Source organism: Gymnogyps californianus, chromosome 4 (assembly GCF_018139145.2).
Source record: "Gymnogyps californianus isolate 813 chromosome 4, ASM1813914v2, whole genome shotgun sequence".
NCBI classification, from domain to species: Eukaryota; Metazoa; Chordata; class Aves; order Accipitriformes; family Cathartidae; genus Gymnogyps; species Gymnogyps californianus.
In genome coordinates, this window is record NC_059474.1 from 33035128 (window position 1) to 33323485 (window position 288358).

The 288358-nt window shown below is 36.7% G+C and overlaps 1 protein-coding gene across 1 annotated transcript; it reads left to right on the top strand.

Annotated features, from left to right (window-relative positions):
• Positions 1-22100: 22100 nt before the first annotated feature.
• Positions 22101-170385, top strand: TUSC3 (tumor suppressor candidate 3). Its single transcript, XM_050895753.1, has 10 exons — positions 22101-22226; positions 80753-80922; positions 90442-90559; positions 92977-93117; positions 93699-93839; positions 105041-105130; positions 145107-145170; positions 158991-159065; positions 161448-161538; positions 170106-170385. Exons 1-10 carry the CDS (start codon positions 22101-22103, stop codon positions 170119-170121), a joined length of 1032 nt encoding a protein of 343 aa, XP_050751710.1. The 3' UTR covers positions 170122-170385.
• Positions 170386-288358: the final 117973 nt, after the last annotated feature.

Below are 288358 nucleotides of genomic sequence, written 5' to 3' on the forward strand. Positions count from 1 at the left end.
TAGGCGGCACTGTGTGTCACTCTATTTGCACTTCCAAGTGTCACAGAAAGCCAGAACAGCAATTCATCCTCACTGTAAGTTTTACTAACCAACCTCCTTTAAGAAAGGAGTGGGTAAAGTGTCCCTGCAGTTGGCTGACCTTACTGGGGAGTGATGGTAGTCATCAGCTGATAGACAACACCTATCACAGAAAAAAGAAAAAGTAACTGGGAAAAATCAAAATAGATGATCATCATTCTGCTGGAATGAAAAAGTCTGTTCAAGCAGTTGTGGCCACCACATATTACCCATTATTAGCAACCTAACTAAAAGGTCAGGAACATATTTGCAGAGGCCATAAAAGTTTGCCATTTTCCTGATCCCTTATAATTTCCTAAGCCAGCTAAGTGGACTTTGCTTTCTGAAAACAAGTAATCAACAACCAGAGAGCAAATCTAGACATATCAATCAGGAGTTGAAAACTAAACAAAAGTAAGTGAGGGAAAAAACCTTCCAGAGCAGAAGTTTTACAGTAACTGCGAGCCCAATCTCAGAGGTCTATGGATTAGGAAATTGTGCTACATTTGTTGCAAGTAACTTAGCCACTATCATGTACAGATTACAATCTAACACAAATTACTTAAAACACATTGTCATTTGTGGTAAAAAAAAAAAAACAAACCAACCAACATATAATTGCTCAACTTTAATCACCTGTAAGAACAAAAAATAATCATAGTAAAAGTAATTCCTAAGTACATTATGCGTAGCTAGTCAACTGAGATCATGTGGGGGTTTTTTTGTATCCAGCATTTTTAACATCTAAAAAAGTTGCCTTTGTGCAGACTCAAGTGTTGTCTGAGTTGCTGCTAGAGAGGAAAACACACACACATATTCTTCTGTTCTTGCATATAACTTTGACTTGTTAATGGTCAGAATTTTTACTTCAAACTAACTTGAAAGTAATTTAAGACTAAAAGAATATTACTCTCCGTGTAAAGAAAAAAAATACAGCATTCAAATCTGGTAAAGCCTTTAAGGTCAGTATTTTACCTTGTTCCACAAACCAGCAAGCATGAGATCAACACTCTTAAAGGCTGTTTCCGAATCTGGCCATCCAGCTGTGTTTATTGCAGTAAGTCACTGAGACTTAGTAAGCAATATGTCAAAGTAACTTGTCAAAAGTAGTAAGATCTTAGGTGCCCTCCTTCTTGTCTGAGAATCAGTCCAAAGTACCCAGATGAACCTCAAGGTTCAAGCAGAAGCTATATATAGAGTCTTTCCAAGGCAATCCACCACAAGCAAGGGCTTATTGTCTTTTTAACAATGAAAGAAGAAACGTGAGTACAGTACAAATATTGGGTAGGTGGAAAGATTTTCCAGAACATACAATGGGTGGCATCATTGACTCTACCTTTCAAGAGGGGCATGGGGGGAGGAAAAAAGGTGGGAGGAAGATTAATTTGAACTATCAACAGAACATAGCATGTAAAGTACCCACAGCTTTATTTAAGCCAAGACTATCCAGTAGCATATAGGAGACTTCAAACTCTGAAAATAGACACTGAATTCTTCATTTACCATATGTTAAGGGAATTAAAAAGCCAAGTCTTCAGATTTCTCTTAAGTAACTCTGCTATTTTCTGTTATTGCCTGATAGCATATTCTGTGACTGTTGTGGTAGAGGGTTATAACTGTAGCAATTACATCGCAGTTAAATAGAAACAGGTGATCTCAGTATTGGAGGCTTAACTGCCGTCAGCCTGAAATTGTTTTCTCAGACTCTTAGGAGACTGCCAGTAAAGCTTACAAGATTAAGATTCTTACATCCCACAGAACTGCCATAAGGACAGGACATCTACTTCTATGGGTTCTACAGGAAATTCCACGTTATTTCTTTCGACTTAAAGATTAGATTTTTAAATTTTAAAGGTAGTGCTGCAGTTCAAAATTTGCAGATATTTTTCTGTGTTTCAGTAGTCATAAGCACAGAAATCTGAGTGAAATATGCAGGCACACTTGAAGGTCAGTTATCTATAGCAACGGAGGGAAGACAGATTGGCAAGCAGTACCATGTCCTCCTTAACCTGCACCATTCAGGTGTGACACCATCACAAATACACTCTTCAGTTTAATGCAGGCATAATAACGATGGGGCTTCAAGAATGAATGGTTTGAGACTGATTGACCCAAAAGTGGAATAATGTGCAATATGCCTGTCACACATACTATCTCAGCATATTTAAATTGGAAAATGTAATTAATCTAGCATCCCAAGTAAATTTGTGTGGATAATTTTAATTTACACCTGTCCAAAGGCAATGCAACAGCCTACTAAATAGGGATGGTAAAAGACTTGCTCTTTGCATTAGTTTAAAGATCTTTGCAAGGCGTTGTCAGTGGAGAATTAGGTACACAGATTTACTTAAGTATCCTTTCGGGATGCTGCTAATTCATCTGTGACAGGTATGATTCATTGAAATATTTGTGAAGAGCAAATGCTTCTGAGTGAGTTTAATCCAGATCATCAGAAATGTGTACCTGAAGTTTAGTGAATATGATACAGCATGGTACTCAACTTGCATTGTCTGCAATCTAAAGACAAGACTGGGATGAAGACATTGAAATTTAAAAATTTATAATGTTTAAAAATTTAAGTGCCTTTCATTAGGAGTAAAATGAACATCAAGTAAGTGTGTTAACTTCTTATACAGTTAAGGACAAAATGTTAGATGGACAGAAATGAATACATATGATGTTTCACATGTATCCACTATGGTAGTGGCAGGCCGTAACAAATTCTGACTTTCATAATTTTTTTATTATGCTTTACCTATACTCCCAGCTTCACCAAGGGAAGGCTTCCTAATTCATTTGCCAGTGCATGGAGGTTATTTCTTCCAATGTTTAACTTTCTAAGGGACTGCAGTTTTGTTGCCTGTTGGGAAAGGACCTGAAGTTCACTGCAACTATCTTTCAGGTCAGTGTTGCAACTTTCCTATTACTTCTGGAATAGAAACTAGTATGTAATTACTGACAGCTAAAACTTTAAAAAGCAGGTAAAACCAATATTTTGAAAGAAAACCAGTGCAGGTAAGGGTATGAGAGTTAGGCTGGGTATGTCTGATAATCACAAGAACAATCTGTTCCACGCTTCTTATCAGGAAGGTATCTGCTGCCCACTCTACAGAGCAGAAGTGAAGAAAAGCAAATGCTCCTTCCCATCGAAGCAGAACTTGGAGCTGGAGCATTCAGCTTACAAGAAAAACCTTGTTAATGATTTAGGCGAGGCCCTCTCTGAACTGAATTCAGCTTTCTCAGTCTTTTCAAACTTCTCATGCAGACAGATGATACAGTTCAGCATATTGAGATTGGTTTTGTTTTTTTTTTAAGAAGTGAGATATAATTATACTATGAACGTATAAAAATAAAACTTAAAAGGCATATGTGAAATAACAACCAATGCAGTTCTACTGTTCTGCAGACAAAATAAACTTTGGATGCCAGTTTCCACATTTCAGGACAAATTTTAATTGCACTCGTATCATTTCCAGTGTTCCCTAGGACATCATTGTTCTAACATTTTATTTATATGATCTGTTATTTGTACAAACCTTCTAACTTCTTGTCCTTAGTGCCTCTCAACTGTATGGTAAAAAGATTACACCCTTCTTTTGACTGATGGGTTATTCAGGTCTGTGCTCGTGTGTGTGTGTGTTGGGAACATAAGTAGTATCAGCCAAGTAGCCAAGGTCTGTGCCCAACTGTCGTTATGATTTCTAAGGCAAACCTATTTTACCTATTTATGGTGGGACTCCATCTAACTCTGGGTGGAAGCATGCTTGAAGCTCAACTGCTGAATAATGTGGGTGAGGCTTTGAAATTAATTTAAAGCATGTTGCTTTACCTTGGGCTTCCACTCAGTTGGATGTAAGGCAGGTTTGGTGTGAAGTGTATGTTCAGGCCTGTGCTTAGAAATACAGTGCAATATATTTACTGCAGTTACAGTTTAGTAGTTTTACCCTTTATATTTCCCTTCGTGGTTATTTTTGTTCTCATCTCTCTTTTTATGTTATATTTTTTGTTCATAATGATAAACTGGTAAGCTCTTCTGAAAGTTAATCCCCTGTTAGCTTTGCAGTTTCTATGCTAATCTCTTGTTAGCTTTGCTGCTTGTATTCCTGGAGCTGATTTGCATTCCCTAATCCAGAGCTGAATCTCTTTGCTCTGAGTACTTATGTTTGTATGGATATGTATTTTTTAAATAATTAACTGAAGGATCCTCCCCATAGAACTTAACACAGATTGAAGACATTTTATATAAGCTGATGTTTAAATGGCTTTCAAGCCAACTATGATTTTTTTCTGATTTATCTTTTCATCTGGGAACAGACAAACCATATGTTTATGATTTTTAAAATTAACCCTCAGCTAGCATAATACTTTTGAGAAGCTTGCTTTAGTGCTTGTGAAAGGATAGCAGCAAAATTATGGGCCTTCCTCTATCTCACTTTTGCAATTCCAGACACAAAACTGTAAGGTAAGTAGGGCTGGACTTGTGAGAATCTTCCTTTCCCTGGGATCCTCGGGAGGCACAGATCTGCTGCCTTCATTGTACTGTAGCCATTCATGCACCCAGAAAAAGGGATGTGACCACTGCAGTTGCCCACTCAGATTATTTGGTTTGCAAACAGACACTTACAAACTAAAGCAGCTCTACCTTGTGTAGCTAAACCAGGAGTGCCCAAAGACGCCCAGGATTTCCATCTCCCATCCTTCCCTCCCCAGTGACTGAGAAAACAGGAGCTCTGTTGTATTAGGAACACTGCTAAGACTATATCAATCTTAAAAGCCAGATAAAATCCATTTTTCCAACTGTCTATTTTGTTTCTGAGAATTCTGGCAACATAACTCCCAGTCATCTACTCCACAACATAAATTACACACATTTTTGTCATGATATATTTAGCATGGGTCCACAGAAGATGAGAATGGCTGTACTCAGAGTATGTAGCCTGATATCTGATCTTGAACAGTGAGCAGTAGCAGATGACTAGGGAAGAGTATAAAAGTGGACTACAAATGGTATTTCTGGTTTCTTTGAGATTGCCATCATACTCTAATTTCAGTTAAGTATTAGGAGAGATGGTCACTGTCTGCTTGCCATTTCCATGACTCTCCCCTGCAGGTGAAGAAGCCCAGCTCCCTGTACTGAAGTTGTTTCGTATCTTTGATCATTCTGGTTGCTGCTCTGTTGAAACTTTTTAAGCTCCATTCTGTCCTTTTTCAGCACCTCTTCAGTACTGTACTTTTCATTTCTAGTTTAGCACACTCTCCAAAATGGTCAGAGAACCAAACTGTTTTAAAGCTTTTGTAACCAAATATAAGAAATCTCCCTTATTCCATAGTTCTCAGTTTTACTTATAGTGTGGATTTACCAATTTTTAACACAGCATTGTTGCTTAGTCACATTTAATTTCTAACAAAAGCTATTAAACAGTCACTATTCTCATTTGTAAATTTATGTAATGAATGATTCTAAGCTACATATTACATAAACATAAATTTAAATAAATGCAGTCAGAGAAGATACTATGTTCACCAACTGGCTGCCAAAAAAAGGCATATTTACATTCATTTGACACATCTGACTGTAAACAAATGTATTAAGACTAAGTGAATGGAACTTACATTCAAAGATATCTCCATGGGATAAGTCCATGTCAGGCAGAACACCATGGCACAGGACACAAGGTTGAAGAGGTTGGATTGGTCACCAGGACTAGAAGTTACCATAAGCCTTTAAATGATTTTGTATGCAATAGAAATCTTACTGAGTACAGTAACAACCCAATCATCAATATCTTTGTGAAGGCAAACTTGGGTGCATGCCCTGCCTATGGGATTGTAACCCAGCTCTGACAGGCTAGAGGAATTTTCTTGGTAGTTAGTGTGGCATCAGAGTCTGCTAACTGAAGAGAGGAAACCAGAAATCAAACCAATCATGTATGTCTGGTTTTACTTTCCTGTATCTCTTTCCAAATATAATATTTGATTTCAAGAGCTTGGCTTTTTTCTGTAATAAACTTACTTAGTTTCTACATCTGAGTATTCCAGATATTGTCAGTGATTTCAGGGGAGCTGCCAAGTCACAGGAATTTCACTCCCTAGGAAGCGGCAGGTCTAAACGGTGAGACTGGTCTATCCTCACGTGCCCAGCACAAGGTCAGAATTCCCTACTGGCTTCTCAAGGCTCCAAAGGCCAACTGGAAGCTGGTATCACAGAGAACTGTTTAGGGAGAAGTACCTTTCAAGAGAAACTATTAGCTAAAGTCTCCTTGCACTGCAGCAGAATAGTGAGGCTGTCGGTGGAACATTTGGCAGACTACTTGAAGAAAATAACAACTTAGGTCATGACCTAACATGAAGTTTATTGTGTTCAAGTGCTAAGTGGACTACTACACAGAAAAGCTGGCCAGCATTCCCTCTGGAATTACCCATTACATAATGAAATGATAACAGAATGGGTAGTGTTGTCAGATTGCCACGAGGTTTTTTCTTTTTATTATGTTTCCTTCTTTTGTTTCCTCCAGGATGCTTCAGTTTGCCTGGTTATTTATCTCATTAATATATACTTTTATGGCCAATCATCATTCCTGAATGTTCATTTTTATCTGTGGTTGCATCCACAGCCGTATGTGCTGGCCTGTCAGATATAAACTGGCAGCTGCAATTAGTTAGGCTAGGGCAGTAACAATGGTGGAGGCAGAGGTCATGCCTTATAACACTCCCAAATTGTGACTCTTCATAAATTAAACTGTAAGTGGTACTAGCAGAAACATGGTTGTTCTCTAAGGAACATAACAGTCTGAACAAACCTTTCTTCCATTAAATTTATCTAGAAAGAAGAAATGCCTCCTTCCATGCAGCTACAACAAAGACATACAACCATTCACTTTTGCTCTCACTATCACAAGTCTTGAATGTAATTTATCAATTCAGTATGCTCATGTTATGTGCTTTTCTTACTTTGTTGCATTGACTGCAGAGCGGACATACACCTAAATGTTTTTTCAAAGTCCTCCGACACGACAGACTGTTGTGGGGGCTCCTCCAGGCCAGCACTGCTCTGAGACTCTGTGGCACACACAGCTCACAGCTGTAAAGCCAAATTAGCTCAGGTGTCCTCACACCACTTGTGTCACTGTGCTTAGATCCAATGCACACAAAAGTAGCATTGTATTGGGTTTGCGTGGCAAGGTTTTGGTAGTGGGGGGGGCTACAAGGGTGGCTTCTGTGAGAAACTGCTAGAAGCTTCCCCTATGTCCGATAGAGCCAATGCCAGTCGGCTCCAAGACAGACCCGCTGCTGGCCAAGGCCGAGCCCATCAGTGACGGTGGTAGTGCCTCTGGGATAACATATTTAGGAAAGGGGGAAAAAAACTGCGCAACACCAGCAGCAGTCAGAACAGAGGAGTGAGAATATGTGAGAGAAACAACTCTGCAGACACCAAGGTCAGTGAGGAGGTGGTCCAGGCGCCAGAGCAGAGATTCCCCTGCAGCCCATGGTGAAGACCATGGTGAGGCAGGCTGTCCCCCTGCAGCCCATGGAGGTCCACGGTGGAGCAGACATCCACCTGCAGTCTGTGGAGGACCCCATGCTGGAGCAGGTGGATGCCCGAAGGAGGCTGTGACCCTGTGGGAAACCCACGCTGGAGCAGGCTCCTGGCAGGACCTGTGGAACCTATGGAGAGAGAGGAGCCCACGCTGGAGCAGGTTTGCTGGCAGGACTTGTGACCCCGCGGGGGACCCACACTGGAGCAGTCTGTTCCTGAAGGACTGCACCCCATGGAAAGGATCCACATTGGAGCAGTTCCTGAAGAACTGTAGCCCGTGGGAAGGACTCACATTGGAGAAGTTCATGGAGGACTGTCTCCCGTGGGAGGGACCCCACGCTGGAGCAGGGGAAGAGTGTGAGGAGTCCTCCCCCTGAGGAGGAAGGAGCAGCAGAAACAAGGTGTGATGAACTGACCCAAACCCCCATTTCCCGTCCCCCTGTGCTGCTGGGGGGAGGAGGTAGAGAAATTGGGAGTAAAGTTAAGCCTGGGAAGAAGGGAGGGGTGGGGGGAAGGTGTTTTTAAGATTTGGTTTTATTTCTCATTATCCTGCTCTGATTTGACTAGTAATAAATTAAATTAATTTTTTTCCCCAAGCCGAGTCTGTTTTGCCCGTGACGGTAATTGGTGAGCAATCTCTCCCTGTCCTTATCTCGACCCACGAGCCTTTCATTATATTTTCTCTCCCCGTCCAGCTGAGGAGGGGGAATGATAGAGCAGCTTTAGTGGGCACCTGGCATCCAGCCAGGGTCAACCCACCACAAATGTTCAGATGTTTTACATTTGCAGTGTGGATATGTTCTTACAATACAATGCTGACTTGGCTGTCACAAGTGCTTTTTTCAAAGAAAAATGACCAAAAAGGTCAACAAATATTAACACACTTCATGATACTGGAGGTAGTAACAGTACAGTCACACAGAGAGTGGATTAGTTTATTGCACTATCTATAAATTACACTTTTTATATTTCTATGTGTACTAGAAAATATATTACTGAGGGAGAGTATAATTTGTGGTGATTAGATTAATTAGACTGCTGGGATTCATTTTTTAAGAGGTTCTATCCTTTTCATACTTATATAACCCTAAATTGTGACTATTAATACAGAGCTGAACAGCACTCGCATTTCATATTTTTTGAATACCCCTAATTGGGAGAGATGATTCAATCTAAGGTTCCCATTAAAGTACTCAGTAAAGAGGGTAATTTTTTTTCATTTGCCATGATAATGGTAACACAAGCATGACATGACAGTTACCTTAAGTTCAGTCAAGAAATGAACAGTTAGTTGTTTGTTTAAAAATTACATCTAAGTCCTTGCTTATATAGCAAAAGGTTATTGCAACACTATTCTGCAGTGCTATATTTTTGCTGATTAATTTGTTTCACAGTGTATGGTGATACACTCATCTGCTGACATAAGATTCATTGCCCGTCTTTTAATTAAATTGTTAAAGAATGATGGAGGATACTAGATTGTGAGAATACTGATTGTATTTTACTAATTTCAGTCCACTTCTAAAACTTTAGATGTAAAAGCTGATTTGAAGCCTATGAACATTTAAAGCATAATGTCTTTTTTGGGTTTTAATCCCAACACACCTTTTCTGTACAGTTAGCATTTTCTTTTTATACTCTGTTCAGATGTTAAATATCTATGCAAATCATATACTAATTTATATATAGGCAGAAATAAAGAATATAGTTATTTTGGTACCAGACATATGTTCTCAGGCATAATTGTTTCATTCAAGTAATTTTATCTATTGATATCAATTAAACAATCATCACAGTGTAAATGGTAAATATGGAACACATTACTTTTGTCTGCACTAACTTTTACCATGAATGGAGATCTCAAGAACTTAAGGATATTGATTCTGTAGGACTGGTGATCACACCCAAATCACGGCAAGTCTTTCTATCTTATCACTCTCTACAACTACCTGAAAGAAGGTTGTAGAGAGGTGGGTGTCGGTCTCTTCTCTCAAGTAGCAAATGATAGGACGAGAGGAAATGGCCTCAAGTTGCACCAGAGGAGGTTTAGATTGGATTTTAGGAAAAATTTCTTCACTGAAAGGGTTGTCAAGCACTGGAACAGGCTGCCCAGGGAAGTGGTTGAGTCACCATCCCTGGAGGCATTTAAAAGACATGTAGACGTGGTGCTTAGGGACATGGTTTAGTGGTGGACTTGGCAGTGTTAGGTTTATGGTTGTACTTGATGATTTTAAGGGTCTTTTCCAACCTAAATGATTCTATGATTCTTTGATTGACTGAGTTTTGGAAGGAACATGTTCATGAAGGAACAGAAGTTGTTCCTTCCTGCAGTTCTATTTGTTCTTGCTCATCTGAATAAAATCTATCACAGATTCTGTCCTCCAGATTCCACCTATACCACAGTACATATAAACTTCAATTGCTTGGCAAGAAACTTGTAAGCAGTACTTAGTGAACAAACATATCTAAGAAGTTTTGTAGACTGAGGCAAATTTTAGGAAATTATGACTACAATCTGAGTGAAACAAAACAAGTCTGACAACTCTTGCTTAATCAACCATTTTTACATATTTCTGATTATGTTTGTGTCAAGAATAGTTTTTTTGACATAATATTTCAGACAGTTTTTACAAATAAAATCAAGCAAGTAATTTTACTTTCCACAAATGTCCTTGAGCTGAAAGACATAATTTCAGCTTCTTTACTGTTGACTTTTTCTTAAAAAGCTGCAGATTTTTCCAGTGTTTGAAGGTTAAGAGCTTTGAAAAGAAAACTTAAAATATCCATTAATGAAACAAAACAAAACTCAAGGTAACCCATTGTATTAAAATATCACACAGATTATAAACGCAAACAGTACTTTTATAAACATGCTTTCAATTATCTGAAAGAGGCCACTGAATTTAATTTGGTCACTCCTGAAACAAGCTGTAACTTTGGACTACAATATATCTGTAAGAATGGCATTCAGTCTTGATTTCAAGTGATAGAGAATATCTAGAGAAGCCTTTCAAACAGCACACTGCTAATATTGTTGACATTTTGCACCTTACTTTGTCTGAATGAATCTAACTTCAGTTTCTAATCACTGATTCTTGTTACTGTCTTTTTCATATATGCTAAAGAGCTATTGTCAGATGTCTTTCCTCTACACATATACCTGTTGACTGTAATCGTGTTATGCTGTACTCTTCTTTAGAATTAAATAGTTTGAACTTCCTCAGTCTTTACTGTAAGATAACCTAGAGCTCACACTAATCTCATGAATAATTAGCTTTTATACATTATTCTGGTTTTAACTACATTTCATGAAGTGTAGGTACTATATGTAGATTTAATGTTCCTGTTTTGGTCTCACTAGTTGCTATAGAAAAGCAGTAATACTTTCCTAATTCAATTGTATATCTCTTTGCTTATTCATGGAAGAATTGCGTTAGAGAACCACCACATGGCTACTGCATGGCAATGAGAGGTCGCATTATATGAGTTACTAACATATCACTTAGGTCACATGTAATTGCTGTTTTTCTATCCTGTAACTGTTCTCTAAATTTGTTCTTACGTTTTGGCTTTCATTTACTGTTATTAGAATGTGGTACTCAAGTTTAATAAATTAATGTAAATGATATTTTTTTAACAATGCAAGAAGATGCAGAATGAAGCTTCAAAAGGACAAGGATTTCCTCCCATGTTGTGAAGCTGATTCTATTAGTGGCAGCAGCTGTAATGAAGCTCACAAAACTAAGAACCTAGTAAATATCACATCTGGCAGACTTTGCTTAATCATGCAAGCATTTGAACTCTGCTTTGGCAATGGTCTTACCATAACAGCATCAGGTATTGGGTCACAGCACCACAGATTAACAGCTGAATCATTATGTAGGATTACCATTTTCTATAGAGGTCAGAGAGTATATTAAAGTTGAATGGGGAGAGGGTGAGGTGAGAGGTTGTCTTTACCAGCTAACTGTGAGAGAGATGATGTATGACTGGCAATAGCGGTTCTTGAAGCTCTCAGTATACTCAGCTTATGGAGGCATGTTAGTCCTTATGTTAGGGAGGGTAGTACTGATTAATCTTATGAGGTTTGCAAGATGCAGGCTGGCAGTTCTTACTGTACTATCATTTTTATTCTTTAAGATATCATCCCAACCCATACTAGGGAAACAGAAGGACGTAGTGAAAAAGTTGTCCATCAGTCCCATGTCTTCACAGACTAGCAGGGGAAGCAGTGTGAAGGGAAATTCTTCTCACTGCCCACTAGGTTTCTGATACTGTATTCCCTCTCTTCCCTCTGATACAGCCATATAGGTAAGCTTTAAAATACATGTAAATGAAATGTTAAAAATTGATTTATGTGTCGGGGAGAAGACTGCCTTGTAATAGCTTGAAACACTTGTTCAGTGGAGAAAACCTCTTTTTCTTAGTGTGAGTATTACATAGCTTGCAGCATTCAAAGAATGCTGAAATGATTTCAGAATGATAAAAATGACATGCTGCTGGGAGACATTCATAACCTGTAAGCTGAGCTGCCATCCCAAGAGTATCCCAACTTCCCTACTAATCTTCCCATTTGGAGAATCTCTTCTGAAGACTTTCAAGATGGTGACTAAGGCCTGTCTCCAGTAGAATTAATGAGTTTTTTAGGAAATAAATAGGTATCAGCAAAAATCTCTCCCATATTAAATACAAAGTAGGAGACATACCAGTAGTTTGAAATATGTGATCTTTCAGGAACATTAGTATTAAAGTAATAATAGTTAGAAGCCTAGGAAATTCAGTGTCATTTTCCATCCATAGTAAGTTAGAATTGCTTTCTGTGAGGAATAAATATCCATAGGGACGCAAAAGAAGTCATTAAGAAAATTATAATATTTTACTCTGATTATTATAGGTCATTAAAATGTTTCCATTACCTTCGCTTAATATCAGATGTTTAAAATTATCCTCATATGCTTGATGAATATTATAATTTACATATTTATGTTGTTGCTTACTTTATTAAGTAAAATATTTAAGATAGTTAAACTTACAAAATCCTTTTGCCCTGAAAATGTCATATGCAAAAATCTTCAATGCACGTGTCTATTTTTGTTATGCTGGAGAGATACACTTTCTCTAAGTTACTGTGTTTTGGTTTTGTCTTGCTAGAACCAGTTGATTTTTCTAGATCATAGGGAGAGCTATTGAAAGCTGGAACTTACTGTTTTAACTAAACTTACTGTTTTGGTTAAAACAATAAACAGCACAGAGGAGTTTCTTACAGAGCAGAATCCTGCTTCCTCTTTGAAGAACTTTGGGGTTTTTTTCTAAGATCTTAAAGAGGTTCATACATTGCTTATCCATCCATGCTTTAGCCATCTCTCACAAACTGAGTCTAGGGCCCTTTATCATATTTTCATTCATTGCACACTCTCTAGAGGAAATTGGACCTTTTATACTCACACAAAAAAGTCTGAAAGTGATAAGTACTAAGAAGGGGCAATTAAAATTTTGTGCGCTATCAGCGTTCACCTAAGAGTATGCTTAGGTGAATGCACGTTAATTCTCTCTTAATATCATTCCTTAAGAGATTATTTATTACTGAAATGTTGCTATTGCAGCTGACTAACTCTGTAACAGCTTATTTAAAGAGACTAAACACTTACTTTTAGTTTCATCTGATATTCTTGTCACCTTTACCGTTTAAAAATTGTTTTGACTATCCACAATAAACTAAACAATACTCAGTAGTCCTTAAATTATATTCTTTTGACTAATCAAGCATTAATTTGTTCTTCCATGAAAAGTACACAGTCTGAACTGGTGTTTAACAGAAATATTTAGTATCTTCAAGTAAAACAGCATTTTAATACTCTATTACAATTATTATTGGAACAGATAAAACATTATTCTGAGCAATAAAAAGATTCATTATTGATGCGGAATTGATGTACGTTTGTCTTAACTTTCCTAGAGACGAAATAACTAGCATTCTCAAAGGCGTCATTTTTATTTAAACCTTTCCACAGGGAGACATGTAAAAGAGATTGTATTTGGAATAACCACCTGTGCTGCTTGACTTGGGATTTTTTCATACTCCTCTCTTTTCATTTGTTAATGAAATATTCATACCTAAGACTAGTAAGTATTTTACATGCCCTTAATTTTTATGATCTAAATTAGCATCCACCATGACAGTTATCAAGACAATGATTGAAATGGAAACTATAATTTTTCAATACTACAAATTTTTAGAAGTTCTGTGCACTTTGTCCCTCAGTTTATTCCTGTCTTCCTCATAGGTCCTATATCAACTATATATTTACCATTGTATCTCCAGAAATCAAAAGCCAGACTTTCTGTGGCAATAGGTGCCTCCTATTCTAGGCAACCATTAGGAAATGCAAGCTTCAGTGGTCTCAGGGAAGTAACTGTAGTGACTGTACTTCAAAATGCAGACCACTTTCCATTCATTCACTCAAAGTATTAAATGTATCAGTTATATTTCCATGAATGGTGTTCAATTGTCCCAACTTCTACCAACCAACAGTTTGATGTCTACTCTGAAATAAGCTGCCCATACTGCCAACGAAAATAAGTGCTCTCAAAGAGTGATTCATCTGATCCCCCCAAAAAGTTATCTAAATAGCTGGTATCTTCGATTAGTTTAGAAAAATTTAACTCAAAGAGAATTAGGTGACACGAATCCACCCCACATCCCTGGCAGGGATCACTTTGACATTCATGTCATGCCTGTTGGTGTTCAAGAAGCATTTGGACAATGCTTTTAGATACATGGTTTAACTTTTAGGTTGCCCCATGTGGAGTCAGGAGTTGGACTTGATGATCCTCATGGGTCGCTTCCAACTCAGGATATTCTATGATTCATATCAAACATTCACTTCAGTCTTCATTCTGGAGTGACGTATTAAATTGCATGAGCAATTTCACATCCTTTTTTATAATCAAATGCCAAACTTTGAGCTTTCATACAAAATACCACAGCTGTTGACAGGGAAATGGGTTATGGTGACACTCTTTTAAGAATTACAGGTGACCATCGGCATAGTTTTTAAGTTTTATTTTGTTACTATTTGCCAACAATGGAAAATTTCAAAAAGCTTTTTAGCCCAGATGTTCATGAGCAAGAACTCGACAATTAATCCACAAATCAAGTATATAGCTTCACCGTCCTTCTAACCTATTTAAGCTATTGAATATGCAAACTTCTTAAAGACAAAATAAAATGTAAATTTTAAATTAATTGGAAAATTGTATGAATTTGCAGTTATTACAGAGTAGTTAAAACTGTATTCATTATTTGCAAATGATTTTGCTGTTCATTGGGGAACTGAAACATTTTTTCTAAATTTTTTGGTTTTCACTTTCCTAACTCAAGTTTTTCACAATCCAATATTGGTGATGTATGTTTGTAATTTTTCTTCAAGGTTAAAAAAATTTCTATGATATTACAGATGATACACCACTGCTTAGAGATAAAGTAACTTTTAGAATAAGATTAGCCAAAATCATGTTAAACAACCAAACCAAAACAAGGTTTGTAACAAACTAAGAAACCAATCTAAATCCGAACCCACTCAAAGTACAACTATGAAAACAAAGATCCAATTATACATTTATTCATAATAATAAATTCCTTTCCTAATTTAGTTTTTAAGTACACATATGCACAGAGAAAGAGAGACGCACACTGCATTGATACTTTCTCAATAGATAAAAGCTCTGTCTGCTCACAAATTTTTACTGCATGTACTAACTTACCAGCACTACCTGTTATTTACCTGCCTGTCACATTTTTTCCAGCCTTCTCCATTTCTTTATAAAATGTTTCTTTTGGAGTCTCAAGAGATACTTGCACAGTGTTTCTTAGTGCCTGATAGTTTGAACTATCCCAGGAAGTCCAAACGTCATCCCTGTTGCTTATACCCCCATCTCCCTATCCTACAGCTGTACTGTAACAGCCTGAGAGTTGTTAACAAGGGTCAGGATCCCTAACCATAGCTACTTGTGTTTTATCAATATAGGTACAAAATTGGAAAAATCAGTGATGCAATCTGAGCTTTGGTCCTGCTTTCAAATATAAGAACACTCATTGCTGATATAGACTTATATACATCTACATATATATTTATATCTTTAAATATAATATGTACTAAGAAAATTCTTGGTTATGCTTAGATTGCTGTTTTAGTTTTCCTGAATATATGGATTATTCTATTTTGTATGTGAGTCTGTTTATCCAAGATAACATGCAATGCATTCATCGTAATAATATGAAATTAATTTATGAACAAAGGAAAAGGAAAGTTTGCAAACCAAAAGAAATTTAAATGTATGGTGTGTTGGTGTAGATGTAAATTATTTTGTTGTTCAATTCCATACAGTAATGTTTTGTATAATATTTCTTGGAATCTTAGTTGAAGTCAGTGAAATAGGATAATGATAGAAAAATTTACATCATTTGAATTGCATACATAAATAAGAAGTTTACTAAAATTAGATGTAATGAAAAATACCGAAGTGAAGACTGTATGAGGTTTTGTAGTCAATCTGGTTTCATAGCACTTATCTTTTATATAAGGGGTATAAAGCATGCTAATAAAATTTATGTGCAACAGCGAACACAGTGTGCTTTGTTGCAAGTACTATAGCTGTATTCCCGAGGAAAGGATCGGTGCCTTGTTCAGGAAGAAAAGATTATGAAAGAATTGTTAGTGTGGTTTCAATTCAAGAAGGCATTTTCAGTATTACCAGCCTGGCCCGCTGTTGCCTTTCTTTTGTTTAGGAAAACAAACAAAAAGACCCAAAGCAACCCCCCTCCCCCAGGAAAAAAAAAAAAAAAAGGAGGAATGTAATAGTTCACTCCGTAAACTGGTAAGCTTGGATGGCTGACAGGTAGCTAGGTAGTTTTATCTTCTTTACTCAGAGTAAACAAAGTCCAGAACAGGAATCGGCAACTGCTACACTACTGCCAACCATACACCATGAGCAGATTTCTTCTAACGGCATGCATGAGGATCTGTGCAATGCCAAAACCCAAGAGCCTCAGTATCTTGAAAAGCACGTCGTGAGAGGTAATAGTCCTATTAATGACAGCAATTGATTAATGGCAACTTGCCTCTGCGAGGCAGCATCTCCCAGCAACTCTTAAGTTTTGTTTTGCATGCTTCATCTTTAATAGGAGAAAGAAAAAATATAACTCAGTACACCACCCTTCAGACCTGACTTGGATGTGATGTGGCTCATTGGTTAGAGAGAGATCAATGGGGCATGAATGAAAAAGAGCTCTCTGAAGGCTGACGGCTGAAAGCCAGAAGAGATTATATCATTCCATTTGACTGTAGGAGTAAATCCATCTTTCAACATCAACGTTTGCAACTTCTGACCTGTGACTGTTAAATGACCATATAAAAGTAGTAAAAGATTGTCCTTAAGAAAGTGTGTTTGTCCAGAAGTTTGTAATCTTTTGTCTTGGAAGTAGCCCTTGCTACTGTCTTTGACACTTTGTCTGTATCGTAACCTACACACCACACTCATCTCCTAAAGAACAAGATTGTACTAACATGGATCACTTTCCAAGCCTATTACCTCTACAAATTTCAGATATAGGAATTAGAACAGAAGTCTGAATGTCTTGCAGAAAGTTCTGACACATTATTGATTTTGATCCCAAATCACAATGAAACTCACCTTTTTTTCATATCCTTGAAATTTTAATTAAGAAACATCAAAATATTTTAGCATCATTAGTTTTAAGGAAACACATAAGCATTCCCAGAGCTAAGATGTTTCATCGTAGCTTAATAAAATGACCAAACTGCTTCGTTTCAGGTCAGCTCAATATTAAATTGTACTTAACAAATGCAATTCCTTTTTCCATGAAGCTGTAGCATGTAAGCCTCATGTGACATTTCTCTCATTGGGCCAGACTGCTATCGTAACTAAACGTTCCAGTGACGGGCTTGACAAAAACAAAAACCACACTGCTGAATGGGTGTGTAGTTTTAGAAGATATAATGCTGTACTCCTGCAGAAAATGTTGGGGGTTTGTGGACATTTTTTCCAATTAAAAAAAAAAGGTCCAACAAAAATATCCTAAATAAAACTAATGGTGACTCAAAGAAGTAGCAGATGATACCTGACAACCAGAGCAGCAACTTTTTTTTTAATACAGCTGGATATGGCTGCCTAACTCGTATAACTCTTCTGTCAGGACTTGATTGGCTGTAACAAAGGTCAGGTTTAAATTTAAGGGGATTACTTAAAATGAAAAAAATGGTGGCTTGAGTTCCACTTATAAACATTTGGATAATTATATTAAACTTTCTGGTTCTGTGAGAGTTGATTTTCCTCACTCATGAATACAAATTAAATAGCATGCAAAGAATATTCTTATTACAAGGGAAAAAAAAGCTAACGAAGTATGTACGCAAGATAAGAATAACTAATTCTTAAAGTGTTACTAAAACACTTTTAAACAGTTCACATTTTTTTTTCTTTTGGGGAACTGTTAGGCTACTGTTTTCCCCTCATGCAATAATCTTCACTCACGCTTTAAAGGTTTTTAAGTGTTTCTGAATTGCAAGGTCTGATTTGAGCTATCTGATCTGTTGGTTTGTCATGTTCCTGTTAGCTGCTCCTCATTTCATTCTCCCTAGCCAAGCTTCACTGCACTCCTTGTCTCCAGAGCCACACATTGGGCAGCTGCTTGCTCCCCTACCTGTTTTCGTTTGCTATTGTTTTAGGCCTCACTCCATTGCCTGCTCCTGCACTCATCCCGTCTCTGCTATCTGAGCCTCACACTGCTTTTTTTGCTCTGATAACCACTCTAGCCAACTCCCACAGCTTTGCTCACTGGTTATTGTATCACCTCTTAGGAGGACTCATGTAATATGGAGCTGGAGTCTTCCAGCTCACAGGAGGCTTTTAAACACTCTTGTTTAACACATCTTGCAGGAAAGTTTAAGTTCACAAGAAATGCATAGGTCACTTTTTTCCTCTCTTAAACCTTAAGAAGACTTTTACCCAAAATGTACCGCCCTTGTTGTCTCAGGGTCTTGCATTTGCATCCCAGTACCAAAAAATGTTGTGTTTTCTAAGGTCAGGACACTCATCCCAGGCACATTTACACAGTTATTTGGGCCAGATATGTGCACACTATTACAAATACAAACTCTCTTTATAATTTTATGACAGAACTAACTCAACAGAGCTAACTCTCAAGAACAGTAACACAACAAATGTAAACCAATCAGATTTCATGTAATCTTTCCCATTAATCTCCCCTTCTCCAGCACCACACTTCTTTTCCAGGCTTATACTCCTTCCTCTGTCATTCCTTGAGGAAAGAAGGAAGGGATGTTTTCCTTTCACTTTAGGCCTTTCTTACCAGGTTCATATTCATACATGTCATGATACAGCAGCTATGCCTGTATATAGTGTCTATGGGGCTAGTTCCATTAGCATAGACTCCAAATAGCCTCAGAGTACAAAATACGTAGGAAAACACTTTACAGCTGCATGTTCACTGGGTCACTTGTTGTACAGTACATCCCAGTTATTGCATCAGCTGTGTCAAGTCTTCTTTATCCAGTGAGCTAGAAAAAACCAGTCAGGCTATGAAAGTTCTGATTTATATGAAACTTTGGTTAGAAATCTGAGCAGAAAAGAAGTAAAGCTGTCCATGTTGCTGTTTCCCGCTTGGGGTCAGGACTTTAGGTGCCTGAAAATGGAGATTTTTGATTCAAAATAAATGTAAGGATTTTGACAGAGTTGCATTTTTTCAAAGAAATTTCTTAGTCTTTTCAGGGAACAAAGAGCTCCCAGTGGTTTTCACATTCTCAGTATTTTAATGTTCTTTTCATACAGTGAAAACGTGAAAGGTCCATGGTTTATTAGGCTCAGGAGGAGACCAACAGGTTTCCAAACAAGGTTCCAGTGAAATCACCTTCTGGATTTAGCAAGAGTGGCTTGAGATTTTTTAATGAAATGTTATTTTTTTAACACACTAATTAAGATATGCCTCTCTCATTCCAGTGCAAAGTTTCTATTGAATTCTTAGCTCCTAAATGAAGAGAATGAAAAAAGGTCTTTTTTAAAACACACAGTTCTCATCAATAGGTATATCCTGTCTCTATAGAGCAGAGGTCTGTGTTAGAAATCTCTGTAATCCACTATAACAATGGCTATTTTAATGTTATTCTTTTTCTAATCACTTACTATCTTTGTCCTCATTTTTGGGGGGGAGCAGGGAGGCAGATACCATGGGTGGCCTGCCAATACTATGTTCATACTATGTTCGCTAGGTCACTTAGCTTATTATATGGTTAATTACAGAAATTACTTAGAAGTGGGTAGCATAGTACAGGGTATCGATAGTGGGAACACTGAGACACTTTTTGTCACAGTCATGTTGAAGCATTTGTACTAATAGAAATAATATAAGAGAGACTATCTTGGAAGTGTAGGCTTCTCAAGCATATGGCTCTGTCTTGCTTCCCAGTAAGTTGCTCCTGCTGTTCCTTTTTAGCCGCACCCTAGAAGGCGGGTGTTAGAATATTTCTAAGTGAATGTTTTAGAACAGATAAGGGTTTTCAAGGTGATAAAAAGGCAAGTTCAATTAAAAACCATATTCTTAGCTGAAAAAACACTCCACCTTTATGAGGTTAATGGAGACTCAGAGATTAATGGCAGCACAAGGGTTTCCATAACTGAAATAGGAGCTCTCTCTCCTTAGTTCACAAAAAAAAGACAGAAAAGATGAGGTGTAGTGACTACTCCATCTCTTTCTTACCCAGCTCATATTGGGGGATAGGTCTACATGCTCCAGAAGACACTGGATCTCCAAAACCCTGGAACACATACGGCAAAACCAAAGCTTCTCATCTCTAATCTTGACTTCACTCATCCATGTGACCCTCTTCCTGTGTCCTGTCTTCTCTTCCATTTCCTTCTGTTTTCAGTCTTTTTTTTGAACTCGTTCCTTCCCCATTTGCAAATGGCGAGCAGCTAGTCACTGAACAGCGTAAATTTGGGGTAACAGATCTGGAGTGACAGGATCTGTGATTTCTCTTTAAAAAAAAAAAAGTTCGCATATGGACATCACCTTTTTTGAAGACTTATGGCAGCCCTGGTGTCTGAACTCAAAGTCTATAGTCAAGGGCTGTTGGGCCAACCTTCCTAAATACTTGAGAAGCAGGGTCCAGATTGCATACCATTTTATGATTATTATTGTCTGATGACAGTCAGAATCTGATGGATGTGGGTAACATGGTCTGAACCCTCTTGAACTTAGACACTTAGATCAATCTTAAGTGTCTCGTAGCTTGTTTGAATATGATCTACTATTCCTGTGGCTATACGTAACTTGTGAAAGGCACGTTGCAAATATAACCGAAGGGAACACAATGGCCTATTTAATGTTTTAAAAGCTCAGTGCTAAGATGTCAGCAGTATCATCAAATTAGCATCTGATATTATCATCAAAATACCATCTAAAAATTCTGTGCCCAAAATAAACAGATACTTTTGAATACTCTCTCAGTACCTCAGCTTTCTATTTTATTATGGTGTTTTGATTATAAAATTCATACAATTTTTAAGTGATATAGCAGAATCTCTGAAGAAATGAATAGTTCTGTCTTCTGAGTCTTCAGCACAGATGTGTGTAAATAACTAATGCAGCATAAGGTGAGTACTTGGAATTCTAGGACAAAAAGAAAAAAATTAAGTACACGCTCATTAATTTAACATTGCCTAGCCTGTGCACTGCAGTACTTTCATGGAAAAAAATATGCAATCACTGGTTTGAAGACTCTACCATGAACGAGAGTATCAAATTAAAGCTGCATGGCTAACACTCTGGGAATTAAATTCAAATTAATTGTATCAGTGTATTACATTATTTCTGCAAAGGTGGCTTTCTGTGTGTATAGTGAAATCTGAAAAGTGTATGCATGCAAATGCGTAGAAAAGAAGGGTCTTTAGTTTTCTTTTTTTTTGCAGTCTTGATTCACAATTGCACTTTGTGCTTCAGGTAGCTGTGGCAGGGAATTTGGAGCAGCAGGTAAAGCTGCTGACCCCAACCCCAGGTGGGCAGAAATAACCCCCCAGCCCACTGGGGACCACCACCACCACTACTTCTGGGGCCACAGCCTTGGTACGATGTACTGCCCCTGATAAAGCTGACAGCAGGTCGCCATCAAGGATCATCTGCGTGAAGGGCTGAGCATGCGCCAGCCGCCCAGCACCAAAGCCCAGCTCCGCCACGGCCCCGGCACAAGGCCCGCCGCCGCGCTTCCGGCACCGCCGCCGAAATGGCGTCGAAGCGCCTCAGCCGGCACGCGGCGAGGCGAGCGGCAGAAGAACTACATTTCCCAAGAGCCGCCGCGCCCCGGGGCGATGCGATTGGCCGGAGCCCGAGCCCAATCAGCGGGGAGGAGGTGGGCAGCGGTGCCGCAGGTGCTCGCCGGCGGAGGCTAAGCGGCCGGGCGGCGGGGGGAACATGGCGCTGGGTACCGGGGCACCGCGGCGGCTGCTGCACCTGCCGGCCGGGAGCTGCCTCCTCCTCCTGCTGCTGCTGCTCCTCCTCCTCTGCGGCCAGCTCGGGGGAGGACAGAAAAAGAAGGAGGTAGAAACGTTCGCTTCTTTCGCCATCGTGCCCGGCTGAGGGGCTGGCGCTGCCCTGCCGCGTTGCCTCCCCCTCGTCAGCGCCCGCGGGCGCCGGCGGCGTCCCCCTCCGCCCGGCGCTCTTCGCCCTGCCTGCCCCGCGCTCCTCCCGCCGCCGGCGAGGGCCGCCCGCCTCCTGCCCCGCCGGCTCCTCTCCTTCCCCAGCCCTGAGGGGGGCGCCTGCGGGGCGGAGGGCGCCGGGCAGCCGCTGGCCCCGCCCCGCGGAAGATGGCCGGCTGCTGGCGGTGTCTCCAGGGCAGCCGGGAGCCGGGGCCGCGGTGCCCGCGGCGGCAGGGCGCAGCGCCGGGTTCGCGGTCCGCAGCGTGATGTCCCAGCCCAGGCAGGTGCCATCCGTTGTCGTGGGCCTTTAACTCCCTGGTTTTGAGCAAATAAAGGCAAGGGCCGCGGTCCTGTGCTCGGCTGCGCTCCGCGGTGGGCCTCGGGTGCCTCAGCATCCAGCCGAGGGCGAGGAGTGCTGACCTACGGCGAGCCATCAGGAGAATGAATTAAACCCCGTGTTCGTGATGCCAACTAACAGAAATGCCCAGAGTTAATACATAACACTGCAGCCATGGCAGCTGGTGTGTGCGTGTGCTGGTGTAGGTGCTGATAGTCTCTTCAAGGTGTCTTCTGGGTAAGAGAGGCATGGAGGAAGGCGCAGTTTTAGTTCTGTTTCAGTAGCAACAGTCTATCTTCAGCAACTTTTGTATTTAAATAGGGAAATGTGCAAAAATGTGTAGTGTTAATATTTGTTTTTTTCAGTTTTCAGTGCTACTAGAGCTTACTACACTTCTCTCCTTAGCTTGCCCTTGATTTCAGGCCCAGTGCTAGGCCAACTGGTAGAGTCTCTTTACAGTTTCTCTATAACTTCATTTAGGGGATGAGATAACAAAAATAAAATTCTACAGTTTGGTAAAAAGTTATTTTTTTAACATCTGTTTTCTGTTGTGAAGTGTTGCCAGAGGACTTGTGCTTTGTGGTGGAGTAGGAGAGGGAAAGAACAATTTTGCTAACAGAGCCTCTCTTTGAACTATCTGCTCAGACAAAGAGAAGGATGGTTGAAAATTTGTTTGTTTTCTTTTTCTTCAAAGAACTATGTAGGTTACTAGGGCTTATAGGCCAAAGAAGTAAAATGAGGGGGAGGTGCTGATGTCTCCCCTATGGTGTCCAGTGACAGGACTCGAGGGAATGGCTTAAAGCTGCCTCAGGGGAAGTTCGGATTGGATATTAGGAAAAAGTTCTTCACTGAGAGGGTGGTCAACCACGGGAACAAGCTCCCCAGGGAAGTGGTCATGGCCCCAAGCCCGTCGGTGTTCAAGAAGCGTTTTGGCAACGCTCTTAGGTATATGATTTAACTTTTAGATTGTCCTGTTTGGAGTCAGGACTTGGACTTGATGATCGTCGTGGGTCCCTTCCAACTCAGGATATTCTATGATTCTAAAAGGCCAAAGTTAGTATATAAAATCCTTATTTAAGTATCTAAATAGTGGTCTGACTTTGTGGTTTTACCAAGTTAAGTAATAATCTGATCATTGAGATAAATCCCTTGGGTATCAATGTAAAAAATAAACATCTTCACTCTAGGTATTCTCTTTTTTCCCCTCTTTCTGGAAGTAATGTGGTGCTTTTCTGCTGCTATAATTAGCTTCTTTTCAAAACTTTACCTTACTAGGTTTTTTTAATAAAATGTGTTTAATGTTTGACACTCTTGATTCTCTCTTGCTGTGATGTGCTGGCATCGCAACTTTTGTTGACACTTTCATGCGGAGTGCCAGCTGTGCCACCAAGATAGCTGAAATAATCTTTATTTCTTTTTAAATTGAATACTTTCCTAGCAAGTAAATAATGGCAAATTAAAATGGACATCTACAATTACTTTCTATAAAGTTTCCCAGCCATACTGCAGAGGTGGTACATAACAGGATTTTTTGCCTAGCCATTTGGTACTACAGTTCAAGCTAGTATTTCTCCTCTGTAAAGCTTGTTATTCAATTTTTTCCTTTTTAACTGATTTAATTGATTAACTAACACTTCTCAGTCTTCTGCACCTTTTTACCTCCATTTTTCATTCCTGTTTAATATTTTTCTGTTAATGCAATGAACTAAATACTGTTCATACAGATGAAACACTGGCTTTACGTAGACATACTGTATCTACAACTGCATCTTTGCAGAAACTAGTGCAACATTGTAAGTGCTTGCTTCACTTTAAATGCAAGCTTAAAGGAAAGTGTAACTTAGTGGTTTTCAGGGTTTTATAGGTTGTACGTGTATTATGAATATTGCTTGGTATGTGTTTGTGTTGTATATGTTACAGCTAAAGTCTGGCTCCTTTTCTTGCCGTACTAACCTCATGTTGAAAGCTGTAGTAGTTTGCCTAATATATATAGGGGGGAAAACATCTGTATGTGAAAGATGAAGCTTGAAATTTCTTACAGTAAGCAGTTTGGAAATAACATTTTAAAACTGTTCTGAGGAAAATTATATGAATTGGAAGAGCACAGGATCTTGTGCTATGGGAGGTTCCTGTTCACAATACTGTCCAGAAGCATGGTGGTAAAAGGCAAAGATGATGGAGGTTAAATGTGTAAAGTGAACCTAAGTTGTTCTGTACAAAGACTGATAAGATTGCCATAGCTTTTATGGAAGTTGGAAAAATGGTTGAACATACAGTGTTGTGATTCAACAGTGAATTGATTCAAAGTGAACTCTGCAAGAGGGAAGTTAATGTAGTAGGGTTGAAATATATATCTCATGAGATAAAAAGAAGTCATATCTCAGTTTCGTCTTTCCTGCTTGCTTTGTGTGTGTCTTTCTTGGAGTGGTTGTCTAGAAAGAGAGCTTCAGGACTAGAGAAAGGAAACTTCTTTCCCAGTCAACTTTTTTGAAAACCTTCAGTACTTGAGAAGTACTTGAAAATAAGAAGAACTTGAGATATTGGAATTGGAACTTAAGCAAGGAAATCCTTGGTGAAGACAATGATTTTTTTTAATTTTTTTAAAATTTTTTTTATTTTAAAGCGTTGACTATATAGAAAAGTATGCATGAAGTCTGAATGATTAAAGGTGTCTGGATCAGTTGTATGAGCCTGGAAGATGGAAATAATGACTTGCAGAAAGGAGAGGACCAAGTTAAGGTATTAGATGTTTTTGAAGGACTTATTACTAGCAGAGAAAGATGAATAGGGAAACTAGAGAACATTGGTGTAACTTTCTGTGTTGATTGTGAAATACTATGTTATAGCTGTATTTAGAGTGGAAAATATGTAAGTTCTTAAATTACTAAAATACATTGTCCTATACAGTAAAATATTCTTAATGATAACTAAAGAAACTTTCTCCTGTGGCAAATTACTGAAAAGTGCTGAGGTCCATCTTAAATTTGATTAAATTTCTAAAAATTCAAAGAACTGTTAGAGAATGGGTTTGAATTAGCTGATAATTAGTCATCTGGTGTCATGGAAGCTATTTCTAGAATGGCCGCATGAATATATAAACATACAAACATTCCTATTGCTTCTCTTTAATTCTGCTGTTCACTTTTCTGTATTGTGGACACTCATGACAGTCTTCACCACTGAGGAGGTAACTAGAAAACATTGGACTGTCTTAAAATGACCACAGATAAAATGTAATAATTTGGAAATTAGTTGAAGAGCAACACCATAACTTTCTCCCATGCCTCACACTTAAGAGCTAACTAGATTTGAAAAGACTGCTTTTATGATTTTAATTCTGGTGCTGAGCAGTACCTTTAAATAAAGTGAAGTAAAAAAAAAGTTCCTGGTTATGGAAATAGCAGCAAGTAACTGGAGAAGGACAGTTCTCTTGGAAACTATATTCATAATGGGAGAAAATAATAATTGGCCATTTCCAAAGCGTCTGAGATAATATATTTATTATTAACATACATGCATTTTCTGTAAGGCATATTCCCAATCCTTTTGATGCTTTCTATATATCTTATACAAATTCTAAGTAGGTAAAGCTATTAAAAATTGAAAGGAATCAGAATGGGAATATTACACTTTGCAATATACCACTTGGGTTTTTATTATAAATCGCTTCGCATGGGCAATTTATATTTATATAGATAAAAAAGATTTTTTTTGACTGAAACATGTAGAAGGAGAACGTTGGTTTTGCAATATAAAAAGCATTTCTCATAAACCACGACAAGGGTAAAGTTTATTTTTGAGCTTTTTGGGTTTAACCCCAACCGGCAACTAAGCACCAAGCAGCCGCTCGCTCCCTCCCTCCCCACCCAGTGGGATGGGGGAGAGAATCAGGAAAAAAAACCTCGTGGGTTGAGATAAAGACAGTTTAATAGGACAGAAAGGAATGAAAAACAATGATAATAATAATATGACAATAGTAATACTAAAAGAATTAAACTATACAAAGCAAGTGGTGCACAATGCAATTGCTCACCACTCGTTGACCGATGCCCAGTTAGTTCCCGAGCCGCCATCCGCCCCTCCCAGCCAACTCCCCCAGTTTATATACTGGGCATGATGTCATATGGTATGGAATATCCCTTTGGCCAGTTTGGGTCAGCTGTCCTGGCTGTGTCCCCTCCCAGCTTCTTGTGCCCCTCCAGCCTTCTTGCTGGCTGGGCATGAGAAGCTGAAAAATCCTTGACTTAGCTAAACACTACTTAGCAACAACTAAAAACATCAGTGTGTTATCAACATTCTTTTCCTACTAAATCCAAAACACAGCACTATACCAGCTACTAGGAAGAAAATTAACTCTGTCCTAGCTGAAACCAGGACAAGGTGGATGATTCAGAAGCTTAGTTAAACCACTGATGTGCAATTGAAGTAGCTATTTTTCTCTGCCTAAGTTTGTCATCACTGCTAAATCTGACACAGGGAAGCCATCTGTGTAGACCAACGTATCAGCTTCGTTCAGTTGGAAGTATCTTGTTGAGCTTAAATCTACTCGAAAAGATGCTGATGACGTATAACAAAGTTGTAGTAATCTTACTCTTCCGTAAGGTAAGCTTCTGTTATGTCTTAGCTTGCCCTGAATATTTTTGAAGTATTTCAAGACTGGTATCTCTATCACTATTCCTTACCTTTTCCTCCCTGTGTCTCTCACCCTTTCCCCAACTGGGTGTAGAAATTATGGCAATTGTGAGAAACTGTAGAAGGTAGGGATGGAAGGACAGTCTAATTGATCCTTTAACCCAAAGCTCAGCCATGCTTTTATTCATCCTGACAAACGGCTATCTGATGTGCCCTTAGAATCCTTTAGTGGTGGTGACTCTACAACTTCCTTAGGTAACCTATTACTGTGTCTTATTGTTAAAAGGATTTTTTCCCCAAAGATCTAACCTAGATTTCTGTGTGTTCAATCCCCACATTTTTAAGCCTGTTCTTTCTTGCCCTCATCATGACCATAAAGAACAAATTATTCTTTGATGCATAGTCTTCTCCATTTAGACAGGGACTAAAGGTAGCATTTGACAGTTTTTCCAGGGTTGTTTTTTTTTTTTCTTCTAAATAGAAGAAACTGTATTTTCTTTAAGGTTTTGAGTATTAAATGTGATAATTTTCCTGAGAGAATCTTCAGTCCTGAACATACTTTCCTCTGTTTTACGTGAAATTAACTGGGATAGATTGGCAGGATCCTCTTGTTTCTGCACCATGTGTTCTTGTTTTCCTTTGGGTTTACATATTAAGCCCATCTTGTTTATTCAAGGTTATTAATGATTATTACCATGTTCCTTCCCTTGCAGCCAGAATGATACCTTCTGCTTTAAAATTCCTTTCCTAGTCTAATTTGTGGTGGTGTTTCACCATAAATGTAGCAATTCTCACCCTTTCAGAGCTAGGGCCCACAAAATGTGCTGCAAAGCATGCTGCCATTGGTCTCTGTTGCTCCAAAATGGAAAGGGCACTACTTAGTTTCTTCCTCTGTCTCCTGATGCTGTTTTTGATGATCTGTAGCATTCTTTCCTTCTGATCAATGTTCTGCCCACGTATTTAATTTAAAGAAAATTAAGAGAAACGTGGTAGAGTGAGTGGAGAAAAAGAAAAGAAGAAAAAAGATGTATGATGAATGAGGAGTGTTCAGCATAGATTCAATGGCACGTGTAGAGTAAGAGCCATTCTTCATCTCTTAGGATCTCTGATACTATTTCAACAAAATAGTGATAATTAAAACTTAATTTTCTTCTCTTTATCTCTTGAAATTCTGCTTAACATTAAACTTGAATATAAAGCCTTTTTGGTCTTCTAATCATTAAAATTTTGGTTTTGGTCTCCAGACTGTGGAGCTCTGCATGCTTTTGCTTTTTTAAATAGCGTGCAGGAAAATGTTTGGCAGTTATATCAAGTATAGCCTCCTCTTTAAAAACTTTATTAAAAATTGAGATGTGGCAAAGGTTGAATCTGTGAAGGGAAACTCAGTCCTGACTATATATTCGGCTTCAAGCCATTTTAAAGATGTATTTTAAGTGGAGGGTTTATATCCCTTTGTGTAATTTGCCATTTAATCTATTGTTGCAGTAGAGAGAGAAGAGTTTTTTTCAATCAAAGCTTAAAGCTTTAAAATAACTGTCCTGGGTTTGAAGTGAAATGACAGCGATAAGTCATGCCTGAAAATGTAGAATTCTTTAAATGCAATTCTAAATGTTTTTCTCTACTCTGTCCTAAAAAGAATGGGGAAGAAGTGTTTGCAAGAATTCTTTATTTTCTGCTGATTTTTACAAGCCGCAAAAACCTCTATATCCCTTCCTCTTCTATTCCTAATTAACTAAAGTTTTGGAGAAGCTTGACAAAATTAACTAGAAGTTCTTATTTTAACAAGTCTATATAGAAAACCTTGATGTCTTCAGTGATTGCATACAGTAAGTGAAATAAAGGATGCTTACAGCAGCCTGATAGCATTCTGTAATTGGATTACTGAAACTTTTCTGTCCCAGATGTCTCCATTTGGCATCCTTGCTGTCATAAGACAGATCAGTGGCATAATTGATCTTTTCCCCTGTTCTGTTCTATAACCGTTTATACAGCACATCCTGTGCAACCACATGGAAAATACAGATTGTATCTGCTTGAGTTCTAAGTGCTCTGGAAAAATCAGTCAGTACAATTAGAGTGGGAAAGCATTGGGTTTTTTTGTTATTGTTTTGGATCTTCAGATTTATTCTCTTCATTTTTAAAAGTGTTTTGAAGGTCACATTTTATTGGCTAAGATAACGATCAGAACTAAAAAAGGAACTTTACCTGCTATTTCTTTTAGGCATCTTCCTCTTGCTCTAATAAATCTGAAAGCAGGCATAATAAAAAAGTATTGTTATCTTTTCATCTAATGCTATGAGATATTATATATATATATATAACCATATCTTCTTTAATGTTTGGTGCGTATAGCAAATGTAATAACCATTCTTTTTTTTGTTAGAACTTTCAATAATGAGGGATTGCCATGAAATAAATTGACAGATATTTTATAGTGATCCTCAAAGCTGCATATCAGATAGAGAAACTCATATTTTTATATGCTATTATCACAAGTCCTTCACATTCTAAGAAAGATAAGCAAATTGGTACTTGCATTGAATGGATTGCTTCTCTTACGATGGAATTAAAAAAAATTGGCAATATTTTGGTGGCAGAAAATAATTCCAGAAATTTGAGATGGAAAAGATTTGCACCCTTGCCAGTACAGGCTTCTTTATGACAATACTCTTGTTCATGATTGCTAAAGTGGTGGCAGGACTTTTATCATTTCTCTGGGGAGACCGTTCTCCCACCTAATAGGATTTACTGTTAGGATTTTATTTTCTTCTGATGATTGTATCTGGTAATACCATTTTGGAATACCCCAAGTTCTTCATCTTCCTCTTAAGCACTCGCAGTCCTTAGCTTAATTATCCCATTACATTACTTTTTCTTGTTCTTTTCTTCTGAATCTAAAGCAACTTATTTTTGAATTTCAGATGTACTAGTTGTTAAGCTTAGCAGAGTTTGGCTGTGTGGCATAAAACATTTGTATATCAAGTTCATAACATAAGTGGTAATTACAGTTGTGCAGTCCCTTTGTGGAATGACATTTTGAGCTCACAGAGTTGCTCAAGATTATAGGCTATAGCATCTGCTGCTTGAAGGATAAAAACTATTTTCTGTTCTGCTTTTAGTTTGGCTTTTTAATAATTTCATATTAATATTACTGTCTGCTCTACTATTACAAAATTAGTATGTTCAGTTACTTTCCTTATCCAGTTGCCTTAGATAGGCCAACTATGACAGGGTCTAGTACTGAATCTTGCATATTTACATTTCTGTTTAACTTTTCTAGATTTTGATGTGTATGTGTTCATGTCTGAGCCATGTAAATGTCTCTTTAAGGGAGATTTTTGAGCTTGTAGAGCAAAAGTGTAGGTAATATAGTAAGAAATCCTACTTAAAGTATAAGGTTCATTCCTGGGTTTTATTTTATAACTTCTACTAAACATTTTTGTAAACTTGATTGTTTTATGAAGTCCTTTGATACTTAACCTGTTTTTCATGACTCATGAAAATAACTGACAGTTGTTCAGCTAATTAATTAGCTAATTCCCTTAATACTGCATATTATCAGGTCCTGCTGACTACACATTCAAGCTTTTTCACGTATTTTGTTTCTTAGATCTTGTCAGTGGCAGAGGTGCATTCTGAATATAAAGTTAAGCCTTTAACTCAAAACTGCGCTGTCCTCCAAGAGTCTCTTTGGTTAGGGTGATGAATCGTTATATTTATATTGCAGTGTTTTTTCTGCACTATGCTGAAGAATATGGTTATTTTAACAGTAAAGTATGGGAGGTATTGTTTTGGTTGGTGCTGCTTAAACTTTTCTTGGTAATTGTAGCTGCTTTATCTTTGTTTACTTCAGTGGTTCAAATTATTACTTAAAACATTTTGTTCTTTTTCCTTCTGTTAGTTATCATCAACTCCATGTGACACTCCTCTACTTTTGGAGTAAACTAAAATGAAATCTAAATTGCATTTAATCCGTAATTGCTAAATTCAGTGGGGTACTGATACTAAAAATACGAAACTTAAAATTATTTTTATTTTTAATCCTATTATTTTAATGTGAATCTTCATGTTTCTGTAAAAGACATAACTAGAGACTCAGATTCTGCAAGGGAGATTAATGTGGAGGATGATAAAACTGAGCAGACAGGATGCTTTGAAATACAGTTCATTTCTCTACTCTGTTTTTTCAAGGTTATCTAACAGTATAAAGAAGGTATTTGAATACAAGTAGAAATCTGTTTTGACTGACAGACGTAATACTTTTCTGGATACCCTAGAAGTTGCCGGGCTAGAGCTACAGACGGTGAAGGAATAAATTAGCTATACCAGCATATGTTTAGGTGTTTGTCCAAAGAGGAATTCAAGCTACAATTAGGTGAGGCAATCATAGAGCAACTTAGTAACGGAAGGAGTAGGGCACCTCATCATAGGTTGCAGTACCAGCACTCTGCATAGTTGGTGATCCTGAACTAGGGAATAAGAAATGCAAAAGGATGTTTCTGAAATCTTGTCCTTCTCTAGAGTTTGGATGCTAAAGTCAGAACTGTAAGGTTGTGCTGTCCGCTCTGTGCTGTCCAGAATTTGGTATAATTTCCTAAAGTAGAAGATGTCCTGGTAAAGTATTGCGCAGACTTCAGCTACAGGAGGAGGAGATAGTGGTGATGACTGTATACTAATTCTTCAACAAGGACTATGTACCTGGTCCTTAAAAATGATAACAATAAAAAAGCAAAATAAGAATGTAATCACTCGATTAGAATATTGCTTTCTTTTTTTTCTTTCTCTACATGGTAATGTATTTATGACTGAGGTGGTATATACTCTGGTTTCTGTTCAGATCATGTAAGGTGGTGCAAGCATGCCTATTGATTGTGGTTTACAGGATATGGTTTGAGGGATTTCTCCTGAGACGTGGGACCTGAATACTTCCATGTTGATGAAGATCATATTGAATTCACTTCTCCTTACTTGGTCAAACACTCTAAAATTTAGAAGAGTGCACAAATGCACACAGCAATAAATGGGTTTTGTTTTCAAGCATGCTTTTAAAGTAAATCCTCAGTGATGCCTTTTACTGAGATGTTTTTGGGTATCAATTAGGTATTTTCAGATTGTACTTAAGATCAGATGCCTAGGGGAATTGATATGCTTGCTACCTACTTTATCAATCTGTTTAGTGGGGCCACAACTTGATCTCACTGCAAAGTCTGGCATGTTTAAGTATAGGGCATGTTCAGAGGCCTGGAGAGCATTGAGAATTCTTCCTCCTCCTTTACTGCTGTGTCTGAGTATTTTTTTACGTGTAGGCTATGCAACTTGGTAGTTGGATATGAAATAGAATTACTACAAGTTGCAGATGCCTGTGGTTAATGAACTTCATTACCTTCTATCCACGGATCTAGCCAGTGAAAAACAAGTTAGCTAAACATGCAAACCTCATGTCTCATGTAACATTACACATCCTGGTGATTTAAATGGAAATCCCATCACATGTTTCCCTAACAGTGTGTTTTGTAAAACAAAGGCAACTTACCGAAGTTAACTTCTTTGATAAAGTTTTTTTAATTGTTATTATTGGGCTGGAGGATAGAAAAAGTACATAAGGGAAAATAAAAACTATTAAAAGCTGTCTTGAAATGAACAGGGCGTAAATTGCCAGGGACTTATGTTTATTCTAGCTTTATTGTGTACAACAATCTCTTTGAGATGCTACCTTGCCTTACTTTTTTGAAATAGTCCTAGAAGATTTTTTTTAAACTACAATAAGTAGACTAGCAGAATTAATGGGGTATATAAATAGGTTAATATGACACTAAATGCAATGCTTGACTGTAAAAGTATGAAGTGAAACCTTTTATTTGCTCTTATGCTTGTACCCTTCTGACCTCATTTCCAAAAAATGCTTTAGATTTTCATTAACCACTTATCTTGCCATTACACTGTAAGAAGGCTTTCAGGCTATCTATGAATCTAGTAGTTGAGTATTGCAAAAATCAGTTTGAAGTGAATCAGTCTTTATGGTGATGGATGACTGAAGTTGATAAGATTTCTTCTTGTTAGCTACCAGCCATATGCCTTAAATGGAATTGCTGTTAATGGCACATAAAAATTCATTAGTAGCCAGATTCCTCCGGCCTGTTCCCTCAGCAAATCCTAGATTCTTCTAACTTATCTCATGCTGAAATGTGACTTGCTCAATGAGTGGCCTGATCAGGTAGGAGTGTTGAATCTGATCAATTTTTTCTTTTCTGTGAGCGGTTGATCTGAATTGGAGGCAAAATGCCTGTGAAATATGATGCCACACAAATTGCATGTAAATATATTAAAAAGCACATGATAAGATACACACATTTCTAAAAATACAAGTTTTGATCATCCAAACAAATACTGTTTTGATCCAGCAGGAGTATTTTGGCCATGCTGTTTAGATGTGTCCTTTTATTACAGTTAAGCAGTAATTTTTATCACAAAATCCAGATGGCAATACTTGGTAATTTCATTCAGGAAATCATTCTAACGGTATTCTTTTTCTTTAAGGAAACACGACATGACCTTGCCTTAAAAAAAATAGTAAAAATGTTTAACAGGTTTAACTGTTAAGATTTGAGAGACGCCAAGTTCAGTGATCAAATGTATTCAGAAGTGAGGGTCCTTAAATCTTTTAGAGGATAAAAACTGGTAATGCTAAGTTGTCCGAATTCTATATTATTTTTGCATCACACTTCTAAATATTTTAGTCATGGTTTGTACTCTTGGTAACCATATGATGGCTCAGCTTTAATGCATTTCGTTGGAAGCTTTTTCATCTTTCAGTTCTATGCCTGATTTCTACCAAAGCTTCCAACAGAAGTGGAAAGTGAGTGGCAGGAGTTTCATTGGAATTTCAAGGAGGACGTCAGTCCTAGGAAGCTTAATCCAAATTCAAAAGGTAGGACTGTTATGCCTCTTACTTGTCCACAGCAGATGGATTCAGTTATTGACAATGTTACGGTGCTTTGAGTGAGTGAGGCAGAAATTGTTCAGAAATTGACAGGAATGGTGCATTGATACTGAAGTTACTGTGTAAATATTTTCCTTCTGTTGTGACACACTGTCTCTTCTAAGCTAGGTGTGGATAGAAGCTCTTGTCTATAAGTTTTCTTCAAATCTCTGTTTACTGATAGCAGTGCACTAACTTCTTTAGTGGGCAATTTGTTTAGAAACTAAGATAAAACATTATTAATATCTGCTGGACAGGCTCCAGATATTATCATTGTTTTTCATTTCCTTTATGCTTTTTTTGATTTGGGGCATTCCTAATCATTTTCCACTTAAAATGCATGGTAGGCTTTCTCATTTTTCTATTTGTTTCCTCTAAGCTGGATAAATCAGTCAATACAGATAGATTTTTATATATATATATGCACACACACACACTGGTTTGCCCTATATGAAATAGCATTTACCTTGGTGTTGACAGCTGTGAGTTTTTTGTCTTACTGTAACTCTAAACCTAGATCGTGTAAATGATCGAAGTGCCTGAACCAGACCTCATGGAGAATGTAGCTTTCAGAGTAAAATTTTCATCTAAAATGCTCTCATGTAACCGCGTATTGGTTCTGGAGGCTGCTAACATTATTCAATTTCTTTAAAAGTAACAGGCACCTGAAGTTCTGCTTTTGTACATACGGAAGGACAATCCTCATCTGATTTGGCATCTTGTGTTTTAGCCCATTCTGTGGACAGAAACTGGGCTTTCTTAAGTCATTGTGTGCTATGAACTTGTAACACTCACAGTAGGATTTAATTTGTCAATGAAATGTGACATCTCAACCTTTTATACAGCAGCGTTGTGGTTAGAGTGTGTCTGGGAAACTGAAATAGTGGGAGCAGTTGATATTCATTTGATTTCTGGGAAATGATCCTGCTTCACATAAAGGATGCTAAACACTTATCTGTCTGCTCCTCTGGGTGCTTGGATCCTCTTAAGGTGGTCTGCATTATTGTTTTAATTCAAAAAGCACACTTCTGCTCTGAAGTATATCAGTAGTTTTCCCCCTGCAATGCATTGTTTGCACTCTGAAATGGTCTCCGAGTGTGTGAACTGGATTCTATTACTGATATTAAACTGAAGCGTGCACTCCAGAAATGCAGGTAATGCACTCCAATTGCTAATCCACACTCAGTCCTTGGAACCAGTTTAGAATTAGTTTGAAGCAAAATCCTGCAGAGTGTGGGTGTTAAGGTTTCAGCACCAGCTATTTTGTTCTGCAGACCCGTTCATTTGCATTGCACTACTCGCTGATACCGATGTAGGCGAACTGTCCTCTTGCACAGGCACCGAGCTTCAGAGAAGGTTGCAGGATTCACTGGGCCACAGAGGAGCAACAAGAGGGAAGATAATTTTCTAGCTGAATGATGATCATTCGAAAGAGGGAAGTCCCGAGTTCCCACAGCTATTTATACATTTAATCCAATAACTGTTTAGTGTAAAACATTGTTATACAGTCTGTTCAAGTAGGTTGACTTGTTCACCATCTGGACATGACTGCTGCCTGCCAAACCTCTAAGTTGGGGAACACATGGAGGGCAGTGAAAGAAATTAAGGTTACTTTTAAGTAGTGAGAGTTCTTCAGGATAACATCTGTACTCTTACTTTCTCCATTTAAGCTGCTATCACCTTCTCAGTTCTAACTGCCTTTGTCATTGGAGGTGGCTAAAGGAAGTAATTGTAGAGTGCACTACGCCCATTGCTCAGAGTGCCAGCCCTTGAATATTTTGAAATAATGGGGACCTTGCTGGGAACATAAGGGTGCACAAATCAGCATTTTTCCTTTGCTGTTCTAGGCTGTTTGTATATTATAAGAATGTGGAGGAGGGGGAGATTACACAAAATCTGAGTTGTAACTACCTGGTGGCAGATGGGAGAAGCTTGTTCAAATCTGGAATTGCTAGCTGTGGTCTCAGTTCCTGTTTGCTGTAGATCCAAATTCCTCAATTAACTGCTTCTGTGTGGCTTAGTTAAACTAAGTAAGTACCCTGTTATATCTACAGATACCAAGCAAAAGATAATGTAGCACAAGATTATAGTGGTGTTTGATTTAGTTTATAGGTGGCCAAATATCACCATATTTGACTTGGGTTTAATGGAATGCTAGGTGGGGGGAGAGGCACTAAAGCTGATAAGTTTATTTTAGTGCAAAATATTTTATACTGTAGAAAACACATTAGTGGGCTACACCAGAAAACACTGAGGCCTGAAGTCATCCCACTCTAAGCTTTTAGCTGAGATATTGTTATTGGAGGTTTAGTAACCTGTAGTGCCATCAGGAGCAGTACTGATGGAGACAGTTCCACCTATGTAAGAACTGAATGATATTTCCATCCTCAGCCTCTTCATAAATTTAGGACAAATATGCTGATGCCTTAGGTATTTTCATTTTACAAGAGCCTCAAATGAGCTATGTTGGAGAGATTGTAAGTCCAAGTATATATTGCATATTCAGATGACGTCGTTTCATAGAAAGTAGAACTTTCATCTTTAATTGCATTTTTCTTGTCCCACCGTGTTCAAGTGATAGAATTACTGTTGTGTTAGTGTTATTAGTCTATTGGCATGTATCTTAAGTGATTCAAAAATCTAGCTGAAGCTGTTCAGTTATAGCAACATCAGTTTTTTGAGCAATGAATGCATTGTGCTGTCATGCAGAACTCATGCTTGCTTGGCTGTGAGGGAGAAAATTACAAGTTCATTAGCTGATACAGCAGCTTTGTTTTCCAAAGTAATTTGAAGTCTGTACTTCTCCCAAGAAGGGAAAATGGAACTTTTCCTGAATTTAATGAACTGTTTTGATAGTAAAAATGTTCTGGAAGAAACACATTGTCACTCAAGTCTTTACAGTGAATCTTGAGTCTACAAAGAGTTAAAAGAGTATGCTTTAAAAATGAGCTTAGTGAGACACTTGCAGCTGGTTTTCGTCAGTAGATCTATAGTCACTTTTTCTAAGAATGAAAAATGCATAGACCTTTAGAAATTTGATTTCTGGTTAATTCTGGAAGTTAATTTCAGAAGGTAAAAATTTAGACTTCACGATATATCCATGTTTTTATGAGAACGCACTGTTATTTTGGTAAACACTCACATCAAATTTTTACTTTTCTAATGTAGACATTGATTCCACATCCAGTTTCCTCTAAGTGAGTTATTGAGTTATCCACGATAAAGTACTTGAATTTTTAATATTCAACGCAGAAATTAATGCTGAGTATGGGTGTTTAAACGGCTGTTTCTTAACATATTTAAACCATTAGGTTTTGCATTAAAGCTTCCTGACCACTTGTACAGTCTTGATGTAGCATTCAACAATGGACTTTGCTTTAGTCCTATTAATTGCATTTTTTTAATTTAGATCAAAGTTATCTGCTGTTATCTATGAATAGTCTTTCCTTAAACTACTCAGAAATAGATCTGAAACTACAAAGTAATTATTTTATGTTAAAAGGATTAAGGGCTTTATCTGTCACTAGAGATTGTCTGCCTCCTGTTGAACCACAGAATCCATTCATTAATTTAGCACTATGCTATGTCCTTTGTCTTCTAATGAATGACTTACCAGGGAAAGTAGTATTCTGATGAAAGGAACTCCTGCTCAGGGAACTGTGTAATACTTCTGTCCCTTAATGTATGGGTAATTGCAAGTATGCAAGAACTTCATCTGGATGGCTGACAGAGGAAAAAGGAAAGCTTTGTAAAAGGTTTTGTTGTTTGAAAATGTTGAGGTACTAGTCACAGAGAGGAAGAATACTAAATTTAGTAGTTCTATCATATTTTTGAGTGTGTTTTTCTCCTCCCAAGAAACAGATATTGCTAGGAAACTCTAACAATAAAGTGACCAATAAAAGGATGGCATAATAGAATAAAACTATGGAGAATAAATGTCAGAGATGGCGAAGAATGTATGAGTAACTATTAGTAATAAAATGACCGTGAAATAATGTAAGTGAGGATAGATGAAGATTTTTCTCACAATGAAGAACATGAGTCATGATCAAAAGTTCAAAAAAAGTGTTAGGAGGCATACTACTCTGAAACATACATTAACACAGGGATAATGGGTACGATATAAAAATTGCCTGATTTTTAAAAGTGGAGCTTACACTCAATTAATTTTGATGCCTTCAAAACTTTCTTTATTGCCTAGTATTTCTAACTTTGTTTTAATTGCTTGTGGACTCTTTTTACTGAGATGTTTTACAAAAAAAAAAAAAAAGGAAGAGGATTGCTTTGCGTGTGATGAAAGGAGAGAAGGAAAAATCAACAGTGTGAACTTGCATCCAAACTTTGGCGATTAGGTAGTTGTGTTGTCTGAACCCTGCTGTATTACAATTTGTCATTTCTAACAAAGAAGAAAATTGTGAATTTTCCTTTATATGAAGTAGGATTTTTATTAATTTGCCTTTTTTGTGGTGGCAAATCATGCAGAGCAATGCTCTGCTTTGGAACCTTTCCTTTCTTGTCTTATAGTAAGTTTTCCATTAAATTGACTAAATCATGTTGCTACTGTTATCCATGTAAAGTGCTGTAGATATTTGTGATTGTCTTTGATAGGTATTGTTAATGGCGTTAAAATGCACATCTGTTGAGAGAGGCAGGTTGACTGGTATTTGAAAAAAAAAAAAAAGCTAGATCACAATTAATTTCTTCATTGTGAGAATAGTTTGACCTTGGAACCGAAGTGACCTTTCACTAATTTCAAGTGAAGTAATGAAACAAGGTACTACTTTCTAATATCCTTGTAGAAAAAGGAAATTTGCTCTCTTACCTTCTCCACTTGAGAGTCATTGCTAAGACTGCCCCTAGTGTTAAAGCGTCATCTGGAAACTTGAGGTATTTGAATTCAATTGTTAGATGTGTAACTGGTTTCCTGTGTAACTCTGCCCAATCTTCTTTTGTTACTTGTCCATTTTATAAAATGGAAAGGTTGGTACTTCCCTTTGTTCCTGCTTTTTCCTTTTCATAGCCAAGAAAAGGATGTGTTAAACAGATAAATTGCTTTTTTTGTTTTTGAGGTATGGCAGCACAAATTCTTTTAAATTCTTTTTGGAAAAAGTAACAGGTTTTTTGGTATGTGCTCTGTGCAATGTAATTCTTTTGTAAATTCAGAAGCTTTAGAAGCCTTCAGTTAAAAAAAAAAAAAAAGAAAGAAAAGGCTACTTGAAAAGCCCACCTTTCGGCCAGTCCAGCTCTCTAATGTTAATGATTTTGATATTTTAATGCCTTTCTTAGTAGCATGCAATAAGTGTCAAATTTAGTTAATTTAATTTTGAAAAAAAAAGTGCTGTAAGTGCTCATGATAGGTTTTTTCAATCTGCGAAAGCACTGTTAAATCTATAATTGAAAGGATTTATGAAATTTTATTCTGTATGTTATGAGATTTCATGAAAGCAGAGCAAATTGAATGTACAATAAAAGTCCATCAAGTATACAGGGGTGCACATGGTCAAACAAAACCAACTTCCCCTTATGTCTTTTGAAGCACTATCTGTGATGCTTTAACAGTAACATAGTTGAAAAGAAAAGCCTGAAGGTCTGGGTTGTTTGGGTTTTTTTTCCCTTATAATTTTTGATGCTTTTATCAATGACATTCCTGTTGTGCCATGTTAAAAATTACCTTTTAAGGAAATGTAGGAACATGAATACATCCAGATGGTTGGCTGCTTTATGAATGAATGTGTAATATTACATACATAATGTAATAACAATTGCTTCAAAATACTTAAAATGGCAGTCCAAGAAATAAGTAATTTTTGTCATCACTTCTGTATACCACTTGGGTTGTGAAGAAAAGTGTATGTGAACTAATAAATTGAAGGAAATTCTGAACTTCTCTAAAACTAGTTTCCAGGATGCCAAGGACCTGCTGGTAGTAATATTCTGCAGTTCTTTTAGTAGAGGAGGATGGATGACAAGTGTTCTGTCCTCTTTCCTTCCCTCTTTATGAAGATTGTAGGCTTCACATTACTGAAACAAGGAGCTGGGTTAAATTAATGTAGAAAACATTAATGAAAAAAGGTAAGAGAAAATAAGAGCTCAGTAAAAGGGTTACAGCCCTTTTCGGAAAGGCTTCTTTTTGGCAACAGTTTTTTAAAGCGAATTTCTCTCATTTACCCTTGCTGCTCTTGGTTGGATATGGAATTACTGTAAGCAAATACTAGAGCATGCCATCTGGTCCTGAGCTTTTTTCCTACATCCCACTTCAAACTCTTCGCTGCGTACATTCAGCAAGCCAACACAATGTTATAAGTACACACTTTTCCCCACCTGCCTTCTGAGATCATCTTTTGTATGGATTTAATGTAAGTTTAATGCATTTAAAACTGAAGTTACAGAATGATTAAATCAAATTTTTAAGTCAGATCTTGCTTACATCTCAGTTATGGCTTTGTTGGAGTTCAGTTTTAACAAATGTTAATTTTTTTTCCTGCTTATCTGTTTGAAGTGGAAAAAATAATGTACAGAATGTAAACTTTGACAATATCAGAATCTTTCATACAGTCTTGAAAAAGTATTGATGCAAGGATGCTTGTTTTTCTGTTTCTGCCCAACTCTAACCATAGTGCTTATTTTCTTTTATAACATGGTTTACATGTAGTGTAAGCCCCTTATTGGAATCTCTTTGAGCTACATAGTATATCGTCTCTTGATTAGCCAATTCAATTAAATGAAGTAGGTTACAGGGGGGTTTTGCCATAATGGAGAATTCATGTACCAAGATAAGCCCAGTGGATTTTGACTACATATCTGCCATGGGTCAAATATGGTTATCTTCCTGATAAGCATGTGGACGAAAGAGGAGGTAAATACTTGTATTTCTACCAACTATCCATCTTGTCTAGAGGACCGATGCCAGAGATGTGAACAAGAAAATTAAAATGATGCTTGGAAAGTAGGAAGCAGTATATTTTCCAAATTAAGAAAAGATAAAAATGCTGATGTAGGACTGAAAACTGATTGTCTGTCCAAATCTTATCCACTATCTCATTGTGCCTTTCAAAGTGACCAAACTAATTTGCCACCTCCTTTCTAACCATTATTATTTCTCAGAGCTAGGAATAGAATCTAGGCTTCCTGACTATCAATATTCTCTTGTTGATAGCAAAAAAAGAAAAAAAAAAAGTAACTTAAGAGAAATGTTTCATTTCCTCTGGAGGCTGAGCTGTGTAAAGTGGCTAGTTACAACTTGTGTTGCTCAATAGCATCTAAAATACTGAGGAGTTTTTTTGATCCAGGGCAGTCATACTGACAAGACATTCAAGACTTCTCAGTTATGGAGTTAGAATTATGATTTGATGTTGTGGAATTCACTCAATGCAAGATAAAAGAACATGGGTTTTTTGTTTTCATCACATGATTTTTGGGACGGTTCATTGGTTGATGCTCTTAACACATGTGGTTTAACCCCAGCCGGCAACTAAGCACCACGCAGCTGCTCGCTCACTCCTCCCCTGCCCCCTGTGGGATGAGGAGGAGAACTGAAAAAAAAGTAAAACTCATGGGTTGAGATAAGAACAGCTTAATAATTGAAATAAAATATAATAATAATAATAATAGTAATGAAAAGGAAGATAACAAAAAGAGAGAGAAATAAAACTCAAGAAAAACACATGATGCACAATGCAATTCCTCACCACCTGCTGACTGATGTGCAGCCAGACCCTGAGCAGCAATTGGCACCTCCTGGCCAACTCCCCCCAGTTTATATACTGAGCATGATGTCCTATGGTGTGGAATACCCCTTTGGCTAGTTCAGGTCAGCTGCCCCGGCTCTGCTCCCTCCCAGCTTCTTGCACACCTGCTTGCTGGCAGAGCATGGGAAACTGAAAAGTCCTTGGCTTAAGATAAGCGCTACTTAGCAACAACTAAAACATCAGCGTGTTATCAACAGTATTCTCACACTAAATCCAAAACCCAGCACTGTACCAGCTACTAAGAAGAAAATTAACTCTGTCCCAGCTGAAACCAGGACAAGACAATTTATAGGTATAGAGTATACAACAGATTTCAAGATTAGAACTCTCTGATTAGCAAAAAGCCATAAGGGTTGAGCTTTTAATTGTGAATTTGAGTGATATCTAAAATGGCAGCTGTCCCATATGCATAAATGTCCATTGTCAACATATTTTCTCCTTCTTTACATACTGGTATTGATGAAAGTATACCATACTTGTCCTAGTATAAGGCAGACTTCTACATCAGCAGCTGCAGTTGCTGCAGGGTGTACCTGATTTCCAGATATCCATGAGTGGTGTTTTAGAAAGTGAAGATATAGTAACAGTCAAACTCATCTCCACTTGGTCAGTGGCATCATATTTTCTAATTACATGAGTTTATTTTTCTGTAATTAATTTCTCAATCAAAAGTTAATACTGGTGTTATTATAATTCATATTGTAGAATACAAATATTATAATAAGTGTGTCTCAGCATTCTTCAAACGTTCAATGTAATGCCAGGAATAACTTTTCTCTTTAATTCCCTTGCAGGTGTAGATTTTTATGAATTTCTTCTTCAGTTAGAAATATTGCTATGCTCCAGTACTGAATTTTTATTTAAATGAATAACAGTAGGTTTTTGTGTCTTTATGTTGACAAGAGGATGTTATGTTTGCACAGATTCTTATGAGTATAAAGAAGATGAGCACAAAGGTGTGGGGGCTCTCTTCCAATTTCATATTGCCTGTATTTTTCCTTATTTCCATTATTTTCAGGTTTGGGATAGATGTCAAGTCTTGTATCAGTACAAATAACTACTGTATATAGGGTGCCTCCAGAAGTCATAAGGTAGTCATATCAACAGTCATAAGCAATAGCAAAAAGTCATTCTGACCTGTAAGCTATGTTACAGACAGCTTAAAGTTTCTGTGCTTCACTGATGCATATTTTTGGGAATGCATCTATTACAGTCCTGTCCCCAAAACTATGGTTGGAGGGTGGAGAACCATGAGTTAATATTATACAAAAAAATTCTCAGATGGATGCTCAATGCATCCCCTCTTAAACAAAAGTGCACCTTTGAGTTTATGTTGTTAGAAGGTATATGCTAGGCTGTTTCAAATTTCCCTTTGTCAATGTTTTATTATTCATAGCTGTATTGAGTTGGCTGAGAATTTCAGCAAACTGATTCTGAAATAAGGTGAAAAATTCTCCAAACCTCTCAATGTTCAGTTTATGCTATGATCTATTTTACTGTTGTCTCAGGTCAAGGGCTGCTGTTGATTCCTTTTCCTCTGCTTTTCTAATATCTTCCTGGTTGGATTTTTTGATACATTCCAAATGTGTATTATTTAACTTACCACTGTGCATTCCTGGTTGTTGATTTGCTTCTTTCCCAGGTAACTCCACATGCTGAGCAACTGTGTCTGTGTCTTGCAGCTGCCCTTGCTAATGGGCAGCCAGCCAGCTTACACTTGACCGCAATGGAAATAATTCCTCCTCTGAATTTCTTTGTCCACAAAAATATGGCCATCATTTAAAAGACCCTTTAGGTAGCATGTGCACCAAGATTAGAGAGTTATTTATTTCAGGTTCAGCTGTTTGAGTGCATGGACTATATATATTTAACCCTGAAAAATGGATTAAAGTCTTCAGTCTTGCACACTTACAGACTGATGGGAAGATGTGCAAATTGTTGCTGCAGCAGTATGAGGACTATAAAATTACAATGCAAAACTTAAAATACACGATTTGTAAAGATTGTACAATTTGATAATTTAAGTGAAGGCTTCTAATTCTTTAAAATTTATGGGGCCACAAATTACATCAGCAGTTCGCTTCTGAACTCTTGTAGGAAACTTTTGAAGTCCAATTCTTCATAAAGTTATAATCAAACCATTTTTCCTGGAAGGTATTGTGTATTGTAAAACTAATGACAATGCATATAGCTTTAGATGTTTATTATTAACAGGATACTATGTATTATATCTGCCAATGAGCTACTTATTTAATTCTCTAAAGTCATACATCAAAATGTAAACAGGTTGGTCCAGATGATTTCCTCCAATACTCTGTTCATTTTGGTGATGGTAAATATCTAGAAATCAGTAAAGTTATCAAAATAGTGCAGTGTGAACAGATCTAAGGTATCACACAGTTATGTAGGCCACCTTTTTAGTCTTAGGAGTTTCTCAGGGAAAAGCAGCATCACTTTTACATTAAGGTTACTGGCTGATGAAATGGTCTCTTGGTGATATGGACAGAATTAGACATCCTGTGTTTTGCAGGCTGAATCTGACCTGTTAGAACAAGTCCACATGGTTCCACTGGCGCTATCTCTGTTAGCCTTTCTTGCAGTTCCTATGACCGTACTATACTGTGGTCAGATGTCTTTGTACTGCTGAAATGCACGTATTGCAACTTGAAAGGTATACTGGATCACATAACAAATACTTGAAATAATTTAACCTAAACTTGCTGTTTACAAAAACTTACCAAATTGTGTAGCACAAAGTGGTATTAATTTTTGAGTATATGACAATATATTTTTTTAGGTATATGCAGCAGATATATACCTAGCTGAAACAATGTATTATAATGTTCCTTCAATAATGGATGACAAAATTAGTGTGCTATTGCTGGTTTATGTAAAGAATCCTCTTTTCAAGGAAAATTAATCCTGTGCTTCAATTTCGGACTTCTGAGAACAACTATCTAAATTAAAAGGAATATTCTTTATGGCCTCCCCAACTTGGTGTCTCCCAGAATGTCTGTCATCTTACGTGTAGTCAGCTACATTATACTTGGCATTTTTCACAAAAAAAAAATCTTTTATAAGGTAGACATGAGATGGAAATAAACCAATTACCATCTCTCCCTCATATTTCAGGTTGGCTTCTTTTGCATTCAGGGTATATCCTTGTCCTTTCCTTGCTTTAGTCTCTCTAGTCATCCCTTTCTCCTGTTAAAACTGTATAAATGTTACTTTCTTAACCGTTTTATCTTGGGTTAATTTTTCAAAAAGGGTGAGTATTTTACTAAGAGTTCTCCTATTTTTTTTTAATTATTGTGTAGAAAGGGGAAATTTAGACCACTGAGAATATTGCTCAGTAATACGTCTGTGTATCTTCCAGAGAGAAATGACGTAACAGTTACCCACATAACACTATGTGTTTGATAGGGAAGGAAGGTGTGCCTTTTTTTTTAACGGCACCATACAGACAGACAGCGAAAAGCAACACTTTCTAGTCGGGGTTCCCAAGGAAGCCTGAATAAAATGAGTGTGGAGTGTTGTTTTGGTTTTTTTTTTTCTGTCTGATTTTCTTTTACCTGCTACGTGTCCTTGCATGTTCTCAGTTATTGGATGCTCATTCTTAATAAAAAAATTAAGGAATAATCTGATCAGTAGGTTACTCCTGTGGTAACTAAAGTAATTTAAGTGGAACTGGAGGTAGGTAATGAGTGCATCTTAGATATGTTTCTGTGATACAGAATAGCATTTCCAAGTTCAGGTTACTTCCTCCTCTAGATAATATTTAGATCTTTTAATAAATTGCCACCTCAACAGATACGCTTCTTCATGTATCTGGTAGTCATCCTGACCTATCATTTCTCCTTGAAATTCCCCTATGTACTCAGAATAAGTTATTTCCTGAATTTATGGTAGGGAATGCAGTTATTCTATAATAGCTGTTGCTTGTTGCATTGGCTTTAAATGACTTCAGAAAGTATTTATCTTTTCATTATTTGGACTGTTTTTATTGGCTATCTTCCTTTTGTTCTTGTTATCCCTTTCTGTGTAATTCTCTTGGGGAGCAGTTTAGTATCCGTGTTGTCCTTCGATATTTGTATATAAGCCCTGTAAATAAAGAAAAACCATAGTAGGTCAGTCTCTTATAATCTCTTTTTTTTCCTCTGATAGGGATTTTGCAGATTTCTGACATTTCTAGAAATAACTTTCAACTCTTTAGTACAGTTTTCCATTGTCTTTTTTCCTTGTTTTTTCTTTTGTTTTTGAAGGTATAACTTGTCTTCCAAACCCTCTCAGTTTTTATAAAATGCAGAGTCGCCAGCTGCAGTCTCAAGTCATCACAGAAAAAGTTACCTTTTTCTTCCTGTGACTATATTCATATTCTGGTTAACCAAAAAGTCTACTTATTTCCTTCCTGTATCCCAACTGGTGGTTTTTTTTGTGTCTGGATTGCTTCCTACCATTTAGTTCCTCTTTCTTTTAGTTTTTGTTATTATCGTGGCTTTTTTGTTTTCTCTAGAAGTGGAATAGTCACATATTTTGATAGACACTTGATGCCTGCTCAACTCAGAGAGCGAACTGCATCCTGGAATGTTTGTGGCTGCCCTGGGGAAAATTACTCGTGTATTTTCTGCCAAAAATTGTTCTCTGGGTCTGTTCAAAGTCAAATTTCAGACTGCCTCCATTCACTTCCTGTATTACGTTGTATTTCGCTTCCCTTTAGTGTTAAAGTGCATTATTTTTCTTCCATTCTGTTTCTTCATGTAGTAACTCCCAATGGTTCTACTTTTTTCTTCATATGATGTTTTTCCTTAGTATCTTTTTCATCATCATACTTCTCGCTTAGTGTCACATTTTTGTGATTATCTAGATATTTTTCTTCATAACCTTTGGTTTCATCTTTCCCATATTTTTCTGGAATATTTTCAACATTTTCTCAAGAGTTCTGATCTTTTTTCTTTTTTCCTTTTCTTCTTTTTGATATTCTGCTTTTCTTGGTATGTGCAGGTGGATTTTAAAAGTCATTCCCACGATCTGTTTTATATCTGTTGTTCTAAGATAGATTGTCACATTTTGCTCCCCTTTAAGGAGAGAACTGAATGAAATAACAAGGTAGGATGAGTCAAATTTTGGTGTATCTGAAGAGATCTGTATTGTTTGGAATTTTTTCTTTTTTTCTTTTCCCCTAAAATCTCAGTATCATCCCTCTGGATTTGTTTGGGGTGGGGGAGGAGGACACATCTGTAATCATTATGGTATCTGGAGACAAATGTGGAAAGGAATCAAGGGTTTGATTTCATTATTTGGTACTCATGTCTTCTTTTCTCTAACCCTCTGATTTGTATGGTCTGTTCTAAAATCAGAGACCATGTGCACATTAGTGCTGGTATGTATGCAAATATATCCTGTCAATCAGGACCCAAACAGGCTCAGTTTACAGCATTCAAGAAAGAGTAGCTCATGTTATGTTGTTCTTCCTCCTGGTTTCCGTCAACAGATGTCTGCTACTGTTTGAGTTCCTCCCCATTGCTGAGTTGACACTGAATGTTGCATTGGTTCTTACTTCAGCTATTTGTTTCTGCTTCACATCAGCTTTCCTTCAAAGTCCATACCCCTTGCAAGTGAAGACAGAAATTTAAGGGTTATTTTTCTTATTTATTTCTGGGCTTTTAAGGCATCAACTTTCCCTAAAATCAAAACATCCATTTGCTTCTAGGTAGATCAAATCATCGTCTTGGAAAGCTAGCTTGCGGCTTACACTGCAGAAAGAAATACTCAAAATCTGCTTTCCAGTTGCTATCTGGTATGATACAGGTTTTCTCTGTGAAAATTCCTAGTAATATTAATCTGATTGTTAGCATATACTTAAGTGTCATGTGCTCTCCTGGTGTTTCCAAACACTGCAAAGTAAGAACAAGGATAAATCCTTCAAGTACCACTATTACTATTTCTAACTGTAAGGTACTAAAGGACTTCTAGTTTTACAGATACTCGACACAGATTGTTAATCTGAAAGATAAAATGTTTTATTAATTTGTTGGACCTGGCTTTTCTAATCATGACATAAAGTGAAGAAGTTCTCAGAGATTCAGCACAATTCTGTTTCTCTGTAACCTCCTTTTGTCTTTGAGATTTATTTGGTTCCTTGGTTTTGGCTTGAAGGTCTTCATTGTGACTCATAGGTCCTGAGTTTGTATTTCTTCCCTGAAAATTCAAAATAGGCTGCATGAATTAGCTCTATAAACTCTTTTCTTTGCTACCCTTGGAGAAGAAAAATAGCTGGGATGACATGGTATGAAATACTATCAAAATGAACGTGGTCTCTGTTAGATGCTTTTATTTTTCCCTCTCCAGTCCTTATTGCAATTCCCTAATATGCACAAGGCTAGTAATGGATTCTGATCTCATCATGATCACTCTCTGCACTAATCTATAAAAGGGATGATTCTCATTCATTAAGCTCTAATCGTTGCCTCTCGTGTTATCCATCTATTGACAGGAGCCCTCACAGAAGTGATTTTTGTCCTGTTGCTGTGTTCTGTGGAGTGAAAATGGTTTAGATGATATCTCTTTCCAGAACAGCAAACTGTGCGCCATATTGTGATAATCAGAAGAAATCTTTTTTTTTCCTTCCTTCCTGAGCAGTGATGAAAAACTGCCTTGTGCTTTGAATATTTTATAACATCGAATCAGCTAGGATCTCAATATAAGATGGATAAGAATGGCTTAACTCATTCAGGCTGAGTTCACCTATTCCCGATATTTTTTTCTCAAACAGCATCTGCAAATGGATGCCTGATGGGGGGAAGTGTTACACCCTCACCAACCCATAATCTCCCACCCTTCAGCTGTTTTCAGCTCTGGTTTTCTTTAAGTCTAATGTTTTCCACTAATGGATCTCTCTATGAGGAATTCTTGGTCATGATTAATTCAGCAGTCCTAGATCTTTACCTCTCTTTCTATGCTTTACAGAATGAGGCTGTTAAGGAATCTACATCTGTAGTTACAACTGTATCTGGAGAGGATTGATCTGGCCCCAAACTGAGATTATTTTATCAGATATAAATTCTGCTGTTGTGTGGCTTCTGTTGCAGGAGTGTGTTCTTCTTAATCCAGAGATTGGTAAAACCATGCATGAAATAGTTTGTTTAGTTTTTATGTTCATTCAGCATCCTCTCAGATGCTAACACAAAGAAACTGAATTTCAAATCTTACAAGCTTGGCTGAGGAGCTCAGGCAAGTCTTATGGCTCACGTCTTGGCATTTTACTACTCTTTGTCTTTGCCAAGTATTTTGGTGTCAAAGAAAGTGAGTGCTTTTCTTTTCTCCTATCATCTAGGGTAGGATTGTCCACTAGACATACCTCTGAATTTACTGAATAGAGTTACTGTTCAAAACACCTTACAGCTACCTTGCTCCTTAGCTAATTTGTTCTTTTACAAGAACCTGTTCTGGCAGGAAGTAGATTTTTTTTCTCTCTCTTAGCCTTGAGTACTGAACGAAATGAAACTGCCAAATCAGTCTGGACTCAAACTTATGTTTTATCATGCACAAATTTGATTGCAATGATGACTTTACCACCTCTGTTGAAGGGGTTTGTTCACATCTTTAGAATACTTGTGTCGTGGTTTAACCCCAGCCAGCAACTAAGCACCATGCAGCTGCTCCCCCCTCCCAGTGGGGTGGGGAGGTGGAAAAAAAAAGTAAAACTTGTGGGTTAAGATAAGAACAGTTTAATAACTGAAGTAAAATAAAATACACTACTAACTAATAATAATAATAATAATTGTAATGAAAAGGAATAAAACAAACAAAAAAACACCCAAGAAAAGACAAGTGATGCACAGTGCAGTTGCTCACCACCCACTGACCGATGCCAGAGCAGAGATCTATGCCTCCTGGCCAACTCACCCCTGTTTATATACTGAGCATGACGTTCCATGGTATGGAATACCCCTTTGGCTAGTTCGGGTCAGCTGCCCCGGCTCTGCTCCCTCCCAGCTTCTTGCACACCTGCTTGCTGGCAGAGCATGGGAAACTGAAAAGTCCTTGGCTTAAGATAAACGTTACTCAGCAACAACTAAAACATCAGTGTGTTATCAACAGTATTCTCACACTAAATCCAAAACCCAGCACTGTACCAGCTACGAAGAAGAGAGTTAACTCTGTCCCAGACGAAACCAGGACAACTTGCTTTCACATCTTAATCAGTGTTGCATGGAAATGTGTTCTTCACAGAAAATATATTCTTCACAAAGGGTCAGCATTCTTAAGAGTAAGGTTCTCCTTTTTCCACTAAGCACCAAGACTCTAGCAAAATATTGGCCTTTCTACTTAAGATGTGAAAGAGCCCATTCTCTTGCTGAAGAGCGTATTTCTTTCAGGATAATTGGGTTGATATTTGGACCTTGTATTGATGATGTTCTTAGACTGTGAACACAGTCTTTCAGCTTTCTGGGACTGAGAGTAAATAAGTAAGATTGAGCTGGGAGTGAATTTGTGGTCATTTGGCCTTTGAATTGGACACTACCCTTTTGTCTTGAAACAAATTGAAAATTGCAAAACTGGACCGCATTTTACTGTTATGATAAAGGTATGTTTGGGTCTTTCTGTGCAATATACTGACATACAGATAGCTGATATGTCGTGTCAGACTTAGACAGTTTTTCAGATGGTATAAGTTTTATACCGTACATGCTCTGAGCAGGGATTCTTCCCTTGTATGGATAACTGTCCTTCTGCAAGTCATGCAGTTTCTGAATTGGTGAATGTCGTGGTTTAACCCCAGCCGGCAGCTAAGCACCACGCAGCCGCTCGCTCACTGCCCCCCCACCCCTGGGATGGGGGAGAGAATCAGGAAAAAAAACCCCGTGAGTTGAGATAAAGACAGTTTAATAGGACAGAAAGGAATGAAAAACAATGACAATGATAATAATAATAATATGACAATAGCAATACTAAAAGAATTAAACTATACAAAGTAAGTGGTGCACAATGCAATTGCTCACCACTCGTTGACCGATGCCCAGTTAGTTCCCGAGCCGCGATCCCCCCTCCCAGTTAACTCCCCCCAGTTTATATACTGGGCATGATGTCATATGGTATGGAATAGCTCTTTGGCCAGTTTGGGTCAGCTGTCCTGGCTGTGTCCCCTCCCAGCTTCTTGTGCCCCTCCAGCCTTCTTGCTGGCTGGGCACGAGAAGCTGAAAAATCCTTGACTTAGGCTAAACACTACTTAGCAACAACTAAAAACATCAGTGTGTTATCAACATTCTTTTCCTACTAAATCCAAAACACAGCACTATACCAGCTACTAGGAAGAAAATTAACTCTGTCCTAGCCGAAACCAGGACAGTATCCACCCCTTATTCTATACCATCTACATCATGTCCAGGTCCCACACTTCCCAATGCATTTTCAATTAATCACCACCACTTTTGCTGCCTTTTAATACATATACACACAGATATCATTCCCTTAATGTATAAGCCTTTACAATGTCCATTTAAAATGTTCGTTGAGTTAATTCAGTCCATGACTTTGGACTCCATCTATCATAACAGTCTGTCTAGGCAGGAGGGATGGTGTGAAGTCCGCTCAGTCGGCAGAGCAGGATCCGGCTTTGGTGCAGTGCAGCGGGCAGATGACATTGGGCGCAGCAGGAGGATGGTGTGTAGTGTTGGATTGTTGCATGCTGCAGTCAGTCCTGGTTCCATCACTACTGCACTTCGCTTGGTTTTATCAAAGTTCATTCTTTATTAATCTAGATAATTCATACTGTAATACTGTTGATATAGCATATAACAACTATAGTAATAATGACATACAATGGCAGGGTTATATAGCAATTAACATAATACAATTTAATTCACTTGCTATTCTCACCTAAAATCAAATCCCCTTGAGGCACACATCGGACTTCCCCGTCCTTCCGCATCACCCACCAAGTGCACCCAGGTCCTTGAGCAAAAGCAATCCCACGAATGGGTTTTCCTTTGCCTGAGGCAGGAGTAACCCAGACTGTCTTCCCTAGCATATTTTTTATGTGCACTACAGGGACCTTATCCCCTTCTACAGTACGTAAAAGTTCTGATTGGGCAGGGCCAGCCCGATTGGCAGATCCTCTAGTGTTGACTAACCAGGTGGCCTTTGCTAAATGTGTATCCCAATGTTTAAAGGTCCCACCACCCATTGCTTTCAATGTAGTCTTTAACAATCCATTGTATCGCTCGATTTTCCCGGAGGCTGGTGCATGATAGGGGATGTGATACACCCACTCAATGCCGTGCTCTTTGGCCCAGGTGTCTATGAGATTGTTTCTGAAATGTGTCCCGTTGTCTGACTCAATTCTTTCTGGGGTACCATGTCGCCATAAGATTTGCTTCTCAAGGCCCAGGATAGTGTTCCGGGCGGTGGCGTGGGGCACGGGATATGTTTCCAGCCAGCCGGTGGTTGCTTCCACCATTGTAAGCACATAGCGCTTGCCTTGACGGGTTTGTGGGAGTGTGATGTAGTCAATCTGCCAGGCCTCTCCATATTTGTATTTCAGCCATCGTCCCCCATACCAAAGAGGCTTTAACCGCTTGGCTTGCTTAATTGCAGCGCATGTTTCACATTCATGGATGACCTGTGCGATAGTGTCCATGGTCAAATCCACTCCTCGATCACGAGCCCATCTATATGTTGCATCTCTTCCCTGATGACCTGAAGTGTCATGGGCCCACTGAGCTAAAAATAATTCACCCTTATGTTGCCAATCCAAATCCACCTGAGCTACTTCAATCCTAGCAGCCTTGTCTACCTGTTGATTGTTTTGATGTTCTTCAGTGGCCCGGCTCTTGGGTACGTGGGCATCTACATGACGTACTTTCACAACCAAGTTCTCTAGCCGGGCAGCAATATCTTGCCACAGTGGAGCAGCCCAGATGGGTTTACCTCTGCGTTGCCAGTTACTCTGCTTCCATTGCTGCAACCACCCCCACAGAGCATTTGCCACCATCCATGAGTCAGTATAGAGATAAAGTGTTGGCCATTTTTCTCGTTCAGCCATGTCTAAAGCCAGCTGGATGGCTTTCACCTCTGCAAACTGACTCGATTCACCTTCTCCTTCTGCAGTTTCTGCAACTTGTCGTATAGGACTCCATACAGCCGCCTTCCACGTCCGATGCTTTCCTACAATGCGACAGGACCCATCAGTAAACAGGGCATATTGCCTCTCATTTTCTGGCAGTTTATTATACAGTGGGGCCTCTTCAGCACGCGTTACCTCCTCCTCTGGTGATATTCCAAAATCTTTGCCTTCTGGCCAGTCTGTGATCACTTCCAGAATTCCTGGGCGACTAAGGTTTCCTATTCGACTTCGTTGTGTGATCAGTGCAACCCACTTACTCCACGTAGCATCAGTTGCATGCTGTGTAGAAGGGACCTTCCCTTTGAACATCCAGCCTAGCACTGGCAGTCGGGGTGCCAACAGGAGCTGTGTTTCAGTACCAACCACTTCTGAAGCAGCTCGAACTCCTTCATATGCTGCTAATATCTCCTTTTCAGTTGGAGTATAGTGGGCCTCAGATCCTCGATATCCCCGACTCCAGAACCCTAGAGGTCGACCTCGGGTCTCCCCAGGTGCTTTCTGCCAGAGGCTCCACGTAGGGCCATTCTCCCGGCTGCGGTGTAGAGCACATTTTTAATATCTGGTCCTGCCCGGACTGGCCTAAGGGCTACTGCATGAACTGTCTCCCGTTTAATCTGTTCAAAGGCTTGTTGTTGTTCAGGGCCCCATTTAAAATCGTTCTTCTTCCGGGTCACTTGATAGAGAGGGCTTACAATCAGACTATAATTTGGAATGTGCATTCTCCAAAAACCTACAACACCTAAGAAAGCTTGTGTTTCTTGTTTACTAGTCGGTGGGGACATAGCTGCTATTTTGTTGATCACATCCATTGGGATATGACACGTCCGTCTTGCCATTTTATTCCTAAAAACTGAATCTCCTGTGCGGGTCCCTTCACCTTACTTTGTTTTATGGCAAAACCGGCTTTCAGAAGGATTTGGATTATTTTCTCCCCTTTCCCAAAAACTTCTTCTGCTGTGTTGCCCCATACGATGATGTCACCAATGTACTGCAGGTGTTCTGGAGCTCCACCTTTTTCTAGTGCATTTTGGATCAGTCCATGGCAAATGGTGGGGCTGTGTTTCCACCCCTGGGGCAGTCGATTCCAGGTGTACTGGACGCCCCTCCAAGTGAAAGCAAACTGTGGCCGGCACTCTGCTGCCAAAGGGATTGAGAAAAATGCATTGGCAATATCAATTGTGGCGTACCACTTGGCTGCCTTTGACTCCAGTTCATATTGAAGTTCTAGCATGTCTGGTACAGCAGCACTCAGCGGTGGCGTGACTTCATTCAGGCCACGATAGTCTACTGTTAGTCTCCATTCTCCATTAGACTTTCGCACTGGCCATATGGGGCTGTTAAAGGGTGAGCGAGTCCTGCTGATCACTCCTTGGCTCTCCAGTCGATGAATCAGGTTATGGATGGGAATCAGGGAGTCTCGGTTGGTGCGATATTGCCGCCGGTGCACCGTTGTGGTAGCGATCGGCACCTGTTGTTCTTCAACCCTCAGCAACCCCACAACCGAAGGGTCCTCAGAGAGACCAGGTAAGGTGGACAACTGTTCAATTCCCTCTGTCTCCAAGGCAGCTATACCAAAAGCCCACCGATACCCCTTTGGATCTTTAAAATACCCTCTCCTGAGATAGTCTATGCCAAGGATGCATGGGGCCTCTGGGCCAGTCACAATGGGGTGTTTCTGCCACTCATTCCCAGTTAGGCTTATTTCAGCCTCCAGTACAGTTAGCTGTTGAGATCCCCCTGTCACACCAGAGATACAGATGGGTTCTACCCCTTCATAACTTGATGGCATTAGAGTACACTGTGCACCAGTATCCACTAGAGCCTTATACTCCTGTGGGTGTGATGTGCCAGGCCATCGAATCCACACAGTCCAATAAACCCGGTTGTCCCTTTCCTCCACCTGGCTGGAGGCAGGGCCCTCTAATCCTGGTCAGAGTATTTGTTACTCACTTCTTGTAAAAATGACTTAGAGGTCCCTTCAAGAGGGTCAGAAGCCCTTCTACTTTGTCTGGCAACCGGAGCGGCATCTTTCCTGGAAGAATCCCCTTTTCTGGTTGTTTTTCCTTTCAATTCACGTACCCGTGCATCTAGGACTGAGGTAGGTTTTCTATCCCACTTCCTCATGTCCTCTCCGTGGTCACGCAGGTAAAACCACAGGGTACCCCGTGGTGTATACCTCCTATATTCTCTCTCTTGATCAGAGGAATGCTCACTCCTAATAGCTGAGATATTGGTCTGTACAGGTGGGGAGTAGGACTTTTCGATCAGTTCAATCAGTTTTTCGGACTTCTCGGACAGTTTTTCCACAGCCGAGACACAGGCTCGTAGGGATGAAGAGAGATTTTCTTCATATTGCCGGAGTTGGCGAGCCATTTCATCCACTGTCGGTGCCTCTTCGTCTTTCCAAGTTAGTACTGCCAGTGGGTTGGCATATGATGATGGTGCGCTCCGTACAAACTTCCGCCACATGGGTCGTGTGCATTGAACTTCATCTGGATCTTTGGGTAATTGTAAACTGTCCGGGTCATAATAAATCATCTCTAGCACGGCTAATTCCCTCAGGTACTGAATACCTCTTTCCATGGTACTCCACTTGCCTGGTTGACATATAACATCTTCCTTGAAGGGATACCTTTCCTTCACACTTGACAGGAGTCGCCTCCAGAGGCTGAGGGCTTGTGTCCCTTTTCCAATCGCCTTATCAATGCCACCTTCCCTAGCAAGTGATCCTAGCTGCTTGGCTTCCTTACCCTCTAATTCCAGGCTACTAGCCCCATTGTCCCAGCATCGGAGCAGCCAGGTGATAATGTGCTCACCTGGACGACGGCTGAAATCTTTTCGCATATCCCGCAGCTCACTCAGGGATAGAGATCGGGTGATTACTTCTGGTTCTGCCTCTTCCTCCTGTTCTCGTGATGGCCCTGGTTCATCTTCATCCTTCGCTAAACGAGCTGATTTTTTTGTATATTTCTTCTTCTGTATAGGGGCGTCTGATACTGGCACAGATTGGTTCTCTGGTTCAGCCGCAGCGCCTGTCGCAGGGGTCGGAGTAGCCGCAGCGCCTGTCGCAGGGTCGGAGTAGCCGCAGCGCCTGTCGCAGGGGTCGGAGTAGCCGCAGCGCCTGTCGCAGGGTCGGAGTAGCTGCAGTGCCTGTCGCAGGGATTGGAGTAGCCGCAGCGCCTGTCGCAGGGGTTGGAGTAGCTGCAGTGCCTGTCGCAGGGATTGGAGTAGCCGCAGTGTCTGTTGTCGGGGCTGGAGTAGCCGCCTTGCCTGTCGCTAGGGTTGCAGTAGCTGCAGTGTCTGTTGTGGGGGCTGGAGTAGCCGCCTTGCCTGTTGCCAGGGTTGCAGTAGCTGCTGTGTCTGTTGCAGGGGTTGGAGTAGCCACAGTATCTGTTGGTCTGTTTTCCCTCCCTTCCCCCTGAGGGTGCTGCATAGTATTGAGCAGTGTTTGGTAGATACTAGCCAGGGCCCAGCACAGTGCGATAAGTTGTGCCTCTTTGGAATCGCCACAGCATTTTCCTTTCAGATAATCTATCATTTTATCAGGGTCCCGTAGTTGTTCAGGAGTGAAGTTCCAAACCATTGGAGGTGAGAAGTTCTCTAGATACCTGCCCATTTTCTCCCACATGCCATGCCACCCATGGTTATTAAGCCTCGGGGCAGATTTCCAAAAGGTATTCTTAAACAGTTGTTTAACCTTAAACAAGGCCTGGAACACATTCAGGAGACATAACAATAGGAACATGCTGGTTTGAACATCCCAAGGATATTCAAAATTCTCAAGAGCCACTGTAATTTGCCTGGAGGAGAAGGGGAAGGTGAAGAAATGTGTCTCCCCTGTGGCTTGGCTCTCCGATGAGAAAAGGTACAAGGTGTAATTATTAATAGTTTCTGATAGACGGCTCCCGAAGTACGGAGGTGACGGCAATGCTGAGTACAAATACCAGATTAGTTCCACAACCAGCAATTCTATCATATCATAAGCCAGTGTTACAAAGTACAACAACATGATAACTCTGGCCCAGTTCCCACGGGTGATAAACAGCACAACAGGGAGCATATACTGCAAGTAAGGTATTACATAACGCACCTTTAAGAACAAGTGCACCAACTTTGAGAGCAAATACATCAACATTGTGACCAGCAACTATTGAACTAATATAATGTATGTTTATAACAAATTTGTTCTAACACATTCCAGTCAGATTTGTCGTTATCTCAACCCGTCGAGCCCCACGTTGGGCGCCAAAAAGGACTGTCGTGGTTTAACCCCAGCCGGCAGCTAAGCACCACGCAGCCGCCCGCTCACTGCCCCCCACCCCTGGGATGGGGGAGAGAATCAGGAAAAAAAAAACTCGTGAGTTGAGATAAAGACAGTTTAATAGGACAGAAAGGAATGAAAAACAATGATAATGGTAATAATAATAATATGACAATAGCAATACTAAAAGAATTAAACTATACAAAGTAAGTGGTGCACAATGCAATTGCTCACCACTCGTTGACCGATGCCCAGTTAGTTCCCGAGCCGCGATCCCCCCTCCCAGTTAACTCCCCCCAGTTTATATACTGGGCATGATGTCATATGGTATGGAATAGCTCTTTGGCCAGTTTGGGTCAGCTGTCCTGATGGTGTCCCCTCCCAGCTTCTTGTGCCCCTCCAGCCTTCTTGCTGGCTGGGCACGAGAAGCTGAAAAATCCTTGACTTAGTATAAACACTACTTAGCAACAACTAAAAACATCAGTGTGTTATCAACATTCTTTTCCTACTAAATCCAAAACACAGCACTATACCAGCTACTAGGAAGAAAATTAACTCTGTCCTAGCCGAAACCAGGACAGTGAAAGATCAGAGCTGTTCATTCTTTTTTTTTTTTTTCCTTTTTCCCAAGAAACATGAGGTATGAACATGTTATCCATAGTCTAGTAGTTTGCATAGTGAAAGGACAAGCAGTGAGGGCCACAAGATGCAGCAAGAAGGAAATTTTCACTGGATATTGAAGGAAAAAAAAATTCATACTGAAGAGGATGTCCAGAGAGGTTGCAGAACCTCCATCCTTGGAGACTTTCAAAACTCTACTGCACAAGGCCCTCAGCAACCCAGTGTAACTCCTGAAGTTAGCCATGATTTCAGGAGGAGGTTGAATGGGATAACCTCTGGAGATCCCTTCCTACCACATTTTTTACCATGATTATATAATAAATAGGATAATCTCGGTTCTTAAGGAAAGATTGAGCTAGTTAGACTCATTTTCAATAATGGGTACTTCATGCAAAGAGGAAGACTTTGTTTTAGAAGTATTAAAGATAAGATAGGTCTTATTTTTCAACATTGTAGCTGTATGACTCAAATTAATTCTTCTCACAACTTAAGTGAAAGTCATTACTTACCACAAAAAGTTTTAATGAGAGTAACTGAATAGAAATCTTATGCATTTGAAAAGCATGATATATTCTGATATATTAAATACTGAAATATTGACTTTTTTTGAAGAAGGAGTAATGCCCTCCCTCAGGCTGCTCGTGATGCTGTTCCTACTGCAGGACAGGGTGCTGCTTTGCCGCAAGGGCTCATTGCTGGCTCAGTGTTCAATTTGTTGTCCACCAGGACCCCCAGATCCTTCCAGCTGGTGGTCCCCTAGGGTGTGCTGGTGCATGGGGCTTTTCCTCCCCAGATTTAGAAGTGTGCATTTCCCATTGTTGAACTTGAGATTTCTGTCGGCCCATTTCTCCAGCCTGTCAAAGTTCTTCTGGTGCGCAGCACAATCATCTGGTGTATCAGCTACTCCTCTGAGTTTTGTAGCATCTGCAGTTTTAGTTCTCCAAGTTCAAGATTTCCTGTAGTAAGTACAAGATTTTTAAAAAAATGTATTTTGACTAGTTGGATAATACAGATTCTTGGACTATGTATGAAACATAACACTTTAAAGACCATAATAAGAAACTTACACTTATTTTTCTTGATTCTGATTTGACTATTTCTGCTTGCATGGCTCTAATGCATCTTTTTAAAGACTTTTATAAGACGGTCCTGGATTACTGTGGCTATGGGGGAAAAATAATCGGATAGTAAGAATACAAGGAGACAGGATATAATATTTGATAATATGTAGTCCTGTGAAATGTATGTCTGTGTAGAACACTGCAGTTTGTATCCATCAGAACATCAGTACTCCAACAGTTGATTTAAACCTAATTAGCAGATGTGCTCTAATGATGAAAATCTTAATGACTGCATTCCCTGAACAGATTATCTGCAATACACTTCTTAATTTTATGTGGACTTTTCATTTGCTTGTAAACTCAGAAGAGGCCATTTTCATTTCACATTTTTATAACTGTGTAAAAGTGTACTTTCTAGATGCAGTGTCACAGTACAGTTATTCATTAGAAATTCCATACTGAACATATTATGTGATGGATATATGAACAGTGCATTGGATCTGTGTATGCTCAGTGAGTGTACCTGGGATTCCTGGTAGTATGTGGTAGTTCTGAAAGGTCCAAAATGTAAACAATTGTGAAAATTCCTCAATCCACCTGCACCAAATTTCCAGGAAAAAAACATTTTTTGGAGAAATGTCACTGTTTTGTGGTTTTTGTCCAAAAGCTGTTAAGTGCACAACTGTGTACTTTAATAGATAATCATGAATGAACTGTAACAGAAAGTGCCTGATAGGGGTGATTTAAATATATGGGGGAAAAAAAAAACCCCTAAGTTTAATATGGTCAATTGGTAAAGAGATGACAGTTGTCACTTGCAAGATAATCACCTGCCATCTGTTCTGAAGTTTTATAAAAAAACAAAACCAAAACACTTCCTTGAACAAGCAGCAAGATGATCTTTGTTTTGCCTGTATTTATTGCATGCCAAAATTTATGGGTTTTAAAGACACAGTGACAGTTCATTTTAGTGTTTAGGATGGACTGTGTGGGGGCACGACATAGTACTTTCAATGGTAGTCCTTCGAATGTGGAATGAACTTGTGATAGAGATCAACCCAGTATAAAACCTGACTGCTTTTGAAGTACATTAGTAGTTTTTCTTGAAAAATTGAACTAAAACCATGATCATATAACAGTAGTTTACATTAACAACAACACAAAATACGGTTTTATGTTTTAAATGGGAGAACCTTGTCCTGTCTCCCAAATCATAATTTAACTCTGAACCTGCCTTAGTAACAAAAATGAACTTTCATTATTTTGAAGAAGTAGCTCTCTATTGTATTTTTATTAAAGATGAAAGCTTGGAGTAGAAAAAACCATATGGAATAGGTCTTACGCCTCCAGAGGAAAGATGCTGACTATCTTAGGCATAGAACACGAAATATCATTCCACGTGTAAAATCTCCACCATGACAACAGATCAAATGAAACACCGAGAACAGTACAAACGAGAAGGTCCAACTCAAAGTTCATGGCACTTGTGGTTAAAATTGTAGAAGCAGTAAGTATCAAGAACATAAGATTTTTGAAAAGCATTGTAATTGAATCTACATTACATCTTGATAGAAGGGATGGTGCTGTGGTGAGTGGTAGGCTCCCCAAGTCATTAGATCTTTAAGTAGCTAAGGATGAGAAATGCTAATTTCACATGACTGTTTTGAATGAGATGATTCTAGAAGTCTTTTTTCAGTCTAATATATTGGTCATCTTCCATCAGTCATTTGGAGAGAGACAAGTAGGTTTATACATGACATGGGTTATTTCCTGTGATTAAAAACTAATGGGGCAGTAGTTCTGTATGTTGAACTCACCTGCCTGATTGCTCTGTGTGACTAGGAACAAAGTATGAAGGTCACTTTATGAAGGTTACTTTTACAAGATGGTCCTGGAATACTGTGGTGATTGGGGGGGAGCGGAATAATGGCAGCCATTTGAAAGTGAATACCAATTCTAAGCTGTTGTGGAGAGAGGGAGTGTGATTTCTGAATAAACAATTGAGGAAATAATTAGCTGGTTACATTATTGCATATGCACATAGTACTGGCATGGATGAGACCATGGATAGACCATGGATGAGACCAGGTATTATAGCCAGTTCTGATGTCAGTGCCAAAGAATATGTTTGACAAATAATGAAGTATTTAGGAAAGAATTACAACAAATACTTGTAATCTGCCTGGAAGGGAAAGGCTTGAATTCAGTCCTTGGCTAAAACCAAACATTAAAGATGACCTTGACCACAATCTGAAACTACTTACATGAAGAAAGATCTGTTCAGAAAGGTGTGTCTCGTCTATCAGAAAATTTTATATTTGGTTTGACAGCTGAAAGCTGAAGCTTAGGCAAAGTGAGGTAAGAGATTAGGTGCAAATTTTGTATTGTAAGATACTTCATTAATTTCTGGTTAATTTACTTGGGGATTTAATTTATTTTGTATTTTTTTGTCATTTAGATTTAGTGATTGTAACACTTCTTTTTGGCTTAAGCTATGAAAACTACCTATAACCAACCCAATTTCTGTAACTGATTTTTGTTTTGCAGTTCATTTTGTATGCTGTGTCATTTTTCTGTATGCCACATACTTGTATCAACAAAGCATAACTGCATTGCAGAGTGACAAACTAGATATACTGCTGTATTGTTAATCGTTGGGGTTTGGGTATTTGAAAGTTGGTTGGATACAGTTTGTTAGAGTATTAGCTGAATGTTTTTATCAGAGTACTCAGCACTGAAATTAAGTGTTGACATTCTAAATGCCATCTGCAGATCTCAAAGTTAGACCAGATGAATAATGCAAGTCATACTTTCGTAGCTGTTGAATTTTCCACAACCTGAGGAAATCAACAGCACACTGATTTCTAATCAATCAATTCGTTTATAGGGTTTTCATCACAAGCCTCAGAGTTGGAATTAAGGTGGTTTGTTTTGGGTTTTTTTTGTTTGTTTGTTTTTGTTTTTTTAAAGTTAATGTAGTTTCTCCAAAACCAGTGGAGTTTTTCACTTCTTTAGAACATTTCAACATTGTTCGGTCCTCTCTGCTCCTCCCTCCTCCTCTGTCCCCTGGATGACTTGAATATGCTGGTATTATGTGAAAGTAACATTTGCTGTTAGGACAAGATTACTTGCATATATGCAACCATCAGTGTTCAGTTCAGTGATCTGTCATATCTAGCTTACCGTCTTTGCTTGTCAAAAGAGATCTAATGAATTACCTGAAGTAAATGGATTGGATTAAGTAGTTTTAGAAATTGCACTTACACTGTCACCAGGTTCAACATGAGATCTCATATCCGTGTGGTGGTAATGCCACTTGAATGTCATTGCTAACTTCCTCAATGATCTTAGGCTACTTTATATGCTAGTATTTGAGCAAGAATATGAAAACAAGGCTGTCCACTTGCTGAGGGTGAGTAGATTTCACGCTTAATTTCACACAATGATTAGAACAGCATTATTTTAATCAATTACCTGAGGAAGTGATCAGCTGTGGTTTAGGCTGTAGGGATGATACCAGGTTCTGGAGACTATATCCAGACAGTATTTAGTAGTAAGGTCCTTGTCATGAGAACTAACAGATGGAATTATTACAAGAAAAGAAATTGGCAGGTAAACTGAAATCAATTTTTTCCATACCATTAATTTGGGGAGAAATGCTTTAGGGTTTGCAGAAATTTAATAAATATGCATAAGGTGATATTTTGTGTTCCACATCCTTTACATTTATACTGGCTTATTAAAGATTTAATTAAGTTTTCTAAAAAGGGAGAGGATGCAGTCTTGCAAAAAAATGTAGATGACAGTGTGGGTTCACAATAATTAGGGCTTCAGGGATAAAATAAAGGGTCTCTGCAGTTGATGAATATTAAAGTAATGGCTGCTTTGAAAACTTACAAAAATGACAGCATTTTACTTACCACATCTGTCTTCTGTTTGTATTCTAGCCCTGGTCCTTCAATATTTGTGACATATGACATACCATTTACTTCTGCAACTATGGATAGTGAACAAAAGTTACAGAAGATATTTTACTTTACTCTCTTTGTGCGTAAGCAGATTTTTTTTACCAGCTTCCTACTCTTCGTTATCCTGCAGTGTCTGTCTTTGTTGTCCATTCATTTAAATCTTAAAAACAAGTATCTCTGCATGAAATTTATTAATGTTTTCCTATTGAAACAGCACCTCACAAAGCATTGCCAAGACTCCTGTTCTTTTAAATCCCTCTTTAAGTCTGTTTTGCTGTCAAAGTTCTAAAACCTTGACAGTGGTTAGACAATAAATGTGGCAAAGCAACTGTGGACCATGTTAACCCATGGTCTTCATTGTTCTCTTGTATTCTGTGTGCAGACATACATAAATAAGCAAATGAGATTTGCTTTGTCTTCCTTGATTCGTAGCTTCCAAACTCCTGGGGACAAGAACTGTCTCTGTTATGTGCTTCTCCAGTACCTTGCACAATTAATTTCTGCTCCTTGACTAGGATTTCTTAGCGCTCTGATTATATAAATAACAAAAATACTGAAATAATAATTCCTTGCACAAAATTAATTAAGAGCATAAATGAAACCAACGATATTATGCTTGTACCCTGGAGAACATAATTTGGTCTATAAATTCTTTATCAGTGTAATATTGGAGAAGAAGAAATACATTGTTCTGCAGTTTAAAAGGTGGGTGCAATTGTGAGTTCAATACAGCTGCCACCACTTCTTTTACAGGCTTTTGTTTAAGGCCTTGAATTTAACTTCTTGCTTCTTTAAGCTTTATAGCACATATTAAAGTATACTATTCAACCATATGCTGTGGGTATGGCAGAAGCTTGCATCATTTATGCTTATACCCTCTCGACCATTTTCCAGGTCTGCTTTCCTTCCTCTACTGTTGTTGATCCTGTGTTACTTTTACAATATCTTCTGGAGATCTTCTGGATCTCCTCTTCCTAGAAGAAGAAATTCCATGGCTTTCTGAACCTTTCTTTTCCGTTCTCTGTGCTCCACTTACAATTCTGGTGGACCAATCTGCTGGCAGTAAGTCAGTAGTCCTTTCCTCTCTTTCTTCTCATTCATTCAAGGAGCTGTTAAAGGTAGTGTGGACTGTCAGGAAAGATCAGCAGGTAGTGGAGCTTGCTCTAAGTGGTTTCTACAGTTGATTCAGGAACTGAATTGTCTCCAGCACAACTTTCCTTTAAAACCTGCAGCCTCTGTGAAAGCATTGGCTTGCCTCTGGTATATAGCTTTTTGCGTTAATGTTTTTAAAATATACCCTTTCCTGAAATTTCTTGTGTTCATTGAAACTTGCAGTTTTAATTGTCTGAACACGGCTTTATTTGCATCTTGCTACTTCTCCCTGCTGGTCTGTTTAAATTCCATTTAGAAGTAGCAGGAGAGTAAATTTTCCTCTTGTGTTAACTGTATTTTTTTAAGTAGAAACTGTTATGTGGCTCAAACAGGGTATTTGTTTTTATATAAATATGAAGTTTTATTTTAGTATTACAGATTCTGGTAACTTATCCTGAAGACAGAACTGTGTATATGCACAGTGACTTAGTCACACTACAGATTACTTCTCTCCACCCCCTTTTACAAAGAGCTGGTAAAAAGCCATCTGGCCCACAAGCCCTGTCTGTTCTGTTTTATGGGATCTTTAAATACTTGCATTTCTGTACTCTTATTTGTCTTTTGAACCATAAGTTTGCATAGTTTTTGGCAAGGTAGTATTTTTTCAGAAAAATATTAAGTGTCTCTTCTCACCTTGTACCACAAAACATTAAATTATTGGATGTTTGGCCAAACCCAATGAGCCAGACTAACAATGTGTCAGTTAGGCAATCAGATTATTTCAGTCAAGTCAGAATGCTATTTGGATTGTGTGTATAAAGCAACCCATTTGTACTGTTGATTAATATTAATCCAGTTTCAGTCCTGCATATGTAACTCCTTGTTTATATATAGTGCAGAATATTTAACTACATTATTTTTAATTTTCATATTTATTGTGTCCTATATACATTTCATAATTTTATACATTTCATAAATGTTTTCCTTATTATAATTATGTTGTTTTGCAGAGTAAATTCAATTCAGTTGAACTACTTTCTTGGAGTGGGAGATAAGTACTTACATAGCAGGAAAGTAAATTGGAAAGTAATGCCTCATGTACTTATTTTTAAATGTGATTCAGACCAAAAAGTTTATAGCAAATCATGTGGTGTTCTTGTAAAAGAATAGGTTTCTGTCAAATGGAGATAAAGTGTATTCTCTGTCTTTGTATCTGTAGGGATTAGAACAGTAATTGCATCTAATTTCTGATGATGCTTTCTCCTCCCTGTGGTCACTGATGTATTATTTCACTGAAAATGTGTGGGGAGGAGTTGAAGTGTCTGCAGTGGATTTCTTAAATCTGAATGTAATTCCTATTACTTTATGTTTTGTCTCCAGGCTTGTCAGAATGAGAGTTTTTTCCATAATTTTTTTCTTCTAAATATAGAGGGGGGAAAAATTAATTGTGTAAGTTGAGAATTTTATTTAGGGATGTGCACATACATAATGCTAATATTGATCTTTCTCCCCCCCGCCCCCCCTAAGGGGGAAGGAAATTTTGTCACGATGAATAGTACAGTTCTGTAGGAAATGTATTTTTTTTTTTTTAGTGTCCAGTTCATGAAATATGAAACCCTGACTCCCTTGAACAGCATGGAGTGTAAACTGTGCCAGACTAAAATTGGAATGAGCTGATAAGTGGTATCTACTTTTCCTCTGACATCTTTTTAAGACTGTAAGAAGTTTCAACGATGAAAATCTCCCTAACTGACTATATTTAAAATGGTGCAACCAATGTGAATGTTCCTGATTGGCATTTTTCCTTGTAATGAGGTGATTTATTGTTTGTTACTGTATGTTTAATGAATATTCACCAATTTTGTTGCTAAACATATTGATGAGCTTTGCATTTATTTATTTATTATAATTGTTTTTAGGCCTCTGTAATCTACCTGTCAATAGCAGTTATTGTTAATCTATCAAAAGTATCACCCTCTTATTCCCCTCCTGCTCCCTAAAGTAGAGTAAGCTTATCAAAGATTTTTTTCTCACTTGGTCTTTCACGAGTTAGTTAACTCGCCTCTTAGGTCTTTCTAAATGAGTTTGTAATGTTAAATTGACAAATGAATAAATCAGAACGGTTCTGTGCTTTTTGGTCAGTTACTGCTTCAGTTTTCATGGGTTTTCCTTCCAATAGGAAGGTATGGTTCTAGCTTAGACCATTGTGCTATTGTAAAAAATAATAATGTCAATGTATCCTATCTTTTAACTAAAATGATTTGTTTTCACTTTCTGTCTGGATCTATTGGGTAGCTAACTTTGCTAGTTCATTATTATGGCAAATGGTGTAGCATTTGTGGGGGAACTAGGGAAGTGACTGTCTTAGGGTCACATGGGAGAAAGTGCAGTACTGAAGACCTTCTTACTCATAAAGGCAAACTTTTTTGTAGGGAAACTGTTTCTGCACATTCCTCAGGCTGTAAAATAAGGTTTCTGAGGTGCATTTTTTTTTCTCCATGCTGATTTTAAAAACTAGGTTGAATGGGAGTTGAAAGTGGGGTGCTGGAAGGTGGCGTGGTTAACTAGTGTGCTAATAGTGACCTTAAAGAATGCAGATTTCAAAATTAGAGTATTTAAATGTGAGGTTATAAATTGAATTAGCAGGAGTGTATCTCTTCAGCTAGCTGCGAACCAAGACAAAACACGAAGCTGCATAAATTTTATTCACATACAAATGGATGTGTTCTTTAAAGATAAAGCAGCCTTTGACTTCAGTAATTTTTCAGTGTTTATCCTTTGTGGAGTTATTTTAAATACAAAGATAGCATTTTCTACATCAGGATGTCCCTGAGACGCAAATGGTGAGGGCTGGGAGAATACATACTAGGATATACAATATGTTTGCTCAGTTCCTGTGATGTTTTGTAGGAGTCCACTGTTGGATGTGGACTAGGCTGACTTTTGACCTGAGCTGGTACAGCCTGTGTTATGTCCTTACGGCGATGGACTTGGGATCTGCAGAGGAATTGGGAATATATCTGAGTGCATTTAGGTAATCGGGAACAGTGATGTCTCTTCTTCAGCTGAAAAAAAATTAGGGAAAGTGCTTCGCAGAATTATCCTTCTAATTGCTTTCAAGGCAAATGTCTAGGATAGGTCTGTGGAACGTCAAATTTATAGTCATGCTTCCGTTCTCCTTTTATATTTTATATATGTCAACAAACTCCTTAAAATCAACCACAAAAAACAAACTGCCAAATAAATTTTTTCTTTCCCTTTCTTCTCCATCTTTAAATACCCTACACTTCAAAAGCACACGTATTCTTTCTGTTTTCCTTAACTTTAGATGCAGAATAATCAGCGGTCTGTACTGGGTCTGTTACAGAATTGAAGCTTAATATTTCTTGACTTGTTTAGGTCTTGAAATTGGCATTTTCCTCTTTGGCAAAAGAATAATCTAGTATTTTTTGTGGAAAATCTGCTGGTATTTTTAACCCTTATAACTCCAGACTTAGCAGATATAAGAACTATCATTTTTGTGTAGTGAGAGTAGTAATGATATTTTACGTAATATTTATTTCTTTTCTACCATGTTTGTACATTAGAGGCTTAATCCTATGGGTACTTGGATTTATGGGTAAAACATGAAGAACACCTGGAATCTTAAGGAATAAATGCAACTCCTATCTGGTAGGTAGTTAGAAGATGTTTCAATGTCTTTGGTAATAGTAATGACAACAACTTTTTCTACTCTAAAGATTGATAACTATTTTGCCTGCAACTTTTTGATTATAATCTTTGAAATTCTTAATTTGTACATAGACTCGTTTGTGCATAGTTAGATATGTTATTTCAGAAAGAGCCTAATTGGCTTGTCACAAGATAGAAAGTGTTACAATTCAGTTGCTGTGAAGAAGCAGATGAGAAATTTAATTCTATTTTTTAGTTTCCCAGTGTGCTAATCAACAGGATAACCTTTCTTATTAATAGTTAAGATGCCAGTAAGGAATAGGTACTTGAGAATTCTCTTGGTAATACCAAAAAGGCAAATCCATGACATCTGCCTATGTGTTTTCTGGGGATTTTTGTTTTGTTTTGTTTTTTAAGTTTTGGGAGATGAAGTAGCCAGAGTGCTCATACCGAGAATGTTTTTCAACTTGATGCTTTATGTGGCCTCTAGATCAACTTAACTGGTCTTTCTGTGCTTGTCTGGAGCAACTTATAAGAACTCATAAGAACTCTGCTGATTTGTTGATTTAGTTAAAGGTCACTTAGCTTCCTCTAAAATTCTTTTATGTTATATACCCTCATTTTTATGTTATATAATAACAAAGTAAGGCAAAGTACTGTTATATTCCTTGATGGAGCAATTAAAAAAAAAAATTCATTCATTATTCTTAAGGGGATTCTGTCAAAATTATTTCAGTATGTTTGATTGCGATCTCATTGTTTTCCTGTTCAAGCAGTTATATTTCTGATTACCAGACAGTGCTTAAGTGCCCTTATAACAATTTAATTTCTGCCCTTTTATTCCTCTTCATTCCAGTGTGTTTTCACTCTGTCCTGGTTTCGTCTGGGACAGAGTTAACTCTCTTCTTCGTAGCTGGTACAGTGCTGGGTTTTGGATTTAGTGTGAGAATACTGTTGATAACACACTGATGTTTTAGTTGTTGCTGAGTAACGTTTATCTTAAGCCAAGGACTTTTCAGTTTCCCATGCTCTGCCAGCAAGCAGGTGTGCAAGAAGCTGGGAGGGAGCAGAGCCGGGACAGCTGACCCGAACTAGCCAAAGGGGTATTCCATACCATGGAATGTCATGCCCAGTATATAAACAGGGGGGAGTTGGCTGGGAGGGGTGGATTGCTGCTCTGGCATCGGTCAGTGGGTGGTGAGCAATTGCATTGTGCATCACTGGTTTTTTTTCCCTTGAGTTTTATTTTCTTTTTTAGACCATTGTGCTATTGTAAAAAATAATAATGTCAATGTATCCTATCTTTTAACTAAAATGATTTGTTTTCACTTTCTGTCTGGATCGATTGGGTAGCTAACTTTGCTAGTTCATTATTATGGCAAATGGTGTAGCATTTGTGGGGGAACTAGGGAAGTGACTGTCTTAGGGTCACATGGGAGAAAGTGTTTTACTTTTTTTCCCGATTGTCCTCCCCGTCCCACTGGGAGGGGGGAGGAGTGAGTGAGCAGCTGCGTGGTGCTTAGTTGCTGGCTGGGGTTAAACCACGACACACTCATTTATGGAACCAAAGCATCTCTGATATGTAGTGTGTTTACTATGCATTTTAATTTTTAAATGGTTGTTGAATTAATTTGTTCTTAGCATTCTTTCTTTTAACAGGACATGCTCCTGCCCCTTCCCAGTCTTCCTTTATAATCTAATTCACTGTAAAGTCTTGATGCTTTTTCCATTGCTAACAGTTCATAAGCTTCTTTTTTAAATAAAACTTGTTTTTATTGCAGCAGTTTAGTCATCTATTCTGTACTTTCACTGATTGAAAATACAGCATCTGTATTTTAACCTGGTGTTTGAAATAACTTAGAAAATTGAAGAAGAGGAAGAAAGTTCTTTTTTAACATTACCCATAGTTAGGTTGTCTGGCTTGATTGCTGGGTAATTCTTTAGTGGTAGCACAGTACTTCAGGGCTTTGAGGGATTAGTCTCTATGTGGTGATTCCACAGTGAAGAGAGCTCAGCTATCAATGGCTTTGTAAAATGTCTCTCTAGAAACCCCATTTACAGAGAGTGAAAAAATCCAGATGCCATTTAAGTTCTTTAAATTTTAGGAGAGAAAATCCAGTAATACCCTGAACTTTTGTTGCTCTTTTGGCTTTTTGCTCCCTTTCAAATTGTGATTTGTTGCCAGCATTCCACCAAAGGCAAAGCAACCTCAAATTTCTGAAGTGATTTACCTCTGTGTGGCATTACCATCATCATTGCTATATCAACTTTCAACATAAAATCTTGTCATTCCACAAATATGCAGAGGAATGTGCAGGTAAGGGGTGGGAGGGAAGGAGGAGCAGTAGTTCACTAATTCAACAGCGCTGTGTACATATCACTAGGAAAGGGTCTTTCCAGTAACGTAGATTTCTGAATTACTTTATCATGAAACAGGGAACAGATACACTTTGAACAAAAGGGCAGTTTTGTTGGTGTCTATGCTTGTTCAAGTCCCCTTTCCTCTAGATGCTACTTGCTCTATAAAGTAGAACTTGCTTTACACTCATGAAGAACAAAAAATAGGGTGGAACTACTGTTCAGTAAAGTCATGTCTTGTCACGCACATCCTTTAAATATTCTTTCTATCTATTGTTCTGAAATTGAAAATGTTCTGAGGAAGGGCTGAGAGAGCTGGGACTGTTTATCCTAGAGAAGAGAAGGCTCAGGAGAGATCTTACTAAAGCATATAAATACCGCAAGGGTAAAGTGTAAAGAAAACAGAGCCAGACTCTTTTCATTGGTGCCCAGTGACAGGACCAGAGGCAATGGGCACAAACTGAAACACAGGAGGTTCCCTCTGAACATCAGGAAACACTTTTTCACTGTGAAGGTGACCAAGCACTGGCAAGGGTTGTCCAGAGAGGTTGTGGAGTCTCCCTCCTTGGAAATACCCAGAAGCTGCCTGGACATGGTCCTGGGCCACCGGCTTTAGGTGTCCCTGCTTGAGCAGGGGGGTTGAACTAGATGACCTCCAGAACTGCCTTCCAACCTCAACCATTCTGTGATTCTGTGAAATTGCTCTAGAGTTGTAAATGGAAGCTACAACCAGACTAGATAAGAAATGCAGACTGTTTTCTTCATTTTCAGACTTGAAGTCAGTATTTTGATTTCCTGTATTGTGTCCCAAAGAAACAGCAAATTCAAGTTAGTGTTGACTTTTTTATTTTCTTCCAGTCTTTCTCTTATGGATACAGAAAGTATTACAGGACAAATTATTCTGAAGAGGTTGTTTTGTTTTTTTTTTTTTTAAAGGATCATGGTATATAAGTTACTTGTATTTCTCCCTGGGCAGCATCTCCTCATTCTATATAAAGTACATGAGCTACATGCTCTGGTATATACAAAACTATTTAGCGTATGAATAACCTGATCCTGGATTACCAGGTTCTTATAGCTTGCTCTGTAACGCTATTTTTTTTTTTTTTAATAGTTCTCTTACTTTAAAGAGATTCAGCTGAACAAAATAATTTGCAATAAAGTTGACAGGGAACAGTGGGTTATGTAGCACTGTTTGGAGAAATATTCAACCTGTCTTCACAAATAGTGCTTGAGAGTAGTCAAACAGGAATATAATTCAAGAAAGAGAGACCTCGCTTTCATGTTTTCAAAGACACTTTGGACTGTAGCCTTAGAAGACAACAGAAAAATGACATTGGGGGAAAAAAAAGAGAAATGGCTTGTGTCTTTCTGTATTATTGAGCCTTTGCTTTTAGTTGAGAAATGCCATTTCTTTAAATGATCTAGATAGTATAAATAAGGCTGCCTGCTGATTTCAGCAAACACTAAAGAAGTGAAGGGAAAAGAATGGGATCAAAAGTTACTTTATTTTTAAATATAAGCACAATGTTAATAATGTGTCGGAGAAATCAATATTCTTTGTAACAAGGGAGAGGTACACAAAGTGTATAATAGTTCTTGAATGGCTTTCAGTAGTTAAATCCTAATTCTCCACTGTAAATTCAGCCAGGCTGCTGAATGCTGTGAGATGAATATTGCAGCAAGCTGAACTTAATAAAAAAATCTTGAGGGACGTGTGGAAGAATTTCTGAAACTCAGAATGGCAATATAAATAGCAATTAGTATAAAAGGCTGTCTTAGCTAAGTTTAGTCTTACCTAAAACTCAGAAATATTTGTAAATGGCAAGCTGAATGAGTATATTGATGTCACAAATGCCTTGATAATCTGTAGCTGTGAGATGTGTTCCTGGATTTAGAAAGAGTTTTTATTTGTGAAATAATAATTGTGCATAGAATTAACTTGAAGTATCTGCTTACAAATCATAAACTTAGCACTCCGAAAGGTATGGTCATATCCAGTTCCCAGGAATCTGAAGATTCTGAATACTGAAAAAATATACAGTCATTTAGAATTAGGAGGTTGATCATCATCTTATTGAATCGAAATATCTGTGCAGAATGATGTTAGTTTTTAACTTTTTTTGCATCATTTTAATATTTTGATAAGGATTTTTTCCCATCTTTTAATCAAGAACTTTTGCAATATTTTTGCTAGGTCACCCTGAAGTGTTTTCCACTGAGAATAAATGGAACTTTTTTAGCCTTTCTGTATAACAAGTACTCTTGGAATCATCCTGGTTGTCCTATATTATGCTCTCCTGAGACTAATATCCTTTCAGTGTAAAGGTGACCTAAGCAAAATGTACTTTGAGGTTTAGCTGATGCTTTTGTTGCAGTATCTTTTCCTTAATTCGTAATTCATCCTTTTGATATTTCTCATTACGTTTTTAATTACTTCCATGCTTGTAAAAAAAATAGTAAAATAAAAACAGTAGGGAAAAAGCCTATAGTTGTATAGGGCATCTTACCTAGGCTTATGTCTATAAACTCTTAAATGGTTTAACTTGTGTTTATTTAATGCAGTACAGTAGGGATTCTCTTTCCTGAAGTAAACTGTGTCCTTGTTTACAGTACTGGAGTCCTACCCTGTAATTCATATTGTTGACTTTACAGACTTTATTTAAGTTAGGTGAACTTTGTGAATACTTACATTCATTAAAAAATAAAATTTGTGACATTGTGAAAATTTTGAAAAGTATTAACTACAAAAAAGGATGAATTTCTTATATTTTGAAAGAAATTGGCAATTTTGGATTGTACTCCATGGAAATTAAGGATCTTTTTTAAATCAACTGGACAAAATACATCCATGTAAACCATTATGCAGGTTACTTTCTGTCTTGTGTTTTCTACAGTGGAAAAAAATACTAATGTTATTACTTTCTTGTATAATGATCAGAAAATTACAGCTCCGTGTAATAGGAAATCAACCAGATTTTTCTTAAATTGCTAATAGAGCAACTTACAGGTTAAAATAAAAAACCTCAGTACTTTTACTTCTCCATTGATTTATCTGCTCAGCCTTAAAAGGACATTTTTAGGCTTAATACCACAAAATGTGGGCTATTTTGCATAAAGATGAAAATCAGTTTCTGATTCCAAGAAGCAAATCCTCAGTCACAGCTAAATGACTTCAAGTCAATGGAGCATAATATCAAGTCAGCCGTACAGCACCAGCTTACATGGCTTCTCAATTATGTTCAGGCAATGGCTTTTTGTAAATAAATAAATAGTCTGAAAGGGAAAAAAGTATCCTAACAGATTTCTGTATATATTAGTGATTAGTAATATTTGCATTAACTCATGCTTGAAAGATCATGGAAAGCTGCAGAGGAGAGGAGGACAGGCAAGGAAACGTTTGCAGTACTGATACAGCCATTCTCAATAGGAGAATTAATAGGAGAATTAGTTTATGACCTTCTGACTTACAGAACAGATTGTACTGTGCTTCCGATGCCTCCAGAATTTGATGTAAACGTTGCCAGTTTCTGCTGCAGAAAAGTATGTCGCTCACTGCAATATCCAGGTACTTAATCCTGCAGTTCTCCATTAGACCTAGGGTTTCTTGTGTTGATTATAGACAAGTTCAAAATAGGGAATAAATATTTTGGATAAAGCTACTGATGCTGCATGTCTTACTTTGAAGAGGAATAAACTTTGATAAAAGTGAAATATGTTATAATTTTTTGCCAGGTTCCAGACTAACCTAGGAAGTGTTGGAGAGAAGAGTGAAGATCTAGACAGATCAAAGAAATTACTCTTCTTTAGCACCTTCAAGTCTGTGAGCCATGTGAGGTCTTGTTTAGAAGGCTTGTGCAGGAAAGTAGTCATCTATATTCTCCCTTTTTAGTGTGCAGGGAATGATATAAATACATAAAATTACCTGAGTATATGCAAGTATTGTTTGTCAAGGTTTACGAATGATAAAACTATTTTTGATATGTTCAAGGATACTGATATATTGGTAGTGTAAGTTACGTTTATATGCAGGCATCAGGTGAACAAGGGACAACAGAGGAATGAGTGACTGTAAATTTAAATAGGCTGTAACAACACTTGAATGTTAATTCCACTGTCTTTCTGCCATTAATGTAATTGAGTCAGTAATTACATATCTGTGAATGTTTATCAGACACATTTTTAGAGGAGTTAACTATTCTTACAACATACTGCTGAAATGCATTTATTAGTACAGTTAGTTTCTCTATATTATTATTCTTAGTGTAACTAAAGACTAAAAGAGAATACTTAAACCAAATTGGATTTTAAGCTACATACATCAGATTGAGAGATTTATGAGATATTTTACATGCCTTATCAGTGCAACCTTGGTTTTTTTACAATTAGTGTTGTCCTGAAATAATTATCTACAAAGCTAACATTTCTTGGGGATTTGATGCACCTGAGTGAACAAAGCAGAGTCTTCATCAAGAGTGGCCATTCAGTTTACATTAGCGAGTTTTCGTAAGATACACGTAAAGGAAACACGGAAGTCAAGCCACCTCAATTGTTTTTTTTTTATTTGCAACATCATAGTTTAAGAAATACTCAACAAAATCTGTAGTTCATTCATCTCCAGTAGCAAATTAGTATCAAATCATTAATTAGAAACTTCTTGCTTTATTTCTTTCACTACAGAAACTGTGAAATTTGAGCTATTGGACTGAATGTGAATTTTTCATCAGGAAAGGAGATTAGCTTGGTAATAACCGATGCCTCAGCTTTACTAGTAGTTGACAGTAGATTGAATCCCTGCCTAATTTTTCTGAGGACTTTTCCTAGTACCGGTATCTCGTCTTATAGATCTTGACCCTACCTTTCTAGAGCTGAGGTCTTCTATGTTCACATGTCTAGTAGTATTCAGGAGGCACCCTCTTACATCAGAAAGAGCTGAAACCTCTTCTGAAACGTGAAAGAAGCAAATTGGTGGAGCCAGTGTGTTTCAAATGAAAGGATGCTAGTTTGGACACTGAAGCATTGAGTAGTATCGTTGGGACTTTTTTCTTTGCTTTTTTAAGTAGTCCTTTGTGCCTTAAGTTACCTGTGTGATGTTGTTCTGGCTGAAGGCAAAGTAAATGAAAGGAGGTCTAAAGAAGAAACTTAATTCAAAATACATTTTCAATAATGTAAACCCATCGGAAATATGTTTATATGATAAAGACAATCTGATCAAACTTTTGTGAGAACCAAGGAGAAACTTCCCTTTGCCATACTCCAGCTATTTTGCTATGATGTATATTTCCCAGATCAACAAATCTGAATCAACAAGTATTTAAATCTTAAATATTTTTTTTTGTTTTATAAATAAGAGGTTTGTCTTGAAAATGTCAGTGGCATCCATTGGACAGACACAGCAAGCAGCATTTAGGAAAATCTGGGTGGGTTTCTGTTTTGTTTTGTTTTTTGGTTCCCCCCCTCACCCTGAGAGATGTGGTCTCATTTGGGCCAAAAGAAATTTAGAAAATCTGGCCAAGGAAAATTAACAGTCAAGCGAAGCAAAATGTGTGTATACAGGGTGGTGGTGGTTGTTTATGCTTTGTCTTGTAGGCGCTGTGTCTTGGGAGAGTCAATAAATAAAGCTGTGTTTTGAGTAGCTAATCTGCTAGTCACAGAGTACAAAAGGGAAGGCTTGTAGATGCCAAGCTCTATTGGGTTAAGAAGCAGAGAGGAGATGCGGGGGATCACTGGGAAGCAATCCCTAATAGGGAATTGCTTCAGGTGCAGATGCCAGAAGCTGGGCCTGCCAGCATCTTCTGTTTCATAACTTGTCACAGTTTGCCCATGTTTTTGACAGGTGACATAGTTCTATCATCACATCACTGGAAACCGAGATCTATAATAGATGAACTTTAACTTTATTCTTTCGCTTTGTTCTTGATTCAGCGATGTGGACAACTGCAAATGGAAAAATCTTTTGCTAGCCACAGGGACAAAAGCAGAATTATTTAGAATTGCTGTCCCAAGCAGCTTATTTCAGTAGAGACTGCTCATCTGCTTAATGGGATTGAGGCCAAAATACCAATGACTCTGACCCTACTCCAGCAACAAAAATAGTTTTCATAGGTGATCTCTTTATGGAGAAATACATGTCCTAAATAAAGAACTGCTTTCCTTGTTGCATCAGAAAATTCCTGGATTCTGAGTTTTCTCAGTTACTTTTTTAAGGGTTATTTAGTTTTTAGTTTTGAAAAAAATGCTCTTGTGCCATATATTTTTGTTTGTTACAAAGTAGTGTAGGAAAAGCAAGTAATATTATAGTTCTGTTTGTTTTACAGATATTAGCATTCATGTTGTTTCCACACATAGATCATACATGTTCTTTTATTCTGCTTGGGGCATCAGCTAATGAAAATAAATAAATGATACATGGCTGCCTCTTCACCCATGCATTTAAATGTTCTCTATGCTTTTATCAGTAGACTGTTATCTGTTGACCCTTCTGTAGTTATTTGCACCAACAAAACTGCAATTTTCTTCATAAAGGAAGATTTTCCCTTCTCAGATTTATGCTTGTGGGTTTTTTGTTTCAGTGTTTCAACTGAAACAGTCCTCTTGAGTTATGAGCATAAAGCTAATAAATGCTCAGAGGAATTCTGTAAATAAACAAGTTTAAACAAATGTAGGGTCTTTACCTGTATAGAATGTGGAAAGGAGCAGAAAATTAGCAGTCTAGAGCAAAAGTGAGATAGTCTCTCTCATTTTCTGGACATGAGTAACAATTGTTCATGTGTCTCAGTCATCACAAGATGTGTTTTGTCTAGTGGGTCTGATTTAGCCATCCTCTCCTATTACCAGATTTTCTCTGGCAGAAAAGTTTCCCCAGGGGGTGGAAAGAAGGGAGTTAATAAAATTTTTGTAAATGTCTAGAATCCTAATGGGGATTCATTTTAGTGACAGTTTTATGTATGGTTTGTATAGTTGGATGGTAAATGGTAAAAGAAAAATACTGGAGGACATGTTCAGTTTCAGTACCTTCATGGCAAGAATAATTTGGGATAGATCATTGTCTTTTCTAACAATGCTTTCCAGGGTATTAATAGATTATTATTTTGATTATTATTCCATTAGGATAATAGGGAAAATTCTGCCTTTTGTTTCTAAATATTTTCTGTCAATTTTTCTTCACTTTTCAACACTGTTCTTTTACACAGGAGAAAAATTTTGACTGGAGGTGGAGCTCATACTCGCACCTTTATTCAACGGTGTGTTTTTCTTTTTTATCGTACAGACTTTTAATTTTCTTATAAAAATATCGAAGTTACATTCTGAATTCTGAAATCTGTAAGGCCAGTCTGCTGAGCATTTGTTTAAAATATACAATTTTTTTCCCCTTTTAACAGACTGGTCAATTTTCTGAGTGTAGTGTCTGAAAAGTGAGTGCCTTTTTGATCCAAAGCTAAAGTAGGCAGTTGGAATGTTGAAATGTGCCATATTTCCTGAACACAGGTACTCAACTTTAAAGTAAAATGCACAGCTAAAATGGAAACTCATTTAACACTAGATTTATTTCTTGGATTTCATTATTAAATGAGATGAGGAAAAGGTTGATAAGTTACTCAGCAGCATATATTGTGCAAATGTTTTATAAATGAAAAAACCATATCAGACCTTCATCTATCTGTAAAGTGTTACAAATCAGAAAGCCGTAAAATATGGGATATTCCACAGACTTCATTGTGAATTCTAGAGCTGTCAGTCCCAAGGTGTCTTCTATCAATTACTCTGCAAAAGGAGACTTTCTGGAATAAAGTGGACTAAAAAGTGGTAGGATATCTAAGTGCAGTCAATTACCTAAGAGAAATCTGGCCTATAGCAGAATGTTTCATGATGTATGCGATTATCTGCAATCTATTCAATGATAAGTTTCTATTTGAAAAAAGTAGATTTCTTCAGAATCTGGTGAAGCAAGAAATAAAATTGTACCTAGTGACTTTATACTCCTGAAGTACTAGCTTGATTACCTAGTGTAGTAAACAGGTTAGGTTAGTTACTAGCTTTTTACCTAGTGCATTTAGAAAAAGCAAAAGATAGAAGTGGTTGAGAACATTATAGTGAACTTCACAGTATTGCACAAGAGCTATGTGAAGGTGACGTTATACATGGCTGAATCTGAAGGAATCAAGGCAATTGTTTATTGGCAACAAGCTTCCAAGTAAAACTTTGTATGGGACTTCTCTGAGTAAGACTCTTCCGATATCACTGATTATTTTGTAGAAACAAATAATATAGTAGTAATAGAGCTAGTTTTTTTCTCCCCTGTTTTTTCTGTCAGGATCATGCTTTTGCTTTAATACCCTTAATGATACGTCATGGGTTTCTATTTCTTTTCTCTGAATAAGGCCTATTCTGAAAAGACTTTGGTTTTCTGTACCAAGTAGGATATTATGTATCCTTCCTCTGTTAATTTAAAAGTTGTGTCTTTTTATTAGTTCTCTTTGGTTTATCTTTTTGCTTCAGTTATTAAAGCTTTTGGAAATACGAGTACACATCCTTTTTAGCTCTTTATGTTTTATTGCGCATTACCAACTGGAGTGCCTCATGCAAAACTAGTGCATCTTTTGAAAGGAACAGAAAGATTTAATCCAGGCACTGTTAATCCAAGGAAATCTTACAAATGAATAGGCTTCATTTTTATGTAAACTGCTTTATGATTCTTCTTAAAGAAAAGAACTTACGTAGTATCTTTTTGAAGCAAAACTACCAAAAACATAATATGTCTTTTAGCAGAAGAAAAATTGTAGTATTAATTGATTCATTGGTATTTTCATGATAAACAGAGTTGTAATCTCTCCTTCACATTTGTGATTACAAATCTCAGCTAAATTCTGAGAATAGGAATGAAAACCTAAAAGATTTTTTTTTTAAAGGCTTCATAGTGTCAAATAAATGTGGCTGTCTCAGAACTGTTCATGATTTACACTGATCAAAGCTTCTTTTAGACTCAAAAATTCTGATGACTGGCTGTGCCTTATAAGGAGCTCCAAGGGGCATCTTCTGCTAATTTTTAAGATGGAAGATCTGACAGGCAAAATGTAATTTTCCTTTATCCATGTAGTTCACTCCTTCCTTCCCCTCATATATCTATCTTTGCTCTTATTTATAGCCTTACTGATTTGTCAGAATGTTACTAGATGAGCTGATTTTTCTATTTCATTGTTTTTTTAAAAAGTCCTAGAAAAGCCACCTTGTCTCCTTGCACAGGATTTGAGTTTTATCCTTTCCTTTGCCTGTCATCATGTTCTCTTTTCTCAGAGCGTCCTCATTTCAATGTTTTTTTTAAGCTAGTTTATTCTTCCCTTCCACTGCAGACCCTCATCAGTTTGTGTACCCTTTCACTAACTCACGCGTATTTTATAAGAGGTCTCACACCTTCCAGTTTTCTGAACTTTTCTCTTTTGTTTGGTGCCCCTTCTTCACTTTCTGTCTCTGTTTCTGTCTGTCCCCCTCTCTGTCCTTCCCACCTTCTCTCAGCACTCAGGTTCTGTGCAAGTCATAATATTCCAGTTTTTTCCACTCTTTTTTTAGCTCTTATTTGATATAGGCAGCTTCCACAGCGTCCTTGAGCAGGGAACTGACGACTTAAAACAAGATGGATTGTTGCATTGATCCTGATACACTGTAGGTGTAGCAATCCACCTAGAGCACGGTCAGTGCAACCTCACTGAACCTAGATAACTTAGGAGACTAAAGAGTCTCTGCTGAACACGTGTGACATTAGGGTTACTAGATAAAATAAATATCTATCTAAGTTGATTTTCATAGGAATAGTTAGATGAATGTATTTAACTTGAGGGCCATCTTCTAATATGTCTCATAGCCTGCTTTTAAATCGTTCATGTGATAGAATACTTTCATGCAAAAGAAAAGCCACACACAAGCAATTTTTTTTTTTTCTTATACACTTATAGTTCAGCCAAAATATTTTGGGGATCTCAGTCTTGAAAGCAACTAAAAACGTTGATTTCGTAATGGAATGTGCCTAGATGGGTTTATAAGACAGTGCACTCCTGTCTAGCAAAATATAAAACTTATATTAATTTAAATTCAACGTGATACATATTCATAAGGAAATTCTGAACGTAATAACTACTTCTCTCTCTTTGTAGCTACATTTTTGTTTCATCTTAATATTTGAGTGACTGACAATATCCTGCTGTGATTTTTACTAAATAGAATAAATATAACATAATGCTGCATTTTCTAAAGCTTCCAATTTTTAATGAAAGTTAAATTATTGCTCTACTGGTATCTTGTATTTGGACAGTTAGCCTTACTCTACTCCTTTGCCTTCAATAGCAACCTGTTTGATTTCATTTTATGTATCCTTTCTGTTTAAGACCACATTGAGTTATTTTTTGAAATACTTAAAATCTGCTTGTCTACATAGACTAAATTGTGCTATAAGCTATATAGAGGTGCCCCCAACCTCCTGCTTAAGTCCATAGGAGCTCTGAGGATGCAAAGGCAGAATATAGGTATGAAGTGCTTGAAATTTAAGCTTAAACATTCCTCATCCTTGTCCTCAATTACAGAATCTTTTGGCTGAGAAGGTAGAACAGTTGATGGAGTGGAGCTCAAGGCGCTCAGTCGTCCGCATGAACGGAGACAAATTCCGAAGATTTGTGAAGGCTCCACCTCGTAACTACTCTGTGATAGTGATGTTCACTGCTCTCCAGCCGCAGCGGCAGTGCTCTGTTTGCAGGTAATTTATACTTTAGTGATCTTTTTCATCTTCCTTACCGCAGTTTTCAAGTGAACATTTTAATCAATGTGCAATACACTGAGTAGGATTGTTCTTTGGATGGGATAGATGCTCACTATTTAACCGGCTCGTGTGTTTGTTACAGGATCTTTTCAACAGCCTTTTAATCTATATGTCAAATTTTAGAAATCTTTCTAGTTTTGGGTTTTATTAAATTACGGTTCAATAAAATGTACACAACTGAGGAAGACTTTCTCTTTAAGAAATCTGCTTTATTTTATTATCAGTCGACCATGATCTTTCCAAAGACGTTTTGTGACAGAAGTGATTCATTACCGTTTAATAATATGACACTTCATTGATTTCTTCAGTTAAGAGATGTCCAAGGCTCTGATGCAGATGTGAGTTACCCTATTATTTCACAGCTTTGGACAGTTCTTATGTGCAAGCACATTTTTCCATGAGGACATGCTTATTGTGGAATACTGTCTGGCACTGCACTTTGATATGTTCTGGTGGCTCCTTTTAGAATATGTATTAGAGTGGCTCTGGTATTCTTCTAAGTTCAAGATCTTTCTCTGCAAGTTCCTAGTTCAATAAGTTAATCCAAAAAATGACTAATGGTAGACATGGAAATAGGGCCAAGGGACTGAAAGGTAGTCATGCACTTAATTACCTTACTAAATCAGAAACTGAGCTAATAAAAACCTTCTTCAGCCAAAATATGCCTTAGAAATTATTGTGTTTAGTAATAGATGGGATTATTGTGCAGGGAGTTCTAAACAGTATTTAAATAGGCAGCAAAATACTCCGTAGAACTATGAAATACAAAAGCTGTATATGAAGAAGTACTATTTCTTGGTTTTAAATAGGTGCACTTTAGACTATATACAAAGTTGGTAAATGTATCAGCTTGTTAGATTTCTTAGGTGTTGGAATGCGACATTTACAATAGAAACTTTAACTTGTGTACCTGTAGTCATATACGGGTTTTATTAGATTTTTTTTTTTAATAGATTAATTTTTTGTCATTGAAGTCAGTTGGTCAATTTTGAGGGAGTGTATAAATTGCATTCGCATGAGTTCACCCTCCAAATCTGAACTGTGAAGGAGTAGGTACAGAAGCTTTCCAACGTTCTTAAGTCAAAGGAATTTTTTCTTTAAAACTTCCAGCACTTGGTTGCTGTTATTTCTTCTTTGTGTTGCCAGAGTTCAACTTTAGGAGATGAAATAGGAGTTCAAAGTTTACAATATTGTTTTAAATCGTTCCTTATTTTCCTACCCAGTAGATAAAGCTACAGGAGATGCACTAAGTTCAGCTTTATAAGGGTCAGTGTATTTGTCATTATAATGGCCACAGCAAATTCTTTCCTTGTGTTATGTACGGCTTTTTTGTAGGGCATGTGAAAACAACATAAATATTGCCGTCACTAAGGAAGCTAATTTTGCTTACAACTGTATATTGTTTAAGGAAGTTAATTTTGCTTACAACTGTATATTGTTTACTGTACTGAAAAAGAGCTTATAAGCTTCATCCTGTAATATGCCAGGCTAGCCATTTATGTACAGAAGCAACTGAAAATCTTTAAGCATAAAATGAAGGAAAAAATCAACATACTGCTTTCAATTGGGTTTGTTTAAAATAAATGTGAAGTTGCGATCCACTTTTTCATGTGAAATAAAAGGAATGTAATGAGGTTGATCGTACTGCATATAAAACCATTATCAGGAAAATTGACGTTTTCAAATCAATGGCTAATTAATGGACAGGCACACTGAAAGGATATACAGAACTGAAATGCATGCATTAGTTTATTGTTAGCTATTCACTAGCCACTTTGCCGAAAGGAAAATAGATTTTTAACTTAATCTGTAATGTTCTGTGAGGATGCTTTTGTGCAAGATTTAAGTTAACTGTTACTCATCAAAATATTTTCAGAACAATTGCATACAAAAAAATCAATGTCATATTTAAATACAAAAAAGCACCTAGACTGAAATCTTTGACTTTGAATAACTTTGTCACAAGAATTAGTACTTTTTTTTTTCCCCTAAAAATTGAGCCTGGTTAGTTTGTGCACCACAGGATCATCTAAAAAAAAAAAAAAATTTGTCTTTTTCTTTGATGACTAGATTGGACATTTCAGTGTTTTCTCTCTTCTAAATGTCCAGTTTATAAAGAACAGGGGTGCAGTATTTTCAAAAGGGAAAAAAAGATGTTTGTGTGCTGCTGTTGCATAGAGCTACGTCAAATGCTAAGCATGAAAAACACAGCATTATACAAAAAAGGATAAATAACAGGATGGAGAGCAATGCTAGGAAATGTGGTCCTCTTCTGGAGAACAGCAGTGAAAACTGGTCATCATTAGAGCAGGCCATTGCAGATTTGCACATTTGAGGCCAGAAGAGATCATGTGTGTCCTATATTGTTAAAATAAACTATATTCTTTGTGTGTCTGATTTGGCATTTGGTTGGATTTAGAATGTTGTTAAAATGAGCCCCTGCTTACAATAAAATCAGTGTGACTTTTCTGGCAGGTGTTTTGAATGATTGTGCCACCAAAGATGGAGGGGTAGCTTCTTGCATTCAGAAGTTAGTATCACTTTTGGCACTCTTCAAAGTGAATGCAAAGTCAGTTTGGTGATCCAAGTTCTCTACCAGACTAGGAACTATTGTGCCTGTCCATTGCTGAAAAGTGCTGTAGTTTGGACATTGTCTAGAAGGTATGAAGGAAGGATTCCCACCCCCCCATCCTTTTTAATGTCGGAGAAGTTCCAAATTTTGGATGAAACTTGGTTGAGGTCATCTTAGCCAAGTCTTAAAATGCTTGGAGGCATGATATTTAAACATTTTAAAAAAGTCTTACCTATCCATATAGCAAGGACCTACATGTGGAAAGCTGACCAAATTTGTCTCAGAGGATCCAAGGCTTTTCTGTGCACAGCAAGGAGGACATTGTAACATCAATCACATAAATCACTTAACAGTTATGATTTGTGAAAGTATATGGAAATAATACCAACTTACTCTTTAAATGCCACATACAAAGAAGTCCCTGGGACTCCAGATATTTGAATGAAACTTTTGTATGTAAAAAATATCCTTTCAGTCAAAGGAGCTGATCTTTTTTTCAGTAAAACCAAAGCTTATTGTGTGTTTTGTAGGTATTCTCTAGCAAAAGTTACTTAACATAAGATCTTTTTTTTCCAATGGAGTGAGAAGGGTTTCTTTATCATTGCAGGAGGTAAATACATAGTCTTATGTATCATCTTGAGAAAGATCAATTAGACAAATTTTTTGAATGCTTTGTTTGCCAATTTTTTGAAACTTACCTGTTCATCCAACGCTAGGCTTGTTTATTCCTGATATACATCATATAGTTGTATTTAATGCTTTCTCTTTACTGAATTTTGCTTGATTTGCTTCTAATTTTTGACATTATCCCTTTTCAATATATACTTTTAAAAGTTAGAAATCATATGTCTGCATTACTGATTGGAATTTATTCTATGCCCAAAACAAATCAGGTTGATTTATAGGTGTTTCTAAAAGACAACTACCAGTTTGTCATCTTTGAGACAGAGATTGGTTCTGTATTCATCTTAATGAAATATTTTCACAAACTGTGGACTGGAAAACATATCCGTAGGCTATCTGAATCAATCCAGTCCTAACACATGAAGGCTTCTGTAAACCAGCAGCTCTGTATACATGTTGGTATTGCCTCTAGTCATGCCTCTAGAGTGTTTTTCAAGGAAATTTTGTGTTTATCCTAAAGCAGAATGTGGAGTGCATTTCCATCTAGCTTTGTGGACAAGCAAGGTTCAACTTTCTGGTCCAAAAAACTATTGAAAGCCATCTGATACCTTCACAGCTGTGTAAGTGGTAACATAAATGTCAGTTTTCCTGTTGACACAATTGTTTAGGTTCAATATGACACAGCTGGTATTGAGAGATGAATTAATCATAACAGATTAGATATTCTATGTGCTCTCGAATGTGAAGTCATTGGTGGGGGTGGGACGTGTTTCTAGCAGTTGAAGATGTGGAGTTTTTTCCGTGCACATTTGGAAATGTTTGATTAAACAGTTTTGGTCCCAGGAAATTAAACTTGGTTAGTCTTAATTGACTTTACAAGTTATTACTATTCTTGGTGTATATACTGTGCAACAGCACATTGGAAGCAGATACTAAAGAGCCCTTTGATGCACCGTGATGATGAATCAGTTTGGATTTTTTTAGTTTTGATAAACAGTCAGAAATAATCTAAACAGTGTATCCTCAGGATAGAAGACCAGCTTCCCTTTTTCCTTTGTGCTTAGGTATTCACTCAACTATATAGTTTCTCTCTGTTACCCACATCAGTCACACTACTGAAAAAAAATATTTATGTATGTAAGAAGGAGAACAAAAGAATGGTCACTCTGACAACAGCATCTTCACAGAGATGAAGAGACTGTTTCTCAGTCTATACTTTGTATTGCATCCAGGCAAACGGTAACTACTAGCCTGACTTGAATGCATTTTTGGGTGAAAATTCTCTTCCAGATTCTCTGCTCTTCATCTTCTTGCCTCTTGCAATCTGTTCCCCCACTTTATTATCACTACATTTCCCCAAAGGGATCAGCGCCATTTTACCAACCAGACTTCAACGACTGCCCCGCTCTACTTGATTATTAGTGCTTTGATTTTCAGCTGCACATGGGCTTTGGCTCTAGCCTGCTGAAACCATCACTGTGCTGACTGTTCCTCTGCATCTTTCATTGTTATCATTAACTTGTTCTTTTTTGTTTGTTGCTGTACCATCTAATCACTCCATAAGCAAATTGTATGAGGTCTTTTATTTTACTTTCTAAGCTCTGCTTCTCTCATCTCACTGTCAGAAGCAACCATCTCCGCTTTGCGTACAGGTGCATATCAGAGATGTCTTGTTTGTTGCTAAACAGTTCACATTTTTGTCTGGTTCATTTTTCAAATTCATTGCTGGGGTATTTTCATTTAGAAAGGGATATCTGGGTCAGAGAAATGAAACTGGTCACTTGAGGTTTTTTTCCCCAACAGCTGAAGCCCATCAACAAAAAGATGCATATGTTGTTTTGTTGTTTTTTTTCCTTAGAGTCGTGTTCCTTGAAAAGATCAGAGCAGTGTCAGAGGCCAAAGATGCTGAGTTTCAGTGGATAGGGTCTATACCTTGACCTGCGCCACTAGTTTGTTACGAGATAATGGTTAAAACATGTAAATTAGACATGTACATCTCTCTGAATTTCAAGCTACCTGAAACAAATGGATTTTGTTTTGTATACTTTCTACTACGCTTGTTCATGCCTGTGAATTCCCAAATGTTTCTTTTAAAGATGTAACTGAGCCTGTTTGAATCATTGCAAATCAAGATTAAAGCCTAGAATTAGCACCATAAATGATCAGGAGAAAAATGGGGAAATGCAACAGAGGAAGACTATAGTAATGGCAAGTGACCACTTGTGGAGACAGACTTGTAAACTGCACAAACTGAAAATTGTGGTGTTTCAGTCCTGGATGATGTTTGATAGTATTTTACTGTGGAAGTAACAAACCTGCTTCCAAATTCTTGGAAAACACAGTTTTGCAAAGACAGTATTTATGAAGAAGAAGCTAGAAATAGCAGGTAATGCAGAAAAGTTTATGTAGCTAGTAATTTTCTTTACCCATATGTTGACCAGACTATTGCATTTTTAAAAGCATCAGAAGTTTCATTATATTGAAAGGAGCACTGATTACTCCCATTAGCTAAAGTTGTGTGTCTATAAATACTTATGTGTGTGTAATATACATATAAAGTATATACATAAAATATATATGTAGGACACGAGGGAGATGTTTTCTAAAGACTTCTTTTGTTTCGTTTGAGTGACAAGGCTGAATTCTGTCAGAAATTATTAATGGCATCTATTGGAACAAGCTTGTAGTTACTGCAGAAAGCCTGCTGCAGAATGAGCTCGAAGTCAACTGCTTAAGCTATTCCTTCTGTATTTCTTACAGGGATATATAATAGGTAAGTTATAATTCAGCATATAGTTTGTGTATTTTTAAGTTTTGAGCTTAATGTAGTATGTGTTTCACAAAGGGCTCTGAATGTAGCCGCCTTCTGCTGTTGACTCACAATGTGCGGAAGGAAATGACAAAATATATGAGAGAAGAGATTCCACATAATTTTATTAACATCTACCCTATCAATGAGGCCTCTAAGAGGAGGTTTTTAATCTAGAAAAGAGAGGAATTCTGTTGGTTTCCCAGTTCAAGAAGATATCTCAGAAAACTGTTCAAGTAGCGGATCAAAGAGTAGGTCAACAGCAAAAAGAATTCTGACAGTCAAGGAGGTGTCATCAGAAACAAGAAAGAGGATCCTCTGCCTTTCGTTTTTTTGCTGGTTGATCAAGAGCAGGTAGTAAGACAATCATCGGCAGGTCTCTTAACTGTACTGAGAGGGAATTATCTTTCGAACTTTTGTTCAAAGAAGGAACAGGAAATGTGGAAGGAGCTGTTGAAAGTGTTGCAATTGCTTTTCCAGTGCACTTCAGGATCTTGATAGAACTATTGATGAGTCCTGCTTAAGAAGGCAGTAATTTTATACTTGGATCATAAGAGACTCCTTGTTCTTCCTGTGGTCACAATTTTTTTTTTTTTGTTTGTTTTTACTTTGCAACTTCTACAAAATAAGATCTCGTAGCTTCTTTTCATCTGCAGAATATTGGAAATTTCGTGGGATGCTGTAAATAGGCTAGCATGGATTTTAGCTTGCTTTCTCCTATTATAGATATCTAGATTGCATAAACAGTGTAGTTTTCAACTAGTGTCCATACTCTCTTCATTTTATCATGTGTGGTGAATTTTCTGGACACATTTGTAGATCCTTCAGTGCTTTTCATCATGACATTATGAGTCACCCTAAACAAAAATAAAAGCAAATAAGCATTCTGAATTTATTATCTTCTTGATACTGAGAAGTCATGAAAATATGCACTTAGCCCCTTCTCTTCATTTTGGGAAAACCATTCCAAATAAAAAACAAAAGCTGTTTTGGAGGTAAATTGCAGCATTGATCACAGTTTACTTTAAACAGATGGATACGAATGGGTAGGTGACCTGGTAGTGCATTCTTTGCCAATTGTACATTTGTACAATCCATAATGTGCCAAAAAATAATGCTTTACGGCTTTCTTTGGCAAATAATTCCACAATCTCTTTTATTCTTTTCCTAATATTCCATATGTGTTTTCCTTACTATAATGTTGGACTAATAGAATAAAATTAATCTAATTTAATATAGCTCAAGCTATACAAATCTGATTATCTGCCGTAGACACCCACATAATTAATCTTTTTAAATAAAACTTAGTATTTCATGAGCACCTCTTGCGTAATAGAAGAAATTTTTGTAGCGCGTTTGCTTGGCAGCTTACTTTTCAGTATGATAAATTTTCTAGGTTGTAGAATCTGTTATAGAAAATTTAAGACAACCTTTTGCAAAATGATACTTTCTGAAGTATACTTTCTACCTATTATATTCATTCAAAATAGTTCAAAGATGCAAAATACATAGAGATCAACAGGAACAAGAGTCTTCTCTTAAATAGTGGGGGCATAACTGGAATATCTGAATTTCCCAGAAATACTGTTTCATCACAAGTGAAAGGTAGACTAAGAAGAGTGATGACATCAAGATGAAGTGATTTTTATCGTGTTCTTATAATAAAAATGGTTCAGCTTTAATATAGCATGTTTAACAGAACAGTGCCCTACAGATATTAGTTAAGACTTTACAGCATTCCTGTGATGTTGTCTGACTGCCCTCTTCAGGATGACAGTGAATATGTTAGTCTGCTTAATGTTAGTATCTGTTTCTAGAAATAACCAACCTAATGCCTAAATGACATTTTTTTAATAATTGCAAACTTTTCCCATTGAGTAAGTGTGTTAAGTAGCAAATTTTACTCAATCAGGTAATAAGGGTGAAAGCTGAGTTTTGTTGTGCTTCATAAGACTTATTCTGGGGGGGGGTAAGAGATGATAAAATTTCATTTTAACTTCTTTTTTTTATGATAGATTTTTTTCGTGTACAATATATTCCTTGATACAACACAACTCTGCTGGAGTTGTATGTAATATATTGCATGCCTAAGGCTGATCTCAGTTATGAGGAAATGGGGAGGGTCTTATGACATCTGTGGTCCTGTCATCCTCTTCCCCCTCCTTGCTTTCTCAGAATACAGTATGTATTATGTGTGCTTAGCGCAGAGTTTCTCTTGCAACAAACAGATTTTTGCATCTACAGATTTTAAATAAAGAGCATTCTGCACCATCAAACACATGGAACTGGTTTTATAGAAACACTGTTTTGAGAAAAGCTGCAAAATACATTTATTTATACTACTTCTGCATCTTACCACATGCAAAGATAAGTTGCCAAGTGGTAGAGCCTTGGTTTGGACTCTACAGCAGATACGATTAATTAGTAATATGGAAATAATTAGCAAAGGAGCCTATGTAAAGCGAAAAGTACTGCAAGGATCCTTTCAGGTTTTTTTTTTTTCTTTTTTTTTCTGAATTATTCATTGGTATGGATTTGTCCTGTGGAAGAACCTGTGGTTTTATGGTTCTGTGATTGTGTGTTTAGAGAACGTCTCTGCTGGTAAGGATCCCAGAATTCTTCTCCTGGAATTACTTTTTTCCTTTCCTCTCAGTGTGGACAGGGCAAAGTTGTTTGTTTTGTTTTCTTTTCTTTTAAAATGAATGAGTGAACAAACAAAGCCCAACCAACCAAAAAACCCTCACCTTAATATAGAGCCATGAGTAAAGCCAAGAGGAGGCTTTCTGACAAATTTGAGTGGTAGCAATATGACTTTCTAGTGATGGTAGAAAAGATTATTTAACCCTATGCGTTGTGCAAAATTATCCTTTATCACTTTTAAAATAAGTTTTATAGAAATAATCTTGAGTGTATTATGCCACTTACAAGCCTACTGTTCATTTAGTTAGTGTCATTTCCCCAGTGCTTAGCAGTTTCTATGGCTCTTTCTATGGCTCTGCTGGTTTAGGAAGATTACTACTGTCACATTTCTGTGTTATTTTTCCATTAGTTTCAGAATTCCTTATGTGCAGCTGTCTCCAGCAAGTAAATCCTGATACCGTACTCAAGGGCCACGTAAGCATCTCCTTGCATGGATCTGTTAGCAGATTTGCGTGACGCTTGCCACTCAGACCACTCCTGTTTTCTGAGACTTTTAAATATGGAAAACATTACTTTTTGTTAACATCGTCTTGGGATGTCTCTGGTATAGTTTGACATAACACATTTCTAATTTTGGAGAAGGCAAGTTTGAAGCAGAGTTGCATAACTAGCTGAAACTTTTTTTAATTGATAGTATGGGTGTTGAGAATGATACTGCAAGTGTAAGCCATCTAACTGCTGCAGCTGGTTATAGAATCTTTTTTGCCAGCGAATGCCACATGGATGTACGTTTGTTTCTTTTCCTTAACAGGCAAGCTAATGAAGAATATCAAGTGCTGGCTAATTCATGGCGCTATTCATCCGCTTTTTCAAACAAACTGTTTTTCACAATAGTGGATTATGATGAAGGGGCAGATGTTTTTCAACAGGTAAATGTTGGATACTGTAAAACATTCTTAATTTTTAGAACTACATGGTGATTTGCCAAATTATATAAGACAAATTATTTTCTGTGTGTAGGTGTGTACCTCTGTGTTTTGTATACAAATTCTTCCTGGTTAAAAATACCAGACACTGCAGTTTCTGTGACGTTAGCGAAGACGGATTATACCAGTAGCCACTTCTAGTATTTTCCAAGTGTAGTTTATAATGTTTGTTTATAGATTACATTATATGTATGCAAATTTTTTTTCAATCCATTGTTAATGTCATTTTTTAGAATTAAGTGCAATGCAACTACCATTTAAAGATTTCCTTTATTTTATCTTTAGGGGAAAAAAGCTCTTAACTAAAAGAGCCTTTTAATTGCTTTTATGTAATACAATATTCTTCAACTCCAGTAATATTTTATTAGTCTGGAAGTTCTTCAGGGAAAAGAGAAGAGACTAGTTTAGATTTTATATATTGGCTATGAAGAGTGAAAAATCAATTGTTGGAGAACAGTCTAAGGCCCCCTTTTAAATTGAGTAGTCAAGGCAAAATGCACCCCTTGAAAATTAATACTAAGTACAGACATGCTTTTCTCTGATATTTACCCGTTGATTGAAGCTAAAAATGCAGATTAAGAGGAGTGACAAGTTTTGAAGTTCTCTATATTTTTAACCACCTTTTGGTGAAGTGTGTGATTTAAAATTTTTAGGGGAAAAGTTTAATATTTAGTTTTAAAATACTTAATTTAAAAAGTTTAATTACTGTGTTTAGTAAATATTTTTGCTTCCAATTGACGTCTTAGAATGTATTGTGTAAAGAATGGTTATTAATGGCTTAAGATTTTGCTTTAAAAATTTTAGTTCAAATAAGCTTTAAAATCACATTATCCTATATGGTTACAATAATACAAAATAAGTTGTTTGATCTTGTCTTAAGCCAATCAATACATATTAGAATAGTCCAGTCCAATTTGTTCCTTGTGTAAAAGGGCACAGATTCAGTTTATTTCAGGTGGTATGCATTTAAAGTCATGTAAAAGTTAGACCAAATTAGATAAAATATGTAAGTTTTTGACTGAGAAATACAGTGTTAAGAATAAGTGATACTAATGACTGTTTTAAGGTGGATTTGGGGGAAATGTAGTTCTGACCTTATGTTTATGTGTGTAAACAAGTCATGTAATACTGATGCCATAGCAAAAAAAACCAAAAAAGTAATGTGACTTCGATTTTTCAGCTTTTACTCTGTTCATAGAGAAATGAAAAAGCAGTTGCAGACCAACTGCCCCCAAAATCTATGCAATGTCAGAAAGTTTCTGTATCTCAGAATGTTTCTGTATCTTATAAAATATTTTATTAAACTATTTCACAACATTTGTCTTAGCCTTTTTCAAAATATTTTTTTATTTCCAAATCAGTTCACTAAAGAGGAGGGCTATTTTTTGCTTAGATGGAAAATATTTTAATAGCTGGTAATTTCTGTTGATAAATCCAGTTCTGTACTTGATTACATATTATGTTTTGGTAATGTGTTAAAACTCATTTTGCAGGAATGAAACAAACAAGTTTACTCTGCCTTTGTAGTTTAAAGACGTCCATACTGCATTGTCTTTAAGTATTTCCTCTGATATTGTTTATGTTAATTTTCATTTTTTTCAAGTGTTTTATTGCACTATTTCTGAGATGGACTGAATATGGAGGAATTTTATATAGTAAAATTATATTCTTCTATACCACCTTGCAAAGTTGAAATCAAAATTTAAAGTGGTGAAAGTAAACGTAAACCTATTTGGTTATCACCTTTGAGTTTTTTGATATACTGTGAATAGTTCCAGTGACATCAACACGTGGATTAACAGTTGTAATTTCTAGGGCAAGTTATGTAGTCTAAGCTAGTTATCTAGGCTTTTCTGGATTCAAAAAAGACTAGTCACTAGTGGGTAGTCTGTCTTGAAGCCAGTGGAAGGCTAGATGAATAGTTTAGTCTAGTTAACTTTGGATTGGTGAGAGCTAGGCAAGAGAAACAATGTCAAGCTATTTGAACACTTTTTTCCTCCCCTAGCATTATAACCTAATATACTTTAATAGATTGGATGGGTGTGATGTCTCTGTTTTACTAATTACAGGAAAGTTCTTACAGTATGTGAGAACTTTAAAGCATAAGATACTCTTACTCAGAAAAGCTTGTAGGTGAAATACTCTGAATAATTAAGCATCCCAAAGAATCTACTGGAAGGAATATTCTGAGCACTCTTTTTGCAGGACTATACATGAAGATGTATAAAAAAGAGTAATGTATTGGAGGCAAATTATATTTTTCATGCTAATTAGACTTGTGTTGTCTTATACATAAAAGGTAAACATTCTTGAGGATAGAGTTGCTAATTTTTTTTCTGCTGTTTTTCCTGGTTTTATAGCTGAATATGAACTCTGCTCCGACTTTCATGCATTTTCCTCCAAAAGGTAAACCCAAGAGAGCTGACACATTTGACCTGCAGAGAATCGGATTTGCAGCTGAGCAGCTAGCTAAATGGATAGCTGACAGAACAGATGTTCATGTAAGTCTTTCGACAATTTTAAAAGTTGAAGCCGAGTGTATCCTTGTAGTCTGAGACAGGCTGATGACAAATTCTGTCTTTCCTTAATACCTTTTTTCCCTTAAGTGTAGGTTCTAGAACACATAAAAAAAAAAAAGAAATATAGTCATGGTACTTGTGGTAGCTTCTGCAGTTTGCAGATTATATTCTATTTTTGCTTTGTTAAATTTTAGGTAGTCTTATTCTGAATGAAAACAAGCAGTGATATTGTGATAATTAGTTGTTAATAAGTAAAATGTGCTTTGCAAAACTATATGCAAAACAGATACATCCAAAGGTAGCTGCTCCTAATTCAGACACAATCTGCAAATCTGTGAAGAAATGATGTTTTGGAGTTGAACAGTTCAAAGTCATGCTTAAAACTTTTCTCATATTGTCTGCTTATTAAAGGAGGTACTGTTTTTTCTTATTTAAGTATACCTTTAGGGATTAGTCTTTCTGAGTCTGAAACCAGATTTTAGACGTTCCCTGTTTGTTTATATGGAAGATGATCTGTATGTATGCATTTATTTGCAATCTGTATTTGCATTTGTCTTTTCCAGATTAGAGTGTTCAGGCCTCCTAACTATTCTGGTACAATTGCACTGGCTCTTCTGGTATCTCTTGTCGGTGGCTTGTTATATCTGCGAAGAAATAACTTGGAGTTCATCTACAACAAAACTGGCTGGGCGATGGCAGCTCTGGTATGCAGATTTTCCTTACTAATATGCTTTTTATTAGTTTCTTATCTTAGTATATGTGTCTTCATTACTTGCACAGTAAATTAAAAACCATTGCATTAATACATTGTTCAAAATGGTACTATCAGACAAAGATTCGTAATCTAGATTTTGGGGCTGATTCTCATAAGCAGTGAGTATCAGTTACTATGAGTGATTCACTGAAAATTAGCAAATTCTCTCATAGTTAGCTGCAGATCTTTGTTTGAACTTTAACAAGAAAATATTTCTAATAAAAAGTGTTACTAATGTTCGCTGCTATAGCTCAACTTGCTCTTTTTTGTAAAAGCAGTAATGTTATGATTGGTTTAGTGTGGCTATTAATGTCGGACTGTATTGCTTTAGAGTAATGGAAGGTTAAGAAAAGTAACAAAGGCTTTTATGTGTTTGTAAGAAAATGATAGAAGAACTAAGAAAGAAAGAAAAAAGTGGAATTCTTTCCAAAACTGGTTTCAGTAGTACTGACCTTAACATTCCACTGTTAACCTAAATGAGAATTAGATGATCTTATAGGGTTAACTCTGAGGAAATTCTAAAACTAGCCAATAGTCTGTTTGACCTATTAGTCAACTAAACCCTCAAGGCTATAAATAATGAATTAAGGTTTAACGTGCTTAATAGTGTATTACAGTGTGTTTATTTCTATCATAGTTTTCAAATAACTGAGTAGACTGATGAAAAATGTGGACTGTGCAGCATAGTCAGCTGTCTCAGTTTTAGATAGGAAATAGCATGCAAAGATGGTAGATGATGGTTAAGGTGTATCAATAAGTACTCATTACTCTGCCATCATTGTGACTGACAGAAGAGGAAAAATCTGAAGAGCAGCATCTAAGGCTTAATTTTCAGGGACACAGAGTCAGGAGCATGGCTATCAACACTAGAATAGTGTCTAGGGTTATCAAGTCCAATTAACATTTTACAGCTTAATAAAGCTCCTTCCTTCTGTATTAGCAATATATTAATTGAGAACAGTACTTTTTAAAAATTTATCCATGTATTTTCTACAACATAAACCAAGCTTTTCTTCTTTTTCCATGCAAATGGTTATTTATTCACTTCATCATTTTAAAGACTTTTTCTCAACTTGCGTCAATATGAAGTAACCTTTCTTGAAAGCACATGGCTAGGCTTGTAGATGTATGAGTATGAGTCTACTTGTGCAACAGCATTCATATTTTATTTCACATCTAGGCTCCCTTTCCCACAAAAGCTTGGACCAGATGGTCTTTTGAGGTCCCTTCCAACTTGGGCTATTCTATGATTCTGTGTATTTTAGCTCTGCTAGAAGTAGGTTACTGATATATCCTATAATTGTTTTTGCCTTTTCAAAGCCATGTCATATTGATGGTTTGCTGTTCTGCTCTGATTCAACAATATGAGAAGATACCTTCTTTTGTGACACTTTCAGCTGATGGGCCCGTTGGCAGCCTTTATTACATCAGTTCAAAGATGAAGTTACCTAGTACCTGTTGGGCTCTAATTCATTTTTATATCTAAATAATTAACGAGATTTTAAAGCAAGCTTTTTGTTCAGAGTTCCTTAATATTTGGCGTTACTCTTGAATAATGGCTACTGATAATGCTGTTTTCTCTCATGTGCTATCATAGCATTTCCTACTAGTATACATGGCATACATTCTTTGTTTAAACAGTTTGTTAATCTACCCCGTACATTGAGGAAGGAATAAAGAACAAGATTTCAAATAAACCACCTACAGGACTAGATTTCAAGTAGAATGATGTTTCCTTTTGATCTAGAGAGCCAGGGGCAGAATGTCTTCTTTGTTCCAGGATGTCATTTGGAGTATTCTGAGCTCTAGCAGAGTTTTGATAGTTCTCTTCCAAAGTAAGTCTGTCATACTTAGTTCCATATATTTTTCTAGATTACCAGTATTTTTCAATGATGATACTTTTTAAAGATACACTACCACCAGAAAGCTCAAATTTGATATGTATCAGTCTAACTTTTTTTTGGATTCCTAATCTTTAGGGATCACCTGAGTAAAACAATAATTAGCACACCAAGATAGATGTTTGTGTCCAAAATCAAATAAAGATGTGTAATCAGTGGTATTTCCTTTGCTTAACCATGCACTGTATCTCTGGAGACAGCAATTTTATTCCAATTTCATACCTCAGGGTTTCAGATCAGAAGTTTAATGTTTGAATGTTTTGGGGAATTGTGTTTTTTGTCTTGCAGAGGTTAAAAATCAGTTCTTCAAATCAAGAATCATTCTATTACAGTCTCCATTCAATAAATAGTTGAAGACATAATTAACTTCCTAATTAAATTAAGAAAATTAACACATCAATTCTTTCTTAAAATATTTGCTGTTCTCCTTAGCAGCAGCTGGACATTTTACATCTGAATGTAACTGTAAATTGCAATGTAGAAAACTTCTAATCACATTCAGCTGAACTCCTGTGGACAGGGTCAATGTCCAAATGTGATCAAACATTTAAAGAAATTGTATTAATGCCATTCAGTAATTATCATCCTGCTGATTGTATTGCCAAGCAATAATAGAGTTAAAAGGAATTAAAATGGCATTAATGCCATTTATTGTTGTTGCTAATGCTATTTCCTGTAAAATTCTGTTTACTTTAAAAATGAATAGCACTTAGAGGATGTTTTAGAAAAAGGTCTTATATCTGAAAGTATATAGCAATTAATCATGGCGTTGAGCCGATGCTTCCCTTTTTTAATCTTTGCTGTTCTTTTGCCTTCACAATGTTGTCAAAGCCCCATACTGCAAAATGATGCTTTAGCAAAGATCATGCAGTTACCAGAAGTCTTTTTGGTTTTATTCAGATCTACACAGACATACAAGTTAATGTTATAAGTTCGTTTTGGTGGAATCAGCAGGGACTCCAGATTGCAGGCTTTTGCACAGATTACCTCAGTTCTGTAAAATGACTAGAATATGTCAAGATCCATAGAAGAAAATGGACAGTCATTAATATATCCATTCTAAGGTGTTGTGTAGTTATGATTCTCCTACATGGTGCTTTTTTCTACCAGTAAAACTTGGAGCTTCTTTTTTCATAAAAGCTCATTAAAAGGAGAAATGGAGAAGATGGCGTCTAGTTAAGGGGAGCGAGTCATGCCTAATAAAATGCTTTTATGAAGGGTTGTCCTGGTTTCGGCTGGGACAGAGTTAACTCTCTTCTTAGTAGCTGGTACAGTGCTGGGTTTTGGATTTAGTGTGAGAATACTGTTGATAACACACTGATGTTTTAGTTGTTGCTAAGCAGCGCTTATCTTAAGCCAAGGACTTTTCAGTTTCCCATGCTCTGCCAGCAAGCAGGTGTGCAAGAAGCTGGGAGGGAGCAGAGCCGGGACAGCTGACCTGAACTAGCCAAGGGGTATTCCATACCATGGAATGTCATGCCCAGTATATAAACAGGGGGGAGTTGGCCAGGAGGTGCAGATCGTGGCTCTGGCATCGGTCAGTGGGTGGTGAGCAATTGCATCGTGCATCGCTGGTTTTTTTTCTTTTTTTCCCCTCTTCTTTGTTTTGTTATATTCCTTTTCATTATTATTATTGTTAATATTTTATTTTAGTTATTAAACCGTTCTTATCTCAACCAATGAGTTTTACCTTCTTTCACGATTCTCCTCCCCATCGCACTGGGAGCCGGGGTGGGGAGTGAGGGAGCAGCTGCATGGTGCTTAGCTGCTGACTGGGGTTAAACCACAGCACTAATAAATACTTAATTTTAAAAAATTATGTTCTTCATGAATATTTTCTCCTTTTTGAACTTCAGAAACCAAATTAAACAGGGAAAGCCTTGCAAGATGCATAAAAACTACAGGAAGCCCATGTTTTTGACAGGAGTATTGGCAATTATTTTGTTCCTTATTAGCAGTTCTTTTTACGGATGTTGCAGAACTGAGAAAGCACAGGAGCTTTTTTCTAAAAGCTATAGTTTTGGGTTTTGATTGTTTTTGGGGAGGTGTTGTACTGCTAGAGCCAGCATTCATTAACCATATGGAAAATAACATTTTTAATTTCAACTGAAACTCTTTCATGGATATCCTGGAATTCAGTAACTGAAAACTGCATCATTGCAAACAGACAAGTCTCTTGTTTTCTTTTCCTTGTTTTTCAGAGTTTCTTAGTTTGTTTTGAAGAGCTTTTATGCTCTCAAATGTTGGATACTTTTTATTTAAATGAAAAATCGACAGTACCTCTCTGCCTGATTGAATGATCTGTTCCTAAAAATTAGAAAAAAATTCTCAGTGTAAAGCGCCTCTGCTGTTTTTACTAGCAGAACAGAGGATCCCAGAAATGTTGACAGAATTTTTATTTGATGTCTCCATTGATACCAAAAAGTTGTGTCTCATAGGTAGTATTTCCAGCACTGTTCTAGGAGAATATTTAGGAATGCAATTTTTAGTGATCAATCTAATGATTTTGATAGACTTTGAGAAGCAAGACCAGAACTTTCATGTCACACATTGATTCCAATGCCAATTCACACAAGACTGTTAAATTGGTTTTGTCCTCAACATTAGATTATGCAACAGCAATGCTGTCAGCAGTTCCATCCCCTCATTGGAGCACTGCAGATTCTGGTAGTATCTTGTATGCCTTAGGCATTTTTACTTGCAACATTACCCAGAAGACTTTTAGAATGGCAAACCAGGATGACTGAGTCACAGTACATAATATCCCAAATGGTGTCTTCTGAGATCTCATCCAAAATTTATCCCCTAGATTATTTTAGACTTTAATTCAGATCCTGCTGTTCATCTATGGATATTTTTCCCTGTGTCATGCTAGCACAAAGATGAGGAAGGACTTCAGTCCTTAGATATTTGCAGAGTCCTGTCCTTTTATACTGATAACAAGAAGCAATTCAGATTCTTGTCAAGACTCTTCATTTCTTAAGTGGAGAGAGTAAAAGGTCAGATGGTATAAACTGGGCAAATTTCTAACATTTTAGATAAGGAATTGCTATATTTTAGACAACAGTACTGGTGCTGAGAGTTTATCTGTTCAGTTGGCTAGAATGTGGGCTACTGGAGGCTTTTTAAAGCATTTTCTTTACCAGGCTGCCACTGTGGTTTTCTGCATGTAATTTTCAGTTTTATTTTATGTGTATATTTCAGATTTGCCTGTATACCTGTGGAATCTGGGAAGGCAAAGTCTGTGCTCAGATTAGAAGGCAGCTGCCTAGGAGTTGACTCTATTGGGCAAAATATGTCAAGTCACTTGAATGAGGAGACAAAGCATGTGTTTACTGTTGTAACAGTTAATGGTTATGAGAAATGTGTTTTGTGCTGATACACTCCACAGTACCTATACCGTACAGAACATTCATCATCAGTTGTTGCTCCAAAAGAGCTTGAAGGGTTTCATGGCTACTAGTGGCTTCTTTACCCCCTTCTGGGAATGGGGATAATAAAGTAATATGTTTTATTCAAAGATACAGCTAGAAAAAGTCAGGCTCTTCTATGTGAGTAGATAGGCATCTCAAAAGAACAACAATCAATGCAGCTTATTAGTTTCCTTTTCTTCCCGTAGTTAGAGGTTTTAGAGATGCACGGTACCTTTTAAAGATACAGAAACCCATTCTCTTTGCTTCTGTGTTGTACTCCCTGTCCTTGAATTGTATATCTCTTATTGGAGATTCTAATAAGTGATGGATAGTTATTGAGAAGTTGAGTACAGATCTTGCAGCTCTGTAGCCTTCATTGAGTACAAAAGCAAAGTTAAACTGGATAGAAAGGATTACATTTCTTTGAAACAATAATTGTGAAATGGCTGAAAATTACATATACAGAACAGTATAGAAATTAAGTACAGAACTGGCTGCCTGTGTCGCCCCTTTTTTTGAAACCATGCTTGAATTTAACTATTCATAAATGAATCTAGAATTTCATTATTTTTCTTAAGTTACAAAGTATTTGCCATGTTTTGGTTCTAAACTTGCAGAGAAAAATCTAATGATCTTCTTTGTATAGTATCTGCTAGTAGGAAACTTCACTTCAAAATGCATACCAAATGGCTTTTTAAGTCTCTAGTAATTTTGTTTAATAAACTGGCAGATAGTGTTAAACAAACCTTATGCCTTTGAGAAAGTGATGTATTAAACGCAAATCAGTTGACAAAGCTTGCAAGACCAAGAACAGCTGAGAAATTCTGCCCATGTACCTGTAAAGTTGTGTCTTGCTAGCAATTCAGTGTTCTGGTGGGACTCTTGGTGCTTATTTACCTTGTGTCTGTTCTTAGGAGCCTTGTGGTACACACACAAGCGCACCACGGGTGAGCTCAGCGAAACTAAGGCTGAAGTCATGCACTGTGAAGCCATCAAGAAAGCACCACTTGCAATTTGTTAACAAGGTCCTTCAGCAGTCCTGTCTACACATACAGTGTACTCACCTAGGGCTGGTAATAGGGCTGAATTTCATTGCCGCTAAAGACATCCTGTGGACATTTGGTCCTGGAAACATAATGTGTTGTAGCAAATCATTGTTCCTTCCCTCTCTATACTACACCAGCCAATAATGTAGATCATCTCTGCTTTTATCATCTGGATGCAGAATAAGCTACCTAAATCTGGAAGCTCTTAAAATAGCTAAACCCTGAACTCCCTTGGTAATTCAGGTGGCATGCAGCAGTTACAGTGTTGTTCTTGGAGCATGACGAGAAAGAAGGGAGCAGGTGAATGAAAGGGGTGTCTGTGGTACTCTTCTCTGTAGAACTGCTGAAGTACGGACTCTACTCTGGATAAGTGGAGTTGAAAATCTTTCTAAGTGCTGAGAGAAAAGTGCCTCAGCTTGAATTTTCTCCTGTTCTCCAGTTTTCATCCTTTGTACTTTGACAAGATCCAAGAAAACTGCAGAAAGGGGCCATTTGTCTGCATATGAATTGTTCCATTGAAATAAATACAATATAAACCCATAAAGTAAATACGAAGTCATTAATCACATGTTACAAGTTGCTCATTCGTAGGAATAAATTTGGTGAAGTTTTATCCTGCGAAACACCAACTCATAGTAATGGTGAGTGAACTAGGTGTTTTGGAAATTTTGGATCCCAAAGCATGGGATCCTATGGAAACTATGGGGTTTGGAATGGTAAGCACTGTGTATCAGTGTGATGTATCAGATGCATGCATCTGTTCTACAAATAGTGGTGTGTATTTCAAGTGTATTTTACAAACAGTAGAAGTCTGTAGTTTCCAATTTATTTTTTTTTTTTTTTTACTCTGATGATCGTAATAGGAGAATATAGAACACAGCAAAATGAACTTGAATGTCAGGTGCTATCTGTAGCATACCAAATGCTTGCTTAAGGGATAGGATGGAAATGCTCTCTTCTTAGGATACTTAAAATAGATGAAGAGTGGAAGAGGACAAGGGAGAAGCTGCAGAATGTTTTTTGGCTTCTGAAAAGGTAATTTTGAAATACACAGTAAAGAGGTGCATGATGGAAGGAAATCATGGCAGATCCATGCATTCTTGGCATAGATTATCTCAGGAGGGGGTATTTCAAGGACCCGAAAGGGTACCGGTGGGCCTTTGGTATAGCTGCCTTGGAGACAGAGGGAATTGAACAGTTGTCCACCTTGCCCGGACTGTCTGAGGACCCTTCGGTTGTGGGGTTGCTGAGGGTTGAAGAACAACAGGTGCCAATTGCTACCACAAGGGTCCACCGGCGGCAATATCGCACCAACCGAGACTCCCTGATTCCCATCCATACGCTGATTCGTCAACTGGAGAGCCAAGGAGTAATCAGCAGGACTCGCTCACCCTTTAACAGCCCCACGTTGGGCGCCAAAAAGGCTATCATAGTTTAACCCCAGTCAGCAACTAAGCACCACGCAGCCGCTTCCCCCTCCCCCTCCCAGTGGGGTGAGGAGGAGGAAAGCAAAGGAAAAAAAAGTAAAACTCGTGGGTTGAGATAAGAACAGTTTAATAACTAAAGTAAAATATAATACTAACAATAGTAATAATGAAATATAATAATAATAGTAATGAAAAGGAATGCAACAAAAGAAGGGGGGGGGGAGAAAAAAAAAAAACAAACCAGTGATGCACAATGCAATTGCTCACCACCCGCTGACCGATGCTCAGTTAGTTCCCGAACCGCGATCCGCGCCTCCCGGCCAGCTCCCCCCTGTTTATATACTGGGCATGACGTTCCATGGTATGGAATACCTCTTTGGCTAGTTCAGGTCAGCTGCCCCGGCTCTGCTCCCTCCCAGCTCCTTGCCCACCTGCTTGCTGGCAGAGCATAGGAAACTGAAAAGTCCTTGGCTTAAGATAAGCGCTGCTTAGCAACAACTAAAACATCAGTGTGTTATCAACAGTATTCTCACACTAAATCCAAAACCCAGCACTGTACCAGCTACTACAAAGAAAGTTAACTCTGTCCCAGCCGAAACCAGGACAGGTGTTCCAAATTAGTTTTCTTCATCACTAACAGTCTGAACTGGAAGAGTATGAAAGATGCCTTCAGGATAAACAACCATATTGTTAACTCTTTCAGTAGTATTAATACTTGGAATTTGTTTCTCCCCACTGTTGTGTCTCCTAGATATTTTTTTGTTAGATGTTACCATGTTGTGAGACAGTGTATTTGTATTGGCAAGCATTAAGGATCTTCAGTAATGCGAGACATTTATCCGTTATAAAGTATATGACTGTATATAAACTGGGGTGGGTTTTTTAAATCTTTCCATATGGAAGCAGATTTGGCCCTAGAGAATGTAAATTAAATACAGTAATTTAAGAATGAGTAAAATGACTTTTCATAGAAAACTCACTTCAGAGAGCCACAGTTTGTGTACTCTATGCATCTGTTCTCTTTCGATGTTTTACTTTTCAGCTAACTTTCGGCCTTTCAAAACATCTTTCACCTCACTTTTGTTACCCACATTTTCAGTTTCTACACTTTTGTACTTTCACATAAGCTATCTCCTGTGTGATTCATCACCAAAATTGCAGTGTAAATTTCTCTGCTAAAACAATCTGCAAGGTATAGAAATAACTATCTATTACCCTTTTCCAGTAATGGAAGCATATCATCTCTTCATTTCTTTGCATATTATTAATTAAAACATGATCCATTTGCTGATAATCGCTACCAGTATGCTTTCATCTGCCGTATTAATTACTATACTGTTGCATTCCGAATCCTGTTAAGAGCAAAATGAAACGCACCTTATATTTAAAGCCAAGAATCTGTTCATAGTGTAATTGAAATCTTAACACTACAACAAAGAATTATTATTAAACCAGATATGAAAATGTATTTTTTCATTATTTTCTTTTTCTTTCTATTACAAGGGCAAAAAGTCTCAATAATAACAACAAATTTAAAATTGTTATGCACACACTTCCTAATATCTTTCCCTTTGTCTGATGTCATGGTTACTCTCCCACTGTTTCTCTCTGGATCTTGAGATCATTCATTGGCTTCAGTTTGGGGCGAGGGGGTGCTAGGGTGAGTTGTCAGCGTTCTAGGTTCTTTGCTGGGGGGAGTATGATGCTGCTGCTTGCTTTCTTGCTCTAGGGTCCACTTGGGGCTACTTTTACACTTTGTGCTTCCTTCACTGATCTGCAACTACATTTTACATCAAAATTTACTGGGTAAATGGGGATTGTCTTGCATATGTTGGAAGTTTGTCCTTTGTTGTCTTTGTTACCCCTAAAACTGGTTTTGACAAGCTCCCATGTCTGTGTTTCTTTAATTCACCATTGGCGTAATATTTATAGGCTTGGGGTCTCCAGTGTAATGCTGTGCTCCCTTTCTTATCATTCCATACTGGTACACTGCATCCTGTGTTTCCACATTTGTTGTCTCTGCTGTCATCCCATGCCTACACTACATTAGTATGTTGGTCATAATTATTTCATCCTAAATAGAATAGAAAAAAAATCTATTATGCCATACAAAGATAAGCGAAAGTAATGTAAACTAGGCATAGCCACCTGGTCTTTGGAAAAATTGCTGTTTCAGCTAAACAAGTTAAAAAAAAAAATCCAGGAAAGCCAAGACAGATTTGGATAAAGCCTGACAAGATTCAGTCCTAACGCCTTGCAAAGTTTATTCAAATCATATTGCTAGAGATGGCAATGCTGCATTTATGGGGATACAGAGCTACACTAGCTTACATTTATTTCACGAATGTGTTACTAAACATTCTTTAAAGAAAACCCTTTAAAGGGTTTTAGTAAACCCTGGTTTAGTTAACCATCGTGGTATGAATTTTTACATTCGTGATCCATCTGCATAAATCACTATGACTATACTATGCTGGTGGGAATATTGATGTACAGTAAAAATGAGCATATATGTAAAAAGTGTACTTAAATTATCTTGGTGGTTTTGTACGGATTATCTGTACTGATAAGTCAGAAGATGATGCAAGTTTCCCATTTCTGTTTTACTCATTTGGTAATCAACAGATACTATATTTTCCTCTTTAAGGTAGTCATAATGACTCTTGCTATGACTGTGATGTTTGTCATGTAGATTCTGCAGTATGACCTTCTACAAGAATTAATGTCTGTTTTTACAGTTGTCATACATCCCTAACCTAACTTCACAGTTCTTTCCACAGGGAATTTCACTTTTCTACTAACTCAACCGTTGTTATTTGTTATAGCTAAAATGAATCACAGTCATATAGGACACACAATGAGAATTTCATAAAATGGGACAGACATTTTTTTTATAATTGGATTTTTTTTCTTATGGTTTTATATATCATTTCATACACCTGAAAGCAAACAGGTAAGCTAAACATTTGTATTGGATTAGAGGCAGAAACAATTTCATGAAAGGTTGCATAAATCTTGAACACTAGTTTGCAGAATATTTGCAATGAACTCCTTCTACTGCTGTGTTTTTTTGTCATATAGATGTGTAAATGTGACAATTCCAAGTGCATATAAAGACAGAATTATTTCAAGTGAGATTTTGAAAATCTCTGTCTTGAGCTAACTCATTTTCTAACAGAAGTCATTAAGAATTTTATGAGAGCAACACATCTGAAAACCCTATCCTAAAAATCAAATAGAGGTAGATACTGTATCTGGTTAGGTAAACAATCATGTATCTAAAACAAGCATCACAAGCAGAATGGTTTTCTATTCAATTCCTCTGGGTAAATAAATTAGTATATTGTTTTTCTGTTTTTTCTAGTGTGTTGTATTTGCTATGACATCTGGTCAGATGTGGAATCACATTCGAGGACCCCCGTATGCACATAAAAATCCTCAGAATGGACAAGTGGTGAGCTGACTCTTTTAATTTTATTTTGAGGGGAGATATTATATAGGTAGTCACTTCCTACTGTGAGTCTACAATTGCAAGTAATTGCAGTTCCATAGCACTGTATGCCAGTCTGTGAGAGTCTTACATCTCCAGTTGCAAGCAGAGTCTGTTTTGGAATTTCAGATGTTTAGAAAGTGCCGCCATCTTTGATTTGAGCAATGAAATGAGTGGCCATGTTTTTCAAAATTCTCTCTATCAGGCTCCCAGCTGTAGTGAATGTGTTATAAAATGTTCTGTACCACACAGTTTCCACTGCCCAAAGATAAATGGATATTGTGTCTTTTTGTAGAAACGTGCTCCCTCACAAAGTGAAAAGCAAGTTCGTTTTTTTTCTTCTTTTCAGGCTTCATTTAAACAAACCTTTGAGCTTTGTGACCTCTTATCTTCCTCTTTCTTGAGCTTTTTAGTTAGAAAAGGAGGTGGCAAATATTTTCATGTGCTTTGTACCATTTTCCATCATGCCTGTAACTCTTCCACTGAACTTTACGGAATGCTTTTTCCTATATCTCTTTATTCCTTCAATTTAAATTCTTTATCAGCTTTACTAAGAAGTTACCACTAGTTGACTACTGCCAAAATTACTGTTATATCTTGCTACTGCTGTCTTTGAAGGAATTCTCTTACTTGCTCCTTCCTGCTCACAAATTAGCAAACGTTCATCAGAGTTCAGAAGGAGAAACTCTCTTTGCCTACTGGGAAGGTAAAGAGGACCTTGGCTAGTTTCTATCACTCTTTGTTGTTTACCACTCTTTGTTGTTTACCACTTTTCAAGCAAGTTGTTGGGGTGGAATCTATGAAACTTGCAGTGAACTTAGTGGTCAGGAAGCTTTTTCATAACTAGTGGCCTGTCGAGGTATTTTCAGCTTTGACCGTCACTAGTTAAAGGAGCCTGACTTGTGTCTTAAAGAAAAAATTTATTCGAAGCTCCCTTTGTGTCATATCTTAATTGGAGTAGCAAAAAAATGATGGTTTGAATTTGATTACTGATCTGCTTTTTATCAGGAATGTAACACAAATTCATAAAACGACATGATTCCATCTGTCAACTTTGTTATGCAGAAGTAGAATTGATAATGTAATAAATAATCTCTGTAAAACACTGTGTTTATAAAAATTTAGAGTTTTTCATTACTGCCTTGCAGTATTAAATTTATGATGCTTTCCTATGGAGTGACAGAAAGGAGAAATACTGCATAGAAAAAGCACCTTGTGACAAATGAGTTTTTACCGTATCCAGTTTTATACACGTTGCCCTTCTTAAAGACCTGTTTCTGAAATGTACCCTACATTAAATAATATAAAAATATCCCTTTAATTGTTCTTGAATTTGTGCCATCTTGTCTCAGTTTTCAGAGTGTGAACTCATATCCTATCCAAGTGTCTGAAAAGCTACTAGTTTGGGAGTGTTAGCGTACACAACTAAATAATGAAAATAATGGTAAAGATGATTTTAAGTTCTAGATACTAACCTACTGTATTAGTCAATATACATACCTTCTTTTCTTGTTTTGCTCCATTATATGTCTTCAGGTAAGTTATTTTGTGCCTCTGATTCACCTGTCTCCTTATTTGTATGTGTCAGTACTTTCACCTCCTTGGAGCTATGTCTGTCAGTAAGGAAAACCAGTCAGATTCTAAGAATTAAAAAAGTATAGATGCAGGATCACCAAGTTCCTGATTTATTTAAGGTGTCACTGACCAGTATAGTTGTAACTTAAAGCTCTGATTTTTACCAGTGTTAGAAGCTTAATAAATATTCTGTAAACCTTTACCTATTTTACATTGCATTTTTTTTCAAATAACAGTATTGAACATTTTCCTGTTTCATTTTTCTAGCACTTATCTATGTTCCTGTGAATTTGAAGTCATAGAAGTGCTTATCTAGCACTTCTGTGAGATTTATTCAACCATGATAATTCACTGTAACACTGTTCTGCATTAAGTCAGCAACTGCTGTCTTTACATCTGGATGAAATTTAACTCATCACTTTCTTTCCAATGTCTAGGATTTAGTACCAATTCCAAATTTGCATGCCAATTTTGTACAAGGATTACTTGTATGTCATACTCTGAAACTTTGTAACAGTCTTACCATGTAAAATTCTGTTTTTAAGAGGAGGCATAGAATAGCTCACCAAGCTTAATTATTTTATTGTTAGGTTCAAATTTACTAATTCTTAGCTTTTCTTATTTCATAGGAGTTAGTGGTTCAGTTCTGTATTAGCTGTAGAGCCTGATATGCCACCAGACTTTGAAAGTGATAATATTCTGTCTTCATAAACTGTTCCTTGCCTCAGATATCTCCTATTATTTGCTTTGTTCTTGTCATAATTTTAGATGACAGTTCATTTCTTTTCCTTAAATTCTTATTTTTTCAAAAGATGAAAAGACATTTGTTTGCTTTGCTTGAACAACACTACTTACTAGTGCCAGTATCTTGTACAAGTAACATTACCCGTTCTTAAAATTTTTGGCTTGTGCAGTGCATTCATGATTCTTTGCTTGATTACCTAATCTACTTTAATTCTATGATTGTATTCTTTGAATGAAGCTTTTAAACCATTTTTTTTGTAATTCTGTGTGGGTCTATTCTGTGAAGTTGATGTGCTCTCTTACTGCGGGTGTTGCAGTTACTTCCTTTATTCCCCATTGCCGTCAGCTAATTTCAGTTTTTAGGTCCACATGAAAGCACTATCAATTTTTATGTAGAAAGCTGAATCACACAGTTGTTTGATATTTCAGTTCTGGTTTAGGTTGATGAAACTGGTGCTAGTCTTCTATCTCGATACATTCTTTATCTCTCTTATATTTCTGGAGTTCTCCATCTTTTGCCTAATAATTTTGTTACGATTAGGCCCTTACTGACTGTGTGACACTAAAATCTGTACCTATTTTACCAGGATTGAGAATGAAAACTAAACATCCCATTCATGTCTGTATATAAACAGTCTTGGGAGAGTTCTGATTTTTATTCAGAGCTTGATCTGTATAGAGCTGGTGGTGAGACAAGTAGAGAGTTGGAGAAAGCAATTACATATTTTTGAGCCTCCTGCAGAGGTAGTTCTGTTGCTGTTTAATTGATCTAATAGCAAAGAATTTTCATTAGATTTTCATCAGCTTTTAATCAAATAGCAGCAATGGCTAAGGAAGCATTTATGTATATCTATCCTGGGATTAGCAGCCATTTTTTTTATTTGGATACAAATTCTACAATTTTTATTGTGCAGTATGCTCAAGACTGCATCTTTAAAATGGTTGAAAGTTTGCTATAAATGAGAACAGGGCAAAGGACAAGGTTGATCTAAAATACTGAATTAAGATGGTTTCCAAATCTCATAATTTTCTTTCCTTCTCTGAGAAGAAATTATAAGAAGTTGGAAAAGCTTTTGGGTGAAGAGAAAAATCTGGTATTTTTATTGTGAGATACTAGATGGTTTTCCTACATAAGCTGATGCTTTGTGAAATGGATAATGGTATTATTTGCCACTGTATTAATTGGATTTTTTTTAACATGTCTTATATTTTAAAAACTTGTTAAAATTGCTTAAGCATAACACAAATTATGTCCTTAGGAAGCAATTTATATCTGTTTAGCAGATCTTTTAGACTGAACACCTTGCACTATCAAATATAAATATTTGTTCAATTGTGGAGTTTATTCAGCCTTTTTTTTTTTTTTCCTGGTTACCTTTCACAGTTTTACAGCCACTGATCTATGTTCAGGAAGTCTCTAAAATACCACTTTTCAAATGGTCTTGCTGATACGGGTATGTGGTAATCTGTGTGTTTCTGAAGTTAAATGAAAAATATATTTGACTTCTAGTATCATTTTTGCATTTGTCAATACAAAATTTAGGTACTCTGTGTGAAAAATTTATGCTTAGACTATCGAGATTCTTAATTCACCTTAGTCCTTTACCGCTAAGCAGGACAAAATGTCATTTATTGAAGTGTATTCTTCTGTGTTTTCTGACATTACTTTTTCATATGAGTCTGATTAAAATAAATAGAACTGTTTCTTGGAACAGTTTTAAAGAATGACTCTGCCTTTCAAGCTCGGTAAGTCACAGTAAATACATTGTTGTTTTGCCTTCAATCTGTCTGGAAGCATGTTTGAAGTACAGTTCGCCAAGATTGTATTTGTAATGCCTGACTTTTCTGAAAGTGGCCACATTGCTTGGTAACAGTTTCAATATATACAAAAGTCACTTTACTGTGTGATATATTATTGTATATTTGTCTTGGTTTTGGATAAAAAAAGTTCATATAGGTTATTACATCAGTATCTAACATAAGATATCCAGATTGGCATCACTTTTACCATAGCAATATTTTGGTGCGTCTGTCAACAATAATCACAAACATAGTGCTATTGTTACTATTTTAGTGGAATAGCCAATTATTTATGTTAATATGCTTGATAGAAATGAGAAGTAGGTTATTTATGTTACGAGTGTATTTAATGAAATGGCTTTCCTGTGGTTATCAAAGCAGTGAGTCTACTCAGAAGCTGCAACTAGTAAAGGGTTTCTCAAGCCTTTAATTTAAATTTCTATCTTGATTTAGTGAAAAACTTAACAATTGGCAGTATAAGATGTAGAACTAGTATAAAACAATCTTAATTCTGTTAACAGATCAGCACATTTAACAAATGGGCAACATCATATCTAAACTAGTGTTGGGAAAACTATTAACCCATCTGTCCTAAGTAAGACATCTGTCCTAATTTTTGAAATTGCAAGGGTGATAGTAGCTGGCTTTTCAATAACTTTCTGTATAACACATGTTTCTACCTTCGTATTAGCAAAGGGAAACCTTACACAATATTTTGTACTCTTTTTTATTGTGGGAAGAAAAGGAGGTAGGAAAACGGTCTTGAGAGAAGCATTGCTCAGATGAGGCATTAGAACCTCTAGATTCTTAAAGTGGTCAATTCTTGAAGCATACATGCTGTAAAAGTTCAGATAGTACCATTGTTTTACAAGTACTGTAGTTTTGGCTGAGTAAAGATAGAACATGTTCCCATCAGGTAAAACTGGATTTTAGACACGTAATCAGGCAGCAAGTAGTCTGTCATGATAAAATCCAATAAAATAAAAAAAAGTGCTAGATTTTAATTGCTGCTTGTAACAACAGAAATCCAATTTTAATTGACTGATACCACATTCAACTAACAAACACTCCTCCTCCTCCTCCCCCCCGCCCACCTTTTGCTAAGTGTAGATGGGCTCCTAGAAGCAATTTAGTTTCACTTGAAAGAAGAACTGGTTTGTACAGAACAGCTCTTTTTATGTCAGAAGTCAGGGTGACCTCAAATACATGAAGTTATGAAGTATCTGAAGATAGAACCATAATGCAATACAGAAAAATGTACTTTAAGACAGAAAAACAGAATGACACAAGGGAAAAACCTGTTCATGTTGTTCTGTTACTACTAGAATAAGAGCCATTTTCTTAAACGTAGCTTGAGTGCCAAGTAAGAATCTAGTTTTTCTGTCTTCCTGGACTTTACTGATTGTGTAGATGTTAAAAGGTAAGAGCCTTCTCTAACAAAATAGTTTTGATTGGAAGGTGCCTCTGAAGATCATCTAGTCCAGTGGCTTGCTCAAAGCTGGTCAGGTTGCTCAGGACTTTGTCTAAGTGAATTTTGAATGTCTCCATGGTTAGAGATTCCCCAACCTGTTCCAGTGTTTGACTATCCACATCAGTCTTTTAATTTTACCTTTTAATTTATTTTTATCTTTTTTTTTTATTTCCCTCAGGAACAGTCAAGGTAAATTTTATCCTTCTCTTCAGTAAAAGCTGATTTAGCTGAGTTCTTAATTAGAATTTAACACTGACTTTAATAAAATTAGACTTAGCCCAGCAGTACATCTTTTCAGATCTCCTGACAGCATACCTTTGCTTAAGGGGCACTAGAACTATTATGATATTACTACAATCTCCACACTGGAAATGAGAAAACATTAAGCCTGGAGTAGTCAGAGATATTTTTCTCTTTATACATCCTGTTCTCTGAATAGAGCTGTGCAGACATTCTTCCTGTAGCTGTTAAACAACTTAAGCATGTCTGTTTTCTTCTAAAATCGTACAAGTTTTCAACAATTTTGAGAGAGTAGGGAAGGGATAAGAGAGGAAAGAACTCTACCATATTTTCCCTATTGCACAACACAGTCTTTCACTACTTTAGATGGATTATTTTATGAATCTTTCCTATTCCCTGCAGAAAGATAATCTGTAGTACAAGGATGCAGATGTTCCTTTTGCTGAAGTAAAATTTCAACATTTGGGAATTGTCTTGTGAATTACTAAGCAAGTATCAAAATATTTTCTATCCTGCAGAGCCTTCTAGAGTTATAGACGTGGTGCATTTTTCCATTTGAGAGCTCTTGCCTCTCCATATAGTTTTCCTAGTAAGCTCTAATGCTGTCATTTCAGTGTAACAGATTAGATTTCTCTTACGCCTCTGAACAATGTCAAGAGAAGGAACATGCATTTGAGTGTGTTAATGTAAATGAAGCAGCATACTTCAGACAGTCCTTCATGGACTAATTCACCCATAATCTCTGGTTCAGAGAGATACCTTTTTATTGTGGTTATTCTTTTTTATGGTGGTTATTTTTTATTGAACATAAGGAACATTTGATTTTTTTTTTTTTTTAATCTGCAAGGCAACAGTTATTTGCTGCTTGATATTTTGAGCAATATAAAATGCTTTTTGTATGTTTTCACGGAAACAAAAATTATTCTGACAATGTTTTTTGTCTAGCTCTGGTGCCAGCATTAATTCCTTTCTTTGGCTAACGTTTCATGTTTACTGGCTGTTCCTGAAGGAAGAAACAATAGAAGAAGACATAAGGACTAAATTAAAAGGTAAACTAAAAAGTTTTATTGTACATGCAGATTGTTTTTCTGAGCCTCTAAAAAGCAGTAGGGTAGTACTATACATCCCACCTTTTCGATATCAAATATTTCTCAGAGTTCCTGGACATTAAATGGCAGGATATCTATGTGTTTTGTTTTTCTGTTCTATGAATAATTCATAATAATTTTTATTTATTTATTTATATATGTTGACACCCAGATCTTGTAGATAATATAGTGAGGGACAGGCACACATACCTGTTTTCATTATTTTCCTTACATCTTCTTTTGAAGCATTATGAACATTCACAAGATTAATGATGCTACCACTACTGTTCTTTGTACCTTTCATTTTGAGACTTAGAAGTGTCCTATTCTTGGTTTGTTTTTTTTCCCCACTGCCTAGCAGCATACTTACATAAGAATTCAACAGAGTCTGAACCCAGGTAGCTGAGGAACCAGTTTTGGCTTCAGATAGTGTGCTCAGATAGGCAAAACCTATTCCTATACTAAAAATAAAATAGAATAAACTGGTACTTGGGAAGGTTATACATATGAGCATAATGTGAGAGTAGGTGCTTTGGTAAAGGCAAGGGTTGACTAATGAGTTAAACAGTTTTTTTGTTTGATTTGGGATTTTTGTTTGTTTTTTTTTTTTCCCAAGCCAGTGGTAAAATTGCCACTGATTTTTGTAACAGTAGACCTGTACAAAGCACCTTTGAAAATCATATCCAAGGAACATGTATGTATTCATTTTTCTTTTGGCACAGTAATGCTTCAATAGCAGAAATTAAATTTGGTCTAGCTTTAGAATAAACAATGAGAATCTCTAAATAAATGAAGGACCTTGTTTCCTGATTTTTTGCGTTTCTCAGATTAATTTATACAGTTTATTTATCTAATGTTCATGGGTTGGTATTGTACTTCTGTTTATTACAATGGTTGTAATTATAAAAGAATTTGAATGTATGTATATACTTTCATCTTCTCGATACTCCTCATTGCAATATATCTTGAAAATATAAAAGCTATTTCAAAGTTGTTAGAAGAATATACTCACTGAATCTATAATGCTTATGTCATCAGAAATGCCATACAACATGTGTTATTAATATTAAAGCTTTCTGCTGTTCTGTTATGTCCAAAGGACAAATTCAAGCTGAACTATTGGGATTCTCTAGAATATACTCTAATATGTGAGCTGTAGTCTTATAATTTAGGATCCTGGTGAAAAGTTTAATTTATTTAATTATTTCTATATTAATTCAATTAGATTTTGCTCACAAGGATAGCTTACATGGCTGTTACATTATCAATGCTTATATGTAGAAGCAGACATTGCTAAGTCAATTGTCTTGCTGTGGCTATGTAAGTGGTAAGCTATATTTATCAAAAAAGTCACCAAAAATGTTTGAAAGGGAATTACTATTTTCCAACTGCTCCATCCATCTTCCTTGGAGGATGAGGAGGAGAGAATTTAACTTCTATCCTGATTACTGGTCAGGATTCAAACTCTCTTTATGTCCACATTGTTGAGAAACAAGTTCACAAAAGGAGTGAGCTTTACACAAGCCTTAGAACAAGGAATTATATTCATTTTGCACTACCGTTTAGGCAAGCACACTCCTGTCTGCCACTTAAAAAGCCATTGCAGAACTGCCACATGTATTGGTTAGAAAAGGTGGTCTAGAGCCCTTCTTAGGAGAGTTTACTTTCACATAACACAACTGAGATTGATCTGCTCTTTAAGTGTTTTAAAAGCATCTTGCATCAAGCTAGTATGATGCACAGAAGTGGGTTGAGGAGCAGATTTAATGTACATTACATTTTCTTAGTATTCAGTACTTACAAAATTAAACTTTCACATTTATTAGAAATAGACTGTAGTTCTTTTGTACATGTTTGTACTGAAAAAAGGAGGCATTTTTCACTGTTCCCCTTAAAAGTCTATCATTAATATTTATATAAAAGCTGTTAAAGGCTGGAGCGCTTTAACTTCAGGTACAGTGCAAATTAAAAAGAGTTCTTTACTGAAGGTCTTGCAAATCTAGGTTTTGAGCAATAAACAAAAACATGAAATAACCTCCTTCATGTTCACAGGTCCTGAGGTCACTTAGCATAGCAGAATGCTCTACATGAAGAGAAAATAACATTATCATTTAAAAGAGGGAAGTTGTCTGCATTTACCAACCCTGCACACTTCTAATATGGGTCAATGGAACGAAAGAAGAATTTGGTCTATGATTTTTTTTTTTATAATCTCTGTTCTAAAAAACATTACAAACAAAGAAATGTTCATGTGCCTTATGCACATCCGTAACTCTGTAGTTCATATTAATCAGACTGAGTAATCCCTAACAGATAAAAGAAGGAATTGTTCCATAGTATTCTCTGTGGCTAAATATCAGAGTCATAGAACTAAACTGAAAATTGTTTTTTCAGTTATTGTTGTTTTATTTGCCTACGGACAGGGAACACTTCAACGAATGGTATAATGAATGAATAAACATCATCTGATCTTGTCCAGTGCTGTCATTTAAGATGATATTAATGCTGGAAATGGGGAAGAAATGACATAGATTGTCTTTAGAACGCAAGTAGGTATACTGCCATTAAAATGCTTTGTATGTAAAAACAAAACTTTAAAATTGAGCTCTGGAAATGTGCAGAAATATTTGGGCATAGTAGTACTCACAGCCTTTTCGTGTGGCACTGTAAAGAATTGGAGAGAGTTTTGTCAATGTTAACTACTTCACCTTCTGAATGTGCATTTAACTAGAAGTATGCTACAGTAAGTGGAAATAATGCAAGCATTGGATCAGCTGCACAGTTTAAGAATGGATTTTAAGAATCGATTTAAGAATCAAATTGAATTAAATTCATGCTGTTAGTCATTTAATATCCCAATAATTGATCACTTGCATTATTATTAATTATCTCTGGAAAATACAGAACCGCAAGGACATGATGTGAATGTATATGCCACTTTAGGTAGTACTCACAGAGGGACTATAGTGTGTTTGCTACTGTGGTCTTTCCACTGTATCCCTCTCATCCCTTAAAAACACTATATTAAATTCAGGCCTACAAATATTTTGCAAACCTTGAGTAACTGGAAAATAAAACCAGTACACAGACTTTAATTTGTATTTCTTCTGGCTTTATTCTCCTGTTTGTTTAATTTCTTGTTTCCCTAACCCTACTAAAATATTGGAAAGTTTCATTTACTGATGAACAAACAATTGAAACCCCTCCAAACAAGCCTCCTTAAAGCTGAGGAAAAAATTCTAGAAGAAACAGATTGGAGACACATTCAAACCACTGTTACTCAGAGGATTATTTTCTGTAGAGATTGAAGAACATACCTTCAAAAAAAGATAGATATAGCACGGGGTGGAATGAATCCTGAAAACAGACAGCACAACCAAAATAGTAAACACACAACAGCAATTTAAAAAAGAAAAGGACTACTGGAAAAAAAACCAGAAACAACTTCCAGCAGAATCCTGGATTTTACTGGTACAGGTGACCAGTACACATGTCTACTCATATATTTAATGTCTTTAAAATGAGCCTCTTTTCAGTGGAACTTATTCCCTTTGAGAGTTAAAGAATACTGTAAGGTTGGGTTATTAACATAAGTATACTACCAAGTTAACGAGTTCAGTCCAAATGCATAATACTAGTTTGAAGTTTTTTACTTCTCCTTTGCCCCTTAATTTTTTTTTTTTTTGCATTTGACCATCTACACCATTTCATATAGCTCTGATCCAGCAAATAACTTTAATGTTTAATTCATAGTGCATGAATACACAGTAGTGGGAGGGCCCTTGTACATTGTCCAGTCATGGGCAGGTGCATCCTATCAAAATCTTTGACTTTAATTAAGATTTTCCTCCCAGACTTGTTTTACAGTGCTGTTGTACCACCTTTTGTATTCAAATGAAACTTCTTTCAGTTGTTGGGTGGATTGCAGATGCAATACTTTGTACCTTGATTTTGACTTAATTTTTTAATAGGCGGATCACATTAATGAATCATAGCGTCCTGGTTTTGGCTGGGACAGAGTTAACTCTCTTCTTAGTAGCTGGTACAGTGCTGGGTTTTGGATTTAGTGTGAGAGTTATGTTGATAACACGCTGATGTTTTAGTTGTTGCTAAGTAGCGCTTATCCTAAGTTAAGGACTTTTCAGTTTCCCATGCTCTGCCAGCAAGCAGGTGTGCAAGAAGCTGGGAGGGAGCAGAGCCGGGGCAGCTGACCCGAATGAGCCAAAGGGGTATTCCATACCATGGAATGTCATGCCCAGTATATAAACAGGGGGGAGTTGGCCGGGAGGTGCGGATCGCGGCTCGGGAACTAACTGGGCATCAGTCAGCGGGTGGTGAGCAATTGCATTGTGCATCACTGTTCCGCCCCCCCCCCTTCCTTTTTTTGTTATATTCCTTTTCATTACTATTATTATATTTCATTATTACTATTGTTAGTATTATATTTTAGTTTAGTTATTAAACTGTTCTTATCTCAACCCACAAGTTTTACTTTTTTTTTTTTCTTTCCTCCTCCTCACCCCACTGGGAGGGGGACGGGGAGGGCGAAGCAGCTGCGTGGTGCTGAGTTGCTGACTGGGGTTAAACCACGACACATAGTCAGACCATACTTGTATAGTGGATACTTTTTTCTAGCTGAGTTCTTTTCAGATAATGAGAACATAATTTGTGGAAATCCTTTTGACTTTTGAAGCATATAATCTTGATTTCTTCCCATGTAATGTAGCGGTGTTTTTCTCCTCGGTTCCTTTCTGGCATGAGCTGAATTCATTAGTACCTATTTTTGCACTCAAGTCATCAACTTGAAACTTAATAAATTAGTCCCAAGATCTAGAGCTCCTTTATGTGTTTTTAAACAGCCTATTCTGTCTCCCATTGAGCCAGTTATTCAACCTGCTTATAGGGTTTGTTCCAAACCCATTTTTCTCCAGCTTTATATGTAACAGAATGAATTGCCAAAGTCCAGATAAATAGTAGCACATTTTCTTTGTCAAGAGGATTAATTACCTTAAGAAAGAGATTATGCCTGATGAATCTGGTATCTGTCTCTTTGGAATAAGTGTGCTGTATTTCCTCTCGTTTTTCAAGTTCCTTCAAATGTTTAATTGTTCTTTATTTCAAAATTTATTCAGATTCATTTCATGTTACTGAAATCTAACTTCCTTCCCAAATGTGTTTAATTTCTATGCATGCTGTTCTATAGATTTACATTAACATGGCTAGAATACATACATAAAAAAATGAAATTACTACTAGGCTTTAAGATTTCTGTAGTAGTTTTGAAATTCTGCTGTTTGAGTTTTCCTTCAACTTTTTATGTGGTATAGATGCATTCTGTCAGCTGTGGACCCTTGTATCACTTTTATTCATCGTAAGCATAGCTGAAAACAGAATTCAAAAATTGATTCATTACCACCCTTTACTGTGTATTAACTTCTTTGCTTGTTCTCTGTTTTAATGGCTGAAATATGAACTATCTGTTTTCATTTCATTTGCAGGGCCACCTCAGCTTACCTCCTGACAACTTTCATTTTATCGCCAAGCTTCTTGACCTTTTAAGAGAGAAGTGTATTTGCTAGTCAGTCTCTTTCCATTCTTTCTAAGCTCTGGTTGTTCATTGTATTCCATTTGGGATTATTAATCAGTTAGATCTGGAATCCTTCCCTGAAAGGTCACTAATTTATTTATTTATTTATTTATTTATAAGATGTGTGGGATACAGATTTAAGATAGCTTAAGAAACTTGAACTGTTAGTCTCTGACTCATTCAATTCACCAAATTGTTCTAGTGTAGATGACTTCCCTCATTAATTTTTCATTTCAGTTGAACTCTTTTGAAATGTAAAAATCTTAAATTGAAAGTTTTAAATGTTTTACTATTAATCTTTCAGTTTAATTTACTGAATCAACTCAGGTCATTTTATCTGAAATTATTTTATACTTCGTGTGTCTTTACAGTGCCCTTTTTTCTATGAAAAATGTGCTTAAAATATTATTGCTTCTTGTTGAACCAGTGGGTAACTGAGGATAGAATCTGCCAGGTGTCACATACGGGTCATTGAGGTCTGCTGTTAGTAGTATCTGTTTCAATTCTATCTAGAAAATTAGTCTCTAGTCTACCACAAGTTCTTTTTCTAAATGCTTTTCAGTTCTTCAACTTTGTAATACCCTTCTCTGTGAGTGAGGTCTGAGTTATCTCTTGACCTGGTTCTCCAAGGCCTGAAATGTTCTGCTGAATCTTACTCAGCTTATCTTTTCATTTCCATTTTTCTGGGAGTTTGCCTGTACCAGTGCTTAGTTCAGGTAAGGAGTACTCTTTTGAAGCCCATGCCACCTTCTGTACTTTGGCTCACATTACCCAGGACACACGGACTATGATCCTTTTGGATGAAATTAAGCCAGAATGTGGACTCCAGGAGTTCAGCCAGTACACTCCCAGCTGCTACTGGTTTGTTCAGTCCATTGGACCAAAGAGGAACTAGCGTGAAGTAGAACCACTTGAGATGTTTATAGTGTGGATATTGCGTTTGGAGAATTAATATGCACTACTCACTAATATAAACATAGCCTTTGAGTCTTCAACAGCTCAACATAAGCATCTTTGCATCAGTAATGGTGGTATTCTTCCAGATACATTCTGGTAATGGATCGTCAAATTAATGTATATCTATTTCCTGCTAATATGTGTATATATGAACAACAGCTAGATAGAACTTTGGGTCATGTCTGCTTTTATCTTAGTAGCTCTGTGCTGGTCTTTTCTCTATTTCTTGAAAAGACTGAACCTCAGTAGGCTCCTCAGAATCTTGACTTAAATGCTTTGCTGCCTGCTTTGCTTTTGTACTTTTAAGACTTTGCTAGGCTATGTCAGATGAGAAAATATATTTTCTGAAAAGTCTGCTTAAGTTGAAGATCTTTACTCTTCAATCTTGTAATTTTCTATTGACAGTGAAAATGCCTCTTTGAATGAATGTTTAGAAAATATGACTACCAAAGGGTAAACTGCTTTTTTCATTCCAAATTTGTAAAACAGTTTTGGTGTTGAGAAGAGACTCTAAATAATGTGATATAGGAGGGATCTGTATGTAATTAATAGCTAACTCAAATTCACAAAAATTTTAATGAATTCTTCAGTTTTACATCGTGACTTACTTTAGGTCTTGTAGAGATAAGGTTGATATTTTTGTTTAATTATCAAATCAAGATTTTCTCAGCTGAGAAACTGTAAAAGTAACTTAATATCTAAATGCTATTAATGTGTGATAATAAGAATTTTAAAATATATTGTGTCCTTTGTACATAACAAACATTTCAATGTGGATTTTCAGTCATATTTTTAAGCATTACAGTGGGTGAATCCTGGCCCTTTTTGTCATATATTTATTTTTAATATGCTATGAAGATAATTTCCTTTCTTAATATGCTATGAAGATAATTTTCTTGTATTTAACAGGTGATACTATAGAAATATTTTTGTGTCCTCTTTTTTATGACTTTCAAACACAATATTCTATTCAGTCCTTTAATATTTTTATAATTCTCTACAACTCTTTCGAAATTTTAGTAAAAATACCTATTCAAGTTGATATTTAGATCCTAGACATAAACAATTTAAAAAGCTCATTCTTTTAACAGAACTAACAAATACCTTTGTGCATGTGTGTATATATATATATTTCCTAATTGTAATGCTTCCTCTTTTCATTTTAAAGGTCAGTTCTATTATTCCTGACGATTTTATTTTAATTTGACAAGCTAAAAAAAAGGGAATAGAACACTTTCAAACATACAAAAGTTGCATTTTATTATCTACCCCAAAATAGTGCATTTCTTAACAAAGAGTTTGCCAGAATAGGGTTGCTAGCTGGTATTAAAAATACCAGTTTCAAGGGAGACAAAAGAGTAACCTTCAAACTTTTTCTGACTTTGTCTCTTATCAGTCACGCAAGTGTCAGAGTCATAATGTGAATACTCAAGAAGGCTTTGAATTGTCAATAGAGGAAGGTTCCTCTTTGAGGTTATATTCGCTGGAACAGAAGAGATAACGCTATTATCAGTGTTTTTTATAGTGTAGCCAATTTCTCATTGCATGTACTGAAATGCAGTTTTTAATACAGTTTAGATATTAGTATAATGATAAATATGTCAGACTTTTAAACTAAATTGTGAATGTTTCTGTCAGTCCTGATACAGTATGAAATTCCACTCTGGTCTCTTTCAGAGATTTTTATGAGCATTTTCTGGAAAAAAAGTAATTTTCAAACACATTTCTAACCTTTTTAGGAAACTGACATTAAATATGCATTTCTTTCTGGGATGTGTGTTGAATTGTCTGCCAGTTGGAACTTCAAAGTTTAGCACTGGAATGTAAACAAATAATAAAAGCTAGCATGCTCTATAATATACAACTACCATTACAAGCTATTTATGATCACTGTAGTACAAATTTTTATGCGTTTTTGGATAAGGCATTCAAGCCCTGTGTTTTAACTGCTGACTGTGTGCATTGGTTTGAACTGCTGTTCATGGGCTTGTTACTTTTATTTCTTATATGTTGTAATTTTTTGTTATGGGCTAGCTAATGCACAAAATCTCAATGCATTCAAAAGTATTGTGCAAATTTTGCATGATAATACAATTGCGCTAAACTTTTACATGTGTCCCACTTCAAATTTGTTAATATTTACACTGAAATTAATCAAGGGCTGACTGTAGAGAGCTATAAAGGATTTCTTTTCATTTGCATTGACTTATAGGTCATTGTTAGCAATATGTCAATTATCTCAATTTTTCAAGATCATTTCTACAAGAATTATGTGTTATCTCCACTACTAGATTTAGGTAGTCTTACGAATCATTACTGCATTTAGATATTCTGAAGTAATATTTGTGTTTTACTTGAGTGAAATAAAGATTGACAAGTATGTCAGGGCTTAGGGTTTCACCAGCAATCTGAAATATTTCAGATGTATGAAAATAGCCCTTAATATCTAATACATCATCATGACAATTAAAATCCAATAATCATCAAATATGCTGAGTGTCTGGAGAATTCTGTGTTGGCAAAATTGTGGCTCTGCTGAAAGCTAGACCTTTTTTTGTTAGTATCACAAAAAATAGTCCATATTTTGTGATTGTTGGAACTAATTATTAGTGAATATAGATCTTCATTTGGTGTTAACTGTATCCCATATCTTATAAAGTTGGCTGTGTTTCCCTGTTAGCATCACTCGAGGCTGATAACAAACACATTGTTTTTGACAACAGGACTCCAAATGAATTCATACGATGGCATTTAGATCAACTTTGGATGTTGTGCTAAGAACTCTGCCAGTGGAAAACTTCTGTGTCAGAGTATTACTGATTTTAGCAAGCTCAATAGCTGATAATATGTATTTTATAATACATGAAAAGTCAGACTATAGTATTCATCTTACAGAATGAGGACTAAATTTTGTCTCGTTTCCACTTTGTTGTTCTTAGTTGCCTTATCTCTTCTTCTGCCAATCTACTTGTCTTCAGGAAAGCAAAAATGGTTGAAGCAGTGGTTAAGTGCGTTCTTTCTCAATTTTCCTGTTGCCGATGGAGTAATTCATTGAACTTTTGAGATGAAAAGAAATTAAAATCCAATACCTAAACCAGTATTATTTTCAAATGCGTACTTCCATATTTCTCTGCATACCTTAGCAGGTTGAATCCTAGTAGTTTTTGTAGTTCTAATCGGATCCAAAACGTAAAAAGAAAGTAAACAAACAATTGAAACAAATGAAAATGCAGGAGCAAGACTGATGAAAAATATTTTACTTATTATCCAACTTTTCTTGCTCTTATTTAGCTTGTATAACAATAATGTACAGTCTTCTTTGAGAAAGTGTCCAAAGACTGTCATCTACCAGAGAGTAATTCAGATAGTAGTGGTTCAGTTCAGTTTTTCTGCTGTAGAAGGTAATTTTTTTTCTAAGTGTATGCTAAAAACTGTCTTTGAAGTTCCAGAAACATAGGGAAGTAAAGAAACTTTATCCAAAATGCCCCAACAAAAGCACAGGTTTACTGGTAATATTTTCACTTACGATACCACAGGCTAACTTTTAAAAATAAAATTATTATGTCTTTAAGATAGCTAAACAATTAGCATCCATATTTGAAGTTGTTCTTAGCTTTTTGTTAACAAGCTTATCTTACCTGTTTTGAAGGACATCATAAATAAAAATCAAAGAACCTGTGTCATGAATCTTGAATTACTATTAGGATGAGACTGAAATATACTGAAATATCTGGAATGACCTCCCTCCAGAAGCATAGCATCATTCTTTTTCAGTGATTCTAATCAGCGTTTTCTGAAAGTGGGATGTGGAGTTTGATGCCATAGATGAAAGAAGGGCAGTAGCAAGTATTTTATAGCAAACATTGCAAAATAAGTCATATGGATTAATAAGGATAATAAGGATTATCTGAAGCCAGCACAGAGCAGGCCAAAAGAATAGGAATTTATTTTTGATCACTAATCTGTGACTATGACAATAGAGTTAAACCTAAAGTTACCTGAAAACTTGCTATAAAGTATTTATGTCTTATGGTTACGGTCTAGATATTTATATTTTTTAATTTCCAGAGTTGTTTGTGGATTTTAAAGATACTTTTCTACTAGCTTGTAACATGTATTTTGATTGCGCATTCTTTATTGCTACTTCAAGAAATACATAGCTGAGTGGAGGAAGTGAATATGAGGGTGAAAAAAATCCACCTGATAGCTAAAGTAAAACATTTCTTAGAATGGTTAATGAATTAGTTAAGAATAATAGACTAGCTATAAAAACTTTCACATGCATGTGCAGAGGTATGTGTGTGCATGTATATTTATGTATCCTTATATAAGGATATGTTTTACAATATTTTTGTGGCTTTATGGCCATTATTGGCTCTCTATCCATTACTTTTGCATCTTAAATTTTAATATTTTGGAGGGGGTCCAGTGTGCCTTTATTTCAATCCTTTAGTCATTATTAATCTTTATGGTGTTGCTGCTGACATATTACTTCTTCATTACTATAATTCTTGTCCAGAATAACTTTGTATAGTGTGTTTAGTTTTTCTTTGGTTCTCTTCATCTCTTTACACGCTCCAACAACTTACTGCTTAATGCTAATTCTGAACTTATAGATATTTTGAAAATATGGAAACAGTCAACATTCAGATATATGCGACTTTACCACATATGTGAAGATATTATTGAAAGAAAATAAAAAACATTACTGAAGTACATTCTTTTAATAAAGAATGAAAGTTACACCTGAGAGCTACAAGGTCTAAAGTTTTTTGGTTTACTAGGTTTTTTTTTTTTTTCCTCATGTTCTGGAAAGCTGGTAAGAGTCTAAAAGTTCAGGGTTCTGTCAGCTTAGTTCCAGGGCTGGGTTTTTCTGGTGGGATTGTGGTTTTGGGGTTTTTTGTTTATGTGGAAACAACACAAGGGATGTTCTCATAGCCATCGGCAGTGCAGTATGTAGTTACTCTTGGGTAAAACAATGACGTGCCTCTTTCAGATCTTTCTTTAACAAAGATCTATGACAAAATCCCGGTCAGCTTGTTTTCTTAGGAAGTGAGCTCTGTACAACCACTTCCTGTTTTTGATGGGCCTGGGCCTCCTTGAAAACTGGTAAAAGCTAAAGGGAAGTTTTGTAGGAGGAGAACAACATTCTTGAGTCTGTCCTGTGTTCACTAAAAAGCTTTTGTGCTAGCAATTACATTTCATAGGTTATAAGTTTTCCTTATGATACACTTAATAAAATATAAATAAAATCTTTAATTCTTAAAGATACCGTGTTATCTTTGGAAGCAGTTTGAAGAACATATGCAATGCATCAGAGATATATAGTGAGTACTTCATTTATATTGAATTGACTTTCAAGCTAAGAATGGAATATTGTTTAATTTACACTGCAAGGCAATGGACAATGCGAGCTTTTAAAAGGAGGAGACAAAGGATGAGGAGATTTAAGGTACCACAGCTGTATGCTGCCAAGAGGAGTAGTGAGTCCAGGTAAAGCTCGTTCCAAAAGTTCAAGTATTGCATTATACTTCTTTAAGTTACATTGTATGGAATGGACAAGGCACACATTTGATGGATTAAAAACTTGCTCACTACTTAAAAGGTTTTTAACAGGGAGAGATCAATAAGGAAGACTTTTGGGAGACCAATGTTTTCTAGTAATCTAGACACTAATGTTCTATGTCATTAAAAGAGTTTCAAATAAAACAGGAGAGGTAGTGTTAGTACTGGAGGACTGGGAATGTGGTTAATGTGATGTCAGTTTTTAAAGAAGGTGTGGGGGTGCTTGCAAGGCCCACACTGAACAAAATGCTCTAGATAACAGCTGTTAAGATAGGAATATGTGTGTGTGAATAATGTGTGTGAATGGAGTACTAAAACTAAGTGAGAAAGTATTTGCCCTAACGCTTTGTTAGAGAGCGTAGCAACCATCAGATGGATTAAACAGTAACCAGGGAATTACAAAGAGACTTTTGAAATTAAAGAAGGAATCAGTTTGAAAATAGTGTAAAGGAAGAATGAGAATTTGTACCAATGGGGAAGGACTTTGGAGGGAGAACAGAGCAGCAGTAGCAACTAGCTTTCTCACTGCTGGAAGTGAACTGCAGTATGACACTGCCTGGGCCTGACAGAGCAGCCTCTCCCTTAGATGTTGAGCATAGCCTGTGTCTAGCTAGTGGACTGATAGTATAGTTTGCAATAAGTAAGGACTTGCACATTGGGCACGTGGGATGCTTTTACTGGTGTGCGTTAGTGGATTGTAGGGAGCTTCATGGATATACATAAAGTGAGAGCACAGTGGGGGAGATGTATATGAGCAGGGGAAACTGCTTCTGGTATCCCTGATTTGGATAAAACTGTGTGAACTGAGCAGGTTTTTTCATCAAGGCTCTTGAGATCTTGGGAACTGAAAACTAGTAAGCATGATTTCTGTATTGGGCAAACTAACAAATACATGATTATATATGACACACTGGGGAGAGCAACATGGCAATAGAAGGAAGTCTTGCCTCATCTATCTACTCAAGTTCCTTGAAGGCATCAACAGGAATGAGAGGGCTACTGCTGACAGTCCACTTGAACTGACGGAAGTTTTGTCATCAAATAGGTTTGAAGAAGTTACAGAATGAGGTCTAACAAGTTCTTCTCATGAATGAATAAGTAACTGATAGTTGTAAATTATCACTTTTCAAGGTGAAAGGAAACCAGTGCTGTCTCACAGGGGTTTATGTCATGACCTTCGCTATTTACTGTTCATCCCTTTCCAAGAGCTTGACAGTTTGCTGTTGGCCTTAAGTTATTTGGAAGGATAAAGAGAAAGGCCAGCTGCGAAGAAGTATAGGTGGAGTTCTGTGCAGAAGAACTGCAAGAGTGTTAGTTGCCATTTTATTGCTCTGTTGGAAATAACTATAAAGTGATGTGAATGAAAAAGCAGATCATACATTTTCCCTATAGAAGTAAAATGCCTGTAAAATGATTGGCTTTCAGCAGACTTTTTCTATTCAGGAGTAAGGTCTTTTGGTTAGAATAGCATAATCAAAACAACCTCTAAATACTCAGTGGACAAAAGAGCAAACAATGTTTAGAATTATTAGGAGAGAAAAACACTTTCAATGCTATAAATTCTGTGTTTCATGTACAGCTTGAATACAGTCTGGAAAAAGCTCGGGAGGTGACACAGGGTGAGCTAAAGTATGGAAGTACTTCTGTAGAAGGAATGATAACAGGCCAATTTGAGTGAGGTGCATTAAATAATGACTGACATGAAGAGAAGCATGAAGGGAATAATTTTCAATTTATTCAAATTAAATTTGAAGGTGACATTTTCAAATAAAATGTTTCTACATGTTACACAGCTGTGGAACTCTGCTGCAGGTTATCACACATATTAAAAGTTTACAGCTATCAAAAAGCTACTGTACAAATTTATAGCTATTAAAATGCCTTCAAATGGTAGTTTCAAGGTATTATGCCTAAAAACCAAGAGTATATCTTGGGAGGCAGTGTCTCAGGGAGAGATTTAAAGGGACTCTTCTAGATCATAACCTCAACATAAACATTAAACTGTAGTGTCATTAATAGTGTCTATCTTTGAGTATGTGAAAAGAAGACTATCAAGTGCAAAGTTATTCTTCCTTTGTCCACAGCATTTAATAAAATAATAGAATAAAATTTGTCTGCAAATGATTCAAGTGTGTGTACTTCAAGAGATGTGAAAATACTGGCAGTATTGTCACAAGAATAAAGATTTTTCAATAGCTGGTCATTAAAAAGAAACTAGTGGATTTTTATTTACATTTATTACATCTTTATTTACATTGCGAGATTAAAGAGTCTTCTGTGCGGTCATGCTAGAGCTGTCTTTGTGTCACACTGGAATACCCTCAACATTCACATGGTGTATATACTAACTCACATCCTTTGAAGTTACCCAGATTTAAAGAGGAAGGGAAAATGAGATGTGGACTGGTAGGGAGCAATACATAGTCCTGCTAATACATGCAGTCGCAATGCATGCCAGCTGTTCAGATTAGCTTTTGAGAGAATATGGATCACTGGAGACAGATACTTAGAAAAGATGTTCGCTAGTACGGGGCTTTTAAACTGCTTAGGCAAAGAGATAAAAATGTACTTCCTAGTGTTGAAAATAACATACATTTTGGAGTACTTTATCAAGGCAGATGCTGCATTCCCTATTACTTGAAGGAGTTTTAGGACATGTAAAAGATGCTTAGATTGAATTGGGAGAAACCTACGTCCTGCTAGGAGAAGTTGAGAGGTAGTACTTGGAGGACTGTGACTGTCTGTTCTCATCTTGGTGTGTGATCAAATCCTCTTCCCTTCATAATCTTTGAGAAGAGTGAGCACATACATACATTACACACAGTAGCTTCTAGCCATCACAGTTCCTTCTTGAGATAGACATCGCAGTAAAAGTCAGTGCTTCATCTGTTAGTTGCCTTTTGGAGTAAGCAAGGAGTAGTTGCCTCATGACAAAAAAAAAATACAAAAATGTATTCTGATAAGGGGCAGAGAAAAGAGCTCACCCCAGAGAAACTTCAAATGCTAAATAGGGGATGCTAGGCTGGATGTGGAGCATTAGTGTGAGGATGTAATGAAGTGTCCCCTAGATATTTTTTTCTCATTCAAGCGCTTAGTGTTAGCCATATTTTGGTTCACTAAATATTTCACTTTCTGGGTCAGTTTAGAAGGAACTTGGGAGATAGGCATTTCTAACCTCCAAAAACCTGTGGATGACAGTGTACCTGCTGAATCTCTTGCCTGAGTTATTTGCAGAACCCTTTCTTTTATATTGAAAGCTTGCTTTTTTCTTGTGGCAGCCAGTTTAGTCTTCTGCAGCTAAATGTTATGTAGAAATAAATACATTAGATTGAAATTCTTTAATACAGAGTAAATGGTTTTACTTTATAATTTGTTCTATGCAATTATGTGGCTTATTGTATACTATATATCTTTCTAAATATTGATGTTCTGAAATTCTATCACCAATAAACAATCAGAATGAAATATTGGCTCTGTTGAAATCAATAGCAAAATGCTTATTGACTTCTTTTTAATCAGCATTTCACCCAAATTATTTCAGGTACAGAGAAGAAACCTCTGTGCTCTTCTATGAATATCATGGGACTGGAAATCTGCTTAGGTCAAAGTCACTGTGAGGTTTTGTAACTTGAGCTTCATACCATGTATAAACTAAAGAGATAGGTGTGTGGCAAAAACTTTTTTCTTTTTCTTTTTTTTTTTTCCCCCTGATAAAAGATACTTTGAGAAATCACCTGTTGTATTAAAAGAGTTGCCTAATTAGTCTATAAGAACTGAAAGGAATCTTGAAAGGTGAGAGCGGTGAAAGGGGGCAAAATTCATTACGAAGCCAACCATTGCTCCTCCAACACTAGGAACAACCCTTTGTACTAAAGTGGTGAGATGTGTGGAGAAACAGGGTTCAGATTACATGTTCATGTTGTTAAATTAAAGACAAACCTGCCTGTATAGATGAGTTTTGAAAACTGACAAAACCACTGAGGTTTCTTGGAATTGTTGACTGGAGCTTTGTTGTAATGCATTTAGAGAAAACAAGAAAGACCACAGAAGAACTTGCTTGTTTCAGTCAGCAGTAAATTAATGAATTAATTAAATTCAGAGAAATACAGCAGGTTGAGGCAGTGTTCTGCCTGTCAGTCCCTGATTCAGGCTCAGCTAGTGAATAAGGTTCACTCCAGCACACATCTAAAATGCAAACTTACTGGTTTTGCTTAGTTTCAGTGGGCTGCAAGTACTCTGAAAGTATTAAGAAAATACTATATGTGTTGTAAAAGTTTTAAATTTTAAGCAGATTTGACATGCTGTCTTGAAATTCTGTTGTGACAAAAGTATCAATGAAAAATATTTTTGAAATGCTATGTATTTATGTACAATGTCCAGGTTTATGTACAATGGGACTAAACTTAAGGAACTCAGTGAGTAAGCAAACAATTCTTTGTTTGTGAAGGCTCTGTTTTGCATCCTTACTTTATGCTAACTTTGTAAGCCCAGACATCCATGCTCTTTTCTGCCACTTTGCTAGAGAACCATGTCTTAGGTTCATCATATATGCAATAAGTGTTCTTATACTAGATGTTTTTATTTGTCACCAATTTTCAGTTAGTTGCTATGGGCACCACAATAGAGTACAAAAGGTTTTGGCTTGGAACAAACGTTTGGGAAAAAATACACTTTTAACAGAAAAATTAAACTATAGTAGTTCAACTGCAATGTAGATATTTCGAAAGTCTAGATGTTTGGATCTTTCCAGATGCCAAGAAAAGAGGAAAATAATATTTAGTGACCTCAAAGTTGATGAAGTTTCTGAATGTTCTCAGAGCGTTCAGTCATCTGGTGCTGTGATGCATTTGAGTATCTGAATGCTAAATTTGTAACTACTTAAGCCACCTGAAAAATGACACCATGGTTCATAACTAGAACATTTTTAAAAATCTACTTGAGCGCAGATCTGTCTGACAGTGCTTCCAGATCTTTGATCGGTTTGTCAGGCTGTTCTTGTGCATTAATTTTAATTTGAACAATTCTTTTATGTTAATTTACTAGACAACATACGGTCCTTAACTTGTTCAGTTTTTCCCCTTCATCTAGAATCTTCAACTCTTACTCTTTTTTTGCCTTGGTGGTTATTTTTGTCTTAAGATGTAAAATTTTAATTCCTCGTGCATGAAAACTATTGACCTATTCTTGCAGTTCCTTATACGATGAAGTAACCCGTACACTATATGCATACTTACAATTGCTGAGAAAATTGTTGTCTCTTAAAGACTCCCAGGCTTTCCTTTTCCACCTATGTTACAGCATTTCACAGGTAAGATAATAATACTAACTTTGTTTTGCGCCTTCCTAGACAGCAGATCGCTGTGATGTTTTTATATCTGCAACTGTTATTGGCAACTTTGCAGCAGACTATTCCATGTAGTGCCATGGTTCAATATAGTATATAGAAATCCCGTGTTGACCATTGCTAAGTGTCACCAAATGAAATGCCCCTAGTGAGGTACAAAGAATGTTTTAATTCTTGTATAATGTTTTTGGGGGTTTTTTTATGGTCCTGAGGCTTGCTACATCTTTGGCCTCCTTTTTTTTCATTCTCACTGTTCAATTAATATTTCTGGTTTTATTGTTTCATAAATTCTTTTCAGAACCACCTTCAACATAAAGCACTAAATACAAAACACCAAAAGAACATTCTGTAATTTGTAAATTCTTTTCAATTACTGCTGGTCTTGGGAGGCATGTCAGTTTTCTGCAGATATCTAGGCTGCATAGACTGAAAGCATCTTTTCACTGCCATTCAGCAGGAGGACATCCACAGAAACATTTTTCAGACCTGGAACTTTTCTGTTCTTGCTTTGATTGGGAGAACAGTTTTGTATGTGCTTTATTTTATATTTCATTTATGTTTATATTTCACTGTGATATTCTTTCACCTGCTTAATCAGTATCATGTAGTGTGATTCTTCTTTGTATGGTTTCTTACAGAGTTATTTCCATTCTAATCCATGTGTCTGTGTCTCTTTTCTCCCCCCCCCCCCCCAGTAGTAATTTGCAGTTTAACCCATAAAAGCCCTCGAAATCTTAAACATTTCACTGGATTTACTTACTTTGTTGCCATCACCTTCATGGTATATCAGCTTTTCAGAAATTCATGTGAGCAATTTAACTTCTGGATTTTTTTTTTTTATTTAGCCTTATCCTGTCTTTTTCTGCCCATTCACAGTGCCCTTCTCAGACAAGATGTTGACCTTCTCTTCCCTTTCCTTCTTCGTATGCTCTCATCTACCTCTTTCAGGCATCATAGTGCCTTCACATTGAACATATGAATGCTATTATGTAAAATTTGGTGTTGACGTCAGTATTGTGCCTTTTTCTGGGTAAATTAATACACTATTCTAAAAAGTAAACCATCTAAGGTTTTTGCTTTTCAACAACTTTGCCCAAATTAATAGTTCTTATTTGCAGACTGCCCTAATTTCTGCAAAGCCGTGATCTACTAAAGGAAAGTTATTTCTTCTCTGTTCCTTACTGCAAAGAAAGGAAAATCGTTTATCATGAGGTATTCTATCTGCTCTTTTGGATATCTACTTTGTATTTCAGTCCACTTTGTTAATGAAATTCATTATATGGCTTTTGCCTTTGACCTAAAAGCTTATTTGTCCACAGTGGCCTGTTTATTGTTCTTTTTAATTTCAAAACACTAAATGTGTCGTGAAAGTACAGCTTTGTTGTTTTATTAATTTAGGCACAGTAAATGAGCTTTGAACAACTCTGACTTCCAATATTTGTAGAATATGACTCAGCTTATTCTCTCCTTTCTGAACTGAAAAGATACTGCAATTTCACAATTCAGTACTTGTAATATTTTTTTAACTTCCTTGCATACTGTAGTACAAGTGTGAAAGTCTCACATGAACAATCACTTATTACATCTTAAGAGAATTTTTCATTTGACCTCAAATAATTCCCAAGTTTCCTTGTCCCAAATACATGGGCATTCAATGTTCTATTGATTTTTCCTCTTCTAGGTATTAATTTTTATGACTTCTTTAGTAAAGCTAGCCTTGTAAATATTTCTATATAAGCTTGAACATAATGGTCATTCTGAATGTCTATAAGACTTGTGCTGTTTTTTGCAGTCCTGGAACTTTTTGGTTCTTGACTATTTTGGAGACAGCTGACGGAAGGAACTTGAAATGCAAGTTGTCTTGCTGACGGCAGTATTTGATTTGTATTCATTGCAGGCTGGAATACTTACTAAGGATAGCACAGCGAATAGGTCTGAGGTTTTGTGTCATAACATAAAACTTTTAGCTACTGGCTTTTATGGTTTATTAAGTCAATGCCTGCTATCCTAAACAGAACTTTATAAAATACATCATCACAATTTTGATAGCTGCTGAAGTACAAGATGTTTAATGGCATAGCACATCCATTGAAAAAAATGTTCTCACTCATATTCTAATAATTAGGAAGCATTTGCTAGTGCGTTAAACAATGAATTTAAATAAGTGGCTCCCATAGCTGCCTTCATAAATCATGGATTCAAAGTATTTGTTATTGTGAAATGAATTCCTATTTGTCAAGTGTGTCTACTTTCCAATTTTATATTCTAAACATGGAGTGATTCCTTTGTTCTCAATTTGTCCTGGTAAAGGCCTCATTTTGCTCAGTTTCTATGTCGTGTCAGCAGTACTTCTTCCAATGTGCTAACCAGACCTAATATAACATGCAAAAAATTGCTCTGGGCAACACAGAACAATTTTTTTAATAACTCAGCTGTACAATTCTGAAAAATATAGGCTTATTCTAGAATATTGATATTAAGATTAGAAACAGTACAGCAAAACTTGGTTTTGAATTAGTTTTGACCCTTTTTTCTATGCATTCCATTCTGTTTTGAATTTTTTATTCAATCATGTTAGGCCTGTCCTTTTCCTTAGTTCTCTTCTCCAAAGGACTGCTTCTTTGTAATCTTAAGTGTTAATTAGCAGAAACAAAGACCAAATGAAAGAGATTGTACTGGGAAGAAGATAACAAACATATACGTCTTTTCCATTGAGAAAATTCTGGTGTAGATTTGAGTTTTCCATCATAATGGAAGTTACTAAGTTAGCTTGTAGAGGAATGAGGAGAAGAGAGATTAAATTTTAAAAAAAGGTTTTGGAAAAAGAAGAATTAAAGAAGGAGTGTAAATAAGTTTCCTTCAAGTAATGCATGCCAGCCTGAATTCTGTTTTCTTAAAAATTTGATGAGATGTTCTCTGTATCCCGAGAGTAATGTTAATATGTAATGCTGTGGAGCGATAGTATGTGATGAACTTAAAATGTCAGTATTTAGAGCTTTAGATCATTGAAGTGATATCTTATTACAACAACATCAGATGATAAGTTACTCTTAAATCTGAACAGAGTAATAAAACTTTTGCTGTAGTGAAAATATACTTCCCCCTTTTTACTGACTTAAATGTTGATACTTTATGTACTTGCATAGTTTGGTACATAAAATTGTTTTTAATAAAGAATATTCATTTTTAAGGTTTTATTCTGATTCACTGTCACATGACAAAATCCCAGGACATACATGTGTATATGTGACTGTATGTGCTATATGACATGACATAAAAAATTGGTTATAAAACTTCAGAGTATTTGAAACAGTTACGTTTTTCACACAAGTATCATTTTCTTTTTGTTACTATAAAAAAAAAAATCCTGAAATACAAATAGCTGAAAGCAAATACATTACTACGAATATGACTATTGTCCCTTAATGGCAGCTGTAACTCCATTCCCTTGTGTTCGTGTTTTGTCAATTAGCCGTCAGTCTTCCTCTCAAGAATAATCCAGTGTTTACTAAAAAGTGTAATTTGAAAGGGGATCAGAGACCCACAGTTGTACTCAAGAAATAAACTTTTCAATTCATGAATCTGTTAGTTTATACTGTGTTCACTCAGATACCTCTTTCTAAAGTAAGTGTTAAGGTTTATAAGTTGATGTACAGGCTGTGCTTCGGATGGTACTAAAAATGACTTTGGCAAGAATGACTAGCATGGTTTTCCTCTCTGGCAGGTATTTAACTACTCAATCACGTAGACTAATTTTTCATGCTCAATTGGTCATGCCTGCCTAGTATGTCTCACCTTTCTAGTTAATTAGCATTTACAAAGCAGCATTCCAAATATACAAATATTTCCCCTGTACTTGACAAGTTTCTCTGCTATTCCAAATCCAAAAAATGACTTAACCTACTATGAAACTTGCAGTTAGTGGTCATCTGCAAAACCTGTAGATGAAATAACTTAATATGTATCTCCGAACTCTGTGTGGCTGAATTAGGGGCAGTATCCAATTTGCTTGGGGTAGGTAACTACATCAAACACAGGATTACTCTCTCATTCCCCTATTGCTGTTAATTGGATTGTGGCTTTGGGGTAATTTGGGATTTACACCTCCCCTTGCTTCTGCTACAAAGTAAAGTTTGTGTTTTTCACAGCTGTTTGAATTCAGCAAAGTCTATTTTGGAGTTAGTGTCATAGTAAAACCTCTCTCTTCACTTTTGCTTCCAGCACTTCAAAATTCAGGTCAAACGACCTTTTTTGCCTCACAGCTTGGAAACCAATTGAAAGAACACTTTGAAATTTCAAAAGAGAAAATATTATAGGTCCTGACTAAGAAATTAAAACCATCTCTGAGTTCATAAATATTACGCAAAGGTATAGGTTATTATGGTGAAGGCTATATCCAAAATGGCTGTAATTTCTGTGTCAAAAGAAAATGTTACTGTAGACCCAGAAAAAAAATGGGAAGCTTAAACGTATAGATGTTTTCTGGATATCTGCAATCATATGACACTTCACTAGCCTTAGGTTCTAAACCACAATTAAAATAACAACAACAAAATTTGCTCGGGTGGATGGGTATTTCATCTCTTCCATCTCTATAAGGAAGTCTTTCTTTGAGTCTACTATATGGTAGCTGTCTTTCCTGTGTTACGCCATGACCAGTCTTTTCGTCACACTTCCGCGCTGTCTTGGACAAAAGGATTCAGGAGATGGAGTGGGGAAGAAGGGTTCCCACCCTAGAACATGCCAAGGGGAAAAGTAAAGTTATTTAACCACGGTCTTATCTGATTGTCTGGACTTGTGTCATCAGTGCTGACTATACTATAATATATAAACCTATAGTAACTATAGGTATATGGCAGCATCTAGGTTAATATTTTACTTTTGACTATTTTTTTTTTTTTTAAGAAAAAAAAGGCAGCTAAATGACCAGTGATTCTGCCCTGTCAGAATGAGGGCAATAGTCCAGGGATATTTTAGAGTTCAGAAAATAGTTCTTATTAATAATGTGTTTGTGTTTTTAGGGGAATGCTGTTCATAAAAAACATCTCAAAATCTCTTTTGTTTCCTAATTAGAAGAAGTATCATAGTTTGGCTTCCATGTGTTAAGCAAGCAGTCCGTACTCCAAAACAACTATTAACAGTTGAACTTTAATTGCAGCTTTTCTTTCATTAGAATCACTGGTTTGGTTGTCCAGCTGTAATGAAATGTATAGGAATGTCAGTTTTCTCTGAGATCTTTTTGCCATCTTTCTTAAGTTGATTAAAAAGTAGTCACATTGTTAAGCAAAGCATCACAGTTGCAAAAATTTCCTTTCCTTGGGCAGCTAGGCTAAGCTGTGTCATGGAAACTTCCCAAAACTACCAGAATGCTGTTTCAGAGATCTTGGAGATCATACCTTCATCTCTGTTAACGTCTCTCACGTGGGTACTGTGTGTTGTAACGCCCATTCAGGGGGAAGACATTTGTTGCATGCCAATCTATTAGGTAACTTGGAAATCAAGTGCTTTATAGCCTTATGGGTAGCAATGTTTTATTCCTAATGAGAGGTTAAGTTCTGGGTTTTGTCTGAAACCCACAAGGTAATGGTTCATTGAAGGATTGCTGTATCTTCTGTCTTCTTATTATTTAGTAATTAATAAATGTGTGAGTTGTCCCTCAGAATAAATTCTTATTCAGCCGGTTGTATCAAAGCCTCTGTATGGCTGAGCAGAGTGTTCGCAGTTTCTGGATTTGTGAGATCACATCTAATAACTAATTCCTTTGATAGCACTTCTAGACACCCTAAATAACGCAGTATGGCTATAAAAGCTGCCTAGGGACAACCAAAGCAGCAACATAAACTAGGATTTGTATGCTCTTTTAAATTATACCAACTACCCTTTCCAGCCAGCTAGTCTGCAAAAGTAGGCAGCATTTCTCCACTTCTGCCCTAGGGCTGGGAACCCAGATCATATTCCGTGCTCGGTGCCAGATGGACTTTGTGGAAGGCAGCTAGCACAGCCTGTTTTGGCCAGCCAGTCCTGTGAAAACTGGCTGCTGTCTCTGGACTCTGTTTTGGTTTGGGGCAATGGTGAATACAGCAGTGAGCTCAAGGTAGATGTAGCTCATATTCATTGAATTAATATATGAGTGAATCAAGGAGTCTGTATGAGATTGTCATGTGTATCTGTATTATATGAATTTTTAAAAAATTCAACATTAAATATTTCTTAAATAGGGTAAAATTTATCCATAGCTATTAAACTCTCCCATCAAAAGTGGCTGATACATTTTATAATCATGTTTAGTAAGTGGAAGTCTGAACACCTGCACTAACTGTTACACCATGGATGCTGAGACAGGGGTAAATACATGGAGTTTTATTTGTGGGGTCCAATGTTGATTTTCTAGATTATCCTACTACTTTTTACAGTGAAGCGCTTGAGTGTAAGCTGAACAAAATCACTAAAAGTGCGTAGTCACCACCTCTAGTAATTCTGTCTATTCCTCACCATTTTGTGTGTGCTGGTCTGTGCACCTTAGCTGTTTTCTTAGTCCTGGTCTTGCTGGCCTGTAACTGAGCTGGACTGGATTTCATGTAGAGACATTGCTTAGAGTGGTTGCTTGCTAGGAATATAATAAATGAAATTTTCACCAGAGTGGCATTCTGTTGGCTTATATTTGAGTTGGAGATGTTCATAGAGCTAATAACTGTCTAAAAGTGTTTATTTCAAGTGGGTTAGTGCTAAACTAAAATGTTCCTGTTTCACTGTTAAATAAAATGAAGATCCCTGAAAAAACTACTGGCCCAAATAGCTGGCTGCACATTTCTTAATATAATCATATATGGTCTTCATTTTGCTAGAAACACAAATTCATTAATTCAGGATTTCTGTTAGCAGTAACTGAGTTTAGATTTATTTTGTATTTAATACTACGTTAAATTTTGAAGCAGTTAAGCATCATTTGCAGATATGCCCTTTTATAACTGGGTATCTACAATAAAAGAATAGCTACAATAAAAGAAATTGACCTATTAAACACACATTATCGTAACTGTTGGAAATTAATATGTTATTAGAATAGTCAGAGGTTTCTGAGCTGTTTACTGAGTGTACTGGAGTCAAGACATTTTGTATTTCTTTAGTTTTTGAGATGTGACTTCATATATTATTGTATATATACTTCATATATATCTATATATAAATATAAATTACTCAGTTTCAGTGTTGTTTAAGTTCTTTAAAGTAAACTCATACCCACATTACATCCCCCATCTAAAAAAAGGTTTAAAGTTATTTTGGCAAGTCGTGTCCATACGCTAACAGATATTCTAAGTTGGTAGCCATTCTCACACATGTGAACAACTTAGGCCCAAAACAGCATCATCTCATGTTTTTCACATCATTGGTCATGATAAGGGCTTTTGAGGGCTGGCTGCTACAGGGAAAATAGGCTACTGTACATGTACTATCCCCAGCAGATAGTAGTATCTTCTATGGTGGAAAGAAAACAAGGAATTACATTAGGTTTCTATTTTCAGATTTTCACAGACCTGCCTAGGTTAATAACTTCATATGAAGTCCCCTGTTGGGTTCTTAAGCAAGTTAAAAATCTGATTTACCTGTATGAACTGAACAGATACTACTGTGTAGTAATCAAATCAGCGTATTTGGAGAGCATTGCTTCAAGTGGAGCTATGTGAAACTATGCTGTTCTTTAGAAAACATAATATTTAAACAGGTGTAAAAAAGTCAAGAGTCTGAAAGCCAGGTTTTTTTGAGCTGCTTAAGATCTTAATCTTGCTGGGAAGGGTGCTGCTTTTGAAGTGTTACATAGTTAACATGGAAAAAAACTTGTCTGGAGAAATATGCATATGATCATGAAAATACACAATAGAACGTTAAATTAATATACCTTGGTGTTTGGTCTCAAAGTGTTTGCTTTACTGAATGAACTATTTGTTCTCCATAACATGTTTAACCATTTTCTGAATTCACACTTAAAACGGTAAGGTCTGTAAATGGTATTGTGAGAGAACGTTGTAGAACTTCTGCTTTTTAAACACTTAAATACTAATGAAAGTCATACTACTCCTGGACACTAATTTGAAAACATATAAAACTCTGATGTGACAAAGAATGTTGTGGGGTTCTTTTTTCCCCTCTAAATTAAGAGAAAAGAACAAATTCTTATAGCTAATATATGTTCTTGGCAAAAATTATGGACTTTAATTGAAATAGGCCATTCTGAAGGCTTAATCATAATTAAGTAATCCATGGCCTTCCATAATGTTCCTCTCTCTGATGAATTTCACCCTGAATGTGAATGTAGTAAAGGAAGACAAATTAATAGTGTTTGTCCTATTGGTATGGATTTCGTAACTCACTCTCTTTGGGGGCAGTTAACTAGTGTGTTGCTTCACCTCTTTCCGCATGTATTAGCTTGAATTTGGCCTGTTTTCTCCTCCAGGGGGTATTCTCCATCTAGAGGTTTCTTCAACATGCAATCCAAATTCTGCTTATTATTAAGAAGGGTAATTAGTCTCAAAACTGTCTGCTTTTGATTGGTTTCCAATGCACTTTTAAATGTGTGTCATGTCTTGTACGCTCAGGACAAGTTATTTCTTTAGTTATCCAAAATGATAATACTTCATGAAGTAGCTTTGTATGGTATGCTATTACTAAACCCAACTCAGTTTAATCCGGTCCCTCCATCCCAGCATCCATCATTCACATACTCGTAAAAAATAAACATCATGATGTTTATTTTAGGAAAGAGTACTGGAACAGCTGAAATCATGTTTCAGTTTTGATCTTGGGTACTCCACAAGTTAATTGTATTGCCTTAAGAATTAACATGTAACTCAAAGAGGCCTTCTTTTCAATTACTTTGTTTCTGTTTTATTTACATTGCATTAACAGAAAGGAAGGAAAGAGCACAGGTTACACTTAAGTATTTTACTGAAGCATGACAACTATCGCTCTTGAAGGGAAATCACAAGCATATGCTGTATTTAGGGAAATTTAAAAATACATTGTTGTTATCCTTGACTATCCTAGTGAGGGATTATATATATGTACCATCTGCAGTTCAATAACACTAAATATTTAATGAGTTTACGAATAGTAGATAAATATTTAACACAGCTTTGTGGAAATGTGCATGCATTGAACAATTGTTTGTCACTGCCGAAGAAAATGGCCTGCTTTGGGGACATGATTATCTCAGTTAGCAATTCAAATTGCTTCTGTGGAATCAGACCTGAGTTAGGAGAATGTTAACGCTGGAAAAGGACCCGGTTCAAAGTGTCAATCACTCATGCTTTGGTTCCTCTATTAGTCCTACCAGCATGGCATTTGCTGTTGCATCCGTTGTGTGGCTGCGGGAATTGTGTGGCTGTACAGCTCTTCTGCTCAAACCATGGTTCCATCTCTTCTGACGGACTTTAGCTTTGCATCTTACATGGTCCTCCCTCTTGATGCCTCTAAAATGAAAGAGAAATGCTGAGTTTATTCATGAATTTGTTTAAAGCATTTGCCTAGAGCATTTGCAGCCAGATAGACTTCACAGAGCTTCCAAATATTAAATGGATTCAGTGTCAAAAAGCAGAAAAGATAGCAAAACCAGAAATCTCACTTCTCAGTCCCTTAATAGTTTGTAGCCTCAAATAAAATTTCATGAGAATATGCACCTTGCATGTAGGTCATTCAGCAACCTTCTTATAGAGGGAAAGAAGAAGTATGAAAATAAACCTCACATGTGACCAGGTCCTTTACTTTGGTTATACGGATATAATTTCAAGAACTTTACCCAATTAAAAGCTACTGAGGAACCACAAAAATGTGTGGAGAAAACTGGTTGTGAACTGTTGAAAAGCTAATTCATCAAAATTCCTTAAAAAAATATTGTCTTTAAATGTATTCTATTTTAGGTAGGTATGAGCCGCAGATGGCCATGAATTTCAACATTTGATGAGTCAGTGGCCATTGCAGTGTACAAAACTGCTGTGTGGGGGTACATTTGCATAAATATGTATGCATACAAATATAATCTATGCTTCTAGTGGCCTCACAGTGTCGTCATATAACTGTAGGGAAAGACACAAGGATGAATGTCACACAGTTCTCACTATTCTCCCTTCAAGAAAAGCTGTTTGCCATCATTTTTACATTAACTACTGGTCTTCTGTCTTCTGAAAGCTTCTACTCTGATTTTTGTCTGTTGTTCAGAATGTAGATCTGAAAGTTCATTGCAGAAAAAACACACCCTGTAATTCCTTCGTGCAGTGGTTAAGATCCATTCCTCATTAGAAATGGAGTGAGGTACTGTCGTAAATTCAGGTGATTCACATTATATTGTTGAATGCAAATTATTTTGGTTATCCTTCGTCACTGGAACAGTCTTTCACTTTCTTGACTTCTTCACTACCATTGCTCTGACTGACCCACAACTATAGAGGAGATGCAGCATGCTGCTGGTTTGAGTATTTGGAGAACAATGTCTTGGGGAGGCAATTTGAGGAGCCTATTGATCACAGAGAGTTAGATTTATTACTAGGTAACTTTAAAAAATAATCTACCTAAGGACATTAGTAATAGAACAAAGACGTTAACAGTTAAAATGATTTTTTTTTTTTTTTAAAGGCAGTACCGAACAGTAAATATCTGCCTTATTTAACATTTTAACTAACTGGCTTTCAACTAGCGCGCTCTCTCTCTCAGTTAACCTGAGATCTCTTGCCTTCTCAAATAAAGATGAAACTTGGTTTTTGTGTTTAAGGTGGCTACTCACTTTGCTTTTATCCATTCCTGTCCCCTCTCTGGGGACAGAGCAGTAGGTAACAATTGTCTCTTACTAGCTTTTTAATATACACACAGTGTTTCCAGAACTAAATCAAAGAACATCCACTTCCTTGCAAGCAAGGCTATGCCTTTAGCAACTCACATTTAAAGAAATATAGTTACAACATTAATCCCTATGAGACATTTAGCCAGAAATTCATATTCATCAGCTAGTTTTCAAATTACAGTCTGTGATTCAGGTCTTCTAGGCAGGTTTTGTTTGTTTCAGGTTTTGGTTTGTTTGGTTTTGGTTGGTTCAAGTTTCAGCATTTGCATATAAACTGTATCTAGTCCATGTTTTTTTCTTTATACTGAGTATCAGGTGTGTCGCAAATGGAGTGGTTTAGATCGCTTAAAGAATCACCATCAAAGGTATTGGCAAAAGTGATTTTAATGTGAATTTGTAAAAGTGCAACTTAAAAGAGTTCGATAGCAAGGTTCACTCTACTTGCTACATGGAAGAAACATGCAAAGGAAAATGGAGTTAGAATCGATTTAGAATTATTTACACAGAGACTGGAGATGCAAAAGGGTAAGGGAGACCCTCCCATTGAGTCACGAGGTTCAGAATGGACCCCCTTGCTTTCTAAACTCCATCTCAGGAGTCTAGGTGTGGCTGGATCCAAACTTAGTCTCAGACTTGGACAACAGTTTATGCCTAATAGAAGGGTTACAGAGGGTAAGGAAAATCTCCCATTAAATTACTATGCAAGTTTGTCGGGGAATGAGTGATTATGGATCCTACGTGACTTTGAGGTAGCAGCAATTTAAGATTCATTAACACCGTTACGATAAATCACAAGATTAGGTTATGTGATTTTTAACAATAGTCATCAGCCAATTGTCAGAGTGATTTAATAAAGTTTGCTATCAGCACTACAAAGTTTCTTAAATCAAATTGCACGTACATACAAACACACACACAGATATAGAGGTTAACCTATAATCGAGTTTTTTCTCTCTCAGCCAATAGTGATAAATTATTGGTACCAAAAGATCTTTAAAACCCTAGCAAAATCTAATTGTAGTGAATTACTCACTATTCTGCTTTGTCAGCATTTGTCAACAGACAGTCTTTGACCCCTTCTTCTTCATCGGCATCTATCAGCAGATAATCTTGGAAATCCTCGTGAAATCTACTGTTTAAAATCGTCGTGAAATCTACCAGTTAAAATCCTCACAAAATCTACCCTGAGAGGCATCCCAACTCAGGGGGAGATACTGGGTCACAGCCTGCTGTGATCCCAGAGCGCTCAAAGGGTCTTGCTTAGGATCACTATTTGTAGGATCGCGAGATGATTGACTGGTCAGAGTATTTCATTTCTGCCCATAATTCTTGTCAGGTAATTCTGGCACCCTCCAAGGTGGGCCATGATCCAAGCAACAGGAGTTTCAGGTACGGTTCCAGGCAAGAGGATTTTCAGGTACAGTTAAGGAGTGCCTAATCATCCTAACTCACTGTACGATAGCCAGGATGAGAAAGTACCGGATTGTCCCGACTCACTGCATAAGAACACAATGTTGGCTGGTCCTGACATCGCAACGGGGCCTGGGGGGTGGGGGGGGTGGGGGGCTGCACTACCACAAGGTGGTAGCTAGGACTCTATCTGTCACCTAATTAGTAGTGATAATGAGAATATCTTTGTTTTCATGATTTTGTCTTCTTAAGGACTTAATCTTTTGAGAGACTGGTCTGGTGATGCGTTTCGTACCTTCAAAGCTTCTCAAACAACTCCTGGGAAAACCTCAAATGAAAAAATCCTGAGACAAATATACGTATTTTACATCATGCAATAAAACTAATTACTTCAGGAATTTAACAAACAGGCAGGCAAAGATTTCTGATTGAGAACGTCTTTCCAATAGCTGTATCCTTGTTATGTCATTGTGATACCAACCCTACTAGTACATTAGATCAAATCAACATAACCACTGCTGTAACATATAAAAACTTGCCTTCTCAGGTAGACAAGACTTAAGTTTCTTTAATTAGAATATGATTTTAAAAACATTAGCAATTAATTATTTTTTATAGCTTTTAGTCTTTTCTTTGTGGTGTTTCAACTTTGCATTGTAAGTAGTCTACATGTACAGCGTTGCAAATTGGGTTTACCTGTTGCGAACTCTGATCATCCTCAGATTGAGAGAATTTTTCAGTCAATTTTTCAAGTGTTAATAACTAACGAAAAATCATGCTTGCATTTTTCCGAGTTGAGAGCATATTTGCTGGCATTTTTAAAAACATGATTAATGTATGGGTTTGACAGCTAGATAGTTATGAAACTGACCTGTTTGATTAACAAAATTCTTTGTAGTTATTTGATATTTCCAAGTGAAACCAGAAGTCACACAAACTTGAGTGATATTTTTGAATAAAGTTACTATGCTGAGTGATGAAGACTAGCACCTAAAATGTGATTCCTCTCCAGTGTGGGACAGATTTATATCCTCAGAAGCAGTAGCATAAAATTTACTTTTTTTGGAGGCGAGACTCTTCCTCCCTTTTAGGATGAAAGCTAAACAATTTAACATCAGTAAACTATTTTGAGGAAAGGAATGATTTCTCTATATAGTCTCTGCATGTGTGTGTTTATGTACATACTTTAGATTCTGTTCTTTCAATGGTGAATTAAATTGCTACCATAAAGAAAAAGAGAAAAATAATTTACTTTAACAAAGTATAAAGCATATCAATAAAAATGACATCTCTCATCTAAATTTTTTACAAATACAGAAGGCATTTATAGTCTTAGGAGTCATGTGACAACCAGTTTTATTAATTGGTGATAATAATGTTGTCTCTTCAACATAGAGTGTATTTCTTTAGTTCCCAATGTGCATTTTTATACAATTTAGCGTGTGTGTAGAGAAAGAGTAGTAGTGATTACGTATAAATGCATATAGGTATTTAATAACTAAATAGCGCTACTAGACCCTGTTACACTTTTCTAATGAAAGGCTCGGTTTTTATTTCAGTTCACATTGTGTTAACAAATACAGTATATATTGTAATCATTGTAAGCTTTAGACTATAACTTGGTGCTATGATTGTAAGAAGAAATAGATGTTTACCATTTGTTAGGCACACTTGAATCCAGATCCTGCAAGTGTACATGTATGCCTACGTATATATTGCTTTAGCTGCATGAGAAATAATGACACAGGGTCTCTATTTGCAGGACTGTGGTCACAGCTGAGTCAGAGTACACGATCTATTAATCATTTTAACTTCATCATTAATTTTTGTTGATGTGAAATATTCCTATTTCCTTCTTTTGTTTTGTGTATATGTGTGTGTGTGTGTGTATATATAGCCTTAGTGAGATTTATAAGGAGCCCTGGAAAAAATCAAGAAATACAGGTTGGCTCATTGTCATATCATACTGCAATGAGATATTCTTATGAGATCAATGATTTTTATCTTGTTAAAGGAAAAAGATGTCTTCTTTGAGAGATGGAATCTTTAGATACATGAAGTTCTTGCATGGTTTAGCTTTGAATTGGTTATTTGAATGAGCATAATATAATTGAATTTTGAAAACAGTAGATAACCATCCACTGAGGAAAAACTTTTATCATATCTGAACAACTGCATGTTTTGACAGTGCATCAACCAGAATATAACCAGTGCAGATGAAGGCATTCTTTTGTATGCTGAAGCATCAGAGTATTTCAGATCTGAACTGTTCTGAATCTTGACAAGGATGCTATTCAGGCAGAATTATTCAGAGTAAAATGAATTAAAGCAAAACATATAAGTTAAAAAATAAACAAAATAACAAAACCCTGAATACATAAGGAGGGCAAAATGTTTCCTTTTTCTTTACCTTAATAGGAGTCAGCATTTTTCTTTCTGGTTTTTTTGGGTGAAAATTAAATCTATGCCTAAGAAGAATACATATAAATAATACTTTGAGAACATGGATATATTTAATTTCACATAGAATAGTATGACAAGCTATACGTAATATTTCTAATTGATGTAGTAGAGGAAGAGAGAGAATCGTCCTCGTTTTGTGCATGTTTGCAGTCCTTCAAATTTTTGCTTTTTTTGCTATCATAGCTAGATAACAGTAAACACTAACAACTTCTGAATAATATGCTATATGTTCTTAATAAACGTACAAAATGAGCTCATTAACAATAATTATTTTGGGGGGAAAAAAGTAGACTGTGTTAGGTTTGCATTTAATATTAACATCTGTGATTGCATTTACTGCAATTCCATATAAACAAGACATTTTATGAATTAGGATTTTTTTTATGGACACAATTGTACCTTCATGGAGAAAGATGGAATAGACTTTGTATGAAGAAACTTCACTCAATCTAAGCAAGACTAAAATAGACTGATTTTTTAAAGGCAAGGTTCAGTTTTGACTTTTGTTAAAACCATGCTGAGGCATGTCCTTGATTTCATAACATCCCTTCTCAAAAATTGTATCTCCTGAGCAAATAAATGCATGTTCTTTATTCCACACTAGCAGCACTGTGAAAAAGAGTCCAGCATAATGCACTTGTATATGAAACTTTACATTCACTGTATATATGTGCTTTGCCTAAATATGCTGGTTTTAACACTCCTTTTTACTAAATATACATAAACTGTGCTGTTCACCTGTAGCTGTTGCTGTCTGTATTTTTCTGCAAAACAGGTTTTATTTTGATTCTCACATATCCAGTTGTGCCATTTTCAATGGATTTCTTTGTTGTAAAGAGGACTGTTTTTCATTTTTATTTTACAGAGTTACATACATGGAAGCAGTCAGGCTCAATTTGTTGCAGAATCGCATATTATTCTTCTGCTGAGTATCCTTCAAACTGGTGATGAATAGAAAAAAAGCAAGCTGAGGCACAGTGTGCTCTTAAATGAAATTGCTCTGACAGTGAATATCATTGAACTTTTGAGCAGGTATTGTATTTTGGCTTCCTTACTAGATGTTTAAATAAATGTTCAATGTTGTTGCTATTTACTGCCAAGTAAAGCTGACGTTGCTTTTCACTAATATGTACCTTGTTATCTCCTTTGTTACTCTTATGCCAGGCTACTAATCTTAATATTTTTCCTTTCAAAGTTATCTTTTCGGTAGCAGAAACTAATTTTCTTCTGTTTTTCACTCTTTATTATAAAAGTTAAAAATTTGATGTTAAAAATTATTTTATTTCTTTTAACTCACAAGGAAAGCATACTGAAATTTACTAATCATGCACTAAGATGATTTGTCTTCCAGTAGACTTTGGTTTGGGGTTTTTTTCCCCCACCTAATCTAAACAGCTTACTACTTCTTGAAACAAATAACCCAGCCCGTGTGTTCTGACATCATCTCCTCACAGAAGGACTCTGAGACCTACTTTTACTCTTTCATTCTTACTGAGTCAGAGCAAGTTAAGTTAATTTTTTTGTGAATATGTCTTAATAATCTGTAAGAAAAACTCATATGCTATCTGTTGTCTTTAAACCCTGTTTCTAATCAGCTTTGCTCGTTAAATGAAAACTGTAGTCAATGTTAACCACTATTAAAATGCAGTCATTCCATCACAGATACTTTCCTCTAAGGAGAACAAGAGGAAGAAAATAATATTTCCCAATTTGAAGTAAGGGACAGATCTCAGAGTTTGATGATCATAGCTACTCCCTTGTTCTTTCCCTGAGGTTGTGTTGGCTTAGATCCTGCCCTTCCTCTGGCTTCCCCATCTACCTTTGTCTTTGGCATTTACTATCCAAAGAGAACATCATCATTGTATCTTCTTGCTTCATTACATTCATTTACCTGGCAACAATTTTGCTACCTGTGGAACCTTATTTTCTCCATAGATAGCCGTTGCAAATTCAATTTCAAAGTTATGATCATATTTTGCAGAGTGAATGCAATATTCCCTATTGCACTGGAATACTGTGTCCAGTTCTGGGCCCCCCAGTACAGGAAAGATGCAGACTTACTTCAGCCAAGTCCAGCAAGGGGCCGCAAAGATGATTAAGGGACTGGAGCATCTGTCATGTGAGGAAAGGCTGAGAGAGCTAGAACTGTTTAACCTGGAGAACAGAAGACTCAGGGGGGATCTTATCAATGTGTATAGATACCTGATGGGAGGAAATGAAGGAGGAGACAGTCTTTCTTAGTAGTGCCCTCTGACAGGACAAGAGGCAATGGGCCCAAATTGAAAAACAGGAGATTCAGTCTGAAGACGAGAAGATGCTTCTTACTGTGAGGGTGATCAAACTCTGGAACAGGTTGCCCAGAGGGGCTGTAGAGTCTCCATCTGTGAAGATATTCAAAACCCGACTGGACACGGTTCTGGGCAACTTGCTCTAGCAGGTTGCTTGAGCAGAGGGGTTGGATTACATGATCTCAAGAGGTCCCTTCCAATCTCAACCATTCTGTGACTCTGTCAATTCTCCAGGTTTTATATCATACCCTAATTAATGTTGTGTCAAAATCACATTGTATTCATTAAAGTTTTGGAAGCACATTTATTTGTTCATTATTTCTAAATTTGGGCACCTTTTCTTGGGAAGAGAGAGTTAAAGATAAATAGCTTTACCCAAAAACTGCCAAGTCAAAACTCAGTGATTATTAATTTAATTGCTACTTTTTTTTAAAAGTACACAGAGACAGCTATTATATTTCAGATGAAAAGTTTCTTGTATAATAGATAGTATGCATCTTATATAGTATCATCTTTATGCTTTCTTTTGTATAGCCATAATTAATTTTTTAATGTTTTTTGCTTTTCCCAAACTTCCACAATTTAAACAAAACTGTTACCTAAAACAAATCCTGTTGGCTGCTTGAGAATGGGAAAAGTAACCCCCAAAACCAGCTGAGATTAAAAATAAACAAAGCTTTTGTTCATGACATATTTTGTTTGTCTGACTCAGACATGGAAGTGATATCTTTTTGTTGGCAGAGACTGTCTTTAAACTGGGAAGCTGGCTAACTACATTAAAGCAGCTGGCTGAAAGAATCCTTTCAGTGAGGTTCATTGCCACTTGCAAAAAGTATTCTCTAAGGTTTCATTTCATGGCTGAATACTATTGAGCTGAGGTTTTGGTCACACACAAATTTCACAAGTGACATGAAATCTTGTCAGATTTTAAGTGTTATGCATGAAAATTAATATTTCTTTATCCTTTCAATGTTGGTAGTAATTATTAGCTGCTTCATTGCTTCTTCATTATTTGTTTATTCAGGAAAAGTTGATAGAAAATGTGGGAGTTAGTTAGAAAAAAATATGCCAGATTGATAAACAGTAGTACATTCACTATATCCTTTAACGTTTAAAAGAGGCATTGAATTTTAAAGCAAGACATTACTATGCTGGTAATGTACAATGCGTCATTTGGTTGCTTCTTTTCACTTTGCTGTAGTAAGAACAAGGACAAGGTTGTCACTTCTTGCTAGATGTTGAAATGCAATGTTGTGTTTCTCTATAAAGTGAATTTTTAGTATTTCTGATGAGAAAATATGAATTTCCGTTGCATTTCTATACTTGCTTTTAGATAGTGATTCTACCCAGTCTGCTAGATGATTTCCATATAAAGATCTGCTGTTTTTTCCAGAGCTGTAGCTACATAATTAGGACATGGGTAAGAAGGACTTGTGAAGATGTCAGATATTCTGTTTCAATTATATTATAAAGCAAAATTAAATTCAGTAAAATCTGTACAATGTTACTGATTACATACTAGGTGTATGCCCAAAATTTTTGTAATATTTTAAACAAGTAGTTTTAGTCCTAACAGATGGTTACCACATCTTAGTAGTAACACAATGGAAGTCACTGTAATAATACAGCATGTACAATGTTACATCAGTAAAACAATTCTAAAAAAGAAAAAAAGACATTTTGATAATTTTTGTAGTTAATTTTATTTCTATATGTTTTCTAACAGCCAAAATACTGATACTGCATTTAGCAGCAGATCAGACTAGCTGAAATGGGTTAGATTTAACACTTTCCGAAGACATTAAAAACTCACACTCAGCAAGCACCTCAGAACAAGGAGACATTATTTCATTTCCAAAGTCCGAAACTGGGTTCTGATTCATTCGGAGGCTCCTTAGAGGTGGTTGATGGGGGCCATCTTACTGAGTCCATAGTATCTTATACCTTGGGTAAAGTTTCCTTTTAGAAATTGAAGAAAAAAAATCACCATATTTTGACATAGACCTTGTTGAATTCCAGGCTGCAGAATAGTGAATAAAAATTTGAGTAGGCTTTTAAAAACTGAGAAACAGTCCTTCATGTAAGAAGTAGCCCCCGTAATTGTGATATTCTTTTTACTTTATGAAATGAGGATTTATAGATCTTTCAGACTCACTTGCTCAAGCTAGTTCTAGACTGCAGTGTTTGAGGTGAAATGGTTGTGTGATCCAGAGTGTGTGGAGACACCGGGCTGGCTGAGTACAGAGGCAACTCCAGTCAAAGTCCAGCACAGCATGGCATCACTGCCTTTGTTCTTGTTCCAGAAGCATTTTAGTCCACAACAGTTTAGCTCCACCCTGCCAAGACAGAGATCTCATCTATCTAAACTGTAATATATCCAAATCCACAGAGTTGTTTTGGCATCCCAGTACAATTTTCCCATTAGTAGGAATGCAGTACAAAGTACCTGGTTGCCCATGCTCAAGCTGATCCAGAGTTGATGAGCTTGGCTTCACACACACTATTGCCTGCCCAGTCACTCAGATGGCACTCAGGAAAGAGGCTGTTATCTCAGGTATGGAGCAAATATATAGAGCTGACATCCAAAACTGTGCCTGAGCTGGCAAAAGTCCTTGTGACTGAGCACCCTAGCAGAGAACAGTGAAAGAACATGGTTGGATGTGATGGTGCTTGTTCTATTATACACTTCTGTGACTTTCAGGCTATTACTACTCTGAAACTTTGAGGGGTTTATGTATGCTGACGACATGATTGTTACTCAGTTTTCTTGTTATTTGGCTCCCCTTTCTCTTGTCTTGGAGAGTTAACCTCAAGAAATAATCATGGAAATCATATAAACGTTGGTTGAAAGGGACCTCTGAAGATCACATACTCCGATCTTCCTCTTAAAGCAGGATTATCCCCAACACTGGATCTGGTCTTCCATGTCTTTGTCTAGTGCAAGTGTTTAAAAACTCCAAGGATGGGGATTGCATAATCGCTCTGGGCAGTTACAGAAGTGAAGTTGTTCCTAACATCCAGTCTGAGCCTCCCAAGCTGCAATTCATGGCTCGTGCTGTTGTGTATAACAATCTTGTCTGTCATAAGGTTTTGGCTTCCCTTTGGATTTTTTGCCAGCCTTGTAGAATTAGTGGAGTCTTTAGTGATGTTTTTATTCAAAAATGAACAGAACATTCTATGGGGTAGAATAATGAGATCCATTATGTTTTAGCTTTTTTATTGCCTAGGAAGAAAACAAAAGGCAAGGTTTGCTTTTATTGATGCTACTTTACAACTCATTCCTAGCCATAGATTGGCAGGTAATTTTTTTTTTTTTTTTGGCACAGAGAGAATGCTTTAATATTTATTTCCAGAGAAAAAGTAATAGTGAATAAGTTAGGTATAAATTTAATTTGAGGTTGCATTTAATCATCCATAAAAATATGCCAGTCTTTTACATATCTGCTTTCAGTTTTCTTTGAAATTGACCAACTTTGATTTCCTTCCCAGGAGCAACAGAACCTTGTTATCGTTTGCAATTGAGAAGGAAGTTTTTTGTAATATATAACAGCATTTATCCCCACATCAGCCTGATGATCACTGCTTCAAGCAACGGAGTGTAATTTACACACATAATAATTTGGGGGGTTATATAGAATTATATCAATATTGAGACTTCCCTGTGAAGTAGAAGTTATCAAAAAGTGGTCATGGAAATGGATGTATAACTGCTGTAGAATAAATATGGCAGACTGCACAAACAAAAATGCTTTAAAATAAGAGCATGGAGTAGATTTTATTTAAACAGAAATCTCTTTTTGTTGAATGAATGTGCAAGCAGTAACATATGTGGAGCTATCAACATGCTAGACATTGTGCAGCCTGTAATGCAAGGTTTTTGCTTCTGAAGAGTTTGAATATCTCTGAGGACCCTAGGACTGCATAATTTGCACAGATTAATAACTTTGTTCACGTGAGTAATTCTGGTAAGACAGTCTATTTGTTGGCTAGATATCTAATTCTACCACATAAAAAGAGCGTATATCTAAACTTATGATTTAATAACAAAGTTTAGCATTTTCTCAAGTTATCATCACAGTTTACATCCGTGTGTAAGTGCAGCAATGACTGTTAAGAAGATAGTTAGAGAAGGATTGTGCAAAACAAAACATTCAACCATAATCAATGATGTAGGGGGTTTTGAGCCAGATCTAGCATACAGAATATTATAGCTCCTAGCCACCAATGAATACATTCTTATTTCTTTTTAATCCTTTTTTGAATTAATTATGGCACAACATTCTATAGCAATGAATTTTCAGTGTTAACTTCCTGTATTATGCCGAAGTTACTCCTTTAGGATTTTTTTTTAACCTATAATTTGCACGATAACTGTATTGTGTGACTTTGTTTAATAAGTCATGGGAAGTAGTCCTTTCTTGTTTTTTGGTTTTTTTTTTCCTTTTTCCTTCTATTTGGGACTTTATAGAATTTGCCGTATAGATTTCTCTTTCTTTTCTCCTTTCTAAGTTGAAAAATTCTACTCTTTCCTCATGCAGAAGATGTTCCAGGCTGCTGGTGTCTCTTCTTGCAACCCTTTCCTGACAGAAATGGGGTCATAGATAATAAGAGTCAGCGGAAATGGTCAGGTATTTATTAAATTTTTAAAAAGTGCAGGGTAGTTCGACATTCTTGGAGAGACAAGGAGGAGGAACTAGAGACAAGGATATTGAAGTACTGTTGCTAGAGTTAGGGAGGAGAGAGTTATTAAGAAGACATAGAGGCAGAAGAGACATAACTGTGGAATTAAGAGCTGTCATTTTCTAAGAGGAACAATGTGAAGTAAACTGTACAATCAGTGTTACTGTTGTAATTAACTATAGTTGAATACAGATAGAGCATGTTGACTGTTGTAAACTGAACAGCCATTGGAGTATGCAGTGTTGAGCTGTAAATATGGCTCTGGGTGTGAAGATACAGTGAGAAAGAGAAGGAATAGTAAGGTTGGATAGGCTGTGTTGAAGTTGAAAGATTTCTTCAGTTCTTTCATTTCTCCCTTTGGTAGACACTAATCAGTACTTCTAATGAACATCCATTTTCATCAAGTTTTTATGTCATTCCCTGGAGAAATAAAACTGATTTGAATGTACTGTGTCATATTTTTGTCCTTTTGCAGTGACAGTGAATCTTTATTACACAGACTAAGTTTTAAAGTTACAGTAAATATTTTCATTATCAAAAGTTTCAGTTATTAAGCAAATTATTTATTGTACAGGAGATAAATCTAAACCATTATTATAGGAATTAGCAGTTACTATTAACCTGATAATTTTTCTCGTTATAACTATTAAACTTAGTTAACTTTGATGCTGATAAAACATATGCACCTAAGTAAAAATGGAAATGTCTTTTCAGTTTGTTAATTTGAATTCCCAAGGCAGAGTTTAATGTGACAACTGTGTAGGTGGATATGAGATGTTGATTGAGAAGGAAAAAGAAATTTGATTGGTTACAAAGACAAATTTTTTCTGTAGCATGAAAATTACACCTATTATGAAAGACATTTCCTGTCCTACAGAGTGAATTTAAATGAAGTTTATTAAGTGCCTCTTTGGTGTAAGGAAGCTTAACCACAGAATGAATTTAAATGGGAGAAGTCTTTCTGTGTGTCAGTAGGGCTCATGCAAAGTCACTGAGCATAAGAACCTGAAATTTTGAGTCAAAGTCAGTAGAACAATACTCATTTAGCTCTTGGTAGTAAGCCTCTATCAGTTGTGCATAATGGAATCAAATTGTGTTCCCCAGAGATTATGTAAAAGTGAATGATGATGACAACTAAAGCAGTGAGATAAGGTTTTTGTATGCTTGATCTTAAGGATAAGAAAAAAGGGAGGAACACCACAGTGGAAAAAGATAGAACTAAAAGCACAAAATTACAGCATATTTAAACATGCTTCTTAATTAACTATGGAAGTCAACGTCTAAAGCAGCAAAACATACTGCATATTTTCTATTCTTTACTTGCGTTATCCACCAATACTGTCTGTTAACCTTGTAGGCTCTTCTGGCTCTTCTGGAGGCTGCCTGACCCCTCCTAACTGTAATAAAGCATAAGGAAATGATAGCTAGAAAAATCAAGAAATTTCCTTCCATTACTTCATTCCCCTACTGCTTGACCTTAAAATAATTCATAATATGACCTTTTAAGAAAGATACTAAAGTCTCTTAGATGTCAGAGATACACGCAGAGACCTTAAATTTACAGCTGGGCATTTGTCAATGCAACATACAACATAATTCTCTTTCGTCAGCTAATTGAATGATACTGGATTTGGTGAATTACCTGCAAATATGGCGTGTGTCCTCTGTATGAAATTACCAGCTCTGTAGTTCAATGATTTTCAACCATTTTCAGTTTCTGGCTTTAAAATTTTCCAATGGAAGTGCAGACCCCTGCAAAGCAAATTTAGCTGTTGGCTGCTCTGGCAATTGCCCCATTTTTATTTGCCTTTTGCAAATACCTGACTACTAGTCCACAGACCAAGAGGCATTCACTGACCCCAGGCTGAAGAAAACAGCATTTTTAAGGGTTTCTTTGGGCATCAATTAATGATTTTAATGGTTATTTTAATTGTTAAGAAACATATTTGTTTGTGTGGCTAAAAGATGCAGAAACATAGTCCAAAGTTAAACATTTTACCTTTTGGATCCACACATAGCTTTTACTAAATTGAATAGTCGTCAAGTGCATTCAGCTAAGAATAAACTGTGTCTATTAAGATACTGCACAGGTCTTTAACAATCAAGGAAAGTATAATGCCAGCCTAGAGTCATATTGATGATGATTTCTGATATAGAAAAAGAATGTGTAAAATTCTTAAAAAGATTTATAGGTGCTTAGAGAAAGCGAGAGAGATGGTGTGTGTGTCTGCTGAAGGATCAGGTGTGTACTAACAACCAGATAAGACAACATACTAAGTCTAGTGTTTGAAATAAAGTGCTTGAAAATAAGGTAGATGTTTGGAATAAAGTGTTAGAATAGTGAGAGAAAATGATATAGCATCATAAATACTTATAAATAGCTCAAATAGAGTTTGTTTTAGGCAATGTGTCTGTGTTTAAAAGTTAAGAAATGAAGCTATTAAGAAAAATTCATTCAATTATTTTAATCTCTGGTATGCTTAACATTAAGGAACTAAAGTACTGTTATACATCTACCTGTTCTGGACATGTGGATATTTCTGTGATTTGTATGTCTCTAGGCAAGAAAATTTGTAGAGACAAATTATAAAATGTAAATAAGATTAGAAAAAAATATTTGTTTTGTACAGTGGCAAACCACACTATAAGAATTCGCGAGATGGACAGGACTAACCCTGAAACTCCATCAGATGTAATTTACAAACCCAAAAAGATCATAAATAATAAATGTAAAAATCATTTCCCCAGAGTTAGTTTTAGGTGATCCTAAGAGATGACACCAATATGAATAAATCAGGCTGAACTCCCCTGAATGTTTGATTAGTGATTTAGCACAAACTTAGTCAGGTATATCTATGCTACTTTGTTGCAGTTGAACTAAAATGGATTCCAGAGTCTTTCTCTTCTCCTGAAGCTTTTATATGGCTTTTCCATTCTCAAGTGTCTAAGAGCATCACAAGAGGGACAGTTCATCAGATTATCTGTGGATTAGAAAGACAGTCTCATAAATTGAAGCTGAAACTAGTCGAATGAATAATAAACTTTTTCACTATAGGAGATTCTATATTAGTATCAAATTGATTCTCTGCTCTGTTAAAATGATGAAAAAGCATCAAAAAGGAAAGTGGTGTAGTTTGGTTGGCATTTAAATGGTTGAAATGGAAAGTTCCAGCTAGTGCACTGTTGTGAGTTGCATATTTCAAGGAGTTGAGGGGAACTCCAGTGCCAAGACTCATGTAATAGTTCCTAAAATTCTTGAAAAGCTATTTGATGTAACTGAAGCCAGAAGGTTTTAAGGTGAAAGAATGTTCAGGGTTATTGTGAGTATCAGTACAACTAGATTTCGGGCCATTTAAAAATACTGAAGTACATCTAGATTGTGTACAATTCATGCTTAAATTAAATTCATATTCAAATAAATAATTTTCAGACTATGCTCCACTTTTTCAACTTCTGAGTTAGGAGTCGTCCTTCTTCACTGAGATGAAACGTACAGTGATGGATATGTTAAACGTGCCTCCTTCCTCAGCCCTCAAGGCCTGTTGAGTCATCCACTGGGATGGTTATGGTCTAATTGAGAATTGATTGCACATTGAATAGCATAAGTGGAATATTAGAATCATTGCTCATTGTTCCCTGAACTGAAGCAACAATGTCTTGAAAGAAACCATGAGACCTGTTTCATTGCAGAACCATACTTTTTGTCTTCATTAGTTTCTTCAACCTATGGTAAAAAAATCAGATTCTTGAGCTGGGAAAAGCGGCTAATACCTTGTTTTCAAGAACTGCATGTAGCTAAAGAATATTTCCTAAATAGAATGACTAGAATGCATGTTATGCTTGGGTTTTTCAAATGTAAATTGAAAGTTAAATCCACATGGAAATGGTTCAGATAAAGAACTTGTAATGTGGTCAGTATTTCTGAAATTATAGCAGGTATTTTAGAGGCTTAAGTATTAGCAGGAAAAAGTTAAGACAAATATCTCTCTCAGCGAAATATGCCCCTCTCGTAAGGGGCCAGCAAAGAGTTTCTCAGGTTCTAATCATCACCCCCCAGCCAAAAAAAAAACCTAAAAAAAGAAAAAAGAGACGAAAAAACACCATAGATTTTCCTGATCATATTACTCCTTCACAAAAAATGTGTGTGCTTTTCTTTGTTCCATGTATGATAAAGTGAACCAGAAGGGTTTAAAGTTTGTGTGATAATCTATCCCCGTTTCAGTTAACAGTAAACTGAGCACAGACTCGAGTAGATGAACATTTTGTTCTCTAGTTTTTCTTGCTCCTGTGTTATTAAGCAACTGCGTGATCTGCAGCTAAAAGGTAATTGTTTCTTTATGTGTATAATGCTAATGCGGGATTTTGTACTCTTGGCAGAAATCCAGTAGAAGATGAATGAGACCACCAAACTTTTTTCACAAAAGTAACCAAGTGTTAGTCAACCTATTTTCTCTCCTTCTTTTATTCCCCACTCACTAGTAATTAGGACTAAATTTGTGAAGTAAAGATATAAATTATAGATCACATTAATAAACTTATGAACTACCAGGTTTTCTTCCTTTTAGGCATTCTGTCTGGAATTAACAGTGATTAAATTTTCTATTAAAGTATGTTAATAAAACGTATCCAGAATTTACTACTAATCACTTTCATTTTGTAGGGTATCTATCATTCTGGAGTTTATTGATCCAATCTTTTTTGTTTTGCTTTGGGTTTGGGTTTGGTGTTGTGGGGTTTTTTAATACTTCCAATCAGGCATCTTGATTTTTGCAGGGCTAAATATTATGCTCTGTTACTGCTGATCATTTTCTGAATAATCTTACAAATTTTGATGATCACTGTCTTTTTCATCCTACTTTAAAACTGTTCTTCATGTATCAAAACATTCAGAACCTTTTCAAAAGCACTAACTAAATAATATGTATTGTCAATTTCTATGAAAAGCATGTACCAGCTGGGAAAAGGAGCAGCAGAAGTTTAATATGTAAAAGTGAAATCATTCCAAATTTGAGAAGACATATAATTGGATTTACACAGAGTAAAAATTGCTACAGAGGGATACATTTATCAGAAAATACGAGCGTCTGAATTGAAAACATTTGCTAGCCATGGTTTATCTGAGTGCCACATTCCCCTCATCTTTTCAGAATAGTTTCGTAATGCATAGTGGGGGAGATAAAGAGGAATTAGGAAATAAGCACATCTTTTGATGCCATCTCATTTTTTGCAGATGGAAAACTGTCGGAGTAACCACTTGCTAAAATTTTACATTCTGCACTGCTAGAGAAATATGATACTGTAAAAGATTATTTTCAGAGCTAGGAGTGATGCTTTCTTTGGTGGAATATCAAAATAATGTAAAGACATAACATACAATGTTAGAAACAGGAGCGAAAAATAACAAGTTACATATTCTGTGGTAAAAAGCTAATTATTGCATTGAAATCACAACTCAGTAAAACTGAATTTTTACTTCAACATCACAGAGCTGAGGCAAGTGACATGCTTGGTGTTAGAGCGTGAAGTTACAAAGCTGGTATCGTTGAAGCTAAAAGGCAACCAGTGAGGCTGAAAGCTCAACAATGATGACTAAAGTTAGAAAGCAACAACTGAAGCAAAAATAGTGACGATGTGAGGGAAGCTCTAGGGGTAATAATGTGAGACTCCAAAAGAGGAAGAAAAACCAGCATAGTTCAGCTGCTTACAGATCTAAAATTCTCAGTTGCAGAGCAGTTACTTTTGTGAGACTGTTATTCCTGATGGTAGGAGAAGTGAATTAAACTCATGGTCTGGTAAGAAAATAGGAACTAAGTTACAGAATGGTTGTCTGCCAAATGGCTTGTTAGTGTGTCGCTGGATGGTTGGTTAGTTTCTCAGAAGCAACCAGGTAAGGGAAGTAGCAAAGGACCACATTATGTGCAATATTGCATGAGATAATCAAGCAAATAAATTCCATTTACAAAGCAGTCCAAAACCTTTGCAAAAAGTAGCACTTTCTTGAGAGGGCCTGGTGAGTTACCCTGACATCTTGGGCCTGTTTTTTTCCCATGACTCAGTTAAACTAAGAACAAAAACACTACTATAAATTTAAGTGAGAGATTGGTAAAATAAAGTTATTAGATAATGCTACATTAGGAGCTTTTCTTAATAGGGTAGAAATATATGTAGAATTTTTTTTCTCAGCCCTTCTTGTTGCAGCTTCCTCAATTAATTAATTTTTATGCTTTTGTAACTTTTGAAAGCAGAGAACGGAATGATTCTCACGACATTCTTTGCAATTCTTTTTCCTACTTGAAGCATAGCAGTAGCACAGGAGATTTCCAGTCTCTTATGCTCATGAATCTGAATCTTAACAGGCAAAATTTTTAGAAAGTAATTTTTGCCTTCCCTTTCAATTTGCATAGTCTTGTGGATTCCAGGGTTGGTTTTTTCCACAGTATTTTGCAAGGTTTTTTTTAATATTTTGTCAAATCCAGTAATTTGACAAGAGGTGGTGTTAAAACTTGTATTTCCTTGATGCTGCCTGTTGGCATCTGCCTCCTTTCACCATCAGTGTTTGCTTTTTTTAATCCTGTTGTTCTTCATTTGACTTTTCTCATTCTATGTGTATGAAATTTGGCAGTCTCAAACCTGAGTCAGGCTGCTAATCTCTGATGAAGTGTGTTGATGTTGGCATTGACATTTCTAAATCCTTTTGCTCAGGCTCAGCTTAATTGAAATTGTATAACTGAAATTTCAGATGTCCTTGAGCATTTTGGTCTAATCTTGAACATTTCTAACATGAAAAATGTTAATATGAACATTGATAGGATTAGTGCAAGTATAATGTTACAGGATGTAGATATTGTTTATGGATGTCGCATGTTTGAAGTATCTCCTGTGAATTATCTGTGTGCGTGAATAGAAACATCTTCTCATTCTTCAAGTTTGTAGTCATCCTGCTGCCTAGCCCTGGGGTGAGTAATGCTTAAAAATCCAACCTTATTCAAGAATCAGTTAACTCTGGTGAAGTTAGTATTTCCTGAAATTGTGAGATATAGCTCCCATAATGCACTCCACCTTCAGTATGGCATTCAGGCATGCCTCCTCTTCAGAACAGATGTTATGCACAGTAGTAACTGTTCCTTTTTGTTTATACAGTTTCAAATAAACAATTGAGTGGTTTAAGATCTTGCTAAATTAGTTAAATTGTTTTATCATTATGTACTTGTTCACATTTGTAACAGTTATAATGAGACAATAAAACACTGAAAGTGACTGAGGACTTTGCCTCTGAGATGTTTATCTACTAAACTATTAAGTAATATGACACTAAAGAGAGCGCTAATGTCTTATCTAAAAGCAGAGGAAGATAAAGCAGTCCAACTGCTTCAGTTTGCATCCCATAACCAATGAATTGTGTGCAATAACACTGAATGATTTCTGGTTCTTATAGTTTTCATTTTTTAAAATCCTTTATACCAATATACAGAATATTGTAAAATATTGGGGAATAGCTATTTCCATAACTGTCCAAAATTTGTGTGTCCTACTTGATGACTTGTCCTTTAAAGCTTTTTGAACCTTCTTTCCTTTTTTATCTAGAATGCACAAAGGAAAATCTTACTACACATTTTTTCCACAGGTGAGTGTATTGGTACAGTACAGATTGCGATATGCAGTTTTATATATAAATACTTTCTTTCATTTTATGAACTTGAAAGCTTTAGTTCGTAGATGTACCTTTGTGGCTTTCTGAGGTATCCACGCATCTGCTGTTTTCCTTGACAATGGCGATACAGATGCTGCTATCACCATGGGAATGGTACTCCTGAATGAAGCTGCTACCTCCAAAGGGGATGTTGGAAAAAGGAGAAGTAAGTTATTTAGTACAACTAAGACAATGTTTAGACAATTAGAAGACATTGAGAAATTACAAATGCATATCTGAGTAAGTTTTCAGAAGGTCTCTACCTTAAACCAATTTTTACCTTTTGTGGGGTGGAGAAGAGGAGAGTATAAAAATTCTGTTGATAAAACTGCATTCACATGACGTTGTAACAGTAAAAAAATGTTTTAAGCGTACTCAGCCAAGGTACAGCTTGACACAGTATCTCCACTACGTAGTACTGCATAGATGCTTTTTGGCTCTTGAATTGTATTGAAAGTCGGTGACATAAAGATCAAGAGTTTCAAAACATTGTTTTCAAAATGAATTTAGGCATTTAAGATGCTTAAGATGACAACATCCAAAAGAGAGTGAAAATTCTTTTACTTGGTATGCTTTGCTAGTATCATGTCTCCAGAGGAAGGTGAAAGCCCAACAGCAGATGTAGTAGAGAACATATCCTAATCTGTAATGTCTAAAGATTCTTAGCCTGAAGTGCAAGTTTTATGTTTTTCTGAATGTTGTTGTCATTCAGAATATTTGCAAGATTTTTTGGCAATGGATTGCATAAACAAACAATATGAAAGTATTTTATTCACATTTAAACTTCCTAACTGTTATATCGAACAAACTTTTACTAAGTATGACATAGGTTGAAACAAATATGCCCATCTGCCTTTGTACCTTTTATAATATGTTTTTTCATATCCCCTGCCACTTATTCTTTTTCTCATATAAGGTGTTGAAGACCTTTGAAAGATAGCAGACTTCCTACGCTGCTTTCTCTTTCTTGCTAGATCAGTTCTTTAGCTTCTTCTATGTAATACACAGTATTGCAGATAGGGCTGGCCAACTATTTTCTATAAAAGCATTCTAGAATTCTTCATAATAGATGGTTGAATGTTGGCTAGAGATCTCTAATCTATAGTGATTTGAGGGTCTCCTTCAATGAGCTGTAGATGTATAATTTAATTCTGAATATCTTTTACAGTATTTAGCTTTAATACTGACGTCAGAAGAGACAGTGACATGAGTTTAATTGGAATATGATCTTAGATCACAATTGAGATCTGGATCTGTGAACATGGACACAGCAAAATAACAGTGGGCTGCAGTACAAATTCAGATTCTCTTCTGCTTGTGGCCATTATGTGAATGCCTTCTGTCTACCTGCCTTGCACTGTTCATGCTTCGCAGTTTATTCATCCATGCTTTGAAATCATATTTGTGAGTGGTGATTTCTTATAATGAAGTATGTTTATAAGATTTGTACATGGCTATTTTTCTCAAAATAACTGGAGAAATTTTATATTTCAATTGACTTATGTCAGTTTCCACATGGTTAGTTTTAATGAAAAAATGTGTCATTGTCAGTTTCCCTGGCTTCATGGTTGCTCATCCTTCGCTCAAAGCCAGCATACTTTTGAAGCATGAATATTGCAATTAAATAGCAAAAGTTTGGCTAAAGTAGGAATAGTATAAGAAGAAAAGCTTTTAAAGTCAAAGTAGCTCACTGGAACCAAAACATTATCTAATGTAGATGAGCTGCATCTCAATTATATGCATCAGCTTGTAACATGTTGCCTTTTTTTTTTATTTATTTACATGCAATTGAGCGAGCTATCATGATCAAAAAGGTTTTATGCTATTATTACACCAGGTGCCAACTGGTGTTCCAAATTTTATTTGTTAATTTAAGCATTTACTTTGCTAATTCATTCTTTGCCTGAAAAAGGCTCAAAGCACTTGCATCTGGATGCTATCGGAAGGTCTGCGTCATTGTTATTTATCTTCAAAACCTAAAGATTTATATTGCTATCAGGTTAAGAGTAAAAAGTGATTTGGCTACCAGCCTTGGAACTTACAACAGTGAAATGTTTTTGCCACTAAGAACTAGATAAAGTAGTTACTAAACTGCCTTTGCTGTTACTTCAGCCTTAGATGGTTGACTAGAGAAACATGATTCCGTTAGTCAAGGGATATTTTTCTAAATGTAATTTGTTTTCCAAAAAGAACAAGCAAATACCTGAAATTACATTGCTTGGTATGTATAATTTACAGGGTTATTAAATCCATTATCAGCAGTAAGGTGTTTGCATCCACATACATTTGAGTTGCAAATTTCTGCTTTTTTTTCTTGAAAATACATTCACCCTGACAAGTTATTTTTTCTTAATAACCATAAATATTATTTCCATATGTGTTTTAAATCCTGTCAGAAGATAGTGGGCATCAGTAGTCAAGGCAGTAACATTTTTGTATTTAACTGTGTCAAAATTCTCCATAAATGATTGACATAAATAATATTCTTTGTAGAGACTCCAGTTTTAAATCTTTTATGTGCTAATAAACAAAGTTATTTTCTTTCCAGTAATATGTCTGGTAGGCCTGGGTCTGGTGGTCTTTTTCTTCAGCTTCCTGTTGTCGATATTTCGCTCCAAATACCATGGCTACCCATACAGGTAATCTCTCATTAAATTCCATCTTATAGATTTTAATAGCTTTGTATAAGTTTAAGACTAGCTTTCAGGTAAGCAATCTTTGATTTTTACCACTGAAGTCTATGGGAGCTGGAAGAAGCAGGAAGAATGGTGATTAATTCAAGCAAACCAAAAAGGGCTGGAAAGCTAATGTTGTTAACAGGACTGTTAATGCAGACCACTTAAATGGGTTTGAGCACAGACGTGTGGCATATGCAGTGGCCCATGAAAAATGCAAAAGAAAACACGTGCTTGAGTTTATAAACCTTTATTAGATATTTATTTGTGTATCTTTATAACTAAGATGTACATAAGGCAAGGCACAAAAACACCAAACCAGTGTACAGTGCTAAGCTATGATTTATCACTAAAACTACCCTCTTCTTTTGTCAGCCACACCAGAGAGGAAAGAAAGGGTTATAGTCTTTCTTAATTGTATGTACAGCTGTCAATTAAACAGTTATAATCTGTCTGACAAGCAGAAAAAGTAGAAAAATAGTAAAGAAAATACAGTTCTTGCCTTCTGTAGGTGGATGCTTTCAGCTGGGAGATCACCTACAGAGGTAGTCTAGACTTCTGATTCACGTCTTCTTGCTGATCTGTTATATATTGTTTTAGTAGCCTGTCAGGAACAGATGGCCCAGAGCATTTTCTTGTGATCCTGGTACCATTTTCAGATGTACATGAAAAAGCCTAGTTAGAGGAAAAGGAAAGGTGCAATTAAGCAAATCTTCAGTGCTATGGTAATGATGGACCAGGCTACTGAGGTAAAAGCAATACAGTGACGTTTCCCGAGTCATCAAGTTTGTGGAACAAAACAGAGACCTGTTGATTTTTCTCTCCCAAAGCTTTGTTATGTAGGATGGCTAAATATTTTTAATGAGGAAGAGTCCTGTTCCTGTTGTTCTGTTCTCCAGGATTAGCAATTTTGTTCCATTGACTTTTGGTCCTATTTGAAACTATGCTGTTCTTCCCATTGCTTCAGTTTTGCTCCTTTTTAACTTTTTTTTCCTGTAGAGATCTGTATGTATACATACGTATATAAATATATATGTATACAGTTGACATAGTCTTAACATGCTGTGCTAGGCTTTACAATAGAGTAATGCATTGAGTGCTGTTTTCCCCCTCTAGTTGGCCACAGTGCAGTTAAAAAGATGAGATTTTCCTTATTTCCAGTGAAATTGGTTTCTATAAACTAGTAGACTAATCCTTCACAGAATATTAGTCTACATTACTATTACCATGTATGGAAGAGTAAGTGGATGACGTGTGTTGCAATGTAGATATAGTAACATTTTGCTGAAAGATCTGGCGTGATGAAATGTCAACTAATATATACCTAAGGGAAACATTAGTACAACAGATTCAGAAAGTTGTATTTTGAAGTAAGCAGAGGACAAAAGAACTGAATCTATTAATGTTAACAGTTCTATTGTTTTTACAGCCACTGTTAAAGAATCATATGAGGAATACTTCTACAGTTTTTCTCAGATGCTTCTTAGTGTTGATTTCTATGACTAGGTCTTGTGATTAGTGCAGCAGCCAGCTTTATATTCTGCGTTATGTTCCACTAGTAAGGATTCAGCCTTGTGAAGCCAACTTAGATCTAACATTTGAGCTAATACATAACATTTTTCTATTAGTTTTTGCTGCGAGACTTTAGAACTATTTTCTTGTTTACTGAGCTTGGTCTTTTTATGCAGATTAATTGACATTTTGTTTAGATCACCTTAGATTAGTTCTAGCATTTAATAATATCATACTCAAGACAAGGAAACTCTTCCCCTTGCAATATGCACAGAAGGTGTGCTCCTGCTTTTTACTCATTTCTGCTAAGGAAAGAGGTCTGTAAAGGGCCCAATAGTACCATATTGCAAGATTTCATCAGTACGGAGTTAGTAGTTTGCCATCTGGGATAGTCTGTATTGCCTCTCAGCATCCTCTCTGGAGACTACCTTCTAGCTCGACTGACTTGGGGTGAAAGACAGGATCCAGTTTTCCTAAGTGTGAGGTATTCTTACTTCCCGTTAAGTGCTTAAGTCTTAAACTTAAAAGAAGGAATTATGAGCTCGATCTGCAGCTCGTAAGCTCATTTGAGAAGCACTGCCAAAGAATGTCAACCCATGGTCTGAGCTCACTTGCATCTTCTCATAACAAGTTTACTAAAAGGAAAAAGCTGTTGTTGTTGTTGTTGTGTTCCTCGCCATGCAATTTAACAGCTACTAAAGAAAACCTGACAGTTGTACTAGTTTCATTTTTAGTTCTTTCATCTTAGGAATGTTCTTATCACCTATTAACAACATACTTCTACGACTGTGCCAGTTTCCAGACTTTGCATGGCTTTTGTGAATGTTTGCACTGGAGTTTTTTGACTGCTGTATGATACCTAGGATGTCTGAGGTTGAACAGTACCTTGTGAACATTAGTATGCTCTGTGAGTTGGCATGCCTACACAATGCCAGTGATGTTATTGTAGACCTAATTGCTCAGGTCTACTGCATATCTTGTAGTATCATATATTGTAAGCTTTAAGAATCTTAATTTTAAGTAATGTAGGGCTTTTCCCTCTTTTCTTGCTAATCTGTTTACTGTAAATTTTGGGTGGGATGGATTTATTTTTGTAATTTTTTTTTTCCCCACAATTGAACCTGTATTTAGTGAAATATCAGGTATCTTTTCTTTGGAGTGTCTAACAGAAGTTGGAGCCCTATGTTGATTTTGTACTTCTCTGTTAGTATCCAAGCTAAGAATAAAGGACATCAAGAATTGGGGGTTGGGGGAAGAGGAAGAGAAAGAGAACTTCTGAATTCTATTAAAAGTTTAATTTCAAGAAATTTAGTTTGATATGCAATGCATGTGGAAAAGAAGTACACCTGTTAGTATGTTAAAGCTGGTGAAGAAAGAAATAACAGAAATCCAGGATAGTGCTGAAAAGAATGATTCATCACAATCCTGTTAAAATGAGATAGTGCTGCATCATGTTGTTACTATAAAGGAATTATTAGATCCATAAACCAAATTCTGTCTTAAGGAGCTAAGTAGATTCAATATCACAACTTACTAATCAGTAACACCCATCATGTAAATTCATAAAAGAATGAACCCTGTGGGTGCATAAGTACATGAGAAACATTTAATAGCTAGCTAAGTGTTTTGCAGTTTTCTTTGGTTTTTTTATAATGTTACTGGTCCTGCAGAATTAAGCAAGATCTTACAGGCTCACTTGACTGTCCTACATTGTTCATGTTTTCATGGGAATAAATTAATCATTCAATTTTAAATCCTCACTCAATGCAGAATTACTGGAAACCGTCACTAGAACTGATCCTTTTGCTTTGCTATTATCAAGCTTCATTTGCTAGTTTCCCAAATGTGTAATTTACTTATCTGGTCCTTTCCAGTGTTAAATCTTTCAGGTTTCTGTTCGTCTCTTGGGTAGCTCTGACTCCATTTTCTGTTGCGTTATTTTAAATAAACATACTATTGATTCTTTGACACTTCAGTGATCTCAACCGTGTCATCTTCATGACAATGCCATAGGGTCTCTTAAGAGAAGCCTCTTTGGTTTTTGTGCATAGTTCTTATGAATTTTAATGAAGTGAACATGCAAAACACTAAGGAAGACCAAGTATATAAATTCTGTTATTTTCTCTTTCTTCCTTTAATTTAATATTCTGCATTTTAACTTTGGTGATATATGCTGATATATACTAATCTTTTTGTCTGAATTCCTTAGGATCTTCCAAGGAGTTCTGTGTCCCATCAATTGATTCCAGTGTAGATATATCTTAAGATGTGAAATATGTCTGTCTTTTTACTTCCACTGGTTGTAGATTTCACCTTGAAACTATCAGTCTTCATGTGATAAATTGTCCTCAGGCTAGTAAAGCTTTGCCTTTAACAATACTAACAACAACACATACTAATGATCTGTCAGAAAAAAGAAAGAATGTTTATGTTGGCATGCCTAAAGCAACAGTTAAAGAAAACTGAAATTGTTTTAATGCTATATGCACAATCTTGAGCACCAACTTCACTGTCCTACTTTAAAAAAAAAAGTCAAATATACTAAATTGTTTCTGTTCTCTGGCACTGAACAACCAAATAAGTCCTCTATGAAGCAGCATGCATCGATAAAAAGTGAAACAGTAACACAACCTGCTGTGCATCCTCTTTCTCTCCGGTGACCTCCATGTAGTGAAGATGATAAATCAAAACAGAGGTGGACAAACATAAAGCAGGAGTCAAAAACTGGAGAAAGACTGTTATTTCCTTTTCTAATGTGCATAAATAAAAGTACTGGGAATGCTGTTATTTCTTTGACCCTGGTACTGCCATTGTCATTATTAATTTCTGTGACAAACAGAAAAGTGTCTAGAGGAGTGCTAGATAAGAGCACAGGTCTATAAGTGTGCTCTTTAGAGGGCATGTATGTAAGAAGGGAGAGTAACATTTTGTTTACATTTTTTTCAGCCACTTCAGACATTTTCCAATTAAGTTTTTGATTCTTCCTTCCACAGAATTTTCTTCTTGAAGGCTAGGGTTGGGGAAAAAAATGGTTTAATTAATATGCTGGTAAAATACCCTTACACAATAAAGCGTTGGATTGGGAGAGGTGATGCAAATGGAGGTCATCATGAAGGTTACCTACTGAGCAAACACAATCGTGATGGATGAGCTAGCATGTAACAAATCTCTCTGCTAGAGCCATTTTTACCATGGCAGGGCTTTTTCATGCCTGTGCTAATCCACCCTTTTTATGGGAACTAGATGAAATTTTTCATTTTGCTAAAACTTTCATTTTAATTGCTGTCATTAAGTGTTGAAAGATAATGCAATAATTTTATTTTATACCGTTGAACATTCTCCCCTTTATAATGCTTTCTGGATAAGACAAGAGTGTTGATATATCCAGGAGAATCTTTTTTGGAAGCCGCCTCACCCCAATATTTAAAGTGAATAAGTGATGTATTAAATATCTCATACTCAGTGACTGAGCAATAAGATTTCATTATATCAACACAGAATTTTATCTGTCAACTAATACGCATGGGAATGACAGAGACTATTCTTAACTATAAGCCAAAAGCATGAACTCTAAGTTAGCTTTGCTAGTTAGGAAAGAGCTTGGAGGGCTCTCTGGAAACCTCACTTTAGGCAGTTTCAGTCCAAAAAGCACACAGAATATTAAAAATAATGAGGAAGGACGGTAAGAACAAAACAGGAGACATCAGTACGCTAGCACAGTGTTGTATTACTGGGAATCTTAGGAATGTAAATATTTGTAATACTGGTTTCTTCAAGAGGACAGACAGACAAAAGTCTTATCCACTGTTTACTGATGTTAAAAAAAGTTTCTCAATTTTTTTTTTTAGCTTTGGCTGAAACTTATTAACTGCCCAATGTTGTCTTTTCTGCTTTGTTTTCTGGATGAAACTTTTAGGACAGTTTCATTATTGTTGACACTTCCAATTGTCCTTTCAAGTCTACATTTTATCATTTGCTGTTGTTTTAATCTGAATTGAAATGACATGAGCACCTGAAAATTCAAAGTTTTCATATAAGTTCTCATTAACTAGCTTGCATTAAGTAGCTTTTTAATGATTTTTTTGGTACCTGCAGTTGAGTGTTTCATTATCAGATTATCCTTTATAGCCATTGTATTTGGGTATTATTAAAGAGAGTAATGTGAAGAGTTTTTAGTTAAACCATAAAAAATAATCAGCCTTCCGAACTATGTATTGGTGGAATGGAAACTACATATTCTGTATTGACTAGCAGAGAAAATGAACTAAGCTGCAAGAAAGCATGATAAATAAAAGATGCCTTATTTTCATCAAAAAAACATAAATGTTAAGTCAGACATGAAGTATTCATTCATCGCTTAGAGAAAAACAGTCAATGCAACAAGAACAGACAAATTGCAACATGCCCCAGAGCTTGAAAATTTCTCGCATTCACTATATATACCATATAAGAAAAGTCTACCTACTTACAAATTATTACTACCTAATTACAAATTATTGTAATTAAATTAGTTTCAGTAAAGAAATCCTGTATAATATTGAGTAATTGAAATTAAATGCAAGTGAATAAAATGGAATAGTTATTTCTTGGAAATATACTGGTAAAATATTAGTAAGTAGAACAAACAGTATTTGCAGACATATAAAATTAAATTTATTAATAAACGTGAGTGCTACTAGCAACTGTTCAGATGTTCCATGTTGATTTCATGCGTAATTAAATTGATTCACCTAAAGTTTATGAACAGGTAAATCTGCTTCTGATAAACACTTAGATTCACATTCAGGTCTATAGCGCTCAGCAAAATAGGCTACTTTCTTCAAAACAGCAGAAATCAGGATTATTTTAAAAGACAGGAAAACAATAATACAGAGTTGTCAAAACAAAGCATCTTACATTTGGCATTTTCTATACTACTTCTCTTAATGTGGCTAGACACCGTGTTCTTCAGCAAAGAAGCTGCCCATTGAAATGGAAGGCAATACAGCTCAGTCTCCTCTGTTTATCTAAACCATCTAACAGCACACTGAATTCATTAATATCCACAGACCTTCACATTCCTCTCCATGTGAAGTGTCCACGTTCAGTGCTGGTTTCTAGTCCTTTAAAGAATGGGAGATCTGAATTTCATGTGTCTGGCCCCACAGCAGATCGCTTCAGAAGGGTGTGCTTCTTCCTGTGGCAAACAGTTTGCATGCTCTTCTATGAGTAGGACCTTCCTTCTATGATTGATTACCACCATTAAGAATGCCTCTTTTTGCTTTTATGACTTTCCTGTAAGTCTTACAGTTTACCATTTACTCCTACCTATTCTACCCATTTCCAGCTAGTTAATGTCTGGAAGGGCACAGTTTGGCCAGCCTTTCCTGTTCTGCTTTCCCCTGCTTTGTGGAAGGGGACATGGTTCCTTTTTTCTTTTTGCAGATCTACCCCAACAGATGTTGTCCAATTTGTCATTCTAGATTTTTCAGAAACCCTGCCCAGCCCCACCCCACCCCCCCCCCTTCTTTTTGGCTACTCTCTAGTTTATGATTTTTTAAGGTGTTTTGGCTTTTTGTGGTTTTCCACCTTAGGCTTTTTCCTTCCTTGTGTATCTAGCCTCTTAAGCTTGTTTTATAACTTCTGTATAACTTTCAGTGTTTACATTATTCATATTCTGTATCATGTCTCTTAGCTGCTAAAGATGCAGTTCGCTTGTAGACAGAAAGTAAGGAACAATAGCTATGGTAGTAGCATATTAATCCAAAATGACACTGCCATATTTGTATTTCCTTACAGTTATATCATTCAGTCTTTTACCCCTCCTGAGCCTATCAATGCTACCTGCCTGATTATTGTAATCTTCAACCCTTCCTACTTTTCCCCCCAAACTTTTTCACTACCAGTATTCTTCTCTCTTCTCCACTCAGTTCCTTTCCTATACATGGCCTTACACACCTATCCTAGACCTGGGTTATCTTTTTAGTCTCGTGTGCTCAGCGTTCTCTTACGTCTCCCCTCAGCGCCCTACAATTCACCTCTTCATGCAGTTGTTCTCGCTAGCTTTTCCCTTTCCATAATCACTTCACCCTCCAGCACCCCGGCACTTGCCATCTGTTTTGCCTTGGTTTGTATGTCTTGCCTAATGAGCTTGTCAGCTTTTTGCAGCAGGGTACATCTTTACACTGATACAGTCTTTTAGCTTATGGCACTTGTATCTATGTTTTGTAGTGATTAATTAATTATGCCATGAATGGAAAACTGATGAAATTACTGCAACATGTGTATGCTAGAGCACAGTGCCTATCTATAAGTAGATGAAAGATCTTCCATGCGAAGCTAGAAGCAGTGAAGAAACCTTTCCATTCAGTAGGTTCATTGCTTTAGTGTTTGTACAGTTAACTCAGTCTATAGTCATGCACAAGTCTTTGTGTTCCCATTTCCCAATTTATGAGATGATAACTTTTCTTTGGTAAAGTATTCAGAAAGGTATGACACACAATATATATCTACTTTTTAGAAAATACAGAGTTTCATTCCAGGGGTAAAGAAACAGCAATGATGTCATCTGAAACTTCTTAATTTATTAAAATATTAAGAATTTAAGAGTCTGCAACCCTACAGAGCCTTGCCAAGTCCTCTATACCCTCCCCACTCTGGGGCCACTTCAACAGTAAAAGAAGAATGTTTTAAATAAATCTGAAACATCTCCTGGGAGAGGTAGAGAGAGGTTCTCACTGTAAGTAGTAAGAGCAGATGTAGAACCTGATTAAAGAGAACAGATGTTTGAAGTGCATTTTGCTTTTTAATTTTTTTAAATAGGCAAATTTAAGTTTCAGTCACTCAAGTTTTATTTGATAACGTTCATGCTTGCTTAGTAATTACTAAATGGGATATAAAAACTTAAGAGATTATTACACAAATGTCAAATGACTTTTCAAATTAATGTTTTGAAGTCCTTGTTTATTCTTTTCAAATAATTGTGATGCTATGTTTTATATGCATTTTTCAGCATTTAATCATGTTTTCTTTCTTTTCAGCTTCTTAATTAAATGAATTCAAGAGGGATTCATTTAGAGCTGCTTACCACGAAGATAAGCTATAACTGATATTATCTGCCCACCAATGTTACATGTATTCAAGAATCTTTTGTTGGTTCATCTGTTTTTGTGATAATTTATATAGTATGCTGATAGAGAAATGAATGCAGTTTTATGCAATGAATGCATAATTTATAGAAACATACAGTAAACACCTCACTGGGAAGTGCTAAAAAGTTATGAATATGATGTGCTCAAGTATTTAAATAAATTTCATTATAATGGGCTTCTGTTTAAGGCTTCCTACTTAACTTTAGTACATGAATCCAAAGGATATTGCCAAAATTTTTCACCTGAAGTTTGTTACAAGGTTTTGAGATGTGTTTTAAAACTGAACAAAATATCATTGGTTCTTCAACTACTATTAAGAGAAATACCATGGTGGAAACTAAAATTTAATGACTACATGCACCTTGCCATCACTTTGCTTTAAAACAGTATATGTATATATAGTCTCTGATCACCTCAGACATGTTAAGCCATTAATATAAAATTATATTCTACATATTTTCATCCTGGATTTCTTCTTTTTCTGGCTCAGCAGTATTTGGAGTGCATACATTGCCGGTTCATCTCTCTCATGCCAAAGGATGCAATTCAAAATGGTTTGTGGGATCTTGAAGGCAAGAAGGCTTAGATCAGTCAGAACTCAGATCCTTTTAAGCTGACTCTGTGGTGGCAAAATGAGAGGATGTGGGGCAACAATATTTTGTAATCCACAGCGTGCTTTTTTTCTTAAGTAGCAGCAGAAGAAATGTATTATCCTGAATGATGTTTATAAAGCAATACAGATGAGTCTGTTGGAACAGGAGTTACAGCAGTTGCCAGTTTTCTGTGTTCACCTAGCTTTGTGAAAAACTTACGTAGGAATTTGTAATGCCATTTAAAAATGCCATTTTTGTAGCTGCTCACATCTCATATTATATGAATTTCTCATAAACCTTTGCATATGCCTACATAGTGTATTCTCGGTGGCTCAGGAAACAAGAAGAATCACATGATACTCTACCTCAGTCCTGCTGCTTCTTTTCTTCTCTACTGGTACTTTTCCAAGTACCAGTTCACTGTCACTAGCATTCCAGGAATGAAATCAAGTTAGAATTTCTTTATTCATGATATAGGAGTGCCTCTTAATATGATAGAATTGACTAGACTTTACAAAACTCACTTCATCTAATGCTCTAGCTGTTCCTTCTCCAGAAAATACCAGTATGTTAAGAACTGGGAAATGTTTTACAACAAGAAAAAACAGGAAGGACAGGTTATATTTTACACAAAAACAGAGCAAGAATGCTGGTGTGGAAATGCTGCAAGTTTCTAGAGCAGCATTTAAACTAGAAGCTGGGGAAAAACTGACAAACTCAAAACACCTGGTTCACAGACTGATATGGACTGTGAAGGGCAATGCAGCCTTTTCAGAGGTGCATCCGCTGTTAGCTGGGAAGGCAGATCCCATTGTGTAGGGAAGGCGAATCAGACTGCCCACAATGCCCACTGACTGGCACATGCCAGTGTGGTGGAGCTAGGGCAGAATTCACAAGAGCTTTATGTCAGTGCTAGAAGCTTGAGAAATGGATGGAGGAATTAGAATGTGTGGTATCGGACAACAGCCCTGGTATAACAGGCATTCAGAGACCCGGAGAGGGGGGCGGGGGGCAGGGAATAATCAGTAGGACACTGTTGCCAGGCTGCTGACTTGAGAATGGCACAGCAGGATATGCGGGTGACAAAGTGGCACCATATGTGAAAGATTACATAGAGTACAACAGCATGGATGTCTTACAGGAAAAAAAGAAGCATTGCAGTAGGTCTCCACGGTTGGAAGTCTGTACTGACCTAATGAAAAAAAAAAGTTCTAAAAAAGAATTAGAACTGTGCTAGTGACGCCTGATCAAGATGACAATAGCAATCAGGAAGTAAGACTAGAGAAACTGCAAGTTTCAGACAGGTAGTAATAGTGAGGTATCTCAAGACCACATCCTAATGAGATTAAGTATTTCAGCTAGTGATGAGGTGTAAAGTATTCCAGTGATACATGACTGCCTCCTGGAACAACTAGTAGATCTCAAATAATAACCAAATCAAAAGTAGCAGCTTGAGTAGTGCATGAGTACTAGCATAAGAGGTATTCATGGGAGAGCTACTCTATAACAGCAACCACAATACAGTAGTATTAACCTGCTACAGTAGTAGTAGGTTAATACTGTTGCAAGAGAGGACAGTCAAAGTGAAATCTGAAGTAGTAAGTTGGAGCAATGTAGAAATAAAAGCAGTTAACAAAACAAACAAAAAACCCACAACAACAAAAAGAGGAACAATCCAGATAGCAAGACGCCTACAACCATGCTGGGGGCTGTTAAATACTGTATTAGAAGCCCAGGTAAAACATATGCCACAACTCAAAAAGAAATAAAATATACTTACATGGCTCAATAGGAAAGTTACTCAGAGTGAGTTCTGTGTTTTGAGTGCTGGCAAGAGGAACAGGAAAACTCACAGCACATCATGGGTCAACTGTAAACATAACAGGTCTAAAAAAAATAATCAGAAGATGATGCTCAATGTGGTAGCATGGTAGCACAGAATTCTTTAAATACATCAAAAGTAGGGGACCAGGTAGGGAGCCAGTGAGAGAGCTGCTGACAAAGGTTTAAGAAGGGGCACCCACTGAAAAAGACTGTGAGAGAGGAGCCAAATTCTCTGTAGCAGCTAGGCCAGAAGATCTAGATCAATGTGGTCTAGCACCTTCTGTGTAATTGCTTTAAATAGATAAGCTAGATGCTGGTAAGATCTCAGGACCAAATGGCATTTATCAAAGAGCTCTGAAGGAAATCAGATGTGAGGTTGCAGAACTACTGAGTAAGGTGCCTTCACCTAGCATTACAGATTGAGATTGCCTCTGTATCAGAGGACTGACAGATTGCCAACACAGCTGTCATCTATAAAAAGGAGAGTCTAGGGGGAAGACTGAGCTACAGACCAATGAACAATTTCCAATCCTGATAGGATGGTCAAGTCTGGAAAAAGAGTAAGTTTACTGAGAGCAAGGGTAAACATAGTCAGCTGAGAAAGGTGTAGGGCTTGTATAAAGGAGAATTTAAGCTCACAAAGCTTGGAGAGGGCTAAAATAGTGTCAGAAAAGCACATGGATAAAAATCCTTTGGCAAGGCTTTATTAAAGAATCTAATCTGGAATTGGGAGAAATGTCCTTTTCATGACTTGAAAACCAATTAAAATATACCAAGCAAAGGATAGGGCTTAATGGTCACTTCTCATGACAGAAAAGTCAGCAATGGGACCTTCCTGAAGACTAGTGCTGGGACCACTTGAATACATATTCATCAGTGACCTATAGAAGGGCATATGCAGTGCAACCAACATTATAGATAAGCTCATATGGTGCTGTGCTGCTGGGGAGAAAAGTCCACAAGAACTTCACAAAACTCGATGAATGGGTAAAAAGTTGGCAGGTGAGCATCAATGCATCTAGAGAAAAATAAATCATACCTTATTCAGCTAAAACTCAGAAAGAGACAGGAGAGTTATAACTGAACAGATTTTAACAGAATTGTCAGCATGCACTGGCAGCCGAAGAGAAGATGTTTGGTGTCATCAGTAGGGGTATGAGTAACAAGACAGAGGACAACACTTTGCAACTACACAAAATCTCTGTGCACTCCTGTTGAGTGAGTGCTGCTTGTAGTTCTGATCTACACATCTCAAAGACACAGGGCAGTTCAAGGTACAGAAAAGGCACTGAGAATTGATCAGGGAGATAGTGTCCCTACATAAGGAGGGACGCTAAGAAGACTGGAACTCTTCACCTGGAAAAGAAAAAACTGAGGAGTGACTATGGTTGTGGCTTACAAGTTTATAAATATATTAGATAAGCTGAATACAAAACATTCACCAAATCCTATAATACGAGAACCAATGTGCAGCTGATTTAAAATAAAAAGAAGTGCATCCTTACTACTTTTTCAAATTCTCTGCCACAGGAGGCTGTGGAGCTAGATGATATCAGCAGGTTCAGAATACGGTCAGAAAATTCTTGGTCACAGTTCCACAAGAAACTCTAAGGGAGAGGCAAGCATGCACTGTTTACTATCCTTAATACAGTAATTCTGGATGCTGGAGAGAGTATGAGGGAGATGGACCACAGTCTCTCTAAATACTATCTCCAGTCAGCCAGAACAGTGAGCTAGATGGGCTTTTGGTCTGACCTCCTAAGGCATTTTGTAAGCTCATTAAGAGCTGTGAAGGAGGAAGGAGGTGACGTTAAGAAGACTGGTATGATCTACTGCAACTTTTGTTCTCTTGACAGCACAAATAAGCAGGACTGGAAGGCACCAGCAATCGAGGAGGCAGATACAGGTATTGACAGAGCTCAGGAGGATAAGAAGCGTTTCAAAAGACCCCAATCCCAAAGTGTGTGGTCAGGCAAACCCTGTAGGAAAAAAAGTACAAGATTTAGCAGAACAAAAATACCAAAGCAATTTATTTAGATCTCAAGTGCTGAGCAACAAGAACACATACAACCACATTTTTAAATATATACAGAAATGTGTCTTTAACAACTTCAAGACATTTTCATCACGTGTTATGCATCAAAAATCTTGTGATCCTCTTTTGATGCTAATGCACAACATTTTATAAAGTGCTAGAGTGAATACTATTTGTTTTAAGTCTTTCCTTCTTGTTACGTTTATAAGGAGCTGATAACTCAGTTCCCGTCATATGTCATAGGTGATCACTTCCAGTGCTATGCATTTATCACCCTAACTATAGCGTTCACAGTAGTAGAGGGACAGGTTGGAGTTTGATTTAAAGAACAAACTGAAGCAGTGAGAAACAACACAGCTGTAGCACAGGCAGTAAGAACTGCAAGTCTACATGCAGCAGGCAATATGGAGTCCTCCATTTCTTATGCTTGCTCTGCTGCATGCTACCTGGCACATATGCTTCTTCCCCACACCCAGGTTTAGATATTTTTCTATAGACCTTAGCAACCATTTTCAAAAGCATTAGCTCCATTTTCTTCCATCCTTGTGTACCAGCAGCTTCTTCCTTGTGTCCTTTTTGTATATCACAGGCGTTACAGTTTTTACACAGATCCAGCTGATGTTTGGGGAAACCTAGTTCCATGTTTGTTTTGTTGCACTTTGTTAGTTACTTTAACTAGATGTTGATGTAATTGGAATAACCTATGTGTTGTCATTAAAGGGACCATTTAGATGAAAATTAAGTGATGTATAAATCTGAAAGTGGAGATAAGCAAGCAGTATCTCTTAAAAGTACCCAGATTCTAAATAAGCAGGAGTGTGGTACTAAAAAGTTTGCTGGCATTTTTCACTAGTTCATGTTTGCAGCAGTAGACACCTACAAACTTGTAAAAAAAGAAATCCATACTTGAGTAGCAAGGCATAAAGATTTATAGCAGCAAAGCCTTGAAACTGAAGTTGCAAAGAAAGTGTAAAAAAAAAAAAAACAACCCACCATTCTGTTTCCAATCAAATTCAACTCCAGATACTCTTCAGACAGCCAAATAAAACTCTCTCCACAGTCCTGTCAGTGACATATTAACAAGGCTCAGTGTCCTGTTGAGGATCTAGAACAGACCTCCACATGGATGCAGGTGTCTGGTCAGGCAGAGTCATACACAAGCTCAGGACCTCATCCTTAAAAGATTTAAGATGTCTTTAGACCACATTAGAAACTCTGGTAGTTAGTCTTCCAATTCTTTGTAATACATGAACAACTGAGTATGATTTTGCTCTTTATGTTTGGCAGTACTGAATAACTATATTCAAGAGAAAAATAGCCTATAGTTTTTGCCTGTGATGAAAATGTAATATAGAGGTACTCTTGCATGCTCTAATATGAGCTGAAGATTTTATACACTTGTTGGGGCTTTGGGTTTTTTTTACCCCCCTATATTCTCTATCCTAGAAGAATTTCACTCCCGTATCTATCTGTCTATAGCAGACACAGGCACACATACACAAGAATGCCTCATAAGGAGTTCTTAATGAAAAAATTTTGGAGCTCTGACAACTTGTTAGAACCTCTCAAATCCAAGAGTAGCCATTCACCTATGCACCGTCCATGTATAAACATGAGCACTGTATGTTCTCCTCTGAAATATGGATACATGCTACACTAAAGAAGAGCTACGCAAATTCAGAGCTCATTGTCTGCCGTGTGGCAAACCAAACCCAACAACATCCATAAAGAAAGGTTAGGTCAAACAACTCAAGTCTTCTGCTTTCTCTGACACTGTCATATAAACCCAGTATTTGCAGGGGAACAAACCTTCACAGAATGGTTTTTAATCTGATGTTACCTATGCTAAAAATTTAAATTCCGTGTCCTCCATTCACCCCAGTTAGCTATACTATTATGCAAGATATAGCTAACATGAATAAGCAAACCCAAATTCCTTTCTTTGTGCATCACAATAAGTGTATGATGCCGAAAGACGCATCTTTCTGTATTTTCAAGGGAGGCTTGTATTGTGCATTAACACAGGTCAGTACATTTTATTTGACATTAGTAACTTCCATAACACTAGGCTGTGTGTTGGTCCCTCTAAAACTACTTGAATTAAATAGGGAATATTTCTCTGGTTTGTATTTAGCCTTTCTACCTTGCATTTTAAAGATGCTTCGCAAGTATAAACAGTAATGAAGAAGCCTCAGAAGTTCCCAAGTTGGAAAGCTTTGTTTTATCTTCTAATAGTTACATTTTTGCTTTAGGAGTCCTACTCTAGAGAGAAAAAAAGCCTCAAGGTAAGTCATTACTGAGGAGCGCCTTCAGGCAAAAACAGTGGAAAATAGAAGTTTATCTAGGCTGTAGCTCACACACTTCCATAAGTATTTGTTTCCCCTCTGGTAGCACTTGGTGCAGGAGTTTCATTCTCTGGGTTTAAGGATGGAGAACAAGAAGCTTTAAATTATGTTTAAAGAAGAGCTGTTGGAGTCGTATTCAGTTTTCGTTTGTTTTGTAATAGTATGTATTTTCACTAGCAATGGAGTCATTTTGCAGAATGAAGGTAAACAGAACTGCTTACTTCTTGTCTGAAAATATTTTCGTTGGTCAAAGCTAGTGGAAGTTGTTGTTAGTGTCAGAGGAAGCTTGTAGCCAGTTTTTGCCCCCAAGAGGGCTATCTACCACCAGCACATCTGATGGCAAGTAATAAGTCACCTCAATACTGAGGTTGGATTCGGCCATCCATCTGTGTCAATAGAAAGTCCTCCCTAGTCAAGGTATTTGGAGCTCGGAATAATTGTACCTGGTGCAGAACAGCCTTTAGCCCTTCCTTTTCTATAATTACTCACTCTCCTCAGCTGTATTTAACCAATTCTTTCCCACACTTCCCTCTTGGATAGGGTCATGGCAGGTTGATGGCCCTACTACTAAGGCACTTGGAATCCTCATCAGCTAATTGCTGCTCAGATGCCCTGTTTTCTCCAGGCTCTCCTCTTGCATCTCTGACTCGCCGCTTTTAAGCCAGAGCCACAGAGCTCAACTGGATTGTGCTGTGACTTTTCTCAGAGAATTTCATTAACCCCAGAGCTGTCCAGCCCCAGGCCAAAGCTCCCTGCCCTCACACACAGCGTTTCCCATGGCTGCCTGACCCAAGCAGCCTCTCACCTTTGCCAGCTTCCCTGCTGGTCTCCTCCTAAGGTGATCATCTCTCAGAAGAGGGCTTGGCTGGCCCGATGCCCCTGCCCTTTGAAGCAGAACGGTCTTTTCCTTTTCACAGCTTACCTACTGTAACACCACAAGAGGAAACAAAGCTAAAAATCAGCCTCTGCTGGATGGTGTCACATCAGTCCGGAGAGGCCTTCCCGCAGATAGCAGCCCATTTGTTTCTGGAGGACAGGCTGAAAGCACAACAGAACAGCACATACTGTTTGCAGACTTCATTTTTGCAAAGCTTATTTTTCATGCAAACAGTACAATTACTTGCACCTAAGATCTTCAATTAACATATCATGCAACAAATACTTGACTACAGAGAACATGTAGAAAGAGCAGAGTAAGCATTTCTCCAGCACTTCTCGTTCAGTGAGAGCGGGATATAGTCACAGTTCATTGCTTTATAATGCTGCCTCTATCCTGAAGCCATTGTAGGTTGATGTCGAACTTACCCTCGCAGCTCAGTTATTTAGGAATTTTTATAAGTTCTGAGAATTTTAATGAGCATTTAAAATGCCGCAAGTTAAGAAACTGATGACAGTAATGGTACAACTTCATGCTACATCCCTTTTGGTAATCATGTCTGTCAAAAGCCTTAGCCCAGCAGTGCCCAGTTCTCACGTAAGAGCTGTCTCAGGGGAGTTTCCTCAAAGGAAGACAAGATTTCCTGCTGGGCATATAGCTTCTTCCCCAAACCAGTTCCACAAAGTGTGTAAGCCACAGGCACACGCATCACAGCAAATCTAAGACTACATTTTAGTTCACAGAATAAAAACAGTGAAAGCATTCATGCCAGTGCATCACAGTAGTAAATGAAGCCACTGTCATTTATAGTTAAGGCAGACAGACAACACTGAAAAATATAGCCACCACAGCTTTACATGATTTTTCATGTTTTAAACTGTTGCCAGGTGAGGCAATTCTTAAGGGGTCAAGAAAATTAGTCTTAAGTGGCTACATACTTAATTATCCAAACATCATAAAGTCCCAAGACCTCTGTCCCCACAGAGCCTCCTGCTAGGAGAAATCTGAAATATCTACAGTTTCTCAGGGATACTTAAGACATCAGTGTCCTCTGACAGACAAGTCATGGTTACTCACATCCTAGTTTTCATATCCATAAAAAAAAAACAACACAGATGCTACAACTCCTGTTCTTCAGGGATATATTAATCATCAACAGGCCAACCAGCTGATACAACCCAGGAACTATTGAGATATTAACATTCAGATTTATTTTTCTTGTAACTCCCTCACCAGAAATCGCTTCCACAAAGCAACCCCAAATAACCCACACCTCTTTCCGTATGTATTCAGGGACATTTGAATGCCTCTAGGGTCTCTCTTTATTATGAAATAAAGTTGCATGAAAAACTGGAAAAACATTTTGATCACTAAGAGCTCTTCAACGGCGGTGCATAATATAAGAGGGCATAACATGTAACCAGTGCACAATAAGCCAAGATGTCCAGTATCCCATATTAAACCTGTCTTCTGCTTAAAACCCTCATTTCATGGTCTTTCTTTCAGCTTCCTTTCTTGCCAAATCTTAGGCATATTTAAAAATCTTCAAAATTTACTGTTCCTTTAAGAGGCTCTCTACTGCTATTAGTGCACAAGTATCATCACTTTTCTTTCTGAAGTGGCTTAGTACTTTCAAGTGTCATTCACACTGAGGGATACCTGAAGAAGAGCATTAAGAGACTTTGGTTTCAATTGGTCGTGCTCTCTGGGTTACTCTTCCTTCAAACACCTCTTGTGTCTGATTCATTTCAGCGAAACAGTAACATTTAATGTCATTACAGGCTTAAGTAGATATTTATCATCCTTTTGAGGGAGGGAATTTCCTTTTTTGCAGGTCGCAATTTTTGTGACACTAATATAAATCAGCACCGAAGGGTGCTCTAGTGTGTCATGCATTAATAAAGACAAAAAACTGGGCAAGATAACAGAGGTAAATGAAGATGTATAGTAGAATGCCTTGATACAGACTAGCTTTCAGCACAATTTGCAGATGGGGTAAAGCAAGCAGCAGTACTCCCAGGAGTATCAGAAGTCTAAAAGCAAGAGTACTGCCCAATATGTAGATTTATAATATTATTATGTCAGTGGATTTATCGATAAGTTACAGCTACAAAATATATTCTTGATACAAACCAGGCTCTCAGTTATCACATTCTAGCTGCAGTTTACTAACAAGTATATTCATGCAAGCTTTCCTGGCGTCCACACTTGCCATACTTCCCAAACCAATGTTTGTACTGTGAAGAAATAATGGAATTAGGCCTCATTCTGCCCAGAAATATTATTTGCATTCAGATGTGTTATGTGCTGATAATCCTTTATTTAAACTTATGTGTTAGTTGCAGTCAACAGTATATGATCTTCAGGTAAGTAACTGAAAAGTCTACTGCTAAATAACATCATAACTAAAAGCCGAAAGCCGTGTTTATTGTAAGGAACTGCTGGCATTCAATGCTTAGCGCTACGGCCTGCACAAAGAACCCAAGTGCTGTATTCTTAGAAGACAGAACACAAAATAAAGCTTTTGCATAACACTGATTATAGGAAATGGCTGGGAAGAGTTCATTCAGCCCATACTCTGCACAGAGAGGATGCTGCAGGTGATTTGAGCTTAGCAAAACAACTATCTTCGGTGTTATTACCTCCACCAAGGGAAGGTTTCTCCATTTCCAGATAGCCGTAAAACAAAGAGTATCCAATGGTCTCAAGTGGAGAAGATAACCAAGTTTCTAAAACAATTAATTCAGCTCACCAAAGCAGAAAATTTAGTTGCCTTTCTAAATTGCTACCAGCATATTGTTTGCTATCTATGCCACCATTACCTCTCAGCTGGATTAAATGTGAATATTGCAAATTAGGTATTTTATCACATAGGCTACAACAGCTGATACAGGATGCTGAGTCACACCTCGTACACAAACTAGCTAAGGTAAATAAACCAGTCTTCTGCAATCAGCACTGGTTTATTATTAAATATAGAATCAGTCTCCAAAACCAAATCAGTTCCATTAAGTAATTTGAGGGGAAGAAGAACAACAACATAAGTGGTTGCTCTCAACAATGAAGTCCTAGAAAACACCTGAGGAACAGCAGTACAAAGTCTTATTTTCAGCTTTGATGGAAGTTTGATTGCAATTATATCAAAACCCAATAATAAGCATGCTTCATTCTTCTTACAGACAGCATTTTTCATCAGGTAATAGCTTGTTGGTTACTGTGACCTTTCAGTTCAGCACCAAGTACCACATCTACTATAGAACTAGATGCCAAAAATTATGCAAAGAGGTACAGATGTTCTGAGCCATGATCCTGTAAAGGTGCATATACAAGCACATATAAGTACAACTATTTTGTGAGCTTAAGAGGAGTAGATGCATACTCAGAGCCATTAAGGAAGGTATTTAGATGTATGTACATAAGGCACAAATCAGAAAACGCTAATTGCTTATCAGTTGCTGAGTAGCTTTGGGAATTGGAGAGCAATTTGTTAGCTTCTACATAAAGATAGTGCTTCTTAAGCGCCTTGAAATGAAAAGGTAATATTCACACATACAATATTACTGTTTTCTGATTAGTATTATTTTTTTAAAAAGCAATAGTAAATCTTAAGGATAAACTTCTTCACCTCATATCCATAATTTGTACATAAGTATAAACCATAGTATTCCCTTGTTAAATCTAATACAATCCAAAGCATTGGAAATTTATTGATGTTTTATTGTGTTTCTTCAAGTACAGTTAATCATTAAAGAAGAGTAACTATCTCTTGGTGTTACTAATGTTTTTGCTTGAATTACTATACTTTTCTTAATACACAGTCAGGTTTTCTTGATCCCATCCAACATAACAGGATTCAGCAAGAATTACCCAGAAAATATTACTTAGATCCTATAACATCTCATCTCTTTAGCAGTTCATTGTTTTAAATTATCTAAAACATGTATTATAGTTATCCTATTTAGCCTCAAGAAAACATTAATTTAAAAACAAATCTGATTATTGTTCACAAAAAAGACAATACTACACAATTAGTCATGTCCTTAGAGTAAATATTTTAGGCTAGAGGATATAGGAGTAATTTGGCTTGTGGATCTGACATGTAGCCTTCTATGTCATTAGGATTACAGCTTTATGAGATACATAATAATGAATAATCCTGGCTTATAAAAGCAACAATTAAATTTTACATGAATCTTTTCTTATGCAAAGTAGTTGTCTTCTTACTTAGGAATAATTGATTGGTTACCAATGTGCTCAGTTTAGAAGACTGCTGGGCTGAGTTGTTCTTCACTCGTGCTTCCAGCGGGCACACATTTGCACTAATTATCAGTATCATCTTCAAAGTCCTAATCAAAAATGATATGGCAAGAACAAAAGTGCATAGTATTTCTGATAAAAAGATTAAATCAACTTAGAAATCTCATACTAAAAAGCAACTTTATATTTACAAGTTATGGCTCCTATACCTATTATTTCAGTTGTTACTTTCAACAGTAAGCCAGGACTATAAAAGCAAAAGAGAACAGGCAACATGAAACAGAAAAACATGGAACATTTCCAGTTATAAATGCAAGTTATGAGTTTCCATTATTTCCAAGCAGATGTGAGCTCAAGAAGATAGTAAAGGTAACTGGAATGTGGATAAATAAAATCAATTTATCGAAATAAAAAAAGAACCAGTGCACCTATATACTCTTTTTCCCTCCATCTGCACATAGTTGTCATGGATATTGTGATGGAAGGTACAGGTTGTTTGCTCAGTTTACTAAATACCTCTACCGTTTTGTTCAAGACGAGCACAGACAAAAAGGCAGCTTTGTTCCCAGTCAGACAACCCCAGGAGCAAAGCACATGGCATGCTCCCCAAGGGCGCTGCACCTCTTCTGCTGGCACAGGCTTCTTAGAGCGCAGGGTCGGGCAGCAGGCTGGGGAGACACTAAGCAAGCAGGGTATCTACAGCATAGACTGAGGTTTAAGGCACTCTTAAGAAGCAGAAGAGAGCAGATCCACATCTAAAACTCAGATAGGGTAGAGACCATCCTGTCCAAGGAGCACACAAGAGACCACGTACTTTATTGGGACCTAAGATAAAGAAAATCACCCATTGGACAAGGATATAGCAGGCAAGATAACTCGAGGTTAAATAACTCATATTTTGTTCCATTTTACATAGCAGCTCTGCATTCTTATTTGGAGTACCTTACTAAAACTCAACCTTTAAAAGCTGCAAGGCCTTTGGCATCCTAACTTCAAGGAGGAGATAGCAACAGCTCAATTTCAGCTGTCTCTGATCAACTCGAGAAAATCAGGAATCTCAGATAGACACAGCACTTGAAACGGCTTCACACGTCACACACGGCAATTCTCACAAAGGAAACTGGTATTTCTTCCTGTCTGTTCCTAGCACAACACAAAAAGCCCTGAGTCCACAAGACATGCAATAAGTGCTTTGATAGAGAATGTTAAGTTACAGGTGAGGTTTACCTGCATATTCGCATAGGAATAATTTTCACAAGGCAAGAAGCCAGCACAGTCCCAGCAATGGGCTGAAATCCCACGGCTGTACCTGGGACCACCTCTGCCCTCCAGAAGAGCCTCTCCAGCACAGAGGGCAGCCTCCTAAACACAGCTGTCCCCCACACCAGGCACATACCACTATTGCTCATGAAATCAATACCCTTCACATCCCTGAGGCTTCCTTACTCTCTACAAAGCTTTAGCTGCCTCCTCCTGCTCTTTTATTCCCAGCAGCTGAGCCCATTTCCTTCAGCCCTGCCTTATTCATGAGGTTAACCCCAGCCTTGCCATGGCATGTTTGTAAATCCTGTTGGTGCAATGTATAAATATTAATTGCTACCCTAACACTAGCTGAAACTGTTACATATGTGAGTTGTGGCTACCTTTTAGAGTAGCTAAATGAAAATTAGCATTGGCTATTTTAAATTGGAAACACTTTCTCTAAAATATGCATATTAATTAATATAATTAGCATAATAAAGAAAATAATAGATATATCTTATTGGCTGATTTTATTTCTTTTAAGGGGTTCTTTTTTGTTCAAAATAGGGAATGGTTCTGGAATTCAAAACACAGAAGCTTGGAAACTATCAATACGATTATAACAATGAAAGACATCACTTGCACTTCCTTCTTCTTTTTTTTGATTGACATCATTGCGCTTACTAATATATCTGAGCTATTGCCAGTCTCCTGCAAAGGGTGGATTCATTAAATTTTAAAACTCGAGTGTGCAGTGAGTGACTGCCTGCAAAATGAAAGCTCTGTTCTAGTGAGATTCAAAGCTGAATACAAGCTCAAAGGAAAATTGCTTCTCTTGTCAAATCCTTAAAACTTTGAGCAGATTTCTGCTTAATCATCTTCAAATTCACTTGCCTCCTAAACTGGAGATGCTTATTTGTAGCAAAGGCAAGACTATTTTGTATTTATTACTGAAGCTGGGCACTACTTCCAGGCTGATTGTCAATACCCGGATACATTTACCTGAGACAGTCCTGAAAGCGACATGTTTATACGACTTGGAAAAAAGAAAAAGGTAATCTGCAAGACTCTAGCTATAATAAACACAAGGCTTCTATTTTTCAGGCTCTGGCTACCAATGTATGGTTCAAAAACATTTTTCACAGACTTGTTCGGAAAGTGTTATGCCAAATACTTTATCATTAATGTGTTGAGTTTTTTCCTTCTTTGATCTAATTCCCTTTGATCGAACAGCTAGTGTTTAATTAAGACTAATCTTTGCTAATGAAAAGGAAAAAAAAAATCACAAAAGAGAAAATTAATGGTCATACCGTCACACACAGGCCACCCTCTGACAAGGTCTGCAGCTTTTCAATGTGAATCCATTGATGGACTTACTGCCTGCCATTACTGCTCTTGTCCAATGTCACAGGGGTACAGTCCATCAAAATAACTGTTTGTGAAGTATGTTGTACTGGTGCTAGCTGCCAGGGTGAGAGAAGTAGTTACACTATTGAACGGCACTGTGGCTGAATCCATTTCCTTCTTCTTCCTTTACAGTAACAGAGAAAAGCATTGGAACAGGCTGCCCAGGGAAGTGGTTGAGTCACCATCCCTGGAGGTATTTAAAAGATGTGTAGATGTGGCACTTAGGGACATGGCTTAGTGGTGGACTTGGCAGTGCTAGGTTTATGGTTGGACTCGATAATCTTAAAGGTCTTTTCCGACCTAAATGATTCTATAATTCTATAAGAAAAAATATTAACAAAGTTAAGGAATGCTACTGTCCTCACAACTCCGAATGTTAAGCTCTTGCATCCTTTTCTAATTGCAAAGGATTGGAAAATTTGTGGGAATAAAAATAATTAAAAAAAAAAAAAAGGCAAGTTCAGTTGCTGAGAGGGCTGAACCAGCAGGTGACATTCTGCGGTTACATTGCTCTCTGCAGGGCCACCGAGGTGGACATCATCTATCTACTGCAAAAGCCCTCGCTGAGTCCCTGCAGGAATCCAGCACAAATCTGGATAGCCACTCCATTTGGTACCCACTCCCCTTTCCCACTAGTTCTTCCTCTCCTCCCCCAGGTGTACACACCATTATCTGGGTCCATCTCAGTGATCAAAGAGCAGCCACTGCTCTTGGCCCAGCTGACACATGGAGGGGTGAAGGGAAAGAGGGAGCGCAGCAATCACGCGGGATGCATGGAGCACACCCGCTGTGCACACAGCTCCCACATCTCTGGCTGTAGGTCTGCTGGAGGAGCCACCACCACGCGTCCCCCAAGCTCTCTCCCTCCTTACCTGCAGGGTTTCCTGCCTCTGGAGACAGCTCCAAGTGCCTCTGCCCAGAACAGAGGAGCTTGCTCTCCTGTGAATCAGAAAGCACATTAAATTCTCTATGGTTACTTTAAGTGCTTATTTACTAAACTCAAGCATTTCACCTTAATTAAATAATACTAAAAAATTTGCAACATTTCTCATATTGAATCCTACAAACTGCATTGATTCTGTAGGCTGGAGAAGGGTGGGCCCTGAAGTTGTCTAAAGGAATAAAAAAATTTGAGTTCTTTCTATGAACATCAAGAAAACAAATGAAAATTAACAAAGTGTCTATCCCAGAGAAATATGCAAGTCACAGTTGTGGTTTGCCCATGTAATTGGTAAGATGTGTTATGACTAAGGAAAATGAGAGCTTTTAGATGCCAAAATCTGAACCTACTAGGAACTATTGATCAGTTGAATCAATAAAATAAAATAAAGCAAAACAGAAAGAATAGAATAGAATAGAATAGAATAGAATAGAATAGAATAGAATAGAAAAATAAAAAGTGAAATGAAATTAAATGGAATTAAATTAAGTGAAATAAAATAAAAATAAAATAAAATAAAATAAACCAAAGAGACGGAAAAACCTTCATATTAAGTATAACTAACTGCTGGAGTCTTATCAATATATGTTAGAATGGTACCAAATCTTCTATTAAATTCAGTGATGCTGTTTCTAAGCTGTGTCTAATAAACTGTAAAAGAGTACTACAATTGATAGAATTATCCACCATTTGCAATTACACATAAATCTTTTGGGGAAATATTCATAGCTGCAAAATTTGACTATAAAACAGAATTATCAATTGTGTAAATATTTCAAGGAAATTAGCTGTAAGTTGTAAACAGATTTTGATTATTTATGTGTTTTTAAATGTTTCCTTAAATGCTTCTTGATAACTTTTTTGGTTAGCTAAGCTATACATTTATAAAATGCATATTACTGTAGGGAATGATCTTCCTTCTCCCATTCTGTATGTTACTTTTGAACAAAAATACTGATCAATCCACAGGGAAATCTGAATAGTTTAAAGGTTCATAAAATTTGATTCTAAAAAAGTCTGTTTATGCTGATAGTATGTTTAATAGCATCTGCATTTGTTATCTTATCAGTATGTTCCTAAAGTAATAAGCTGCACAAATGTTTGGCAGAGATTGATGTGTTGGAGATCCGTTACCAGGAGTCTTTGCTTTCTGATCTTTTCCCCCTCTGATTGCTGTTTATACAGCAACTTCTCTACTTTGCCCTGATAAGTGTTGTTTCCCAAGTAACGTAATGAAACATCACTGATCACTGATTTCTGCCCCCGTCCCCCGTCCCCGCCCCCCCCCCGACATGTCCTTCAGGTTCTGTTTCACATTTATTTTTACCTGTTATTATTGTGGTCTCACCCGGTCAGGATTGGTGACATGTAGTGTACAAGTGCATGCAGCTACTGGGGAAACTGCTGTAATGTTCCTCCCTTCTCCTCAGAATACCACAGAAAGCAGTGCATGAGGTGTGTGAGCCCATTTTGAAATATTTGAAAATATTTCTGACTAGATGTTGGCAATAAAGTTCCAGGGTTTGGAATTTGCTACCCTGATTGCTCTGAAATAGCACAAATACGATGAGCCTCACCTACGTTCTGCCACACATCTCACCCTTCCACTTTTCTAGACGTTTAAAAATAACAAATCGGTTAGACTACAAATCACTTTTTTAGAAGGGGAAAGGTAAAGCAATGAATTATTTTTAACTTCTAAAAGTAAACATCAACTTTGCAGGTGTTTATTTTCTAAACACGTAAATATTCCCACTGATCTAACTGCATGTACCTTACTTTGTCTGCATCCCATAGCATTGTTATATTGTCTTGTTAAACGACTGCTGTATCCTGAAGGTCTTTGCACTTGTTTGACAGAAAGAGTAATGCCTCCACGCATCACTTGTAAGGGGCCCTGGGATCTTTGACACAGGAGAGCACTGAGCCTTATCTTAACTGTACTTCCGTATTTTTTGGAGGTTTGTCGATCACTGATGTTATCAGAATTATTTCCTATTACTACTTCTTTCAATGCCTCAAGAGGAGAAATCAGTTCTAGTGTTTCCAATGATCCATGGAGGACCATTAAAGCAATGGGGAAAAAGATATGAATGTACTTGAAGAATGAAGATAAGTTTCTCTGATGATGATGTAGAGGGATGTTTTGCTCATGACTATCTCTGCCTCTTAATTTGCATTCTTTTTATTCTGCAAAGAAAAAGGAGTTGCAATTCATAACTATCTTTATTTGTTTCTCATCAAATTCCTTGGGATTTACCCATCATAGGAAAAGTTTTAATTGCATTGTCAGTATTCATTAAACTGCATTTTTACTTGAAATTCATTTTCTGTCATGAATGGAAAACTTTAAAAAATTATAGCTCCTTTAGGAAAACTATTTGAATTCCTTTAACCATGGGAACTGATGTTTTACAGGCTGAAAAGAGGCAACAAATCTGACTTTGTAAACACTTAGCACAAAAATCAATGTAAACAATAATATGAGCAAACATTTATAGAAACTGAAAGAAAAGTAAATGTTGGATAAGCGAGAGAAGAAAAAAGGCCTTGAGAAGTGGGGAAGGAATTGCCAAAATGAAATAACCTGCTGCTGTCAATAGCTTGGCCATAGACAAAACCCACCTCCTGACTCACTCTGTTCTCGTTAGCACGGGCTGAGGAGCTGTTGCATCTGGGAGGGAACGAGCAAGACAACAAAACCAAGGAAGAGCCAGGAAACATCAGCAGAGACGCAGCGAGTGACCACTCCTTCACCTAGTCTCCTGACCACGGTTTAAATTAGAGAGAGAGATATTTACGGAGTTAACAGCAGTGAGTACACAGTAAGCCTCACCTAACACAAACTCTAGTTCCATTTAATCTCTGTGATCCTGTTTTTCTTAATTCTGGTGCTAGACTGGTGGTTGGAAGAAGGAGATGGCTGGCCTCGGGTGGCCTCAGAGAGGATATCCAGTGCAAGAATGCAGCTTATGGGACTGATTGTATCTACATTCAAAAACCCTAGGCAGAGAAATTAATTTATTATATTCTCCATTTAACCAAATTCCTCAGCACATTATGTTCTCCAAAGTCTAATTAATCACTAGGTTATACATATTCTTTTAAGTGTAGGCTCATTATAACTTGTCCCTTAGGTATTTAACATCTTTGGATGTCCACTGTACTTTAATTTCAATTTTAATTTTTTTTTTTAATTTAATCCAGCGATCAGAGAAACCTGACTGGTTTTAGACACTTCAGTTACAGTTTTTGAACTAAGTCTTTGGCTGTTCTTTCTGCTGATTTACAGCAGCTGACAGATGATTAAAGCTCCATGTGTCCAATCAACAAGAAGTTATTTCCCTTTCTGCATTCTCTGATTGACAGGAAAGGTGAGAAATGAAAGTTCAAACAGACTGTAGCAAATGAGATAATTTTAAATTTACCACTGCGCAGAGAAAGCAGCACTTAACATTACCAAACAGAGAAAAAATAGTGCCCCAACTGTCAAAATTTTGACTCTGTCAGAATCTTTATCCAATTATGGGTTTGATTTTCTTTTTGATAGCAGGAACTAAGACATGATTATGATGTGTCCTGGATTCAACAAAATGCATTGCATGATTTTTTGTGTGTGTACTTTAGAGATTTAAAGGTGTTTTAATGCTGTGCAAAGTTCAGAAAACCAATGGGGAGGGGAGGGGAAGGGAAGGGAAGGGCAGGGAAGGGAAGGGCAGGGCAGCGAAAGGATGGGAAGTGAAAGGATGGGATGGGGAAGGGAAGGGACTTTTGAGCTACTTGTAAAAATAATTCCAGGTGGAAAACATAACTAAAATATAGATGAGGTAACAACACTAGAATATGATCAGAAGCAGTTTTGCTTGCTCTTGTAACTTGTTTGAGGGATGCTCAACCAGGAATCTCTCTTTAAATCCAGGGGACCCATTAGACAGGGAGACAGATAGACTCCTTGCAGAAATGGAGACTACTGTAGCCAAACAATCTCTTGTCTCTGAAGGTATTTAGGAGTTTCACATGCACAGACTTCTCTTCTTTAATCCCTAGTGGTGTTCCTGGGTTGAGAAATAACTGTATTGGGATTATGTGAGTCAATATGCTCCACTTTGGCAACTCATCACACAAGCACTTGCATCTTGTATAGATATGCAGAAATATGCACAACTATGATGCAAATTTAGGCACCTTTGGAAAGAGTACAGAGAACTCATATTTCTTGATTATGTCTCTCATGGGACACTAACTGAATGTCGTGGTTTAACCCCAGCCAGCAACTGAGCACCACCCAGCCGCTCGCTCACTCTTCCCCGCTCACAGTGGGATGGGGAGGAGATTCGGGAAAAAAAAAGTAAAACTCATGGGTTGAGGTAAGAACAGTTTAATAACTAAAGTAAAATAAAATATCATACTAACAATAATAATAATAAAGATGTAATAATAATAATAATAGTAATGAAAAGGAATATAACAAAAAAAAAAGAAAAAAAAAAGAAATGCAATTGCACACCACCCACTGACCGATGCCCAAGCAGCGATCCAGCCCTCCTGGCCAACTCCCCCCTGTTTATATACTGGGCATGACATTCTATGGTATGGAATATCCTTTTGGCTAGTTCAGGTCAGCTGCCCCGGCTCTGCTCCCTCCCAGCTTCTTGCACCCCTGCTTGCTGGCAGAGCATGGGAAATTGAAAAATCCTTAACTTAAGATAAGCGCTACTTAGCAACAACTGAAACATGGTATGTGTGTGTTATCAACATTATTCTCACACTAAATCCTAAACACAGCACTATACCAGCTACTAAGAAGAAAATTAACTCTATCCCAGCCGAAACCAGGACACTGAACAATATCCCTTCTCACTCATTAGGGTTAAATTCTATTTCAGTGTAAACTAAGCTTATTAAGTTGCCTAGGCTTTTCGCTGTTGAATTTAGCTAGTAGACAACAGTTGGAGTGAAATTTTGACTACTACTCTTGTCTGGCAAATACTTAAACTCAGTATTTGAAATCATCATTGCCTAGTCAAATACTCTGAGTAATTTACAGTGCAGCATAGTTGGTATTCTCATCTAGAAGAAACAGGTAACCAGTATTCTTTAAAGTCTTTAAATTTGTTTGGTTTTCCTGAAAGGATGTTTGTTGTACATTAACATCATTAGGCTATGACTTAACTAATATTAGAACTTTGTGCCTTGGCTGTAATGTTATATAAATCTAATGTTATTGGAATATTAGTTCTAGTGGTTATCCGTGTCTGCAGAAATAATTCCTGTTATTGTCACATCTATACACCAGCAATAAAAAACAAAGATCAAATCCTGATGAGTGAGATGCAAGCAAATTTCATTTGTCTCAGTGTCTTTGAGCCTAAAGAAGTATGCACAGCATCCACTTTTTTTAGGAGTCTCTTGAGCAGACAGTCAGGATTCCATGAGATTATGTTTCCTGCTTCAGTGAATATTTGGGAATGTATTGACCCACTTCAGCTCATATGGGATTATTTTAAGCCTTGGAAGAGCGGGTAAAAGAGGAATGTAGTTAGCAGGCTACACCTAAACTACACAGTGTTGTGATTCTCAAGCAGGAAACTGGTGGCAAGTGACTAATAAGCACTGTAGATAGAGTTATGCTCTTTTATTACACATTCTCTGAAAACACTAGGCCGGCTTCCCACTGCACTGTGCTCACAGTGATGCAGAGAAGGAATGCAATGCCTCCTCACTTTCAACAACACATGGCGTAGTCTCAGAAATCCATAGGCAGTTTGTCCAGGGAGCTTGTAACGGTTAATGTTATGTTCCAGGCATAATTTTATTCCATGTTTTTAACCCTGGGAATAATTCCCATCTATGAATTCCCCCATGATCTTGGGCTCAGCTGAAAATACTGAAGTATTTGAATGCTTTTGCTAGCAGAATAAGAACAAACCTTTATACTTTATAAATTTACAGATTTTTATTTCAGTCCCAATTTTCTTCTATATTGCAAATGATTCAACTCTTTGTCTTTGAGATAAATGCAATAGGAATAACCCAAATTTTTATCATCTGAGCTATTTTAATTTCCATGTGCACTATATTCAGTGCTAGATTTCGTCACGTTCCAGGATCATAACTGCGTTACAGCAGGGACTGTCTTTGAAAGTCCTGTGGGACCTAATCTTGAAATACTTCTCTAGTAAGACAGTAATTTTTAGTATTTTTCTCAAAGATTAGCTACTTGGTCAGGCTTTGTCTCTTTTTAATGGTTGTTTTACATCTGCAGAGCTCATGGTACTACTGGGTCCACCTCATTTCCCCCATTACCCAGTCTGTATGGTGGAATTTCAGGACAGTGTATCCTCCTTCCTGTAACAAGTTTGGAAATAGCCTTATGTCTCAACATTTAAGTGATTAAGATAATATTTCTTTCCTATTTAAAAATGTTTAGAATTGTGAGGCTACAGGGTTTTGTATGAGTATGTCAAAGATTTCTTAGTTCTAGCATTATCCATGAAAGGCAAGAAATGTGAAACATAAGCTCTGTCCTCTGTGGGCAGAATGCCTCTGGCAGCTAAAACTGAAGGAATTGACTTCGTTACCCTACATCTTCAAAACAGCAATAGTTGTAAAAGTCGCAATATTGCCTTAAGGTTATTTCTTATCTTACCAAATGCCTTCAGGGGACAGCCGATTTGGAAAGCTGAGCTTTCTGTCATAGGAAAAGAAGAGAGAGTGGGAAAAATGCCTTTCAAGTTAATAACATACCAGTTTCTGTATAGGTAAATGGCATTAGGAAGAAGCAATGTAGTTGAGAGTCGACAGAAGGTGAGCAGAGACCCTCACACTAATGCCTACGGGCAAGATGGAAATGTTCATGAATATTCTCTGCGTTAGCTCTGAGAGGAGTGAAAAACCAAACAATAAGCCAGACTGGACAAAAGCAGAGGGTAATTTACCTTCTGAAAAGGGGGAGGAAAAGACAAGTACAGAGAAAGCTGTTCTGTTAGAAATTTCATCACTTCTCAAGATAATGTGTGCTAATTTATTGAGCCAGAATGTGACCCAAGCAGGGAAAAGCGGCTAATTCTTATTTGATTGAACTAAGCTTCCAATATTGCTATAACATTCTACAGTTCATGGCCTGTCCTTGCCATCATATCCTATAGGCTGCTTGGGATGTAGCTCTTTGATCTGTTCAGATGTCCAAAAAAATTTCTGCCTAATGTTTGTTTCCTGCTTCCTTTTGTGATCTGCTTCAATGGAGAAATATCATCTCTTCTGAGATGTAGTTCCAGCTCCCAAAGTGTTTAAGTCCAAGTTCAGAAGGACCTGGGCATAAAGCCATCTTCTTTTATAGCAGTGAGAACCTACCACCTTGACAGTCAAGGTATCCTGGTTCTCACTGAGCTGGAGGGTTTACAGAGGCCAAGGAGAAACCACCTTTCATAACTGTATCTTGCTGTATCATAGCTGTATCTTGCCTTTGCAAAAGTCTGTGACTTCCACTCTGTTGTGAAGTAATCATAGGGATTACTGCCTCCCACAGAAGCAATATCCTACATCTGTACAGAAATAAGTGCTCCTGTCTCTCTGCTTCCCCTGGGTTCAGACCTCTGTGGGTACAGGGATGCAGGCTTGGGGTGAACCCAGCCTGAGATCCAGGATGGGTCCGAGACACTGTAGATCATCAGGACTTTGCAAGTGAGAGATGTGCTGCTCTGGAGCCAGTCTGCTCCGCCTGGAGTCACACCAGGGATCAAGGTTAGTACTGCTCCTGCAAGCACACCAGAAAGGGGCCCTTTCTCCAGGATGAACCTAGGGGGAGGAAAAAGAAGAATGCATCATCAGAAATCCCATTTTCCACTATATATCACCAATCTTTCTCACTTCATTTTCTAGTGAGCCCCATATTTCTAGCCCTGCCTTTATTTACATTTTCTTTTGAGAAACTAATCTTGATCATGAATACAGCATACAGGCACTAGTGAGAATACTTTTTGTGATAAAATCTGGAGCAAATATGCAGCCATGTGTAGCACTGTATGATTCATTTTATGTTTATCCAGATCACAGCAGCATTTATAGTGACTGCCAATATGCAATTCCCATTTAAACTAAAAGAGCTAGTATGCTCTGATGTATTTCAAGTAATGTCGTTTCTTATCAAGCTGTAAGGAATGCCATCAGCATTTCTGTTGTGTGGCTATTTCTACCTATGATTACAGCCTATATGAGTAAACACAGGTCTTAATCTTAAAAAAAAGGTCATTACCTGTTTGAAGAGGAACATCAATGAAGATCATCAGTAAGTTTCACAGGGGATCACTGTTCCTGCTAATTGGCAGTTATCATAGAAAAGGAAAATATGATAGTACAATGAATTATATAAGCTATACTATACTGATGGTTCAGGATCTTTATGCTCCTTTTAATCTTCTGTTCTACAAATATCTCTTGAACTAAGAAAAAAACCCAGAAAATTTCCCAAAAGAGAAGAATATTATTACTAAGAGGATGGCCTTTCTGACAAATGCCAACTGACAGTGCCAATGATTCTAGCTTCATACGTGTCCTGGTTTCAGCTAGGACAGAGTTAATTTTCTTCCTAGTAGCTGGTGTAGTGCTGTGTTTTGGATTTAGTAGGAAAATAATGTTGATAACACACTGATGTTTTTAGTTGTAGCTAAGTAGTTTTTATGGGCCAGCAAGAAGGCTAGAGGGGGCACAAGAAGCTGGGAGGGGACACCGCTAGGACAGCTGACCCAAACTGGCCAAAAGGATATTCCATACCATATGACATCATGCCCAGTATATAAACTGGGGGAGCTGGCTGGGCGGGGCGGATCGCGGCTCGGGAACTAACTGGGCATCAGTCAACGTGTGGTGAGCAATTGCATTGTGCACCACTTGCTTTGTATAGTTTAATTCTTTTAGTATTACTATTGTCCTATTATTATTATCATTATCATTGTTTTTCATTCCTTTCTGTCCTATTAAACTGTCTTTATCTCAACTCACGAGGTTTTTTTCCTGATTCTCTCCCCCATCCCAGGGGTGGGGGGGGAGTGAGCGAGCGGCTGCGTGGTGCTTAGCTGCCGGCTGGGGTTAAACCACGACAATACGTAAAATATAACGACATCTTGCAAAGAGTGTGATGTTCAAATTCTGTTATAAATTTTAATCATAGAAAAATATAGTAGATGACTGTGCAAAAATAGTTACTTTTATTTGCCTGCACGCATCACCTCTGTGAATTTTGAGAGACATTTGATTATGTCAATACATGACTGTCAATACAACCAACTATGAACTTCAGTTAAGTCTGATTTATTTTTGGTGATGAATATTGAAAGTGAGTAATCCAATGCATCAGCTGTGACAATACAAACAGATTGATTACATGTGTACCTAGCACTGGGGCAAGCAATTCTGCTGTGGATCCAATCTTATTATCAGTTTGGGGAGGAGGTTTGTTGCATACAAACTCTACTGCATATTTAATGACACAAGGAATCCCCTTGGACCAATTAAATTTTTTGTTTACATTTCCGTTAGGTAAAGTTGTTTCCCAGTTTGGCATTACTTACCTCAGTTATGCAGCTGATGCAGGATTTATTGCTCATATGTTTTTCAGCAGTCATAAATCTAACATATTCAGAGAGAGCTGTTTCTTAGCAAAATTATATGATCAATTTTTTAAGCTGCTATGTATTATTGACTATTAGATCCAAACCCACACTGTTTCTGTCTCCAGAGTTTATGATGTTTGACATTTTGAATGGAATATATATTCTTTATTAACTTACTTTGTTCAGTGTTGTCTTAAGTTTAGAAATGGTATATAGGCTGTGAAAGGATATATTGCTATTTAATACATCTAGGGCAAATGAGGGGCAGGGGATGGGTGGTAGAATGCCACAGTAGGAGATAACCTTGCAAAAGAAATTACCTCCAGTGAAGTTACACCAACGAGGAAGTCGATCTGCAATTTTCACTCCACTCTGAATCATTTAAAGAAAGGCAAACACTACAACTCTCATTTTCTTGCTGTTACAAAAACTTCACAAAATTGTAAAACTGTACAGTGAGGCTTTTTTATGTTTTATCCATTTAGGGGAGTAAATTTAATTCATATGGCTCAGCTGACACAGGTTGTGCCAGGAACCACAGTTTTTGTAGCTAATACAGTTAAAACAACATCCGACTATTCACTCCTGACAAGGATCTTCAGAGTCTTCAGAACAGGGAGCTGCTGGAAGGAAAGGAGACAGATAACAAGTGGGATGGGACAGACTCAGGTACTTCCACTTCCACATCTGAAATTGGCAATAAATGTTGAACATGAATGACGTCTACATAAAATCATGGACAAGAAAAAAAATTAGCATATTTCAAGTGTGGGTAAACAGTGTCCACTTTATAGTCATCTTGTCCATGATAGTCTAGACTTTGCTGAAGAGAAAATGAATGTAAAATGACATAGGCAAAATAATAGTGGTAGGGCTTTCATTTGTTTGTTTGTTTTCACCTGAATAGTTTTCAGTCCAGGTGTCTACATTATGCACTGATGTTGACTACTACTCTTTTGGAGTGGTAGAGTTTATATTCTCATTTATTGAAATACTCTAGTGAATGGCTATATATCAGTCTCAGATATTATTGTTTCAATATTCATTAGTATTGCAGAGGTTTAGGTGTGATGGAGGATAAAAAATCCTATCCCACTTTGAATATATTGGCCAAAATGAAGCATTATCTTGACAAAAAGTCCCAAATCCCTGGACTTGAATCTGGATTTCAGAGAGGCATAAGGACTGCACCAGCCACTTTCTGTAAATTTCACTATTGCAGTTTAATTAACTTCCATATTTTATTTTACTTCAAAGGTATTTAATCAGGTGCAACTTGAATATTGTAGCTAGATCTTCCAAAAGACAACAGAATATCTAGTTCTGCTTTTACTGTGATCAGGGGTCTACTTGCAATTACTCAAACGGCAGCAGGATCATACCCTAAAACAGATAATTCCCTGGCAGGGGAAGACTAAAATTAAGTTTTAGTCCATACTGGACGTGGTTTGGCTGGGATGGAGTTAACTTTCTTTATAGCAGCCTGTATGGTGCTGTGTTTTCGATTTGTGACTGAAATGGTGTTGTTAACACACCGATGTTTTAGCTATTGCTGAACAGTGCTTGCACAGTGTCAAAGGCTTTCTCTGTTTTTCTCTCTGCCCCCCACAATGAGTAGTCTGGGGGTGAGCAAGAGGCTGGGAGGGGACTCAGCCAGGACAGCTGACCTGAACTGACCAAAGGGATATTCCATGCCGTGTAACATCATGCTCATAATAAAAACTGGTGGGGCAGTCTTTCCAAGGTGGCCATTGCCCAGAGACTGACTAGGCATCAGTCTGCTTGTGGGAGGACTGAGTGATTGCCTTTGCCTCACTGTTACGGTTTTTTGTGTCTTTCTTTCACTTATTAGACTGTCTTCATCTTGATCCATGAGTTTTTCTTGCTTTTGCTCTTCCAATTCTTTCCCCCGTCCTGCTGGGGGCAGCAAGTGAGCAAATGGCTGGATGAGTGCTTAGTTGCCGGGCGGAGTCAACCCACCACACTCACTTAGAGCCCTATTTTTCACAAACTCACCAGGTTGCACTGTATTTAACCTAAAAATATTTTAGTAAATGTAGACCAATATGATGAATGCTACTGGAATCCTACATTATTGCCATCCGATTTGTTGCTAATATTTATCTTTGGCATAAGGTCAATGTAGCCCAGGGGTAGAAATAGCAGTGAGACACTCCTAAAACATTTCTAGCTCCTAAAGATAACCAAATAATCATGGACAGGCATACATAACACATCCAGCCACACCCCGAGGCAAACTTGCTGAGTATGAAAGTGATGATCTTTTTTTCCAAAACAAAAGAAATTAGTATATTAGAAAAAATAATGAAATGCAGATCATGCTTCCCAAGATGGATTTTTAATTGCATGCTTTTACTTCTTTGTCAGTGACTACATCCATGCTTTTCTGTATATGGTGTGTTAAGGTGCTGTACAATGCCAACTAAACAGAGACAACAGTTAATTATAACTTACAGATTCAAGATGTCTTCTCATATTATACTATAAACATCAATGACAATGTCTGGACAAAGTTTGTAAGATTTTATTTTTAGAATCTAATTTTCAAATGAGAAACACTTTAGTTAGTTGTTCAAAGTGGTGCAAATATCTCCCCTAAATTCTGCCTCTTTTTTTTGGTAGCTAAACTTTGTCCATGCACAAATGCAGTCACATTGCTTAACTGAGAAACTGCTTCAGAAAATTCATTCTGTAGTCTGTATCATAATATTCTTGCTATTTTTTGCTTGTACTCTACATTATTGTGCCTAACACTTGAAGGATATAGTGGAAATATCCCAGTGTGTACAGGCCTTAGAACTCAACCAACCTTTACCACTTTATTTTCACGTATTTTACTTTAGAATAGGTTTGAGCAAATAAAACAAAATTACATTCAATAATGTATGCCATATATGTTATATCAGATAGCCTTACATTTCTGAATTCTTACAGTATATTCATAGACCTACACATCAATTTCAAAATTACTGTTGAAGCAGTGCAACATTTTAAAAGATGTTGTGATAAAGAACCATAGCAGCTCAGGGCATTTCTGTCCAAGTTGTTTTCCATTAAAGGTATTGTTTGATATCATTCATCTTCAACATGTTGTGTTTCCTTTGGGCTTCTATTACTATACCTGCTATGTCAGTCCCATTGTAGTAATGACAGTGATTTATCAAGCACATTAAATCTGCAGTATCTCTGGCTAGAAAAGCTAGTTTTTCAAATATTAAATCTCAGATGTGTCACATTTAACCTGCCCTGAACTCCTGAAGCAACTCTGTGCTGCTTTTAAAAAAAATCAAATTTTATTTTATTAGCAAACTTTTTACCTCAGTGTAAAATAGAGCATTATCAGCTGCTGAAGTAAGAGCTGTCATAGAAACGTAAGAATTACTTATACAAGGAAAGCCAACTTATCCCAAAGAGTCTGTCCCTCTTAAGCTTATTTTACCCCTTACCCTCTGATTTGTCACTGTCTCCTTCAATTTTCTCTCACCATAAAAATGTCTAGCTGTCTCTTAAGATGATTTCTACCATTTGCCTCACTGGGTACAGTGTACTAGGCTGAGCAGGTTAGCTTGTGTTACTTTGTCAAACCAATTCTTGATTTAGAGCTATCTATTAGATCATCTTGAAGTCTTCCCTTTTTCTGTGATCAGTAATGTTGACACATCTAAGAGAGCGCAGAGAGGAACATAAAAGACTACAAGAAGATGCTAAAGGAAAGATGAAAAGAGCAGAGCACATTTAGCTTTGTCAGATACAAATGAATAGATGTAAGATGACAGATACTCAAAGTACAAGTGTAAGGAGTTAGAATAATTTTTCAGGTCGGTCAGAAGGAAATAATCAACATTCATGGAATAACTGTATATGATGGATGTTTTTATAATGGTATATATAATGGTGTCAAGTGTTTTCCGAACACACTAGGAAAGAAAAGTTTCTGTTCTGAAGAGTTTGAAAACTAAGGTGGACATTTTCAGAAGCATTGGCAAGAATGAGTCACCAGCACCTATAATACGGTTTCTTCTACTATATGTTGTGGGGAGAGTCTGTGCTTCTGAAAGTCTTTTGTCTCTCCTAACCCTTCTTTCTACATGCAATAGATTAAGTAAGGATGATGAAAAGGAACACAGTTAAATGAACAGTGACTGAACTAGATATACATACATGTCGGTTGTGTGTATAAGAGTGCATGTTCAGAAAAATAAATCGCATTTTCTTTCACATACTGACAGATAGGTGTAAAAGCACCTCATTAGCTTCTTTTTTTAGAGTTGATAAGACTTCTGCAGGGGGGGAGCTGATTCCCTCTTTGAAGCAAAGATATTAAGTTTATAACAATCTACCTACATTTTAAAATTATTATAAGATAATATTTTCCAACAGTGGAATCTCTAAACTATAGACAGTAGTATAAAAGCTTTGTGCTGGCTTGATACACATGGATGAGTTTCAGCCTCTAATAATAAAAGATGTGTTTATCTCTGATGAAACTTTAAAACCTGAAGTTACTTTATCCCACTCATAAGTAATCTCACTCAGAGCCAAATCTTCATTTTATTTGAGTCAATTGCAAAACTCCCTTGACCTGCAATATAATAATACAGACCCAATAGATATAGCCTTTAGATAAGTTATCATCCATTCCTGTTAGGCATGGCTATTGCTTTCCATGTAAGATTGTATGCCAGTGGGCTGAACAACCAGCCGAGGAAGATGAATAATGTTCTCACCAGTGCCAGGGTTTCAGTCCTTGTCCACAGGGCTTTCTGTTATTGATTTATAAAACAAAATGTTTCAAACAAAAAACCCAAGGCACTTGAAACAGCCAGAAAATTTCCAGCTTCATCCCAACTACTTCTGCCCTTCAGGCAGGGTGATAAGGTGAAAATCCTGGCTACTACCACCTTGCCTGTGACAAGTTCCATGTTAAACTCTCTACATGTGGGGGATCAGGAAATTCTTTCATTTCCGTGGAATACTTTTCACAATGGTGCAATTAATATTAGTTTCATACTATCACATATGACTACAAATGGAAGATACAGTCAGGTTTTGTGGCTTGTTTTATTTGCTGCTGTATTTTAAAACACTGAATTGTTGTGTTTTATAGTTGTCTTGTGCAAACAGAATATTCAGCTACTGGGTTGTTTCACTATACCAGCTCAACAGCTTGGGAACAGTGTCTTGGATTTTATTGTTTTTTAAATCTGTTCTCTGCAGCTCTTAGATTACCGTTGGAAGATGGTGATGAAGATCAAAATGCTCATTATTAACCCTTTCATGAATATATTTTCCCTGAACTCTGATATAAGTAGGGCCCAGGTTACAAATGAAGGCAAGAGACCAGGATAGAGAATTGGATCTTACAGGTTCAAGTGGAAACATACAGCATGATGCAATATGCCTGGTTCAGTTGAATTTTCTACTAATCCTCTGCTTCTTACTATTATTTTTCAATTAGATAGCATTACATAAACAAACATTTTAGAGCACGCAGTTTCAGAGGTGTCCTGGAGACCAGGAGGTCTCCACCTTCATTAACCTGCCTGACCTTTGGGAATAATGCCTGGTGTTTCAGGAGAATTAAAGGACACGGTAGTTTGCATGAAGGTCTAATTCCATGTTTTTTTGATTCATTAAGGAAAGTTTGTTTGATTTGACAAAAGCTGTACTCACAGGTTCAGGACACCAGGGACCAAAACCAGAATGGCTCTTTTACCACCTCACTCTCTTGTGCAGTTCCGATTACGTTGGGATAAACGAATTTCTTAATCAACAAATAGTTTATGGCTGTTTTTCTAATTCTCCCCATTCTATTAACCTATTAATGCAGAAAAACTCTCCAGATTAATTGATTGTTTTTATACAAAACACAAAAACAAATAACAAAAGTTATGGAGAGAAAATTAAACAAGTAAAATCCTGGCTGTTATAGTTAATGAATGAAATATCCCCATGAAGGTTGTCTTCTCTGCCAGTATGATTCTCCCATGTTTGCAGCCTCTTCCAGAAGCTTCATTTTGATTTGGGAAAGGAACAAATCTGACTGACAGGAGGAGAACTATGTTTTGCTGAACCTTTCTTCTGATGAATAAACCCCAAACCATCTTGAACTCTGGCTCTACACATGATTTGATCAGGTCAGACGGTGCCACTATCTCCTCAAATACAGCAAGCAGACAGTTGCCAGCTAGGAAAAGGTTATGTAGCAAAACCAGTGTAAATTTCATAGCACAGAGTCACTGCTAAAACTTTTCTACTTAAGTGGAAGCAGCAGGGGGTTTGGCAGCAAGAATGCAACAGGCACATACACTTTGTGCTCCCAGAGGAAAAGATTCCTCAGGGTTATGTGAGGACTGACATGTGTAGCTTCAAATATTAATGCATTTCCTTATCTCCTGTGTGTCAGTGAGAGGAGCTGTCTTTATAAAAATGAGCATTAATTATTCGTATTTTGAACTTCGTTTATGCATAGGTTTTAATCCAATGTTGCGCTTGTAGAAAATAACAACAAAGTTTTGAACAAGTTTGAATACAGACCTTATGAATGAGTCTTCACCTAAACAGCTAGGGCCATTTTCTCAAAGGTATGTAAGAGGCTGTTCATCTCCAGGTAGCAATGCCAAATGCATAGTTGGACCATCTCCTTCAGACTAAGCACGGAGGGAATTGGTTTGTAATGAAGTCGGCAAAAAGCTGGCAAAGTAGCCATTAACAACATGGAAGGGACTCAAGTGTCTTGCTTTAATTGAGACAGGCACTATGATTCAGCCTCAAGACACAATTTGAGAGTTTCCATGAATTTTTAGCATTCTTGGTAAGACAAGTGTTCATCAGCTAATGCATTTTATGCATTTCACAGAGAATTATGTTTACTTCTAGCTTTTGTGCTGAGCCCCAACTTTTCTAGGCTTCTTTTTAGTGTGCTTTCTGTTCCCCTAGTAGCCAATCTTTGCATCTCTGAGAGTCTGAGCAACTGGAATTGGGCATAATATTTGACATGAAATCTTTTCAGGATCTATATACTCATACAATTTTTGTCTAAGTCTACTGGACATCTCTCTATCAATACAGGTTCATATTTGTCTTCAGTTGCTTTCAGAGAGTGAATTCCTATATAAGCTGAAGTATGTTTTGTCTCCAAGTGCAGAACTTGCCTTTTGTGAAGGTAAATATATCCTATTTCTTTTCTTTATTCTAACCAAGGGAGCCTTTTTTTTTTTTTTCTGAGATTGATCTTTTCTTCTTCATGCTGAGTACATTTACTGATTTTGTAATATCAGTTGATTTCATCCATACCCTGTCATTTTTCTGCTAAGACCCTTAATGAAAATATTTAAAAACACTGAGTCCCAAATTTATCTCATAGAAACTCCACTAATAATCTTTTAGACAATAGACACTCATTGTTGTGTTCAATAGGTTTTGTGAGTTCTTCCTCCATCTTCCAATTTCTCCATTCTCTCTTCACCATCATCAGTTATTTCCTATAAGTCAAATGAGTTTACTTATGAAAAAATCAAAGGAAGTTATTAGTGTGGCATGATCTTCATTTGTTAAAACTATGCTGCATTGTATTCAGTTTTTCACTTGTGTCCAGGTTCCATTTTACTCTTCTTCAAGCCTCTTTTAAAGCCTTTCATAATCCTTGTGAAGGGATGCACGATGGGAGATCCCCAGGACATTTTACCTTCTTTGTTAATATGGGTTCTCTCTACCTTTGCTCTTCTCTATGGCTGTGACTACCCTCAAACGAATAGTCTAGTCTAATCATGAATCAGACAATAGATGTAAAAAAAGAAAAAGAAAAAGAAACTATACTAAGAGACCCCCAGTATCTTGTACTAACTTTTCTGGGCTAGGATTATCCAGTCTTCTCAAGTAACGTACACTTTGCGGCAGTAAACTCCATCTCTGTATTCATTCATATGCCTATTTCAGTTTTGCTTTCATGGCCAATAATGTCTTTGTAACTTGAACACTGAAGGTAAATATTAATTCAATTTGGGAACCATGCACTAGCTCTTCTCTCCCATATTGTCATTGTTTAGTCACCTCCATCTTCTATCCCCAAAAGCAAGCTTTCTTTGTTTTAATACTTCCCTATACTTCTTGACTTCTCGTTTGACATACTTTTCTTTGCTGATCATCCCTCCTTTTTCCCACTCCTTTCAGATGATATATATAGTTCGAATGTCTATCTCAAGGTGTTCATGCTGGTAAGGGTAATCTTTTTTCTCCAAGGATTTCTCTGTCTTTTTCTGAGATGTAGATCCTGAGTATTTATAGTACCTTGAACTGAAATAAATTCTTGGCTTCTGTCACAATTCTGTCCCTCAGCAGTTTGTTTGATCTTCCCCAACTTGTTTCATTTTTTTTCTCTGCCATTTCAAAATCAAGTACCTTAGTTATTCTTATGTACTTACCATTTACTTTACAATCTTCCAAATTTGGTTATTTTTAACACCAGCTGTATCTTAAGTACTTACCAAAACTAAGTTTAAAATAGCATTTCCTCTTTTGTACTCTGACTTTATAATGAAGAAATCTCTCAACTACCATCTCCAGGATTAACTGATCCTATGAATATTTGCTTCATTTATTTGTCAGTCTACCTCCAGTAGCTCTGAAGATTCTCATAGATGTACAACTGTTCGTAATATTTCTCCCTCTAGAAACAACATGAAGATCTCTATCCTTATCTATATCTGACCCAAACCCTCCCAGTATCCTACCTGTAATTCATCTTTTATCATGCTTCGCCACATGATTTTGACTCCAAAAAATGTGCTTTATGCATCTCATATCTTCTTATTTCCTGAATTTTTTCATATCCTTAAGATACAATCACCTTATGTCTTTATTTCTGTCTGTCCTGAACAATGCATATCTTTTCATACCTGTGTTCCTGCCACAGCTGCTGTTCTAATATGCTTCTGTTAGCTGGAGAATATTATTTCTCAGGTCCTACGCCAACAATTCTTATTCCTCAGTTTTGCCACTGAGACTGCTGGTGTTAATACGTAGCATTTCAATTACTTTTTACTGACCAGAAACTAATTTCCTTAGCTGGATTAATCTTTCACTATCAGTTTCAGCTAGCTGGCTACAGCTCTCATCTATATGAGTACCTTCTGCTTTGTATCCATTCTCTTGACCACTGATAATCTTTTATCCATTGCTGTGCCTTATCTATCTGATTTCTTTCTCCCTGTATATTAAAACTACAAAAAGGTGTGTAGAAAGGTTAATAAAATAGAATATTAACCCTTAGAAGTGGAAGTAACTGTTTTTCTTTAGTTTAAAAGTCATCACAAAATTGGCTTTTACGGCCATGGGTTGGATCACACTTGAGAGAAAGGAGGAGATACTATGTAACCATAAACTTCATTTCTTTTACCCCAAAACATCCATTAGTGCAAAATGATAAACTTTAGAAGCCGTTGTTGATCCTCATCACCCCATTTCACTCTATTTTCATTCATCTTGAATTGGATCTGAGCACAATGACAACTAGAGAAGGCTGCTTTCTTTCTTTCAAGCATTATGGAGGGAACTATTTTTATTTAAACTCCTTTCTGAAATGAATGCATACTGGGCATTTGTAGAACATATGAAAGCCAGCTATTACTGAGATGCCTAAGAGCATATTTACAGGACTGCAAATGACTGAGGTACCATCACTTAGTGAAATACCCCTTGCGAGTGTTTTACTCAGATTTACTGCTAAGATGCAGTAAATGCATGCAATTAGTCCATTGCAAATGTAAGATAAAATGGATTAATTTACATAATCTGAAGACTGTTAAAAAAATAAATATAATTTGAAATTACATTGAAACCCACTTCCTTCAAGTTTCTGTTTAGGATTATGAAGTGATGACTGGCTATAGTTTGCTTAGAATAATAAGCCAGAAATGTTGCAGCCAACTGGCTTACAAGACATTATTATTTTGGTTTTCTAATTATGTTGTTTAACCCTTAACTGGTTTGATGTAATTTACAGTGGTGTAGTTTTAATATTTTTAATTCCCCCTTTTCTTGTTTGCTATAAAATTAAAATTACATTGAATTACTCTTGGTTAAATGAGCAAAATGGGTCAAAATCTGCATTACTCAAAGTCATTCAGATTCTCCAAAACACTTCCTTATATTTCCCTGTTGATTTTCATTTCCTAAATTTTCTGTTTCACCTTTTAAAACAAATGGGATTCTTACAGGACTGCAAACATACTGCAAATATTTATCTGGGGGAATCTACCGATACTGAAGTTGCTCGGGCTTTTCCAAATTAAGGTTGAGATTTTGTGCAGGGTTCTGCAGAGAAGAGTATTTCAATGTTTCCGCCAAGCCTTCTGCATTCAAGAGACACTGCAACAACCACACGGAAACCTCCTTTATTCTTATTTGAGGAGCACATTCAAACCACCCACTGCAAGGCCATGATGATTACAGTACACTATTTGACCTCTTTCTGTGCAGCCTTTTATGGGGGAGAAAGCCTCTGGCACCGTGTGTCAGCATTGCCAGCAGGTCTCCACATCTGCATCTGTTCTCCTCCGTGCACTTTGACGTACAGAGTTGCCAGAAGCCTTCTTTCTTCACGGCTCAGTAGAGCATTTTCTTGCTTTACTGACAACTCTGTCAGCAATATGGGGCTTTCCTCTCCTCCTTGCAACTTTTCCATCCCAGATATCACGTTGCTTAGTTTTGGCCCAGCACTGGGCTAGCTAGCTGCTATGCTTTCATACGGCTGTAGCTTGATGCTAAATCTGATGCCCAGTGACTTCAGGTTGTTGCTGCCTTTATATATTTGAGAGTGGAGGCGGAAGCAAAATCAGTACTTGTGCAGAAATAAGAAAATTTGGTTTTGAGCATGATGTGCTCAGTGGTGTCAAACAGAGAGGTGATGAAACATAAACTGTAACAGCACTTAATGCTTACCCATGACCTTGAAAAATCTTAAAGATGCTTTTCCTGTGGACAGGTGGCTAAGGAAGTTTCAGCTGATGAGATAAGACAAATGGTAAGTAACCATATGCACAGAAAATAATTGCAGTATGTGTTTAATAGACCTTCTCTGTAGTTAGTATTTCACTAGGTCTTTTATAAGAAAGTGGTGAGTTTAGATTTTTGCATGTTTGGTCTTATCTTGATTTAAGAGGAAGGAGAATTTTTTAAAAGTAAAGAAAACTCTGTTCATTCACTTTTAGGTTATGTGAGGGTGAAAGCAATGTTGCTTTTTCATTAGATAGATAACAGACTGAAGGCATCCCAAATGTAACTCAGTGCATCTTCACAGTGGGGAAATTTGACTGATAAATAGTCGGCAAACTTCACAGAGTGAACTGTGCTACTCAAAACTAAAGCATATTTTTAAGCATTAAAATTCCACAGGTTTTAGTTTTAAAGGTTTAATCCTGCCTTTTCCCATCATACTATTTCCTATATTTTAATATGAGGATTGATGAATAAATAGTCCCTAAAGGTAATCCATCAAAAGTTGAGCCATCTCTTGGAATTACCTCAAAGCTCCAGATTTGCTCAGTAGTTGCTAATTATTGTTATTCTCCACTAAATGACAGAGAACAAAACATAGGCCTAAAAGCAACAATCACCCATCACTGGCAATTTTAAAATAAAGCACTATTTTTTCCCTAAAAATACAAACAGGATTTAATTTAGGGAAGTTCCATGACTATTCTTACACAGGAAATAAGACATCTTGACCATCCTAGCTTCTCAAGGCCTTTCAGTCTACCCATGTCCTTCTTAATGTGAGGACAATGTATTTACAGGCATAGATGTTTGTAGGAATCATACCCAAAATCGAGACAGAATGAGAAAAGTAAAGTGTGAACCTCAAGTTTATAAAGGTTTGGCTAGAAGATGATATAGTGATTCCCCCTCTTCACTTGACAAAATAAAGGATTAACCAGCAGGTTTTGATGTTACAATTTTCATGTTTAATAAGCTTTGAACAACAAGAGTGACAGCTTTCTGTCTTCATAATATCATTTTGTATGTTTGTATGTTGCCATTGTTTCTCTCTGTCCAGAAAGTAGTATTGCCTTACTTTTTTGACTTACTTAAAAATATAGTTGTTCAAGACTTAACTAAGATGATAGAAGTGTCTTTCTTTCCAAAATTCGTGTAGTACCTCAGCTACTATCCTACTAATGACTAATACAGAAAGCAATTGATATTGCCCAGATAATGCTTGGTAAACCAGATGCACCTAGTTTACATGCAGTGACTTCTACATTTACTTAGCTATCTGAGAGGAAGAGGACACGTGGACTCCTAGAGAAGAAAATTTGTTCTGAAGACCAAAGCTGAGGACTAGGGCTGGAAACTCCTAAGGCATATTTTTTTTAATCTCCTATCCGGTTCTGTATTTCAAAACGTCTGTTAATTTGTCATGTTTGCGAATATGAACAGTGATAAGCAGGATAGCCTGCTCTTCAAAAAGTGCTGTTTACTGGCAGCCCCATTGACTAAATATGTTTTTGTCAACATACTCAAGGAATTTGAATGTCACATTGTTATTGTTTATTCTAAAACACAGTACACTAAGCAAAATAATACCTAGTTCTGCATGCTAATAAGTGCTAATTGCTTCCTGAGCAGCAGGTTTTGCGGCTCTCTAGAATTAAACTAATTTATAAAGTTATTAAAAAAATAAAATAAAGATGAGTAATACCTTGGAAATAAAATAGTCTGGGAAATGCCCTTGATGATAGTTTCTTCCTGTTGGAAAAAAACACGTTAGAATCATTGAGTAGAAATATATTCGAAAGCCTGTAGGAAGTAGCTCCTTTTTGCAAAACTCAAAGTGAATGGGGAAGGGGCAAAAAGGTAAGCATCTTTTTATATCATAAAACTGCTCAAGATTCCCAAGGCTCTCTTTGAGAAAGTTAAAATCTCACTCTCCTGTGGGGACAATGGAGATGTCAATGCACAGATAAGCAACTTCATGCTACTCCAGAACCCACAGCACTTGTAATACGGAGAGTCTGACAGGTCCATTATGCTATAGGTGGCATGAAAGGATAGTTTTCAGGACAGGACGTGGCCCAGAGGGATATTACAAGGACTAACACATATATGTTATAAAAAGAAAAGAGGAAAACAACTACAAAAAAAGCATCTCTTATCATTCTTGGAAGTACTTGAGGCATTAAAGTAATATTATCAGCTAAATCATAGTGTCAGTAGAGGATTTCATTAAAGATGACCTGCTTAGCCTTCCCCAGAGCAGGAGGGACTCTGTTCTTTTTCAGGATACAATTTATTCTCCAGCATGAAACTTAGGCAAACATCAAAACAAAACAGTTCCCCTGCCTACCACAGGTAAGGAAATTGAAGAAATATATACTCCCCACTGTCTTCTCTTTAATCCCCCTGCTTCAGGCCTGTTGCAGGATCCTATCTTCCCCCTTGCAGCTCTCAGTCAGAACTGAGCCACTTGCTGATTTTTATAATCACCGGTTTCTTTCCTAGTGGGTCTTATAATTGAATGTGTGCAGCTGACTGCAGGCTAAGTGGGCCCTAAATGGCCAGGCTTCCCTGTTAAAGGAACCAGTGTCCCTTCAGTAGACTACCCTTGTCATAGTGAAAGAGTCCCTTCGCATAGCCCTCTCATGAACCACCCCACTTCTTCCATAAAATTCCTGCAAGTTTATCTAAATGACCCCTATTATTTAATTCTGTGCAGCTCAGGCTAATAGCCGCATCACACGTATCCGTCTATATCTGGCTTAGCATTCACAACATCAGCAGCGTACAAATACCTCTTATTCTTATGTCACTGTTTTTTCCTTGATCATCTGTATCACAGAAGAGCATGAAAAAAACAACCCCACAGAAACATGTGCTGAAGACAATTTAATCCACACTTTTCAAAAAAACCCCGACCCATTTCTCTTCTTCTCCTTGCTTTTCACCAGATGGGCTCAGATTCTGTCTTTGGAAATACTCAGTGCAGTGAGATGCAAGAGAAAGACATGGTCAGAGAGTAACTCAGATTTTATGTGAGCAAGGTATACATTAACTCTATAAACTGCTTGGGCTCCTGACTGTCCTGACTTATCTAGGCTCCTGACTTAGACACCTCTGCTAACTGCCTACGCTTAAGAAGTATGTCCTGTAGTTCTGCATCTCTAAAAGGGACATACATAATACTTTCCTATTTTACAGTGCTACTGTGAAGATAAATATATTAGAAAAGAGGTGGGCTGAGAGATGGTAGTAGAGAAGATTGTTAAGATAGATAGTTAATTCAGCGAAGATAATAATGTACTATTGTCCCTTGAATAAAACACTTAGCTCATCTTGGCCTCTAACCACATTTACTTCATCATTTGAAAGCAAAGTTTTAATTATTTGGTTGCTTTTTAATCTTTTAAAAAATAACATTTAATCATATACATTCATGCATCTGTGAAGTAAGTTTTGTGGCATGGTGTAGTAAACTGCAAAATCTGCTACATCAGTTAGTGTTGTAAAAAGTCACAAGAATTATCTGGTTAGGCACTATAGCCTGCTAAGCTTGCTTCTAATGGGTGATGGATGCCAAATAGGAAAAGTAATGTTCAAAGAGGGAAAACTATTCAATATTCCATCTCTCTGTGACATCTGCAGCTGAACTGCTGGTACCAGCTCAGAGAAAACAAATCTTTTATTTTTTCTGGCCAATCATCATAACAGATCACATAGCTTATTATCTTGGATTCAAACTAAGCCACAACACACAAATGGATAACTTTTTTTCTGATAGAGCACTAGCAACAGATAATGATTTGTTGCTTTCTAGTCATGTTCCTTTTATGTATCACATTTAGCTGAGTACAAGAAATAAACAAAATTATAGATCGGTATATAAATGAAACTGTAGATCTCAGTCATGTTCCTGTATTAAACGAAATCAGCTTACAAATGAGGTAAAGTGAATATTCATTTTAGAGACACAGAAATTCATGAATTATCCCCCAAATAAATGGTGAAGTACCCCTCATGTTCAGTTACATTTGAAATAATGGAAATTGGCTTAAAATGAATTCTAACACAAATTAGAAACCCTGTAAAGCAGCTGATTTTCAGTTTTCTTAGAGTGAGTAACCATTAGAAATATCATTCAATACAATCATACCTACATATTTTCTGGGCAATGTATTATTCTTTTAGATGATTTTAGGAAAATGACTGTCTGAAATTCATACCGGTTTGTTTACATTCAGCAAGTCCAAGGCTGAAAAAAGCCAGGGCAAGTAAATAAGAGGAATCTGTAAAGCTATCTTGCTGAGATGATAATTGTATTTTGACTATGGTTCCTTGTTTCTGCAGTACTAACACATAGGAAATTGTATTACATTAAATAATAATTGTTTTTCTAAAGGGATAAAGTTCATTTCATGCTGCAGTACGTTAACTTAATACAGTAGCACACTACCGCATTAATACCTTTAACTCAATTTTATAGAATGCCTTTATTGCAGAGATCTATGAAACTGCATAGCTTGGCTTTGCTAGGCTTTGTAGGAACCTCTTCATTAGTTTCGGTTTACATGGATATATGTCTCTTGAGGTGCACTTTAATTTGTGAATTCAAAGCCTGAAATAGCACCTGTGTTCCCATCAAAACATAAACTACATACACAAAATGACATCCAAAAGGACTGTATACAAGAACACAGTCAAACTCCTCAAAACCAGCCTCTGTTTAACCCTGGAGATGCTTGAAAATTCCAGGCACATCAGGTGCTGAGACTAATTTTCCCTAGGTCTCTCAAAATCAGCTTCAGGATAAGCCCTAAAGCCCTGCCAGACGGATAGTGCTGAACAGCTGGATGTGTGGCTCACACCCAAACTCTGCCAGATGCCCTCGGTAAAGGTGTTTCTCTTTCTCAGAGGTCGCACCTTGGTGAGCCTGCTGAGGTCCATGTGGAGAGAGTGCCCTTAGCTCTGGCACCTAGGTACATGGCCAGGAGAACCATCTGGGCTGGGGAAGGTGAAGGAAGCTCGAAAGTAGAGCAAATGTACGGGGGGCCAGATTGTCAAAACAAAAATATAAACACCAAGAGCACAGCCTCAGCTTACCTCTGATTTCCTTGTTAGCCTCTGTTTACTCCTATTTGCTGACTCACCATCAAAAGAATAAAGAAGTTTTCTCTAATTAACATGTTTCCAAAGGGCTACCTCCTTTTCTGGATTATTAGCTTAGACCAAAAAATGCTTGCCGCTTTTAGAAATATTTGAGCATGTACTTGTGGGGGTTTTGGAGAGGAGAGGAAGAAGAGGAAAAGGAAAATTATGTATTCTGTCTGTTTTTTCATCCAGACTGTGAATCAGAAATACCAGCTGTTACCTTTAGGAACACACGATGCAGTGTTCTGATACCTAGCTGCTGGACGAGTGTGTGCGAAAGTCCTCCTCAACAGTTAATTCTGGAAATTAGTGCAGTTTCAGTTCTCTCCTGGCTCTATGGGATAAGTTCAGTTATTTGTCTGGAACAGGATTTTTAGAGAACTACTCTGTTCGGTGGTGTGAGAGAGAGGCAGAGAGAGACACACACGCACTCTTGAGATTTTCAGTGCCTGAGGGCATTTCCTATTTCTTGTAGCAGTGAACTTATCTGTGCTCCTTCAGAGGAGCAAAAAACAAGATGAAATAACTCCTACTTTATCACCAGCCTCTGAATGTTTCTGTGCTACCCTTTCCTGTCACCCAGTGAGGGCTGTGTTCTCCTTCCCAGTCCCAGATGATTAAACACTATGATTTCTCTTAGACTCCGAGAGAGCTGCTTTTGGGTTAGGAGTATTAAAAGCTAATCACAAGGAATAGTCCTACATGAGAAATCTTCAGCGTTTTCCTGTCCTCATTATCAGTGGGATAATCAAATGAATTATAGAATCAGCTTTCTTCCAGACAATGAACTCTCTGAAGAAAACAAAACAAAGCAAAGGCTGTTCACTTTCCTCAGTGATACCTCTGGGTCACCTGAAACAAAGCATTAATAGTCCTAATTTTCCAAGAAGTCAGCACTCTCTCAAGTAACTTAAATGACCTGGCCATGATTTTCAGAAGTGATGGGATCTATCACCTTCCTGCATCTCCAGCTGTGCAGGATGAGCTTTCTAACCCTGATCAAGAGAAGCCAGGCAGAGTATGCGTCTAGGCGACATAGAAAACATGCATTTTGTGCATGTATATCCATACATCTTTCTAAGCTGTTAACCACTGTAACATTCAAGCTCTTCCCGTACCTCTGTGAAACAGGTTAGTATCATTCAACACTATTCTACAAATAGGTTCTTTAAAAAAATTGCCATCCTAATTCCCTGGTGACTCATTTCCCTAAGCAATTTCAGAGACAATGTCCCACATCTGCAAATGATTCAGGTACATTTAGCACATTAATTCTCACTGAAAATAAGTGGGATTTTGGTATCTGAATTCCTTATGAGCTTTTGCAAAGTGTATCCTAAATAACTTGCTAAAGGTCACAGAGGGATTATTTAGTGAAATTAGGAGTGTTGCTTTGATTTCCTGAGGTCCCATCTGGTATTCTTACCACCTCCACAACCTGTCTCAGCAATTCTAACATTCCTCAGAAAACTATATTTCGATTAATACGTTAGTACAAAACACAGCAGTTTCCTGATCTGGCTGTCTTTTTAGCACAAACCAAGAACCTGTTTTGCAGAGAACACACCCTTTAATGAAAGTTCTGTCAACATAGAGAAATTTTTTTTATGAATGCAATGTTTGGAACGGTGGAGTAGTGCACATCAGAGATAGACGACTTGTGTTCTTCTGACTTAATTTTAGCAGGTGCATAATGCTCTCTGGATATGGATTTGAAGGCCCTCACACAACTGACCACTCCCTCCATGCACTTCAATATATCCTCTTTGTTCTATCCTGTAGTACGCTGGCTATTTATGAAATTATTTAGGATACGTAGAGTGTGTAATAATCATATGTTTTGAAATAATCCCAAAGTTATATTATTCTAAGGCCAAATATAAGCCCAAAGAGCATTACAAATTTACAATTTTTAGAGAGGTGAGGGAAGGGAGGGGAATTACATGTATAGCCACCAGCTCCCAGGGAAGCTGGAAAGAGTCTTTTGAGCTTTTGACATGCTGCAGTGAACTTAAGAAAAGTCACTCAAAATTCTAGACAATCTTTAATACTGATGAGATTGGCTTCTCTGACCTCACAAGTATGAGAAACGCAGCTTAGGTAAAACCATCCAGTAGGAAAGATCATTTGGATTATAAATGGTTGTATTAGGGAGCATCCTCGGAGACAGATGACTTGTAAAAATTGAAAATAGGAAACATTTGCTCTGTAGCTAAATTCTTCATAAAATTTAGTCTGGCTCCTCAGAGAGTCTCCATTTAAGTTTTAGAAGAATATTTTTCATAAGATTGCATATAATAATAGTTTTTTCACTTGTCAGCTGAGGAATAAAGATTCAAAATATACAAGGAAGGTTCAAAAGATGTAGAGGTTTTTTCAGCGGTGTTGCATATATGTAGATAATTTATACATAAAAATATGTGCATATATATAGATGCAAATAGTTATATACTATGTAATACTATCTCTTTAAATTATAAAGCTGACAAATTCAACGCGTTTGTTAAAAGAGACGACTATTACTCTGCAAGTAGACAGGATTAGAAGTCACAATTTCTTCAAAAAAATCATTAAACTTGAGAGTAAAATATTACATGCCGCAGTAACTACAAATTATTTCTCCTATAGTTCAGATAATCCAGGTTCTTACTATCAGCTCTGCTTTTTATTTATGCTGGGAAAGGGTTGGTTTCTACAACCACTGAAGCCAATTGTAAAACTCCTGCTTATTTTAGTATGAGATGGATTTAACTGAGATCATATTGATTAACCTCCATTGGTTAAACATTGAATTCCATCCACTACCTAAACACAAATTTGTCAATATCTAATGTGTCTACTTGATTGTTAAATGTGACTTGATATTGCAAAACTGGCTGTATTTCAAAATGCAGTTTGTCTGTCTAGCCTCCTCTTTAGATTTTGTGAAGTATTTTTCTTGGGATGTTTAAAAGTGACAAATTTTACACCCCAAGAGAAATTGTTAGCTGGTGGCTGAAGCTTCTGGACAGATTAAAAACTCCAGTTCCAGTTACCATTCAAGGGACACTTTCAGTTCTTCCCTTCCTAGAATTTTACTTTTGTCTAGTGCAGGACACACAGGGTAAATAGCCTTAGGTTTTACTTATTGTTAACTGTGATGAGGACATGTCTAATGCTCTTACAGAAGTTCCAGACTATGTGGTAACTGAGTGACCAAGGAACCAAGCAGCCTGTAGCATCCCCAGGGTCTGAGACTCAATAGATGTCTGCTGTGCAGCAGTTCTTTTTGTGAGGCTATGGTATGTCTATGTCACTACAAGGTTACATGCCAACACTTTGTTTCTTTGTCCTTCAGAAATCCTGCACACTTGATAACCTGATATCAGTTTCATGCAGGGGAGTACGTGTCATCAGTCCTTACAATGTCCTTACAATCCTGTTTGTGCTCTTTAGGTTGCCTGTGCTGGGTGAATCAGGAGAAACCAAATCGCACTTACAGAGGAGAGGTCAACCACCACACCTCTTTGAGCAGCAATATTGGGCTGGGTCACTGAATGAAAGGGCAGATTCTGGGTGGCTGGCTCAGTTACAAAGACAGCTTGCTTTTTTAATATGCTTTAGTCTCTTTTGCATACAGAACTTCCATTACATCTCCTAGAAGCTGGCTTTATTCACAGTGCATTTTAAATAGCTGTCTTCTTTCACAGTAAATGATGAAGCCCTCTGTTGATCTGAATGCTAGAATTTAATTTCTGATATCATGTTTGCTGCTTTTCCTAACCAACTATATAATCTGATGAATACTTGTAATGAAACAAACTAGCCAGCTTTTTAACAGAATTTAAACAAAATAGAATCCTGCTTTCCCAAACTAGCACACATTTGGTTTGGGATTTTGTACTTTTCGCTATAATACTACCACAACCCATCTTCAAGAAAGGAAGAAGACATAATTCTGGCCAATACAACTACTCCTTAAAGGTAAAATAAATAAATAAATAAATAAATAAAAATTCTTTGAGGTCTTTCTTGATACCTGAGAAAGAACTATTTCAACCTTTATTTTTAGGAGCTGAAAAGAGATCAGAGCTGAAGACAGTCCTGTTCAAGTCAGAATCAGATGTTTTTACCACATTCAGTTCCCCTAGCATGGTAAACTATTTCCTTGTGGACTGATGCTTCCCTTTTTTTTTGTTTGTCTGGACTTTTTGTGGCACTGGGATTTATTTTCTCTTTTATTTTCATTCCTGTGCCATCCGTAGTTTGACTCTTTGTTTGCCCTAGCACTATGCGCATAAAACTCGTTTGATCTCCAAGTTCCCCAAGAGCCTGGCATCTCATTGAAATGTGAAGAAAGCAACAAGAAAAAGCTAAGGCTCAGCAAGAAGTTATTACAGAAAGAAAACACTAGTAGGGGCTCAGCTATCTTTCAGATGTAAGAGCTCTTTGAAGAGTGGGAGGAGAGGTTATTCCTAGCAGGGCAGCCTTAAATTTCTGGATCTCCTGGAGTGCTCTCAATGTTAGCACTTTTGTACATATACAAGAGGTGTACGCTCACCCACACTCAAAGGCATTTAGGTTTCTAAGTCCTGCTGATTGGCAAATGGTAGAATTTCATGGCAGATCAGGTTAGTGATAAACTAGGAAGCTCTCATTTTTCACTATATAGAAGTCAGGTACCACTTTTCCTTTGCTGGAAAGCAGCCAGAAGTGAAAAATAACTTTTAGACTTATTTTAAAATCGGACTAGATGATGAGTGCAGGGTGAAAATGATTGTGGAAAAACAGTTCTTTTGACTCAGGGAATATAAATAAGTCTGTTTGACCACCAGTATCTCGTCTGATTTATGAGAGCTCAGAAGTCACAACTCCAGAGGGCAGTTAAAATATTTTATGTGACTGATAATGACCACACATTCACCTCCTGAGGTAGAAATGTCTCCTTTGTATTCATCAGATCAGAAGAGACTCTTTCCCACAACATTGTCCTTTCACCACTGCACTCTTTATATCCTAAAGGAAAAAGACTTTTTTGTTTTTTTTAAAACAAAAAGTTTTATGTTTAGAAACAAGCCAACCCATACAAGAAAACAACTGAGATCTGACTATAGTCAGAGAAAACTGCAGTAATAATGAATTGCAATAACTACAACAAGTCAGTTATAAGAGCTATGAGTTCTTTCACAAAAGTCCCCCCAGACAGAACAGGCTGACCTAGGTACACAGTTCCTGTCTGGCACTCTTTTCTGTAACGTTAAGATACGTAAAGTTGTTCTGAGTTGAAGCTGTAAGGGAAGGTAAGTGGCTCTAGTTGGATGTCACTCTTCCCATCACTGCTAGTTATTTTACTGTTATGAAGTAATATTATAAAGTAAATTTTTTCCATGCTTTACCAATTTTAAGCTCCATGGTTTTTGTACCAAAAATCAATAGAAATAATTTTCCTAAATAATTATGAAGCTTTCAAAAATTGTGTACTATCAAACAGTTAAACCTATAAGGGACTGGATCCATATGACGTACAGCACATTCATGCAGCAACCCTGAAATGAAAAACTATACATTTTGACACCACTGCAGTAGAATCAAAACACTGTACAGTATGAAGAATAGAGGTTATGGAAAAACTCCCAGGTGTTTGAATTCTGTTGCTAACTGCTTTGCCTAATTCTGCTGAAGGGTGAAAATAGTTTTTATATGTAAACCGTGTGCTAGGACCCAATCAAAACTAACAAACATCCAGAAATTATGATTTCACAACATGTAGGGCAGACTTTTAGTAAACAGAAGTCACACAGCTTATGGATTACTGGTAAAATGAACTGTAAACCTCAGGTCCTTTTTTGCAACAGCTACCCTATGAAATAAAACAAAGCCCCAAAACCTTCATCTGATGAAAGAAACATATAGTGCTCCGTGTCATCAAATGCATGAGCATGACCTTGACTGCTTCAGCTCAGAATATTCTGAAGCCAGAATAATAAGGATAAGGAATGTGTAAGACTTCAACACACTCTCAGGTTTCCAGTAAGCATAAAAGCTGTTTTTATACAAAAGTTGTCGTTACACACTAGCAGTATATTAAAAAGGAAAAAAAAGAAGAAAAAGACCTCAAAACTTAAACTCCTCTAAAGTGGTTTGAAATTCCCTGAACTTAATGTCATTTAGGAACTAGGAATAGCTTTCTATTTGAAAAATGTCATGATATTACTATATAATAGTATGAGTAGATTTCTATTCTTACTTTATTCTCATTTCTTATTCTTATCATTCTTGCTTTACCGACTTGGAGATTGGTAGTTTGCAAACAGCATCTAACCTTTCAAGGTTCAACCTTTCAATCTGTTAACAGAGTCATTTTAATTAAAATGGTAATGCTTTCAGTTACCAGACTTCATTTTTATTTGTTGAACACATTTTAAAGAAACAAACAACTTGTTTGTTATCATTTGATTTGTATTGATTTCATCTATGAACTTTAATGAAAAATCTCAAATGAGAATCAGTATATGATACAAAAGCTAAAAATAATCAAAACCAGGTGCAATTCACATAAACTTCTCCACTAGGACAAGTTTTCTGACTAAAGCCTATGGGAAGTTTTATGTAGATAAGATGGAAGAATAATAAAAGAGAAAACAGACTTCCCCAACTCTGAAATATTATGTGTTATAGGCTGGATTTTAGAAGTCCTTAAAACATTTTAGATCAAATCTTTTCATTGAAAAAGGCAAATTTATCTTTGTATATGTTGTATTATGTATTAGTTTTTGGTGACTGGTATCTGGTGACCTCATTTCTGTCAGAACACAACAGAGCACTTGCATTTTCTGCTAGCAAAGTTTTGGGATGAATTACAAAAGTAAGAGAAAACTGGTGCTCAAAACCACTGTCTGCAGCATTCCTTTCGTATTTCATCCCTTTCCATCAGATGCAGAAGAATACTTTGCATTTAGCTGTTGCTATGTCTCAGTTAAAAAGACTAAAATCTACAATAACAAAACCAAAAATCCAAAAGCAGTATACTTTCATTTGCCAACACAGGCATGGGTTGCTTGGCTTGAGACACATTGGCTTACCTCCTATATATAACAACATGTGTCTCTCATATGTACATCCCCAAACAATGACATCTCAATATTTGTACTTAAAATCTGACTTTTGATGTGTATTTCTTCTCACGGAGTTTATGTCTACAATGCCTGCTAACACAATGACAAAGAAACTCTTCTGCTTTTCTGTAAACCTTTCTCTGGAGCTCCTCAAAATATCCAAATACCCCAGAGCACATCGTACTTATGCCTGTAGGGTCTCCTTCACTCCTGTTTCTATAAGGCACTACAATGTTCCACATTTTTTGCCTTCACAAATGGTCCACATTTCCTACAGCGTTCAACCATCCTTGCCTGCACTGCCTTCTGGAATATTGCTGGACTCACACATTGAAAATTCTGGGTTGTTTCCCCTCAAGAGCACAGCATTTCTGCATAATACTCCTGGGACTGTGGAATCACTTCTAGTTTCTGAAATTTTATGCTGCATTTGAGTCACATTTCCAAGCTCTTACTTAAAATTATTATGTCTGGAAATTTATCTTCTTGCTGAAGGTTCAGTTGAGATCCCAGTGACTGCAGGGATTAGTGCTCTAAGAAAATATTGTGAGTTGGCACCATCATTTCTGTGACCATAGGTGCCTCCAGGGAGATTGCCAGGTGGAGCTGAAGGACACATAGCCACTTGACTTTCAGGTCTGAAAGTGGCTACATGTAGGGTAAGTCCATGCTTCGTTTTCTCTCATTCAGCAGGAGGACTACAGACATTCTTCTTCATTTAATATGTGTGCAATATACCGCTTACTGACCTAACTGGTCAAAGCTTGCCAAAAAAAAAGCCCTTTTAGAAGAACAGCTTAAACCATTTATAAAATTTGAGAGCAGCTTTTGGCTGAGAAAAAATGGTCGGGGGATAATGAAAACCTCAAAATGCTTGACTCTACCATTTTCAAATAAAAATGTTTTAATTTCTTCTTGCAAGAGGAATTCCATTCCGCAATTTCTTTTGATTTAATTAAAACACAGGGACAGAAAACAGAATGGAAAGTTTCATATTTGGCCGAATAACATATATTCTCAATCAGAAATTATTTGGGGGGATTTGCAGTGTGCTATTCAATTTAATAACATTTATAAAGGAATTAACTTCAGATCATCTCAGAAAAATATCTACCAACATTTGTGTTCATGCAACAACAATGCAAATCATTTATACGTTTAGCCCCATTTTAGTTCCCAGAACACTGATTTGGACTGCAGCTTGGACTGTGGATTTGCTTGATATATACTTAGTTTCATGTCAGCTGTCTAACAGGCTGGATACTTCTTGTAAACCCCCAGACAGTATTATACAAACAGTTGAGATCTTATCATCATTGTTGAACTTCCATTATAATAGCAAATAGAAATCAGGTGCTGGGCTAGAACAGTCACTTCTGAACTTAGTAAGGTTTTAAAGCAATCCACTATTGTATAATCATCCCGCTCCCATCTCAGACTCTGCCCACTCTTTGCAAAGATGGTTCAGGTGGCTAATCCTGAGCTGCTGAGCTGATGAAGGAGTCCATAACCTTTCCTCTCTGGGTAGCCTGGACGTGCTCCCATACAACCATTCCTCCGAAGTCAGTGTATCATTAGTAACATTGGATGTGACAGGTTGTCATAATATTAAAAATTAGACTTAGTTAACAATAAAAGAGAAAAAAAAAGGTCACCTAAAAGCTTTGTGTTCATACTATGCAGCCTGACCCCGCCTTTTCTGAGCCTGTTATGAGCAGAATAGATCCTTACTGAGACCCAGCTTTCTCTAGTTCTTAGTGTCAGGCTGGGTAGCAGAGGCCATTTTCTCAATTCTGAACCCTGAGATAATAATGCAGCCAGCCAAAAAAGGCAGCCTGCCTACAAGCACATGCTTGCTATGGTTTTGCCACATTCTGTTCGCACTGAATAGTTACATTGTTGTTTTCAGGTATGAGGTAGTTTCCCAAAGTTCTTTTGTTCAGAAGTTAATTGTATGTTATGATAAGACTAATACAAAATATATATAGGTAATCGATCAAATTAGCTTTGCTGATTTTATTGCCAAAGTTAGTGATAAGAATACTTGGCCTAACCATTTACATATATGCTAAAGCATGTACTCTCTTGGGGTGAGGGTAAGTCTTGGGAACTGAAACCAGTCTTGGAAAGAACGGCCTCAAGGAAGATCACAGAACAGATGGAATCCCACAGGATTTGTACTTTTTTATTAAACACATATAATTTCTGTTGAATTCATTCAAAATAGATCAATAAGTGTTTCATTTATTTTTCTGGTATTCCGTATGAGCAGGATTTTGTTAATACATTGTCTTGGTTGGCAGAAACCACAGTCAGTAATATTGAATAATTTCATTGATACACCACTATTTTCAAAACTCATGGAAAAGATCACACAAGTTTACATTTGTTTTCTAAATCTCTTGAAAAAGTAAATCTATACTGGAAGCAATTAGTTTTCAAACATGAAGACCTTAAAATGAACTAGAGTTAGGAAAAAAAGTCTAGGCATTGTTTTCATGTCTCCTAAAAAGATTCATACCTGCAAGAATATTTTAACCCTTCCAATACCTTATAATTTTGCTGATATTTTTCAGAATTTCATTTTATTTATCTGATCTGTGAAAGTGCCAGAACATCATTTGATTGAGTGCAATCATAATAGAAATCAATGCAGCACTTTTTGAGGAATAATGAAGCAAAAGAGGTACCAAAGAACAACATTTTCTTTTTCTTATTTTTTTTTTTTTAATTTATTGGACTATTTCAAACATCATTGCAAAGCAAAGCTGTCAAGGACAATCTATTGTTCTTTACCATTCAGACTGTAACCATAGTAATTCACATGCTTCAAAACCCCCTTGCTTAGACAAGTAAAACAAACAGTAATAATCCTGAGATAGTGATTGAACAGGAGTTCTAAAATAAGTGTTAGCTACATAAAGAAAAACATCTTCTGAGTTTCCTTACATAAAAAATGGTGATCTGAATCGAATCTTTAATAACACAAGCCCCTTCAAAAAACCTTGGATGTCGGTTACGAGCTATAGGGCTAGAGAGCTAGAACTGGATCCCATCTGTTGTGGAACATTACTAAAATAGCATAATTAGGTTCTAGATCTATAAAAACAGCCACCTAACTCAGTGGTGGGAACAAAAATGGCAATATTATTGGAAACATATTCTCAAGCATTGTATTACTAACTAATTAATTATTTTGAGGTAACATAAGTTTATCCTAAATTTACAATACAGAAACTGACACAATGAATTGAAACTAAAAATTTACTAACTGCCCTCCAGTTCAAGATATTTCAGTTTCCTGAAGCCCAGTAATACAGTACCTGGCACGTGAATGATCAGCAGTATTCAAACATATTCAGTGCCAAGGAGCTTCTACAGACATCTGAATTGCCACATAAGGAACCTCTCTCCATTGCCCAGTTTGGATTTCAAATTTGAAATGGGGAGGTCAGAGCTGAAATGCCATCCCAGTGTCCTTTTTCAGGAGAGGTTGAGCTATTGGCACTCCCACTATGGAAGTTCTCAGTGTATCATAATTTTTGAATATTTTTGTGAAATGTAAAGACTTCCAACAGCTTCTGAAGTTCTTCCATTATTGACTCTGCATTTTATCCTTCTCTGTCATGTTTGGGGCTTTTGGTTTTTGGATTGGTTTTTTGTTTGTTTTTTTCCTTTCTTGTTTCTTTGTATTAAGAGAGAGAGATTTTGGAGATTATTTCATCAGACAGGCATACCTGTGTATGAAGGAATGGGAGTTCATGAAAATACAACCCTGTGGTGTTCCTTTTGCCTAAGGATTTAAATGGCTATAGTAATATGTTTTTAAAAAACACAAATGTTCTCTTAATTTAGGAATTTATTTGATTAAGTCATAGTCAGTTTCCTTAAAAAAGTGGAGTAGAATTAAAATTGTCATGGAAAGAAGTGCAATTTTATTTTGATCCACATCAGTTCAAATCCAAATCCAAATGAATTCCTGTGGTTTTATTAAGGAGAGTATAATCTGTCATTTTTACTGATACAATGCCTTCCAAGTGACTCGTAAATAGCAATCCTATATACAGGTTTCTACTTATTTTGGAGAAAAAACTTTGCTGCATATATTACACTGTGGCAATGTTTCAAAACATTTAAACTGTTCTTTTTTGAGAAAAAAACCACCATGCAGTTTCTGCAAATAACATTAAACTACTGTTATTAAACACAACTCAATGCTGGCAGAATTTCATATTCATAAATACTGGATAAACAGCTTTGTAGAATACTCAGAGCAACAACTTCTAAGTATATGATTTTAAAAATTAGGTTTCTGTCACACCACGCAGAGATGAGATTAACTGGACAAAGCATGTTCACCTATGGAAGAAATTAGACAAATATTTTAGCAGTGTAATAGTAGCAGTTTAAGACTACAGATATGTTTACTCTTTACTTAACTCTGTCTTTAATCCAAAAATTATACTACTAGATTATTACTAGTAGTGTAGCTATCCTGAGTTCACATTTTTCTCCAGCACCTTTCTGTCTATGAGTTCTTATCCGGGAGATTCATACTTTGTACTCTATTATGCCCTTGCACAAAGTGTGTCTGGAGTGTGGTGACTGGCTGAGAATGGGTATCTGAACTTCTAGTTAATCAGAGCATGATGACTTTCATATTAATTCTTAAAACTTTTTTCTAAGGTATTACAACAGAAGACATAAAGTTGGGATGATGTGGAATCTGTCTATAAATGCCATCAATATGTCTATAAATGTATCAATAGAGGGTCACCATCCTTTCAAACAAAAGCATGTTGAGAGGCTAGGACAGCTGAAGGATGCTATGCCAAACTGTCTTCCTCCAGTTCCTTTGTAAGATTTTGGGATTTACATTCAAAATTTTAGAGCACTAGAAATTCCTCAAGAGCATGAAAAATTATCTAATACTCTTTAAAAACCCCAGACTGTGATATTTTAAACTGGGGAATAAGAACTGGCTTTGAGGGTAGGACAGCAAGATGGTACCGTCCAATTTTAAAGAAAGTTATAAATAACTACGCCATGGGAGTACGCTGAAGAGACCAAGAAATGCAAAATGTTAGGTACTAGTCACACCAAGGAAGGCTTAAGGAATGAAACTGAGCAAGATGGTGAAGGTAAAGCCAGAGTGAGTTTTCCATACGACTTCTTATCTGTAATTGCAATCCAGAGGTAAATTCTTCCTACAGAGGCAGTGCTGTCATGAAGCAATGGTGCAAATAGCTATTCCTGCTTCAAAGACAACCTGCCCTCTCCCAAACTCCCCTATATCTAGCTTATATAATAGCAATAACATGAAGTAGGGCTGAGGCTTTACCACTTTAGTATTTTAAGATGCTAAAATTGTGGTATCGCAAATTGAAAATTCCATTAGTTCTACATGGAGGTTGATAATATCAGAAACAATAATATACTCTATTAAATAATTTTAAATGTGTGAAAACTCTGTCACTAGACAGGTACTAGCACATCTAAACATTATTCAATTGTCTAGCACCTACACTGTTAGTTATCAGCTTCTTATGCAATATCTTTTGCTTTATTGCCCAAACAATCCACTGATTTATCTAGTTAGGCACAATTTCCACATCAGTTCTTCCAGCAAATGTAACTATATACTTGGTGCTTACCTGGTGTAAAGGAAATAAATCCGCCAAAAGGACAAACTCTATCCATATAATTATTTCTGATATTTATTATTACAGTACATTCCTAGTGCTTAAGAAAAACTTGGCAGGAGAAGAGATTTTCAAATTATAGAATGAGGCACAGATGAGAAACTTAGCATGATAATTTATAAAGCTACATTGCTTAAATATTGAAATGCTGATTTGACAACATCTAAACTAGACTAACACAGTAAGTCAGAAATTACAAGTTTTCAAAAAAGCTGACTTTCAGAGTGGGGACCACTGAGAGATTCTCTCATGAGAATTTCCAGTTATATGACATTGAAATTTGGTTTGACACAGCAAACAGCAAAACACATGTATATTTAGAATACCATTACCCATAAGTTCCCTACTGTACTATTTAAAAAAAAACCCAAATCAAAACCCTCATACATTTAAAACACCTAGGATTCAAATATGAGGTACTGTATGTTAAGTGTACAGCACTAACAAATGCATTGAACATGTTACTTGCTTCAGAAGACCCTTCTTTGGAAACTGGTTCATGCAGTCATCAGTGAGAATCCAAATATGTTACCCGATATTAGCATTCAGATGGCTTATCCATCCTGCTGAGCATGCTTGTCACATACTGGAAGCAAATATCATTGGCTGGGGTTGGCTGCACACCATGCAATGCGTAGAAAGAAGTGCCCTCAGATGAACAATGTGTTGAGTACACCTGGAAACACTTTAGAAATAGGTTGGTGAGAAACCTTTACAGTGACATCTTGTGTTTTTTGCCTATTGTACCATAGACATCAGTCAGTAAAATGGACTGAATTAATTTTGGACAGATTATGTAGTGCTTCGTTATAGCCTTTTCACATCAGTTTTTCCTGTTCCACATTGGCCAAACATTTTAACGTTGTCCACAGCCAGCCACATTTTAAAACTTTTCCTCATGCTATGTGATAAGCAGAAATGAGCTGGCCTGTCTAGAACTAATGTCTAGCAAATTCAAAAGTTACTGAAAAAGTGTTATCTCCAGTGTGCCTATTTTTGTTCCTTGATGAGCTACGGATAGGTTTCTTAATTCAAGCTGAAAGGAAATGAGAAGGTGAAAGGAAAGGAAATAAAATGAGAAAAGGAGTCAATGAAATGCTGATAAGTTTAGTTTAGGAACATGACTTTAAAGACATAAGATCCTCTGGAGTGATATTTCAGATGGTGGAGATAGATCATTCATGACAGATCTGGAGCAGGTGTATTAGTAGGCATACTATCTGCAGTAGGCATACTATCTTTCATAATTGTTAGAAAGTCATCCTGCTGCCTGGCTTAATGAATAGAAATATACTCTAAATATTGAACTGAAAGGCTGAAATCTTGACTCAGCTTCCTTTCACTCCTGAATACAGAAGACATTCCCTGGGGTTCAGTACGGCCTCAGAGCAGGGATACTGAGTTGAAAAAGGAAATTTGGAGTTCCAGATTCAGCCTTTCAGTAGAATTAAAACTGCCCTGTACCAGATGATTACTTACCGATACTAAATGCCTTCATTTGTGTGAATGCCCAGGCTGAGATCTTGGGCTGGTTTATAGATATTCTGTGGTTTTGCTGCTTCAGTTATCACCCAGAGTTGAAATGGGTGCCCAGCTCCTTGGAAAATCAAAACTGTGAGTATCAACTGCCAGGAATTGATCAGGCCAAATTAATTAGCACTTCTGAAAATGTGTCCATTAATTTTTCTTCATGTGATTAACATTTGGTTTCTGTTGGAAAAGAAAAATTGAACCCTTACATAAATATCAAAGCAGAGGAAGTAGGAGTGTAGTAAGATTGACAGATAAAAACAGACACGACAAAAGTAACTTTTCATTTAGTCTACGTAAGGGTAGAGAGTTTCTGTATTTGCCAGTAGGGGTTGTTGACCATACTTAGAATTCACTAGATTTACCCAGTTATGTTTTAGGAAAGCTTTCTAATAAACAAAGCAGCTAATGGAAACAACAGAAAAACTATTTTAAAACAGCCTATATTAATGGCAAGAAAACTAACCTAAGGGGTTTTTTTACACTATAATTTGATATGACTGGGAATACTGTATAAGCAACTCAGTGAATCAGATACTTCAGAAGAAAAAGCCATCACAAGCACAATTGCTTTTGATCTCTCAGAAGGGAGTTCTTTGAGAGGCAGGGTTTTCTCAGCTCATACCATAGGAACAGTCCCTATAGCTAGCAACCCTGGCAGTGCAAGCAATAGAGCTATAGTAGTGGGAATGGACACTTGAGAGAAGGAATCCTTTTCAAACTTTCCTACACATGCAGGCGGTATGCAGTCTGACCCTAACTGCTTTTTGAAAGGATTCCCATTTATCATGGGAAAGAGATAGCTCAAAACCCTTGACAAAGGAGAAAAATTAAGCACACCTAAGAAAAAAAAAAAAAATTGAAGATCAAGCTTTTTATCAAATCCTGTGTTGGAGGAGAAAAATTAGCTTTGGTCCAGTTCTTCAGCTGTAAATATAGAAAGTTATCAGCTTCTTTATAGCACCTCAATCATAATTAAAATTACCACTAGGACAAAATGAATGCATATGCAGCTAGAACAAACAGGCTTCATTTAACACAACTCTTACAGTGTTATTGAAAAAAAAGATCTGCAATGTTTTTTAAATCCCCGTTGTCTACTATTAATGACCTCTACTCTTAGTCTAGAAATCCTGTTCCAATTCTTTGGGGGAAAAAAGAAAAGAACAGATAAGTAGACCTACATATGTACAAAGAGCCAGAGGTGATCATCTAGTTCTACTCCTAATATCAGGATCTCTCTGATCATGATTTCAGGCGACAAGGTATTCTAACCTTCTAGCAGAGTGGTGGACTGTTTGCAATGCACTTGAGGAGCAGAGGAAGTAAATATTTGAACAGTTTACACATGTATATGTACAGATGTGGAACACAGCCTATCTATAAAAGACTAAAATGAACCAATATTTTCCATTCTTTACATTATGCTATTTGTAGTGAGATCTACTTTTTGTTTTGGCACACAGGCAGATGTCATTCTCCATACTAGTAAGATGAGAATCAGTTTATATAATCAGAATTTCACATGATATAAAGTTGAAAAAAAATCAGAGATGGAAAATATGTGTCTTTAAGGCATTGGCTTATTTTTTGTGTGTTACCTCTTCCAACACTTGGTTTTAGCTTTCCATCAGTTTCTTCTAGCCCAACAGAGCTGATCATCTCAAATTGGACATTTCAGAGCTATTGCTGATAGCATTTTCTAGACTGTCCTACTTAAGTTCATTATGCAACTACTACTTTTGTTTGCAATGATGTGCTCTCATTTTTCCAGGATTTCCACAATATATTTCATATTTATCATTTTATTCCTTCCTACTCCATTTTTTAATTCTGCAGAGGTCCTTCCATACTAGCGTCCAACCAAGTACCTATCAGCTCACTACTGTCTTTGATAGTTGTAGGCTTGAAACCTATGCTGGCCAAAGAGGTGGCAGACAAATCTTTCTTTCAGGAATTTTGTGAACATTATATACACTGCGAATACTCATGGTCTCTGAGCTCTACCACCAACCCTTGCTAAAACCATTAATAAGAGGTGGGACATGACTGCCGAGGATGAACAGCAGTGGGCTCCCCCACAAGGGCGGTGAGCTGGGGGCAGCAGGTGAGGCTGAGGCACAGGCAATGCCCCCCAGCAGGACCTGGCCCCCAGTGTCCAGCCAGGGTGAGCAGAACAGGGCTGCTGACAGGGTCTGGGGTCAGCCACAGCCATCACTGGGCACCAAGCCGGGACGTGGAGCCAGGAGAGTTGGGGTGAGGTCCTGCAAGGCTGGGACCAGGCACCAGGGCAGGGCCTGAGCCTACACGCAGCTCCCAAGCCCAGAGGTGGAGACCCCAGACAGGATTTCTTGCACCTCTTCCTCACTATCTCTTTTGCATGCTAAATTGGTTGTAGTAAATCTGGTGGTGGTGGACACAGGGAATATATATCCTACATGAAAGTATCAATGCTTTTATTAATCAGAAAAAAGCTAATAATGTAAAAAAAATTAAATTTAAAAATTACCCTTCTTAGAGCAGCTTCCTTTTCAAACAGAAATCCTGTTCCATTGGCAAGAGCTGCACCTAGATTCTGCTTAAAGAAAGGTGATAGAAACACATCTGCAGTATTACTGTGAAAACGTCAACTCTCCACATAACTGATACAGAAGAAGATGAAAAACTGCACCCTATGCAGAAGCTTGTTATTTATTATTTTATTTTGGTGTGAATCAGCATTACTATTCAACTTTATCATAAAGCACTCAATTCTTCCAATACTAAGATTCATCCCTGTGTCAGCTGCTGTGGAAATGTCTCCATTCAAAATGACTTTGGGCATGGCTGACAAGCTGCTAGAAAGCTGAAATGGTTGCGTTTATTCACTGACACATACTTTTTGAGGTATAAGTGTTGCAGTCTACCTTCATCCTTAGTCTGTTGTGCTAATCAAGGATTTTTTTTCTGGGACTAATTTTATGGGACTAAAAGCAACTCTTCCATAGAATTTTATTGGTACGGAGAAGATACATATTTTACTTAGTTCAGCGTGAAGGTGAGATATAGTGGCCTAAAGTAAAAGTAGGTCTACAGTATGGCTATAGAAAGGTAGCTCTGAGTATGGCTCGTGCTCTTACGCTGGGTCAGAAGCCTAAAAAGCTCTTCTCTTTCGATAGAACAGTACTGTGTGTGTACGAAAACAAAACCGTTTTCTGTACTGGCCCTAAGTTGGACTTGGGAGGATGTGGGAAAGAAAAGAAGCGGCCAAGTAATCCAGAAAGGCACTGATTCAGCTTTTAACTCCTGCCACTCATCCCACAGGTCACTGACAGACAGTGTTTTAGCTCAGAAATTTGAAGAGCAGTGTCGTGGTTTAACCCCAGCCGGCAGCTGGGGAAGGGGGAAGGGAGGGAAAACAGACCGTATGGAATAGCTCTTTGGCCAGTTTGGGTCAGCTGTCCTGATGGTGTCCCCTCCCAGCTTCTTGTGCCCCTCCAGCCTTCTTGCTGGCTGGGCACGAGAAGCTGAAAAATCCTTGACTTAGTATAAACACTACTTAGCAACAACTAAAAACATCAGTGTGTTATCAACATTCTTTTCCTACTAAATCCAAAACACAGCACTATACCAGCTACTAGGAAGAAAATTAACTCTGTCCTAGCCGAAACCAGGACAAGCAGCCATGGGGAGCTGAGACACCCTTATCATGGATCTGGAGAGAGATTTTGCCTCTCTGAACTCACCTCCTCGTACATGTTAACTAGGCAAGGTCCGGTTACACATGCTCTCTGAAGGTGAAATCAGTCATCCTCTAAAGGAATAGCTTTCAAATATCTCCTCTGGCTCTTCAAATGCTGCCGTTTCAGAAAGATGTTATGAGAGACAGGTGGTTTTTATTTTGTTCAAAATAAATCAGCAATGTGCTAATTGGCATGCTGGAATGAGAATCCCGGCCTAGTGCAATGTAATGGATGATGCCAGAAACAGAAACATGCTGATACTGGTGGGGCTGCTGGTTATGCAAGGGTGACTTTTTTAAAAGGAGCATGCAACTCTGAGACTTATTAATGGCACTGCCAGAGCTGTTTGAAAGTGAGAGCAAGCATTTTTTTTCCTGAAAAATGATACCTCACTGAAACCATACCAGCATCAGTATGGTTTCAGTTTCTGTCCCTCTACTTCCTAAGGCAGAAAGGCTCAGCTTCTGCAGAATGTAACCCATGTAACACACCTTATCAAATAAAGTATTTTATCAGCTGAAATATCTTATTGAATGTGACTCAGATGGTGATATGAGGCGGTGGATGTTACTGAAACTTTATTACCTACTGGTATTTAAAACTAAATTGGTCCAATAGATAAAAGCTCATTATGCATGATAGAATGGAATAATATCTTGTATCCTAGCTGTGTGCTCTTCTAAAGCCACTGTAAATATTGGAACAGACTTATTCTGAATTTGAAAATATTAAAGAAATTACATGGAAAAAAATACTTTTTTCATAATGGCTTTGAATGAATTACTGAGGCAAGAAAAAAGAGATCTTGTTCCTCTCAGTTCCTGGATCAGAAACCTGAAAATGTCTATGACTTATAGCTGGCAGTTTCGGTTGTTGGGGTTTTTTTAAACCAAAATTGAGTCTGCGTATAACAGAATGATCTGTATGCAGAGTATGCAGTTAACCACTGCTATTCACCACCAATAACACAGATGGATCTACCAATTTAAGTTGTGAAACATATGGCTTTAGTAAGGAAGAAATGACAGCTGAGCTAAGTATCTTTGACAGAGTAACTCTAGAAAAAGAATAAAAAGTTAGTTGCTTTGAAAGTTCCCTTGCTTTCTTCAAAGTCCACACTCTTCACTTCGCCCTCTGTCATCTTAATATCCATGAGTTCTGTTTCATGTAAGAAGTTTTTCATGTCTTTGTACCTTTCAAAATTATATGAGTTACATGGCCAGGAGCAACTGCCAGGATTAGCATTACTGAGCACAGAACATGCTATTTCTTTCAAGTCAGAGAAACCAATTGCTTTTATTACATTAAAAACTGACCATGGATTATATCTCTTCTTCCATTACATTTAGCCTTTCTTTTAAAACTATTAGTAGTGTATAATTTCATTAAGGTCCAACTTGTCTGCTTAATAAAAAGCTTTCAACTGCTTCTGATCTTAAAAATTTAAAAAAGGCCTAGCTAGGACTAATTATACTCAGTTGCACCAGTCACTGAAGCTATAGTTCTGGGGAAATATTTCTGACACATAAATATAGAACTTCTAGAATTCCTAGTTAGTTTTGATAGTCCTCTCAGCCTGAAAATTAAGAAGACGTACCACGTAAATCTAGCTTTAATTTTTGTGCAATAAAGAGATCAGAAATTTTATATAAATTATTTTCATTTAGGTTAATTGATACAGAACAGATACTGTAGTTTTTCCTGTTTCCACAGAGACTGACATATGTTCTGTTTCAATGCTACACTCAGTTAGGTAGTCATGGTTCACACTGTTGTTTATACAATAGTAGCAGTTAAGGTTGCAAACTGTAAAAATAGGAAAGAGCTGTGCTATTGGATATCAGCTCTATATGAGGCTTTAAAACTGAATGATGATTCTGGAACGTGAAAACACTAAGACATCATTTGTAGCAGAATGTTCCCTAATGGGAGAAAATGTAGAAGGACTTCTGAGAAAGTTCAGTGGCTAAAATAGCACAAACATTTGATTCTGTTTTCACACTCTCTTTTGTACAAGTTCTTTACGCAAATCCTGCACTTCTAGCATGTTGTATAGGCTCCAGGTATACGATGGTTTCTGCTGTAATGTGAGGGATAAAAAGGCCTTGTTACTCTAAATAATATTACAAAACTCAAGAGCTCAGTCAAATTAATTTTGTCTAATCCAGTACATCTATGGATTTCAAATACAGCTATCATCTAAATGTCTATGACTAAATATAGTAGCTATTAGAAATATTATTATAACCTGATTACAATGAAGGACGACTAGTGTTTTATTTTTTTATTGGATCAGTCTTTTACACTGTTTTGGATATAGACATGTATCTTAGCAACTTTTTTTAAAGAAGAGACATTTATTTTTAAGGTTCACAAAAAGCTTGTACTCAAGCCATAGAAGTTTGACTCTCAGCCAGCTATTAATTTGATGGAACTATTCTTCTAGAAAGTCATTACAGTTTTGTCCTGGCTTCCCTAGATAAAGAGTTGCTCATGGTATTCACAGTGAATTATGGGGGTCCCAGAGGTATTTCAGCTCTAAATAAAGTCTTTCGAGACAAGGAACACAGAAAGGTACTTGGTAAAACTTCAGTGTCTAGAAGTGTGAAAATTGTTGCTTCTGGTTTGGTACTGAAATTTGGACAAGAACCTAGACTGAAACTTCATCATTTCTTAAAGACTGTGCTACTAGAAGTACGGATTTTGGCTTATCTCAAAGGTAAGGCAACATGATGCTAGTATGGCAGCTGTGTGAGTGCATTAAAGTTGACATGGAAGAAAAACTGTGGTCTCTTTGGATGATCTTTCTTCCTCTTCATTCTGGTTTCTTATTCATGAAGGAATAACGACTTTAAACTTCCCAAGAGCTTCTATGTGAACATCAAATCAATGAGCAGCATTGAAAAACCTACCTGTTTTGAGGAGGAGTATTTGTGTAGGTCACTAATGGTAACACCTGCCACCACAATGGCTGCATTAATAAAGTTGTACCTCAATGAAATAAAAATGCAGTTAAGTTTTCAATATTCTTGCAAAGAAATACTGTGGTATATCACACTAACAACTCATGTCCAGTGTTGGCTACTGTAATGAAATTCTAGCATCAGAGGATCTAATGTTAGGAAGGAGGGAGCATATTACTCCAGAATTGTTCTCTATTTCCTTTAAATTTTTAGATTTTGTTTACTCTCAACTGAATTAAAAGGTTTTTTTGCTGTCTTGTCCATATGTTGGGGTTTTTTGCAGTTGTGATTTTCATATAACACATTGAACTGTAGTCATGTAATTGGCATTGGCATAAATAAAATGTATTACATCTTTAGTATAGTAATTTAAGACATTATCTGTCATTGATACAAATAATTTATTTTCAGAAAAAATGGATTCTGTGTTTCATATGCAGTATCATGGTTCTCATTGTTACACTGAGTGAATGCATCAGGTGAAATGAAATGCAATGATATGACCAGAACATCTTCTTCTGGAGATGTAGTTCATTGCAGCATTTTCAGTCCTAACTGGTTATTATTTACTGAGGTGTCTACATACAGAATGCTATTTTTTTTTAGGTGCTACAACATATTCTGTGTAGATTTTTGAGGAAAGTTAAACTCAATATAGCAAAAGTAGACTTATTTCAGAAACTACTGGAATTTACTGGCCATTTCCAGAGCTTTAAAAGCAAATCTAAGTTTGATACACAAGTATAACCCTATTTGCTTAGCACTTCTCGGTATAGCAAAAAATATTGTACACTAAGGAGAAATAGTTTTGCGAAGGACATATTATATCATAAATATGTGTACATAGTTGTCTGTGTGTACAATTTTTTCACTTAGCTGTGAAAATGTGATACGCATTTCTCTCTCCTTTGCTGTGGACATGGCAATTCCTCATCCAAGATCACAGCAGCTGATGGGAGTCAGTCCTATACGCTTCTTCTTCCTATGCCTCTCACATAAACTTGCTATATCTTTGTTTCAAAATGTCACATGGAATGGTGGATATTATTTAAGAATATTTATGAATCTCTCACAAGATTCACAACATTTAAGGTCACAGTAATCTCTAGGAAATAGTTTTACACTGTGGAGATCAAGCATGAAAACTCTCATTAATTTTTAGCCTTAAACTTGCTATGATCTTCTGAAACTTACCCTTCCCCTAAATCTCTAACAGATAGATAGCCATTCTCAATGTATAGTTAATACTGCGGATGTGGCTGTCTCTATAAACACTCTTTGCAAGATATGTCTTTTAGCAGCTTTTATTTGACAGTCAGTAAAAGTAAATGTTCCACAAAGGACAGATAATCAGGTTGTACAGACTATCTAAGAGAGTGTCCTGGTTTCAGCTGGGATAGAGTTAATTTTCTTCTTAGTAGCTGGTACAGTGCTGTGTTTAGGATTTAGTGTGAGGATACTGTTGACAGCACATGGATGTTTTAGTTGTTGCTGAGTAGCACTTATCCTAAGTTAAGGGTTTTTCAGTTTCCCATGCTCTGCCAGCAAGCAGGTGTGCAAGAAGCTGGGAGGAAGCATTGCCGGGGCAGCTGACCGAACTAGCCAAAGGGATATTCTATACCATAGAACATCATGCTCAGTATATAAACTGGGGGCAGTTGGCCGGGAGGGGCAGATCACTGCTTGGGCATTGGTCAGCGGGTGGTGAGCAATTGCATTGTGCATCACTTGTATTTTCTTGGGTTTTATTTCTCTATTTTTGTGTTATATTCCTTTTCATTACAATTATTATTATTATTATTGTTGGCATTATATTTTATTTTACTTTAGTTATTAAACTGTTCTTATCTCAACCCACGAGTTTTACTTTTTTTCCCCCAAATCTCCTCCCCATCCCACTGGGAGGGGGGAGAGGGAAGCGGCTGTGTGGTGCTTAGTTGCTGGCTGGGGTTAAACCATGACATAGGGTTAATGCCAGAAGGAAAAAACCATAATGTAACGCTTTGGCACAAAACTACAGACTCTTGAGAGCTTGATTATATGTTTAGTGACACTACAAAAATGCCTTTATTCATTATTGTAATGTTCCTGAACACATGTCATTTGAGACCTACAATAAGTATTTCATGTATTTGTGAAAATTGAGCTGTAAATCTGAGGAAACAGCTGCCATTAAAACCAAGATGGCTGTATTATAAGCCACCAAGACTTAAAAGGATTACATTTAGAAGGTTAAATTCAATGTCATTCTTTTTTCAGTCATGAATCATAAAATCCATTCTGTTGGCTAGAAACCAGAAGCAATTCAAAGCTAGAATGAAATATGTATTAAAAGGGGGGGGGGGGGGGGGGGGGGGAGAATGACAATTAATTTTGGAAACAAGAATGCAATTTCTGATTGCAGCAATAAAGATCCATGAAAGCTGTCCTTGGCTATTAAATAAAGCCAACAGTTGTGCATTGTTATCACAGTGCCACTTTATTTCTGAGATACCACCCATTCTGAGAATTGCAGTGCTCTGCTAACTGTCAGAGACTGTGAATGTAAGGAACAACTTGAATATTTCTGAAATCTGCTCTATGGTTTGTGAATTTTTCTGGTGGGGGTCACAGACAGTCAATATTGAGAAATATTTGCTTCTGGGTTGAGTAATAAATGGAGCACATCTTTTAACAGGGAAGGCTAAAATAGCATGGCTTGTTTTAGTCGAGCAAATGCAGGCTATGGAGGATAACTGTCTATAAATGAATCAAAGAGAAAACAATAGGGAGGGGGGAAAAAAACCCTCAGGCTAAAGGACAAGTGTTGACACAAGAAGTGGGTATAAAGTGGCTCTGAACACATTTAGATTATAAATTGGAAAATTCCTAGTCAGAGTAACAGGAGCATAACCTAATTGCTTTTAAAATGGGTCACTTCATGAAGGAGTAATATGGGAACAGCAAGGGGGCTATTCTGAATGCCCAGCAGGTTGTTTGAATGATTTCCATGCCCTCACCCCCCACCCCGGTCTCGTTTTTCTACATTTCCACTGATCTCAGTAGTTTTTGTGTTATGTCCATTTTGTAAGGATTTAAAAAACAATTTATAAGTATAGAGTACTCTGAATCTCAAACATTCCTGAAAGATATAACTTGTGCTGAAAATTTAAGCAGGTATCTAAGCACATTGCTAAGATGGAGCTAATTGTGTTTAATCAATCATATTCCCCTCTTGGGATAAAATAAATTGCTCTTGTGACAAAAGTCTTCAGAGTATTCAACTATTATCTACACTACTGTTTCTATCTCACAGTAAAATAATTGTCGTTTCATGATCTCTTCTCTGCCGCTCTACTAAATGCTTGCTATCTGCTGCAGTTAACACCTAATTTTTGAAGAAGGTACAAGGCATACAGAGACTTGACTGATCACAATTACTCAAATATTGATACAGTTTACGTTGAACTACTATAGGACAAAAACCTTAAGAATCCTGAAAGCAGGGAGCAGAATCCAGGACTGTCCCATCACAACAGAGTGCTCTCCTCCTTACCATCAGGGTTTCTGCAGGAACCTATATTCCTGGCTGCAGAGGTGAGGAAAGGCTCAGACACACAAGGATTGAAGTCCTGACACTCCTAAAAGGTTGCAGCCATCGTGCCTGTAGTGTCCTGCCCCATCACTCAGGACAGTAGAGTTTTCTGACTCTGAATCCCAGTTTCACAACTATCCCTCACTGGTACCTTTGGTTAGACACCACAGTCCAAGAAAGGAGCGGATTTCCATCTCTCTATCATTTCCTAGAAGTTGATTTAAGCATCCTTCTCTCAATTCTGTGATTAACCTGAATCCCATTCCTAGGGTCTGGTTGAAATTTTGCATCTACTTTTTAGGCAATCTGAAAATGGCTCTTACAGACTGGTCACTAGTATCTGCTTGGTTACATTCAGGTCTATGTTTTGCATAGCTTCTTTTCCATTTAGTGAACTGGTTCAAAATTTGGAGAGAAATTTCCCCAAATATTTCTCAAAGAGACAGATTGTATAAGTATTTCAACACCGCAAACAAAAAGGGCTGTTTGATTATGAATAGAGTTTAAGACATAAGTAGGAAATATTTTAAACATCTTAGCACTATAAGCAAGTAAGGGAATACATGGAAAGTGTCCACAAAGAACAGAACCACTAATAGCAAGATGAGCCAGGAGCTGGAGAAAACAAGGTCAGATTCTTTTTCACTCATCTATATTTCAGGAATTATAGCTGTGTTTAAATCAGTGTTAAAGGTGACACCTAGAAGGCTGATGATTCTGAAAACAAATCTGTCATGGTATTGGACTGATAGGAATGACCAGAATTTTGAATGGGTCTTGAATCCATGGCATCATATGAAAAGGTTATATCTTTATAGGATAGACAACAAAATGGAAGAGTTTAATAACATCTGGATCTCATTTCAAGCTATAGAAGTGGAGAAGAAAAGTCAGGAATCTGATTTAGTTGTATGTGCTTAGCATAAGTAAAGAAGTGATGTATGCTTGGGATATTATATTCAGGCAGAGGGACTGGAGCAGAGCAGAATGTACTGATATATTAAACAGTTACATTTCTATTGGATTGTAAATGGCATTGGTTGTTTCCCAAATATAATTTTGGAAAAGGCTTGTATCACGTTTTCTTTTGTTTCAGTCTCTAGGGCATTAAAATGTGACAGTAGGTAAGCTCAGGCAGCAGTGGTTTTATGAGCAGACTAGCATACATTAAAAATGATGATATATACAATATTACCTCAGGTTGCAGTGTCAACAGAATATAGATTTATTCCAAGAAAAAAATATATTTTCAGACAAGCTTGCTTATATATCTAGCAATCTTGTAAATTAGTCTAGTGCTCATGAAAAATACCAAGCTAGAAGAGAGGAAGGCTGGAGCCATTTTTTAATCCCAAGTAAGGTACAGCATGGGCAGTAGTGCAGCTTCCTCCAGGCTGGCCTACCGACTTAGTTCGCTTGTGGCTGAGTAGCCCAAATTGTACCAGAAAGGAATAGCGGGCAATGCTAGCCAGGACATCGAAGCTGGTTGTGCTGCAAGCATGTTAGATTGCACCCTAAGCCCCAGTTCTTTGTTGAAGCACAGATCAAAGCTCATTTGTCTTCCGGGTCTTTTCAGAAAGTACTGTGCAGACTGAAACTTAAATCTGTTGTGTTTAAACTAAGAACTTTAAGGGTTTTACATACCTTTATCTCACTGAACTCTGCCTCTGTTCCTTCCCTGAAGTGACATATCCAACATTTAAATTAAGTAGTTAATATTTAAACACAATTTCCATAAGCTTCATAGTGTCTTTACAAAAATCTCCCTTCTAACTATTCCCCTAAACCCATAAAACACACCGTCATAAACCACACATGAGATTGACAGTTTTCTCTAGCAGATAATGGCCAAATTTCTTATGCCTGTAATCTGGTATAAGATCTCTTTAACACTCTCTTGTTGGTGGTTCTTTTTCTATTAGTACTAATTTTCTTCTGTGGTTGGATGTGATGGAAAGGGCTGATTAAGCCTTAATGCAATCTGATTTTCTTCATGTTCGGATCAATGCACTTCCACAGTTTTCTAAACCCATTCTGGTTCTCAGATGTTGTGTTTTGACTAAGACCCATGTCTTAAAAAAGGTAGAAGAGGGGATGCAATCAGAAGAGACTAGGACTGTGTTAGGATAGATGGTTCACACAGCAGACACACAAATTCTGTCATTGTGTTCATTTTGGTCCTGCCCCTTCTTTCACCTTTTTATCCCATTAAATGCTAAATCATTAGCAGTGAAGGCAAGGAATAAAGAAAAAAAAAAGGACAAAGGATGTCCAGCATTACAACAGGCAAACAGCTGCTGTACTGGTACGATTTACAACATGTTTGTATATACTGCTTGCTTTCTGCAGGAAGAAGACATTAATGTCAAAGGTTATTTTTTAGGTCATTATTAAAAAAAGGGGAAAAAAAAATAAGCTCTTTCTAGGATTTCCAAGAATAGATAAAACAGAACAACCAGCAACCTAAGCTACAGGGTTTACCTTTATGAACTCGACTTTCTTCAGTGAAAATAAATTAATGCATTAAAATAGTCTCTTTTTTAAAAAGGAGACTGTAGTAGGGTTGTGATAGGGTTGGCAGTAGTAGGGCTAGAAGAAAACCTCCACCCTAACATATTTGTCTTTGCTTAAACATTTATATTAACTAAGCTTAAATGTCTATTTTAAATACTATGTGCTTGTTCCTTTCATTTATTTTGCTGGAAAAATGGGTGCAGATGATTAGATCAAATTATTCCTCAAGTTCTGTTTTAATGGTATCTTGTCATAATAGTAATGAAAAAAGTCTCAGAAGCACAATTACTATATTGCAGCATGAGAAGAAAAACATTTTTAAGTGTTGATGCAGAGAAGTACTGAAGCTTGTTTTAATCATTTTTCTGAAAGTAGGTATTTTGCCTTTATTTTAAAAACAGATATTTGGTATAGTACTATAATTATAATCCTAGAGATTTAGTACTGTTTTAATAAAAATTAAAATCTCGAATACAAAAATGCACCCATAAGAAGCAGCTAAAGCTCTCAGGAGGAGAAAGTTGGAGAGTTGCCAGCGTTGTGATCGTATGAATATTCAACAGAAAACTTAAATTCAGCACATTGGCAATGATGAGGTAATTTTAAAGCCTGAGAGTTCAATGATGTATTTTTTACTTTTATTTACTATAATTACGAGACTGTACTTTGCATTTGGGATTTATATGCAACGTAAAAAATGGGTGGGTGGATCAGAGACATTTTAAGAATGAGACAGAAATTTTTGTATGTTTTACAGAAATCTTTAAGAACATTAATAGAAAGAGCTAGCAGTGCTAATAAGCCACGGTTTAAACTAATCTATTTACCTTTTGGTTTCCATGGGAAGCAATGATAAATAATAAGTATTTATTAATATAATAATAATGTAGTTCTAGTTTCTAACTATTTCTATGTTTACATTCACTTACATTAATGGATACATGGCCTAGAAAGTTTTCATTTATTTCAGGTCAAACGAGTGCATAGATGTTCCAGACTACAAAGGGGAGGCATTTCTGAGGTACCTCTGGGTGAGGTGTACACTACACATACATGCTGCTCAATGAAAAGCGCCGTATCCCCTTACCATCGCTGAAATCAGGCTATCACTCATACAGTATTGGAACCATTGATGGGAATGGCAAAACTGCTACTGATTTTGAGAGGAAGGCATCTCATACTTAGTTTTCATTGCACACATCTGGAAAAGCAGTGTTTGAGTTTGCTGGGAAAAGGTGTAAAAATATCCCACTGTACAGAATTAAAGTAACTTCCTATTTTCTAGTCAGGCTTTTGGGTGAGTTACTTTTTGTAATTTACCAGTGAAAAAACAGAAGGGGTTCCATGTTCTATGAACCGTGGCTAATAGCAGCTTCCTTACTAGAAATTCATTCTTGCATCTATTTTAAGATGAATTGTATATGTGAAATATATTAGCCTAATAACTTGAAATCTGATATCAAAGGGCAACACCAAAGAAAGGTTACTGGTTTTATTTTGGTTGGACTGCACCCTCCATTCCAGGGACTGTATTTAGATACAGAAATGTTTATTTGTAGGATTTATATTCAGGCTTATGAACGTTAACTTGCCTTTATACCAGACTTACCACAGCAGTGTCTGCATCATGGACTAATTTAAATCGGCACCAAAAAAGGGTCTTTGTATATCACTCTTCCACTTCCCTCCTTTCTGTAAGGAAATGGGCACATCTGGCTTGCTTTTTTCTTTGTATCTGCAATGTATGTAAACTGTTCAATTCTCACATTTCTTGTTCCATACTTGACAGTGTTTCATGTCTAAATTCAGTGAATACTTGAGCAAGTAATTTGTGTGCCTGCAGCTTTGTAAATTCAATCCCTTACATGCTAAACTTATTGCTCTATTGAAGTTAGTTAGCAACTGAATTAATTCATCATCTATTAAAATGCTTATGCCTGGAATGTTTGTTTCTTGACTCAGTTATTTCTTTTTAATGTAACATGTAGTTTTAATGCAAGGAATGAGTATAGTGTAGTGTGGGATGGTGCTGGATGTTACAGCATGGCATTAAAGTTTGGCTGACATCACTTTGGGAAGGCCATGCAGTTCACTGAGGAAGACAGCAGGAGCAAGTTCTGTATTATCAACACTGTTTTCAGCACAAATCCAAAACATAGCCCCATACTAGCTACTATGAAGAAAATTAACTCTATCCCAGCCAAAACCAGCACACCCTGTAACCACACCCTGAGACAAATTTCTGCCATTACGTTGTCATATGTAGTGTCCTCCTGGCAGTTACACAGTGTGATAAACAGTAATGTGGGATTACAGTAGTTGAATCTGCTAATAAAGGTGAAGACAGAAACCAAAAGTAAACTTGCAGAAAGCAATATGAAAAAGCAAAACCCCCAAACAAGCACCTGAACTCAGCACAACTGCCTGAGCAGCAGCAGATCTCATCAGCCAAGCACAGAAGCAGATGCTGTCCCTCAGTCCTAGACGTCTGATCTTCCACCTATCCCATGAATTTAGCTATAACTCTATGTCCTTGAAAAAGCAAATATTGCCATTTCACTACATATAAAAAGAATAGTTCTGATAAACACTTAAACTGAAGTAGTAGTCTTCAGCTGTACAAGGTGTCATACAATTTGTACTGCACTACTGATTACAGTCATAATGATAAAAAGTGGAATAATGGCCCATTTAGGCCACTTTCTTAATTAAGAAGTTGACCATCGGGAACTTACCTTTAATTAAGCACATTGAATACCACATTAACCTCATTATATGCTGCTGTAAAGTGCAAATGAGTACACTGAAGGTGGGATTCACCTGGCCAGACTTCGCTGTTCTTAAGCAAAGTACCCTCATCACTTGTGAGGGTGCTATGGATGCTATGTCTCATATTTGCTGCTAATTCAACCTTAATTATGCATGAATTCATATTCAATTTTCTAATAAGCTCTAATGAAGAAATTACTTTGAGACTTTCTTCAGCTCCCGCTTGGAAACTCTTGTATTTCGTATCACTAATGAATTACATTCTTAACTTTATTATTACATTTTTTGAACAATCAGAGTTTCTGGTTCATGAATCACATCATTATTATTTTATTATGATTTTATTTTTATGTGATACACTGTAGTTCTGAATTATAGATGGACTGTTTTCATTCTGTTGCCTACCAAGAGGAATGCACTGCATTTTTTTCCCATTGTCAAAACTGCAAACCCTTAGAGTAGTATGTGGAAGAGTTTACTTTCCCCGGGGGGGGAAAAAAGTGGTAATATGTAGAAAAGCCTCAAATATTTCCTGCAAAAAAGTAGTTTGTTTCCATATTTATGTGGAGAGGCTCACAGGATATAGACTGGCACACTGCCATTTAATTTCATAGAACTATGGAAAGCTAAATGTATTTAATCCTGCTGAGATTCCAGCCTTTTGTGCTTCCTGTAACAAATCAAAATTATTAAAAACTAGCTACACTCAAGGTTTTCATAACTGGCAAGTTGTTTAATATACTCCGGACCAGAAGGAAACACAGGTAAGAGATCTAAAGTTATTAAAACTTGATCAGTGGAGACTGATAGAAGCAACATCATAAGATAGGGTGACTAATGTTGAAATTTAGAGGGAACAATCAGATAAAAAAAATCTGTTTCAGAGGACCATAATGGATAATGTAACAGGACATATCTTTTATCTGAAAAATTATAACAAAACTTGTAGAAAAGTTTAGACCAACAAAGATAGTGATATGACTGATGGCAAGTAACATCACGGTGGTTTTAGAATGATCATCTTATCTGAGAATATAAACAGCGTATGACACAAAATGCTACATATCAGAAGAATTGTAAAAGCATATGTACTTAAGTAGTTCATATCATTGTGGAATTTTTACCTTTTTGCCTAAGTTCAAGTTACTGGTTTTTTTTCCCAGTTTCAGTAATATATCTTTTAATTTTACTGAGGAAATACACGGTAACCTGGAAGTAGTAGAAAAAGATACTATTAATTGTCTAGCAAAGTGATTTTACTTTTTTTATCATTGTTGTAACCTGTTTGACATCTGCATTATTTCATACACTGCCTATCACCCAAGGTCCTCCTTGGGACTAGTAATATTTCTCATTCCTCTCGGGCTGAGCAGTTGACAAAAATTTGAGAAGGTGAGGTAACTCTTGGCCTCAACACCACATCATCTATTTCAGACAGAATTTTCAAAGGATGTCTTCTATAGTTTTTATTTTCATGACCAGAGAAACAACAAAAACAAAGCTACACAGAGCAGTGATTCCGCTGAGTATTTGTGGACTGCACACTGAATGAGGTGGGCTTTTTCAGCAGGCACCCATGTCTACCCTCCCATCTCTCTCTACCAGTGGACACTCATTCTTTCCTGCCCTGTACCTTGTTCAGTCTCGGAAGAGTGCAAAGGTCCTACACGGCACATGAATTGCCTCACATATTAAAATGGCATTTTATATCTACCTTGTATATGCTTTGTGCTCATTAGAAAATGACTAGGCAAGATGCAGAGTAACACAGGATCAGACCTCTGATATTTGACATAATAGAAGTGATTCTTGTCCTTGATTACTTATGATTTATTCTTCATCTATTTTGCCCAGTTAATTTATCCTGTACAGGAGTAGCTAGCTTTGCCAAATCTTTGCACATTATATAGTTTGAAAAAAATTTGTCCATAAAGTCTCACTTTGCCCTCCCTCTCTCTTTTTCCTCCTTCAATTTTTTCCTATACTCTTTCTTTTTTTGAAAGCCAGAAGATTTGATATTTTCTAGTCACTGACACCTAAATATATGTTTTCTGTTAGAATATTATCACAAATAAACTGTCCTGTTCTGACCCCTCAATCTCAATATAGGCAAACTATAAATTTAGCCATTCTGTAAATTCTATACTGCTTCTTAACATTACCTTATCAGGCAAGATGTCCTTGTGCTTTGACTTCATTTTCACACTTCATTCCAAATCCTTTTGATAACTCCTAGAGCAAACATACAGGCTGGGCAGGAAAGAAGATTAACCCTTCAGTCCCAAAGGTAAAGAGACTTTGTCTGGATTAGCGGAGAAAAATGTAAGTAGGGAGGGAGACAAAGGACACCATCATTTGAGTAAAGGAGATGAAGCAAGCACACAAGGCAAATGCTGCATAAACACTATACATTTACTGCTAGCTTGGTAGTGGAATATATACGTTCCTTTGTGTAATAGTCTGTAATTTACATCAACAATCTGTATGCCTGCGAATTGCTTAATGTGTTAGGAGTAGTGCCAGTAAAAGAAATACAGAAGAACCTAGCATCTAGTATGGCTTGTCCAGAGGACAGAAGAGATGAGAGAGGCAATTTTCTCCACTTTATAATCTGACTTAACTACGGGAATTGGCAGGAAAATTAAGTCATCTGAGAAGATTACTTTTCATGGACTACATTTAGCATCTTCGATCTCTCTATGTGGATAAGTCCTCAGGACGGGCATTTAGTACTTGACAGCCTTCTTGCATCTCTCCAGGTTTGTCTCCTGGGGCATGGCCAGAGGCAATTTATTGTGAAGGATAAATTAAGAAGTGGAGGGTGTTTTGACTATTGGCCAATCTCTTAATCAATGACACAGCTCCCTTGCAGGAAAGGTTGGATGCCACACATGAACTTGAATGTTAATTCCAAAACACATGGGGTCACTGGATATGATAGTTCCAACAGAACAATTTTTGCTTATTGGATTAGGGGACAAAAATTATCTTAGCAGCAGTAATCACCTATGGGCAAGTTTACACTGAGAAAACTCTCTCTAAAGTACCAGCAAAACCAGTAATCAGTCACCCTTGCTGGTGACTGACAAGCCTTCAAGATGCTAAGATGTGAGTGGAATTTGAAAAACTGATGCTGGAAGCATCAAAAGCATAGTTACAACTGGTTGAGTTTGGACTAAATCAACCATCCTCTTGAATATACAAGCATACAGTGGGAGCTCAAGGAATGTACAGCATCTGAGGGCAGGGTAAAGCCATCTCATACAAGAGTTAGTAATATTTCCCATACTGTAGCCTTTTTCATTTCAGAGACTTGAAGCTTCATTACAGTGCTACAGATAAACACAGTAGTATTTGGAGGAGTTAAACAATTCAAAAAACTTGATTTTCTGTGAAAATCCAAAAGCAACTGAACACATTCAGGAATAAAATGGAGTGGGAGGTAGTATAATTTCTTTCAATGCTTTTACAATTAGAAACTGGTTCATAGTCCTGTAGTGCCAAAAGAGTAACTAAGAATTGAGCTAGATGTTCAGTCATGGAATAGTTGGTGGTCCCTTTCCAAAGACATGAAACAGGTCAACAGAGACATTTGTCTGGGAATAAGGAGCAAAATATAAGAATGAATGAAAATAAGAATGGAAACAGTAGTGGTAGCAAACAGCATGTAACTCCCACAGTTTTTAAGGTTAGATAAATTGAAGGAAAAATGAAAGGACATGAGACAGAGAGACAGAAAAAAGGAGAGAAAGGAAGACACAGAGTTGTAATGAAGCTGAGAAGAAAAGAAAATAAATCAGAGCCCTCAAAGTCCCAAAGTTTCTGCAGCCTCTTCTGCTACCTGAAGCATGTTTTCCTCTACAGCCTAGTGGAACTGGACTCCTTACTGTGAGTCTCCCCATTATAATTCTGGTTTGAGAGCAGAGGTGAGCCCAATTCACCTTCTTTCACAGTGGGACAGTAATGAGCTATTCTAGTTATTCTATTATCTGGATTTTTTAGCTTACCCCCCCTCTGTTTTTATACATTCAAAAATTATAAAAGGCTTCTATAATAATCTAATTTAACTTTTTGGACACCACAGACAGTAGGCTTCCATAGACAATCTCCTTTAATTTTGAGCTACATATTTTTTTCCATATATATAATGTTTCATTTGGCTATACTAAAGCACATATTGTTTGCTCATACTGTGTGACCTATCACGCCCTTTTTTTTGTCATTCTCTCAATCTTTATGTCATCTGCCAACTTTGTCAGTACTGACTTTACGTTTTTTTCCATTACTTAAAACACTAAACAGAATGAGACCAAGAATCAATCTTTGTGAGACCCAACTGAAATCGACCCCCTCAGTGACAATTACTGTTATGTTTTGACTGCTGGTTAGTCAGCTTCAATCTAGTCAATGCACGTCATGTTAACTTTGTATCATTCTACTTTCTTAATCAAAATGTCATACAGAAACAAGACAAATGCCTTACTGATAATTACTTTTTATCAATTGGCTTATAATCTTATGGGGAAAAAAAGGAATATCAGATTAGCCTGACTGTATATATTTTCCAAAAATCCATTTCATTATCATTAACTACATTACCTGCCTCTATTTTTCTATTAGTCAAGTACCATATCAGCTCTTCTGTTACTTGCCCAGGATCGACACCCAGGCTGTACAGCTTATAATTACATTGGCCACTCTGTTTACCTTTTCAGATATTGAAACAATACTAGCTCTAATCATTACTTGAGCAACTAATTTTAAAGAAAATTTTGGTATTTTTCTTTACCTGATTTATAGTTTTATAATATCAGTGGAAACTGTCATTTAGCACTACTCCTTCCTCTGCAACTAAGTTCTATTTACAGGGACTTCTTGACAGAAGAAAAAAGACTTTCATTTTTATCAAATAACAGATTATTGTATTTTGCTTAAAAAATAAAGACTATTCATATCCCGTGTTCATTCAAAATAGTTTACATGGATTAGGAGGAGTCCAACCAAGCATGTAAATTAATAAGATCACAAAAAGAAACCAAGCCAATATTTTGTAGTGGGGCACTAGCCCCTTACAGAAGATGGACATTAGAAATATACTTACTATCTAGGGAAAGTCAGTGACAATTTGGAATAACACATCAAATGTTCCTGCTTTTGCTTTGGTAGAAGACATGGAGTACTCTCCTCCTTTCAACCGTAATGTGGAATTTATTATGTGTGGAAAGAACAGACTGAGCTACTCAGCGGAAGTTTTTTCTCTAGTATAGTCTGCTCATATAATGTCACATGTCTTTTCTCCCAATTTGCCCCAGGTGAACCTGTTTTCTGGCTATGTCGTTAAACTGTTAAGGCTCAAACCATTATTCATTGTTTGATTCTGATCATGAAGAAGCATCCACTAGATATTTGCAACCATTATGTGAGTAAGCTCAAACATCCGCTAGGTATTTGCAGCCATTACATGAGTAAGCTTGGTACTTATTACTATTATTATAGCTATTTATTGTTCTCTCATTTCTCTTTTTCAAAATTTTTTTTATTAAAAGATAGCATCCCTGGAAAAAATTCATGCTCCAATGTGGTAGGCTATAAGCAAGTACACAGCAAGTGTTGTGCCTTCATTCAAGAGGTCACAGTTTAACATGCACATGTTTTTTACATCTCACAAAAAGATAGAAACACAGTGTAGTTAACAAAAGCAGTTATACAACTTTTTTATTTTTGCTACCTTTTATTTACAGACACTTCAATCCACAGATGAAAACAGTCTCTGTTCTAAGCTGGTGAAAAATAAGTTCATGAAGTTGTAGTGTCCTTGGTTTCATTATAGTGACCATAATCTTATTTTAAAATTGTACTGCAGGGGAACATTTTACACGGTAGAGACAGTCAGATACTCTTATAAAACAGTGCTGGTTACCAGTTTAAAGAATGGCACCTCAACACTGCACTTGCAAAAGCAGACTTTGGAGTTAAAAAGATAACCATCAAAGCAGTTATCCTTTACCGCAACTGTGCATCTAACAGCAAATGCCAAAAAATCAAGAGTGAACAGGACCAAAATAAACATGTGAAAAATTTAACCACCTGAGTCCTCTCTTTGCCTTTTTCATTCCTTCTCTTCATGGCAGCTGTTTGCAGATTTCTCAGTGAAAGTTGAAGTAAGATTTTTAAAAGATAGTTATACCATTAAACATTCAGTCTTGTGCTTAGTGATTTTTTTTTAAAAAAAGTCTATCCAGAAAGCATACTGATTTCCAATGCCTCGTCTTCCATTTGCCACTGTGTGTTCCTAAATACACACAAAATATGGATATCACCTTTCTAAAATCTATGGCATTTTCAAAAGTATACATTCAGCTCCTAAAATACAAGGACACATTTGAAAAATGTATATTAAAAAAAACTCTTTAAAAAGTGCAGTGGGAGAGAGTGGATACAGTAGGATGCAAAAAATTTTAACTGTTCAAATTTTTACAGAGAGAATAATTATACTATATCTTTTAGGCTCCCAGTTATTAGATTTCAAAATAACTATTTTAGGAGTAACTAAAAGAGCTCTCCTATAAAGCACAGACATTTTGACAACACAATCACAAGTGAAATACAATGTATTTTTATTCTTTTACTATTTCTTTCTATAGTAAACAATGGAATAAACTAGAGAAAGCAAAAGGCAAGTAGTGCTTTTATATTTATATTTTCTGTGTCAAATTTTTCAAAGGAAATTGCAATTTACTCAGTTTACAGATTCCCATTCAACATTTGAATGCCTGTAATAAGGACAGAAGTAAACTCCAAAGGAAAAGAAATTGAAATCAAACTGTATTTCTCACAAAATGCTTTCTATCTTGTTTATATAGTCTGTGAATTAACTAATTCAAGGTTACTCCTTAATATATTCCTTTAACACATTTACTCTTGGCCCTTTCTGTCCAAATTCCTTTAAAAACTACAGGTCAGAATCATCCTCAGAAGGTCATTATGTGTCTAACCTAGACCCAGACTCAACCCTTGAGTTGTTTGACTTCAACAGATTTACATCTGAAATGAGTCTAAGTGATCAAGCCCTTTGAAAGTACACTGGGAATATTTTGGTTGGCAAAGAATAAGTATACAGTCTATAAAATAGTTCCACGAATGAAAGGAGAGGGCATGCCGAGATACTGATAGCTTTCCCCTGAATTATTCATTTTAGATTTTTACTTAGTGCTTCTTCCTATGCCACATAATATTTGGCTGTATAATCTATGTGGAGTCCTCACTGAAGCTTGTGGTGCTATGCTGCAAACGAACATGTCTCGTTTCACTTCTCAAAGCTTTGATTCAGCAAAATCCCTAAAATGTATTTGGCTTTGATTATATGGTTAAAATCACTTCAACAAAACCATGCGTTCAAGTTCAAGGGTGAAAATGACATAAATTAATTTTAAGTATTCAAAAATTATGTGCTGTCTAAACCAGACATCTAGGCTGTCTTTACAGCAGTTAGACTATAATATGCCTCCACAGACTGATTAATTCCCTCCAAAGATGGAGCCTAATACAGGTAGTGTTAATTGTCCTCCAGAGATGCTTACTTTTCTCCATTAATTATTGAGGAAGCCTAGACAACAAGCTAGGGCAAGGAAATTAAAATGTCTTTCAAGAAGAAAGTAGGCCCAAATGTCTTCAGTGGGATTTAAATAATAATTCTAGCCTGCTCTCCTTAACAGTAATGGCAACATTTCTACAGGCTTACGCAGAAGATGAAGCAGGTTAATCACAACTTTCTGACTCAGGGGTATTGCTGTATTGCTGTTTTTAACATAAATTTATTTTCTTTAACCAGTTGTGGTATAATATCAGTACAATGTCCCAACCCAAAGTATAATTACAAGTAAAATTTTTTTCTGTACTCTCTTGTTCCTGAGACTGAAATCGATATCGTTTTCAGGGATCATAAAGTACTCTGAGCTCATCGCAGCTAATCTCATTTTTAGTTTTCACCATTTGTTTTAATGGATATCTTGTCCTGACAGCACTTGAGCTTTCTTTTAATTTCCAGTGACACTACCAACAGAAACCAACAATCTTTCCAATCTATTTTATGTATTCTTTTTTTGCCCATTATGCCTCCACTGAGCCTCTTCCACCACAATTTTTCTTTACAGAAATGCTACTGTTCACTCTCCGCTTTGTTCCAAGCTATCACCATGGACATTTGTTACTGGGTATATAATTTTATGCTTGAGGCTCCACCTATCAAAAATTGCTGCATCAACATCTTGTCCTGTGATCATAACATAATTATCACTTTCAGAGATAATGAACCTCATCAAGGTCTTCTTTTCTGATTTTCATTTATGAACAAGTTTGGTTACTGCCAGGAGTTAATGAAACTAAAAAGAGAAAGAGAGGAGGCAACACTGTCAGACTGATATAATATTGCTGAGAGAGTGACAGGATGGTTTTTAAAAGAAGATCACTGATGCAAGTTGCCTGCCAAATATTCAACTGAACCTTGAATAGGACCAGGTGTCCTGCTTTAAGATTAACAGAATTTTATGGGATATTTAAAAGCATGTTAGATGTTATAATTAATGACTAAAAAGTTTTCTGTCTTTCAATGTATGTGATGAACGGTAATCTAAACTCTATAGTAATAAATGACCTTCCCACTTCTGGACTTCAAATCAAAGTATATGTTTTTCTTTACTGTATTTTAAACTATATGTACATTACCACTTTTATAAAAGAACATTTTAATACAATAGTTAGCTTTTGTAGAGCTGCTACTTAATATTATTCTCTTTGTTGGTGAATGTGAAGAATTAGACTTCTTCATGCTATTTTGATGTAAGGAATTAGCTTTTTTACAGTAGAAATGGACCAATACAATCTTTCTTTCTACTGTGTCATGTGCTTCTGTGGTATGACACACAGTCATTTCCAGAAAAACAATGACGTTTCTGATGTTGTGGTTCCTATCATTTAATGGATCAATTCTAGAACCAAGAACTTAGTGGACTACTTAGAATTAATGGGGAGACTGACAAAGACCAACACTGAGAACTTGATACTTAGTGAAATTAATAGAACAGGCACCTAAGTTCTTTTCAGAATCCAAGCTGATATTCTTATCCTATTATTATCATTATATTATCTTAGTAAAAAAAAATTCGATTCACAATAAGCTCATTTCTATAAGCTTCTCTGGCCTGGGACCTTTTTCACACAACTGTAATTCCAACATCTGGTAAGACTAGTTTACAATTTATATTCCTCATATCCAGGCTATAAAATAAAGTGTGGGAGAAAGCAATATCAAACAAAACCAAAAACCCAAAGGAACAATAAGGACTCAAGGAAAAGGCAAAACCACAGAAATATAAAAAGACGACTCATGTTTATTTAATGAGTGCTCCTGATGGGGAAGAGAGCCAAAATAACCACTGACATTTTTGTGATTTTGACTTTTTAATTGCTTGTTTGTTCCTTTGGGAAGCTTGTTCAGGCATCCGTTAGATTTTTGCTAGCTAAATAAAGTGGTTGTTCATGTACTTCAGATTGCATTTGTAACTACCTTCATTTCTTATTTGTTTTTGAATTCACTTTGAGCTGCATTCTGATTTGAGCTATAATGCAATGTCACAAAAACGTACAGTAATTGTACATTAGAACTTACATATTCAATTAGACTACACAGAAACATAGAAGCAAACTAAATGCCATGCTGGATTAGCCTAGTGGTCATTTAATACAGTAATTTATGTTTAGAAGGACCAAGGAGCTTGGGGGACTGAGTTAAGCAATCTGCAGTTGGCACATATATGGCATAATCTGCCCCCTTACATAGGTCACTTGCTGCTTTCTAATTTTTAGAGACTGATTTAAGCATAAAATCCATAAAAGACAGAATTTAACTTCTAAAGTTTTATTTGTCATTAATTTTGAGGACTCTGACCTGATCATCATATAAATACTCAATTCCTCTTTGAATCTCACTGAATTTAACCTAAATAAATTCTTGAAAGCAATAGTGTCACAGTTCAACTACATTTTATATGAAAAAGTACAGATAGTCTTTCAGGTTTCCGCCTTTGAACTAAATTGAATGTCCCCATATTCTTGTGTTATGAAACAAGAAGATAAGTGTGCTGACTCCACCTTGTCTGTTATTGATTATATTGTAGGTTTTCTTCATGTTCTCTCTTATTCATCTCTTTTCTAAAGCAAATAACCCTAACCTTTTCAGCCTCCTTTCATATGGTATTTTTCCCTATAGCTTCAGTTTTTTCACCTTTCTGGAGCTTCTTTCATTTTGAAGCATCTTTTTAAAAGCAAAGTAACCAAAATCCCAGATAAGACTGCAATATTGACTTGTAGACTGTTTCTGATTTGATACTCCCAACTCTTTGGTTTGTTTATCACTGGCATTTTTGAGAAGAAAGATTTGCATTTCTCTTTCTTATGCACTCTGCCATGCTTTTGGTAATATCACATTTTGTCTGCTTGTCAATTTGCCCATTGTCCTGGTTGGTTACAGATTTCTGGAGTTCTTCACAGCTCTTTCCGGTCCTGATTAGCCTAAATAATTTAGTATCATTTGCAGATTTATTGTCTCATTGCTCACTTGCTTTCCAGGGACGATTCTTGTATGAAACACAACTATCAATCATTTTTCACAACGAAGCTTTTCTTCTCTTTGGTCCTCTAGGTAGATTTTTATCCATAACAATACTTAGCCTTTCCATTCATGTTTACTTCATTTCTCAGACTCCTGATTGGAGTTTTGTCAAGTCTTTGACAAGACTGTGAAAGTCTACCTAAATGATACTCACAGGATCTCACTAAACTTGTACATTCAAAGAAATCCGAAAGATTCAACCATGTGTGCTTTTTTTTTTTTAGCCTGTTTTTTTCAGAAAATGAACGTTCTCAGCCTTGTTCAGTATGTATGAGTTAATGTACAGATTTGTGTGATGATAGACCTATTAGTCCCTCCTAATAACTTTTGAACTCAGAGGTAAATTGCCAACAAATTTGATGAGCTTCAGAGATGCTAAATTACTACAAATTTCGTAAATGTAAGACATCAGGCAGAGACTAGAGGCCTTGTTAGTATATTCACTGCAGGAGACAATGCAGTTTGATGAGCTCAACCCTTATTATACATCAGAGAAGCCACAGAGGGGAGATCTGTTGTCGATGTTTGAATCACAGGAGAAACTCCTGACAGATTACACCTTATTGGATATTGGCAAATCTACCTCTCAGTAAAAACATGTCTCCTGTGTGGACTCTTTAATGTCTGGTATAGCATGGACTTCAGTTGGTATAATTAGCTGGATGAAAAATCATATATTCAGGGAAAAAAAGTCTGGGAATCAGGCTTGATAGGCTCTGGTGATCCTCAGGCTACCTCTTATCTGATCATGTCCAGCTATCAGGTGGATATCTTCCAGGCCTTGCTCACTATTTCTTTTTCAATGTTTATTTTTACAATGACATGGGAGTCAATATTAAGGTATTTTTCTTAGTTTTACCGTTAGCTATACAAGCTTTTTTTGATGTGGCACTCCACAGATTTGTAAAATGTGCCACTTACTTACTTTCTTCAATAGTAATTTGCCCCTGGATTATTACTACTTAGATTCTGCTTTGTTCTGAAAGTTTCCTTCTCTCTAATTTGTATATTCCTTGGCTCTGAGTAACTCTGATCAACTTTTTAAAAAAACTCTCTTCCTCCAATATCCCATTTCTCTTTGCACGCTAGCAGACCTGAAAGGGAGTGCAAAGGACAGAAAAGAATTGACTGCAGTGAATAACAGTGGAATAGTGACAGTAAGGAAATATTAGAAGGAGTTTTTTCCTGGCTGACAAAGAAAATCTCTTGTTCATCTTTTATGGCTATTTAGGATTAAGCTCCTAGTGGAATCACTTTACCAGGATGCTGTGGTAGAGGTCCATAATCTGACTGTGTTTCACATTAACAAATATCCCATTTGTTGTTGGGACTCTTTTGTTGAAAACTTGAAGGTTTTTTTTCTTTGCAACTAAAAACTGTGATTCACTGGTCAGGTAACAGGAAATTCAATGTCAGGTTTTAGTTTCACAGTGAAATACATTTCTTTCTGAATTTTCAGTGTGGAATTAGAAAAGGTTCCAGAAACTGAGATGATATAGTAACCATTTCTTTTTTAACAGCCTTCTGTTAAGCCTGTGACTGTTTTTTTCACAAATGAAACAGATGTTCTGCCTTTCTAGCATGTAGCCGCCAGTTAAAGTTTACAACAGCTATCAAGAAAGGAATGGTGGATTTCAAGATACCGTTTATATTTTTTTCCAACATTAATAATATAGTGCATCATTTCCCCAGTACATTTTACTTACTTTGCAAGAGGGGTTTATTTAAGCATCCCAAGGAGTTACAAAATTTTGCCTATAGTTGTACTGAGTTTTTTACCTCTGATTCTGAATTGAATACAGTGAAATACATGTGGTACAGGTCTTGTGTTCATAAAACTTAAAACTGAGGTGTTCTCAATTAAGTATGTAAGAGAAACTGGATGTTTTCATAGAGTACTGTTCAGCATAGCAGCAAATGAAGGAAATAAAGGAGTCTATTGCCCATCCCTGACTGATGCCAAAGAGCCTTGAAGAGCCCTTGAGGAACTGTGGGGAAGCATGGTTAGAGTGGAAAGCATTTCCACCTCCAGGGGAGAGAAAAGGTCTTGAGAAGATCTTGAGAAATGGAGGAAGATAGATAGATATTCAGGATGCAGCTGACTCCCCAGTACTAGTACCAGTTATATGAAGGAAACTATCCAATTAATAACAAGGGATGATGGTCAGAAAAAATAGAAGAACATCCAGGCACAGGGAATTATACAAGAATCTCAGACATGAAGGATAGAGAGGATCCGGTGACAGCAAACTCTCCAAATAAGGAATAAATTCTGATTTAAAGGACTTCAAAACCAGAATTTTTCTGAAGTCAGAAAAGATGATGGAGTTGCTGCTCTACCGAGGGCTGAGAAAAGCTAGTGGAATTAGAATCAAAATCTGGAGATTCAAACAGCTCCCCTCTACTAGTAATGAATCGGGCAACTGGAGAAACATGGTTAAATAAACTGTAAGAGTGAAAGAGGAGATACCTCAGAGGCTTAGTGCATAGCTATCCAGCAGGCATCCATATATTGAGCTTTTATTTTGTATAGTAGGAAACATAGTATGCCAGAGATATATGAACTTCTAAATATTGAATTGAATGTGATCTAACCGAAATCCTGCTAATTAAACAACAATATTTTGGTCGTTCAGAGAGTTTGAAAGAACCTTTTTTTTATATGCTGCAGTCTAACACTTGGATTCCACAGTTGTGCAATATTAATGCAGAGTATATTAGAAATGAAGCTAGGACACTGTTATCAGGGTTTTTTTTGGTTTTTTTTTTCTCTTAGGGTGTGATTGTGTCACCCCTTGTAGCCTGCTGAATTAGAAGCAGATAGTAGAACTCTCTTCTTACAGAAAACACAATTTTTTTTAAATCACTGCTTTTAGCTGTTTTAACAGTTTTGTACAACACAACCTGAAGGGTTCTGAGCTAGTCACTTTTACTTACTATCATCAGAAGTAAGTAATTCTGATGAAGACTATCGTCAGAATATGACTATTATCATCAGAAGACTAAGAAGTTTGAGCATAATTATTTGGCAGGTTGCTGTGCAGGGGCACGGGAGGAGGCCAAGTATTTTTCTTTCTTTTTAAAAGGGAGCTGTGTCTTTGAGTAAGATGTCAGCTAGATTTCTGCTTTAGCTTTCACAAGATATAGTGTAAAGTTATTCAGGTACTTAGTTTGTCTGGAATTCAAAGAATGTAGGAAATTTCTAGCTAGAACTCTTGAAAACAAAATACCTGTTTACTAGTAACTCAGGTGTAAATACAAAAAAAGTTGAAGGTTTTTTTTGTCAATGAGATATATTAGATGTTTTACCTACTCTAGTTGAAATGTTGAGGATTGAACAATTTTAACCTTTAAAATAATCTCTTTATAATTTCTCCTAAATTTTCTAAATAAACTGATTACAAATATTATCTACCCTTGTAAGTCTGCAAGTATAAATACCTACCCTTGTATTTAAGAAATCTTAGCCTCCTTGGAGAACTTGTATATATGAGTCTTAAGGACATTTAAGAAGGAACTGATATTGTGTCCAAGGGGAGATCTGCAATCAACTGAATTTGCTAAAGATTCCAGCACTGGTACTGTGGAGGCCTTTTCTCATATCTTTGAATTTGTAAGTAATTTAAGTAGTAAATGTAAGGGTGCAGTAGTATATGAGGTGGGGAGATTTACAGGATTCTAAAACTACTGCAAGTTAGAAATACCCACACATTCAAATGTGATCCTCTACTTATTATGCCAAACAAACTTATTTATAGATATGGATGAAATGTAAATATAAGAAATAGTGTTGGCTATTTATTTATTTTATTTAAAAAAAAGCTTTCTTATTCTAATTTCCGAAGTTATTACCACTGAAATTAGCCAAAGCAACCTTTATATCACAACTCCACTTAATTTTACACATATTATGTAACCAGTACCAAGAGCATAAAGAATTGAGTAGCTGTTGATACTGGTTTCTACAGAGTTTTACTAATTTACTTTGGGGTTTTTTAACAGTTTGGCAAATATTGGCTGGTATCGGATATAATAACATTAGTAGATATTTTCTTGACATTTATAGCACGCGGGATGTTCTAACTTGATGTAACCTATCAATTACATTAGTGGAAAGAGTCATATTGGACAGGCGAGGGTTATAACCATTTCCCTCATTAAATACTAACAAGCTGGTTTTCATAACTCTTCTAATTTAATTATGTTCCCTACATTTTTCTCTGCTCGTTAACTATAATCCTAATAATCATATATCCGCTCATAGCAGCTTGTCTTTCTTAATTCACCTATCACTGCTCTACGCATTCCCTTGCTATCTGCAGCTTTCCTTAGTTTGTCAAACCTGTCAACCCAATGTAGAGCAAAGAATTAGTAGTGAAGAGAGAAAGAAGCAGTGTTCCAGGGAGAAAACTAAACAATATTAAGCAAGCAGCAATGTGTTCTGAATTTAGATAGGCAAATTTAGGATTCTGCAAATTTCCAGGATTGCTCAAAAATTCTGGCTGAAGAATTGTGCATGAAATGGACAATGAAGGGCAATTAGACTGGGCAAGAAGATTTATGAGACCAAAGTATTTTAAAAGTTCAAAAGAAAACATATGGGAACTGTACTAAATAAAGAATGAGGGAATTAATGCAAGAGATGAGGAGTGATTAAGGTTTCTTTCTTCAAACAAAATTTGAAAGGATCCAAGTGCAAATGGGTGTCATCACCCTAATAGTATGGTTACTCACCCTATTTGTCTGTTTAAATGTTTCCTTTCTAAATATAAATGGACCTAATAAATGATAATTAGAGTCATGACAAGAAGTTAAAAAGGAAAATATGACAAATTCCACACAATAAACTAGTCAGTGAACCTCTCAAAGTCAAATGGCAGATAAATGGAAAAGTAACTGGAAGAACATGGAAACTTTGAGGTGTATTACAGGGAGGAGAAAAACCCTAGAGCTGCACTGATCTAATAACGAGCAGCAGATATTTTGCCTTTGACAAAGAAGCAAGTGATAGACTGCAGGTGATCAGCAATAGTAGTCAATACAGGAACAAACTGAAAAGCTGAAAAAGTTAAGTGACAGGGGAAAAAAAGAGCTCTATTTTGAGAAAATAAAGCCATATAATCTGTACTGCAAATGAAGAGACTGGTTGTCATGGTGCCTTCTGACTACTGGAATAGATAGAGGTTCTGGATTTCCTTGGTAGTATATGAAATCCAGCCAGTAGATGATAGTCCTCAGAGGACCAGGTAAGAGTGAAATTAGCTTTCCTTGAGGAGACTTGTGATATCTCTTAGACCGTTCAAACACTACACAGAAATGTGAAAAGTAGAGAAGCATTACTAAAGATTATACATCATATGTGCCATGGTGTGCAGAAGAGAGGGCTTGGGATTGTTTACGATAGTGAAGGATTAGAGAGACTTTGAATTAGATGATCTCCAAACCAGACAAGAAGAAATACTCACGTGTAGTTTTGAAGTCAAATAAACAGGCACCAAATACACTTTAAGCTGGTTAGGAGGCGGGGGGGGAGAGGATGAGGGAGAGAACTTCTTAATTAATGCATGCAGTACAATGTTCTAATGCATGAGGATGAGCGGATGTGAAATATAAGTAGTAAGACTTAGTATATTAGTACATTTGCATAAATGCAAGAAAAAATAGATATAAAATGTCAGACATCATCCCCTAGTGATTCTAGTAGAATTCTTAAAACCTGCTCTTGCACAAAGTAAAAAGCTTAGCAGACTTTCAATACAATAAAGTCTGATGCCTACAGTATCAGCATTTACAGCATTATCACATTACTTTTTGATTAGATGGGAAGACAATAGTTGATATTCTGTAAATAAGGGCACAAAACATAAAAAAATTGGCTGGGGAACTGTTGTAGTCTCTCCTAACAACTGCTGTAGTTAGGAGAAGAATTGAAGCAAATATTTCCAAGACCATCCAATAATGTAATCTAGATCAGAGAATATTTCACTTAACTCTCCAAGTGTTTTCTGTGGAAAAAATAGGTCTAAAATAACTTATGAAGGATGTTTTGAAGTTTTAATTTTAAGATAAACACTGGAATCTAGGAGTTACTTAACTTATTTCTATTTTGTAACATGCCATCTCTTCTTCATTTCTTTTGATAAACTAATGTGCAGTCATGTTATGATGGCTGTGATGCAGCTTCCATGCATCTGTGCTTTCTGCCTGTTCAAAGGTCCAGCCAGCAGCCATGTTCACAGGGCTTCCTCCATCCCACCCATATGCAGCAGCTAACTGAACAGTTGCAATAGCTAAGTTCCTCTGCAAGTGAAAACTTTCCCTTATAAGAGTGTCATTTGCAAGCATTTGAAAGAACGTTGGATGTCCACTCAAACATGTCTCTATACATTGACAATGAACATCAAGAAAACAGTGAACATACCAGCTCCTCCCAAAGCACATGACAGACCCTTACTCCAAGGGTCAAATAGAGCCTGAGGATCAGATTACAGAGGAGCTCCTCTTTCCTGCTTTGGGAAACACTGAATAAAATTTCTTTGAAAGTGCAGAAGTCCTTTATGTATTACTATAACGACTGATTACAGTACTCAACAGCAAAGTTACAAGTTTTCCTTTAAAACTGATGATCTCTCATTCCGTTTTCTCTTCTGATTCCTTTTATCATGGCCTACATTTTTTTTGTGCAGAGCAGCTCTTTCATTTGTTTGTTCGCACCTTGTACATTATGTTTCTTTCTCAGGATGAATCTGGAAAGCAAGAAGGCTTCAGTTTGTCATGTCGTGGTTGCTGCATGCTTTGTCAAACACAGCTTTCTAGAAGAAGGGGGAAGAGATTGACTCCTTTGTGGGAGCACATGGAAATATTCAGGGGACAATGTTTCAGAATGCAAGCTGAGGTAGGCAGAGGTACCTCAAAGAACATCTGAGCTTGGGAGACTGCTGAGCAGAGTAAATCCAAAGTTATCCCTCCAGGGTGACAGAAGGACTGTGTAGGGTTGGTTTGTTACAGCCCAAGAAGGCAGTAAAGGTTGCTGGATGAAAACAACCCTAAATGAAAGGTCCTGCTCCTCAAGGACATGGCTGGCAAAGGGAGTTAGATTTATTTCCAAGTCTCCTCCTTTCCCTATTCACATTCTCTTTTTTCTCTTTTTTTTTTAAATAATTTCTCTTCCCAGTTAAAGTTCTAATAAAAACAGGTCTATAAAACCTGTTTGGTCTTGTTGTAAAGTTCACATGAAAGAAAAGACATAGGCAGAACTTCGTTAAAGCTCTGGCTGGTTTGGGGTGTTGTGCAAGTACCTCAGTGGTTATTCACTTGCTAGTTAACATTAAAAAAAGAAGTTATCATTCTTCATTAAATACATTCAAGTGTTAAAATTCTTATCTCTCTTTCTCACTTTGAACTGTATTACTCACTTGGAGCAGAACCATCCTGGGAGGATGCCAGATAAAGTTTCCAAGATGTCAATAGCTGGAGGCACCATACCCATATAATGCAAGACAGTTCTCTCGCTCTGTTTTCCCTGACATATCCCTTAGATGCAATTATTCCATTGGATGCCTCTGTTGTGCGAAGGGAGTTAGTTGTGGGCCAGCCAAATTCTAATACATACAAAGTTAAAATCCTTTCTGGACAAGTTGCAGCGCTGTCAATGTGTGCATGATTCCCTGTTCTTCCCCTTAGGTATTGCAGACTCTACAGGATGCAAGTCAGACGATGTGCAATGAAAGAGCTTAAGCCAAAGCTTGCTTGAGAGAACTGGGGACAGTGCTCTCCCACAAGTACCCTCCATAAAGAGGGTACCTACATTTGTTCCTTTCCCATCCCGCCCTTACTACTGCATATGCTAAAAGCAATAGCCTTTGTTAGATTCAGTCATTTGCTGAGATGAGCATTGCAAGTGCTGCTGTCTAGTCTGCAACACTCCTCCCTTACTGTGACTGATGAGGCAGAAAACAGTGTGTATTTGGAATGCAGCTTAGGATTTAAGTGACCTAATATTGTCCCAGAATTCAACTAGATATAATTTAATTTTCTATGTTGCAGAGTCTGAATAATCTTTTTTTAATTAAATGTATCTTGGATTTAGTTTCATGCTCTTTGCACAAATATGTTCAGTGTGTCTTGTGCTACAGTTACTATACATGGACAAGTATTACTTTTCGTTTACAGTTTATAGTAAATTTTGGCAACAAGTAAACAATGCAATGAATCAAATTAATGGAGAGGAAATACTTATTGTTCCATATTCTTTCTGTAGAAGTTTGGCTCCATGAGGCTGCTGTATTTAAGAGCTGATTTAATTAATACAGTATTTTTCACTAGATAATAGCCATCTGCTGGTAATGGACATACATACCGCAGCAGTAACTGTAAACAGTTTAAGTTTAATTTGCAAAAAGGTATCAATTGTGCCTATTAAGTGGTCTGAGAATTATGACTAACAAATTATTCACACTAATTCAAAAAATAAAAAAGAAATAATGAAAATAATACAAAGCTGACAACAGCAACAACAGCAAAGTTTAAAAACATTTGAGGAATGTTTGTATTTTTCACCACCTACCACTTATATTTTTCAGCCAAAAGGGACTTACACAGGATTAACTATTTTAATAACTAAGTTTCCCAGAACTATGTGTACCTAAGTTTTAAAAAAAGCTAGTTTTCTGATCAATAAGTTTTATTTTTTGCTTTTTTCATTAAACATTGGAGTTCCTTATTATGAATGCATCTTTAATCTGCTTGAGTTGAAACATCAACATTTTCCTTAGTATGGCTTGAAAATGTGAAGTAAGAATATTAAACTATTCCCATGGGGATTAAATGCATGCAAGGAAAAGGTAGTTTGAAAAGTTTTGTCTAGGTATTTAGAAGTTTGGGACAGTCTGTGAAGCAGAAAAGCTGGGATGCCTGCTGTAGCCTGATGAGGTGTTTGATGAAGCACAAAGCCAGAGTAAGTCCCAGATGGAGTATTACTGCCTTATATATGCAAAAAATTAAAGTTTTATTGTACCCTCTCCATCTGTTACATCTTTAACTTGTATGCTGTAGTCAGCAGCCACATCCTCTGACCAGATGAAGTAAAATATATTGTCAAAAAGTTCATTGGCAAGGGTTTTACAGCAAGAAGGAACTAGACTTGCTTGACTGCAAGTTTCCGTCTCCAACCACGGAAACTATAAGCACTCTCCTTAATTAAGAGTATTGAAGCCTTATTCATTGTACTCACTGTACTCACAGACCTACAGTTTGTGAGTGTGGTCACAGCTACAGCATCTTACCCTTACCTGCCCTATGCAAACTCTTTTTCCATTTTACCTGTCTTCCTCAAAACCAAAAGAGGGCAAGTAGACTGTAGCCAGGTGCAAATTTCTCCCAAAGAAAATATACATTATTTAGTACCTCTATTCTTTTGCAGAGAGTTCATTAAGGACAAATAGGAAACTCTCCACTAAGTGAACAGACTTAGTCAGGGACCAAATCTATAGATTTCAAAGTCCTGAAGACCCTTCAGCCCCCATATAGTCAATGTAGCAGTGCCCTCCAAACTGAAAAAATAATTCTCCTTCCACTGTGTCCTAAAATATATTACAGCCAGGAAAGTGGAAAGCATACACATGCATGGAAGTCTGAAATATCATCAGATGAACTTACCTGCCCTGCCAGGCTCAGGCTATTTCTTTTAGAAAAATCATCTAGAAGTGATACTGCTCCTCATCTGCCTCCTCTCCCTCATTTTAAAGGGATTGAAATGAAAAAAACTAACTGTGAAAATGCACTGTGTTCAAGGATAATGGGTGAATGAATTCCACTTTGTTATAGTGGCAAGCACTGTAGTCAGCGATTATACCTCTATCAATACAACTGGAGCAATAAATAGTTGTTTTTGGGTATCTTCTCTGCTTCAGAACTGCGAGAAGAGCTCTTCTTTAAGAAGTAGCTTATCACAGTGTACAACGGTGCAGATTCAAAAAGCAAGAATACTTCAGCTAAACCTCATAGACTGACAGACCTGAGGGGCTCAAGGGGCAATCTGATTATATACTCGGATCATTTCCCATAGGTCATTATATTTCACCCAATTGCCCCTGAACTGAGTTCAGTAACTTGCATTTCAGCTAAAGCATATCTTCCAGGGTAGAATCCAATTTTTGTCTGAAAAGAAGGAAAATTTAATAATTCCCTTCAAAAAAGAATAAGAACTTGGTAGATGAATCGTAACAATTTGAAGTTTCTCAATCAGTAATGTATTAATAGCCAACAGTGGGTCAGTGACCTGTATGAAATACAATAATGATCTCAAGACACATCACAAAATCTATCTTAACTCCAACTAACGGGTATCCCTGTTGGCACTTTCAGAAGAAATTACAAGAACTGAATGAGCACTGAAAATGAGCTACTCTTTCATTCCTAGAAGGGAGTCTTTTCAGCTTAAAGTTGAAGGTGTTTTGGAAGACATATATAAAAATGTGCAGTAGTAGTGGCTCTGCAGTATCTGTTCTCATGGGAAATACAGAACTTCGATTTCCAGAATTTTTGGTGAAACAATTCTGTGAGTCTCCCAGTTATTTCTATTAATAAATGGGAAAACTCCAGAAAGTATGGAATAAATCAACTCATTATACAAACAAACAGTCACAACTTTGTTGTACCTCCATGGCTGGACATTAGAGGTAGTAGAACAGTTTTTCCTTCTTCATATCTTCACTTAGATACAGTGTATTTAAAACAAGTTCTTCACCTACTGTTCTCATTGCTTTAGGGAATACTAAACAGGCATGCCAATCTTTTTACTGATTGTTGTCAACTCCACTTAATACTTTGTTATATTAGTATACATTAATTTGTGATTTTATTATTGCTGCAGGGCATATACACATCATTATGTTTCAGGGTAGTGGCTCATCATTATGGTGATTATTCAAGAACGATGTGTTGATGGCTTTAATGGGCCAATAATCCAGTAATGAAGGCTCTGTAATGGAATTCAGTACTGTTGTGAAATTATTCAGTACTCCATAGTGATATGATTTGCAGAGCTGTAAAGCTGTGCGAGTAGAATAATCTGTTAATACATCTTTTTGCAGCTTTTCAGGGTTGTTATCTATGTGTTTCTTTAGGAATGCTGGCTTTCACACGTGTGATATTTCTTTGAGCTATTGGGGACTTTTTTGATAATATGGCAAATTGTGTATTATTTTACTAGTTGTCTGAAACCAGATTTTTAGAAAACTTCATTGGTTTAGATAACAGTCATGAAACTAGAAAAATCGTAGGAAGAAAATTGGACTTTCTGTAATGAAAATAATTTGTTATACTTTGCAAAAGAACTTATGAAATGGGCATTCTTTTTATCTTTATGAAAATGAGAACAAATATAATGGAAGGATAAAAAAATTAATATACCTTTTATTACTTTAAATGTTTGGTAAACGGTAAGACATCAGGTGAGTGTGAAGCTTATAACAGCAAGTTATTTCAGTCATATTTTTCTCATTTGCATAGATATGTGGTTTTGAGTGTATAAAATAAATATTTCATTAAATCTGAAAATCTCACGGTAAAGAACATAATTGTACAAGATTATTATATATATGTGTATATATATGTACATGTGTGTACATTTATGTAGCTTACATGCATGTATATACTTTGGTATTATCCTCTGATGATATAAAACCATAAAAGTTTAATTTCTCTGTTCAATTGTAATGTGATTTTCTGTGAGCCATGCAAATACAAACTTTCTTTTCTCTGTGTATCACTTTCAGAAAAAACAATACAGTAGGAAATAGTATTGTCATTTGCAACCATGTACTCCTGAGAACCTTCTGAGGTAGGAGCAAAGAAGTCTCTAGAGTGGATGATTTTTGTTAAGAAATCATTGGCACCACAAACATGAAACAAAAGGAAGTAAATCTACTTGCGATCGCAAGGCTAATAAAAATACAACAATTTTAGAGATAACCTGTGGTGCTACAGAAGGATGAATGCTGCAGGAATAGAAGATAACAACTTGGACTAGTTAAGTGCATACAAAATGTTTTCCCAATGAACTGTCTAAAGAATTGCTGCTGACAAAGAAATGGAAAGACAGTTATTACAATGTCTTTACTGCCTTTACACACAGCTCTCATTACTTTCTTTACACTCAGCTGTACAAGATTGTAAGCAATCACAGGCTGATCTCACTCTGTAATATTTCTCATATTCTTGTCCCTTCTCTGACTTAGAAAATATTTTCTTGATGCTAACCTTGATCTGTGAGTATAAATACAAACCAATACTTTCTTTTGAAATCAGCATGGGCTAGATGTAGTGTATGTAAGTTGTCATATCTAATGAGGCCTCTTTGTTTAAGTTAGTATACAATGATAATACCCAGTTTCTTTGCTCCCTGTCAATACCATGCAGGTTTTTTGCTACAATTTTTGGATATGCAAAGCTGAGAAAACCTGAGATAATCTAGTGCCCAAATATAAGCTTTAACTTTTTTTAAGATTCGTTCACTGTTTTGTAACTTTCTTTGTTCAGCAAAGAAATTTACTGTTATTGTTTAGAGGCTACAAGTTTGATAAATCATCTGTAATCATATTTAACTAAGAACTTAGCAGCTGTTTTTAAATCATATATGATTCAGGTTGTACCGCCCTCAGTGGGCACTAAATTTCAAAACCTTGATTTAATATTTTGGGAAGCGAAGATAAAACCTGAACACAAGGTGATAACAAGTGGTGGTCATGATATTATCTTAGTGCAGTAAATTAAAGACATTCCAGAATCAATCTGATAACATGGGAAACAATTTCAGATTACAAACTACTGGCTTGGCAGCACTGGAAAAACTTTGTGTGAGGTGATCTGAAAGAAGAGTACAAAAATAACCACTGAATTATTAGTTTGAATAAAAGCTGCAAGTTTGCTTTGATGTTATTCATGACCCTTCTTAATTTTCAGTGCTAAGGTAGTGCAACAAAATAATGTAAAGTTTGATGGTCCCCAATACACCAGGACACTAGTCTGCAGTTCTTTGGTGATTTCATGGCTACCTCGATAGTTTTTCTTCATATGCTTCAAAGAGAGAATGACTTCAATGAGGTAAAACCTATCACATTATATCTCGAATCAGTAATGCTGGAACTTGCCTTGTTTCATGATAAACTGAGAAGAAAATTATTTAAAAATGAGATAGATAATGTAAATTGTGACAACCTGCTAATGGAAAAAGATGGTATAGATCAAATTTTTATGTACCAGATTGTTTACATGCTGTAGTTGGAAGGTACGTGAAGGGATCTTTTTTTTTTTTTTTTTTTTACTACTGCTATTACTTTCTAGAGCATACTATATGCTATGCAATATGCACATCATACCAAACTGAATACTGACAACAAATGATGAGAAGGCTGGAGGAAGCACATCTGCAAAGTGTTGGGGTTTTTTTTCAGGCAGAACTGAGATAGGATTGAAAAAGAGAAAAGCTGTACACCAAGGTCATATAATACTTTTTACTTCAAGAAGGTAGATGACTATAACAAAAGAGAAGGAAATAAGTCATTCAAGTAGACTGGCTGAAGATATGATCAGGTCACTATTATCAACATTTAGGATGAATAATGTAAAAATTGTATGCACTCAGAAAAAGGACATTGATTGTGCAGTACACTGTGAGTATACCATATAGCATTGATTTAAAAAAAACAAATAATAGAAGGTATAAACAGAAAAACATTCAAAATGTTCCAGAAACTGGAGCATACAAGACAGAGAAAGACAGCAAATGTATTCCTGTGTGAATGAATACTGTCTGTGTAAGAGGAAGTGGAAGAGTCCTCAGGTCTGTAGGAACATGGGTTTTCTTACTGTTTTTTCTTCGTGTGCATCACGTAGAAATGTCTCTGATGAGGCAGAGCCTGCATCTCTACCTCCCACACATCAGCCATCTTTGTACAGGGCAAACTTGGCCAATCTGATTGTTCAGATTCTAGTAGAAGGCATATGTCCTGAAATTAATTCAAAAGACAACCAGCCTGAGAGATTTAGGAAGCTCTGTGGTTGGCGGAAGGTAGGGTATCTTCAGGATCCACCTTTAGATATAGTCACGGAACTTCGATTAAACAAGAAGATTTTAACTCCAAATACTACTATATTCTGAATTATCTTCTATGGCATTACTGATTTAAAAAGGCTTATCTGTAAAAGAAGTTTCTTTCCTTCTTTTTTCTTGCTATTTTTAGTGAACTTGTGGTTGACTTGTGCTTTTATTGATTAAAAAACAAACAAAATAAACAATGTTTACAAGAAATGGTGAGCAATCAATGGGCAGAAGACAAGCTTTCACTGAATAAACTTACATTTCTATAGTAAAAGGCCAGGGAAAAAACAGACTGAGTTACTATTTGTTTAATCTATAATTCCTTTTGATGAAGCATTGTACCAGAATACTCTGATTTGATCTCTTGGAATCTGTAAGGAAACTTCTCTATATAGGTGATTCAAAGAGATCAATCACTAATCTCTGTTGTTCAGTCTGTCAGAACAGAAAGGAATCCTAAAAATGTTCAATATATAGCACTATCTGACACTGAAAGAAAGGAAATAGATGTTTGTACTTCGTGTTCACAGAATCACTTTCTGTACATCTGTGTGAATATTTTCAATTTAAGCTTTTATTTCTGTCAATTTAATTTCTCCATATGCATGAACTTACAGAAAGGTGATATAGGATGCATACTGGACTAGGAATGGGAACAATGTTTTTTTTGTCTTTAAATGCTGGTCCACATGTGTACAAAATTTACAGACTAAGTCAAAAGTACTAAAACCTAAAATCTCTGTCAGTAAATACCCATGTCAGCTGATATGACATCCATAGCTAATAAAGATACTTCTGAAATCTGGTCCAAATTTGCTACCAGTAGGCTTACATGACCCCAGTTTTTTTGCAGGACCAAAAAGAGTGGCTTGGGTAGCTTGAGAAACAGCTCAGCAAGTGGCATTGTTGAAGAATTGCAGCCATAGATTACACCAAATCCTCAACATTAGGATGTTATATCAACATCCTGCAGCTGTCATTAGGTTGTTATATCAGGTGGTTAGTTAATTTTCGTTCTCACCCCACCATCAGGATTGAATTCTATGGCAAGATTGCAAGCCCTTAGCAGACCTTAGCTGCACATGCAAAATTTTCTTCTGGAGTATCCCTTGTTGTCAAGCATTTCAGCCACTGCATTAAGATTTTCAGCAGCATGATTCCTATTATTCCTGGGTTTGGTGCTTCATAAGGCTGTCCTTCCTCTTCTGACTGATGGTGTATTTTCTCCTATTCACAGAAAGAGTAGTCATGGTTCTGGGCAGCAAGTGAGCTTCCTTTTCATAGCTTTGTCAGATTCTTCCTAAGAGACATAGCAAAACATTGATCTGTTCTATTGGCTATTTGGGCACTGGAGAAAAACAGTCCTGCCAAAAGCACTTCTTAATGTATTCTCTAAAACAAAGAAAAAGCCCGTTGATTAAAATAGGTAGAAAATACTTCCAACCTTGAAATAATCATAAATAGTGCCGGTGTGCAACTTAGTCTGGCTCTGCATTGTGCAAAAGCCTCAGATAGTACGCCACAGATGTAAGCACTGGTACAGTGTAGTACAGGGGGAGAGGGAAGCTGTTGGAAAGGACAGTCTCATTCAGATGCAGCTCACGCTGTGTTGTGTAAGAACACATCTTAGTCTTTATGACTTCCTGGGGTAGTAAATTTTCATCCTGCTGACAACAGGAGTAATTGCTGTGTGCAGAATAAAATCGCCTGTTTAAAAGTTTGAGTTCTATTTTTACGAGCTATGCTTCCTTATTTCTTAGTTTAACTTGTCAAAGATCATCATTACAGTTATTACTACTCATGATAGTTATGTTTGTGGAGAAAGTGTAGAAAATTTTGCAAATTAACATGTTACTATGGAGGACAGAGAAGTAATATCATTTCTTCGGTACTAAAACTTGTATATTCCACATTATCCTTTGTATTGATTGCTGATGATTTAAAACTCTTTTGGCATTTTGGAGGTGTCTACATTGAAATTTTTGCAAAGGAATTCAGAGTTCTCTTGTGTAAAGACATTATACTAGCTCTCCACCTCAGTAAAATACACAAATGAAAGGAATGCCTCCATTAATAAACACAGCCTCTATAGGTACCAGACTAGGGTTATCTTGTCACAGCTGCTTCTGCTTGTGCTAAAATTGTGGTTTAAAAATAATATCATACACAAATTGAGTGAGAAAAAGATTAAAAAGTGAGAAAATGTTAATATATGCTAGGTGGTGTTCCACAAAAAAAAAAAAAATGTATGCAGGATTGTGTTCTGTAAGCAGTGGTTCAAGCAGAGCTGACAAAAGCCTTTTTTCTCCTTTAGAGCCACTGAAAATTGTGTATACTTGCTCAATTGTTATTTTTTCATATCAGAGCATATATCAAAGCCTCTGTATCAGCTCAAACTTTCCCTGAATTTCATAATCCACTTTAAGTCTTGATTTTTAAAACTCTGTTTTCCATGGACAAGAAAAGAATCATCAGTTGTGGTACATCTTATGACACAGCATTAATTAATGTGCTACTCAACATCTCCAATGTGCTCATAAACACATAAAAAATAAAAAGTCTAACAGGTTAAATACTATGCCAGAAATTCATAACTCATAAAAACCTATCGAGTTCTGTTAGATAGATTCCTGTTATTAGTAGGAAAGAAGCATTCTTGCTATTTGCATAAGGAATATGATGGTGTCCCATAAAGAAAGGTTTCATCCATCACAAAGACATTAAGTAAGAATATCAATGGAATTGTTAATATCTCTCAAATTGTAAAAATACTAATGATGTGATGCTGTGCCTTTCTCAAACAGAATATCAAATACTTGCAGTGAGCTATTTCAAATCTGTGTCACAAAATCACTTAAAATTCAAATTTTTTGGTCTTGAAGTAGAGTTGAGTATACTGGAATTTAAACATTTTATTGCCCTCACACATAATTTTATGAAATGTTACAGCTCTCAAAGAAATACTCTGGGGAACATTTTTTTCAATAAATCATGTGTCTTTTTAGAAGAATCCAGCTGAAAATAATGGTACTTCTTTATTTATTTAGAAAATTCTCCAAATTATTTGGAGTATATAAGTGTATCCTTTTGAAATTTCAAAGCTCAGAAATGCTTCATCTGACTTATTTCTCTCTTGCACATGTGCTCTTTCCTTCTTTCACATTTCCCAGTTTTTAGATGGGCTTATTCCTCTCCCACATTCCACATGATATTTCCTACCTTGAAAGAAACAGAACTGTGGTCAGTTCTTTCACATATTGACAGGGTTTATACTTCTGGTTTTAGCAATGCTTTTAGCATCCTCTGTTCTAATAAAAATCTAGTGTACCCCAGGCTAAAAGAAGCGTGTGGCTCAGTCTCTTTCTCAGAGTGTTCATTCTACAATTCAACAGCTTTTTTATGTCTACTGCTGCTTGAAATTGGTTAAATATCCCTTTCTGCAGGCTATTAATCTATATGATTTGTAAAAGAAAAAAATCAAGCACAGTACCTATTTGAACATTGTAAATAAAATTAAAACTGATTGTGGTGAGACTGTTTTTATATTTCTTGTGTCTAGTTATTAATATGCAGAAAACTATAGTAATCCAATCCTGCTTTTCTGCATTATTCATATTTTTGTTTCTACATGTATTAGGGTACATATCTAAGGTGAAGCATAGGTCATTTTCAAAAGTGCCCCCCTTTCTGTGCTTGGGTGTACATGCATTACCATTTGGAACCTGTAAAATAATGTCATATGAGTATTTCAAGCAGTTACAAATAATAGAGTAATTTCATTGGGTCAAAATATAGCCTCAGTTTCCTGTGAAGAGGCAAAATCTTGAATCAACATTCTTTCCACCTGTCGTGGTTTAACCCCAGCCAGCAACTAAGCACCACACAGCTGCTTGCCTACTCCTCCCCCCTCCCAGTGGGGTGGGGAGGAGTAAAGGAAAAAAGTAAAACTCGTGGGTTGAGATAAGAACAGTTTAATAACTAAAGTAAAAATAAAAATACACCACTAACTACTACTATAATAATTTTAGTGAAAAAGAATACAACAAAAAAAAAGAAATAAGAAAAGACAAGTGATGCACAATGCAATTGCTTACCACCCACTGACCAATGCCAGAGCCACAATCCACACCCCCCCCCCCCAGCCAACTCCCCCCAGTTTATATACTGGGCATGACATTCCATGGTATGAAATATCCCTTTGGCTAGTTCAGGTCAGCTGCCCCAGCTATGCTCCCTCCCAGCTTCTTGCACACCTGCTTGCTGGCAGAGCATGGGAAACTGAAAAGTCCTTGGCTTAAGATAAGCGCTACTTAGCAACAACTAAAACCTCAGAGTGTTATCAACATCATTCTCACACTAAATCCAAAACCCAGCACTGTACCAGCTACTAAGAAGAGAGTTAACTCTGTCCCAGCCGAAACCAGGACACCACCTCTGAGTTAACATCCAAGCAAACTTTTTAATGTTTGCACAGAGGTATGACTTAATTGGTAAAGCCAGATAATAAAGTCAGAAGTGAGTTTTTCTTTGGCTTTTCCTTTGGCTTCCTTTCTGACATTAGACAAATAAATTATATGTTTCTGGCAAAAAGATGTTGTAGAATACCCTTTTCAGATGAAATACTGTGTTCAATCTGAGATTAGGAGTGGGAACACTAAGACCCTTGATAAAATATGAAAAATGCTCTTACCAGATATTTTTACTACCACAACTTTACAGAAAACAATTTTTAAAATCTGTTTTGTCAGCATATAGTGCTCATAATAAATAGATTTTTATTATTTGTTAGTCCATATATTTCATTTACGCTTTGGATGTTAGTTCTGTTCGAAAACTTAAATTATTTAGTTGCTTAAGACACAGGTGTTGTTTTTAAGACACTGAAGAAAAAAATAATCTAAACTTGAAGTCTGGAAATGGAGAGTTATTCCATTTACATTGTGTTTCATTTCCAAACTAGGTAGTCATCTCCTGGAGATCCTGTGGGCACAGAGTGTTCTGTTTCATTATGTATTAAACAAGACCGCAAGTTTTAAAAGTAGTGAGGAGGGTTTTTACCAGGTACTGATGAAGGCAATAAGAGGTCTTCTAGCGACACACATAATGATTGCAGCACTTAAACTGTGTCCTTTCATTTCCCTCAGTTTATTCTGTAAAGGAAAATTCAGTGTCTCCACTTGGATTACTGGACCAAAGAGTTTTATCTTCTATAAAATGAAGGAAAGTTTCTTAAAAGTGAAAACCTATTTAAAATACAAAGGTTAACTCCAGACAGAATGGATACATGTTTCTATGTCCACCATGTGTCCAGGTGTATTACCAGGAAAACGAGAGGAGGGAGCAAGAAGGAAAAGCCTGTTGCACTGCTAGGTACAGCCCAGTGCACAGCAGCTTTCACTCCACTACAGGGCAGGGGTGTGGCTATGTATGTACTCAGACCCAAGAGCTACCATAAAGTGTTGTAACCACTTTGTATAGAGCTAATATATGAATAATATATTTAAATGCATAGATATGCAAGCACGATGCCATGGAAAAATATGTGCACTTTGTGTGCAACTTGCAGAGTATCTTGGGAATCGTGCTGATACAACCACTTATTTGAGTAGGCGCTTGGCAGCTTCTTTGTTAAGGTTAATTCACATATTTACATCTTTGTGTTTATTTCTGAAAAAAAATGTTTTTTCCAAGACTCAACCAAGTTCAACTTACATTAGTAACAAGATTTATACTGAATTTGGTGCCTTTTCGTTCAAGTCATTGGTAAAGACATTTGTTTCACTGTTCGATATATTATTGGCAAACTTTCCTCAAGAACAGCTCAGAAGAATTCAGACTGTGCTGATCTATGATCATTTTTATTATAAAGTGAAAGTGTTATGCTTACGTTATGCTTATGCTTTTTTTACTGCTTCTACAAAACACAAACTTCAGAACTGTTTTTTCCATAAAGGCTGAACTCAGCAATATGTTCTTAAATAATTGCTGAGAAGCATTTACGCTGCTTTATTCAAGGCAGATGAATTTTCCAGAAACAGAACCACTGAAAGTCTTAGTTGCAGCAGATAGAGAAAGGAGATAGAAAAAGGAGATAGTGTGTATGATGGCTTTTTTTTTTTTTCCTTTGGTGACTTGACTTACTCCAGAAAGGAGAAGGTTTTGTGTATTATACAAGCAATACATGTTTACTCTACTATCTCAGAAAAATCACATGTAGCTGGAAAAACTCAAAAACCTGATCTTCTGTTCCTGCTGTTGCTGATAACATCAGTTATTATTTTGTCTTGTCCTTTCCTCCATGTCTCTGTCAGATAGATTGCCATAACATATCTCGAAAGGGCATGTGTGAAACATATGACATGATTCATTTCATCAAAGGTCAAAATGAGATCGAGCTTTGTCTTACCCTACAAGAACAAGTCACCCACCACAATTACAACATTTGCTACTGAGAAAACAAGAGAGCCAACAGATGCTGAAGGGGAAAACAGAAATCTGTGTGGAGGTAATCCAAAGTCCATGACTGTCTCACCCATGCAATGTGATGGTGTAAGGGCAAAGACAATAGCTGAGGGGGGAAGCTTAAATATATTTCTGTGAGGCTACCACACAACCCTGGGAGCAGATGCAAGTGAAATCAAGTTTGCTTACTTTCCCTCAGCAGCTGCATACAGCAGCTGTTTTAAGCAGCAAAGCCATCCTTCTTCACATAAATTCCCTCAGAGACTTTGAAGCTCAAAGCAAAACATACATTTCCCATTACCACATTTATAGTTAGGTGACTATGTACAGATTCTCACTCCTTCATAATTCCGTAGAAGTTCAACCTTTTCCCACTCCTATTTCTACTCCTCCCCACTTCATTATTTCTGCATTGACAATGGACTTGCTGGGAAGTTACTTTTCCAGTGTTAAGCTCCTGATTAGTACACAAAGATCTCTAGGAATATGTCTCTGTGGGCTGAGAGCCTTTTTCATCACCTTTTTCTTCTTTCCAATTAGCAGTCAGGATAAACAATTTCTGCTACAGGGCAGCAAGCACCATTACTACCCAAGTCTTCTCTTCAAACTAAGGTAAACTGGGTAAAAGAAAACAGGTCAGCAAGCAAAAACTAAACCAGAATTGGCTGGCCCACCAGCATCATGGACTGCTGTTTGAATGGGATGATCTGATCGGCAGGGAGGGAATAGGCTCGTCATGAACTAGTAAGGCAACCAAAAATACCTGAGTCATGCATCTTGGGCATTCCTGCATCTCTGGAAGAAACAACAAAACCTCTTTTTGGTGTCAGAGATTACTGCCTTTTGTCTCATGCTCCTCTAGGATAACTGGAACAAACCAGAAGTTTTTAAGTTTCATCTCTAAAAAGAAAACTTCATATCTAATTGACAGTTTACACAAACACACCTATCCCAAAACTGAGCTCAAACACTGATAGGAAAGTGTGGATACTCTGCTTGATAGACAGTTCACTTGAAGAATAATAAAAGGAACTAACTAGTCATAGAGCATTAACCTATATAAATACTTGGTTCACATGGAGTCAGGGTGAATCAGAGAGCGCAATGATCCCACATGTTTCTCCAAGGGATAGGTATGCAGTACGTTGTTATATTAGAGCTTTCAGTGCCATGTCTGCATTATAATATATCTCAATAAAAATGCAGCAAGTTGGGAATGAAGTTGAGAGCTTGAGATCTCCCCCTCAGATTCTGTATATTGCTTGAATTCCTTGGACCAAATCAGAAAAACTTATCTGTCCTGGAGCATTCTGGATTTTCCAGCAACATCATTTGGTCTAATAAATATTCTCCTTTGTGTCACTCGTATTCTTAGATAAGCCTGCCTATGTTAATATGACTACACCACAGCTGTACTGCTATAGTCAGGAGTTGGTATTTCCTGCTTATTTTGCGTTTTGCTGTCCTAAATTAGGACTTTAGTTTGCATTTGGTCTAATTTCTTCTCTCCCAGGCAAGGCAGCATGATGATGTGTATAGCATGATGTATTTAGCTTCAGCTAAGAATTAGGCCATTCTTCATTTTGTGAACGTTTAGCTTCACTTACACAGACTCCAGTGTTGAAAGGGATGGGGCACTTGGCAGGCAGGTGCAGTAATCAGCTTACCTTTTGTCACAGGGGTATTCCTGGGAGTTAGAGCAAATAGATATTGCTAACAGCAGCTTAACATTACTCCTGCTATACAGTTTACTACTTCCCTCACTTATCTGAAAAGTATTCACTCTTAAATATATCCATATTTAGCTGTATCCTTTCAACTAAAAAGATCATTGGAAGTTTTATGCTCTGGTTAGAGGTACTGTATACAATGCAAAGATACTTTTTGAAGTTATATTCCTCACTTGAATGATATGAATGTTCTTCCCCCGCCTTATAAATGTCTTGATGTATTTCTTTATTTGAAAACAGCTGCAGTGTTTTTGAAAACTATTGTCCTTTACTAGTCTTTCCAGCTAGGAGGAGTGACATTGTCATTCTTTTATGCCGCATGAAAGCTTTTAACTTGCAAACACAGCCTTTCTCACTCACATAGTACCTGATTTATGTACTCTGAAAAAAAGAATAGCAGCAACATTTGCTTTTTAATAACATACGGAAAAAATACTTCAAAGTCAGCCATGCATGAAGGAAACATACAGGAAGGGACCTTAAATACAAGCTGCTGACAGATCATGAACCAAAACTGTCTTTTATGTACCTTGAAGAGAAAACTTTGTAATCATCTATGCCATCAGTAGTGACAGTATATTCACTGAAATCATTATACCAAAGTGTTGTAAGGCTTGGGATTATCTGAAAGAGTAGGGAATGTTCATTTATTCATGAAGCAGAACTGAAAGGCTTCTGTGTAGTGTTGGGCCTCTCTTTAATTAGAAAGTCAGGGAAGTAAGGCATTAGTTAAACTTTGCCTGAATAGTAAGTTAATTATTTAAAAGAACAGAAGAAAGCAGAGTATTTCTCTAGGAAGAACAAATAGGTTAATCTCAGGTATTTATTCTTAAAAGGTTGTCAGGAATCATTGTGCTACACTTAAATGCAGTGGGAAGACATTTGTTAAGCATAAAGGAAGTTGGATTCACTGTAACAGTGAGAATAGGCAAACAAATGACTACTCAAATTTAATTTTTTCTAAAGTCCAGTAGATAAGAATTCCTAATCTCCAGCAGAGGTAAAACAGGAAAAGGCAGCAAAAGACTTGACAACATGTGTGTCTTCCACAGACCCAGCTTAGAAGGACCAGCCTCTAGAACTGAGATGAACAGTTTCTTAACATCCATTTAGTCTTTGATTCAGAACTAGTTTAAAAAAAAATAAAAAAAAAAAAATCCTGCGAGATGTCCTGCAGACATCTTGTGGATATGCCTCTAAATCACTGTTGACCAAAGGTAGTTTTCAGTTGATCTAAAGCAACATTAAAAAAATCTTAACTCTTCCTTTCCAATGAGGGATTTATCTGTCATCACAAAAATGTTTGGGCAAATTTTGCCCATGTAAAGGCTGCTTACCGTTAGTAGTAACTTTTATATATATCTTTGTTTTGCATTGATGGCTATTCACAAAACACCAGAGAATGGTGTAGTTTAACATTCTTTATAAAGAATGTATTATATTTTACTCAAAATATAAGTTTTTCTCAACCTGAAGACATCTAAAGACTCAAAGGTTGATACTGTAATCGTACATGCACCACCTTAATTCCTAATTGGTAGCTGACAAATTTTTGTGCTATAACCCTAGAAGAAATATGTATTTCTGAGGTTGTTACAATTGTCACAAAATAGAAGCTCAGAGTACATTAGAGTTTTTCTGAAATACTATTTGTAATAAATGTAAGGAAATTTTGAAAATCAACAACAATATTGAAAAAAACTCTACTTGCACTTAGACTTGGGACAATATCTAAGCAAGTTTGTGTTCTGGCAGGCTCTATTAGAAAATTTCACACTCCAGAGGGCATTCTCACATGCTGTCTCAACAACAAAAGTGAGCACTGTGTACATTTACCTGAAACTTCCTTACAGAAATTTCTATTTCTTTCATACAGAAGCCATTGGAGTATCAAATATAATGCCTGTTAGAATGGAGAGGAGAGGAATGGGAGCACACCTATCAAATTAATTTAATTTTAAAGGAAGACAACTTTATGTTATATCTCTTTCACAAGACAACTTTAAACGTCATAAAAATATTTGCAATCCTTGACAGCTTCTAGAATCCCGCAGGGAACATCCAATATATCTCGTGACCATGATAAGCAAATTGTTGGTAATTACCAGCCAAACCAGAGCTGAACTGAGGCTTCAATTCTCCTTACTTTGTTGTCTTGCTTCCACCTCTTAGAGTAAAGGAAAGCAACACTGTTGGGATAACTTCACCTAACAAAAATCTGTTACATAGGAAAAGCAACTGTGACCTTCAGAAAGCAGTTAAGACTGTTTAAAATTCCTCAAAAATCTTGAAGTAATTCTATAACATTTTCATGTTAACTGTAGCATTAATGTCAACAACAATCAATACTGAAGATTTATCATTCAGGGTGTTTTAGAATAACATGAGCATTTGTGAATGATGCTGAGTATAATCAAAATGACAAATACAATTCTTGTAAAGCATTAGGCTTCAAGGAAATTCTGAGGGAAAAAAATTAGGTCTACATTAACACAGTTAAAACTGATTTTGACAATCTAAAGGATGTCTTTTTGATGTAAAGCCTGAACCTGTTCCTACTGAAAAGAACTGAAGTATTCATTATTATATGTATTGGTCTATCCTTAGAGGTCCAAAACTTGTTTAGGACCTTGATCTTCCATTTGCTTCATAAAAGTTACCATTTTATGATGTAGGATACTCTTTTCTAAATCATACTCTCCAAACGTTTGATACTATAGGTGCTGTGGTCATTGCAGGATGAATTCCAAGATCAACTTTGAAACTGAGAAAAAAGCCTTTATTGATAAACTTTAAAGTGGTAGAAGATATAAAAGACAGGTGTAACAGACAGTGGAAGGATTGGCTGAAGAATGACAACATAGGATCAGCACAGGGTTTCTCTAGACAAGTATCTTTTTTCTAATGACACCAATAATGGTTGTCAATCATAACTGACAACCAATTATTCCCATAGCGAATAATATTCTCCTTGATATTTCCATTTCCCTTCCAATCTCCACTTTAGGAACTTCTTGTTCCAGAGGTTGCATCTAAGACTTTTGCATTTATAGTTGCCAAAAGATCTGTTTTTCATGAATTTGACAAATTCATTTCTGAACTTGTTTGTAGTTTTGCTTTTTGCAGTTCCTCTGACAAGCAGATTTCCAGTTTAATTATGTGTTGTGGTTGTGTGGGAAAGTACTTCCTTTTGTTTATTTTAAGCCTACTGCTCATTATTTCCTTCGAAGCCCATTGTGCTATTAGAAAAGTAAAATCATCATTCCCTAGTCATCTTTGCCATACCTTTTAGGAAGCATAGATTACTTTTCAATTGATTATCTCTTTCCTGAATGAGACATTATTTAAAATCTTCTTGAATAAAAGCTATTTAAGTTATATAAGACACTCCTTGTCTTTCTAACCATCCTTTCCTGAACTTATTCCAACTTTATTATATTCATTTGAGGTAGGATGACAAGAATTTCACTGTTGTATAATTTGGATCAGGTAAGCATTTTGTGTTTGATTTAGAAGTACCTTGTTTTAAGCCAATGAAAAATCGATTATATATTCATAAATAAAAATTTCTAAAATACTTGTTTGCTGTTTTAAGTATAAACACAACAACAGATAAATTCATAGATAAATTCAAGATGCATCTCAGTCTTCAGTCTTGTCAGCGTGGTCCACTCTATATTTATGCAACTGTATGAATTAGTCCACTATTGCAAAAGTTGTAAGTCACTTTATCCTTCTGTAATGCTTGATACATGTAGGCAAAAGGATTTCAATAGTTCTTTCATTTCAGGAAAAAAAATGCTTTAACATTTTAGTAACCATGGGATATGACATACTTTTCTTAGTCCTTTGAAGTGCACAATTGCCTTCTAAATGAAGGAGTTGCACATTTGAATCTGCACTTTGGTGTACAGTCTGTGAATGTACCAACACATTCTCCTCACTTCTTGGGGCAATGTAATCCCTGGGGCGGTCAGAAGTGACTTTCAAGAAGTGTTACCAGTGAGATTTTACAGGGAAAGCCATTCAGGCTATAAAGAGATGTCAAAGAGAAAGAGATAAAAAATATTGAGTTGAAATGCTTTTGTCAGCTCTGGTTCATCTATGTATTTTTGTTATAATGTCTTCTATGGAATGAGATGTCATTACTAAGTTGCGTATTGCTCCGACGTAGCCATCCATTACAGTAAAGCAGAAATAGCACATTCCATTAATCACAGACACAAGGTTAAATAAAGATGTAAGCATATTGGGAAAGCAAGGCTTCAAGTGTACGTCACCTTGATATATTAAGCAAATGTCTTAGAAGGGGTTACAGGCCTGAGAGAATAATAGTAGTAATATTAAGTAGAGCTGTATTAGCCATGCTTAACTCAGTAATGCTCATTTATATTGCTGTAAAGAAATTGATTGTTTGAGTTGTCTGCCATAGAGTAAGCAACATATGGTACATAACATTTGAAATCAGAGGGAATTGACTGAAAAAAATGAGGACTTCAAATTGACTCAATCCATTTGGTTTGATAAATATTCCTTCCAAATCTATTTTTTTTTCTTACACGTTACTAAGCTGTTCCTTCTACGTTACAGAGATGAATGCACACAGAATCCCTGGTCAATTCACTCTCATGTCAGTGGTCATTCCAGCACTCTGTACTTTGATAAATAACGACCCCAATATGAGCCAGGATATCTTTGTGGAATGTTCTACTCGGGATGGCTGACTTCTATATATTAAGAAAGATTGTTGGGACAATAGCCATTCCCATTTTGCTCCATTCTGATTTTTCCATCTGGTTCCTCACTTTTCCATTTATCAGTTCTCTTTCTTCTGTTTCTTTCTTTTGAACTGTTCTTTCTCCCATTTTACATCCTTCCTGTTCAGCTTCCTGTTTCCATTTTCTCTGCAGCATGGTTCAAAAAGTATCATTGCTCTCAGCAACTATGGACATTTATGGTGCTCTGCAAGAGTAAAATATACCAGATAAATAACAAAGTCCCTGCCAAAACCAGCTTGCAGTCTAAAGGATCACAAATATAGTTACTGATGCTTAACTACATTTCTTGCTTGCATGCCAGGTTTGAACTGGTGGATTGATTTGGACATGGGATGAAATTTTTCTGTAATAATATCAAGAAGTACTCCTCCTGCATGGGGCTAGTTCACCTCCTGGTTCAATTTGGACACTTTATCATCAAATTACCTTTTGTCATAGGTATCTGCCATTAGTCCTTGAGATACTTTCACTGATAAACATCCTACCCACGTGTCCTAAAATCTTGACGTTGTTTGGGTTTTTTTCTATCAGCTGTAATTATGGCTAAAACAGCCAGTAGCTAACTTGTATTGAATTATCCCAGTATTTTAATTTGAGTCAAAAGAGCTTCTGAAATGCTTTTTCCTCACAATATTTACATCTTACAGCCTTACAGCTGTATCTGAGATAGAGCAATTATTTTGGTTTTACACTTTACTGCAATACACCTTCTTCCCAATGCTATGAGCTTTACTAGGGCAACAATTCTGACACTGAAGTAAGTGATCTCAAAGTGGTGTACAATTTCCTTTCTGATTGTGCTTTTCACATATCTGAAATGCTCAGCAATTTCAGTGGTGCCATGCTCGTTCTCTTTTTTGTGATATCTCTAGGTTGCTGTCCTCCTCTTTAACCATCATGATATTTTCCAGTGATTTTTATTTCTCTGACTTTCATATTCTGGACAAGTGACTTACCTTGCACTCACTATGAAGTATATCTTCTTGCTGCTTTCCATTTCTGAAGCACCCTAAGAGTTTTTTTAGACAATACTAGAAGAGCATTTATGATCCCAGACATCATCCATTTTATAACACACCATGCATAAAGAGCAAAACCATCATACTTCCAGGAAAATTTAAATCAGGTTCACATTTTCAGCCATCTATAGGATTGTTTGAAGAGTTTTAATATCACAAGCCACCAGACATCTTAGCAAAATTTTAGAAAACTCAGACTACCATCCCACATGTTATCCTCATTGCTTTTGTTGTTGCATGCGCGTCTTAATATTTTATCCTGTATTCTCCCTTTAGATATAAACTCTGTGGGTTCTTAATGAAGAATATCCCATGCTGTGGGTGCAAAGTGATGAACAACAATATCTTGTACTTTCCTATAATAAAATTAGACAGTTATTTTCACACACACACAAAAAAGCTTGACTTTCCACTTTGAGAAATAATGATCATCTAGAACTGTCTATACCCACATCTATTCTCCTACTTCAGATCATACAACTTTTATTTAACTCTCATTTTGTTACATATTCTTATGCTCTTATTCTTATATTCTTATTATGTTCACTCTATCTCTCAATCACCTGCTGGTGTGTAACCCTACAAAAGCTACAGAGTAGGAGTGAGCTGTCAGTCTGAGGGTTAGGAACTGATTATGATTAGTCATATTTTGAGGATCATAAACTGATGAATCCATCACGTTGGAATCATTTCTGATCATCAGACAAAATCTATATGCTTACTTACCTTCCCACTTTGGGTTATTTCATGACTGTCTATGAAGACTATACCCAGTACAGTTGGATTAACACTAACCAGCCTTAATCCTCATACACTTCATAGTAACTGGAGTTAATTCATTTTCTATGCTAAAACCATTTCATAGTCTAATGAGGAACCTTGTTGGAATGATGTAATTTATTTCCAGTTTACTAATTCTTTATAAATAGACTGTGAACGCACATTGAAAACATCCATTGTTTTGGGGGAAACAGGAACCAAAAATCAGTTGTTTCTGTTTTTTCACTTCATTACTGCTGAGCGCACGCTGCCAGCAAGGGAAGGTCACCTGCCTACCACCTGTGCAGCCTGAGCCAGCAATTCTTTTTTTTTCTGGGAAGTTTGCCTGCCAAAGCTATACACTCATATCTGCCCTGTATGTGAGGACACCACATGTAATCTGGGTGAGAACTGACGGTCTTTGGAAGGCAGGAGGTTATAATGATGAGCAGATAAGCTACCTGGCCTTAAACTACAGGAAACAATGAAGTTTGGTTAGGTATGAACCTAACAGTGGGATTCAAGAGCGCCTCCTAGACACCCCTGAATGCTTTAGTAAGACATTTACTCTTTAACATTTTTACCTGCTAAGGAGTTCTAAAGTGTAATAAGTATAATGTTTTCAGGAATAAAATATTTGTTTCTGATATTATATATTACAGCCCTCTTTTACTTTGTAATAGCTGTTTCATAAGTGTTCAGTATAGACAGGTAGGAGATCACCGTGGACATGACATTTAGAGACGTGGAAAACACTTAAGGCATTTCTGTCTATTTTAAAGCGTTTTATCCAACATGCTTTCTGACAAGGCTACAGAAAAACACCAATGTTTCAATATTTATAGATTATCTGAGGATAACTTACAGAAAGATAACACACGTTTTTCTTTAAATGTTTCTGACTTGCCCGGTTGTATAGTCATTTCTCCTAACCCAAATTACTAGTGGTGCTATGCTACTAAGGTATATAGTGGCATGGGATGGGGTAGCACAGTGTAAAACGGGTAAGTGGGATAACTTCTTTTCAGCAAAGGCAACTGAAATTAACTTTTCAAATTACAAATGCCTAGAATTGCACATTTAATTTCTTCTGTGCTACATGAAAACTGCATATTCATTGGATTTAGGGGATTAACTGTTTCACAATTTGTATGCATATTTACTATCTACCTAAACATTTAGAATTTTCATTGTTAGTCCATTTTTTAAATCTTGGCCTGAAGCTGTATTTTCAATTTTTCAACTGTACCCAATGACTGCAGACTGGATAAGGTGATGCTTTCATTCTCCGTTTCAATCTGCCCAGACTCTTACCCCTCAAACAGAGTTGGGAAAACAGCCTAAAGTAAAAGGATTACTTAGTTGATTGATTCTAGTCTGCTATAATTGAAAATAATCAAACTTCAGTAGGCATATTAAAAAACTTTTAGCAATTTTTACAGTACCTTAAAAATATTCCATTCCTTCATTGATTTGGAAACATGCAATGATAATTTTAATTGCTGTGAATTTATTTTAAATAAAGCACTAAATAAATAATTTCACAAAATTTAGAGACATGAAGGGCCGTCTTGCAACAGAAAACATGGAAAATATTTTTAGAATAAGAGTATAGGAGAACTAACTCTATCTAAGAATGGCAATACTCTCTGATGTCTAATTCTGTCTTTGCCTCGGGAAGGGAATTCTCCTCTATTATTTTCTTTAGTGTAAAATCTAGCAGCATTTTGATTAGACCATATTTTTAATATGTTGCAATTGACAGGGTTATTTGACATTGAAAAATATGTCTGGGAAATTTAAGATTACAAATGTGCAAGAACTCCTGTGCTTTTTTCTTTTCCTTTAAATAGTCATCACCTAGCAGGACTCATTTTCTATAACAGTGTGTTGTTATTTGTTATGATGGAAAATACCTTGCTAGGAAAATAGCTCATATATCTGTCATAAACCCTTAATCAAGAGTACAAGAAGTTTTTTGACACTTCAATTTCAATGACAGTTTGTGGTGAGTTTGTGTATAACTCTTACCAAAAAAAGCATAAAATTGTGAAAAAAATGCAAAAAATCTACAGGAATAATTTTGAGGTTTCTAATAAATTTCCTCATCTTCTTATGGTTTTATTATTTCTTACAGAAAGCCACACTGGACTTTTCTGTAATATTTACTTTGTTGCACTGAACACTGAAAGATGGGCTTCCTAATCTGCTAAACCAATACTGGGGAAGAAGGAAATGCCATCTACGCTTATATATTTTCTTCAGTCTATATGAAAATATAGGGGACTGGTATTGATAGTCTTCTCACATTTTACCTTTACTCTGAAAATAAGACTCTGCTCTCCATACAAAATTGAATTACATTGTATCCCTATAAATCCACATTCCAAAATTATACTAATGTGACATCATTCATTAAATATGCTGAAAGTTGCAGGAATGTGTAAAAAAAGTCTTATCTTGAACTTTAACTTTTGAATACCTAACAGAAGATTAATGAAACACAGGAAGTACCAGTAGTAAATCTTCTGCAACTAGGTAATTTGAGTGAAGCAAATGGAGCAATATCTTTTTATTGGGTATAACCTGGCTTAAATAATGTTATTAGTGTTAAATAAGTTCAGCAATATAATAAGGCGATCTGACAGTTCTCAGTAAAAAGCCCTTTCCCAGTTACATTAAATTACTTTGCTATAACTTCATCATGAAGAATTTTGTGGAATAATTCAGCCAAAATAGATCAGTCATTTCCAAGAAGGGACTAATGAAAAACATAAGAATATTAAAAAAGGAAATGGAAGTATCCTGGTATCTGGTATCCTACCACTATGGACCAAGGAAAATTTATTAACTTTGTGATGTTCTCTTTGTCAGAGCTATGAAAATTTTAAAATACTGCACATAAATTTATCAAGTTCTAAGTTTGAAATAAATCTCAGTATGTGCATGGGCAGCAACAACTTAGAATGGAGCATTTTTCAGATTTGCATGTCTCTAACTATTGGCAAAAATCAACATCAGCTGTCTCCTAGGTGTTACCTGCTTGCCTCTGCTCCACACATACAGAGCTGCTTCGCATCTACACGTACAGGCTGAAAGTTACTTCAACTTGAGGGTCTGTGCATGTATGCTTAGAAGGAGATAAGGCTTGTTTATCTATTCAAAGATGCTTTTCTTTCAGCCACAAAACTTTGTCTCCAAATCAGATTTCTTATTGCCTTCTCATTAACTAGTAGCCTATATATGAAAGAGGATCCTATGTGTTTAGCCTCCTTCCCCTCCCTTCCTTCCTGTCTCACTGTTATCTTAGCCACTAAACTGGAAGAACATGTGTTGACACAAAGACTTGCACTGAGGGTTTCTGACAAGGAAGAAAACTTATTTCCTTTCAAGGGTTTTCTTCAGAAACTTTTTCAGCTACTACATAGAGATTATAGGTCTCTGGGAAGGCAGAAAAGAAAATTCACACTATTTAATTATTTCTTCCTTACAGTTTTATTCATCAGTCAGTTTTCAATTCTCTCTTAAATTTTATAGTAGCCAGATGGTATCAGAGTGCTAAGTGTCTGTATTTTATTTGACTTATGAAATGGCTTGAAACTCACTTCCTGATTTTTGGCGTTTTTAAAGGAGATAAAACATTCTCTTATGACTAGGTATGGCCTGAAGTAAACAGTTCAGGTCAGCATTTAAAAATTTTTCTATACAACTGAGACACAGAGAAAACTTAACCTGATGGATATTTAGCCAGAATTGATTAATCTGACTGCATTGGTTGTGAACCCAACCACCAAGCAGGATAAGCAATATAATCCTAGGCATAGACATTTAAATCTGCTGAGAAAATGTTGTATTGCTCTTGCTCTATGTGATTTTATAGATCCTGGCACAATGGATCCAGATACTATAAAATAGCACAAATGATGGTAACAGAAATTGTTATCATCATCATCACACAGATTACCCCTGCTGAAAATTTACACCATGCAATTGACTATGGACTAAAAACTTAGAGTTTGTTTTGTTAAGGTGCTTACATTTCCACAGATGGTAACTCCTTTGAGATTTCAAAAAACACTGAGGCTCTTAATTCCCATGGATTTTGCTTTTAATGATCTGCTGCCCAGTCCAAGAAAAAAAGGGATTTTTTTCTTTCATGCAACCTTCTATATTTAGTTATGAAAGGCAGTGTGAGACTGCTTCAGCTACTAGAGACAAAAGCCAAGGCAGAGGCATGGAAGTCCCTTTACAGAGAGTCTGGGCTTCTTTCTGATATTACAGCATCTACAAAGTTTGTTATTAAACTGTGTGGCTCATTCATCAGCAGGAAAAGACTGCTTGCTGAGAGAACAGCTCAGAAAGATCAGTTCTGTCCATCCCATTCCACTTTCCCACTGAGTCTGTCCCAAGTGGGGTTATCTCAAAGCTCATTGCCAAACTGCAAGGATGTTCTTGAAAATGTTTCACATTTAATCCGAAGAGTTGCCTTTTAATCCATTATCATGGATGATGTTTTCAGCTAGTTTTGGATGATGAAAGCCATGTTAGATTCAAAGGAATGCTTTTCTTAAATGGTTATCTTGAATCTATTCTACTGTGTCTGGAATTGCTAAGAACGGTGGATAAAATTGGTATACAAGCTCACAGGAATGAGATGCATTTTTAAAGATATATCCATTAACATATTCTGACATTTCTGTTTCCCAGAGGTTTTCATAACAGCTTTCAGATCCCTTGAATTATTTTTCTCTGTCAACATGAAGAGGATATTTTGTGCTCCTTCAGTAAAAAAACAGGCACATCTGTACAATCAATCTCTGCCTTAAGTTTATTGCATATACAAAATTCAAAGTCATTAAAGGTCAGATTCTGGTTTTCAGCCTGAAACAAATTCAGGCAGAGTATTATATCTAGTGGGCACTAACCTTGGTGATACATCAAATTTGGAAAGTGAATAAATAATCTTAAAATGATTGTGAAGGAAAAAAAATAGAGACTTATAAGAGCTTTTTAAAGAAGAGTTAAATTGAATTCAGTTTGCCTATATAACTGAGAAAGTGATGTGTTATTGTTCATTTTCATCTCTATGCCTTGTAGGAAACTGTCACATTTGTGTTTTGTACAAATCTTCAAGCTGTGCTTATTGCCTATTCCCCAATACTGTCTGAGCAGAACTAGTATTTTCAATTACCACGGAATCAAACTTCTAAAGAGAAGAAAAGTTATGAAACAGTTTTTCAATGTGTTCTGCTGTCCCAAAGAAAAGTACCAAAGACAATACTTTGCATCTTAAAAACATATTGTCATGAAATATTTTGACCAGGCATGTGAAGAGTTACTGGTTTTCTTTCTGCCTATATTCTCCAAAGGTTCACTGTTGTTGGAACTTTAATGCTGATTTACTATATCCCCATTATAATGGGCAAGACAGAGTAAAGGACAGACCATAGTGGATCTGGTACTGGGGTTTGTTTACGAGCCAACAAGATTAGCACTTTTAACCTACTTGATTATATCACACAGTCACTCATTCACTCACTTCCCCTCTCTAGCTCCACATTACCAATCCTCAAAAGTTGTATCAGTCCCTGCTCTGCCACTGCTCCCAGTTACCCATCCTGGGCATCACCAGCCAGGGTCCTGGGGCATCCCCTGGCATTCATCTATGTGCATCTCCCTGATCTCCAGGATCTGCATCCACTTCTGAGATCTTTCCTCTAACCTGTCTTTCCAAGACTGCTTCTTCTTTTGGGGAACTCTTCTTTTGGTGCCAGCTCCTCTTTCCAGAAGAAAAAGTCCCCAATATGTCCCAATCTAAGCAGGCTATGTGCAGAAGCACAATGCATAATTAGGCTCCTAATTGGTTCTGCCTCATGACTCTCTATTAATTGGAGGAAACGGGAGGTACCACTTCTTTTTAGCACAGGCACTTTCAAAATTTACAACCAGCCCACACCAGTTGCATCTAGCAAGAAGCAGGCTTCAGATTGAGAATTCAGAAGCTCAATTTTGGACATTCACATACACCCAATTCTCTACTGCCTGTTAGCATTCACAGCTTAAACTATATTTTCATGGACAACACCTATTTATATATAGTCTGATATTCTCTGAAAAAAGATTGTCAAGCTGTAAAGTCATTTTATATTTCTGTAGAAAAGGGGGGGAAATGCCCTGCACAGTTTAGGATGACTTCTAATCTTCCTTAAGGACTCAGCTAACATTTTCCTAAAGGAGCAATCATATATGCTTTGATCATGGGAAGTGCAGTGTGAGGTATATTTTTGAAGGTATTTTTAATTAGATTTCACTTTCTACTTAAACTTGAATATATTGATAAGGAAAAGTAGAAGGCAGAATTGATAGAAGCTGTGAGAAAGAATAAATTCAATGATTCAAACTACAAGGTTTGTAACTGGGTACAGCTTCTTAAATCTTCACATTAAATATAGTGTAAAAGAAGCGCGGTTCAGAATTTTCCTGCACACATGCATATGTGTATAAAAAACAGAGTTTGCTAGAATCTCTGGCAATTAACATGTTATGATTTGACTTCCATTTAAATGGTTAGCTCTTTCCCAAAATGATTGCTTATGTGTAAAAATCTTAACTCTGTTTTTAAAACTTTTTCTTTTTGTTTATTGGTCTAGCCAATCCCTAGCACTGATTTTTACCTCCTGCCAGGTAACACAAACTAAAAATATCTCTATGGTGTTCCCACCAATCCTCCTATTTTTCTTCATGCTTCTCCCACTCTCATTGAGCTTTTTAATCTCTTAATATCCTAATTGCTCCTCAGCCTTTCTAATATACCTTTTTTAGTCTTTACTTTCATCCACCTTATACCCCTTCACATCCTCTCAGCTAAGTCATTCCTGAAATCGTTTTTCTGACATGTCTGCCTGCTCCCATCTGTCTCCATCCTTCATTTCTGTTCAGTTCCACCACCACCCTTTATTATTGTTGTGTGTTGCTACTACTAAAGGAATTCACATTTGAGAACAGCGTGTAATGACATAAATTGACATCCTCATTTTTTATTTGGCTGATGAGTTAGTATCATCGCTGTCTTTTCCATTACAATAATGAGAGAAAAAAAACAACACACAGGTCAGTAGGTAATTAGAAGAAATTAGGCAGAAAAAGGAGGTGAAAAAAATCCTAAAAAATTACCTAATCATATTCTTGTCTCATATGCTTTTTTCTCTTTAGGAGATTGAATGTATCAGTAAAAGATTTAACAGAAAATTCGAATGAATTGAGAAAAGCAATGTTTCAGCTGTGTCTCTTCCCACAGTGCTTGAGAAAAGAGAGCCAAGGTTCATTTACCTAAGTGAAAGCAGAGTATTGATCTTTGCCACTTGGTGTGCAGTAGTTTGTTTCTTGTGTTGTGTTCTTAGGTGCTCAGGACGGGATTTGGATGATATATCATAGAATCATAGAATGGTTTGGGTTGGAAGG

Excerpts from the sequence above, each read along its gene's own strand:
- TUSC3 (XM_050895753.1), top strand. The coding sequence starts at position 22,101 with ATGGCGCTGGGTACCGGGGCACCGCGGCGGCTGCTGCACCTGCCGGCC. Across the intron at positions 80,923-90,441 it reads CGGCAGTGCTCTGTTTGCAG|GCAAGCTAATGAAGAATATC; the intron begins GTAATTTATACT and ends TTTCCTTAACAG. Across the intron at positions 159,066-161,447 it reads GGATGTTGGAAAAAGGAGAA|TAATATGTCTGGTAGGCCTG; the intron begins GTAAGTTATTTA and ends TTTTCTTTCCAG.